Source organism: Strongylocentrotus purpuratus, unplaced genomic scaffold (genome assembly GCF_000002235.5).
Source record: "Strongylocentrotus purpuratus isolate Spur 01 unplaced genomic scaffold, Spur_5.0 spur5_contig_810, whole genome shotgun sequence".
NCBI classification, from domain to species: domain Eukaryota; kingdom Metazoa; phylum Echinodermata; class Echinoidea; order Camarodonta; family Strongylocentrotidae; genus Strongylocentrotus; species Strongylocentrotus purpuratus.
This window is the reverse complement of record NW_022145514.1, coordinates 315835-551933: the sequence shown is the minus strand read 5'-3', so window position 1 is coordinate 551933 and position 236099 is coordinate 315835. Positions and strand designations below refer to the sequence as shown.

The following is a 236099-nucleotide window of genomic DNA, read 5'->3' as shown; positions in this document are numbered from 1 at the left end:
ATCATTTTTGTGTAAATCCATTGATCCAATTATGTACTATCACTTTTCTCTTTTTTCATTTTAATGTATTACAAAATTATTTCTTTACCTTGCCAATAGTTTCAATCTTTACTTTCTTTGATTACTTCAAAGTGCTTTTATATTACGGAAATTCTGTCGGTGTAAAACAAGTACAGTTCTGTTATATCGAGGGAACTGATGTTTCATAACGATGTTCTTGTTTTACCCCGGTACTGCTCTAATGATAATAATTAATAATTTTGTTTAATAGTTTATTATTATACTTCTGGGAAAGTCTTAGTCATATTGTTATTACTGAGAATTAATGTGGAGTTGTATTTGTCACACACATATTGATACATGTATACTGCTACAGTATTAGAGAAATATGACTATTTCTAAGCTCCCAGTATGGAAGTTGAGTTTACAGTGGTTAAACCTGTCTATGGCCTGTATCCTACTCTTTCACGTATACCTGACATGAGAACTATTGTTAAACTCCACTTTAGTCTGAGCTTAAACCCGTTGTCTGATTTAAATTTTAGTAGAATTTAACCTATGAAGTTAAAAACTAAAGAATGACCCGTTTTTCAGTGGTCTTATTGGCTGAAAGGTTGTTGTGTGTCTGTCAAACAGATGAACTGGGCCATTGTAAACAACCAATTTTTTTTAACATTGTTTACAAAAAAAATATTAACAGGGAAAAAGGATATTGTAATATTTTATCCCAGTCTGCGACAAATTCAATTAAATACCTTTCAGATCAATATTTAGAACATGAAATGGGATATGATGTGCTCATCAAGTGTAAACATTGGATGTTAACACATATTATCATCAGTTATTGTGATGGAAAAAACACATTTAATGTCATATTCTAAAAAATGCTATACTATTTTGATGTGATGTTGTGAGAGTTATTGATGACTATGATCTTATTACATCTGGTACATGAAATCTGTAAAATTGTGCAAAAAAATGCAATTTTGTGATTGTACTGTTTTAACCTTTACTCAAAAGAAATATGGGTGTAAAATATGCAAATAAATTGGAATTGATTAACTTTTAATTTTTCTTTTAACTTTTAATATTTTGATTGCAATTTGTGTGTTTGTTTGACTGAGTAACCATTTACGGTCCCCTGTTACGTTACAGTATTCAATTATTGACTTACATGTTAGGACAGTTGCTAGTATCTAGAGCAAGTTTATGGCAAAAAATAGTTCATATAATGAGTAGTTTCCCCGTTTGTTTGTTGTTTTTTTTTTTTTTTTTTTTTTTTTTTTTTTGGGGGGGGGGGGGGTCATTTTGGGGGGACTTAGTGTTTTCATTAATATATTAGAAAACTACAGATCTAGCATGTTTAAAGTCCAAGTCCACTCCAAAAATAACTTACTTTCAATATAAGCAGAAAAATCAGACAAACCAATCAAAACAAGTTTGAGCAAAATTGGATAACTAATAAGAAAGTTATGAATTTTTGATCTTTGAAAATCACAAGACAAATTGGCAACTCACTCATGAGTCTGTGACGTTATGGCCAAAAAAAATTCATATAATGAGTAGTTTCCCGTTTTTTTTTGGGGGGGGGGGGAGGGGGGGTCCTTTTGGGGGGACTTAGTGTTTTCATTAATATATTAGAAAACTACAGATCTAGCATGTTTAAAGTCCAAGTCCACTCCAAAAATAACTTTCAATATAAGCAGAAAAATCAGACAAACCAATCAAAACAAGTTTGAGCAAAATTGGATAACTAATAAGAAAGTTATGAATTTTTGATCAATGAAAATCACAAGACAAATTGGCAACTCACTCATGAGTCTGTGACGTCATGTCCTCACTATGCACTAATTATTTTCTTTATATTGAAAACATAAATTTCCTATGTTCTCTCTATGACTCTTATTTCTTTACACCAGCATCCAATTTAGATTGATAGTAATATATTTTCGTGTTGATGCACTAGTATAGGGAATTTTTTTCCAGTTAAATCATGAAAAATGTGAATTTTGATAAACTATTTATATAAAAATCAATAATTATGAATATACAATAACTTCAGAAAATAGTATCAATTCTTCAAATTTCATAACAGATTTTGTGAAATATCATGCACGCAATATGATACAAGTCATATAACCTGGGCAAAGGCATAGGAAAATCAAGTTTTGGGGATAAAAAGGGAAATTAATGGGATTATTTTAAAACTATATAAAGCAAATAATAAATAGTGAGGACATAACGTCAAAAACTGACAACCCTATTGGCAATTTGTGTTGTGATTTTCATTGTTCCATAGTTTTACATACTTTTTCAAAAATTCATGACTTTCTTATTAGTTATCCGATTTTGTTTAAACTTTTTTTGATGGCTTTGTCTGATTTTTCTGCTTCTATTGAAAGTAAGGTTTTTTTGGAGTAGACTTGCCCTTTAAAGGAAAATAGCAGCTAACTCAGATAACCAATGCAAAATCAAGTGATTATTCTATTGACATTCTCCTTTAGCTTTAATACCAGCCTCTAATCGTGGTTCAATATTAATTTGACCTGTACAGTAGGTCCAATTTGCTATTAGTGTGCGAAATGGAATCAAAAGACAAGTGTGAGAGGTTTTGGAGGGTAAGCCCCGAAACATCTCAGTGTTTGGACCAGTCACAAAATTCAAACGGTCGGAATGCCTAAAAATTTTCAGTTATTTTTATAATTACTATGTTTTGGTATAATTGTGTACAGGGGTTGGTGGGTATCTTACCCCCATCCAATATGAGAATAGAAGAATTCTTCCCAATCTAAAATAATGGGGGAACACATAAGAAAATGTATGTTCTGCGAAAATAGTAAAATTTAAGATGTATGTGTAAACCAGTATCGATATCATAGGGTCTTCAAGTAAACAATGATATTAATGTAATATAAGGTGCAACGTTCTTATCCACTTGCGCAAGACTAATATCCATTCCATTTTGAATGGGTTTAGGTTTAACCCTCACAATTACCAATTTCTAGAGTATGCCATTTGGTTATACCCACATACATTTTTACACCACAATTGTCAGTACTTCCATTAACTAAAGGCTTAGTTCTCAAAAGAGTGATTTATTTTGTCCTTTTTGTTCGAAAGGTCAGCCTCTTTTGAAATCAGTTTCTATGCAGGCGTAATATCGGTAATTTATTGTTTCTTCTAAACAAAAAGAAGGGAAGAATGACGTTGACACAATCATACATATATCTACATCGTAGGATTAAGAGATGAAGGGTTTTAGGGTTGACAGATAGCGGTTTAGTTAGAGTCATTATTTCGTTGTTAATGGCTAGTATATTCCCTAGCTAGTGAAAATAATCCTAGGCTTATTCGTTATTGGGCTCATTCAATTGAGGAAAGCCCATGGTTACATTGTATTTGGAACAAGTCCTTATTTTAATTTTCAGACATCTTGGCACCGAACAACATTCATGTTCAGCAACAAACAAAAAAAATAGCCATTTGTTTAGCGAATCACCCCTCCCCAACCTGACTGAAGTATAAACGCAAACTTTCCCTCTGGAATATCACAAACTAAAAAACCCAAAACTAAGCAATAACTGAAAATAAAAAGCTTAACATCATTTGCTGCCTTTTTCAAATCAATTCTGAAGGTAGCTAATGCTAGGTCAGTTGAGTAATTTTTCCTGAAACCATATTGATTTGAATTAAGTATATTGTGTTTGTTGATAAATTTATATAGCCTAGTATAAACAATTTTTTCTAAGACTTTTGATGTACTTGGAAGTAAAGAAATGGGGCGATGATTGCTAATTTCTTTGGGATCGTCTTTTTAAAAAATTGGATTGACTTTAGCTGTTTTATATAAATCAGGGAATACACCTTGTGATAACGAGTGATTAAATATGTGAGTTAAAGGCATAGCAAGTGGGTAGATTAGGAGAGACATACTTTTTTTTTTTTTTTTTTTTTCCAAATTTGTATTGATTTTCGAAATTTTTTGTAACATTACAAAAACAACAATCATACAAGAATTAAATAATTGTATACCATTAAAAGAACAATAATCAAATACGAATCACTGTAACAATTACCAAAAAAAAAACAACAACAATCAAACAAACAAACAAACAGACCTGATGTAAAAACTAAAAAATCAGTCTCGGGTGGTTTGAACTGTATCATTATCAAAATATAATTATGGATAATTAAAATAAATTCTCAATAGGGGACCATTTTCTATAGTGCATGTTTTCTTTGTGCTTTTGTTTAGCAATTACCAATTCTATATGTCTGATTTTGCAAATAAACGTTTCAAAACCTATGAAACTTACTACTAAATTCCTGCATTTCTGAATATAAATGTATCTCTTCAATAAGATAATTAAGTGATTTAATAATATTTTATGTGGTCCCTTCCAATCCTTTATTAATCCAAACATCATTCTTTTCCTAGATAGATCCTCATATCTGATAGATAGCTTTAGACCAATTTTATTAACAAAAGCTCGTCTTAAATCTTCAGCAACCTTACACTCATAAAAAAGGTGTAAAGGAGTTTCAACAGAGGTCTCGCACAATGTGCACAGTTCTGTCTGAACTTGCTTCATTTTAAATAGTCTCTCATTGGTGTATAGAATATTATGCAAAATTTTAAACTGGAAGACTCTCATCTTAACTTCTATTGTGCATTTAAATGAAAGTAAATACATTTGTGGCCATTCCTCCTTTTCTATCCCATATTTAGTGGAAAATAGGGGTTCACAGACAGGTCTACATGTCAATTTACTAACTAAATCAACATAAATATTTCTAGTTTTTAGTTTTTGAATTTCTACTGTCAAAAGGTCAGACTGATCATGTTCATAATCTATTTTCTCCAATAACATTTGTATCAATAATTGATTAAATGAACTTCCCCATTTCTTCCTGACTAGCGATACTATTGCCAAATATATCATGTAGTATTTACCTGGTACTCCTCTTGCTTTCCAAAAATTAAATTGTACGATGTTTCCATGTAGATCAAAAAGTTGATATACATAACATAGACCTGCCTCATGAAAGGCCTTACAGTAAACTGATTTATTATCAATAAGAATATATTGATTGTTCCAAACAATTTGACTAAGTACACTTGCTTGGGCTCCTTGATCATCAACAAATTGATTATACTCCTTTGTTTTGGACCATGCTAACAACAAGTTATGATAAAATATGGGAATTCCAAGAGAATTCAACTGGCTCATAGAATAATTACTCATAAAAATCAATTTTCCACCACATCGTTTACTATAGTGGTCAAAGAACAACTTCCAATGATGATCTGATTCTGTATAATATCTCTGAATCCACTTAACCAGCTGTGTCTCTATCATGCATTTTAATTTCGGGAATTTAAGACCACCTTCAGTATAATCTGCAATCATTGTTGCCCGTGATATCTTATCTGGACCTTTCCATATAAACTGAAACATCAACTTTTCAACCTCCTTAACAAAATCATCGGGTATTTCAATATTGAAAACTATATACATAATCTTAGACATAACAAATGTTTTCAACACTTGAATTTTTCCCTATTAAAGTTAACCCCGATTCTTCCATCTTAAAAAAGTACATTTTATTTCATCCAGTCTCTTATCAAAGTTCAGTTTCCTGACTACTTCCTGATCATATGAGAAATTAATGCCTAAAATTCTTATGCTTTTGTCTGCCCAATGTATATCATTTGTTTTTTCTCCATTGTGCCTATCTTTCCCAACCCATATACCTTCCGTTTTTGTTTTATTCAAATAAAGACCTGATATGATTGAGAATTCTTCAAAAACTTTGAAAACCATCTTCATTGATTGTATATTCCTACAAAAGCAAGTTATGTCATCAGCATATGCTGTATACTTTATTTGTTTTCAACTAAATTCAAAAGCCTGAATATTATCATTATTATTAAGTCTTGTAAGAACAACTTCCAAGCTCAGTATAAACAGTAAAGGAGCCAGAGGATCACCTTGTCTGACTCCTCTAGACACTGGAAAATATCCAGTGGTAAATCCATTCACCAATACACAACTACTTATATTAGTGTGCAATGTTCTAACCCATTGTATGAAAGATGGTCCAAAATTGAACGCTTCTAAACAATTTAGCATGTACCTGTGGCTTATTGAATCAAATGCTTTTGTTAGATCAAGGGCTAGCATAATACCTCTCAAATTCTCCTCCTTAGTATATTGTAAGAGGTCTGATATTAATCGTATTCCTTCCCCTATATATCTGCCTTTAATAAAGGCAGTTTGTTGACTATCTACTAACTTTCCTATCACCTTAGCAGCTCTCTTCGCCAAGCATTTAGAAAGTATTTTAACATCTACATTTAAAAGAGTTATGGGACGCCAATTGCTCAGTGTGTGTTTATCTCTATCAGGCTTAGGGATGAGTTTAATTGTACCTTGTCTTTGTGACACAGACATTACACTATTTTCATATGCAAAATTGAAAGAATCAATAACTTCTTTTGATATCAAAGGCCAAAACATCTCATAAAACTCCACAGTTAACCCATTGTTCCCAGGTGTTTTATTTCTAGCCATTTTTAACAATTCTGCCCTAGCTTCAGAGCAAGTGATATTTCCTTCACATGAATTTCTTTCTTCGTCTGTGAGTTGCTTGATGTTACTCTGACTTATGTAATCTTTGCTCACCTCATCTTCCACCTTATCTTTGTTCTCAAACGAAGTTTGATATGATTTCTTAATGAAATCCTGTATTTTAGACTGTTTATCAATACGTCCTACATCTGAAGTCAAAACATCAATATTGGAATTGCTGCTTGACCTTTTTCCAATGACAAAAAATATTTAGTACTCTTTTCCCCTTTCTCATACCATGTAAACCTTGACCTCAAGATTGCCCCATCTGCAAAATAGTCATATATTTTAAACAACTCCTGTTCTATTTCCCTTTTCTTTTTCATTAATTCTTCATCTATATCTTCTGCTGCCATCCTGTCATCTAATTTTTTCACTTCTTTTTCAAGAGCCTTTCTTTTCTCTTCCCTTTCACATTTCTTCTTCTTAGAAAATGGTACAGTAAATTCTCTAATTTTAAACTTTAACCAATCCCATAGCCCTCCTTTATCATTACTATCTGTAAACTCACCAATCCATTCTGAGTATTTATTAGCTAAAGCATTAACATACTCCACCTCATTCAATAGACTATTGTTAAATTTCCAGTAGGACGGACCAGAATTTTTTGTCTTAATTTTCATGTGCAAACTAACATGATCATGATCAGACAAAACACACGGTATGATATCATTTTCACTAATTGTATTCTGTAAGGATTCATGGATTAACCAAAAATCCAATCTAGATTGCACCAGTGGGTTATACCTTCTCCATGTAAATCCTTTTTTGCAGGGGTTTCTGATTCTCCAAACATCAACCAAACCAAAATATATTTTCAGATTTTCTATAAGATTCACAGAGTGCTTCCAAATGCTTTTCATTGAGCCACCTGCCCTGTCCAGATCAAGGTTTTGAATTAAATTAAAGTCCCCACCAATTATTAGAATTTCCCCATTTTCAACGTTATCTTGTATGGTCAATTCTACCTTCTTAAAAAACTCAACCTGATCCTTCTCATTATTTGGTGCATAAATGTTGCATATCACATAAACTTTCTTCTGAATTTCAACTTTTACCAATAAAAATCGTCCCATTATATCTTTAATGGAGTCTAACAATTTAAAATCGGGTGTCTTTCTTAATATAATGCATACTCCTCTGCTCTTAGAAGTTCCATGACTGAAAATAATATCAGATCTAACTTGATTTCTCCATAATGATTCCTAGGAGAGACATACTTATTATATCGCAACCATGAGATTTTGAGTTGTTAAGAGATCGGATAACAATAAGAGGGGGTTGTAATGAAAATCTAAGCATTCCTTGATGGAGAACGCAACGGCTACCACCCGGTTTTTACATATATGAGAGCTTTATTTGTTATTCATAGCGTCGCCAAATATATAACTAAGAATATTCAAAAACAACAAAAGTTTGTATAGGTCTATATAAAAGACGAACAGAATTGCACTATTCAACGGAACGGCCGAAACAGCTGTGCAAGCTAAAGTAATCCCTGTATTCAAGAAGAATGATCGTAAGAACATTGAGAATTATAGACCAATTGCTTTGTTACCCATATTTTCAAAAACTCTAGAGAAAATAGTGTATAAAAGGTTGGATGACTTCCTTCGACTTCATGATATTCTGATCCCACAACAATTTGGCTTTCGAAAGAATTGCTCTACAAGTATGGGTGTCTTGAATTTGGTAAACACTATTATAAATGCAATTGATGCTGGGAAGTTTTGTCTTGGTGTGTTTTTGGATTTATCGAAAGCATTCGACACTATTGATCATGATATATTATTAAGCAAGCTTGAGCATTATGGCATTCGTGGGATAGCTTTGAAATGGTTTAAAAATTACTTACATAAACGATTACAGTATGTAGTGGTTAATGGAGTTAAATCACAATCTAGGAAGGTAAAATATGGCGTACCCCAAGGCTCAGTCCTGGGCCCCTTATTGTTCTTGATTTATATTAATGATATTATAAACTCATCTCAGTTGTTTACTTATTCACTTTTTGCTGATGATACTTGCTTGCTTTCTCACCACAAAGACATGCATAATCTGATTTTGTCTGCAAATAATGAAGTTCACAATATATTTATAAGTGGTTTTGTTGCAACAAACTTTTGTTAAATGCTAGTAAGACTCAATATGTTGTTTTTAGATCAAGGGGCAAAAGAATCCCAGATAATATTGACCCCCTGACAATAGGTGGTCATCTGATCAACCGGAGTCAAAATGTAAGGTTTCTTGGAGTTACAGTTGATGATCATTTAACTTGGAAAGATCACCTCAGCAATGTTTGTACCAAGGTCTCGAGGAGTGTTGGTGTGATTTTTAAGTTACGCTTTTTTTTACCAGAGCAAACTTTAGTAACTCTTTATAATGCTATCATTATGCCTCACTTAACTTATTGTAATGTTGCATGGGGAAATACGTATAGGAGCCATATAAACAAGTTAATAGTCCTTCAGAAGAAAGCTATCAGGCTCATTACAAATTCAAATTACAGAAGTCCAAGTAATCCTTTATTTGTGCAACTTCAGATGTTGCCTCTTGATGAATTAGTCTCCATGAATTGTTTGATATTCATGTACAAATCTCAATCTGCTCAAAATAATTCATTTTTAAAAGATGCGTTTATTGTTAATTCGACTGTCCATTCGTACAACACACGTCACAGAAATCTTATCCATCAGCCGTTTGCGAGAACACAAACTGCTTCGAACTCTTTTGTAATTAATTGTATCAAAGAATGGAATAAGTTGCCACAAAACATCAGATCCAGTCCAACACTACCTATGTTTAAACATACATGTCGAGAATATCTTTTTGAGAGATTACAAAATATGTTAAAGTAAATCCTGGAAAGCCATGTGTGTATGTGTGTATTTGGGTGTGTCTGTGTGTGTGTGCGTGGGTGTGTATGTGTATGTGTGTTATCTTTTTTTCTGTTCCCATATTTACTCATTAGTTATCATTGTAAATATGTTTTTGTCATCGGTTATTCTAAATACTGTTATTTTGTTTTTGTTTATGTACCTTTTAAGGGGCCCCTTATCACAAGCTCTGCTTCTCCGGGGTCCCAAACCTATCATGTTTTTTATTTCTTTTGTGTCAATTGATTGTAAAATGTTGTGTTTGATTGGTTTGAATAAACTTGAACTTGAACTTGAACTTGAACAAATGTATGATTTTGTGTTTCTGAACTTTTGACGAATCACAGCGATTCTTGATCAAAACACTTGAAGTGGGCGGAGTTTGCTGCATATTTCGAGAGCTCGTTGTTCGTACCGTGTGCAAACGAAACGTGTGTGCAGCGAAATCCAAGTAAGAGGATCTAGGATCCTATTATATGGTCTATATGCAATGCAGCACATGTGCATGTTGGTTGAATACATTCTATGTAAAGGTAGCGCTTGCATGCATTGCAGTAGCCCATCTCCAAAATGGAGTCTCGTTCTAGAGTTGTGATGCCATCTCAACCAGGATTGCCACCTCGGGCTGCTATTTCTGTCACGTTTTCCCGTGACACTTCACTACGAAAAATTGAATGCATTAAACCGCAACAATTGTCACGGAAGCCCGAGCCTAAGTTTGAAAATGTTGGAAAGATAGTGGAGAAAGATGCGGATCCCGTCCTTGCAAGCTTGGTGAATTACCACAGCAAGCTTCATGCGGCATCGGGAAGGTAAAGCCGCCGAGCATGCTTGTTTGGTGTGAATGAATGTTTGGTGTTCGTGTGGCGGTTGACATACTGACATGAAGATGGCCTGTGACTGTTTGACATTTTGTACACATGTTTTTGCACATCCAGTCTCAGACTATAGACACTCGGTCTATGCCTACAATGTAGGTATCTAATGTGTTGTACGATACCGGTAGGCTTACTTGTATTAAGTTGCATTATTAAGTTGTATGATGCGTTATAAACTTATTAACAATATGTCAATAGCTTGACACTTTTGCTTGACGTTATTTATTCTTACTACAGTAGCCTACCAGTACCACTGCCTACAGAGAAGCTATTCAATGAAATGTCTTGAAAAGTTGGTAATATACAAATAAAACATGCATAAATAAAGGCCACTAACTTTAAAGTGGTGAATCTGCGGCATTTATCATGTCGAAACAATGGAACCATTGAAATTGTGTAGGCCCAGTATAGAATGTCTAGATAGATCTAGGTCTAGGCTAAAAAAAGTGCTCTAGCATTAGTAATAATACCCAATTAACACTTAATGTTATTTGTCAATGAACTCCAATCGAACACTGAGATAAAAGAGTATTAAATTCCAAATGATGGACAAGATCATAATTACATACAAACTTTGATAGTTTGGAAATGAAAAAAATCTTCAAAAATGTAGTTTTCAATGTAGAATTTCTCTGGTTTATTTCATATTTGGGATCTCCAAATTATCTATAGAAACGGCCTAATTGTAAACTCAATGGTGCTGGCGTAGAACTTTAAGACATTGTGTAGTTCTGCAATTAGACCCAAAAGATGGATTTTGGCTTCCAAATGTTTCCAATAGTTTTCTTGTGTTTTTTGAAGTCCCAAGTTTGGTTGCCTCGATCCTCTGGAGAACTTGATTTGTTTAAAAAAAAATTAATTTCAAAGTGTAGACCTACTCAGTACTGGTAATCAGTCTTGCGAATTAATAATTTCAATTTAGCAGTTGGTTGGTAGGTAGTCTAGAGTTAAATAATTAGGTAGAATATTGAGTTAGCTATTATCCAAATTATTCGATGACCCACTGAAAGAGAAACCTGGATTATTTCTGTCAAACATGTATTATGCAAACATGAGATGCAGGACTTGTATCATAAATTTATTCTGAGTTTCTTTTTTGTTGAAACAAATTAGAAAAAGCTGGAAAAAACAATTCAATGACATCCTCTTGTCAGCACAAGTACAATAATTATGGCATTTTGATTTAAACTTGCCATTTCTTCAAGCTCAAGAAATTAAAAAAAGAAAGTCAACATTGGTCTATGTACATGTACATCGCTGTTACAACTTACTTGAGCACAAATTATTCCTTTAATTTGGTTGACCACCTTTTAGCTTTACCTGTAGGTCTACATTTACTGTGTAGTGTGCTGAGTCGGCTGACCCTTGCAATGTAAGCTGAAATGACCTTCAGTACATTATAGATGGGATGTAGAAGGATTTATGTGGGACCTCCTCCCCTGCTCAACACTGCACTGGTTTGCTGTGTGAACAGTTTAGTTGCTTGGTTTTGTTGATATCAATTGCTCTATTGTGAAATGAAAGCTCAGCAATATAAAGAATGATTATGCTATCCTGTTTTACATTGGTGAGGCTTATAAACTTGTAGCCCTATAGATTAAAACTTTTAGTTAGAATAAAGACTTTTTCAATTAGATGAATTTTCAGCATCCAGGGCTTTTGTTCATTGTTATTTTACATACTTCCACTTAGTTTTTATTTCAGAATCTTTTTCCAGAGCGCACATTTTACTTTGAAGTTTGACAATTTATTTTGATATCTCTGTGTGTGATCTGCCCATCCTGGTGATAATATGATGTAATTGTAGATGATAATGAAAGGCATGTTTCTTATCACCAACAGGTGTTACATACCTGTAGTGAGAAAAGAGTCCTCTTGTTCTGCACTTCATCTTGTAAAGATGAGCAATCCAATAGGCTTTTGACAAATAGAGTTAGCATGTGTTCATTGCACAGCTTGTTTACATACCAGTGTATATATTTTCTTTTTGATAGACTGTAGATTTTGTATAGCATTCATAATTGTGGTAGCTTTTTCTTTGATAACAATCATGGAAGAAGTAGATACATGGAACAGTAGACAGCCTGTGTTTCTTTGAGCACAGGAGATAATTACCCCAAGTTTATTTACTAGGCTCCATTCACAAAGACAACCCTCTTTACAACTTATAATCCTAGGTGTGAATAGCTCTGCAATTATCCCCATACAAATCCCATTGTGTTGACCCTTTTGCTAAGCTGCTTATTTACACTCTTGACAAAGGTGTGCATTACCAAGAAGGGCTTACAGGTAGCAAGCCAGCCCTTCCATTGAGTATCTCTATGATTTGTTCGAGCTCTGCAGTCAATTCTAGTTTGGAAAGTTGAGGAGTGATTTTTGTTTGCTCATCTTGCTTGTAGAGTCTTTAGGCTCTTTTTGCAATGACGACCTTCGTCATTGCCTTGTTTTCGTTCACATTCTGCCCCATTAATATTCTCCTTTTCCTCCTTTTCCTGTTCCTTATCGTCAGAAAATCACATTCGTTTTGCACGTAGTGTTTGTTATTCCTGGTTCGGTGCTTTCCTCATGTCCTTTTTCTTTCAAATTTCATAGGCATGGTCTCTAACATCTCATCAAGGTCACTACATTCTTTGATTTTCGAAATCACTCATGCATAACCGTCCAGGCGCCATTTTATTCGTTTTTGGTCCATTTTAAGGCCTTTCTGTCTTCCTTCCTATCTCCACTATCCTAGATCCTACAAACTTCTAACAAATTCCTCTAGATAGTCTAATAGATGTTCTTTCATCTGCGACGTATGACCTGACCTTCAAAAAGCCATCTTCGTACTCAAAATTCAAATCTGAAACTGACTCCGTCAAAAATCTCTCAAATTCTTGAAAAATGGACCCCTAAAAATCTAAAACTGCCATAACTTTCTCATATAAATTCCGTTTTGTGTTTTAATCTCACATTATCTTTATCTCATAATTGCACATAGCCATGCCAAATTTTACGCTCCAATGGCTTTGCACAACATAAATAGCGCCCTCTAAAGTTCTGGGAATTGGCTTTCTCTCTGTGGCCGTATCTCCATAATGGCTTGGCAAACCCGTACCCTTTTTTGGATTTAGATACTTGAAGATATGCCCTTTCCAGCCATATACAAAATTATATACCCTAACACTGACCAAATTTGAGAAAAATGCCCTCCAAAATTGCCATTTTCGAGAAAATTCGAAAATAACTTCAACTTGCTCTAAAATGGCGATCTTTATACCTATATCAGTGAAACTTGGCGGATATATGTATCCATATACGTGACAACTGTTTGCCAAGTTTGGTAAAATTCGAATATGTCAGCGCAAAGTTATCGCCCAAAATGATGAATTTACTATGCATTACGTAATAGCGCGTTTAATGCGTGCAATACATTGCGCGCAGATAACAATGGTGTCAAACTGACCGCAATGAAGTGCCCTTTCGAATGATACCAAGTATACTATATGTTCACACAGAAAATTGTGAGTAAATCGTATTTGAACAAAGGTCACTACACGAATTCCGCCGAGTTTCCGCCCGAATCTAACACGTATCGGCTATGACGTCATTTTTTCAGACTGCTTTTCGCCCCTTAAACGTCCTTTTTTTTCCTTGAAAATTTGCAGTGACATGCCGAGTTCCAATACGCAGGGCACCTCTTGGCCGGATTTTTGAAATTGGTCAAGGGGGCCATTTAAGACGCCATTTTGTCCTATACATTTATTTTACATCACGTGTTTCGATAGGATTATCATAGAAAAAAAGAGAGTGGTTTACAATAACAACCATGAAATTCTCTTTCTAATGATACCAAATACGGCCCATAAAGAGACGTAAAGAGAGAGAGAAAAAACAATTTAACTCCGGCCATAATACAGATCCTGCACGTTTTCCGCCCATTCATTACACGCATTGTCTATGGGGCATATCGGGTTCACGCTTTTGGCCCCCAGAACGAACTTGATTGCAATGTCAAACATGCACCAAATCCCATTGGTTTGTGCACGCAGTGCTTGCGAGCCCTTTCTAGGTTCTTTCCCCTATCCCAATTTCTTTCAAACTTCGTAGGCATAGTACCATCCCATCAAGGTCACTGTTGATGCCTTTCTTTCGCCCTACCTATCTCCAATATCACAGAAGCTACAGACTTCGTGCAAATTGCTCTGGATAGTCCGAGAGAAGCTCTTTCGTTTGACACGTAGAAACACGGCGTCATTGCACGCACATCGTTCTGACACGATTGCATTTCTAGTTTTTTCATTAAGATTCTATTTAATATGTTTGTGACGTTAAGTTTGTGACCAAACCAAAATGACTGATCAAAAGAAGATGATGTATTTGTATGGATGTTAAGTGGGAGTTGTTATAGGGCAATCAGACTCCTGTAATAAGCTCATTTGTATGAAAGCAGAGAAATAAGCGAAACAGAATTGCAAAAAGTTTGAAATAAATTGGACCATGTGCAACACAATTCTGTTTTGGTTGAGTCATCGACTCATCAAATTCACAGACTACAGCTACTGCAAAATTTGGGTGCAAGGCTCGTATCTTGATTTACAAAAGACAAAAGTTCACATTGGTCCAATTCTACAGGATCTTCACTTGCTGCCCATCAATTAGAGGATTGATATTCAAACTTTGAGTTTAATGTTTAAAGTACTCAGAACCCACCCTACATGTATCTCACAGCTCCTGATGTTGCATCTACCAGTGCGCAGTCTGAGATCAGTAGCCCAACTTGGGGTGACAAAGCCATCTACTTTCTCTCAACCTAGACTGTGGAATAACCTTCCACAATCTATCAGGAGCACCATGATTAAGTCTACAATGTATGTCAACATCCTTGTCAGCCCTCAAAACTCAACATCATCTCAAGTATTATACCAACAAATACTAATTAATATGAAATAATCTGAATTTGAAATAATGACCCAGAAGGTTGAATTTGTGAGAAATTGTAGAGCAAGCACCATGAGCGCCCATCAGAGGCAGACACTAGCGTTACACTAGTAGCCATCATCATCAACTCTCTCCTTCCCCTCTCTCTCGCCTCTCTCTCTCCCTCCTCTCTCTCTCCCTCCTCCTCTCTCTCTCCCTCCTCTCTCTCCTCCTCTCTCTCCCTCCTCCTCTCTCTCTCTCCCTCCTCTCTCTCCCTCCTCTCTCTCCCTCTCTCTCTCCCTCCTCTCTCTCCCTCCTCCTCTCTCTCCCTCCTCCTCTCTCTCCCTCCTCTCTCTCCTCTCTCTCCCTCCTCTCTCTCCCTCCTCTCTCTCCCTCCTCCTTCTCTCTCCCTCCCTCCGTCTCTCTCCTCTCTCTCCACCACCCTCCCTCCTCCTCTCTCTCCCTCCTCCTCTCTCTCCCTCCTCTCTCTCCTCTCTCTCCCTCCTCTCTCTCCCTCCCCCTCTCTCCACCACCCTCCCTCCTCCTCTCTCTCCCTCCTCCTCTCTCTCCCTCCTCCTCTCTCCCCCTCCTCTCTCTCCCTCCCCCTCTCTCCACCACCCTCCCCCTCCTCTCTCTCCCTCCTCCTCTCTCTCCCTCCTCCTCTCTCTCCTCTCTCTCTCCCTCCTCTCTCTCCCTCCCCCTCTCTCCACCACCCTCCCTCCTCCTCTCTCTCCCTCCTCCTCTCTCTCCCTCCTCCTCTCTCCCCCTCCTCTCTCTCCCTCCCCCTCTCTCCACCACCCTCCCCCTCCTCTCTCTCCCTCCTCCTCTCTGTCCCTCCTCCTCTCTCTCCCTCCTCTCTCTCCCTCCCCCTCTCTCTACCAACCTCCCCCTCCTCTCTCTCCCTCCTCTCTCTCCCTCCTCTCTCTCCCTCCTCTCTCTCCACCACCCTCCCCCTCCTCCACCACCCTCCCCCTCCTCCACCACCCCTTTTTTCCTCATGTTCATCATCTCACTTCACATTTTCTGATTTTTCTCCTCTTCTTCTCTTCTTGACCATACACTATTTACAGTTTATTGACCTCTGCTCTAAGTGCATTTTACATTCCCACTATTGATTTATTGAAGCTAAATTCAGGCTACGCTTCATAATAATAAACATGGCATGCAGTATACTTGACTCACAGTGGTTCTATTGTTTGTTACCTGTTGTGCCTCTGTCTCTTTGACATAATTATCTTGTGTTGAGAGATAACAATTATCAGTAATTCTGATTACTCCTGGAAAACTCATCTGTGAAACAGACTATTAGAATTATTATGATACTTTTGTTTTGACTAGAAGAATGTAAACAATGTTTTCTAACTGCCTAGAATTGTTATGGCTCAACAAATGAAAAGGAACACCTATTCCCATTGTGGACAATTATCGAAAACAACTCCTGATATATCACAGACAAATATAAATGTACCAGTACATCTTTTTTCCAAGCTGTCAACACATTTTCTGATAAAATCTACCGGTAATCACTTTTATATGCCTACATATATTTTCAGATTTAGTGAAGAATTAAGCTGTTATGAAAGTTCTGATGGTTTCCAGCTGTTCCTCGAGTGAAAGCAGACAACTTGTTTCCCTTTTTCCTCTCCAAGCAGCTTGCAAGATTGTGTCCCATGTTAGCCTATGAATTACAATGTTGACTTCCTCCATTCTTTTGAATAACAGATCCTTTGACTTAGTTGTTGGTAAGCTGTGTCATCTCCTGAAGACCAATGGGTATTACTTGGACTCCAAGTATAAAGGTGAGAGTAATTTAAATCTTATGTCAGATACAGAACATACTGTTTCTGAGAGCAAATCTTGTTTCTAGTCATGTAATATCTTTTAGGCACATCAAGACATCCATCAAAGTGCATATTAAAGTTGTAGAGCGTTTTAAAGTAGACATTTCCTCAAAAGGGAGTAATTCTCAAACCAGTCACTACAAACCACTCTTAATAAATATAGTTTTTATTTCAGACAAGTCAGTTGCAAGGACAGCATAACTAGACTTTGTTTTAAAAAGTTGAAAGACCAAGTTATTCTGGATTCTCTGATGCAATCGATTATCAAGCATAAACAAGGTTTTTTTTTTTTTTTTGAGGGGGGGGGGGATACTTATGGATGTCTTGGTTTCATATGGTACCAAGTACATCACCTGACATTTCAGAAAGTTTTATTTGTCACAGGAGTGAGAATTTATCTCTTGAAAGTAAAGTTGAAGCTAAAAATATACATATATATATATATATATATATATATATATATATTCTTTCTGATGATGGTAAATTGGTAATAATATTGCACTGGTATCCATCATGCAGAGTGTTCGAGGCACCCTGAATTACCAGCTCTGGTCTAGCTGGGCCACCATTCCACGCTCACAGTATTCAAGCAATTACTTCCTAGCAGTTCCCATTAACACCTGGGTGGAGGGTGGCAAAGTTAAATCAATGCCTTGCCAATGGACACTATTGCATGGTCAAATCCATAACCTTTGCATGTGCTGTTAAGTTTTCAAACCACTTGATTATGACACTTTTTAATGGGATAGTTGAGTTCTGTTTTCAGACCGCAAATGCCTTCAAAGTGCACAGTTATTGCTCTTATTCTTATCTTATCTAAGACATTTCTAGTGCCCTTTTAGAACCTAAAATTGCTATGAAGGTAATTTTAGACCCCAAATTATGTAAAAGCTAGTCAATATGATCATACCAATTCAGCTCTACTTTTTAAAAAAATACGGTGACCGTTAATTAATTATTCAATTAAAAATAACAATACATGGGTCGGCTGGTTTTGCGTAATATAACCAACAAGAACATGCCAACAAAAAGCCAACATCGGCATTGACTATAATACGACGTAATAGGTGCTATTTCATTTTTTCAACTGTTTTTTTTAAATTATCTAATATTTGTGGTGGTACACAAGTATTAGAAATTGTTATATTTATGGATATTTCAGCCCTCTCTGAACCGATTTTGATAAAACAAAGATGATTTTATCATTTAAATTGTATGTTCTTTCAAATTTGACACTCAGTTTTTCATTATCTCACAAAAAATTATTTTGTGTAGCGCCCTCTGCAACAGAACTCCACTATCCCTTAAGTGTTTCAACCACTCAATGTTGACACCTCTACCTGTGACACCAATGCTTCCTAGCAACATAGATGTAGTTGCTATGGTAATTGCTGGAATTCTCTTTCCCCATCATGTAGATACCATGGATGCTATGTTCTGCACTATTAGGACCCTGATCATAGACCAAGAGAAAAGTGAACTCTCTAGGACTAGACTCTTGGAGATTCTGGAACTCAGGGCCAAGAAATGGGGTCATGACCCTTTAGAGCTTCCACAGGTATGTTATAGGCTGTCTGTCTTCTCTCTATACTGTGTGGAATAATGCACGGATTGTGAAGTGGTTATCCCAAAAATTGCATACTCAAAATTTCATTTTGATCCATTTTATTGTTGATTTTTTTTCCTTTTTTTAACTATGCAATACAATGTAAATATGGATGTTTTTCAAAAGGTTCCAGTAAGTTGATGTTGCATGTGTTATGTAATATAAAGACCCAACTATGACTCCAATTCAGACTTAGGGGCCTTAATTTCAAGATTGAGAACCACTTTAATGAAATCTGTTCCCCAAGTGTTTGAGATATCAAGATAATCAAAGAATATCATGACTTAATTGCCTTCAACTGTCCAATGTGCCTTCAACTCAGTATTAGATAAGGTTCTATGGAAAGTGATAAATGTAGTACCATGTGTGTGTGTTTTTTAAATATTAACTTTGAAAACAAAAAATCCTACAACTAATTTCCATGAATAAGGTGATGCTATACTTTTTTCTTCTCATTAAAGGCTCAACCACGAGACTTGCCTTCTCCCTTAAAGTCTCCTGAAGTTACTCATCCTCATGACAGGATGGTCATCCAGAGCCAAAGGCCACTCCAACAAGGTGAGGTTTTTTTTAGTGCTGTTGGTTCTTGATAACCAGGGCGTTATTTTATTTTATAAGATGATGAAGCAGATCCTAATCAAATGATTGGTTGAAAGCATACACGTAACCAGGCATTTATTTTTGCTTAACACGTAATTCTACTAATGACCGTTCATTAGTAACATCATGTTATAAAACAAATAAAACATCATCTTATAAAAAAAATAATACACCTCATTTTGTTCGGGCATTAATACCTTGTGTGGGTAATTCTTACTAATGCCCTCACTGCTGTGTATTATTTGTATAAAACCATCACAAGTAAAAATTTGCCAGCATCCCATTGAAATGCCGGCTAATCTGTACTAATGCATTTCGATGGGATGTCGGTGCACTTGTACATATATATGGCGTTGTGTAATTGTTTTGCATTTTTTCCATATGAACCATAGAAAATCTGAAACAAGACCAATCAAGATATTATGTAATGAGTCGTATCATTCTTTTATGATTTCTTTTCCAGGAGTTGCAGGGCGCTACTCCCCCATCCCCCTACCTCCTCTCCAAGTCGCCCCGCCCAGCCCAGACATGGAGGCAATGACTCATGTGGCAAAGTCCATCCCGTTTCCCGACGACACTGACGATGAACAGGAAGACGATGACCAGTGGCTGACGACGTCGGAAATGACCTACGAGTCTGATAGCTCGGAGGAGTTCATCATGCCAGAGCATGACATGGATGAGTGGATGACATTGGAATCTACCTCAGAATTAGATGCTGAGCTGTCCAGGCTGCTGTCGGCCAAGCTACCTGATAGCTATAGGAGGAGAGGTAGGTGAACGCTTTTCATAATATGGGCAGAAAAGGAGTGTTGAACATACTGTTTGCACTCAAATGGGCTACACATCTCTTCCCGAAACAGAAACTGGTTCCTCCATTGTACAGGGTATTCTCATGCACTACTGCGACAATTCGCTCAAGTGCATATCCAACCTTTGAAAGTACATTTTTTCAATTACTCAAAAACCTAGTGGCACAAAAGAAGTTTCTTATGTGCCGTTAGGAAAAGGTTACTTAGATTTATCTAAAATTGTCATGGTTTTTTTCTCATGTTGTGAGAAATATGCCTCTTTAAAGCATATATGGTTTAATGACATCAGTGTAACATGTGAAATTGTACTATTTCTACTGTAAATAATACTCTGATTCAATCCTAATTTTGTCAGTTGAAATGTGTTAGTTGAAAACTGGCACAAATGGATTTGTATACCCATTTTCTTAACATTATTGCATCCATTGCAGTGAAAGCATGTTTCTGTGAACAACAAACGTTTTTAACAGTAGCATATGTTTAAAACTATAACAATAACAAACGAATGATAACTTTTTTTAAATCACAACCTGAATGTACAGTACATGTTAAACAAATATTGCCTAAAAGGATTCAGACATGTTTCTTTTGAACATCCTAACAGTGAATGATGGCAAACCAGTGCGCTATACCCGGTCTTTCCTGCTTAACCTGTGGGAGTCACCTTTCTCTAAAGAAATGCCTTCAGTCCTGAAGCATACCATCTCACACAGCGACGTGGCCTTTATCATCCAGGTAAGTGCTTCTTAGTCAATCTTGTGTACAGGGGATGTTGCAATGGATGATTTGACCAGTGCTTCTTGGTCAATCTTGTGTACAGGGGATGTTGCAATGGATGATTTGACCAGTCAATCTTGTGTACAGGTATGTTGCAATGGACGATTTAACCAGTGCTTCTTGGTCAATCTCGTGTACAGTGGATGTTGCAATGGCTGATTTAACCAGTGCTTCTTGGTCAATCTCGTGTACAGGGGATGTAGCAATGGCTGATTTGACAAGTGCTTCTTGGTCAATCTTCAGTACAGGGGATGTTGCAATGGACGATTTGACCAGTGCTTCTTGGTCAATCTTGTGTACAGGGGATGTTGCAATGGATGATCTGACCAGTGCTTCTTGGTCAATCTTGAGTACAGGGGATGTTGCAATGGATGATCTGACCAGTGCTTCTTGGTCAATCTTGAGTACAGGGGATGTTGCAATGGATGATCATCCAGGTAAGTGCTTCTTGGTCAATCTTGAGTACAAGGGATGTTGCAATGGATGATCATCCAGGTAAGTGCTTCTTGGTCAATCTGAGTACAGGGGATGTTGCAATGGATGATCATCCAGGTAAGTGCTTCTTGGTCAATCTTGAGTACAGGGGATGTTGCAATGGATGATCATCCAGGTAAGTGCTTCTTGGTCAATCTTGAGTACAAGGGATGTTGCAATGGATGATCATCCAGGTAAGTGCTTCTTGGTCAATCTGAGTACAGGGGATGTTGCAATGGATGATCATCCAGGTAAGTGCTTCTTGGTCAATCTCCAGTACAGGGGATGTTGCAATGGAGGATCATCCAGGTAAGTGCTTCTTGGTCAATCTCGAGTACAGGGGATGTTGCAATGGAGGACCATCCAGGTAAGTGCTTCTTGGTCAATCTTGAGTACAGGGGATGTTGCAATGGATGATCATCCAGGTAAGTGCTTCTTGGTCAATCTTGAGTACAGGGGATGTTGCAATGGATGATCATCCAGGTAAATACTTCTTGGTCAATCTTGAGTACAGGGGATGTTGCAATGGATGATCATCCAGGTAAGTGCTTCTTGGTCAATCTTGAGTACAAGGGATGTTGCAGTGGACGATCTTACCAGTGCTTCTTGGTCAATCTCCAGTACAGGGGATGTTGCAATTGAGGATTTGACACCACTTGGAATAGAATATCTAGATAGAGGGCGCTATAGAAATGCCTTTTATTATTATTTATCCACATAATCTTGAAGGTTCTGGCCTAATCAAAATCTTTTTATTTTTTCATTCAGAGACATGCCTTTTCTGATCCCAGAGTGCTATTTCAGCAAGGATCAAGGGATGATGTTCTTCTGCTGTCCAAATACCTACAGACAGACCCAAACTTGAGAGGTAGACACTCCAGCTGCAGAACTGCCCCAGACCCAGCAGCGTCTGGTGGTGGTGATACCCGACAGAGGACCTTGAGCTGGCCCCAGGGTGCAGGAGCCAGGAGCCGCCTTGATGTCCCAGGAGGAGGAGGGGAGGGATTGATGCAAGGCGCAGAAGGAGCAAGGTACAGAGCAAGAGAGGAGAAGATAGACTCTCTGAATTCTGCAACTCTGCAAGGAGCTGGGAGGAACATCAACAAAGGAGATGCCCAAGGAGGAGGTCCGGAGGCATCCATGAGATCATCTTCTCCAGATGATTGGCGGAGGGCTGGAGCTAGAAAGAACAAAGGGGAACAAGACCCCTCATCAGGAAGAGGGGAGGAGGTATCCTTGAGACCTCAATCCCCCAAAGATTGGCGCAGACCAAGTTCACCAAGTTCACCAAGTGCCAGTAATCAAGAGGTAAACCTTGTCCTCAGAATTCTTTCAGCGATTCTTAACTTTCAGGATAAGAACGATTAAAAAACCTCAATAATTGACATCACTTTAAAGTAGCTTGTGAAAGGTTCTAGTTTGAACAACCCTATTCAGAGCCATTGTCATAGCTTTTATTAGTTGTGATCCCCTTGGAGTAATTTTGGGTTTTCACCAACTCACAAAGGGTAATAATTCAACAACAAAAAACCTATTTAAAGTCTATGCAGCTAAATCTATATGATTAAATATTGGGAAATTTTGTCTTCTGTTTTACACTGTTGAAGGGTGTTGTGCTTCCACAAAGATTAAGAACTAGTGACTCGTATCATGCTACATATTTCACCTAAACTGGTTGCTCTTTATGTTGCTGGTATGGCTTTAATGTGATGTGTCATTCAAGTTAAAATATGTACAAGGTTGTACACTATTTCACTCAATAACTTCTGCAACTCTGCAGTACATATGAATACAATTTCACTTGGCAAAATTACTTTGAAAATTAATTTAATTTTTGCAATAAAGGGCACTGTGAAGGTCAGATTTGAACTGCCAGGTGATAAGAAGGATGATGAATCCCAAACAGATCGGTCTTCATGGGAACAAGCACCTGCTTCAAGCCATGTCCTCCTCACGCCACGTCAGATTCTTGGAAAAGGGGTAAGGGGCTTTTTCTGTTTTATTTTAGATGATGTTCTTAGTTGCCTGTTGAAGCTTTAGAATTATTGTTGTTCACTACAACATATACACATAGAACATTTTAAGTGTGCCATATTCAGGAGAGAACGATGACTTTAACTGGGCTATTTCAGACCGGGTTTTAAGATCTCTGCCGTTTCACAGCTGATCGCCGCGTAAATTTGCATGCATGTCAAGTGAAGTGTATAGAATACTATGGTAATTTCCATTTTTTGGAAAATTCACTCATTTGCATATTTATGGTTTTGTACACAAATCACGAAATTGAAAAATTTTCGGGCTGACATGCAAAGACAAAAGGTCATGTGACTTTGTAACGGTAGGTCCGATTTTCGAAAAAAATTATTTCAAAAGATGCGCAAGACTAAAAAGAAAAAAAGTCATAAAATTTCAGCGGAAGATTCTTTGACGTTAAAAAATTATCGCGAAAAAATGTAGAAGGGGGTTCTAACCCCCCCCCCCCCCCGGGCTAGATAGGGTTAAGATGGAAATATTAAATTAATCAGATTATAAAATTGTCCCTTTAGTCTATTGATTTCAAGATTTGTTTTCATTATTTTGCATGGTCAAAACAATGCGATTCATCAAAAAGTTTTAGAGAGGCATTACAATTCCCTTTGCAATGTAGGCTGTTTTCCTTAACCCTTACTGTACTGGGGGGGGGGGCGCCGCAACCACTTGGAATTTTAAATTGTCGTTTCATGACTTTTTTCCCTCAAGTCTTACGCACATTTTGATACCATTTTCGTCAAAATCAGATATACCTGTAAAGTGTTACATAACAATTAGTATGCGCATGTCATAAAAAATATGCTATAATTTATGCAAATTTATGCAAATTAAGCTATGCATTTTCAAATATCATAAAAATAATGTTACCTCATGAATTTGAGATGAAGGAAACATTTATTCAATACATTTTCAACATTCTTCACAAGTCTACAGACAAATATGTAGAGTTTTCTGTAAAATGCATAAAATTAGCATTTTGCATAATTAAAGATAAACTCCAGTACTGGTAAAAAAAAAAAATGAATTCTCACAGAATCAAACGAAACTTACACTGAATGTTCAAGATTACAAATAAATGACATGTGCCAAACAATTTTGGAAGAAAATGTATACTGGCTGAGTAATGAGCATAGAAAGACAAGGAAATCAAGGTAGTACTAGCCCCGACACCATGTGTGTTGTCCCATATATAGCTTTCTATGTGAGTGCTTGTTACTTTACCAAGACTCGGTCAAATTTATTATGATTTTGATGACTCCAGAACTTTGCAGTGCACACCAATACTGACATGCTACATGATCAACTGTTTCTGATCCTTTCCACACCTTTTCTTTCACAATGCAATCGCATTACCAGTACTAAAGTTTATCTTTAATTAGGCAAAACAACAAAAATGTGCATATTAGGAAAAAAAATAATTATGCCATCTTGTCCCTTACGTAAATATCTACAAACATGCACATTTTCGCGTTCATCTGACTTTCGACGGCCGAGATCATAGGAGGGGGGGCCCCCCCCCCCCCCCAGTCACGAGGTGCTGAAAATAGCCCAGTTCAGTAAAGGTTAAGCAAAACATGTTGAAGACCTCATGAGAAAGTGGTAACTCACAGTGATTACAGTAGTATCATGAAAAGATCTATAACCTGCATGGAATCTCTAGAAATGATTGTGTTCTTAATGTAATGGTCATTTTCATTATACAGGCCCAAGAAACCAGCCCAAGGAAGCCTTCATTGACACCACCACCTGATGTCAACAACAATGGGTTTGCCCATAAGAGCCTTGAGGGTGTCTCCGATAATATGTCCTCGGCACCTGCTCAACAGCCCGAGACCCTCACTTTCAGAGAGGTCTTCAAGGAGGTCATTGAGAAAGGCATCACCACTGGGGCACCCGGTCCGGCAGCTGACATCCAGGCACAATCCCGTCAAGGTTATATCCCCCTCACTGTAACCTACAAACCTACAGATCCCAGAGTGGGTGGACGCGGAGTAGGTTTAGTCGAGCAGGCAAATCTTGCGAATGTGCCCTCTGGAAGGAGTTTCTCTCCTGGTTGGAGAGCGAAGCATGATTGGAGTTAAAAGGGATTGAAGATTCCATATCCTGGGTACCCACAAGCAAGGTATTGTCATGTACCATAGGTACCATCGAATAACAGTGTCTTCCAGGGATGTCTTCAATAGGTACCATCATATACCAGTGTCTTCCAGGGATGTCTTCTATAGGTACCATCAGATAACAGTGTCTTCCAGGGATGTCTTTCATCACGTCATGCAGATGCTTGATGGGTATGGGAGTAATTGACAGGGAGATGTAGTCTACATGGATATCTGATTCAAGCTCATCATTGCAGCAATATATGTCGTTATTGGGTCTACCTACATGTTCCATTATGTCTTCCTAACAGATTCACATAATATTTGACATTTGAAGGGAAATTGTTTTGAGTCATGATCTGCAAAGCGCTTACAAACATTCTGTTGAGAAGGAAAAGTGAACAAAGCTTTTGATTACCTTAGAATTTCAGTTGCACCAACACAGAAAAATGTTCCAGTTTTGGCTTACTATTAAAATGGTGCAGACATTCACCAGCAATTTGATATCTAGTGAGGCTGTTTTGTAATTCATATATGAGTAGATCATTAGTGAAGTGGTTCTTGATCTCTTTGATCTCACAATCTTTCTGGTAGTTACTTGTGACCCTCAAAATGTAGCCATTGACCAATGCCGATGTGCCTTTCATGTAGGTGTTAAGATATTAATATGAGGATTATTTCAACCATGGTTGATTTCATGAATGATCCTCAGGAGGTCACTTTATGAAAGTGAATAGCCACATTGCACTAGGGTCTCGCTCAGATATGAAGTCGTAAACCGCAGCGGTTTTTTTACAACCTGTGAATGAACAGCGACTGCGCACAACAAAGATCCTACATGTCTTCCCTAGGTCTGTGTGATAAGATTCAGAAATGTGAAATATAATATACTTAAACTCACGTCAGTATAGTACTCATCAAATATTTATTTTCATGTTTATTTTGTTTATGATGGCACTACAAGCACTATAATTGCCAAATAGTGTTCGCCTTTGCTGCAGTAAATTTTAGTGAAGATACTTTCTTGCCTTTGTTTATTTCTTGTCATCTCAATTTCATTTCTGAAAAAGCTATACATGTATTTTGCTTTAGACTGGTCTGACAATATGCTGTTCACGTATTACTAGCCCGCTAAGTGGTATGAATTTACATGTATATCATACTTGACACCAAGAGTAGGGCCAGGGTCCATTATTTACGGTTGTGTGTACATCCACAATGCTATCCAGGCACTTATGCTATCTCATAAATCATTTTTGATAATGTATGATTTGTAGTTTCAACATTCATGGCTTTTCTTATAATTTTTGCTTGTTACAGAACTGTTCTATATCAATTTATTTTTATTTATTTTTTTAATTTTTTGTCGGTACATAAACTTAAGTGTGCCCTCGTAGTTTATTACCGGTATGAAACACAAACATTTAAATTGTATCTATTCACAACATTTTTGTTTGCAGAGGGGGGGGGGGGGGGGGGGGGGGGCATTGTATCTCATTTAGAGGAATGTGTTATTACAAGACTTTGTAAGATTACCCTTTCAGTTTGATACCTGCATTGAACACCAGTATTCAAAGTTATGATTTTTGTTTACATTGCCATCTCCCATTCAAAAGTGTGTGATTCCAACTGCCTGTGTGTTAATGCTTAAATATTATTTGATCATATAACCGAACAACCGTGTGTGCTATCTTACTATGCAAAAGATATTTTCTTTATGTATGTAAGACGTTTTCTTTTTCAGTTTTTCTAAATATATATTTTTTTGTAAAAGGTATTTACAGTACAGTATGTTTACAGCATGAAATGATATTGAACTATGTGTGTTTAAATGTTTCAGCTCAGAGACAACTCCTGAAAGTACTATAAGTTGATTGCACTCTGAATTTACATGTAGATGTAGATGAAAAAGTAATGAATGGTTACGGTACTTAATAAACCCATTGTATTCAGTGAAAGTTGCCACATTTTTTTCTTTTACTTATTGAAAAGGTGAATTTATGTAATTTTGAAGTAAAAAATATCAAACTTTCTGATTCTCCCAATGAAAGACATCGTGAATGCATTCTTGATTTCTTGCATTCTTTTTCTCTTGCTGTTCCTCTGCTTTTTTCTCCTTCTCTCTCTTCTCTCTCTCTCTCTCTCTCTTTCTCTCTCTCTTTCTCTTTCTCTTTCTCTTTCTCTTTCTTTTCTCTTTCTCTTTCTCTTTCTCTCTCTCTCTCTCAGAATATTTATTCACCTAAGATGTGATTGCTGTATAAGTCAGCAACTAAAGTAATCTTATAAGTCATGTTATTAAAATTGTATGTGTGTCTTTTGGCTCTCTAGTCATCTGCACGTCTGTGGTTTTCATCATTTTTTTTCATTTAGCAACATCAATATGTGCTTCAGATTAATTTAAAGTTCAATAATATTTAACGTCTCAAGTTGATTATTAAGTGCCCTAATATTAACTCCTTTCATAGTGGGCATTAAAGGTAATACAAAGTTTTGGTATGGGGGTCATGAATTTGGTTCAAATGAACATATTGGAAGCATACCAGTATGCGATCCTACAATATTTGCGGTTGAAATCGAGTCTGAAGTTATGAAATTGTAAATAATAAACTCTTTATGTTGTATAGCTCTCTCTCAGGGTCAAGATATTAATTAAGCTATAAAACATTGTTTCTTGACTAAAATCAACCGATTAGCTATTCCTGTTTGGAATTGAAATTTATCAAAATTTGTAGGGAGCACCGGCAATTTTTTATATTCAATTTTTTTTGTGTTTTAGGGGCTAAATATTCTAGTGCTTATAATACATGCACAGGGGCATCCAAATATATCAAAATTGTAAAAAATCACTATCCACCCAATTTTCAAAATTTCTCAGAACTTTGTATTACCTTTAACAGAAAAAAACAAGACAATAACAGGCATTCACAAATTACTTTATATGCTCGGCAAAGAAGGAAATTGGTTTGTTTGGTATTAATTAAATTTGCTTTGGTCAATTAGTATCCAAATTAAAAAAACTGAGTTGAGCTGACCCTCGTAACTGAAGATTGAAAAATTCGTCTTTTAAGTGATCACTTCTATGATTGCTTCTGCAATGTAGACTAATATCTAAATAATCATACTTAAAATGAAAAATAAACATGATGTTTACAATTAACATTTGTATGTCTCCTTATATTTCTTTTAAATTGTTTTCTTCAAAGGTCAATTCTGAATTACTTGCTTGTGAAATGCTATACTGCTATATTTGTTTTTGTTTGTTGTATTTATTCACCATGTAAAATAACTGTTTACAGATAATAACACTTGGTTACAATATATAATAATAATAATACATAGTAGGAACAATGCATAAACATAAAATGTTTATATATTACTTATATATATAGCAGTTTCACATAACTCCACCCAATGGTAATTATAATGAATAGTGATATCAGTGATGATGGTGATGATGATTGCTTAGTTACAGAGTGATGTTGACTTTATAAGTTTTAGGCAAACAAGTCCTTGTTTATTCACAGGTTCTACCTTTATATGCAGTACATGGGTTCGACAACAGCTGATTCATACCATAGAATGAGATAAAGATAACACAGACGGTGACGTATGAACTTCGGGACAAAAAGGTCGAGCCTGACACCAAATGCAAATGGCTTTTAAAAAAGCCAGAGCATGCTGTCCAACTAACTATAAACAATATTCATCATTTAGAGGTCAAGAAAACAATTTCTTTTATAGATGTTTTATTGATTTTGAACAAGAAGGAAAAGAACAAACACCAGAAGGAGAAGAAATAGGCCTAAGAAGAAATGGTGATGATTGATGATGATAAAAGCAATAGTAATCTGGATGTATGCAAGATTCTGTTCATACAATAGGCTTAACGGATAAGAGTAGATCGGTGTAATTTGATTCTATCGACCCCCTTCTGGGGTATGAGAGCACAACATAATTACAATGCAATACAGAAAGTTATAATAATAATAAAATACATAGACATGATATATACATATTTATATTTCTAAAACACAATAAACATTATCTAAAGACTATATACTATACAACTTATGGTTATAAGTCTAAAAATTTCATGTGGTTTGGTTTGTCTATACCTCTAAGTACACTATCAGCCTTGGGAACCAACGAAAAGAATTATATTATTACTGTTATGAGTCTTAGCAGTTTTCTTAATCGTTTAATACTAGATCTATTAAACAATTTGTCCTTGTGAAATGTACTAGGGTTACCCTCAACGAACTGTCGATCTAAATCTAACTGCCTTTCTTTCCTGAAAAAAGGGCAGACAAAATATAGGGAAATTCTTCTCTAAAAACCTTTATATTACAACAAGGACATTCAATTTTACTTTCGTCGGGATAATTTTCAAACCTTCCATTATTAATTGGTAAGCAGTGTGACCTGCATTGGAATCGACACAAAGTGATTGCATCTCTCCTATTCAACTTTACCAAATACTTTTCAAATATAATTTCGTTCTTGAAAATTCGGTAGTTAAAGATACTATGTCCCTTTTGCAGCCAACCTCAAATTCTGTAGAACTTTGCAGGAATTATGAATATGTCATGTATGTCCTATCTGTGAAATTTAAACGTTAGCAGTGTCATAATATTCAAATTATGCAAGGAAACCCGTTTACTTGCTAGACTTCACTGTCAGACACTTTTGTCAGTATTGAGTGACTGACTGGCTTTTTCTTCTTTGGTAATAACATACATAAAATGAGCTGTAAAGGATTTGTCTAAATCAGTAACCCACTTCTTGTAATGGCCAAAATTAAACTGATTGAATCTTTGCGCAGCATAAAACGTACGACCATGCGGTACAATGGTCTGAATATCAAGACTATTACTTATTGGCTCTATAGCTCCTAAGTCGATTCGACAACTAATTTTCAAGCTCCATTTTTGTTAAGGGGAGTTCTAAATGAGTATTATCTTTCAAATGCCATTGGAATTTAACCTTTTCATTTTTTTGGCCTGTAAAAGGGACATAGTACCTTTAACACAAATGCGATTTGACCAAAGAATTGACAATATTTCTTGCTTTGACTTGTCAGTCAACCTAAGTTTAGAGCGTGAAGAATCTGAATCCAGCCCCTTGCCTTTACCACACATTTCCTAGGCAAGCATTATTTAATGTATTTTCTACACATCAGAGGCTGGGTACCTCTTTCCATAAGTATAGTTTCAAAAGATTATAGAATCTGAATGAAAATTTACAATGACATCCTTCAACTACTTTTAGCCCAAAACCTACCATTCTACATTTAACCTGAACATATACGGCCTGTCTCACCATAAATCATACTGCCAGGTGTATATTTATTGACATTAAGCATTTACGATGAAAAACCTCAAATCCTCAAAACCCCACACCTCACAGCCATAAAAGCCCCATATTTGGTTTGGAAGAGGGTGTGCCGCTCAAGCCTCGAAACCCCTACCTATTATAAGGGGGCATTTGGGGGGCACTTTTCTCGAAAAAATACCCATTTTTTACAAATTTTGGAAATTTTGAAATGGTATTTTTGAAAAGTAGGACCCATGTTTAGGGATTCTTTGCGAAAATGTGACCCATTAGAGCGGCACTCCCGAATGTCCTAATATGTAATACCCCCCCCCCCCCCCCCATTGACAGGATTAACAAATTATACTGATCAAATAAGATTCCATGACATTTGCTCCGGCGACAATTGCTCCGCTGTAAATTTCATACACTAATCGAATGGCTAACTTCAACCCTGGATTCAACACTATACCCTACCCTAAACCTAACCCTAAACCTAACATAAAACCCTATTGAAACCCTAACCCTAACCCTACATCTTAGACGAAATAAAGCCCGGAGCAATTGTCGCAGGAGCAAATGTCGTGTCACCTCAAATAACTCACATTTAATGTCCAATGATAATCTTAACCTTTGTCATTGAAAATAAGGCGTTCTTGCCTGAATCACCTGTTTTGACATTACCTTTTAAACATTACCATTGTAATTAAATTTAACCCAAAGATACACAAAGTTATGTAGCATATTGATAATATCGTTCCCATACTTAAAAACTGGGTACTGGCGTACCTTCCCTCTATAGAAAATATCGTTATCTTTGTTTTTTCATGATTCCCATGCAATTTCCATTCTTCACAGTAGTTAGATGGAGCATCTAAAGCTATCTGGAGTTAATCTGGATTTTCAGCCAAGATAAGAGAATCATCTGCATAATAGCAATGAATGTAAATTAATAAATAAGTCTTCATCAGAAATGTTATCAAGATCATCAGAACACACCTCATCATATACCGTAACCCTTTAAATTGCGAAAAGTAAGGGGATAAATTATCACCCTGCCTTACCTGAATATTACAAGCAAATGTTTTAGAGGTTTTACCACATGTCGTAACACACGACTTGGCAGAGGCATGCATATTCTTAATGGCTTTAAATACCTTGCCATACTCCCGACAATAATCATATATAGTGAAGAGATGCTCGAGCTATCATATCAAAGGCTTTCCTAAATTCCACAAAGGCGCAATAAATCCCCCTTCCCTTTGAAAAATAAATATCCAGTAAAGATTTCAACACAAATGCATGATCCATTGTGGAATAACCTTCGCGAAAATCTGCTTGTTCTTTTCCAAGTGCAGATTCATTTTCAAAATATAAAGTTATTCTATGATTCAATATCGAAGTGAATAACTTTCCTAAACAGCTTAAAAGGGTAATACCACGATAATTGTATGGATCTTTGTCCGACCCATAGTTTTTTAATATTGGGACAATCAACCCAATACACCAATCATGAGGCACTATTCCACTTTCTAGAACTATATTAAAGATAATTGTTATCACTTCCAGAACCTTAACATTTACGTTTTTCAAAAACTCATTTATAATTTGGTCAATAACACATGCCTTATTGTTTGTCAATTTCTTAACCATCGATCGAAATAACCTCCTCAATAACGATAAGAGCATTATATTTCATCATTAATGTCCAATTCTGACACTATTTCAGTTTATTGTAGTGCACCTGATTCATCTTGAGCAACATTCAGATTACGAAAGTGATTTTTTTATTTATTCATTTATTTAAAATGGTTTATTTCATTAAAAAACATTTGCGGCCCGAGAGCCGAATTGCAGTTTCTTTTACAAGGTATACATCAGTGACAAAGTAAAATTACACGTAAAACATTATGCATGGTAGCATTATGGTAGTAAAATTGGAATTCTTTTGTACAAATGATATATAATTATGCTTCAACGACCTTGGCAAATTGCTTGGTACATATGCAGAAATTCGAATTGTATTACCATATTTGCAATAAAATGATATATTAAACTTATACAATACATGAATAGCAATACATTTTTGATATTCAAAAGAATTAAATGTTTTGGTTGGAAAATGCATAGCCAGATGGGTAAGGTATAGTTATGGTGTTTTCTTCAATAACAGGGACAACAACAGAAACCAAATCCAGGAATTATAAAGTCAAATAGATGCTCCAATGATTTAAACAGATTATACAAATTATACATTGTAGGTAAAATGCAGAACATTTTGTATTGGGCCAATTTAGTAAAAGGTACATGTAGAATATTGCATAAAAATATGGTAAGATAAGTTTCGCATACAAACATGGGTAAAAGGTTGCCATTGTAATATTCGATATAATGTGTATCATCTTGGGAATCGTTAAAATCATCTGATGTACAAAATCATCCAGTGAGACCTTATTATTGGCTTGCTTTGTTCAGTTCATTTATTTCAATCATAAAACCATAACATAATATATATACAAAAGTAACATGAAACAATCATAATCTTATAATATTGGAATTAAGAAATTGGAGACTAAAAAGGAAGTTTGAAAAACTTGTAAATAAAATAGTCCCCTGACATAAATAATAAATAACGAGATTACATGGTTGTATACGTTACGACAATAATAACAATATATAAATAATATACTACACATTATAGATACACACACACACACACACACACGCACACACATGCATGGTACATTGCAAGAAAAAGAAAGAGTTAAGGGAAATAAGAAGAGACCAACTGTCTCTTCAATAGAACTTTAAAGGATGATATAGTTGTGCATAGTGTTAGCTTATCAGTTAAATCATTCCAAATCCGGGGACCATTATGTCTAAAAGAGTAAAGCATTAACTGGGTAGAGACCTTTGGATAATGATATTTGATACAGGAACGAGTATTATACGAATGAACAGATTTATTAAGGATAAACATTTGACAAACTCTTTTAGGTACATAATTATTATAAACATTATACATCATAATAGCACTTTGAATTTTATGTATATCATAAATATTGAGTGTTCTTAAGCGAAAAAAACAGGGGACGTGAATGAGCTTGATAATGGGAGTTTGTACAAATTCTTAAAGCTTTCTTTTGAAGTTTATGGAGAGGTTCTAGTTTAGTTGTTCCCACACCGGCCCAGGTGATATTACAGTAATGTAAGTAAGGCAAAATTAAACAATTATACAACATAAACAATACTTTTTCAGGCAGAAATACACGTAATTTACAAAGAACACCAATGTTTTTAGAAATTTTGTTAGTTATATACAATCGATGATCCTGAAAAGATAAAGTGTCATCCAAAAGGATACCAAGAAATTTAACAGAAGAGGACACGTTTAAATTTATATTGTTTATAAATATTTGTACATCATTAATATTGCAAGGATTAGTTTTATTATGAAAACAAAGTACACTTGTTTTGTCATAATTTATAATCAATTCATTAGCATTAAACCATTCAACAGCCTTTTCTAATTCTTTATTTACTTCTGACATTAATTTATCAAAATCATTATGAGATGCAATCAGGTTTGTGTCGTCAGCAAATAAGACAAAATGAAAAAAAGATGAAGCAGAACTAAGGTCATTTATGTAAATTAAAAATAGGAGAGGACCCAGCATGGAGCCCTGTGGGACTCCATACTGGATCCTCTCTCTGTCAGAAATAAAGCTGTTGTATGATGTGAATTGAATACGATCACTTAAATAGTCCCTGAACCATTCCCAAGCAATACCGCGTATACCAAAATGTTTTAATTTAGTGAGGAGAATATCATGGTTAATAACATCGAAAGCTTTCGACAAATCAAGAAACAAGCCTAATGTATGCAATTTATTATCTAATTTATTGAGTATGTAATCATGAAGGTCAATTAGAGCATGTCCACATGATGAGTTTTTTCTAAAACCATATTGAGAAACAGTCAGAAGATTATTTTTATTAATATGATTAAAGAGCCTATTATAAATTAATTTCTCCAGTATCTTAGAAAAACAGGGGAGTAATGTTATTGGTCGATAGTTAGAGAATATGTGGGGATCACCTTTTTTAAATATGGGTATGATTTTTCCTACTTTAAAATTCTTGGGAACTTTTCCTGACAAGAAGGAAAGATTACATATAAAAACAATAGGTTTGACAATGAAATGTATAACATGTTTTATAATGAACTGACTTATTCCTTCAAAATCTGTGCTCTTGGTTGAATTGAGCAATTTGACAATATTCAAAACTTCTGTTACATTGGTAGGATGAAAAAATATTGATTTGCTACAAGGATCTCGTAAAAATGAACTAAAATTGCATTTCGGTTTCTGAATATGTTGAGATTTTAGTTTTGTAGCAATACTAGAAAAATAAGAATTAAATTCATTTACAATCAATTGACGATCAGTTAACTTGTCCTTATCTTTAAGAAAATAATTAGGAAATTGGCATTTTCTTCTCTTTCCTAATAAATCATTAATAACTTCCCAAGTTTTAGACATATTATTCCTATTCTTCTGTAATAAATCACAAAATAATTTTTTCTTACAGACTGTAGGATTAAGTTTAATTTATTTCTAAATTTTTTATATTTACATTCATTGCTGTCGTTTCTTTTCTTACAAAATGTTTTATATAATCTATACTTTTTATTAATCTTTTTTAACAGTGAAGGGGTTATCCAAGGTTTTCGTGGCAGTTTTCTTTTCTTCACTTTACGAACAACAAAGTTATGATCATACACAGTTTTAAATATGTTTAAAAATGAATTATAGGCCTCATCTACATCACAAGAAAAAAATACTTCATTCCATTCTAAAACAGATAAATCTCTCTGAAATGAACTTAAACTTAGAGGATCCGTTTTCCTTATGTGGAAAAATGACGATGGTCTATGACAAGGACTAATAGAGAGGTTGGTTATTTGGAAAATAGGTAGATGGTCCGTTATATCACTATAGAAAATACCAGAGTGAATGTCTTTAGTGACTACATTTGTCAAGATATTATCGATCAAAGTGACAGACTTCTTACAAATTCTTGTAGGTTTGTCAATTAATGGGCGAAATGAGTTGTTATACATAATATTTACAAAATCATCAATGCATTGAAGCGAATTATATTTAAGTAGATCAATGTTATAATCTCCCATTATATAAACTGATTTATTTTCTAAAGATATTTTTTCAAGACAAGCATTCATATCCTCATTGAAATCACAAATGGGTTTATTAAGGTCTCTATAAATTATACCAACAATTATGTTTTTACAATTATCCAATATGATTTCAATAAAAAGATATTCACAGAGAGTTTCAGGTAAATAAATATCATCTCGAACTTTAGCATCAAATAATTCATTAACCAGGAGTGCAACCCCTCCACCTCTCCTACCTCGTCTGTCATTATGATAAAATGTGTAACCATCCCTATTAAATAATAACATTGTGTTATCGTGAATCCAGGTTTCACTAAAACCATATATAGAAAATTTTAAGTTAAGTTGACTAATAAACTGATCAATAGCGTCAAAATTTTTATTCAAACTTCTAGAATTAAAGTGGAGAATGCTAAATTTTTGTTTATAGTTATTAATTAAATCTTGGTTCACATTAAAATCAACAGGTAGCCAGTACTTAATGGGATTATTAGATGTGAAAAAATTATCATCTGGATCAATATCATTAAGCGACCCATTTTCATCTGTATCAAGCCTTGTCGAAAACATATCAAAGTTCATATCATTATTAGTAATATCATATTGCACTTCAGAAAACATACATTTAAACTCTATATCATTTACTTGATTGAAAGGAAATACATGCTGAGATATATCCATACAGTTTCAATAGCACACAATCACACTTCATGCACACATTCATGCACACCAAGATAAGAGATACAAATTACAAATTACAAAATAGCAGATATAGCAAGTTAACACAAAAATATAATGAAAAAAGAAATACAATTAACTCAAAGTGAGAGGAATAGGTCATTAACCTAGGATGTAATTCAAAATAGAAAAAAATTAGACTTACATAAAATTTTGGAAAATATTGATGACATGTCTTTTTCTCAAGATATCAAATAGGTAACTTCAAGAAAGACTTGTAATTTAACTTCATGCAGGTAGAATAAAATGTTCTTCATCATTTCATCAGTTTTCATATGTTTTCAATGTCTTTCACGGAAAAAATCCGCTTCTTCATTGTTTTATTGTCCCCAGTTTTGATGGATACAAGTATGCGTCCATCCATTGACCATGCCGACTCTATCTTGCTTTCAGGTTTCCAGCTAGCTTTTTGGGCCTCCCACAGAATAGATCTGTTTGCAGCTGTTAGGTCTTCGAAGATGCTGTACCCAGTTTTGTTTACTTTGAGTTTTTTCTTGTTTTGCAGCAACAGTTTCCGAAGTCTGTAGGAAGTGAGTTTAACGATGATAGTACGCGGTTTACGTGCCGATCCTCCTGTCGGTTCTACCCGTCGACGCACTCTATGACTCCTGTCAATGTCATCCTCTCTGATATTTACTCCAAGATGATTCCTAGCAATATCGCAGACCAACTCGTCTGTGTTTTCCTTTTCTTGCTCTGGCACCCCAAACAGGCGTACGCAATTTCTTCGAGAATATTGTTCTTGCGCATTTAACTGTTGTTGTAACTTCACATTTTTATCCTCACATGTCTGCCGCTGCTTCTGTATAGGTGCTTTAAATCATGTTCAATGATTTCCATTTTTCTTTGGAGATCCAAGATGACACCATCCTGTTTGTCAAGGTTTCCACTCAAAATTTTTCAATACTCTTGTGGATTTGTCTTTTTTGTTGACCTGAGATTATCATTTAGAGATTTGCTGTATAAAATCATTTTCTACGGAGCAACCGTTTGTATTTTCCTCGCTACTTTACAACTTTCGCCACTCATTTCTTTTTATCAGTTGGCTCAACCTTCTTTTTACGCTTCAGTTTATTCTTTAAACGAAAGTACGAATCCCTTGCCTGTTTACATTAATTATCGAACCATGGTTTATTTACTTGTACACCGATTTTTGCCTGAGATTTTCTCCGAACTTTCTTCTCACAGACCCCAATCTCTAGGGAAAAGAAATCACAAAGAAGTGTACAAAACCATCCACACTGAACTGGGACGTTGATCTTTCAACAGTACTCAGTTCACTTATCATTTTATCCACGTAATTATCTAGATTTTATTTAAAGCTAGCAACTTTTTCAGCAGACCATTTAAATGCCATATACGTTTCTCGCTCAGAGGATATAAATACATTTATTACATGCTTTATTGTGCTCCTTTTTAGCAAAACATTTTATAAACATTATCTATATAATATATATACCACCCACCCCGAACACTCCGTTCAAGCAATCAAGCATTAGATATATGATTTGTATATTTTTCTTTGTTGATTCCTTTTGTGTGATTATATTTATCTTGTCATTCATGCTTGTACAGAGCATAGAGAAACTTTTGTTTATTATGCTCTCTATAAATATTATATTATTATTATCATATACATGTCATATATAAACGTATATTGTGAATGTATTTAAACTAGTAACAACGTTTATTTTTATTTTTATAATTTTTAGGCAAGTGCACCACATGGGAGCAAAGGGTTTACCGTATTCAAGGGGTTGGGGGTACTGCTTACTTTAAAATAAATTATGACCCTTGAAGGAGCATCGAATCAATTATTTTTTATTACTGATATAAAATAGTGTAATCAGTGCATAGATATATGGATCTACAGTGTGTTTCCAAAAAAAGTTTACACCTAGAAAATTTCTTTTTATTTTAAAACTCATCTATGAACAGTAAATTATCATATGTCTTATGAACGAGTGTTTTATCCCAAATCATTTCGTATCATTTTTGTGTGGTATGTGTTCACGCTCGGATGAACAGGAGATTTGCGCCAGAGTAATAAATGTGATGTTTGAATAAAACAATTGGGATTTGGGTACTTAAGTTAATTCGGTCTTTGCAGATCCAAATAACATCCCGAACACATATCAAATATCAAAGAACATTTGTGCGCGTGTGTGAGTGTGACTTTGCTTCTGCAAAAAGCATATGCAATGCATCTCATTTGATACATGCAATTCATTCTCTCACCTTAAAGGTAATTATGGGGTCATGAATTTGGTTCAAATGAACATATTGGAAGCATATGCGACCCTAGAATATTCAGTAATCGTTGTCGCGGTTGAAATCGATTCTAAAGTTATGAAATTATAAATAATAAACTCTTTATGTTGTATAGCTCCCTCTCAAGGTCAAGATATTAATTAAGCTATGAAACAATGTTTCTTAACTAAAATCGACCTATTAGCTATTAGGAAATTATATATCACAACTACATATTCTGAAATTTTTATGGTCGCAGCTACCATTGTACGGCCGTACGGCGCCATTTGAAATTTAGCAGAATTTACCGGGCTAAATTTTCTAGTGCTTGTATTACATCCACAGGGGCATCCAAATATATCAAAATTGAAAAGAATCACCACCATTCAATTTTCAAAATTTCTCAAAACTTTGTATTACCTTTAATACTTTGCGCAAGACAGTCGATTTTTGCATTCTCGCAAACAATGCCTCCTGTTCATCCCAGCGTGTACACTTACCACACAAAATGATACCAAACGATTCGGGATATAACACTCTTTCAAAACATGTATGATAACCTTTCGTTCATAGCTGACTTTTAAAATAAATGACAATTTTCTGAGTGTAAACTTTTTTTTGGACTCACACGGTATAGCTATGGATCATTGTCATCTCCAATCACCACAAACCACTGATCTCTACGGATTTTTCCGTAGAGATCAGTGCCACAAACGCACCATCATGTAGAACATCCCCCTCTTGCGTTCTATTGAGCTCAATTGGGGTTATTGCATTGCACGATAGGGCTCTTTCGAAAAAAAGTGACAATCGAAGTACAAAGTACCTTAAATTTGAATAAATAAATTAACACACTAACTTTCATTAGATATTTGTTTCAATAACGATTGAAAAATTTAAAGCATTGTCAGCATCTTCACTAAAAATAATTAAAATATTAACATGATCACAGGTTATTCACCTACAGTCAAATGGACGCGTCTGACAATAAAGACGGAAGTAGTACAGCTATCAAATGATATGATAACACACTAACACAAGAATGAATGGATAGGACTGGAAGGTGTATCGGTGTCTTTGGATGTTGTCTCACATCATTTTAGGAAATAGTCACAAAGTAGTTTATCCCGATTTGTTGTAGGTCAACCGTAAGCAGCATATAAAGGTATTATTTCATGTCATTTGTGCCATATTTTATTTAAACTGTGGTTTTGGGGGTAAATTCCAGAAGATAATGAACCGATGCCAGAAGGCAGTAGATCTACTCGGTAGCGGTAGTTGGCTTGAGAGTTGAGGTGTGACATTTTTTAATGTTTCTCATGCAGCAGATCTAGTGTAGCGCATGCATGCTTATTTGAAGAAGGGCATTGGCCGCAGAGCTACCTAGCTACTCGAGTCACTTGAAAGGGGACGGTACGGGGTGGCGGCAAGCTACTAAACTGGGTGAGGACAGGGCAGGGGCAGTTTCTGATTCTGTGAATGATTTAAGCATGGATAAAGGATAAAGGATTAACACATAGTCTAATTTGTGTCATCAGTGTTCGGGAAGTTCAGAGTCAGACTTTATCAACTTTTTACTTTAGTATGTTTTTATTATAGTTTTTGTTTATACAGTTCTTCATTTCTTGTCGCACTCACTGAAACTTAGTCTAACATTTTGTTAGCAGCAAAATTAGATGGTGTTGTTCTAATGACTTCACATTTGTGTACGTGTGTGACTGGATTTTGTATGGACAGTTGTGAATGTGATGTATTGAGCTCAACTTTATGAATGTGGGCATGAGATCCATAGTTCCACATCTGTGTATTTATGTTATCTTTAGCTTCCCATAGATCTATATCAATTATCATGAAGAATGGTAATTTATCATCATTTCTGTCTGTTGAACTTCAAGTCTATTGTATTTTTAGATTGTAATACCTCCTAAACCCTTTCTCTTTTTTTAGTTTTCAGGTTCGATCCCCAATCCATGAAGAGTCTAGATTCTATATTCTAATTTATGTGATATATTTTTTATTTTTTCTTATTTTTTCTTTTTTCTTTTTGCATTTATTTGGTTTTAGTTAAATCTGTAGAGAAGCTACAAATTACATGAGTGGACACCATAAAATTATTTATGAGAAATATTTTATTTCGTATATATATATATATGCTGATACAAACTTTAATTCAGTATTTCTGAATTAAAGTGAGCAGAGGTCTCATGACATATTGTAGGTTTTATTCTATAGTCATTTTATAAATCTCTCATTTATTGCTGCTCGTTGCTGTATAGACCTACTTCAAATTAATTTTCATTATACTGATATTTAAAGCACAGATTAAAGGGAAATCCAACCTTGATAGCAGACTACTTTAGAGGAAAGCAAAAAAATCAGAGAAGTAGTGTGGTGAAAAGTTGTAATCACTATCATGTATGTATACATGTACATGGGCTCTATAAATTAGCTTAACCAGTAATAATATGTCTCTGAAAAGTGGTGGACAAGTTCTACCCACTTTTTTTCCAACACACAAAATGACTAAAAGTTCAATTTTTGAAAGAAATAATGACTTGGGAGTTGGGAGGGTCTATTCCCTTTAGAATTAAAGGACCTATGATAATATGCTATCCATTACATTTTGAGTAATGCCCCAAGGGAGAAGGTACTAAAGAGAAATTTGCAGCCTCTCAAAATTCTCTTGAATAACCCCACTTCTTAAGGACCTACGGTACACTGGTTGCCAGTTCACCAGAGAATCACATTAAAAACATTAATGATATTTTACATAGCTCTAAATGGTCTAACTCCAGATATATTGACTGCAAAAGGAGTTGTTATTCCTGTACAGAATACAGATCAGATAGGATCCAGATCTGTCATTTGGACAAGTTGTTAAACATCCTTTCCCTTTAATGTCTTTCCATTTCCAACTGCTCCTTTTGTTCTTTATAGATTTATTTTAAATTGACCCCCCCCCCCCCCAACGGAAAAAGAAAAAGAAACTTTCTTCTCATCTCAGCAGGTCCTGTGAATTGATCTATGTTACACGTATAAAAATAAAATATTTCTTCATTTTAGCGAGCCATTTAACAACAATCGTCACTTGTTATTTTTAGATATTTTGTGCCGATCTGGAAGGAAGATCAGCCAACATTGTGGTAGCTCTGGTGTGCACTACTGAGGACCTTTGAGGGGTCGTTGGTGTTGACTGCTTGAAAATGGCAGTGGTACAGAACGGCACCATGGAGCTGAGCGAACAGGACATCCACAGCATGCAGCATAACATGGCCCTGGGCACGCTCCTGACCCGCTTCTATGGCCGCAAGCGACCAGAGCGCAAGTCCTTCGAGGTCAACATGGAGACTAGACAGGTCGTATGGAGGAGGCAAGGAGGACGGACTGAGGGAGCAAGTAAGTCATTGGAATCTTATTCAGTATTTGTTTGGAAGTTTGGTGCATGAACAGTCAGAACTGCAGCTTTGGCCATCTCTGTGCCAGGGCCACTTGTCGTAGGTGGTCACCTGTATTGCCTCCCTCTATGAAATGTCTAGAAAATTTGGGGAAATTTTACCTGTTAATGTATGGAACACCTCTTTTTTTGTTCTTCTTTGATGGATTGGGTTTAGAGAAAAAAAATTATTACACGAATTGTATGAAAAATGATTACATGAATAAAGATAAACGTTTTTGTCAAAATTATTAGAAACACATTAAAATTACCGGGAATATCTTGTCCATATATATTAGGTTGTGTCACACCTTTATCCTCAATACTGAACATCAGGCATCTAAAATTGGATCATGAGAATGTATCAAGACAATTCACCTTGGAGGGAGTGTGATTACATTTATTTAGAATGAATTATTTTCTTTGGTTTCAATCAACCATTTAGAGTGCTAACCTGCTATGAAAGCATTGGTTTGAATTACGATTTCTTCTTATACTAGGGCTATCCAGGACAATACACAAGGTTATTTGGATATCTCTTTTTTCTTGCCACATTCCAATCCCAGATCTATTCTATACATTTGTATGTAACCCTAGATGTTATTCCAATGCTTTTTTCTTAATTTAACTCAACCAAAATCCCAAATGAACCAAAATTTTAAAATTTGTCATAAATCCAGGGCAGATGAAACGGACTTTAAAGATAAACTTGAGTACTGGTAATGTGATTGCATTGTGAAAGAAAAGGTGTGGAATGGATCAGAAAAGTTGATCATATAGCATGCAAGTAATGATGTGTAATGCAAGGTTCTGGAGTCATCAAAATCATCATAAATTTGGCAGAGTCTTGGTAAAGTAACAATCACTCACACAGAAATACATGTATGTATATGGGACAACACACATGGTGTCGGGGCTAGTACTACCCTGATTTCCTTATCTTTCTATGCTCAATACTCGGCCAGAATACATTTTCTTCCAAAATTGTTTGGCACGTGACATTTATTTGTAATCTTGAACATTCAGTGTAAGTTTCGTTAGATTCTGTGAGAATTCATTTTCTTTTTTTTACCAGAACTCAAGTTTATCTTTAATATGAGTAAAGTTTAGAAAAGTCAAAGAAAGTTAACAAGAGAACTAGGACTTCATTTTGTGATGACAATGTACATGTGATTATTACTCATTAGTTTAGTATACCTGAATGAAGCCACATATAAATGATTAAAGCCTTCGGTGAATGAAACACACTTGTATAGTGCAGTAGGCTTCAAAGCACATTGCTAATTAGTTTCATTAGATTGCGTATCGGTATGACTCAGTTTCCCCCATTCACACCCACTCAATAATTCAGGGTTCAAAGCTTACTACTAGAGGTATTTCAAAATGTTACATGTTGGGGAAATAGTTGGGGGAGGGGAGATGAGGTAAAAATTATTTATATACATGTGTACATGTACACTGTATGTGTACACATGTAGCTCTATATGTTTTTATCTTGAGATGCCCTTGCTTAAGAAAAGGAAATCTTGTTATAGTTGAGTTATTTTCATTAAAGTGTTGTTTTCCACCAAATCACTCTTCTTTTCCATTTTATTTTTAGAATTTTTTTAATTTAATTTTTAATTTTTTTAAATTTGAAAATAAATAAAAGTAGAGTTTGGAATCTGACAGCCTATTTGCCATTTGCCTCCAGATTTGAGTACCGTATTCAAATTTTCTTTACAAATTACATTACTGGACAGTGGTTGACTTCGCTACGTTAGTTTATAGTTGTAATGAACCAATAGGATGCAAAAACTTTAATGCTACAAAATACTGAGATCGGTTGACATTCTCAAATAGAAGGACGATACCTTTTGTAGCCAGAGTTTGGATGTTGATGGCTCATTTTACACATACCGGTATTAAATGTGATATTATACTTGTCTGATTGTCACCTATAGAAGGGCCAAGGTATATTGTGACTTTCGATTTTGACATGATCCAGAATTATGTCATTGCTGTTGGTTAACCACTAACCACAGTTTTCAACCATGGCTAAATGTGGATATTGAAATAACCACGGTAATATAAGCCTTTCTAATTGGGTCATTCCACGGGTTTGGGGCAATTTTTGTGACATACCAAAAGTGAAACCCCTATCAACTGTTACAATGTTTACTCAAATTGAGTTTTGCATAACAATCAGTAGCCGACAATATATTATAGACCCAAAGTTTATGTAATGTTATATGAATATGATGTCCATGTAGCGCTGGTAAAAAGAGAAATGTGTATACCTATTAAGCAAAGGTTTAAAAAAGAAAGGCAACTGAAACATTTGAAGTGCAAAGTGAAAGTACAATGAGTAGAACCAGGGCCTGTCTACACATCATGGAAATGCAAACAACAAATTTTCCTTAAAAATGTTAATGGTGGCGCATCCATACATGTAGATAATGTTCCGTCTCTCCATGCTCATTATTTTGTAAACATGAAGTAATGCTAATGCAATGTCGCGGGTGCCCCGGCATGTTTAGCCCATTAAAGATAAACTTGAGTTCTGGTAAAAAAAGAAAATGAATTCTCACAGAATCAGACGAAACTAATACACTGAATGCTCAAGATTAGAAATAAATGTCATTTGCCAAACAATTTTGGTAGAAAATGTATACTGGCTGAGTAATGAGCATAGAAAGATAATGAAATTGAGGTACTGTAAGTGGGCCAGACACTATTTGTGTAGTCCCATATATACATCTTTCTGTGTACAGTGCTTGTTTCTTTACCAAGACTGGGCCAAATTTATTATGATTTTGATGACTCCAGAACCTTGCAGTACACACCAATACTTGCTACATGATCAACTTTTTCTGATCCATTCCACACCTTTTCTTTCACAATGCAATCGCATGACCAGAACTCAACTTTATCTTTAATGAAATGCGTCAGGGTGCATCAGACCTGAAGCCCGATGCACACTTTCTCTGCTGGGTTTGTCATTCTTCGTTGGCGTCCTACTCGGCCGTAACTTGTGGCAATCACTTTGATTCTGGTTAAGCCTAATCAGTGAGTGTCATACATAATTACACGCAATTATCGGGAGACAGACTTGTGTAGAGAGTCATGGTCTATGTCTCGAGGCCATCTTGGTGGAATCCCTACCTCCTCGTGATGCATGTATTGAGACACTATAGGGTGCTGCAAAAATATGATCTGCCAAAAAGCCCGAAATGATGATCCGACTTATTGCAGCCTTTATTTTGTCAAAATATGAATTTAGAGCTTTGGTTGGGATTGGGTTTGGGAATTTTTGGTTTGGATAAAGTTTATGTCCGAGTATCTGTTAGGTACAATATTTAAGTTTGGAATTTTGAGAAAGTATTGTAATTGCTGCCAAGCATATAAGTTGTAGAATAATCAGATTGGGTGAAGTATTTGTACTTGCCCAAGCAGTTGTTTAAACCTGCCCCATTCTTTGAATGTACAGTACATGTACATATGACATGTTTCTTCTGGTGTGCATGGAAAATGTTTTTAACCTTTTAACTTGGTTCAATTGTCTGTTGAAGATAGACCATTTTCATAATTTAATCAAATTTAATGCATACAGTGTAAGTCTTTGTGAAGTGCTACAGTGTATATTACAAATTATTTCATTCACCTGTTAAAGTTACAAATAATTGTATTTCTTTCGATAGTCAGAAAACAACTCAGAATGCAAATTGCATGTAGACATTAATTGTTGTTTAAAAGGTACATGTAGGAAAATCATTATGGCTTCTCCTACCAAACAACACAGAATGTATCCAATTGCATTCAATTTGATAACATTACGAAAATGGCCTATACCGGTATTGTCTACTAAGTAGCCCCTGGCAAGTGAACGGTTGAATGAGGGCATCTACAGTACTGTACATGTATGAAGTGGATAGTTCTCCTCACCTTGGAAGCTTTGTGATAGAATTATCATGTACAAAAGATCTAGTTTCAGAATAGGCGCAGCTTTAAAGTTTATTGTGAGGTTGAACAGATTATTCAGAAAATTTATGGTAATCTACAATGTAACCATTGAGCATGGATAAGTTAAACGTTGTACACTCTACATGTATGTACATGTATATGTGCATACATGAACAAACATGGATTTGAGATATCGACTATAAAATAGACATGTTTGTCTTGGTATAACGTTTGATGCTTTGATCAGAGAGCTTCGAACAGAGTTCCTTGTTTTTAAGCTTTCGTAACAAGTACCTGTATATAACTTAACTGTGTAGTCCAGAGTCTAGACTTGATTGTAAACAAATGTGTAAGCCTGTATGTACTTGTATATACATGTACACATGTATGTGCTATGCATACACAGTTATGACAGACTGCCCCCCCCCCCCCCACCCTTAACCAAATTTGTTTCCGATTTTAATTTGCTTCTCCTCTCCTCTCACTAATAGTACAGTACAGTACATGTATTTGAAATCCAAATCAGAGCTACATGTAATTTTTGTAGTTCATCATTATAGCAATGGTATAATTGTGCAGGTACTCATAAATTCTGCTTTCTAACCTTAAAAGTGATTCTATAGTAATAACGTAGTGAGATTCATGTAGGTTTTCCTAGAATCTCCCTCTCTCTTTTGAGTTTTGAAGAAACTAGAAGTGGGTGGGTGGGCAGCATATTAGCCCTCCCACACTAAGTCTATGATCATGGTGTCAGGTACAGATTGTCAATGTCATGTATGCACTTCATTTATATTCATAATGCATGGCATATTAATACTCATACAGCATTGGATCATAATGAACATTGTACACATAGAATTTTTGCAGGGAAAAAAATACTTTAAACATTTCGGGGGCTACATTTCAAGCTTGCTTGCATGAAAATAATTGAACTCTATGCAATTTTGGGGGGCTCTTTTATGACTTTCAGGGGCTCTTTTTTGGCATTTCGGGGGCTAATTCGCCCGAGCCCCTGTGTATTTTTTCCCCTGAATTTTTGTAATGATAATGTTATATTCTATTGTTTGTTTTTAAGAGTGAGCTCATTTTTAAATTTAAGTATAACTGAAAGTGATTTTTACAAAGAGTTAGTCAACAACTGAGTTTCAAGCGCAATACAATACATACAAAGAAACATTTTATACACATTTGCAATACACAAGAACAGTTGGCCAACAAAAGATTTTAAGTTTGATAAAAATTTGAAGGTACTTTTATGAGACCACAACATACTACTTTAGGATCCCCCCACCCACTCCCCAATTAAAACGATACCCAGCTGCAACAAAGTTTCCCAGCTACTAGACAACATAACAAAAGCGATCTTCATCTTGAATATTTTATTGATTGAAACTGTACAAATACCATATATGCGATTAAAGAGGAGGTTGAGTTCTGGGAAGAGGTGAAAAATAATTTGTGAGCGTCATCAATTTATTATGCAAGTGTGGAAGAACATCAGATACAAAATGTTCCCTGAAAAGCATGGCTCTTCAAATGCCTTAATATTCTAAATATGGCATGTAAAAATTGGAATGGATTCTTATGCCACATCGCCCACATGTTCGTGTAGTCCCATATACATCTTTCTGTGTACAGTGCTTGTAACTTTACCAAGACTGGGCCAAATTTCTTATCTTTTTTATGATTCCATAACCTTGCAGTACACACCAATTATGCTAGAAGATCAACCTTTTCTGATCGATTCCACAATGTTTCTTTCACAATGCAACCACATGACCAGAACTCAACTTTACCTTTAAGTCAATAAATTTAACAGAGTATGAAACACAGACTTTTGTTTGTTTTTATTGTGGTTTCACACTCACTACTTGCTCTTCCTATACAGTGGTCCATATGAAATACCTAACAATCAATAGAGTCAATGTCAATAGACCCTGTTATGTTTGTGAGAATAATAACTATAATTTCAGTGCAAAATCCTGTTGTTGATGAATTAAACTATAAGGGATTGCCCCTCCCCCACCCCCATGTAATGAAGTAATAATGAGAGGGTACATGTATTGTGGCTTAGTGCTACTGGTAGAGCAGTGGTAATGTCTACAGGAGGTCCTGGAGTAAAAACAAAAAGTTGATGTACTAGTAGTACTACTACTGGTGCAATTTAATTGGGCATTGAAATTGGAAAACATATTTTTAGAAACATCAAGATTGTTATTATTCCCTAAAGATAGGCAACTTAACAAAAAATACAAGGTGTACATGTAGATCAATGGATCTTTCACTAATCAATATCTTTTTATTTTTTGTTCAGTTTTATTTATTTATTTATTTATTATTCATATTTATTTATCTATTCATTTTTTTTTAATTATTAAAAAAAAACAAGATGCCAGCATTGCAGTTTAAGGAGGCAATATCATTATTTAACCCTTTAAAAATGATAAAAAAGACTTTATTTATCTTGGTGTAGAAATCATTGTTCATCCGCATTACATACCGTACTGGCATTGTACAAATCCCTATCTATCCTCCCATCAAATTGGCAATGAATAGAAAGATCACAATTGAAAGGGAAGGTTGTTCTTTAAGTGGGCAGATGTACACATGGGCATGATGTCCCATGGTATTTACACTGCATCCTGGACGTGCTCTTTCCTCTGAAGATGCAATTCCAAGTTTGGTTTGTTGACAGTTTGTCTCTGTTGGATTTAATGTGTATGACAGGAAGAAGATTTCCTTGAATAGATATGTTTGTGGAGGTATTCTCGGGCTATAAATGACCAAAGTTCAGATGTATTGATCTTTAAAAAGAAGGTTGAGATTTGGTCACAAATAATTTGTGAGCTTTCTCATATCATGTCTGTGTCTGGAAGATCATTTCAAAAGAAATGCTCCGGGCCATTCCATGGTAACTCGCGTTACACTTAATGGGTACATTGACACGATAATGTGCCTATATCTTTAGAACTGCTAGGATCTACAAGATACTTTTTTCAAACATGGACAGGGTAGATATAGAACAACTGAATGAAACAAAAAAGAATATTGAAGAACAAACATTTTTAGATTCTTGGATTATTGAATTTCGGTAACTCGCGTTACAAAAAAAGGACATGGTCAATTCTACGAGACCCTCTTTTCTCCTCATACTAGACAATCTTGACAAAATCTTTCCTACTTTAATTTGATAGTAGGTTGTGACTTACTAGTATAAGATCACAATATTAAAGATAAGAAACAATGGACTAGTAAAATGCAGGAAGCAAATATGTCGGTAACTCACGTTACGGTAACTCGCGTTACATTTTGTCCGGAGGCCATTTTCACCCCTATGTAATAGATTAAATATCACAGGACCCCTTTAGAATATGGAAATATATTCATCTTTTTCCATTTAGCGAAATTTTAGGAAAAAATATTACAAGAATCCTGTGTAATCTGCAATAAATTGGGTTTTTTCAGCTACAGTCCCACATGTACGTTTTTGATGATAGTTTGAGATCTTAGGAAATCAACAAAAATGAAAAAAAAATTGTATTGAATTTGAAAGGCCCTAATGTTTTATGAACATCCATGGCATAAGGTTAGTGATAAATCAAAGAATTAACATAAGAGGTACATTTCTTTTTTTGATGTCATGTCCTTCTTCTCATGGAATGGCCCTCCACCAAGGCTGCGTTCATGCTTAAATTTTGAAGGCAGAATGAGCGATCTGAAACGCTCATCGTAAACGCTCATCTTGATCGCAGTTCCACGATGTAGTGTTCATGCTTACTTCTCTGGCTCCCAAGGCAATTCTACGTGTGTGGCCTTAATTGGTCTTCCAGCTGGATTCGCAAACCTTCACTGTGCATGCTACGTAGACCTACTAGAGGTCAGTGCGTTGACCCCATTTAAACGCGTTTACAAATTGTAAACGCATCTTTTTGTGAGTTTACGATCGGCGATCGTGATCGCCGTTTTTCGGTGATTCTACAAAAGTGAGCTAAGACGCAACCGTGTTTTAAACTAAACGCGTAACAGATGCCTGATTCTGGCCGTCAAAATCAAGCATGAACGCGCCCCAAGTTCCCTCATATTTGAAATGTGGCAAGAAACAGCTAACAAGATGGACCATACTTGAATGCCTCATGTGTGTGTAGTCCCATATAGTCATTTCTCTGTGTAGTGCATGTGACTTTCATCAAGACTGAGTGACTTTCTTCCTATTTTGGTAATTCCATAACCTCACGTTCTACAATGATTCATTTAATCAACTCTTCCAATTGCTTCCACTTCCAGACATTACATGAATGTTTCTTTCGAAAAGTTAGTGCATGACAATGAATAAACTTATGCTAAACACCCTTACTGTATTTTTTATAATAAAGACCTCAAATTCAATGTTGGCTTACAATACTACAGTAGTACTTGTAGCTCCATATGTACGACCGGTATAGAAACTAAAAGTGTGCTCATATTACGATTTTAATTGATTGCATTGTCAATACGACTTTTTGCATTTTATCGATGCATGACAGACAGCACTGCACTGCATGGCAAACTGAGGCAACAATACCTATGTAACCAGGAAAGTGTTAAAAGGCGTGTGTAATCCACACCGACTAGCCTCTCTAGCTCATTCGTTGCATTGTAAATCATGTCCAAAGAGGAAACTAAGGAAGTGGACAGGTTTGAATTGGTCCTTGTGTGAGGGCTATAGATTAGTAAGAGTTCATATGCTGGTCAGAGGTGTCCATGTTAAAGGTACTATGTCCCTTTTGCAGCCAACTTCAAATGCTGTAGAACTTTGCAGGAATTATGAATATGTCATGTATGTCCTATCTGTGAAATTTAAACGTTAGCAGTGTCCTCATATTCAAATTATGCAAGGAAACCTGTTTACTTGCTAGACTTCACTGTCAGACACTATTGAGTGACTGACTGGCCTTTTTTCTTCTATGGTAATAACATACATGAAAAGAGTTGTAAAGGGTACATGAGCATTTGTCTACATCAATAACCCACTTCTTGTGATGGCCAAAATTAAACTGATTGAATCTTTGCGCAGCATAAAACGTATGACCATTCGGTACAAAAAGTCTGAAAATCAAGACTATTACTTTTGGGCTCTATAGCCCTAAAGTCGATTTGACAACTAATAGTCGTTATTTTCCCACTTGAAGACATTTTCAAGCCCCACCATTTTTAGGGAAGTTCTAAATTAGTATTATCTTTCAAATGCAGTTGGAATTTAACTTTTTCATTTTTTGGCCTGCAAATGGGACATAGTACCTTTAAGAGGTGTCCATGTTATGGGTGTAGTCATTTTCATACACCTGCAAATATCCTGGACAAAATAAATAAAAGTTGAGGAATGGTCATGCAATTAATATTGTAAGAGGAATTGCTTGGATCATTGGGAGAAGGCTGAATTGAAGTTTACTTTGGGGTTTTAGAATGATCAAAAATTAAAAATTAAAAGAAATGGACTTAATCTTGCTGAACAGCACATGAACTGCCGATGCGATATTCATCCAAACTGACAGAAAAAGAATGAGAATGCTGTTTTCGTCTTTATCCTGCCTTGGTTTAGTTTCCAAAACTAGAATTTTCTCGCGCATAGCAATTATTTCAGGTACAAATAGGTTGATTAGTCATAAAAACATAAACAAAACAGAACAATACGGGAAAGGTGATCTGTGACTCCATAGACTGTATAATTTAGGTTTAGATATATATTTCTTGTATGGTTTTACAGTACGTGCCCTTTGAGTGTCAATGAATATTGCTTTTTTCCTCCCCCATATTTATGATTTTTCCATCCAATATTTTTGATTATTTTTTATATCTCTGGATAAATTTACATCAAGGGGATTCCTAAAACTTTTTCTTTGTAATCTTCTTATATACTGTATGTTAATATCATTGTACTTACAAGTGATATCAGAACATAGCATTTGGAGGAAAGAGATTTCCTTGATCTAGATCTATCAGTATAGCATGTTTACTTCATCATGATTAAGTTACCAATTAGTCTAGATTGTGTATCTTTGATGCTAAGAAACAGTTATATGATGCAACTTGACCTGGCTGGAGCCTGTAGCTTTGGAGTGGGCATGACACAGAAGGACGTGTAGATTACACAAAGATGTTAATTTCTTCTCTGGTGTAGGTGTCCTTATGCATTAATTGGGTAAAGGTGTCATTTCGCTGATGGGTGGGTTCTGTAGCCTCATTTCAAGGAAAACAATTTTTATTTTACAATAATCTAAAATAGAAATGAGTTTAAAGATAAAGCCAGTTATGGTCATGGGATTGCATTGTGAAAGAAACATTGTGGAATCGATCAGAAAAGGTTGATCATCTAGCATATAAGTATTGCTGTGTACTGCAAGGTTCTGGAATCATCGAAATGATAAGAAATTTGGCACAGTCTTGGTATAGTTACAAGCACTGTACACAGAAAGATGTATATGGGACTATGCGACTCGTGCGTGACACGTCCAAATAGATATAATATTTTACCAAATATATCAATTAGTAGGCAGTTTCTCTGCAAAATTTGTATCATTACGTATTAGTTGAAACATATTCTTTCACATGATTGGTAATAAGAGCTTCCATTTCATTTTTTGAGAGGGGGGCGTTTCCAAAAATGGTCTTTACCTTCACTGTGTCTTGATGTAGATGTAAAATATCCTTGCTTACTGTCAGTATATTCAACATGTAGGTCAAGCTCATCTTGGGTTCATCCATGGTATCGGACAGTATTATACTACCAAAGTCATCCTCACTGAGAGACACAAAAAAAGAGAAAAGGGGAAAAAAGTGTATGTCCATGCTGAGAGGGAAATAATTTAACTTGAAATATGGCAAGTTTTATGTAAAAATTGGGCTAACCTAGGTAATGGATGTGCAAAGGAATATGATGGCTTTTATACATATTTTTCTGCATGACCTAACATATTTGTCATATTGTTTAGTGTGATTACTTTTTAGTGGAATGTTTGGAATATCAAATGCGAAGTCTGTTTGACAGTTGATATTGTGAATGAGGAATTTAATTTTTTTTAATTTTTTTTACTTCAGAGCATGTTTTATGAAGCCATACATCCAAGCAAGGATTGTGTACGTGTATCAATGGCTAAAACCTTGATCAGATAAATTTGTCAACTCAAAATATTTTTGGCCATCCCTGTTTGTCTTTAGTCGCCATGGACATTAAAACAGTTTGTTGTAAGATACTATCAGTATACTATCTGTATAAGTCCCCTAGATACTATCTTAATCGAGGTCGTTAGAAAGATCCTGTTGATTTGTTTATGTTCCCATGTATTTGTTTCTATGTTGGTTTGAGGAAGTGAGAAGTACATCACAATGTGATTTTTTGATGTGGTTCCCTTTGAAAGACATGTATTCAATATTGTATGTGCATACATTTAGCAAGGCATTTAGATAAAAATGGTAAATTTTCAGGGAAGGACAGAACATTCCACTAGAATAAGGAACTACGTTTAAACCATTTGTTGAGAGCTGGAATGGCATTAAAGGGCAAATGGGATTGAAATTTAAAAACAAACAAAAAAGTGACAGTTTCATTAAAGTTAAATGAAAAATAAGGAAGTTATGGAATTTAAAGTTTCCCAAAGTTGTTTGAAACGGTGAAATGTTGCAAATCAGTGATTTGATGATGTCATCCCCTCACTTTTCTCTATCTGTTTTGTACATAAATTTAACAAAATATCACTTTCCTGCTTGAATCCTGGAATATGTGCAAAATCATGATTACTCTAAATTACAGTACCTATGTATTGTAATGTAAACGAAAACATTTATACAGGATAACAGGTGTTTCCGCCCAAAATGAAAAGAATTTCATGAACAATATAATATAGGGAATTTATTCAATTTGAATTGATAATGCCTAGGCCCGACTTGCCTTTTAACTCAAATATTCCTGAATTTAACTCCTTTCCTACTGTCAATAGACAGCATGTTCCTGATAAAAGAGCTGTTGCAATGGTACTTTGATATAAAAAAAGCAGTGGAAAAAGAGAGAAACAAAGATATCCGGCTCAGTAACCGATATGAAGAAATAGGGTATACATGTACCTGTATCAAGGGACGTCTACAACGTAAGTGTTCATTTACTGAATACTGTATGAGGTGAAGGAGATACACGTGTATCACATTTCAGAACATTTCCAAGAAAATCCACCTGGAAAGCTTGTTATAAAGATAATTCATTCATGATATTTATCTACCCCCCCCCCATCCTTTGCAGCTACCCCTTGCCTTTGACATATTTACATACACATGTACTAGGCCCTTTTACACAGCCCAAAAACCATTAAAAAAAAAACTATTTTGGGGTTTTTACTGCGATTTGCACTAGACTGGAAAAACCCATTACGGTAAACATGTTGGTGTTTTTGCGGTAAGTAATGCACATGTGCAACTTGTCGCTGCTCTGCATGCGATCGCACAGAAGCAAGAAGAGTCATGTGACCAGGAACCGGAATCATTCACCAATGAGAGCGGTCATTTTACTGAAAAAATCTGTGAAATTTCTGCCGGCGTTAAAAAAACACACACTCAGAGGTGGGCTTTTTCGATTCGGTTTTTTGTCATGTTTACTGGTGATTGCCTAGCAACTTCCTCAAAACAACGGAATGTGAGAAAAATCAATGATTTCTGCTTGCTGTGTAAATGCTACAGCCACTATACATAGTTTCAAAGTTCAAACAGTAGTAATACAGGCCTTTGCTGTGTATATATACTATATAATGTCTATAAAAATGATGATATGTAAATAGTTATAAGGTGCAATATTTGTCAATATTTGGGTATTTTGGTTATGTTTCTATATTCAGATGCCCAGTATTTTAGGAATTTTGAATATTTTCTGGGGGTTATGTTAGGAAGTGTACATTTCAAATTAATTTCATGAAATAAGAAACGTCATACCCTGTATTCAGATCGATATTTCAAAGAAATAATATGATGGGCAATGTACAGGCCTATGCAATATTGACCCCCAATAATTTTGATTAGCAATGAATCATCAGGAAAGTATGATGTTGACTGTCTGTCTTTTTTTTCTTGGAATGTATGATGATTGTTTGTGACCTCGTGTAGACTGACTTGCAATGGCAATTTAAGCTAAATGTAAATATCTAGCATATTTTTAGTACCACAAGTAGTTCAAGAAAAAGCGCATGATCATGAACAATTTTTGTGTTAGCATGATGTTGTGAGCTTTTCATGATCCAAAGTTCAAAATTCATTGTTCTGTAGATAACTCGGTTATTTTGAGACACTTCTTTTTTGTGTGTGCATGTCAAACAAACTAATTTGTCTGTTTGGAGCCAAAAGGGCTCTAACTCATATGATTGAACACAGAGTAAACACCTTTCTGTCTCTGAACAGATGATTTAAGTCTTGTAGGCCCAAATTCACAAAGGAGGTTCAAATGGTTTAAACCCTCATTTACTTAACCCATGGTTTAAAATTAGGGCAAATTAAGCGTACCTTGCCTTGCATGCGTCTGATATTGGACCTCTGACTGTGTTACGCTTATTTTGCGCTAATTTTGAATAAACCATGGGTTATGTAAATGAAGATTTAAACTATGGGTTAAATTTAAACCTCCTTTGTGAATACGGGCCATTGGTTCCATTGTGCCAATAATAAGTGCAATATAATGTTTACCGTAAAATAAGGCGCACTCCTATTTTTGTTTTGTTGTTGTTGTTGTTGTTTTGTTGCCGAAAACCCACGCGGGGAAGGACCCTCATTTAACATCGAGGTGCAGTTAAAAGCGCTGATTTGTGCTTGTAAACTTGTCACAAATAATAGTAACAATGTTGTTTTTAGAAGAATGTGTAAGATCATTAATGAATTATTATTATAAACTTCATATTGAGATCTATTAGAAAGATTACTTTCAAACCAAGATGACAGACAAATTTTAGTGTTGTTGTAGTTTTCGAGTGGTGAGTCAACACACTGATTACTGAGCTGGGAGACATTGCCAGGCATAACGCCAGAAATCAAAATTAAAATTAATTTTAAAAAAAATTATTTCTGTACCTGTGTATAAGGCGCACCCCCGACTTTCAATTTTTTTCGGCGGCAAAAAAGTGCACCTTATACACAAACATTTACGGTAATTGTTGAGGGAAAGGGAGCTTTGATGAATGATAGATCAAACGAGATGGATTAAAGTATGAGACCATCCCAGAATAGAAAAGAAAGGATCAAACAGAAAATTAAAGGAAGCCTCACCCCACAAATAAGTTAAGTTATTCTGAGAAATCTATAGTATTCTTGCCCATCAATCTACAAGATTCCCCACCAAAGTGTATGAAGCAAGATATTCTTAGCATAATGTACAGTTTCTCAGCACGACATGGGCATCACCATTTTCTTGGTAACTGACGAACTATGCGAAGTCGTTTATGGATACTTTCTTCTCACTGTGTCTGGTTAATAAGAATTTCTTTCACCTGCTGTTATCTTTTGTACTACAATTGGCGGTCGAAAATTACATAAATAAGCTGTTGCTTTTCTGGGGTAAATGTTCCACATTCATGAATGAAATACTGTAAATTTGTCAATCGCTATCTTTATTATTGTGAGAAATATATATCTCTCGCACATTTTTTTGTAAGGAACATTGTACATATTTCAGCATACCTATATTCATTCTTATGAGGTTTCCTGTAAGTGTTTTCGTAGGATACATAATTTTGGGCTGTACGGAAGTACGGTACCTGTACATGAAAGTCTGAGATTTGTGTTTTATTAGTAATAAAGGGATTTATTTTATGTCATGACAATTTTTTTGAGTTTTTTTTTTTTTTATAGTCCCAAGCCAAGGTCTTCATTAAACGAGGCTTTTGTTATATTGTTGAAGACGTCATAGTGTTACATAGGGGAAATCCCCATCATACAATGTACACGTTGACTTCAGTAATCCACATTGAGTTGATAATAGATAGACTAAAGTATAAATACCCTTTGGGTAAAAACGCCCCTTGATTCTTTTCTCTGTGTTGCCATTGAATTATAGATACCGAGATAAAACGGAATCCATTGCTAAGGAGTACTGAGACTCAAGAATTGTTAGCAAACAAGGAATAGATTCACTATTTAGAATTAAGAACCCTTAGTTCTTAATAGTGAATCTATTCCTTTTGTTATATTGTTGGTAACTTATGATGGGGGTTTCCCCTTTCATGGTGGTAAATGCTTGTTTATAAAAGTCAGAGCTGTGGCCCTCTTTTACTATTAGCTTTATTTATGTGAGCTACGTGTGTGAAGAAATGAATTGTTTCGTTAACCCATTGGCTACTGAGTTATCTCATTCCCATGGATTTAATAAGTTACTTGGTTCTTGATACTCTAAAGGCAATGGGTTATTACAGTGTGTAGCTTGTTCAGACTTTAGGAAACTTGTATAAAGAAACGTCATGTATAGGATCATCATACGAAAGGAATGTACAGACTAGCTAACAACATCATAATGAAACGTTGTTTAAAAGGAACCAAATGTAGTTTTGAAGAGGTCAGTTGACAAGACAGATAGCCAATCATCAGTGCACGCTTATGATAAGCCCCGCCCAGTTGTACAATTTTCGTACAATACAAAGTTCAGACAAGAACTGTCCCCTGATTTCTCGATTGGGTTTCATTCAAAATAATGCTCAAACGGGCGTTTTGCTAAATGTTTCGTCATACAATAATAATAATAATAATAATCTTTTAGTCCACTCCAAATTTTATTAAACCGAAAATGGAAATTCTTTTTACCTAATTGATCGTGAGCCCGGCAGCCACTGAGCAGCGCCAGATCGACATTGCTCTATACCCTTATTGTTGAACGCCAAACAAGGTAGCAGCAACTCACGTCTTTGAACGTATTTCGGTATGACGCGGCCGGGGTTCAAACCCACGACCTCCCAGTTGTGAGGCGGACGCTCTACTGACTGAGCCACACACTGTTTAGACTAGGAAAAATGAATTAATTATTGTATCAATGATAGGTATATGATTCTTGTACAGTTAAAGGATGAATTCTGGTACATGGTTGATTGGACACCGGGTAAATGAACAAGAAAAAGAGAAATCTAATGTCCTTGGTCCCACTTGTCCATTGTCAGTGATTAGTTTAGATTTCATGATTATCGATTCAAATAGAAATGTCATGTATTCTGATTTTGTATGAAAACATCAGTACCATGCCTCATGGCTCTCAATTCCCCTTATTTTTTTTCAAAATAATTGCAAAAAAAAGAAGAGGAAAGGATTGGCATATTTTTTTACCAGGCACAGGTCTTTTTTTTAACACTGAATGTTTGCATACCGGTATCTACAGCTCTATGGAATTACAACTTGACAAGGAAATTGAATATTGCCAAAATGATGAGGTGTTTTTGAGGGGGTTTTGACAAAAGCCAACTTGCCAAATATACCAGTGTAATGACATCAACATGTCTTTTTTCCTGTAGGCAATCCAGGGTCCTGTCTTGAGTTGCAATCGATGGAACTTTTTATGTTACAGGGCCAGGCCTGGCCTGACTCTGTGACGTAAAAAGCTATTTTATTAATTGCATCCCCCCAGTTAATCATATCTCCTTCAAATTAATTGTATCTCCTTCAAATTAATTGTATCTCCTTCAAATTAATCGTATCTCCTTCAAGTTACTATTAATTTTTAATTATTTATTATTATTTAGATACAAAACATGGTAAGATACAATTAATTGCAACAAGATTACAGTATCGATTTTTACTATTGATTGTAAGTCAAGTTTTTATGATACAGGGCTCAGGATTAATTGCAAGTCCTTCTGTCAATTGCAAACTTAGCGATGCCCAGCTCCTATATATGAAGTACATTGTTGCAATTGATTTCAAGTTGTAATTGATTAGAATCAGTTGCAACTGTTTTTAAGATGGCCTGACTCAAGTGTGTAGTTATGTTCAAATCACAAAACACTAAGACAAAAGTACAAAAGTACAAAACAAGTAATGATGTAGTAGTTTGTTTGTTTGTTTGTTTTATTTATTCACCATGTAAAATAACTGTTTACAGATAATAGAATACAGTGGGTTACATTGATATATAATACATAGTAGGAACAATGCATAAACAAAAAATGTTTGAAGCGCAACGTCCCTAAGTAACATAGTTGATAATTATCAGGTAAAAATAGAACATGGCTTAAAATAAGACATTCGTTACAAAAATAAAACAAAATACAAAAATTATGCCCCTTAACGTATTTGAATAACAAGCAAAAACAAAGAAATACACATTACCTCTTCTTGACATAACTAGCACTGTACAAAATGTACCTCAAAAGTTAACAATTCTATTTTAAGAGAAATCATTCCTTCATTTTCTTTTTAAATATTAAACATAATGATTTTACAAGCTCGTATTAGTAGTCAGTGGCTTGAACATTTGATTGGAGGTGCCAAGCCAAAGTAACAGGTTCAAGCCCTGGCACAGCATTTTAAATAATATTATTGCTTATTGTTACATGTCCGTAATATGGCAATAGACTAGAATTCTTTCCTGTGCAGAGAATAGAGAGTTTGCACTGAGCATGTGAGTATGGAAACTCATAGAATAGTGAAAGGGCTACAGGGTGTAATGCTAAAGTGCAGGTTTTATTTCATGTGCATAAATTATTATCATTTATATTATCTACCCGGTAGGAAGAAATTCCTTGACTGGTGGAGCACCTTTTTATAGTAACTCGGCTAAAGCCGGGTAATAATGTACAGGGCCTTCAGGGAGAATAGTATTTATACGATGAGGCTGCCCTGGGTAAAGATGACATATTATTATATTTTATTATCATTTCTTGAATTTCTCCTTCATTTTTATTATAACAGTCAACATCAGAGAAATCAAAGAGATCAGACCAGGGAAGAATTCTAAAGATTTTGAGAAGTGGCCCGAGGAACATCGCAGACATCCCAACAACATTTGCTTTGTGGTCTTCTATGGCACCGAGTTCAGGCTAAAGACACTTTCTGTAGCTGGTAAGTTTATCACAAACAGTGAATTGATCGGGTGAATAGGAACATGCAGGGTGTTGAATAGGATTTGAAAATTATATCCTTGCAGAATCGTTAAATCTGTGTATTGCTGTGACTACAAAAATAAAGAGGTTCTGCATCATTGTTGGGAAGAGAAATTTAATAAAAGGAAGCCTTTTTTCAATGTTGTTACTATTCACCCTGATCCTAGTCTACTGTGTGACAGGAGAACTACTTTAAAAGTAGTCATTTTGTCCCATATTGTATTACATGTAATTTGCATTCATCTAGACTGTTAACAAACAAATAATAAGAATAATACTTTGCATATTTCAAGGTGTATTACCGTAAAAGGGAAAGCCACCCTGATATTACATTGCTTTAACAGAAGCAGTGTAAATGAGAGGGACAAGTCAGTGAAAGTTTGAGCAACTTCCGATGAAAATTGAGAAAGTTATTAAGTTTGAAGTTGTGATCAATCAAACACAAATTAAAACCAACTTAATACCTTTAAGCATGACCGGGAAGGAGCAACCAACCAGCCTACAGGTACAGCTTTGAAAAAGACAGCCCTAACAGTAGAATCTTTAAAATCAAAGTATGCTAGATAGAGAATTATTGTGCCGCTTTGAACAAATGGGGTTAGTCTTGGCTACCTCTCAGACAGTTTATATATTTAAATCCCAGATGACGATTGCGACCTGTTGCATTATCCACATAACCTTGTCTGTATAATTCACAATGAGACCCAAAAAAAGGTCAAATACATAATTACTAGTAGTTCTGCAAGTATCTTCTATTAAGAGCTTCGGAAAACCAACAAAGCTTTTGAAAAATGAAAAAGTATACATATTGCCCTTTCACCTTTTCTATAAAGGAACCTCAAAAGTGGTTTCGAAGAAGAAAAAATGGATTTTGGGATTACTAAATATTTTTATGCTCGATTTTTTTTTCATTGCTGTTTGAAAATATCTTTATCACAGACAGATCTCACGGAATAAAATCTTTCACAAGGGCACAATTTACTTTCAAGAGGGCCAAATTATAACAGAGTTTATTGGACTCTTCCCTATCAAATGATGTTGCAAATTGAATTAAAAAAGAAAGAAAAATGTCTACATCTGTATGCATACTTTTAAAAGGACAGTCTGCTCTTTGGTATTCTCAATTTATAGTGAGAAAAATGAAATCATTTGGCACGTAGACAAGGGCTCTATATTAACAGGTGCCTCGGACAGATAGGCACCCAAAATCAAAGTCTGGAACCTTCATTTTTTTATTTTGATTTCTTTTAATTAAAAAAAAATAATTATGACAAAATATTAAAAGATTGTTTTTATTTTTATTTTTTTACATCAGGCTCCTTCATAAAGACTGTATAAAGTTCCCCTCCAGAAAATTTAGTGGTGTAGAGCCCTGCATATATATATATATATACATGTATATGGAGTAGTCACAAACAGTTGTCATTTGCCGTACCTGTATTTGCCCTTCCTGAATAGGAAGGATAGATAAAAGACCCTATGACCCAATGCATTTTACAAGAAAGAACAGCTTCAATGATGTTTGGAATGTGTCCTGATTCCTTACAAAGGTTAAGCCTAAAGTCCTCATGTGGGGGGGGGGGGGGGGGGGGGCTCGCTCCGGCTCCTAGAGGGAAATATCAATCGCTTTGATAATAGAAGGGAAATAATTTGTGTTATCAATAGCCACATTTACAATGAAAAATACAGAAAAGATTGCTTTCATGCAGTCAGGCATCAGTGGGCACTTATTTCTTTGCTTAAAGCATCATTTTATGCATGTCATCATGGCAGAAAATAGAAAGATGGAGGCCACTGACATTCTCTAGTCAGTATTGAATGGCTTTCATCAAGTGGGAAAACCACCAAACACCATCAGACTTTTAATCCACGGCCCAACATTTTTTTTGGCTGAATTGTTATTTTTCATCATGTCAATGACATTCTTTGGTTTTGTTGGAGGTTACAGTAGGCGTGTCTTCACTATCTCGAGATTGCCAAATTTTCAGCTATTTGAACTATCCCGATCGCAAACTATCCAGCTAATTTGCGTCTTCATTAGACTGAAGTAGCAAATTAGCTGGATATAGTTGGTCAGGATAATATCCCAAGATATCTCGGTCTAGTTTGCAAAATATCCCACTATTTCCCAACTAGCGGGATAGTTTGCGAACGTCTTCATTAGACCGAAGTACGGAGTCAAATATCCCGATCCCATCATGCACAACATCTTCTGGTTTTCTGTGTTTACTAGTTGTACTAGTGCACGCACATGCGATCTATACCGCTCAGCGCGCTAGTACAACTAGTAAACACGGAAAACCGGAAATCGTTGTGCATGATGGGATCGGGATATTTGTCTCCGTACTTCGGTCTAATGCAGACGGTCGCAAACTATCTCGCTAGTTGGTAAATAGTGGGATATTTTGCAAACTAGACCGAGATATCTTAGGATATTATCCCGACCAACTATCCAGCTAAATTGCTACTTCGGTCTAATGAAGACGCAAATTAGCTGGATAGTTTGCGATCGGGATAGTTCAAATAGCTGGATATTTGGCAATCTCGAGATAGTGAAGATGGGCCTAGTGGGTGTCTGTTTATCACACTGAATTTTGAAGGAAGTCTTTATAATAAAATGTATGATTTCTTTTTACATAATGTTAAAATGAACATGAAATGAGATCTGGCAAGGGAATTTGATAGAAAGTATACATTATAGTGTATTATTATACCGGTACGTATAGATAATAATGTGACAAAGCTAACCACTTTGTATAGTAGAATATGTAAAACTTCATGGGCATCTTTGTGATTTTCAATGAAATTTTCACCATCTTTCTTAGTTTTATTGGCATTTTACTGGTAAATATAAGTAAATACTTACTTTAAAAATAACATTTTCAGAATGACTTTGAAGCAATTTCTATCAACATTTAATTTCTTAGTTAACAATAATACCTCATGTGGGAGATGAAATAGTAGTAGAAAGCAATGTAGCTCAAGGAAATTGACAAATGTGCCTTTTTTAAAGCAAACGAAAAAGAGAGCAATTTAAAAAAAAAAAGGGAATCCTGAAGAGGAAGGAAATATCAATTTTAGAGGGCATATTATCAGAAATTGTTACAGCAATGTTTTTTACACCATTACCTTTAATTCTGGGCATGTGTTTTTAGTGGCTTGATTCCATATTCATGTGATTGGCATCGATTGGATTTGGTAAGAGAGCTTTGACTGTTTACCCAATATTTTGATGATCGGCTAGCTAGATTAATATCCTGCCAAATGACAGTCGGAGTGAAGCACCATGTCAAAATTGGTTACCCATTAACCAAGATTTGTTATTTTATTTGTCTGACCCTGACTGAAATGGGTAGGAAAAATATGAAGTTTGCTTGATGTAGGTGATCTAATGGTGTAGAAAAAAACAGAGAGAGAGAGAGAGAGAGAGAGAGAGAGATGGGGAAAAGGGGGGGGGGGAAGGGGGGATGGTAGTGCATTGGTAGAGGAAGTTGATGAGAGAAAGAGTGTTAGGAAGAGAGAAGGAAGGAGAATAATAATAATAATAATGTAATATTTAATTTTTATATAGCGCTTAATACAAATGTCTCTAAGCGCTTTACAAATATACTATTACCCCGGTCATTGGATTCAGTGCTTGCCCGCACACACTGTGTGCACAATCTCCACTCCTGGAGAGTATTCCAGCCAGGGGGAGAAGGATAACGAGAAGAAAGATGGGAGATAGAAGGAAAGAGCAGGGAAGATCAAGATAAGATAGAGAGAGAAAGAGAGAGAGAGGAGAGGAGAGGAGAGGAGAGGAGAGGAGAGGAGTAAAAGAGGTGGAGAGATGGAAAATAATTGGTATAGGTTGGAAATTATAGCGACTGAGTTACATATTTAGTAAAGAAAATGTTCCTTGTAACAATATCTTACAGATCAATTATGTTAATTAAGTATAAGTTTTTATCACTGAATAATATTACTTGGTACCCTTCTACTATAAAATTTAATTCTAATTTCAGTTAATTTATATAAAATCACTATCTATCCAATCAAGTATGTCGACAAAGAAGGATCTTTTTTAAAGTGTTCGTGGCTGATAATGAATCTTGTGAGCTATATGTATTTAATGAAACATCAGATTTTTTTTGTGATAAGCTTGTCAAATGTGGCATTTAGGTCAACATTGAAATACGTCTCACCATAAGATGATTGCTCTGTCATCGTCAAAAATTATTGACTGAATTAAAATTTGAATACAACATTTATATGAGAATCCTGTCATATTTGTTGGTAGTGAAATTCACCCCGCTATTGAGTTAAAAAGTTGTGTAATAGGAAACTAATATTCTTATTAATTCAGTCATTTGACCACTTATGTGAATGCTTATTAGCTGAATTGAAATGTCTTTTATTCCTGAAATTCCTTTTTTTCTCCCCCATCTTCTTTGCGTGTGTTTAGCTGTGAATGCTGACGAGTATCACCTGTGGATAACGGGACTCAAATGGCTTGCAGAAGACACAGAGAAAGCCAGCTATCCATTACAAGTCAAGAGGTAAAGACAATTATGTACAGACAGACAAGGAACATGTCTTCTGTTTAGAGGAAGTAGATCACTCATTATGTCTTAAATGGTATAATATCCTTCTTGCTGTGAGGGATGTAAATGGTAAATGTAGAAGAGAAGCTTCAAGGTTAGGAAGACCAAAAGTATACAAGTTGAAGAATGATGAGACAGGCTTTTATGGAGATTTTTATGGAGATTGCCTTTCAAGTGTTTGATGTTTATGATCCAAACTTATGAAGTATTGAATTTATCAACCATAAGTTTTGATTATGTGCCCCATATTGTCAGTGCATTTCTTTGTACATTTACTTTTTGGTGTGTCTGCTATTCAGCAAGATTTTGTAGTGTCATGATGGTAAATACACTGCATTCAAACTTCAATTAGAGAGAACAGGCTTGAATTTTTTTTTTAAGGCCTTAGGCACTTTTTTAATGGAGGTGTGATGTATTGATTGTAAGATAAGAAGGTCTCTCCTTTGTGTGTACAGACTATCCTTACAAACAGAAAAACTCAGACACTATAGGCCTGTTTTCATCAGCTCGAGATTGTCAAGTAACCTGCTTTTTCAGACTCTGAACATTATCTCGAAGCTCCAAATTGCGCCTTCATCAGCCTGATATGCTCATCACAAACTAGCTCAAATTAGCCCACCATTTCCCAAATAGCTGGATATTTTGGAAACGACCAAGATTTCTTGAAATATTTTCTCGACCAAATATCCTGCTAATTGCAACTGCGGGCTGATGAATACACAAATTAGCTGGCTAATTCGAGATCGGCTTGTTTAAATAGCGAGTTATTTTGCAACTTTGGTCTGATAAAGACAGGCCTAGAGGGACAATGAACCACTAATGGATTGTGGGATGGGGGGACGGGGACGGAGGGCCTCACCCTGACCCCTTCCTTCTTCCTTTCAAAATCCAAGTGGCATACATCTACATGTAAAAAACCCAAAAGAAAATGTCCCCATTGTGTCTTTGTGCCTTCTTTCAAACTTTGGAACCAAAAAGGACCTGTGATTAACCATTTTTCTTTTTTTTAATTGTTGCTTATCAGAGATTTTTTTCTGATTTGTGCCTCTGCCCCTTCCGTACTCCCTTTTCTGTATCCTGGGTCTGCCCCCAATACAATATCCCGTTTATGTACTCAGCATATCATTTTGTTTGTTCTTGACTCTTTTTACATCCAGGTGGCTACGAAGGGAATTCTACGCCATGGGAAAGAACAAAACAGATACGTGAGTATGATGATGAATGTAAACAAATCAATACAAACCTACTTCAAAGATCAAGATACATAATCTTGATCTAAGGAGACACGAACGAACGAATACAAACCTGTTTGGTTTCATCGATTTTGGCACCTATTGGGAGCACCATTGATACTATATATATATATATATATATTTGTTAATGGTCAACATGTGTAATAGGAGGACTGGTAAATCAATCAGCAGCACATTTAAAGGGCAATGGCCCAGTGGTTAGTGCGGTGAATTTGGATGTGGAGGGTCCCGGATTCAGAGCCAATATGATTTTGAAGATGCACTTGGTTGTAAAGACAACTTTTCTCAATTATTGATTGATTGATACATTTTTTTTCAAATTCAGTTAGAAAAAAAAAAAAACAGGTTATAAACATTAACAATGTACATATAAAAATCAACTTAAATATGTGATACAAAGTAATAACATTTAAATACAAATAGTTGGAAAATGAAATAGGGTGTATCAGTAAAAGCCTATGTGGCTTGACAAGTTGATACACCCATTACAAAGAGTGAACAAAATTATATATAAATTTCAGACCCTGGGATAGGACTAAAGTCTGTAGGTCCCCTTGCTGCTAACCTAGTTATACCTACACTTTCTTATCATCGGAAGTGGAATTTATCTGGAGCCTCTTGCACAAAAAGTTGTGTTCAAACGCAAAAAAACAACTCAAGTTCCAAATACGAGATCCAAATTCTTTGAAAATAAAGTTGCTTTCAATACAAAAAGGCTTTCTTTGGTACATCAAAGAAGCGATCTAATGATGCTTCATCAACATTTGCTGTGGACTTTGTTCCTTTTGCTGCAATAAGGTTTTAGGTTATGTTAGGGATTAGGGGTTAGGATTAGGGTCAATGGTTGGAGTCCCAAAGCTTGCTAGTGTTAAAAAGCCATAAGAGTGAAGATATGATCCAAATTCTTATATATGAGCTTAAAGGCTAAGTCCACTCCAAAAATAATTTGCTTTTAATAGATGTAGAAAAGCAAGAGAAGCAGAGCAAATATAAAAAGTAAAATCGGATAACTAATGGTGGTGGTGGTTGGTGGTGGTTGTTATTTTACCTGACTGCTAAGAAAGCATAAATGCTTGTAATAAGGAAGTTATGAATTCAAAAAAAAAGCATAAAGACTATGGAGCTTCAAAAATCACTACACAAATTGCCAATTTGGTTGTCAGTTTGTGACGTGATTGCCTCACCATTTATCAATTACTTTATATATTTTTTATTCCATTAATTTCCCTTTTTATCCCCCAAAACTTGATTTCCCCATGCCTTTGATTTGTATCATTTTGCGTGCATGATATTTCACAAAATCTTTTATGAACTTTGAAGAATTGACACTATTTTCTGAACATTTTACATTCATTTATCAAAATTCATGTTTTTCATGATTTAACTGAATAAACTACTCTATATTAGTGCATCCACACAAAAAGATATTACTCTCAATATAACTTGGATGCTGGTGTGAGGAAATAAGATTTTTAGGGGAAAAATTGGAAATTTATATTATCAATATAAAGAAAACAAATATAGTGGATAGTGAGGCAATGACGTTACAGACTCATGCATGAGTTGCCAACTTATCTTGTGATTTTCAGAGTTTTCCATGTCATTAAAAATTCATAACTTTCTTATTAGTCATCCGATTTTGCTCCAACTTTTTTTGATTGGTTTGTCTGATAATTCTGCTTCTATTGAAAGTAAGTTATTTTTGGAGTGGACTTGTCCTTTAAGAGGCATTTCATACAGGGTGTGAGAGAGGGATAGTGTCTATGAAACATAATAGCAGTCAAAAAGAAACAGGTGGAATTTGCAGACAGGTGTTATGAATGGGTACACAAAGATTGTTGGTATTATAAACAATAGAATGGTAAAGGAATATAAGGAGATATAATATGTAACCTTAGACTTAGGGTCATAGGGGTTGAGTTTTATCAATATTGTTTAAAAACATGCTGTGCTTGTGATGTAAGGGAGTACATGTAGCTTTACTGTATTGAAAATATGAGCTTTAAATACAGCTACAAAGAGGCTTTGCATTTTTATACTCTCATTAAAAAATATATAAAAACAACTTGTTCAGTAGACTAGAGTCAATGTACATGTACATGTTCAAATATTATGATAGGGTGCGCATGAAGCCCAAGTCTTAGAAATATCAGGGGGGTGTTTCACAAAACTTGTCATCAGTGACAAATGACAGTCTTTGTTATAAGCTACTGAAATCCTTTCTTCTGATTGGTTATCAGCAGATTTGTCATTGATTTTTGTCGTTTGTCATTGAAATAAGGCTTTGTGAAACGGGCCCCAGGTCTTGATTAGTTCCTTGACAACCCTTGTAACACTGCTACAGATTAATCTTGGAATGAAAACAGTAAAGTAACCCTCAAGATTTTGGTATATACATGTACATGATAAATACAATATTGCACAGGGAGATTATTTGTGTGTCATATAAAGAGTTAAGAAACTCTAAACCATGCACTCAGCAACTATCTGCAAGATGTTACCTAAACAAATATTTTCTCTGCTAAGTAGAATCCAAGTTCAAACATCACGGTTTCCCCGCAAGAAAAAAAAATCAATCCTAAATGGGACGGTCATGCGGAATCAATATCAAATGGATGGGACTAAAGGAAAGAAAAATTGCCAGATTGCAGAGTAGTAATTAATTTCTGATTAATATCAGTCTGGTTCTCATTAAATTAACCCAGGAATGCAGGGAGATAGCAAAGTTTAATCTAATTGAGAGGTAGGCTGTAGGGTTTTGAGATATATTTTTCTTCAAAATTAAGGAAGAGTGGAGGGCATTTTGTGGTAAGGGTTCAACCAATATCCAAAATATTTTTTCTTAGATCAAATTATATTTCCATGGTTATTTCTTTCCAACACTTACAAGTAGCATTGACCATGCATGCAGCTAAGTCATTTCCAAGGCTGGACGTGAATATTAGACATCGCACACAGTATGTACCAGGAGAAAAACTTTATTTCTGTGAATCCTACTAAAATGTAATCTTTATCTGAATTGTATTTCCTCGTAAATATGGCACTTAAATTCTGAAAGTGTGAAAGTGGTTAGGCTGTGTCAGGATAATATATTGATTGATATTTGTACCAGTAAAAATCAAATTTTTCCTTGAATCCTCTTTTGAATTGATCTTTTTTAATGGCTTGAGAATGTGATTCATCATAAACTTGGCACTTGAAACTTAGAGTCCAAAGTACATTGAATATTTATGACTCTGTCTAGAACTTTATAACCATGTGCAAGAACCATCATTTTAACTATATTTCTCTAGACTGTGTTTACATTCATTGCATTAAACTTACTATTGATCTTGTGAACATGTTTTTGACAAATCAGGTTTTACAAATTATGGGAATTAAGATGATATGGATGGTGATCATGTTACAGGATTTTGTTCATATACTGTAGCTCCTCTAGTAATAATGATGTCTTTGTACTTTATAGGGTTATTCAGTACCACACTGAAAAATATAATTTTTAATCTGATTTAAAGTGAACATTTATTTTCCTGTGTTAAAAGTTTATTATTTCTCTTAAAAACTTTTTGGGATTGTTTTTTTCTTCAACGTACATTCTTGTTCAGATTAATGAAAAATTCAAGTATTTTGACAACCATGTTGCAATGGTAGTACCTTTAACACTGATTCTTCTTATGATGGGTGACATATAGAGCATAGTGCCTAAAATGTGGCATAAAATGAAACATTAGAAGCACACAATAATGATTGGGACTATGGGTATTACAAGAATGGAACAGAAAACAAAACAAAACAAAAATACAATCTTAGTACGATTTGGATTTGGATTCTTATGTGGTGAGACTTGGTCATGGTTCAGAAGCGTTGAATTTTGAAACTAGATTTATGTTGATGGATGGCCATGAAGGACCCCATTCTCACTCATGTTCCTGGTAAGGTTTGTTTGTCTTCACACTCATCACACTTTATTCTCTACTGAGAGTCATACCAACAGGAACTTTGTATTTCCTTCTATCATCTTCTCTTTTATCATCTTCTCTTTCTGTCTTCCCTTATGTTATTCTTTGTTTTTCCTTTTATCAACTTTTTGTATGTTATACTTTGTTTTATCATACTATCATTTTCTCCCTATGTCTTTCCTAATGTTACCTTTGGTTTTATCCTATCTACTTCATTATCTACCTTTCTATATGTTATGGTATTCTTCATATTTACCATTTTATCATCTTCTCTTTCTATCTTTCCTTATGTTATTCTTTGTTTTTATTCCTTAATCGTTTTTTCTTTCTGTCTTTCATTACTTTCCCTGCAAAAACATACTCACTACCGGTTGAAGTATGCTTCCTAGCACTGTTTACCATCACACTGCTTGTTAGAGCGGTCTTAAGTGGTCTAGGAAGCCAACCGGTGCAGAAGTGGTCTTCTGGATCGGTCCAGAGGTATGCTTGGTGGCTCGGTTGTGCCTCCACACTCACCGTTAGACTGCTCTAACCGTTCCGGGAAGTTAGTGAGAATGGGGTCTAGGATGACTGTAGTGGACCTGAAAGTGAAAGAATGTGAGTGTTGATGCAGTTGAGGTTTTGGTCATCAATAAATGAACTCATAACTGAAATTCCAGCTCACATGCAGATAGGATGTGAAGGAATATCCAGTCGATGATGATGATGATGATAATAACAATGAAATTAGTGATGATGATTATGATCTGTGCAGTGGAATGTTGAGATGGACCTGACAGTATATATATCATCTACCATGGTCACACCTCTATGATGATGATGATGATGACATTACTGTTGACAATTGGGATGATGTACATGTATCACCCAACTACTACTACTACTACTACTACTTCTACTACTTCTACTACTTCTACTACTTCTACTACTACTTCTACTACTACTTCTACTACTACTACTACTTCTACTACTTCTACTACTACTTTACTACTTCTACTACTACTACTACTACTACTCCTACTGCTGCTGCTGCTACTACTACTACTACTACTACTACTACTTCTACTACTACTACTTTACTACTTCTACTACTACTACTTTACTACTTCTACTACTACTACTACTACTACTACTACTACTACTACTACTACTACTACTACTACTACTTTACTACTTCTACTACTACTACTACTACTACTACTACTACTACTACTACTTCTACTACTACTTTACTACTTCTACTACTACTACTACTACTACTACTACTACTACTGCTGCTGCTGCTGCTGCTGCTGCTGCTGCTGCTGCTGCTGCTGCTGCTGCTACTACTACTACTACTACTACTACTACTTCTACTTCTACTACTACTACTACTACTACTACTACTACTACTACAAGGAATATGACTACTACTACATTACTCCTACTACAACAACTAATCCTACTCCTAGTACAACTACTGCTACTACTACTACTACTACGACCACTGCTTCTACTACTACCACTACTACTAATACATGTACTACTATGACTACTACTACTACTACTACTACTACTACTACGACTATTACTACTACGATCATTACTACTACTACTTCTACTAATAATTCTTCTACTTCTACTGCTACTACATAAGCTGCTTTTTATTGATTCTTCTACGATACATGTACATGTACGTGCTACTGAATCAGGAAATGAAAAAATTGTTTATATTACGATTGTTTACATTAGAGTGTGGTGTGGGTTGGCCAATCTCGAAGTAACCCCTCTTCTAGTAACGCACTACATATATTTGCACATATGGTCACACGGTGGCCAAAGCTATGTACAAACAGTTGTGATAAATAGCAGGAAGTGCTAATGTCATAAGTGGTTTCATTTCCATATTGTGGTCCAGAGGTTTGACATGGATGATCAGGCATGACTAATTGATTCTCATTGTAGAGTGTGTTTACTGCATTACTTAATTGTGATGAACTGCATCGGTGACAGGTCAACATTTTAAAGTAGAAATATGGTCTGATACTACATGTATCTTTTATATTATGTTACGGGATAGTTATTAGGAAATGCAGGTGTGTCATGATGTGTCTTTTTTCAATGAAATATGTGTTAAAATGATGGGGGGGGGGGGGTGGTAGTGCAAGTCTAGGGAGATGTTTCGGGCATTGGTCCCCCAAATTGTTGACAGCTGTCTTGATTACCCAAGTAATGCCTGAAAAAATTATTTTGTTGCTGTTTGTACTTGAGTCCACATGGGCATCCATCTGAACATCTGAACATACAGTAATTCGGTATGCAATTTTAACCCAGACCTCCCAAGTTTATCTCTGGACCCCTTGCCATTCTAAATTTCAATAAGGTGTCTATGCATACAGACCGTAATAACACATTCTTAACACATGTGGAGCCCTTTATTCATTGTGTTCCGCCATTTCGAGATGTTTGAGAACCATGCAAATTACACATTTTGTAAAAACAAAAATGTACCAACATTTCCCAATTTTGCCCCAAATCTGTCCCGAGGCTTCCCTGAGGCCGAGGCATTCTAGTCTCTATAGGCCCATTTACACAGCCAAAACTCCATTTAGAAAAATCTGGAAACACCCATCAGCCACTTCCAACGAAACACCAGAATGTGAGAAAAATATATGATTTTTGCTTACAGTGTAAATGCAGCTTATATTTGCAGGCTGTTGTCGTGCTGTGATGATGTAATCTTTGCACAAAAATTGGCCTTGAATTTCTATCACTTTTACCAAATCACTACCAACCAGAAAATGTTTAAGGCTTCTAAAAGACTAGAAATGTCTGATTTAAGATTCTCATATCGATTGTCATTTTGGGGTCTTTTTTTAATTTGAAACATTAAATTGGTAATTGCAAAGTCTGTATCGAAGGAAATCTTGGGAAAGGTTAAAAATGAAAATCTGTGCTATTGGTAGGCTCTCTTTAATTTGTTGAAGAGGATAGATAATAGTGACAATGCAAGAGTCTGTGTCTTGTGTCAGACACTTCTATGTGTATTGTCAGTGGCCTCCTTCCTCTTTCAGTTTTGAAGGCAAATGAGCAAACTTGTTTGAAACAGAAAGGGCAATTTTATCAAGACGGAATGACCAAAGTCTGACCAATGATGTCAAATATAAATATAGATTGTACGTTAAATCAGTAAAACTAGAATCTTATAAATGAGTACATAAATATGACTCCATTGGAGGGGATGAATCACCAGAATATTTTTTCTTTATATGTTGAATTCCTTGGTGTTATCCTACATGCAGAAATCAGTTTAAAGATAAAGTTCAGTTCTGGTCATTCGATTGCATTGTGAAAGAAACGTTGTGGAATCAATCAGAAAAGGTTAATCATCTAGCTTATGTATTGGTGTGTACTGCAAGGTTCTGGAATCCATCAAAATTATAAGAAATTCGGCCCAGTCTTGGTAAAGTTACAAGCATTGTACACAGAAAGATGTATATGGGACTACACGAACATGTGGCATAACAATCCATCCCAATTTTTATGATGTTACATCAGGGAGATGACATATTTAGAGCAATGCTTTTCAGGGAACACCTCTTTCCCAAACTCAACCTTCTCTTTAAACTATGCATGCTGTGTAGGCCTATGGTTTCTAAACCTATGAGGTAATGGTTTGAAAATGAAAGTTCTCTAAGGTCTCCAAAGGATCCTAACCATTGATGACAAACAGCGTGTCCACACACAAAACAATTTATCCCAAAACTCTGTAACGAAACATCGTATAAAGAATCATCGTATAAATTCCAGGATGTCCACACACAGAAGAAAGTAATCCTGAAACACTACAGCGAAATGCCTTAGGTGCGCAGTTTGCTACTGCGGTCGTGAAATGGAAGCGGAAATGAGATGTCTGGTCTCCTTTCGCTCGAGGTCACGTTAAGCCCTGCCCAGTTAGTTACACTAGTTACACTCCCCCTGTCCACACACAATATTTTCTGTGATTAGGCGTGATTAGTTATTGAGTTTCAGTTCGAAACGATGCCCAAACCTGCGTTTCGTTAGACCAGTTTTGTTATACGACGTATCGTTAGTGAGCGTCCACACAAACAATTTCATCGTAAAACTATCGCGAAACGGTATAGCTAATCACGGCTAATCACGGAAAATGTTGTGTGTGGACAGGGGGAATGACATGAGAAGCGAGAGGTTCTCATCAAATGTAGGTCATCGAGTGGATGGTCGTGTAATTAGCAGTAAACCTGAAAAAGAAACTATTATACTCTGTATTGCCTTGTTGGTAGATATTGAAAGTTTGTTATAGAGTATTGCTCAAAAACTACTTTAAACTCATCTGATAATAAGCGTAGAGTTTTGTTGTGTGCAACCTTAAACCTTGGTTTAAGGTCTTTGAGTGAACAGTTTTTCCCATACTCGTTCCCCCCAATAGTATGATAGGGTTTCATTTGGAAGACATGAAGTCTTTCCTACCAATGATCAATTAATAGTGACTTTGTTTTTATTTATTTGTTTGTTTGTTTGTTTGTTTGTATGATGGGTTTCATTTGGAAGACACAAAGTCTTTCCTGCCAATGATCTATTGATAGTGACTTTGTTTTTATTTGTTTGTATGATATGATTTCATTTGGAAGACATAAAGTCTTTTTTTCCAATGTTCAATTGATAGTGACTTTGTTTTTGTTTTTATTTGTTTGTATGATAGGTTTCATTGCGAGATATGAAGTCTTTCCTTCCAATGTTCAATCGATAGTGACTTTGTTTGTTTGTATGACAGGGTTTCATTGCGAGACATGAAGTCTTTCCTACCAAGGATCAACTTAAAGATGAACACAAAAGAACTCAGAGAAGTCTTCAATGTAAGTATAACATTTCCTGGAAACTGGTAGTAAACTAGCCCAATGACCAATGATGTAAATGTTTATCTTCTAATCTATTGGTTTTCATTTATTTTGATATAATTTAACTATAAAGATGGTCAATTTAAAATTCAAAAGTAGATTTAAAGTAGATTTACTTTTGCTTGCTTTTTTTTATTAAAAAAAAAAGAAAAAGTTTTTATTGATCCAATAACATTTTTTACATTCAACATAAACATAATACAAATATACAGACATTTATATCCATGTAACAACAATAAATCTAAGAAGAAATCAAATGGATCTATAGTATAAAGAATAGAAAACATCAACGATCGTCAAAATCTCCCCTTCCTAGAACAAAAAAGGATTTCCGTCAGCGATCTATCATCTGCTAAACTGCTTAAAAGGGATTATTTTCTAAAAGTCTGGAAATTAAGCGCCATTTGTCATTGTGCCTATCTATTTTGTTGCGTCTTTCAGCATAAACCTTTCTATCGTCTGAAAATATTTAACATAATGTACACAATGATGAACGTTGGGCATGTTTTCTGTAATCCTACACCTAAATATATATTGCTTCCCTAATAAAAGTAGGAAATTAATGGTAAAAAAGTTTCTTACTTTGACAAGCTTGGTCAGCCCCAAAAGGATATCTTTAGTTGACAAAACTGAGGGGAGAGAGAGTTCCGAAAAAGCTCTGCTTAGGCGTAACCAAAACTGTTCTATAACTTTACATGAAACAAAAAGGTATCAAGATTTTCATCATCGTTATTACAAAAGTAGCACGCTGCATTTTCAATTCTCTTAATACGAACAAAAACTTTAGGTGTAATAGATTATGGATGATTTTCAACTGAAACATTCATAGTTTTGTATCTATTGTGAGCATAAATGGCAACTTAAAAAGCTCATCAACGGTGGAACCATGAAGACTGTACAGATCATTGAGCCGGGCGAAAGTAGACAAAATAGATGGATTGTTAATTTGCATACACATAGAATACATTTGTCTTTTGGAAACGTACTGTATATCTCTGTGTATAAGGCACACTTTTTTGCCACCGAAAAAATTGAAAGTCGGGGGTGCGTCTTATACACAGGTGCACACACAAAAAAACAAAAACAAATTAAAGTTTCGATTTATGCCCCTCCACCCGGTGCTATGCCTGGCAATGTCTCCCAGCTCAGTAATCTGTTTGTTGACTCATCACTCGGAAACCACAACAACACTCAAATTTGTCTGTCATCTTGGTTTGAAAATAATCTTTCTAATAGATCTCAATATGTAGTTTATAATAATAATTCCTCAAAGTTTTCTTCTATTACACATGGCGCACCACAAGGTTCTATCCTAGGTAATCTACTGTTTTTAATTTACATTAATGATCTTACACATTCTTCTAAAAACGACATTGTTACTATTATTTGTGACAAGTTCAAAAGCACAGATCGGCGCCTTCAACAGCACCTCGATGTTAAATGAAAATCCTTTCCCTCATGGGTTTTCGGCAAAAAAAAAAAAAAAAAAAAAAAAAAAAAAAAAAAATTATTTATTTATTTACCATATTTATTTTTTAAATAATTTTTTCCCCCAAAAAATAGGGGTGCGCCTTATACACAGGTGCGTCTTATACACAGAGATTTACGGTAGTATATGATTTCCTTATTCCACTCACTTATATCCACCTTTAGAGATAAAGACCAGTTCTGGTCATGCGATTGCATTGTAAAAGAAACGTTGTGGAATCGATCAGAAAAGGTTGATCATCTAGCATTGGTGTGTACTGCAAGGTTCTGGAATCATCAAAATGATAAGAAATTTGGCCCAGTCTTCGTAAAGTTACTAGCACTGTACACAGAAAGATGTATATGGGGACTACGCACACTTGCGTTTATCTCTCACATACCAATAGATAAACTAATTTACCAAATATATCAATTAGTAGGCTGTTTCCCGGCAAAATTGTTATCATCATGTATTAGTCAAAACATATTCTTTCACATGATTGGTAATAAGAGCTTCCATTTCATTTTTTGATATTTGGGTGTTTCCAATACTGGTCTTTACCTTAAACCATTATATTACTGATGGAGACTTCTTGGATGCACTCTTCAGTTTTTTCAACCTTAATCGAAATACAGAGATGGAAAAACTTCATTATTTGAAATTCAACCCATTCCAAATAAATATACCGGTAAACAGTGAAATAAATCAGAATCTCTCTCTAAAAGTAGAAACTGATGATGGTATCCAGTCCAGCATGGACAACAGAAATTGGGAATATTTGTTTTCTGACAATTTTGTGGCAAAATATTCAAAGCAAAACAATCTCCCTACTACATCTTAATGCAAGAAGTCTCCTGCGTAACTTTGATGAATTGCTTATTTTATTAAAGTCTCTCTCCGTTATCACAATATCTGAAATATCGTTTAAAACAAATACAGTTATAAATGTGTTTCACATTGATGGTTACAATCTTGGTCATCTCTGATAGTGATATAATATGTGAATCATTGTTTATTAAAATTTTACAGGATAAAAGAAAGTCCATAATTGTTTATACAGAGCTCCAGATACTGATATTAAAATTTGTTAATGCTAGAGTAGTAGAGTTGACAAATACCTCAATGATATCCTCTGTGAGAAAAAAGAAATTTATCTTCTTGGTGACTTTAATATAGACTTGCTCAATTATGACTGATAACAAAACCAGTGACTTTTTATACATGATATTTCACATGACTTACTTCCATTAATAACAAAGCCTACTCGTGTAATGAATAGCACAGCGACATTAATTGAATGCTAAATCATAAATGCTATCCCAGTTAATGTCAAACGTGGCCTGATCTATTCAGACATATCTGATCATTTTCCAATTTTTTGTATCAACACTGGTATACCTAAAGAATTTTCAAATAAAGATGATATTGCTTTAAAAAGAAGGTTGATTAATCACAAGAGAATATCTTAATTTAAAGATAACACCAAAGACAAAGATTGGAGTGAAGTATATGAGACAGAAGATGTTAACCTTTCCTATGATATTTTTATTATTCAATTTCAAAGTTGTATAATACATGTTTCCCACTAGAAAATCCTTCTTCAAAACAGAGACGGAAAAAAACTTGGATTACTAAAGGTATTCTTAAATCTATTAAAAGTAAACATACATTGTACTGTAAGTATTTAAAATGTTCTAGTCTAAGGAACAAAGTGAAGTATTCCAATTACAAAAAAAAACTTACCAATGTGATACGTATCTCAAAGCGAAAGTATTATTCTGAAATTGTCCAAAATGCAAAAGGTGATATGAAGAAGACTGAATCATATGAACACTCTTTTGGGTAAAGCAAAGAACCCACCATACCTTCTCATATGCACTATGACAACTTAAACCTTAATACATTTTTGTAGATTTCTGCAAGGAAAACATGGTATTACTTCACTCTTCCTTAGACCTACATCTACTTCTGAAATTATCAAATTCACCCGCATGTTAAAACCATCAAAATCCAGTAGGAGAATGCAGCAAGAAGATTGAGGATCTACTCTTGTGGGCTACCTTGTCCATATAAGACTCGTATTCGACTCATATTCATACTTGACACGCTCATATTCTTCAATGTGTGCATCACCTTCTTCTTCAAGTAAACCTTGTAAATATTGTAATTTTTTCTCTAATTCAACTCGTCTAATTCTTCCTGCTTTTGCCTTTTCAATGCTGTATTGTCTCGAAAATTAACGCATCTGATATTTTAAAAATTCCCACCTCATGCGAACATATTCAAATGGAACTGTTTCGTTGATCCATTTATCTATGTTTTCTGACATTTTAGAGCAAAACGAATCATCATTGCATAAATCATTATTGAATTTCCAATTAAAAGCATTCACTTTTTTCCTGTTTTGAAATTTTTAATTCTAAAACAATAGCAGAATAGTCAGAGCTTACTCCCGGACCTTCAATACATAGCCTTGTAAGATCTCAGAAATGAACCAAATATCTAAGCGGTTCTGAATGAAAGGCCGTAACCGTTTCCATGTAAACTTTTTAGCTGTAGGATGTCTAATTCTCCAGATGTCGATGAGATCAAGTTCCCTTTGCATCTCATTAAGTACATTGACAACCTGTTGGGAAAACTGGGGGTGCCCAGCTTGTCTGTCAAGATTTATACCCTTAAGTACATTAAAGTCACCTGCCATTATAATTGGAATTGTATCTATATCTTCAATTGAGTGTAGTCGCGTAACAAAATGTTCGAAAAAGAATCTTTGCTCTGTTCTTTTGTCCACAGTTGGTGCATAAACATTGCTTATTATAAACTCATTTCCATCAATAACTAGTTTTAATATCAAATACCTTCCGCTATCGGAAATTATTTTAGATACGACACTGTATTCAACAGTCTTTTTCATCATGACCAAAACCCCTCTACTATGTACAGAACCATGCGTTAAAAAAAAATTGCCATTCCACTCATATGCCCAAGTACTAACAGTGTCTGGAGAACTGTAAGTTTCTTGGAGCAAAATAATATCTGCTTGTTTTTCTTGGAGCCAAGAAAAAACCTTCATTCATTTAAAGCTTGGCCTCAGATCTCTTTCATTCAATGAAAAACACTTTATATGCGTGTCTTTAAAGGTCATTAAAAAAAAATCACTTTGCGGCAGAGGATTCCCGGAATTACAGGTGTACAGAAAACAGCCACCAGTCTTGGCTTTTGTACCATGCATAAAAATTGTACCAATTTTTATAATATAAAAAACAAAATTGGTTACAGCTGAAAGTGGTCTGTACCTGTGTATAGGAGAGTCGCCCACCTTCCATGCATGCTAATAGAGATGCCAACCAGTACGATTAAATCATATTTAGTACGGTAATAAGAGTGAGATACGATAAAACGATATCACCTCTTAAAATACAATTTTGTTTTTTCTATTTAAAAAAAAAAAAAAAATAGATAAATAAACAAATAAAAAAATAAATAGAAAAATAAATAAGTAATAATTTTAAAAAAAAATATAAAAACTGTGGAATCGCATAGAAACATGTACAAGTGAACCCCGGCAACCGCAACAAAAACTTTTGCTTTTAAATTTTCTCTTTAAATTTTAATGAAAGAGCAAAAATTTTACTTGACCGTACTTAACAGTAAAACATTTTTCTAAAATTTTACTGGCCCGGGGCCAACGGACCATTGGTAGTGTCGAGTTTTCGTGAAAATCTGATTTTTATCTCTAAAATCTGATTTTTTTTTTTTAGGATACTCAGTCTGTTTTTTTGTGTCAGGAAGTTGGCATCTCTGCGTTAAGATCACACTGCACTCTTTGTAAAAGAAAAGTGGAACATGAGCTTCACACACCTCATTCAGTTATACCGGGAGAAGAGACTTATGTTTTTTTGTTAATAGTGATTTAGTTTGTTTTCCCCTCCCAGCAACAAGTAATGTCAACTAAGTAACACTAATTATTTTAATGATGATGATAATTTGATTTTTTTTCTGACAACAGGAGGCAGACCGATGGGGTCGGCAGGAAATACCGTTTGATGGTCTCCTTCAACTCTACAACAACCTAGTATTCCAACAAGAGGTGAGATATCCAATTTGTTTTCCCCTTTACAATGGGTTTATTTGAATTTAAAACAAATAAAAAGGGCCCCTTCTTTAAAGTTTTAAATTTGACATTGAGAACTCATCTCACAAAATGAATTATTCTTTTTAATGTTAGTAATAGGACCATCAACATAAATTTGGTTAAAAAAAAAAAAAAAACTTCTTCAAATTGTCTTTGGTGTATAAATCCTGAAAAGTAAAATGGGATGAAATCAGCCTCAGTGAATTTCACGCTTTACAATTATAATTAAGAAAGATCATGTGCCCAAGAATGACGTACCCATTTGGCAGGTTGTATACATAGCCATGTGTAGTTTGTGTTGTAGTCTTTTTAGAGGTAGGCCAGTAACTACATCATGCAGCCATTCAAACCACTTGAGACAAAAGTGTATCCATACAGTGAATTATAAAGCCTGGCACACACTTAACGATCTGACTGCGATCCGATTCTTCAAGGAATTGCAGTTATATTAGCTAAATGGTAATGTAAACAAACAAAGTTTTGCCGATTTAGGTTGAAGATAATGATAAGAATACTAACGGCCAGAATTGTAACGCCTTTTAGCTTTCTAGTCAGAATAAAGGCTGAATCGGCTGTAAGTCGTAGATAAACGTACATGTATGACTAGTCTGACTTCACTACGATTCTGAGGTGATTTAGCTTATCCTACTTCAAGGTAGCTTGAAATCCCCTGAAATTTAGATTTGATTAATCACATGACTGATCAGATCCTTGATCATTAAAATGTTATACATGGTATGTTTGAATGTTCATGTAAAGTGCTGTTGGTTGTAAATTCTTCCAAAATCAGATCCTGTAGTGTGTGCTGGGCCTTACTTTGAAGTCATCATTTGACTACTGTATTCTAATTATATATGTTTGCATGATTATTTAATACATATATCCTGCATATATCCTGCATTGAAAAACTTGCCAGGATACTTATTTTTTGAAGTGCTGAACCATTATGGAATCAAAGGAATGTTTATTTATGACGCCTCTTGAATCTTTACAATGATTAATGAACTAGAGATGTGAAGAAGTTAATGGGGAAGTGATCAAAGTCCGTAAGTTTCATTAACCCATTGAATATGCCAATGAAGCCATGTTGATTATATTTGTTGTATGGAATCAGAAAACCTACTTTGATTTTACTACCTCTTTTTCTTCATCTCTGTTATTTGTTCTAGGTAGCAGACAGGTTACGTGAATACTACAATGATATGTAAGTTCAGGTCTACATGTATGATTCTTTAATACCATCAAACTGGGTTATTGTATACTTCATGAGTAATACATGTATGTTAGGAATGGTATTAACCACTGAGGTCAAAGGTCACAGATGTTTTGTACTTTATTCCCAATCATTATTGAATAGAACTTAAGTCATAAAGACCATTCCGATGACTCTCTCGCTTTCTCTATTAAAAAAAAACGAATACAAAAATAAATTTTTAAAACCTGAGATGTCTTTGCAGTTTGATACAACCAGAATGAGTGCGAAGTACATACAATTAAAAAAAAGGAGTAATTACTGCAAATATGCAGCAATTACGTGCAATTACATTTTATGTGTATGTCGAATAAAAACTGAATAAACTTAAGATAACTATATGATACCTATGCCCTTGAGCTCCAATGTAACATAGTACCACATTGTACAATACTGTAGTGGCAGATATATAGATTATTTTGCCATTCCTATAGAGATGAATTAAGGGATAATGTTTTGCAGCACCTTCTATTTACTGGCTGTCATGCTTTACAGGGGCCCCCTTTATTTAAAAATCGTAGAAACATGACTATTGCTGTTTGAAAAACTAATACCTGCTGTGCATTAAACTGCTGTAAAGCAAATACAGGTTTCTATGGACATCCTATGTTGCAATAATTTGAAAAGTTTGATTTTTGTTCATTTTAAAAGTAGAAGCTTTATATACAGTTAGTGTCTTTGTTGAAAACGTCACTGTAAGATGTCAATTTCTTGTTTATTTTCTTTGTACAGGAATAGAGTCACTCTCAATGACTACATCAGGTTTTTAGCACAAGAACAGAAGGTAGGTGTTGATAAGTGAAACTTGAACACAAAATAACTATTTATTTGCCCTTTCAATTTTTGGAAAAAAGGGGTATTAGAGAGAATGTAGGGACAAGAAGAAAAGAGTATTATTTCCTGTCCACCATTAATTATTTCATATTTGTGTATAATAATAATAATAATTTAGAGTATTTGTAATGCGCCAACTCCACATGAATAATGTGTTCGAGGCGCATGGAGAAGAAAAACTATAAGTACACAAAAATACACTCAGAAATGAACAACAAAGTAAAGTAAATCTAAATCTACTGGAAAGCCACTTTGAACAAATGAGTTTTGAGGGCATGTTTAAAGCAGTCTACACTTGAAATATAACGAATATGTTGTGGCAATTGATTCCATAGGTGAGGTCCAGCATGTGCAAATGACCGATCCCCCCATGATTTCTTAGTTTTCGGAACAACAAGCAATTGAGAATCGGATGATCTTAAGCTTATGGGAGGATTATAAGGCATCAACAGATTAATATTGTACTCTGGGGCAGATCCATGTATACAGTGAAAAACAAGCAATAATCATTTAAATACAATACAGTATGATCTTTATATTACCCTGACAGCTTATAAATCAAACAATGATGGATAATAAATAAATGAATAATGGAACAAATGAATAAATGAAATAAACCAATGAATACAAAAATGGACAGTTTTAAAGATAAATGAAATTATCTCATTTTTGTTGACATGTAATGAACACTTTCTTTTTATAGAAAAGGAAGAAGATTAAAGGAAGTCAATGAAATTTCTTTATTCATTTCTTAACAAAAGTTATATTGTTTTTATTCAAGTCTGATTTTCATTCCTGGAAATGTTGTTCTAATGAATCGCTTTGCAGGACCCAGTAGCCAACAATCCACATGAAGTAAAACAGTACATCCGGAAGTATTTTGCTGATTCTGGCAAAGCTGCAATGGAAAGCGATAGTGACCTCTCTTTCACGGTGCAAGAGGTAAGCTTTTCTTTTCTTGTCACTTTTTTCAAACGACCGACTCCGAGTAGAATATGATGTATGTGTTCTATATCTTTTCTCAAGAGGGATTTTTGTGCCTCCTCCCACTTAAAGGCATCATTTAACAATGTTAAATCTGAGATACACGGCCCTACGTGTTATCAGTGTCTGTGATATGGTGTAATATTGAAGCCCTAAAAAAATTGCGCTTCAAAATGATCAAGAAGTGCCTCAAAAAAGTAAAAACCTTTAAGTGACCGGTTTTACCATACTAGTTTTCCCCAATAGACTGTAGTGTTATGAAAACCGTTTGGCAAACGGTTTTTAAAATTTGTAATTAAAATCATAAATATCTTGATAATCAGACCGGCGATCGGCCTGTAAAAGTCATGGGGTTCCTGACTGACCTAAAGGTTTATAATTATCATTGCAGCATGAGCTAAATCCAGGATTTTGTTTCAGAATCTGAGACAAAGTTACCGGATCCCTTTAAGGTGGTGCAGGAAGCTTATGTTTTCGGGTTATCCATCTGTCCGTTCGTCCTACTTTTTTTTTATCGCGATATCTCAAGAACCACTTTAGATAAGAACCTCAAACTTAATGATAATATGTATAACCATAGGAAGACAATCTGATTAGATTTTGGAGTAACTAGGTCAAAGGTCACAGGTCAAAAGTATGTCATTCTTATACGGATATGGCATACCTTGTACCACTTTGAGGTCTGAAACTAAAGTCTTCCTGACCTACTTCTTTGTCAATTTGATTGTTTATTCTATTTAGTATGATCTCCAAGAGCCACTTGGTTACCTGACTTATAAGACCTGAAATCTTCACATGCACTTTCCTTGGGGTTAATAGAGATAATAGTTGCTAGTTATTTATCAACTCAAAATATACATTTTTAATGATTTTTTTCTCTCTTTTCTAACTAGTTTGTAGATTACCTTTACTCTAAGGACAATGAGATTTGGAATCGTTTCTATGACAACATAACAGATGATATGGAGAGACCCCTCTGTGACTATTGGATCGCATCATCTCACAATACGTAAGTACTTCATCCCCAAAATAATAATAATAATAATAATAATAATAATAATTATCTTTTAAAGTTCACTCCAAATTTTATTAAGTTAAACCGAAAATGGAAATTCTTTTTGCCCGATTGATCGCGAGCCCGGCAGCCACTGAGCAGCGCCAGATCAACGTTGCTCTATCCCTTATTGTTGAACGCCAAACAAGGTAGCAACAACTCCCGTCTTTTAACGTCTTTTGGTATGACGTGGCCGGGGTTCGAACCCACGACCTCCCGGTTGTGAGGCGGATGCTCTACTGACCGAGCCAACACACTGGTTAAGTAGGGGAGTAAATGAGGCTTCATCAATTTCCAAAAATTGAATGCCTCCCAGATCTCTTACCCTTCAGACCTCTGCAGTTTTTTATGATGACATAACGTGTTATATGCTTCACATTTCTCAATCTTAAAACACAGAGCTCAGTGAATACATAATAATAATAATAATATTTTTGCTTAATAGCGCTTAATACGTCGGGAGTTTCCAAGTTTCTAAGCGCTTTACATTATTACCCCGGTCATCTGATTCTGGCTTGCCCGCACACAATGTAGGCTATGCACTTTCTCCACTTCCTGGGGAGCATTCCAACAAGAGTTACTAGGCTCAAATTGCTAAGCATACCACTTTGGCTTTCGCATCCTACCGGGTACCCATTTAACACCTGGGTGGAGAGTGGCAAATGTAGATCAATGTCTTGCCAAAGGACATTAGTGCCGCGGCGTGACTCGAACCGCGAACGTTGTGATCGACAGTCCGGTAACGTATCCACTGGACCACAACACCTCTATGGAAGTTCATGCAAGTCTCTTGTTGCGCGCAGTGGCCATTCATTTTTAATTTTAAAAAAAGGAGTCTGCTCTCTTGCAGCAGTTTACCCCTCTGTATCTTAAAGCCTTTAGTTTTAGTGTACTTAATCAAGATGTTTCTACAAGTACAAAATGTAAAATAACATTTTATATGTATTTCAAGATAACAACTTAGATGCCAGATTAACTGGAATAAATTAGATACTTTGTATACTTAACAAAGGTTGATTCTGTGACTGTTCAGAATATTTTGAACAACTACTAACAAGGTCTTGCAATGAAATGTAGCTCAAAGGCATCTCCGATCGCAGTTCAATTTTGGTTGCTTTTTACAATGAGCAAGATTTGGTTCATATCAATGTTACATAGCAAGATGGCACTGGTCTTAGAGAAGGTAGACCTAGATGTGAAACCCAGTATATGCATGAGTTGGAATTCATCCTTAGTTACCCCTTGTTCATGAGGTATTAATTATCCTTCAGGCTAATTGAGGAGCATAAACTTGGTTTTTTAGCACTTGGCAAAAAAAACCAATCCACTGAATCGTAAAAAATTGTGTTTCTCTTGCTCTTTATTCCATGTAATTTGGAACTCCATCCCCAAAGATATTTCCACATGCAAGACAATTTATTCTCTCAAAAATAATGCGAAGCAGTTCCTTTCCCTTAAATATGTATAGTTACGTTCTATTGTTTTATATTATGCCATATTATAACTAACAAAATATCCCTCCGGTGTGTTATAATTTGTTTGCTTTTTTGTTTGTATGTTGAATATCCTTTCTATATTATGCATTTGTATATTAGGGAACTACTATTGTACAAGGCCTAAGATCTTTATTTAAGTAGTTCCCCTTTTTGTTTTTAATTTTTGTGTATGATTTATTTGTATTTATATGTATATTATTTTAATCGAGAATGAAATATAACGAAAAACAAAATTATAATATTTGAATATTCAGGTATTTGACTGGAGACCAGGTATCCAGTGAATCATCAGTGGAAGCCTATGCAAGGTGCCTCAGAATGGGATGCAGATGTCTAGAATGTAAGTCAAACACCATGTGCAGTCAAAGTAAAAAGGGGGGAAATAGAAAGGGGCTTGGGCCATGTGCCCCTCTAGGCTTTGCCCCTGAGGGCCACTGTATGAACCTTTTTTTTTTCTCAGTGTGTTGTAACGTCTCTGAATTTAGGCCATGAAGTAGCCTTCAATAATAAACTATTAGTATGCAGTATGATTATTCTTGCCCATTAGAATAAGAAAAAAAAACCCACTGCTCTTGTGAATGTTGCAGCATGAAAGTTTGGCAGGGAATACAAATTACAAAAGGAGGTAAAAACTATAGAGAAATGGAGAGTATCTTGCTATTTTTGCAAGCACAGAATATGACAACATGCCTTGTTTGACAGTTAAATCTGTATATATGCCATAACATATTAATGATGTAAAAGGGGCTGTAGATGATGTCTGTCATTAGCTGAGAAATTGAAAGTGCAACAGGATTGTCAAAGAGTAATGTTGAAGATAGATGAGAGTTTGCTTTATAATATGTACTGTCTTGGAGAGTTGCATCGCATCATTTACTCAACTGTTTAAAGATAAAGTTGAGTTCTGGTAATGCGATTGCATTGTGAAAGAAAAGGTGTGGAATGGATCAGAAAAAGTTGATCATTTAGCATATAAGTATTGGTGTGTAATGCAAGGTTCTGGAGTCATCAAAATCACAATAAATTTGGCTCAGTCTTGGTAAAGTAACAAGCACTATACACCAAAAGATGTATACGGGCCTACACAAATGGTGTCTGGCACTTGTGTCTGGGCTACTAACCTTGATTTCCTTATCTATTTTTTGCTCATTACTCAGCCAGTATACATTTTCTACCAAAATTGTTTGGCAAATGACATTTATTTGTAATCTTGAACATTCAGTGTAAGTTTCATTTGATTCTGTTAGAACTCATTTAAAAAAAAAAACAGAACTCAAGTTTATTTTTAAATACTGTCATTCCTTACGTTTGTTTATCATTCTGTTTGCAGTGGACTGTTGGGATGGACCAGACGGTCTACCAATCATCTACCATGGTCACACCTTGACCACCAAGATCAGGTTCTATGATGTACTCAAGACAATCAAAGAACATGCTTGGATCACCACAGAGTAAGGCTTTCATAAGTTTATGGTAATGTTGTTGATGATGACAGTGGTGATGTGACATCACATCGTAGGTGATGATGGCAGTGGTGATGGTGATGAGGTGGTAGAGTGATGATGGTGTAGACGATGGTGGTGGTGGTGGTGGTGGTGGTGGTGGTGGTGGTGGTGGTGGTGGTGGTGGTGTAGGCGATGATGATGATGATGATGGTTGTGGTGATGGTGGTGGTGGTGGTGGTGGTGGTGGTGGTGGTGGTGGTGGTGGTGGTGGTGGTGGTGGTGGTGGTGGCGGCGGCGGCGGTGGTGGTGGTGGTGGTGGTGGTGGTGGTGGTGGTGTGATGGTGGTGTAGGCGATGATGATGATGATGATGATGGTTGTGGTGATGGTGATGATGATGGTGGTGATGGTGGTGGTGGTGATGGCAGTGCTGATGGTGATGAGGAGGTAGAGTGATGGTGATTTAGCGGTGATGATGATGATGGTGATGGTGATGATGATGGTGATGGTGGTGATGATGATGGTGGTGATGGTGATGGTGGTGGTGGTGGTGGTGATGGTGATGATAGAGGATGATGATGATACTACTATACATTTTCATTTCGTTGATAACTGCTTGTAAATTGATAAATAATAATGGTGATTGAATGGAATAGTAATATTATTACCCTGTTGTTTTTTCCCCAGCTTTCCCATTATCTTATCCATTGAGAATCATTGCTCACTACTACAACAGAGAAACATGGCCTGCCTCTTCCAAGAAGTCTTTGGTGGTGAGTTTCCCCCCAACCACATTTATATTTTGTTGCTTTCTAAAGTCTTTGCCTTTGTTGTTGTGTAGTTGCCAGATTGTACTTTTATCACAATTTCTCTAACTAACCGATTGATAACACAATTAACATCTGTGAATTGACCGTACAGTCCCATCTATCAATAAATGCGTTGCTTTTTTCCCTACTTACTACAGACACCTTACTCACACAGCCCATTGACAGGGATGCAGCCAGCCTTCCTGCTGTCAGCAAGCTCAAGAGGAAGATCATCTTGAAACACAAGAAGCTTCCTGATAATGGAAATGAGACATTCACAGTTCCCACAGAAGACAGTAAGGACATAGATTGGTTTCATTCTCATTCTCTCTTTTTTTTTCTCCTGGTCCTGCAGAGATAATGTCCATGATTGATTCCTTGATGTGATCTAGTGATCAACTCTGTTCCATGATTGATTCTTGATGTGATCTAGTGATCAACTCTGTTCATGATTGATTCCTTGATGTGATCTAGTGATCAACTCTGTTTCATGATTGATTCCTTGATGTGATCTAGTGATCAACTCTGTTCCATGATTGATTCCTTGATGTGATCTAGTGATCAACTCTGTTTCATGATTGATTCCTTGATGTGATCTAGTGATCAACTCTGTTCCATGATTGATTCCTTGATGTGATCTAGTGATCAACTCTGTTCCATGATTGATTCCTTGATGTGATCTAGTGATCAACTCTGTTTTCGTGATTGATTCCTTGATGTGATCTAGTGATCAACTCTGTTTCATGATTGATTCCTTGATGTGATCTAGTGATCAACTCTGTTCCATGATTGATTCCTTGATGTGATCTAGTGATCAACTCTGTTTTCGTGATTGATTCCTTGATGTGATCTAGTGATCAACTCTGTTTCATGATTGATTCCTTGATGTGATCTAGTGATCAACTCTGTTCATGATTGATTCCTTGATGTGATCTAGTGATCAACTCTGTTTCATGATTGATTCCTTGATGTGATCTAGTGATCAACTCTGTTTCATGATTGATTCCTTGATGTGATCTAGTGATCAACTCTGTTTTCGTGATTGATTCCTTGATGTGATCTAGTGATCAACTCTGTTTCATGATTGATTCCTTGATGTGATCTAGTGATCAACTCTGTTCATGATTGATTCCTTGATGTGATCTAGTGGTCAACTCTGTTTCATGATTGATTCCTAGAATTAATTCATACCCACAATCATTGTAATAATTGAATCATGTTGAGTTTAGAAAGCCCGTCTGATAAAAGAACTGACCATCTTGAAAGGATGTCATTTTCCTTTATTCCTTCTTCAAGAAGTTTTGTAATAAGAATTGTTATGGTGAATCCATCACAAGCCTTATGCTTTTAAACAATTGCTCTTCCTTCCTTCCTCCATTGATTTTATATTCATTTGATACATGAAGGAAATATGCATGAAGAGTCTGAATCTGTTCTGATTTCATACTAGGAAATTTATTTGTTTTAAAAGATACAGTCTACTTTTTTCGCATGAACAAGTTCATTTATAGCAATGTTTTGACTTTTATTTCATTGTAGGTCTAGACTTTGACTTGAGAAATTCAACCAAAAATGGCATTCTCCTTCTTGAAGATCCACTAGATGTAAGTATTTAAGTCTGTTCCAGTAGAAAGTCAAGAGTAAATTTTACATTTTGCTCTACACTGCAGTCATGATTTGAACTATTATCTTTCTCAAATTGGTGTTTTCATTGCTGCAGTCATCTCAAACAATTTTCCACCTCTCTCCTTTAGTATTTCATTATTTAACCAACTGCAAATCTTTGATGCAGTATATGAGAATACATATATAATAAATGGCCTGATTGGTTATCAGGTTGTGTATGCTTTGCATACATGCAGCTATAGCAAATTTCTAGATTTTAAAACCTTTGTTGTCCACTGTAGTCAACAGTCAGGAGGTGTGACATTTTTACACACATGAATATAGCTGCCAGCTATTCCTATTGTGGAGGAATGATGTCCATTTTTAGGATTTCAGGCTATTGTTTTGAACCCTAGATTCTTCTCTTTTTCTAAATATTCTGTGTGAAAAGTATACAAAATAGACTGTTCCTATTTTTGCCTTTGAGAGATTCCTAATCTTTGCTGCGGAAGGTTGGCCGGTATGCATGTATCATTTACATATGAGACATATAATAAGCCAGTTCATAGTTGCAGTCTGAGCATGAGCAGATAAAGGTCATTGCAGACCAAATTGTGAAATACACGGAGATAAAATACTGGATACGTGCTCATGAAAGTTATGTAATCATTATTCATTTATACACAGTTCACTCCATGATACCCAGGTGGAAGTATTCTTTGAAAAGGGGAAATGAAGGTTTTTTATGTAGTACCTCCATTGCTGTAGGAGTGATTATTTCAAAATGTACAAAGTGGGACCTCTTCATGTTTTGAACATCTGTGGATAGTCGGGGTCATTTGGGACATGTGCTATTAAACCGTGAACTGATCTATTCTTCTCCTTCTCCTCCTTTTTCTATTGCAGCAAGAATGGGCTCCTCATTACTTTGTGCTGACTGACACCAAGCTGTACTACTCTGAGGAGACTAACACGCAGGCTAACCAAGATGATGATGATGATGCTAGCTCCATAGAACCGGTATGTATTCATTGTTGATGATGGTGGCATCACAGAGTTCATTGTGAAGAAGAAGATGTAGGACATTGGGGAGGATGTACAGGATATATGAAGGAAATGGAATTGAAAAGAATGCACCAATAGTAGTACGAATCAAACTATTTAAAAACAGGATGAAGGTTTTGCAAACGGCTCTAAATGTTGCTGTTTCGCCAAGTTTTTATTTCAAAAGAACTCATACATATATATTTTAGGACCGTAATAATAATAATAATAGCTAGTTTTTATATAGCGCTTTTCAGGACCGAAGGCCCTCTCAAAGCGCTTTACAGAAATATATATATTATTACCCCGGTCATCGGATTCAGGCTTACCCGCACACAATGTATGCACATTGTCCCGTTCTGGACTTATGACATGTCATACAATTTTTACAGCACTATACAAAGGGGTGAAAAAGAAAAAATGTCACAAAAATCAACAACACACATGTATATAATATATCTTGTGTTGGGTTGTGTTACAAATTATATGGACTACACGTAATATAATACAAACAATTATTTGGGTTTATAATTGATCGTCCATTACTAAATTTGAGAAGAAATATGTACTCTTACACTATTACTATTTGCATGATATGATGTGAATGGTGGGGACAGGGAAGAACAAGAAAGTGTATTCTAGTCATGATAGTTCATCTCTAGTTTGAATACTCTTTACTCTGTTCTAGTCATGATAGTTCATCTCTAGTTTGAATACTCTTTACTCTATTCTAGTCATGATAGTTCATCTCTAGTTTGAATACTCTTTACTCTATTCTAGTCATGATAGTTCATCTCTAGTTTGAATACTCTTTACTGTATTCTAGTCATGATAGTTCATCCCTAGTTTAAATACCTTACATCCTTAGAAGTTCAGGTATTTCACCTTTAAATTCAAATGATAATCATAACCAACGACAATCGAACCAATAAGAATCAATATCAATTTATAATGTATGTTATGGTGATTTCAAATCGACCTATCAAGAAGGATAAACACTAGCTGAGAAATTCATTTGGTATAAAAAGCAAAGATGTAACAAATCTGCCAGGATTAACGTGGCAGGAATAAGAATTGTACGTTTTTTACCACAAATTACCCATTCTTAGCCATCCAAAGCGGAATGTGAACTGCACTACAATGAAAATTGGTTTTTCGGAGATCTCAGTACTCCAGAACGAAGTGGCACGTCCATTGCTGAAGAGCTCCTAAAGCAGTACAACGGGGAAGACGGCACATTTATTGTGCGGGAGAGCGACCGCTTGCCAACAAGTTTTAGCATTTCATTCTGGTACATCACGCACAGTCTGTGGGAAATGTTAACTCCCGGCAAAGTTTAAACAAAAAGCTTCTGCTCTTGTTGATTGAGATTGCGTGATGCTTTCAATGATTTATAGATTACGCATGCTTATTCATAATTCAAGTGCATTTGACACTTTTAAAAAAAAGTTTGCGTTCCATGTGTGTGAGTGATGGTGGAGTGGGGAATCTAAGGGGAATCTCAGTAGGTATATTCAATCTTTCAGGTGGGGAGTCAAGGGCAGCTTGATATCCAGTAACAAGATAGAAGCTCATAAGAGAACTTGCAATCAATCCGAAAACCGATCGCAACTCTTTGTAAGACAGTGCCCAGGTCTACAACTGATTTGTGTTATGTATACAATGTGAGGACTTGCAAGAAATTTTTGAAAAAAAGTTACTATGAATTTCTTTGGAACAACCTAAGGCAGAATGGGGGGGGGGGGGGGGGCAGAGAAATGGCACTATAGAGTTTTTAATGTACATGTACATCTCTATAAACTGCATGAAAGATAGATACATATATGTTGGAATAGTCTAGTGTGAGCAAACTGTGATGAAGTTCCCATAGATTCTGTTGCTCCATTGTCATTCAAGTTTAAGAAAGCATCTAGAGTTTCATACGTTCAACACTATTTACTTTATCTAACATTATTCAACAGATCACCATTGCATAATTGACCAGATTTAACCTGTTTGATTTATTTTTGATCAGCACCTTTGATGATTGCTTTCATATGTTTTCATTGGGACTATAGGTATTTAACCCACTGACATCTGAATTCATTCATTACCATAGGCTTGATATAGTAGCCACCCGGCTCCCGTAGGCTACACAGACTGACTATAGATGATTGAGAAGCTGTGCAAAAAACCATGCTATAAGGGAAAAAGACAAACAATCCGATTACTTTTAGTAAAGCTTTCAAACCACAGCATTGCGCTTACTGTTGATTTCAATTATCATATTTTTCCTGTGCACTTTTTCTTTTAACCTTTGCTTACAAATCATCAACAACAATCGCACACTAAAGGTCACGCCCAACGAAGAGCTTCATTACTCGGAGCCCTGGTTTCACGGAAAACTGAACACAAACGCCGACCAGCTACCTCGCATGGTCGCGGAAGAACTCCTCACACGTTATCAGCAAGGCGATGGCACTTTCCTCGTTCGTGAAAGCGAGACGTTCAAAGGAGACTACTCCCTCTCTTTCTGGTACAGCTTCAAATTCTTATGATTTTTTTCTCCTTTTTGGGGTTTGTTCAGGAATAATTTGCAGGGTCCCCCCAAAATTAATATAAACATGTTGCAAGATTTATTGCTCTTCAGCTTTTTGGAAATGATGGAATCTTTTTAAGATCCAGGAGTAACTTTATTTATGTTTTGAGAAACAGGATCATTTGCATTGATTTATTTGTAGAGGGAAAATAAATGGTTTCTCTGATATACTGATTTCATAAGAGTCATATAAAAATCAGTGGGCACTATGATAGTATTTCAAAAGCTGTTTTTGAACGGGGGGGGGGGGGAATTATTGTCTATACCTGCCAAAATGCTTTCAAAAACACAAAATAGGATTATGTCCTGCAGTCAATGGAGAGTAAATTTGGGCAGTTTGTTGACTTACTTTTTGCACAGTTGTTACATAGCAACTTGATTTATAATTTTTATGTTGTGCAAGTAAATATGAGGATGTTGACCACTCCTTTGGTCAAACATTGCTATGGGGGAGGGGGGGGGGGGGGGTTGTAATATGGATGCTCTGTGCAGGGTGGAAGTATATTTTCATATCATTTACATGTAGTGCTTGTAACACAGTTCAGCTTGCAATTATTCAGCTCTGCACATGAGGATTTAACTATTAACAAGAACAATTGTGTACATCCATGGAAAGTTCTAATTGGATTTGATTATTTGAATGAATCCGTTCTTTTTTTAAATGTCAATACTGATAGAATTTGCAAGTTAAAATATGCAGTGTATCCTATGATGATTTCAATTATTATTCAGTTTACATATTCTAGAACTTTCTATTGCTTTCACATGCATACTCTCTACAATCCCCCCCCCCCCCCCTCTCCCCGATTTTAAATTTTAGCAAAGATATCAGCAACTCTTTTTCATCAAATTCAAAAACGCTCTTTGCTGCATTATCTCGTCATAATTTCTTTATCTAAAAATATTTTGTACAAAATAGATGCTATTTTGTGATTTTAGAATAGAAGAGTGAGCTCAAAATGAATAAATCACAACATAGCATTTCCAACAAAGTTAGAATTGTAGTTGCTATTTCATTTTATTTTTTTGATGCAATGATGCATTTTTAAAAACGATTTCTCCTTCAGACTCACTAGAATTGTATTTTTTTTTGGGGGGGGGGGGGGCAAATGATGCTCACAATAAGGTACCATTTACATGCAAAAACAATGATCTGACAATATTATAATACAGTAATATATGGTTTAGAAATGCATAAGTTACTAGTTTTCAGTTTGGTCATTTCAAATATGACACACCGATGTAAAAGAAATTAATTATGAGCTGAGAAATAATTGTTGCTGTTATCTGCTAAAATGATTTGCAATCCTGAACAAATAAGGATAATGCATGCAACTACATTGCTAATAACACACACTATTGCATCAATGCATGTCTCATTATATTCTTGCACATTCATACATTCATACAGTCATACAGTCATACATTCATATACAAATAAGGCAGTTTAATCTAATATGGACATCCATTGGTAAGTTTTATGTATGTTTCATGAGATTTTAGAAATGCTGTGAATATTCTGTATGCAGGTACAGTATCAGTGTAATTTCATCTGCCTGGCAAAATTCCATTTTGGGCTAACTTTTATTTCATCTGAATCAAGTACCAGCATGTACATTTTTTAATTTTAAAGATATCAAAAAAGTAATCTTTCTGTCGAGCCAGAATATACTTGTTGGGGAAAAGAAAGCATTGTAACTTAGACTGATAAAAAAGCCCGATATGAATATCATGTGTTAAACAAAAGAATGTTTCACTGGTAAAGTAACCTTCACTAGCGCATCAGAAAAGATATAGATGTAACATGTTTCCTATAGTAACAGAATGCTAGATTTATGAAGGTAGATGTAAGCCTCTATATCATTCTTGTTGAAACAAAGTGACAATGTTCATGGTAGGATAATATGTGTTTCATTGTAGCTATACATGTAGCTTTGAAGTTGATACCTCTTTCCATATCTTCATTCAGTATTTTCATGTTTTCTTTTTTGTTTCCTTTCCATTTCATTACTTTTATCCAATTCATTTCCAATTCCTTCTGCCCACTATCAAATTGTCTAAATCAAATCTTTTTGCATACCGATCTTAAAACATCCATTTTATGGTAATCAATGAACATTTGAAAACAAACATTTTGGCACTCCTGAATCCCATTCCAATTACCATGCTGATCAATGCATAATTCATTGGCCAAACAAACAATGCATCACCAAAACATTGACAATGTTGAATGTGAACAAACATAAAACCAACTGCTACTGAATATTCATGTGCCCTCACTCCAATGTTTCATCCAATCCCATCACATGTTTTTCATTGACCTCTTCATTTTATGTTGAAATGATTATTTTGAACCCCCACAATATGAAAAATATTGATTCAACAACTGATGCAATTGTAAAAAATCATTGAATACAAAACGACTTCCCCCAAATTACGTATAAATGTACGTAAAACTCTACTGACCTTGAAATTACTTTAAAAAAAAATGATATGCCCCCTTCTCTGCAATCTATGGTGGTGGATATTTGGTTACTTTTTTGGGGGAAAAAAATTGGCAATCAATCCTTCCTTTTAAATTCTTACCCCAATTTTCAACCCTGACCCAAATGCAACCTTTCAAAAACACGCCTTGACCTTTGGTAGGGCCATGGGAAAGGTCAACCACTGTCGCATCAAGTCCAAGCTTGACCGAGGTCAATCCAAGTACTTCCTGGTGGAGAACATGCCGTTTGACAGTCTCTACACTCTCATCAACCACTACCGGGCGGTGCCCCTACGCAGCCGTGACCTGGAGGTCAGGCTAACAGAACCGGTGCCTCAACCCCCAAGCCACGAGAACAAAGAGTAAGTCAGAATGAGGCCGTTGTCCAATGACCTGGCAGTGACCCCCCCCCCCCCCCCTCACTTCCCTCGAAGAGACGGTCACCAAGGTTATCAGAGGTAGTGATTGGAAGCACTGCATGATATTATATATGCTTGCTCTACTGAGCCCGTTGAGTGTAGCTCATTGGTGGTATTGTGTTTTGTGTTTGTCTGTTATGTCCCTCTTAGTGTTTTCTCCTCTGCTTAGTATTGTAGATGCATGATACATGTAGAGCTTTACATTCTGCATTCCCTTATTTACTAATGTACATGTAGTACCAATTCTACTTCTTTTGTTTCATGCATCCCTTTTTATCAGCTACATTATAACATCAATGCTTTCCTCTCATATTTGCTGTTCATTGATATATCTAATACACATGCACTAACCAAGTAGGTAGGTAGAGAGAGAGAGAGAGAGAGAGATAGAGTGAGAGAGAGAGAGAGACAAGGTAAGTTGTTTCTTGCAAACATGAATGGAGTGGAAAGTTCTAGGTCCAAACCCATCATGTCTTCAGCTAACAAGCCACTCAAACTTAACCACATCGCACCACCCTTATATAACACATATTTCTCCAGATGAATTCTCCAAGCACTTGTCTTATGGGGATTAAGCTTAACCTAATCTATTTGTTAACCCCACCCCCCCCCCTCCCTCCCCCTCGTGTAATCTCTAATCGCACCCTATTAACCCACAGGGCTAACAATCGCGTCAATCACTGCCGTATTCGCTCCAAGTCCGTCCACGGCAAAACTTGCTATTACCTGGTCGAAAACCTTCCGTTCCCGAACCTCTATACCCTCGTAAACGTCTACCGCGAACGCTCGATCAAGGGCGGGAACGGCATCACAGTGAAGTTAAAGGAAACGGTGCCCCAGCTGTATGGCCACGAGAATGCAGAGTAAGTTTATGCCTTTGCAATGTCTTCAGAGGAATGTGCACCTTTCTGGGGTAACATGCAACCCACGATGGTAGGGTTTCAATTAAGTGTAAATTGAACTGTTAATGGAGGATTTAGAAAATGGTTTGAGCGAAGACATTTTTGGAGATGTCAGTATTCTTTGTGCGATATCTTTGAAAGTCGGTTCTTTTATCAACACACATTGTATTAACCCAAATCTGATGTCAGATTGATGCATGTGGTTTGCATATATCATAGTGAATCCAGAGAGAAAGTGATTTTAAAAAGGAGGTTAAATATCTGGCAAGCTTAATTCACTGCTTTGATCTGTGGAGGAAGAAGGGTAAGTAAAGAAGAAAGAAAGAGATGGAGGTAGAAAGACAGTACGGATAGACAGACAGGCAGAGACATAGTAGAGCCTGTGTCATTTCTTATTTCCATATTCATGTAAGTGGGTCTGAGCTATGCTGGCTGTGGCTTATCAACATGGGATGTGATTTGAACTCTACAGGTGTTCTTTCTCTTATACAGTTTTGTGAATATTTCCTAAAGCTGCTTAAAGGTAATACAAAGTTTTGGTATGGGGTCATGAATTTGGTTCAAATGAATATATTGGAAGCATATGCGATCCTACAATATTCAGTGATTGTTGTTGCGGTTGAAAATCGAGTCTAAAGTTAATATGACATTGTAAATAATACATTTTTAATGTTGTTTAGCCTGCGCTCAAGGTCAAGATATTAATTAAGCTATAAAACAATGTTTCTTGACTAAAATCGATCGATTAGCTATTCTCGTTTGGAAATTATATATCACAACTACATACTCTGAGATTTCCATGGTCGCAGCTACCATTGTACGGCCGTAGGCGCTATTTGAAATTCATCAAAATTTAGGGGCTAAATTTTGTAGTGCTTATAATACATCCACAGGGGCATTCAAATATATCAAAATAGTAAAGAATCACTATCCACCCAATTTTCAAAAATTCCCCAAACTTTGTATTACCTTTAACTGAAGTTGTTTTAATACATGTACTTTTAATACCAACTTCTCTTTCCTAACCATTGCCTTTTATTAATACTCACTATACTACACTTTTATTAATACTCACTTACTTTCACTTTTCACTCTTTCTTTAGTTCTTTTGATACATCTTACAGTTCCCTTACTGTAAAATACACAATAAAGTAATTACAGTTTCCATCGTAGTTAAAAACATTTTGAAAAGATTGCTTGTATAAAAACACTTTATCTAGTCAATTTTCTTCTTCAGATCAATTTGTCTAACATGTACCTCCACATTTCCATCATCTGATACTAATGTGGGATGTGGGGCTCAGTTTTGTGTGAGCCCACATGTGTTCTTTTCCACAACAGAAAGGAGGAAGCGACAAGGCGATGTTTACTGTTTGGTAGCTCTGGTTCAGAATACCCTTCTGCTCAGAATCTCAAAGTTTATTCTCTGCTCTTTCCAACATGCATGCATATGTATCAACATAACAACTAGTATATAACAATAAAATCCTCATCAATATTCAAAAGGAAGTCAGTCATGTGACTACATACTAAATATTCGAAGAAAGTGGGCCAATCAAAAGAGAGAGTGTCATGTGACTGTTATGGCGGAAGAGTGGTCAGGTGACAGAAGAGGAGGGGGAGGGGTTTCATGTAAAAGGATGTTAGAGTGAACACAGGAAGTAAATGCCTGTGGCATGTGGGGCATGTGAACATGAAAAGAAGAACATACTTGGTGGTGAATATGGACACAAAGTCTAAAGAAATTAAAGAGGCTAATTAAAGTAACCATTGAACTTACAACTTTTAGGAAATCAAAGGTTAACTTGGAGTACACTAACATTCGCTCATCTCCTAACTCTCTTATTTCGAACATTTAATCAAACATATAATCATTTTCTAATTCTTTCTAATTCTTTCCTATTTATTGACAAGTCATGAATATTTGGAAGTGCATTTGAAATTTAGTTCACTCTTGATCCTTTAAAGCACTTGTAAATGTCACAGGCAGAACCAAGGTGTATATTGTTGACAAGGTGGTGTATGAATTAATTTGCCTGCTTGTAACATTGCATGGTTGTAGCATGTGCATGATAATATATGGGTGTCATGTAGAGTGCCTTGGTATCACTGTATTGCATGCTTGTGGTTTTTTATATCTTGAAATGTACATGTATATTACAGTTCTAATCAAAATTGAAAACTTATGAAAAACACTGAATTCCTACTGCTAATGTATTGTTTAGTTATATCAATATTTACATTGGGGGATATGAGGTAGGAGTCTAGAAAAGCAACTGGAACTTTTTTTTGCAAATAAAGTTATGTTTTAAAATCATTTTACAAAATAAATCCATTATTTGGTAAATATATACCGGTATGTATAAAAGGATTTCACTTATCAATGAGGGAAAATCATAGCCGGGAAGGTAAAAATATATAAATAAAAATAACGGGAACGATTGTAAATCATTTATTTGAAAATACTCAAATGTAGCAGTTGACAAATCTATTTTATTAAAGCGAAACCTTCACACCAGAAGAGCATCAACTTTGAAAATTGTAGTGCAAAAAATAATAGCAGGTGAAAGAAATACTTCATCACCACACATGTGGGAAGGAAGCGTTCATAAATTTGAATACATTTACTTGATAAACAACTTTGCATAGTACATGTACGTCACATAATCCAGAAAATGGTGATGTTGTGCTGAGATACTTTACATTATGCCAAGTATATCTTGCTTTATACTCAGGGATGCCAGTTTTCAGGCAATAGCCTGAATTCAGGCCCTGGCGAGTTATTTTCATACCATAGTTTAGGCTTGTGTACAAACTAGCTCATTCTAGGTGATTTTCAGGCCCTCTGATCAATTCTAACTGGCATCCCTGAATACTTCTCTCATACACTTTGGTGGTAAATCTTGTAGATTAATGGACAATAATAGATTAAATCTCTAAGAATAACTAACATTATTTCTTTGGGGTGAGATTCTCTTGCATTTTTTCAAAATGAACGGTGAAGTAACATATGATTACATGTTTGAATGGTAATAGATGGTTCCATAGTCAACTGAGCAGACACGAGGCAGAGGATATGTTGAAGAGAGTCCGTCAGGATGGTGCTTTCCTCGTCAGGAAGAGTGAGAGAGAAAGTGATGCCTTCGCCATCTCATTCAGGTAACAATTGGGATTTCAGTTTATATGTATCTGTTTCCTTTTAAACCTTTAATATTCTATGAAGAGATAGATAGAAGAAAGTATGATTAGAAAGAGAATAGAAAATGAAGGATACCATGACCATGGAAGAAATTTAATTTGAGAGGGTTGTATAGAAACGTAGAGATACTAAAAAAGTGGTTTGTTGTGATTATTTTTGATCAGCCAGTTTGAAGATAGGCTCTGTGCAAGAGCAGATAAAAGGTGGCTATTTAAACACATAGCAGTCAAGTGTCTCCTTTTAGTGACGTTTTTGCATACAAAAGATGGCAAGGGATTACACATACATGAGCAAAAAATCACGGAACATTTTGAGTCTATTTCCAATCACATACATTGTGCCATTCTCGAAACAAGATTAATTTAATCGTAACTATTCATCGTAGTCTTTAAATTGACAACACACTGTAAAATATAAAATCACTATTTGTGCATGCAAATTGGCAATTTTTTGGCTGAACTCTGCAATTTTGTTTTACTCTGGTTCAGGTAATGAACACTTTATTCTTTTTCAAATTATGAAGGAGTGGAGAATTGCCAATTTGAGCAGTAAAGACTTATTAATTTAGAAAAAATACTCTGACCTGCTGTGGATTAAATAAAATTTCTTTAAATTCCATACCTTAACCTTATCTTGTTTGACCTTTAACCCTCAGAGCTGATGGCAAGATCAAGCATTGTCGTATCAAGCAGGAAGGTCGCCTCTTTACGATCGGCAGCGCCCAGTTTGAGAGCCTGGCGGAGCTCTGCAGCTATTATCACAAGTACCCCCTCTATAGGAAGATGAAGTTAAAGGCTCCCGTCAACCAAGAGGTGGTAGATAGAGTAGGAGGGGTAAGTTCAAAGTGAATCCCCCCCCCCCCCCCCCCCCCCCCCCCCCCCCCCCAAAAAAAAAAAAAAAAAAAAAAGATTAAAAAAAATAATAATAATAATAAATAGATAAATAAATGAATCTAAATAAATAAATGAATAAATAAATGGAAAATGGAAAATAAATAATAATTAGAAATATTAGCTAATTATCTATTCCAAAATTGTGTGCTTGTTAAAAAATACCTTGAAATTACTCCTACTTATTTAGTAGTGAGAACAATTTATCCAAAATGTTTGGATTTTGCTCATCAGATATCTGTCTGTGGGGTCTCCATTTTCCCCATAGCAGTTTAGTGTCACCTTATAGTGACATAAGGTTTTATCTTTTGATCCAAGATTTTTCTTGTATAAAAGTTGTTACTGATATGTAAAGATATAATGATTGGTGTTGCAAGGTCAAGCTATGATATTTTATCATTTTTATTTCAAGTAGAAGTGTGTAGCTCAAGCTGTACCTTAGCAACTTCATCTAATGTTGTATGGGACTGTCGACACAAGCTTCTTCCCCATTTATCTCATCAAAAAAATGAATTGTCAGAAGAACCATTAGTTAATGGAGATTTAATTTCTTGATGAAATAAATGAATGAAAAAAAATGGAATGATGTCATAATTATACTAAATATACACATCGCTCGTTCAGTATGAATGAGCGATGTACATCCATTCTCATTGCAAGTATATGCCCACCTTCTTCTTTAAAGTTCTTAATGGTTGCAAATATTAATTTCTTTAATACAACGCCAGTAACATCAAATTATACATATAACAAATTCACCTTTTCCATCATGGTCAGCGAGTTCTAATCGTTCTTCATAGTTGAGTTTTGTTGTTGCCTGATTTGAATCTCTCCTCTCTCAGGATTTGGATCCAGAAGATGATCCCATCTACGGCAGTGGAGGAATCTACATGGATCCCAACCAGTTTGTTCCAAAGGTATCTAACCACTTTCTAAATATAGTCAGATGAAGAACTACATTGTAACATGATTGTACTCCAAGCCGGTTGAATGTTGTGAAAGTTGCTTTTCTTTTGATGAGTTTTGATTTTTATGATTTTGTTTTGATTTTTTGTTGACTTTTTGTTGATTTTTTTTTTTGGGGGGGGGGGAATGCTATGAATAATATATGCAAATTTGTTGTCTATGCAATTTTTTTGGATTGAGTTGCGAGAGACATGTAGCCATGTAGCAAATTAAACTACAGGTTTCTGTGAGGTATTAAGTCATGGCCTAACTTTGCATTTATTTGTGTGTGACATGTAATTTCTCATGATTTATGTTGTTAGCTTGAGGGGGGGGGGGGCATCAACAGTATCCTGACTATATTTTTAACGACATCCATTTATCTAATTTCTTTACTATATTTAGTTTTGCCTTTCCATTTAAGGAGTGTCTTGTAGCAATAGCAAAAGATCCCCCCCCCCCCCAAATCATCCTCACAGTTCTCAAGCCTGGTAGAAGGTTCTATACATCAACAATACTCACAAATAGGTTGTGACTTTACTTTCTTAAAGCCCCACTGCACTACTTAAAGCTACTTGCGTCCTCTATACAGCAAACAGTGCCTAATCGATGACCATTGGTCCCCTTTTTCTTATGTTAATTGATGAGATAACTACCTGTCAGTGACCATGCAGGGAGGTCTAATCCCTCCTGGCCAAACTAGTGCAGACAGGTTTTAAAGTGTCTCCTAGTGATGTAAACTTTCTGATATTTTTGTACTTATTGTTGTTGATCAATGATTGATCTATCTACTGCAGGTGACTGTGAAAGCATTATACGACTACAAGGCCCAGCGAGAGGATGAGCTCTCCTTCTGCAAACATGCTATCATTACCAATGTGGATAAGCAAGACCATGGATGGTGAGACTCATATACATACTCTTCTATTACTCCATAAGAGGGAAATACAGCGATGGTTTAATGATGATATAAAATGATAAAACAAGGTTTTCTGAAGTCTAATGTGGCAATATTGTTAAAGATGTTCATGCATGGGTATTTAGTCGTTCCTGAAGTAAGCAACTTGGCGATCAATTTCGATCACTACATTACACTGAGCCAGTGGGTATTACGCTTATGTGCATACGTCAGTGTGCTGCCCTCTATATACCCACGCTTTAGCAACTTTAATGTATTATGCAGATTCACTTTATATATTTTTTCTTTTTGTAATTATTGTAATGCCAATTTTGGATGAATTCAAGATGTTTCTTTTAAATCCTATTCATACATAGGATCAGCTTAAATATGAACTTTAAGTATTGCATAGAAAAGTGCATGAAAACCAAACATAACTTTGAAGATTGATGAGCTGTCATGGAACACCCACTTCTGCAAAGAAATAACCAGGGTAATAATATATCTGTAAAGTGCTTTCATCAATGTATTAAGCGCTATTTAAAAGCAGAATATATTATTATAAGGGAGAGTATTAAGGTACAATTTCTGGATGTAGAGTAAGGAGAGTGGATTCTGTTTCTCGCAAGGAAAAGATAGATCTTTGCATTAATTGTCTTGATGAAAAATGCAGATAATCACTTATTTTGCTGCCCATTACATGTATGTCTATTTACAGGTGGAAAGGAGACTATGGCGGGAAGAAGAACATGTGGTTTCCTTCAAATTATGTTGAGGAGGTCACGACCCCTGCAAACAACGATCAGGGACAGAATGCAACCCTGCTAGGCAACCTGCAGAAAGGCGCTGTGGATATCACTGGATGCAGTGTTGGTAAGTGAAGATTGATTTAAAGGGATTAGGTATCTTTGCCTCAGATTCTGGAACAATATCCTGGATTTAGCTCATGCTGCAATGATAATTATAAACGTTTAGGTCAGTCAGGAACCCCATGACTTTTACGAACCATTTGCCTGTCTGATTATCAAGATATTTATGATTGGAAATCAAAATTTAAAAATTTGTTAGCCTAACAGTTTTTATTACACTACAGTCTATTGGGGAAAATGAGTGTGGTGAAACCGGTCACTCAAAGATATTTACTTTTTTGAGGCACTTCATGATCATTTTAAAGCGCGATTTTTTTAAGGCTTCATTATTACATCACATCAGAGACACTGATAACATGTAGGGCCGGGCATCTCAGATTTAACATTGTTAAACAATGCTTTTAATAGGATTGTTTGATACAGGGGGGTGTTTCACAAAGATTCTAAGTTGGACTTTAATATTATGGAGAGCCATTTGTAGCCTTATAATGAAATATATTCAAAAGCAAAAATTTAAGTATTTTAGACTTTTCATAAATTGCACATCAAGAACATGAAATCTTTCTTGATAATAGAAAATATGAATGATTTTAATTAACAACTTTTACAATATATTTTCAAGGATGCTAATGGCTTTCCGTAATTGTGAAGTACAACTTAGAGATAAGTTCAACTTCGGATCTTTGTGAAACACCCCCCTGGACTAATAGATGAATATGATGAAAGAGAGGGTGAAGTGGATTGTGATGATAGTGATGGTGGTTGCTCTCATGATCATGATAGTGAAGGTGATGGTTATCTTCATCATGAGAATGGTGATGATGATAGTTAGGATGAAGTTGAGGATTAAGATGATAATTATGGTGGTGGTATTCATTATTGTGGCGGTAGTGAGGATATTGTTCATCATGGTGCCGCTGATAATGGTGCAGAAGATGATGATGATTGTGGTGATTATGGTGATAATAATAGTGACAATGGGGATGGTGGTCATTGTGCAAGTGATGATGATGATGATGGTGGTGTTATTTGTGGTGGTGATGATAATAGTGATGGTGCACATGATGATGTCAAATGTCACAGGACCATAAAAGTGTTTAAAATTCATAAAATGCATGAACTAGTAATGTCTCGTTACTGTGATAACTTTAAAAGCATGAAAGCAATTTAAGCCAAACTTTGACAAAATTTGTATGAGATTATGAGTGTAAGAGTTCAAAGGTGAAAAAAAGTCAAAGACGATATCTTATTAACTAATTTATTTGACCAAAAAATTCAACCAATTTGGACCAAATTAAGATCAATTATGTAAAACCACTAAAATAATGAAGTGAAAGGCAGTTGGGTCCTTGAAATATGATGTTAAAGATCACAGGGTAATTGATCAATGAATATACATTTAGGCGGAGGCATGATATTAGAGACACAGTCTTATTCATCTTGTTGTTATTGTCGTCCTGTCAGAAATGATGCTCGGAGTGAGATCAAGACAGCATTTCGTCTTCAGAATAATCTCACCGGGGCAGCGCAATGCCATGGATGTAGCAGCCAGCGATCTAGGAGAGCTAGAGAATTGGATGAAGTGCATACAGGAAGCTTCAGTCCAAGCAAAAGTTAGGGTGAGTAGGGAGGTCCAGACTGAAGGGCTTCTTCTAACATGATACAGCAACAGGTTTTGATTTTGAAGATACAATGTTTGAAATCGGAGACAATTTAAAATTCATTCTCAACCATAATCAATTATAAAATCTTAGTTATAAAATTTGTTTGAAATGATCCAAAATATGGCTCAGACCCCAGCAGCGACTGACTTTGGGCTTTGGACTTTTATAACCACAAATTCTTCTTCAAAGTTAACACTTAACATGTTTAGTTTTTGTTTGCGAACCACCTTGTGTAATCAGATCGATTTATGGAAAAAATACCCCAAACCACAAAAGGTTTTTCAAATGTTTCAGAGTAGTGTTTCACATTAGGAACAGCATACCAATCATTTAAGAAAAACGGACACCTTGAAAGTGGTGATTTTTTTTAAACAGTATTTTCAATATGTATTTCTTAATTTCTTCGCACAGAGCAAAGAAAGCGCAATTCATGAGCGTAGGCTTCGCATCGCAAGGGAATTCTCCAGGCTCATCGTCTACTGCAGATCAGTTCCTTTCTCAGAAGAGAGTAAGCAAATGTCTCTTTCTTTCTCCTCCTCTCTCTCTGTCTCTCTGTCTGTCTGTCTGTCTGTCTCCTCCTCTCTTTCTCTCTGTCTCCTCCTCTCTCTCTGTCTCTCTGTCTGTCTGTCTGTCTCCTCCTCTCCTCCTCTCTTTCTCTTTCTTGTTATGACCCCTCTCTGTCCTCTCATTTGACCACATGTCCATATTTTTAGTGATCACCTCTCTTTATCCTTTTTTGAATGCATTATTTTATTCTATCTCTCTCTTTCACTTTTCCTTCTATCAATTACATAATTCCCCCATCTCTTTTTCTCTCCAGTTTATTCACAGTCTCTATTCCCTCTTTAGGTGTCTCTGCCTGTCTCTCTCTAATGCTATCTCTCTCTCTCTCTCTGTCTCTCTCATTGTCTCTGTCTTTCTCTCTCACTCTCTCTTCCTTCAATTTAATACTTAAAAATTAAATCCCACTTTCAGAGATCTGCTAATACTCTCATTTCAGATACTACATGAGTTTATCTAAATACTTATTTTTTATGAAATACTTGCAAAACAAAGCAGAGCAGAATGATATTATGCAAATCTTAGATGCATTTCGTAGCATTGACCCTTCTAAACTTTCTATGTTGCTCTCCTTCTTTGATACCCAGGAATTCCAGGCAAATACTTTGAGATGTCGTCCTTCCCTGAAACCAAAGTAGAGCGTTACATGTGCGCCGGCAAATCAAAGGTCCTCCTGGACTACAACAGGAAACAGGTCAGCAGGACGTACCCCAAAGGTCAACGTATTGACTCGTCCAACTATGATCCCATCCCGATCTGGTTTTGCGGCTGTCAAATGGTTTCCCTCAACTACCAGACACCAGGTATGATGGACCTGGGACCCATTTCACAAAGCCCTTTTTCAATGAAAAATGACACCAATCAGTGACAAATCTGCTGATAACCAATCAGAAGCAAGGATTTCAGTAGCTTATAACAAAGATTGTCATTTGTCACTGATGACAAGTTTTGTGAAATGCCCCCCCCCCCCCCCTGGTTGTTGTTTTGTTTCTGTCTTTTCTCTTTTGCATTATTTTTCATGCTTATTTCCTCCATCCTTGTTTTGTTTTTGTTTTTTTATCAAATAATGTTTGATCACAGGATCTTGAGATCTTGAGACTCTAAATCAAATTGTAGAATGGGGTTATTATTTGTTAAATATTTTTTAAACCATATATTTTGATTGGCACATGATGTATTAATCAAGTAGTCTTTGTTACTTTGTGACTGAACATATATAAGAATACTGTTATAAACATATAAAACTTGTAATAAACAGGTAATGTTGCTGGTTTATTGTCTTCTGTTGATGTTTTGCCCTGATAGAACAAGTTTCCTTGTATCATGGCCATATCATTAATCTGAAGGTTTATTTATAATGAGGTTCCAATATAATATCGTGACTGATGGATAATTCCATTTTGTCCAATTTTCTTTTCTTGGTAACCAGATCGTCACATGCAGGTGAATGAGGGCATGTTTCAACTCAACGGCAGGTGTGGCTATGTACTCAAACCAGAGTGCATGTTTGACAAGAACTTTGATTCCTTCGACAAACGAACGCTAGTCGATGTTGATCCCATCCATCTGACCATCACAGTAAGTGTCTCCCTTAGCTTCTCTTTTAATTTGTAAAGTAATGAGAATCTTCATATTGGCAACATGTAGCTGAAATTGTCTCTGTGTAATGAAAGCAGTGTGCATATTTGAACGTTGATTACGTTGACAAACAAATGTATGTCAAAGTTGATCCTATGCCAGCCCGGTTAATTGTCTTGCATCTAAAATTACCCGGCTTATCACCTACAGTCCATTTCATTTGTCTCAGATTCTGAAACAAAATCCTGGATTTAGCTCATGCTGCAATGATAATTATAAACCTTAAGGACAGTCGGGAACCCCATGACTTTTACAAGCCGATCGCCTATATGATTATCAACTTGAAGATATTTATGATTGAAAATCGAAATTTAAAAATTTGTTTTCCTAACGTTTTTTATAACACTACAGGTTATTGGGGAAAATGAGTATGGTAAAACCGGTCACTCATAGATTTTTACTTTTTTGAGGCACTTCATGATCGTTTTGAAGCGCATTTTTTTTAGGGTTTCAATATTACACCATATCACAGACACTGATAACACATAGGACCATGCATCTCAGAATTAACATTGTTAAACGATGTCTTTAAGAATGGGGTTGGTCAAATACAATGTTCATTTTTGTTAAAGTCTTTAAATTGGCAACACGAAGATCCAACTAGTATACCTTGAACTAGCGCAGTGTTTCTAACCAGAAGTATAATCATAATTGGACTGAAAAATATTGTTTGTTTTGTGGATCAGAGAAGCTCGACATCGACGTTGAAGAGAAGACAGACTATCTACCATAATCAAATGTCTTTTTCATATGAAATAAGCCTCAAAACACAATTTTTGTTCCCCCCCCCCCCAATTTTTGTAAAGATCATAGCAGCTCGTCATCTACAGAAGACAGGACGTGGTATAGCCAGTCCATTTGTTGAGGTGGAGATTCTTGGATCAGACTACGACAGTGGGAACAAATACAAGACCAGCACCAAAGGTAATGTCATATCCCTTTTAGACTTATGTCTATGGCCAAACATTCATGATTTTTCCAAATTTTCTGAAATTTGCCCAAATGCCCCTTTAGGGTACATATAGGGTTCACAATGAACCGTATGGCATGTGGGCACATTCATAGTGAGTAAATGGACACATATGACAATTTTCAGTTTTTTTGCAAAATAATGAAATAACCCCTTCCATCTGGACAAAAAATATGGTCATGTTTATTACAAACGGATTAGTTATGATGGGGGTATTTGAATTTGACCGTTTGTTCTTTCTCAGCGGATAATGGTTTCAACCCAGTCTTCAATGAGGTGTGTGAGTTTGATGTGACCAACCCAGATCTGGCTATGCTAAGGTTTGTCATCCAGGATGAAGATGTCTTTGGTGAACCAAACTTTCTGGGCCAGGCAACCTACCCTCTCAAAGCTATCAGAACAGGTAAGCTACTAGGATGCTACTTGCAAAATATCAACAACTGGAAACTTGTTGATATGACAACTTTGAAAAGAGATCACTTCTTCTTTACGTAGATCTTGAATGCCTCTAGGTACAATGGGTTTAGGCAAATGTTGTATTTCTAAACGTCTTAAATAGTTATCCACATACCCTTTACAAAAAAAATGAAAATATGGCTCTATAATACTTGAGACCTACATGAACATCCAAGGGATGATGTTTTATGGAACTCTTAAAAACCCTGTTTAGGTGTGAGGAAATACTGTTTATAATGTTTATCATGATGTGATTGGGTATAGAGCTTGTTGTCACATTTGCTGACACCATAAATCAGTTTATAATGCATTTTTTCTCTCTCTATGGATTCAGCAGCATACCCTTTTCCCCCCGTAGCAACCAGAGCACTTTAACCTTTATTCCATCTATTTGACATGCATGTAACAAAGTGAGAACATTTTCACAAGAAATGTAACAAAGATAGCAAGATGGAAGATTCATTTGGTGGTGTTTTTTGTTGTTGCTTAGGATATCGCTCTGTTCAGCTGAAGAATGGTAACTCTGAAGAGCTGGAGCTAGCCACTCTCTTGGTTCATGTGGAGAGGAGAGTCATTGGGGTAGGTACTCACACCGAGACTCTCACCGAGACTCACACCAGACTCACACCGAGACTCACACCAGACTTACATTAAGATTCCCACCCAGACTCACACCGAGACTTACACCGAGACTCACACCAGACTCACACTGACACTCACACCAGACTCACAACGAACCAAACTAGAAATTACCAGTTTGTAGTCGGTGTGGAGTTTGTTGGGGGGGGGGGGGGGGCGGTGACCGAGGTATCACACTAGTGAATCGCCATCTACGTCTTTAAATCTGTTTAGTTATAGATATTATATTTACATTGAATTTTAAAAATTCCTCAATCTTGAGTTTCGATACGTAACTGAGGTTGAATTTTTTTTTTTTAAAATGAATATGCTTTTTTTATGTACAACAATCTTATCAACTTTTACATATTACTGATGTGATGATGAAATTTTGTTATTCATACTGTTGCATTTTTATGAGCGAAAAAAACATTCATAAGAAATGCATGGACATCCCTTGTGCAAAAAGTCTTTATCAGGATAATAAATTGGTTCTTAGTGACAAAATGTTAAAAATTACCTTTTTGTATGAGTGCTTAAAATGATAGATCACAGAGATGGGACCAGCATATTACCCTATTGTGTTGAGAGGTATTAAACCTAATGAGACCCATTGACCCTTGACCCTTGACCTCTCACCCACAGGAGTGCGATGACAGCGACCTCTACGCATCCATCCAGATGTTGAGGGAGCGCACACAGGAGCTGACAGCAGTGGTTAACACCATGGACAGACCTGAGATTGACGTCAGTGCAGCAGCAGGGGGCGGATCTGATTCAGATGCTTGCCGCCTGAAGACCGCAGAGCTCAACAAATGTCAAGAAGCCCTCTTCCATCTCCAGGAGCAGAGAAAGTAAGAACAATGCTGGCTCCATTCAGTCTGAATACTAGTAGTCCAGGGGGGTGTTTCACAAAGATTTGAAGTCAAACTGAACTCTAAGTTGGACTTAAATATTCTATCTATCTAAGTATCTTCTCCCGGTTTGGAGGTTGATTGCAACATCTCTCCATTTCACTCTATCTTCTGCCATTCTGGTGCACTCTTGCAGTTTTAGTCCACTCCAGTTCTTGACATTCTCTTCCCAGTTGATTTTGGGTCTCTCTCTCAGTCTACTTCCTTCCACTCTTCCTTCCAATACATCCTTTAAGAGGCTTTGGTGCCTTTTAACATGACCAAAGTATTTGATTTTTTTTCTCTCCTTAACTAATCCTACTAGTGCAATTTGTTTACGCCCTGCCATGTGCAATATCTCTTTGTTGGTTTTCATTTATTATGGAGAGCCATTTGTAGCCTTATTTTGAAATATATTCAAAAGCAAAAATTCAAGTACTTTAGACTTTTCATAAATTCCACATCAAGAACATGAAATCTCCCGTGATAATAGAAAATATGAATGATTTGAATCAATATTTTATGCCTTTTAAAATAACTTTTACAAAATCTTTTCAAGGATGCTAATGGCTTTCCATACTTAGAGATAAGTTCAACTTAGGATCTTTGTGAAACACCCCCCTGACCTAGTACACACAAAAAACAATTGCCCCAGTAAATACTTGAATGACAAGTTGCCCCCCTTTCTTGACATACCCCTATATATTTGTTAGTAATGGGAATATTACCTCTTTTGTACAAAATGCTGGATGAACCCCTGAGTATGGATACCCCTTCTTATTCATGATCTTAACAGTCATTGCTATGTTTCCTTCTATTTTCAGAATATCAAATATCCATTTTCTTAGCTACAAAAGTGTGCACATTTTCAGAATACCCTCATCATTTCAAAATTTGACTCCTGCACGTTTTAGGATTACATGTGTGTGTTGTCTTTTTGCCACAGGCATAGAAATATCCGTCAGCATAGAAATACATCCCCTTCTCAAATGTGCCACAAAAAAATACTCCTCTTAATGCATACAAACAAAATAATACATACATGTATATATATTCATAATTTTTATATAGTCATTTTAAATTATAAATATGGATCTTGTTGATAAAGTTATTAACATTTAGATAATTTGGCGATTTGTATACAAATAGAATCGCAAATATTTGGTTTACGGTTATCAAATGACTTTGTTTTTCTTCATTTCATTAATCATCCATGTTACATCATTAGCCATTGCCTATATGAACAATAGATGATGTGTACAGTTTTCTTTGGTCCCTTGGCTATTAATTGTTTCTGTGTTCGAGACAATCAGATGTACAAGTTCAACATCTCATCACCCTTTTTTGTTTGTGTAAATCCTAGGCAACGAGTGGAGAAGAGGAGGCTAAAGAAAACGGCCAGCAACAGCCAGAGTCGACTTCCGAGACCCTAAGATGCAGTCTTCAAGCAACATCATCATCATCATCACAAACTGTTGAGCATGAACCCTTGAACTTAAACTCTCCAGAGTGCTCATCTAATTTGGAAAGCGATGAAGCGATGGCAGATTTCTGTATTGGCACTGTACTTAAATTACCATCTTGGAGCTCTCGGCCTTCTGGCAGATCGTAATCGGGCCAGACGAGATGCGATCAGTGGAAAAATGCAAATCTTGATTGAATCCACCTTTTCATGTGGATAGGTTGCAGAGCATCAAGGGACTGTAATCTACACATACATGTAGTTATCATCACATATATCAATGATATTTGGAGTGGGGGAGATGAAGTGAAGAAATGTGATCACAAAGATCCAACGTTTAAGCTCTAACATGCATTGAAACCATTGAAGATTTGTTTTATTTTCCTATTATATGCGCCATCTTCAATGGGATTGACTCTAGAGTATATTTGGACTTGGTCATTCACCAAGTAATAGCCTCATGTTGCGTACAGAGGATATGATATTACATGTGGGCCTGACTGTGTGGTGTTTGGTCTCAACTACGAGCGCCCAGCAGAGGCGGATGGATACCTACGCTGTACAAGAAGCCATCATCATGTGGAGTGGATTGTACGGCTATGGACCATGCCTCTCTATTACTTGCGTTCTCATGTAAACAGTCCTTGGTCACCACCCATCTATCTGCTGATACACTGTAGCCGAGGCTGTGGCTTGAAAGACCCTTTATTGTGTATGATGAGCTGAAGACACGTATTGACACCGAGCAGTCCGATGTCTCACCTGCATCTCAAAGACAACATCTCATCTCCATAGCAACATAACACAAGAAGAAGAAAGCAGGCATTATATTACATGTGTCTTTTGAAGAGATTCCTGTAAGCCAAGGCAAGAGGAATCTGGATTATTTTCCAGCTGTCTGATCATGTTGAGAGCCGATTGTGCAGATCTGACTTTGATAGGGGGAACAGGCGTATATTGCTGTTGGGGGGGGGGGGGGTAGGTGGTCCTCTTGTATATGTGTAAACCCAAAATAGTTCAAGATCGAGTTTCAGTATCTTTTGTTTTTTTTTATACTTACAATGATGCCCCATTTGTAAAAATTATATAATCATGAAATATGTAGTATATCTTAATATTGGACCTAGTGAAATGTTGCAAAATGCATTGAATTCCCCATGTGTTTTAAATTATGTTGACTTTGGCAGTGCTTACTTTCACTTATTTGGCATTAAATGTGCCAAAAATGATTTATTGTAATGGGAAGCTATAGCTGTATAAAACTATAACACAATTGATTTTTCAAACAAGTTGAAAACGGCACAAATGGAATTCACGCTTCACAATCATGAAGACATAATCCATCCTTCAAAAGTGATTTTAAATTCATTGTTAAATAACATCACATTTTACATTTCACTTTGACTTGGCTCTATATTCAGGTGTACTGCACATTTCATGAATAAATAATTGCAAATGCAGCATCATTGTAATGTTGATTAAACGGGCCTTTTTTATACCTAATTTAATCATGATAATTCATCATTCAGCAGTGTAGTTACAAATCCCCAGCAAGTTTTCAAAACATTAAAATTCTATGTTCATTGGAAGAAAGTTTAGGAACTACTATTGTTATAACCCTACTTATTTCTTGGAACTGAGAATAAGGAAAGACTTATTCATGTCTTCTGTGTCATCAACATTATGTATGCTTTAGTAGAAAGAAGATTCCAGATTTCATTATGCTTCCTGATTTGAATGTACAGCTCTGAAATCTGTATCAGATTTTCTTAGGCTCTAATGACAGTAAAAGAGAGACAGTAAATTCAGTAATCTTGGGCCTATTCATAAAAGCTTACTAAGTCTACTTGTTTAACTATGTTATTAGTTGACGACTAGCTAGCTTAGTAGGGTTTTGTGAATAAGCCAGGGTATAAGCCAGAGAGGAAAACAAACTATTTAAACTGGATCATGTTCGCACTAGCTAGATAGGGGTTGGATGTACAGTATTCATATATTTTGTATCATGTTAATTAATCTCATGTTCGTATCATTGTGTGTAATTACAATATTTAAACAAAATGACGACTGTGCTAGGCACTCAATTCCTATAAATATCAAGACAAATTTTATTACCATGACAGCATTTCGTTGCAAGTCCAAGACATTTAAAGTACATTGACATAAACCCAAATTTTGTGACCAAAGTCATCACTAACCAAATATGTATATGTATACATGTATCTACTTACTACCTTTATGTTATTACTGTATTTGTTTAATATACACAAAAACTATGTGTATAACTTTCATTTTGAAAATTACTTTGTAAAATAGACCTCTTTAAAATCAATTTACAAAATATTTTTTTATTACGAGAATAATTCCCCTTTTTTATTTCTGATTTTCTTACATGGTATTTGTGTTGCGATTGAGAAATAATAAATATATGCCGCTGAAAATATGATTCTGTATCTTCTTATTGACTAATTATGTTTTACAACTTCTTGCTTATGGATCAGGATCTCCCTCCCCCCCCCCCAAAAAAAAAAAAAAAATTAAAAAAAATTAAAAAAATTAATAATCTTATACAGTAGTTACAGTACTTAGAAGAAAAATACTGGGGGGGGGGGGGAGAATTCATACACCTTACATTGCATTCGAAATATCACCCCATATATCATATTTGAATTCATTCTTTCACTTATTTGTTTCTCACATGTTCTGCTTTCATTATAACCAACTTACTATCAGTCAGTACCCTTTAATACAACAGTAAATATTTTGCGATTACCCACATATTATACCAATATTCAATCTAATCCCCAACAATTGCAGATACAAAACAAAGATAATCTCTTGCTATAATCCTGAAGAAAAAAAAATTAAAACATTGAATTTTACATATGCAGAGAATGCTTCTTTTATTAAATGTAATAATAGTTGTGGAAAATACATAAATCCCAATCCAACTACCCATGAAACCAGCTTTCAAACCACATACAGTATTGTGTCACATAAAAACATGTTTATTGTGAACAACCATAACATCAAATATATAACATCCTGTCAAATGATAAAATCATTTCTTGCTATACTACTGAAAAAAAAGTAATCAAGTATTACATAATAAGATCCTTTTCTATAATAGTCATGGAAAAAAAACATCCCAATTCAACTGCTCATGAAACCAGCTATCAAACTGCACGTATTACATACAATACTGTGTCAATAAAAACATGCTTTCTATGAACACACATGTAATATCCTGTCAAATGATAATATCATCTCTTGCTATACTACTGAAAAAAAAAACAATCAAGTATTACATAATAAGATCCTTTTTATAATAATTTCATGGAAAACACACACATCCCAATTCAACTGCTCATGAAACCAGCTTTCAAACTGGACGTACTACATAGAGTATTGTGTCAAGAAAAAACATGCCTACTGTGAACACACATGTAACATCCTGTCAAATGATAATATAATTTCTTGCTATACTACTGAAAAAAACCCAATCAAGTATTACATAATAAGATCCTTTTTATAATAATTTTATGGAAAACACACACATCCCAATTCAACTGCTCATGAAACCAGCTTTCAAACTGGACGTACTACATAGAGTATTGTGTCAAGAAAAAACATGCCTACTGTGAACATACATGTAACATGTAACATCCTGTCAAATGATAATATAATTTCTTGCTATACTACTGAAAAAAACCCTAATCTATATAGTATTACATATGCATAATAAGCTCCTTTTATCATTAAATATAATAATAGCCATGGACAAAAAAAACACATCCCAATTCAACTGCTCATGAAACCAGCTATCAACTGCACGTACTACGTACATTATTTTGTCAATAAAAAACATGCTTTCTGTGAACACATATAACATGTAATTTCGATTACATGCTTCATCAGGTTTTGAAAATAGCGTATTTTATATACCTCACTTAAGAAATCCAGCCATCTGATTGGTCGAATTGCATTCATAAACTTCAACTGTTCCTGTAAAATTCCCGGTAACCATGCATAAAACATTTACTATTTTTAATAACCATGGTTATTAAAAAAATAGGTCAGCCTCCATGGTTACCCCATAGGTTTACATGTTAAAAAATGGTTTGAGCGATCGAGGATACCGTATGTGTGCGAAGGATTGGTCGGTAATTTCAATACAATTGAATCTCGATCGATCTTACCGACAATTTTATCTTGCATTGTTGACATGAAGACGAAAATAAACTTCCAAAAACAAAAAAAACAACATCTGCCGATAGATCTTGATCTAAGTTCGTGCCAATATGCATTGCAAAAGTAAAAGAAGGGTGCTTTTGCGAAGCATTCATCACGCCGAAGCCGGTTTCAATCCACTTTAATGTATATATTGTACAAAAGTGCCAAGCTCGTGAACAGCGCGCGATGGCCGAGTGGTGTAAGGCGTTGGTGTAAGATTCATCACTCATTGTACGCGAGAGTTCGACTCTCACCTTCGACAAAAAAAAAATTATTTTTTATTTTTTATTTTTTAGTCTATTTTTTTTCGGCATATAAAAGTATTAATGACTGCTTTAATATTCGAGAAATAGTTGTTTTCATACGCTCTCGGGAAGGTTACAATTGGGCTATTCCCCTCGGCAAGCCTCGGGGAATAGCACAATTCTAACCTTCCCTTGAGCGTAATAAAACAACTATTTCTCTCAAAGCAGTCATTAATACTATAAAATTTCATTTCTGCCAGACTTTGGTGTAACAATGAAAACATTAGTATCACTTGTACTATAGGAAAAGCAAGATTTGATTTTACACAGCTCATAGTTTCTTCAAATTAACCTTTTGTTTGTACATTTCTTTGGCACTTCTTCTGGAACCCCCTGTATAACACCAATGTCCATGTCATCAGAGTTTGTGCTGCCATTGAGCAACTAGACTCTTCTACGCATGTATGGGTATTCTGTAAAAAGTCACAACTCTGATTTGACAACAGAGCCGTTACAGAATGGCAAGATAGAGGCAACTCCAATCCTTTTAATAGAATCTATGCTGCCATTGGTGTTTCAACTGCTCGAGTGGTGCCCTTCTGTTGTAGAGGGCGCTGTTGACCATTGATCGCAGGGGGGCTTTCTCTGCCCTAAGGAAGAAAGGCACATATAGACAATACCACGATCAAATCACTGAACTTTAACATTCTTTGCCACATGTGCGATGGAACAGTGGGAGGGGGATGGGGAGGGGGGTAATAGGGAAGACGGTGGTAGTGATAAGATTAGTAGGCTGAAGGATGGTGAGTACGGGTGATGGTGATGGACATATACGATGATGGTAGTGGTGATTACAGGTTGTTTGTTATCAGAACTTAAGTTTTTATCTTAAATGATAACAATATTTGAATATTGTGGATATCGATGATGGCTTCAATTAACTTGGAGACTCTTAAATTGAATATATGTTAGGTTTATATTCGACAATCTCCCTCAATCTCTTAAAAAAATTATTTATTTATAATCATCAGGGCATCAGCAAACTTCCCTTCTTGACAGATCTTATGAAATCTACAGAAAAAACTGCAACCTTCTTATGGTGGACTGAACTTCAGCAATTTTTTACTGCACAGTTTATAAATTGTACAGACATCAGCAGATACATTTTAAATCTTTGCTCATAATTTACACAAAATCAAATTCAAGCACCCATTACTTAGAGATTTGTAATTCAATTCACTAAATTATCTCTGTAAAATCATAATAAAACTAATTGTCAGTTTTATTTGTCCTCCATGTCCTTTAAGGCTGGGGGGAGGGGGGTGTGATCCTTTTACTGACCTTCTGAGAACTTCACTCAGCAATGGTCCATAGCGGCCATGGGGGTCTTCAGGTACCATGAAGTTATCTCCAACAAATGTAAACATGATCAACCTGAAAGAACAGAATATGATATAATGAATGAAATGTATAACGAAATGCATGAAAATTATCTTTTAATTTTCACAATACACATACTATTTACATCTAAATGAAAAATAGTACTTATCAAAGCTAAAATAAACAAAAAAACACAAGATGAACGCAACTGCATCACTTATATTCCTCCCTATTTATGTATGTTCATTGACTAATGATCCTGTGAACTTAAGCATCTCAGTTCAGTTCAGTTTATTTTATTTTTGCACGGCACCAACTTCAGCCAAAGGCTGTTCTTCTGTTGGTCCGTGCGCATCTAACTTAAAAGAAACTTTTTTTTTGAGGCTTACCAGACAACACAATAGTTCAAATGCAAGTTCTTTCACATGAAACTAAAATTTGAAGGAATGCTCACAACCAATTTATTTTCACCGTTATCAGAACCAAACCTTCTCATAGAGGGTTTATGATGGTAGACTATAATTGGACCTAAATTACCCAAATTCATCTATACACAAAGTTTGGCCACCTAGGTTTTACTTGGTCACAACATGCCACATATTCTTCCGTTTTGTGCTTGCCCCACATAGCAGTATTTGCCACATTGTGCCCAACTAGAGCCGGTTTGGCCAAACTCTCCTAATCAATGGCTCTGACATTACCATACCTGCCAACATTTGAAAATGAGAATTAGGAATTTTTAGCACGGTATGCCTTCGAAAATAAGAAATCTGTACCCTTAACAGGCGTTCGCACATGCAGCGGCAGTGTTAACTGGCAATACGCGTTAAATCTGTACAAAAAAGCTAATACAAATTTGCTGCTCAATCATGCAGCCCTTCAACGCACGTAATACGAAACTCTCACATCGCGGCACCTGATAAAACAAGGAAGGGGGGGGGGGAAAAAAAAAAAAATCGAAATTTTGAAAAAAACAGAATATTACAGATTTTGGGGTCCTAAAAATCCAGAAAAACAGAATATTCTGGATTATTCGTAAGGGTTGGTAGGTATACATTACCTGTTTTCGATGACACACTTGAATTGTGCAGACTCTCCCATGAGATCCCGGTAGTTATCGTTACTCACAATCACTCCACCATTCCTGCACGCTAACTGGAGCATCATCCTGTTGGATATCATATAGCAACAAAAAAAGCGAACAAAGGTAAAAATCCAAAGGCATCGTAATATTTAAGATAAAGGGGAAATCCACCCTTCAAATATTTGGAAGGCACTCATTTTTCCAAAGATTTGTAATACTGAAAGACAAAGGCCAATTTTCCATACCATGGGGTTCTTTATTCTGAATATTTGTTGCCTTATGCAGAAGGTGTGTTTAGCTGAAGGTTCATAATTCTGAGAAGAAAAATGAAGTATGGTTCATAATTCCACATATGAAATATGGTTCGCTATTCTACAGGGTCGCTAATCTGAAAAAGCAATACAGGGTTTTGTATCAATTTCAAAATAACATCTGTACACGAACCTTTGGATTTATGAACCCTATTTCATTTTCAGAACTACAAAACATTTGGAGTGATGAGCCTTTGGTATAACAATCCTTCGGAATTATGAACTTTCGATAAAAAGAACTCCTCTCTTCAAATATACATGACCGCTTCGCTTGGTGATGGTTGTTTGAGATCACTTTCATTAAAGGTATATGTGTAGAAGCATATTTCCATTAAAGGGATGGTTTAACAAGGTTTAATCTGTGATATGGTGTAATATTGAAGCCCTAAAAAAATTGCACTTTAAAACGATCATGAAGTGCCTCAAAAAAGTAAAAATCTTTGAGTGACAGGTTTTACCATGTTCCTTTTTCCCCATGGACTGTACTGTAATGAAAACCATTAGGAAAGCGCAAAATTTGATTTCAATTTCTAATCATAAAGTTCTTGATAATCAGACAGGCGATCGGCTTGTAAAAGTCATGGGATTCCTGACTGACCTAAAGGTTTATAATTATGATTGCAGCATGAGCTAACTCCAGAATTATATTTCAGAATCTGAGGCAATGTTATCAAGTCACTTTAAGATAAGATATTTTGAGTGAAACAATGATGAAAATGTTTTCTTTGTACAAAAACAGAAAAGTGAAATGGAAGGCTGCTTGCGATAATTGAATTAGTGATCTGACATTTTATCCATGCTTTATGTTGTTAGAGAATGGGGTTAGGTGGGTTTTGGTCTAGAGTTGAAGTTTGTATTTCACTAGGGTTGAAAATGGACCACGCAGCAAATAAATGACGGGGTGTCCAAACTTGGCATACATTTTGAGTCAAGGATTAAAGTGATGAGTCTGACTATGGTTAAAGGAAATCCAAACTTAAACAAATACTCTATAAAAAAACAAAGCAGAAGAAATTTGAGAAGCAGTCTGGTGAAAGTATGAAAAATAAACAGGCAAATCTAAGAAATACAGTATGCTTATGCAGCATCTACAACTAAGAAAGTTATGAATTTTTTAAAGGTGTAATCATTATACTATGGGCACTTCAAATTGGCTAAATCTTCAATGTCACTGTGACGTAATGCCAAACACCTTTTCCATTTGTTTCAACAAACAAAATGACTAGAATGTCAATTTTTTAAAGTGTAGAACTCTGGAGGGTGTTTCAATTTCTGAGGACCTATTACAACATGCTATCCATAATAAATTATCAGTAGTGCTCCAAGGGAAGAGGTACTTGGGAGGAAAAAAGACAGTAATCATATTCTTGTACATGACATACAGATACGTTTTCTATGACTACAATCTACTAACCAATTTGCCATTCATAACAGAAAGGTTTGATTGCCCTTAAAACATTGACCTCTGAGCAAAAGTCATATTATCGTTGCCTGGGCAAGTCCAAAGTATTTGGTCATTTGCCGACTCATTTGTGACTAAGATTAAGAAAATTTAACAGAAATGTATATCATGAGTGTTATTTCCTCTGTTCTTAAGTCTAATCCAAACTCTAGAAGGCTGTCAACTTGAGGATAGAATCATTGAGTTTCCTAAGAACTTTGGTGGCATTGGTAACCTACTCCACAAATCACCTTGAACTAGCTCTCAGTAATGAAAGTTAGAGCATGTCATCTGTTTGGATCCAAAAGGACCTTCACTCTGTGTTATAGTATACAAGTGAAACGCCCTTCTGGCTCCAAGCAGATAATGTGTGACTGTCTGTGGCCTACCTGTCATCATAGGGTGTGAGCCTTCGTCCATTCAGGGTCCTGGATGGGGTGTATGAGAGGAGACCTTTGGACTCCAGTTCATCCAGGATGTGGGCATCCCTGATGGGGCAGGACCGGGCCGCATCGGCCGTCTTCCGGTGCAGGGGAACCAGGGCGGAGATGTTGGTGTGACCTCTCTGCTGGAAGAATTGGATGCAGAGCGCGATACCCTTGCAGGAGAAGATCTTCTGGTTACCATGGCTGCATGACAGAGAAGGAAAGAGACGTACAAACAAACAGACAAGGAGAAAGAGAAAATTGTATTCTCATCTTTTCCTATCGTTAGACAAGTTCCGGTAGCAAGAACCCTGGATACACTTTTTCTTCTGTGGAAATACTATGGTAAAATAGATGACAGTTCCAAACAGAGTGATTGGAGAGAGGGAGAGAGAGAGAGAGAGAGAGAGAAAGGGGGGGGGAAGAGAAAGTAAAGACCAGAGATATATTATACAGTCAAACCTGTCTACAGCGACCGCCCAAGGGAAACCAAAAATGTGCTTGTTGTAGACAGTTGGTCTTTACAGACAGGTTCCTTTATTACATGTTTCAATGAGAAACCATTTTCAAGGAAAACCAAAAATGTGCTTGTTGTAGAAAGGTGGTCACTTAAGCAGGTTAGACTGTACAAATATTGACTGCTTTGAGGGGTACAGTTAAAACTATTGCCCAAGGTGATCTTGAAACTGTACTGGAACCTGAGACAAAGTCAAAGGGCATAGTGCAGTCTTGCGATCACAACTATGCCTAGTCAATATTTTTTTCACTATACTGCCAAGCAGCCAGCAGTGAATTTCATCCCTGCAGTTTTGATGAATCAGAGGCCAAGAATCTTGGCACATGGTATATAATGTAATATATGGGAATATGGCACAAAAGTATGATCTTCATCAGTGCTGTAGAATCTAGTTTGAGGAATATTCCATACCTCATTGCTACATTGCTGCCATCGATGACTACAGGTCTTAGCATGCTATCACACTGGTCTGATTTCACATTAACCCATACCTCATTGCTACATTGCTACCATCGATGACTACAGGTCTTAGCATGCTATCACACTGGTCTGTCTTCACAATAACCCATACCTCATTGCTACATTGCTGCCATCGATGACTACAGGTCTTAGCATGCTATCACACTGGTCTGATTTCACATTAACCCATACCTCATTGCTACATTGCTGCCATCGATGACTACAGGTCTTAGCATGCTATCACACTGGTCTGTCTTCACATTAACCCATACCTCATTGCTACATTGCTACCATCGATGACTACAGGTCTTAGCATGCTATCACACTGGTCTGTCTTCACAATAACCCATACCTCATTGCTACATTGCTACCATCGATGACTACAGGTCTTAGCATGCTATCACACTGGTCTGTCTTCACATTGACCCATACCTCATTGCTACATTGCTGCCATCGATGACTACAGGTCTTAGCATGCTATCACACTGGTCTGTCTTCACATTAACAGGGACAGATGCTGCTTTCTTTTCTTCCTCTTCCTCTCTCTTCCTCTTGTTTGTCATCTCTTCCCGGAACCTTTGCATCTCCTCCTGCAGCTCCTGTAATTGTCAATGTATCACTTCATAAGTGAACCACAATGAACAATATGATCACCTGCCTTTAAAATTGCTCCTATGATACCGTGTGGGTCATACAAAATTTACACCCAGAAAATTGCTAATTATTTAAAAAATCACCTATGTACAGTACATTATTAAACATCTTATGAAAGAGCGTTTTATCCCGAATCATTTGGTATCATTTTTGTGTGGTATGTGTTCACGCTTGAATGAACAGGAAGCATTGTTTGCAAGAGTACAAAAATCGACTTGCGCCAAAGTTGCTTATGTGATGTTTGAATAAAACAATTGGTATTTGGGTATTAATTTGGTCATTGCAGATCCAAATGACATCCCTAACAAAATTGATCATGCCACACATGTGTGTGTGCGTGACTTTGCTTCTGCAAAAAGCGTATGCAATGCATCTCATTTGATACATTCAATTCATTCTCTCATTTTTGTACTCTCGCAAACAATGCCTCCTGTTCATCCAAGCGTGAACACATACCACACAAAAATAATTTACTGTTCATAGATGATTTATATTCTTGGCATGATTTATAAAATAATTAGCAATTTTCTAGGTGTAAACTTTTTTGGACTCACACTGTATAACTGTAATGTATGTACCAGAATTAAAATCTGAAATGATAAGTTTTCAAAGGAAAATGAACCCCAACAAACAATAGCCAATAAAACTGTAAAACTGGAAGCCCTTTAAGAAAATCTTGGATTATTTATAGCATCTACCAACCACCCTTTTAATTCAGACTTCAAGCTTTGATACCTCTTCCCTGTTTGCTTACTAATAAAGAGAGCATTCTCTCAAAATGTTGCATATTCCTTCCTAGACATCATTTCATGGGAGTCGTCATTTTGAAGAAAATAGTAATGTCAGAGTAAAATGTACAACTTGGGAGATACCCAATGACCTGTACAATGGCTACAATGTGAACCTAGGACACTCAAAATTGGAAAGATTTTTTACTTTTTTGAGGCACTTCATGATCATTTTGAAGCGCAAATTTTGTAGGGCTTCAATATTACACCATATCACAGACACTGATAAAACCTAGGGCCATGTATCTCAGAATTAAGTTTAACATTGTTAAAAGATGCCTTTAACGGGCTACAATACAATAAATCTTTCAGAATAACTTAAATTATTTCTTGGGGCAAGGTTTCTTTTATTAATGTGAAGAAAGATGGAACATACATACCTCTTGTCCTGTAATGAGTTTCTTCGTTTCTTTCTTAGTTGCACTGAGCTCAGCCCTTATCCTTTCATACCTTACAGTGATAGGTGTCACTGTGGGCTCACTAGGCTTCTTAGGTGCTATGGCAGAACCTGCCAGAGGAGTGCTGGTGAGTTGCTCATCACCTGCACACAATCCATTGAAATACATGTCATGTTATGTATGGAATGAGATTTCATTGCCCTTTTACACAATCTAAAGAAGAGTGGAATAGCTGTTTTTTGTAATGTAACCAATTTATGTGAAGATACAAATTATTTCATTCATTTCATTTTATTGTTACAAAACAATGTATCTCAATAGTCAGAATAAGTTGTTACTAGGTAGGACAAACATTATGGCTCAATGTTTTGGTGGTAATTAACCTAATAAAGCTAATTTTGTAATAGTGCATAACTGCATGTGGTATAATCATCTGGGTGCAGGAGGAAAGGGGCCAAGGGGGAAATATTTGGTTTTTAAACTCACATGGACATGGACAGTCATCAGGTTGATAACTACCTATTCTCCTCCGCTTACTGTTGCGTTCTGAGGGTGTACAGGGTAGCGTCACCTCTCCTTCTAGGCTCAGTTCTTTAAGCTCAGCATCACAGTCTGATTTACAGTCATCCTGATTTGATGCTGTGGTCACAACACTAGTTGATCCCTCCTTCTTCTGCTCATGAATACTAGTACTGACAATCTGAATGATATCATCCTCTGACTCCTCTGAATCAGGAATGATGATGCAAGATGTTGGAGACCTTTGTTCAATTAAACACTTGGTGGGAGATTTGGACTTCTGGTCAAAGCTTGTGTCTATACATACTACAGATGAATCTGAAGCACTGCATGTTGTCCAGTCCAGTAAGATGTATGATGAAGAAAGATGAGATTGATCCTCGTCAGACATGTTGACCTGTAGATGTCACAGAAATGCAATCAAGAGATTCTGGGTTAAAGAATTGAACAAAAAGTTTTGAAGGCTTGACATGTGCCTATGCATCGTTTCATGTAATTTTAAAGGAAAACAAATCCTAAGAGAAGAGGCGTAAATATTCACTTCTGAATTACAAACGTCTATAAACTAAAACAACAACAACAGCAAACCACTAGAAGTGCAGGTTAGCTGAAATCCATTTGGAAATTCATATCTTTTATCACCTTGAAAGTAGTCCGGCTAAAACTATCAAATAGAGTCTATCTAGGGTTTTTTCACTTGAAAGTTTTGTTTTATTTTCAAATCTTGCCATATTTTAAATTCTTATACAAGTTTCACATATGCAGTACATAGCTGCCTTAATTAGGCTAAGAATTATTTTTTTTAAAAAACAATGAATTGGTGAACACAATAAATCAATCAATCAATGATTCAAAAAGACAAGTTAAGTCTAGATCTATAGTATAGCCAAGTAAAAAAAAAAAAGTAAAAGCTAAAGTCACATCAGAGCGACTTCTGTTGTTCTTCTGGCACACTTGATCTTTAATAATTTTTTCAAGAATCATAACTCTCTGACAGTTAACTCCAGGCAGCTCCGATGCCAGCATCGGAGCCGAGTCGAAGCTCCCTAGACTTAGAGAGAGTATCTGACGGTCAGACCACATTCCCACAATTATTCAAAATGATCAGACTAATTATAATCTATTCTAGATAGGTCTAGATCTAGCTAGTCTATAGTCTACTTCTTAGTCAACACATGGAACATATGATATGGCTTCCGCCCCGACTTAATCCATCTCAAAACCCCGCGGACATGCGTCCAGAGTTCCTGGCATTACCCCCGAGGCTCAAGACCAGGCATGCATCTGCACTCTGCTGCCATGCAGTGCTTCAGATCACGCCACCGCTCAGCTCGGGCAGGGGTGCGAGCTGGCGCCCAAACCAACTCAAAACAAAAACAAACAATCACTCGCACTCACTTGCTAAGCTAGTATCACTAAATATTCTAACCTGCAAGAAAATGTGATAAATATTAGGACATACTTACGCCATAAAACCTTGCCGTTACGTAATTAGCGTTGTTCCGCGTTGTCACCGAAAAACTACCTCTTAATTCGACATTTAAGTGGAAAATCCTTCGTTAACTTACGTTCACGTCGCACGTGATTGTACTGAGATTTTAAAATTCACCGCCGAGTGATGACGTCACCAAAATAGCCCGTACGTGCGTTTTCTTATCTCAAAGAACTCGTCTTTGAATTTTGATTGACAAAGGATGCATGATTATAGACCGCAATAATTAGTTTTCCAAGTTTTGTGCCCAGAAATTAAATTTGAACCGGCGTCGTCAATAAACTGGTGCATCTTTGAAAAGGGGGATCAGGAAAGATTTTCAGATAACATTGAATTAGGCGGGATTATCCGCGGGTCTCTATCTGCACTCTACTCTTTTTAAAATATTAAAAAGCATCAACAGGCTATTCTAATAAGGGCCCTTATTAGAAAAAAATGGGGGTGCACGTGTCAAAATAAAGGGAGCAATTATTAGAGGCGAGAAGCGCGGCACTCATCAAAGATTTTAAAGGGGGCTCTCAGACTAGGGCAATTAGCAGCTGTAAAGGGGCACTATAATAAGTCAGTTGGTCATGATAAAAGGCACTTATATGGAATGGGCACCCGACTTGAAATTAAAAAGGGTCGCTCATCTGAAGTAAAAGGGGGCACTTTAGCAAGTTTAGGGTTTTTGGCCTGACTAAAAAATTTTGAAATTCGTCATTTTCCAACAAACGAATTAAAAAGTATAATCTATAAAATGTGAAAAAACCTGGAAAATTATGTCATTTCATCAACATTTTTAAATCACTTGTATCAAATTAGAAATAATCCACGTTTGAATTCCATTTGGGGGGGGGCAGCTGCCTCCAAGCCCCCCTATCAGTACACCAGTGTCAAAAATACATCATTACATAAACATTGACGACTCCAGATTTTAGTATTACATACAATATCACTACAAGCTTATTTTGGATTATAACTTTGTTTAAGAAAACCTTTTAAGAATAACAAAAGAAAAAGAAAATAAAAATTAACAACCGAAACAAAACAAAAACTCAAGTTGGATCGATTAAATCTCTTAATATGTCATAATCATCGCTTTGATTTTTATCATTAGAAAGTGCATCCTCTTTGAAATGATACCACATTTGTTATGATATTGCAGCCATGGAGTGAGCAGTACGTCAGAAGGCCAAGGTCAAAAGTGAACAGTTGCAAAATGCACTGGTGTTGTGCAGCAGTGGCGGATCCAGGGGGGGGGGGGACGTGTAAAAACACATTAATTTTACCTTTTTTGGGAGATGGGACCCCTCCCCTGGCGCTCAAGGGGCCCGGGGGGTGCAATTTTTCAAATTTTCGAGGGCAAACAAAAAATTAGTGCCCACTAGTTAGTTTTGGGGATGAAATAACTGTGTAGTGCGGTAATATCTTCCTATTGTGATTGTGATATATGTCAGTTCTATACATTGTGAAATGAATGAACAATGAATTATGTTCAGGTGATACTTTCACCTCCCTGGTTGTATATATTCATGGTGTTCGTTTATCAAACGATTTTAAAAAGCTTTGTTATAATTATGTTGCAGATTTGTATAAACTATGTTATGTACGAAAAAGAGTTGGAGTTTGAGAAATAAAATCAATGAATACAATGACCCCCAAAAAGAAGATCAATGCCTATATGTGAACTTTGTGTACAGGACGTGTTTGAAATATAATCATTACGACTGCGGAATTAGCTAATTGCCTTACAAAGTTCTACGAGAAGCTAGCTGTAAAGTAATAAAGGGAAAGTCTGCATGTAGGCAATTGCTTTTACCTTTCAACTGAACAAATATTATTTTATTAATAGAATGTTACAAAACTAGCAAATTAAGAGACACAAGTTTATGAATACAAAACAAAACAACAAAATGATCAATATAGTGTGATCAAAGAAAAGTAACACAGCATTGAGGGTGACTACTCTAGATCTGTCATGATAGCATAAAAGAAACAACAGTCATTAATAAAGCTGACTATATAATAGCTATTGTAGTAATCTCACTCATGTGACAGCATTCAAGCCCCCCACCCCCCCCCCACTCCGTGAACGACGGGATACCATGCGTGTTCCCAAACTCTCCGGCTCGTAACAAAAGAAAAAGGTCTACCCGTATTTACTTTACACACCAGACTTTTGCTGAAAAGAGGGGGGGGGGGGGGGGGGGGGTGCTGATTAAAGGCTCGTATAACAAAAGAAAAAGGTCGACCCGGCCGTATTGGCTTTATATATACACACCGGACTTTTGCTGAAAGGGGGGGGGGGGTGGGGTCGCTGGGAACACGCATATGCGTACCATAACACTGAGGTGGGGGGGGGGGGGCGGGCATTCAAGCCACACTTTGCAAAGTAATGCTATAGTTTGAGAGAGATGTGAAAGCCGAAAAGTATGTCTTTACTTTGTTGGGGGTTCAATATCTAGACAGCCTTACAAACAGGCTGCTCTCTGTATATAACATTGAGAGTGATATATACACGACAGGTGTAGACACATGTAAACAAATGTCCAGGGTTTTTATGACACTTATTGACCATTAGCGGATTAGGGTTGGTGCCAGCATGGACCTACTAGCTACCTGCAGGCTGCCGCCAATAACCTTTTTTAGAGTTGGTCAAGTGTCAAGACACCACACATCGTTAACATGTCATTTACTACCGTTATTCCTGGCTCATTTTTCTGGCTCATTTTTCTCGATTGAGGTGTCGTATGAACGGGCAGAAAATGAACTTTCTAGAAATGTGATTTTCTTTTTGAAATTCAAATACCACCGTAAAATTTACTTTTTGGTACCCTCTCTTCAAATTGTTTTTAATCACTTATGCGTGAAATATGCATCATAATGAGTTGCATCAGCTGAAAGAGAAGGATCTAAGCTTTACAAGTATGTCATTTATTAATTATAATTGTGATTAAGTTATGATAAAACCTCGATAATTCTCGATTTCGTTTTTTTCTGGGACGCACTGTATATTTATTTCTGAAAAACGTAATTTATCACTTTAGATGTATTATGTACATAGTACTGTTGTTGATTAATGTATTATTTTTTAAACCGTTGACAATTAGCACTTATATCAATGAAATTGGATATGAAATAAAATTTTATTCCTGTCATTTCAAAACTGACTACAGAATCCAACAGAAAGTTTTAGTTATGTGTAACATACGGTACATTCCTTCCAATCATGTATAAGCCTAAAATTAAAGGGAAATCCCATCTTGATGAATGTTTGAAAGTTGTAATCACTATAGGTAGGCCTATCAGCTTTTCAAATTGGCTGAATCAGTGACGTCTCAATGATGTAGTGGTGGACATTTGTTCCAACACACAAAATGAATAGATTTTTAACTCATCGAAAATGTATGACTCAGGAGGGTCTTTTCTCTTTGGAGGACCTATAATATTATGAGATCTATAATATCTTTTGCGTAGTGCCACAAGTCAGGTCAGAAAACAGAAATTAATGATACATGTATTTTTGTAAGTGACAAAGTGAAGAATTATATGTAACTATGTCACAATCCACTTATCAAACTGCCAATTTGAGATTTGTATAGACTTAACTTCCTTATTATTGGTCTGATTTATTTCAAATTTTTGCAATTCTGTTTATTGTATTTTTCTGCGTTCATACAAATGAACTTCTTACCCCCCCCCCCATGTACCCTGCAATATGTTTGAGAATTATCATCTTTCTTTTTGCATAGCGAGGTGTTACAGCTTTATGGCATATCAATCAGCATCAACAAACATAGATCGCTCAACGCTTCAACAAAATTACATACACAATGAAGAAATGTTAATATATGTAAATAATTTGATTTGATTTGATTTTCTTTTTCTTTAGCAGTTTTACATATATAAAAAACAAAACAAAAAAACATGGTTCAGGGTTCAGTGACACAAAGACGTTACTCCATATTTTGCCAAAATGAGTATTTGATATCAAAATGTTCAGAAAAATGTGGGCTTTCCAGGAAACACAAAGACTTAACTCCACCCAACACTCCATTGAAGTCAGTGGCTAGTGAAACATAGACTTCACAAGCTTTCATCTAGTTATACTATAAATTCCTAAAGCACTAGCATCAGTGCCAGAAGCTTATACAAATAAATCAAGCTGACACGCTTGACATTAACTATAACTGTACAAAATATACATATGTACAAATATCGTAAACAACAAAAGTAAACTAATTCTGTCAAAGTATTACAAATAGTACTAAAGATATCAACTTGTATGGTAAATAAGAATGTTATAATTGAAAACATGATTAAATGATGAAGATGAATCTCCCAAATGTTTATGTTCAGTTTTGAAGAAAAAGAATTAGCACTGTTTTGTAAAGAATTGAAAATCCTCCAATCGAATGCAAATTGACAAACTCCATCCTTTCTCTACAGTACAGAGTTATGATTGATTGACATAAAGATGTGAATGATTTGAATCCAGCCCAATTACTTATAAGACAAGGTCAAAGTCTCCTTAATAAAAACAAAAAGATGTGATGGCTAGCTCACATATGATGGTTTCTATAAGTGATTATATAAAGTTGCCAATCAGTAATTTTCCATGAACAACCATATCTGTAATTCAATTCTTATTTTAGTCTAATAAAATTACACAATGGACTTAGCAACTTCTGATTTATATTTGTGTGATCTAGAAATTATTTTGCTGATCATAGACCTATTGTTGATTTTAACCCAGTCACATCACCAAACCAACTCCATACGGACTTCAAACCAACTGATTCTTGGCCATTCAGGGTACTGGAATCGTGTAATTCTTGCTACTACAGTATTTTGCCACAGCAGGAAATACCAGCCATGGGTACATTTAGCGAGGCAATTCCGGTTCCCATACAAATACAATTGGTCAAGAGCTGGAAAGTTCAATAGCAATGATACTATACTACACTATAAGTAGCAGATTATGATGGGGCCTACATAGATCTCATCAAGTCATTGGGGGAGTTCATGAAACCTGAACAATAGTTTAGTAAAATAAGGAATTAGTTGGCACTGCTGTACATTCTCTATGGAAGCCGGAGGAAACCTTGTCTATCATCTTCCCCAGTATCATTTCTGCGCAGCCAGTGTGGAAGGAAGGTCTCCATCTACTGTTGAACATTGTATTGGCGGTAGCTAGGGTCAATAGTTGTCTGGTCTGAAAAGTCAGTCTGGGTCGGTGGTCTTGTTGGTCTGACTGGTTTTTTTAAGCAGAATATAAGGCCTTTAAAAAAAAGATGCTGTATTGCCCTTTAGGTGCCAAAACATGGGTCGGTCGGTCGGAAATCATTTTTTTTTCTTCTCCCTTTATGGGCTAATATTTCTCAGTTTTGAATGCTTTAATACATATTTTTTTAATTCATTAAACATTATTTCTTTTTAAAACCATTTAAAAAATAAAATGATAATAAGGCTTAATATGGGGGCATATGTCATGTGAAGGGTGCTTATGAGGACTGCTTTAAGAGATTGCTCAGAGTTTCTTGAAGAATCAGGATGTTTTTTCTGTCAACATCTTCCTGGGTGAACAAAGTCTCCTGAAGATTGAAGGGGATTGAAGGAGAGAGAGAGAGAGAGAGAGAGAGAGAGAGAAACAAAGAAAAATAGTTATGTATCAATATGGATTCAAGGAAGACCACGGCAGCATATTACATAGAGTTATGATTGATCTTAAGTTTGATCAATACACGATGAGCCATAGACTTGCACTCAATACTAACCTTACGATCAACCAAAAGGCTTATTACATGACCCAGGGGCTTTAAGTCTGAAAAATATGTTCTCTTATGTTAGGGTTAACAATATATAAAAAGGCAATCCAACCTTTGTAATAATTACAATTGTATGAAAGTGGAAGAATAAGAGTAACAGAATGGCAAAAGTTTAAAATAAATCAGACCAAATGATATAAGTGCGTGTCGGGGTTCGAACCCTCAACCTTGGCATCTCCCGTCAAGCGTTTTAAATTACTCGGACACGACACTCCTACATGACCATACCACACCAATCTATCCATCAACTTACAATGTTTTCCTTGAGCTTCTCCATTGACTGAGTGGGATCCTTGGGAGAGTTCCTGGCCTCAACAGGGCTCCCAGAGAGGGACACTAATAGCTCTCCCTTCTTGGCTCGGCGGACTGTAGCAGGGGTCATCTTGGAGCTACCAATCAAACAAAAAAAAAGACAAAAGAGATAGAGTCAAGAAAGAGTGGGAGAAAGGTAAGGACAGGCAGAGATAGATGGAGAGAGAGAGAGAGAGAAAGAGAGAGAGAGAGAGAGCAAGAGAGAGAAAGAAAAGAAGACAAATAGAGAAAGGCAGAGAAATGAGGATGAGAAAAACACAAATGCATTTGCATGTGGAGAGGGACAGATGAGAAGTATAGAGACAGAGAGGGAGAGGGGGGTGGGGGGTAGAGAGATGGAAATGGAGGATACGAAGAAAGGGAGAGAGATGTATAAAGAAGAGAGAAAGAGTGACAGAGATAGGGTGTGAGAAAGAGCAATGGAAAGAATGAAAGAGAATACAAGATAAATTGGTAATTGACCAATTGATCAGTGGTAGGTGGCTAGCTGAATCCATTACTATAGTACTGTAAACTCTATAGTGCGATTAATTTTTCGCGTTGAGCGACCTCAAAACATATTCGCTGGTTCTTAAATTTGTGTGTACTTAATTCAGCCTGTTTAAAACACGCATAAGAAGTCATACATATATTTTTGTGAGTTCTAAAATTCATGCTTGCCTTTCTTAGCGCGAAATCTGCGAAAATTAATGTGCAGCAAATTATTCTACTTTTACAGGATATCAATGGACATTGTACAATCTCATTACTTGACCATATTGCTAAGAGACAAATAGGATGTGTACACAAAACTTTGATAATTTACATATTTAGGGTTAGCATTTTAAAATATATTCCTCTTGCTTCCATCATTCTAGCTAGGAGATGCTTGATCTAGCTCTTATGTGTTTCTGTGGCTTACAGTCAGATCACTCACCTGGGGTCAAACTTGGGTGTGATGAAAGGAGTGTTGATGGATGAAAAAGACATAGCATTGGCTGGGGTCTGCAACACAGATCTACAGATAAAGATATAGAAAAACTAGATGGAATTTTGACTGCGCGCAGTCGAAAATGATGCCTCCGCCATAGAGCAATTTAAACAAGTTTGGAGTTTAAATCTCCATTGGTTCTTGAGATATCCTGATAACAATCTCAATGTATGGAATTTCATAAGTTGACCTCTGTGACCCTTGACCTTTGACCTACGTGCTCCAAAATCTAATCAGATTGTCTTCCTATGGTGATACACACTATCATTAAGTTTGAAGTTTAAATCTCCAGTGGTTCTTGAGATATTATGATAACAATCTCAATGTATGGAATTTCATAAGTTGACCTCTGTGACCCTTGACCTTTGACCTACGTGCTCCAAAATCTAATCAGATCGTCTTCCTATGGTGATACATACTATCCTTAAGTTTGAAGTTTTTACATTTCCAGTGGTTCTTGAGATATCATGATAACAATCTCAATGTATGGAATTTCATAAGTTGACCTCTATGACCCTTGACCTTTGACCTACGTGCTCCAAAATGTAATCAGATTGTTTTCCTGTAGTGATACACACTATCACTAAGTTTGAATTTTAAATCTCCAGTGGTTCTTGAGATATCATGATAACAATCTCAATGTATGGAATTTCATAAGTTGACCTCTGTGACCCTTGACCTTTGACATACGTGCTCCAAAATCTAATCAGATCGTCTTCCTATGGTGATACATACTATCCTTAAGTTTGAAGTTTAAATCTCAGATGGTTCTTGAGATATCGCGCTAACAAACTCAATACAAGGAATTTCATAAGTTGACCTCTGTGACCTGTGACCTTTGACCTACGTACTCCAAAATCTAATCAGATCGTCTTCCTATGGTGATAAATACTATTCCTGAGTCTTAAGTTTAAATCTTAAATGGTTCTTGAGATATTGTGATAACGGTCAAACGGGACGGACGTACGGACGGACGTACGGACGGACGGACGGACGGACGGACGTACGGACGGACGGACGTACGGACGGACAACCCGAAAACATGATGCCTCCGGCACCACCTTCGGTGGCGGAGGCATAAAAAGAACAAAAATAAATGTGTGTTGTACAAAAATAAGCGCACCCTCCCCTCTGTTCTCAATGCGGGCTCGGATTCAGGGGAAAACACTCGGGTAATCTACATATAGAACATCGGAATAGGTTGCACAGCCCTCTGAAGATTACAACTACAATAAGAAGAAATAAGAAATGATGACATTGTTTGTTGAGGTCAAGAGGCTAAGGGGTGATTTATAACCAAAACTAGATCAATTACAATTAACAAGCGTTCTAGTAACTGGCATATTGCTTCAAAATCACATCCTATATTGGAGAGCATGCATGTTTAAATAATAAATATGCTTCAAAATTTATTCATTTTCCAAGATTCATATTAATATAGGGGCATTTGTAAATCAAAGCCTCTTGCATTCTAAATTTGAAAGCATTAACAAAAGGCAAAAACAAACAAACTTAACTGGTCATTGTTTTTTTAATCTCAGCCTCACACAAATTCAGAGAAAACTACATTGTTAGCCCCCCCCCCCCTTAAAGGGGAAGTCCACCCTGAAATTAAGTTAGTTTTAATAGGATTAGAAAAATGAGAGAAACAAGTCAGTGAAAGTTTGAGCAAATTCCGATTAAAAATAAGGAAGTTAGGATTTTTGAAGTTGTGATCAATCAAACACAAATTGGCAACTCTATGACGTATCATGCGAGCTCAACTTCCATTTGCTCAGTACTAAAAAAATCTAAAATTTTCATTTTCCCTCAAGAAAAATTTCAACCATACATGCACCCTAAATATAATAATTGCAATTATGTTTCTATACTCCCCCTGCAAGGAACAAATATATATTCCGTCATCAATAACGAAGAAAACATGATTTTATGGAATATTATGCACAAAGCAAATGAAGGAGAGCTCGTATAATAAGTCACAGAGTTGCCAATTTGTATTTGATTGATCACAACTTCAATAATTCATAACTTTCTTATTTTCATTCAGAATTTGCTCAAACTTTCACTCACCTGATTTTCTTATTATTCTGCCTCTATCGAAACAAACTTATTTTTGGGGTGGACTTTCCCTTTAAATAAAGAGAAGGATAACATTTCAATATTTCATTGACATCTTTACTATATAGTAATAAGTAATTCAACTGATGTGAGGAGCTGGGATTCCTACCCTGTATTATTACTGTTAATGGGTGTCTCCTGCAAGGCAGCCCTGGTCCTTTTCCTGTAATAAAATCAAAACAATGGAAAAATTAAGATAACAAATTTGAAAGAGATGAAAATGAATATGAAGGACAGGGAAAAGTAATGATCCATGATGGATCAGCGGAAGAGCAGGGGTCTTTTAACTGCTGGGTTAGAAACCAAATCCATGCGCTAGTGTCCTCTAATTTATTTAATTCAATTTAATTTAATTTCTTTTTTTAAATCTGAATACATCATAAAAATCAGTATATGTTAAAAGAATTGTGAAGAAAGGTAAACTTGATTTTAACAGAGCCTTAAAGCCTCTTCGAACTCGCAAAATTGCCAACTGGTATGACCTTTGTGACATGACTGAAAAATCAATCATTTCAAGACTTAATCATTATACTAATGGCACCAAGTTTGAGCGCACACCTAAATTTATTGTTCATATATATCACAATTACTCAAAAGCACAATGCCTCTGACATTAACTAACAGGAGAGGTACAACTTCTGAAGTCTTCTACAACAGCAGTCCAAAGGTTCTTTATACAATAGAAAATCGAACCCCCTACCTTGCTGATGTCCTCTTCGCTGTACTTGCTGTGGCCTTCTTTCGTGTTCCAGGAGCCTGATTAACAAGTCAATATGTACATAAATTATGAAAATATTATTTCATTACATAACCATCAAAGACCTAGTTTCCAATGAAAAGTAACGTTATATCATGTTCTTATGAGTATGACTATTCTTGTGCATCATTTTGTTCCCTGGTTCAATGTAAATTTAATTCTAAAAAATATTTATAAAAAAAAAACTATAAAAAAGGAAAAAGAAACAAATAAGTGATAAGATTAGAAAAGAAAAAAAACGAACAGTCAAACAAATAAAGAAACAAAAGATTATTACAGCAATCTTGATTATACCAGACCCCAAAAAGTGTACAGACAATGGAAGGTTGCAACTGAATGAACAACTTCATCAAAACAAAGCCCTTTCAATACCCCCCAAATGACATTACTTCCAATGGCCAAGCATGGGTTGGTTCACTCGGTTAGGAGCTGCCATGGTCTGGCATTATGACTAAAGGTTAAAGATAAAGTTGAGTTCTGGTCATGCGATTGCATTGTGAAAGAAACGGTGTGGAATCGATCAGAAAAGGTTGATCATCTAACATATAAGTATTGGTGTCTATTGCAAGGTTCTGGAATCATCAAAATGATAAAAATTTGGCCCAGTCTTGGTAAAGTTTCAAGCACTGTACACAGAAATTTATATATGGGACTACACAAACATGTGACATAAAAAATATGTCCCAATTTTTATGCTGTTTACATGCCATATTTGAATATTAAGGCATTTGGAGAGCCATGCTGTTCAGGGAAAAAAAATTATCTGATGTTCTTCCGCACTTGCATAATAACAATGATAACGCTCACAAGTTTTCAGCTCTTTTCAGAACTCAACCTTCTCTTTAAACCTAAATAAATTTTTCTTTGACCTTTCTTGTGGAGCGTGTTGACTTCTTAGGCATTGCATCCATCTCGCTGTTCTCAGTGTCTGATTCAGCAGTGGACGAAGCAGTGGAGGACGCAGCGGTCTCTTCTGATTCTGATTCTGATATGGCATCGGTTACTGTCTTGGGTAGGGTGATCATCTCATCTACTGTCTTAGAGATTTGCTGTATGACCTTCACCGATGGAGTTACACTGTCTTGAGCTGATGATTCAAAAGAATAAACACTAAAACATTTTTAAAATCTGTTTTACTTCAAATTTGTTGATAATTCCTGTATTAAAGAATTTGCTATTAAATGACAAACAAAAACATGTTAAGTGGCATTCAATTTTAATGTTACAAGACAATAAGAATTCATGGACAAAAATAAACAGAGTTACGCTGTCTTGAGATGATTGAAAGGAATAAGCACTTCCAACATTTTTTTTAATATATGGGATGACCTAACATTTCTTGACGCTTTTTAGTTTTCCTCTATTTCATGTATAAATTAAAGACTCTGCCAATGCTTTAAAATTAATGTACTGCATACATGTTAATAACACATATATGGCATTATTCTTATTGGTAGAGAGCAATGTAATCGAATGAACAAAGCCTGACTGAAATCTTTTTTTTTTCTTTTCCTCTCTCAAAATACAGGAAATTATAGATTGGTATGGACTGCATGAAATATTTGATAGTAAAAAATCTGACAGGTAAAAAGGAAACTTTTTTTAAATTTACATAAATGTACACACATGTTACAAAAATTAGTCTTTTATTCTCTATATTTTGAAAAGAAACATGAGAAAACCACCAACAAAATCTCCCAAATCCATAAAGGATATAAAACATAAGGTACATAATAATTCTTACCAAAGAAATCCATTGCTTTCATGTTTTTAGTTTCCTTCGGCATCTTCATCAAGAAGAGATTAGCACTTGACTTGATGCTTCGGCAGAGACTGGTACATAAGGTATTCATTTCACGTATCCGTTGCTCAACTGAAATAACAAAGCATCGCAACATAAGAGAATAATAATGTTACAACGTTATAAAGTACATGGTTTCAACTGTACACAAACAAAGTGTCTGCCTCATGACTGCAACAGGTAATTAAGATATTGAGGAGTGAACAAAAGTTATTATACAATACACCTCTTTAAGGCTGAAAACTAAAACAAGTAAGCAAAGTTTTCCATTGAACAACTGAAGCCTGAATTTTTTTTTTTTTTTTTTTGGGGGGGGGGGGGGGTGTGGCACTTATCAAAACTGAACTTTGGCTTTAACACACTACCATACTTAATTGAGCCACTGAACCTTATTTATTTTTATTTTTTATCCCAACCAATTTAAACTTTGGATAACGCAAGTGAATCAAAATGAACTTACTGAACTAATCATCAAAGTGACCAAAATATATCTTGTTCTGTATGTTTAGGAGTTATGTTGTTGTCAAATTTCAAAATATGAGCTTCAAATAATAATGAATACTAACAATAATATTGGTTATTTTTATAGTCCACCACACAAGGTGCTCAAGTCGCTCTAATATTACCCCGGCTCTGCTAAGCTACCAATTTTGTTGCTCAAAGCATATAGGAATTCCTTCCTGATATCCAATCATTACCTGGATGGAGAGTGGCAAATACTCTTGCAAAAGGACATTTGTCCCGCAGTGAGACTTGAACCGCGAACCATGTGGTCTACAGTCCAACTATGTATCCACTAGACCATGAAACTTCTACATGTTAATTCCATAAAGAGATATTGCATATTCAAATACATTTTTGTGCATTCTAGCTCCACACAAATTATACATCTTTATGCAATTAGTTACAAGTATAAACTATTAAATTTATAAAGTCAAATATTAATAAAGAAATATCAAATATCAAAAGAAAATTATGTTGAAAAAATAAGTAATTACTCTTTTACCTTGGATATCAAAGTCTTTGAGATATGTTTCTAGTTTTTGCTCCCTAGTTTCTTTCTCCATGTCCAGTTCATCAGTAGCTTCAGGAAGCAATGGCTTGGCTCGAGTAGCCAACCTTGTTTTCCTTCTCCTTGGCATCTTGAGACTCAATTAAAATCTGTAAATAATTTATAAAGTCAAAATATGGTGATCCTAGGAATAGGAAGTTTCATTAATCAGGTTCATTTAGGCCCATAACACACTATATACTGGTAGATCATCTTCTTGCCATCCGATTTTCGAAGAAATGGCATTTGTAGTAGACTCTATGATTCAATAGTCACATAATCATTAAAAATAAAATTTCAATGGATGGAGGAATAGCTAAATTGATTCAGAACCGTAGTGTTTGTCTGGTTTTGGACACATGTCACATGTTTCATTTGACGTTAAGTTATAGTCGCTAACTTAACTAGGCCTGTTTTTAAAGATTTCTATTTCACATCCATTTAGACTCTTTTTAGGCGATGTTCTTGGGTTCCCAATGAGTCATCGAGTATTCGGTTATCAAGTTCATATTTCGACTAGGGTCTACTGCAGTACTGGCTTTCGTTAACCGGGCCGGGCGGGTATACGATTAAACGTTTACTTGAAACGGGCCTAAACTTAACACACAGGCACGCTCGCACTCCACCATGGATACGGTACGCGATCGTATTGTGCAGCAGTTTGCTGTGAATCCTGTGAGGAAGTGTATAGACTATTTGTTTATTAGTCTTTGTTTTTAGGAAATTCTACTCCAAAAAAAGAAAATTGACATGACACGAAACAGGTAAGAAACAACAACTTTTTAACTCATGATCTTTATTTGGACATTTATTTTTTTCATTTTGGTTATGTTTTAGTAGGGTATCTCCACGCCGGAGTTACGGGTCAAATTTTGGATAGGGTTCTGAACAAGCGCCCAAGTTTCTGTCTCTACTCACTGTATGTATGAAGGGGTGACCAAAGTTCGCGGACATTTTAGAACATATTACAAAATGTGATAGACCCTATTCGATCTATGATTTCCACATTCTAGATCTACACAACTTTATTTAGACCCTATTTCAATTATTAGTTTATTACCAAATGGACGGCAAAGTTTTTTACTACAGATTGGTTCAACTAGAAAAAATTACCGTTGAAGGATTTCGGAGATATCGCGATCTAAAAATTTGATGTCCGATCGTGCGTGCGCGCTGCATCTAAAAAAGTCATAAAAACAATGAGACCTAACTTCACGCACGGTGGTTTACAGTTGATTTATCAAAAAAAGCGATCCATCAAAAATAAGGTAATATCATAATTTGCAAGACAAGATATCGTACAATCAGTTAGTACCACTCTTTACTTACAATTTTGAGGATTTCTGATCAAAATGAAGATTTCCAGACCCTTATAGGTAAGTTGATAATTTTTCGGAACGGACGCAAATAACTGCAAAATTTGCCGATCTTTTGTCAATATTTTCACAATTTCGCACCCAATTCTAAAGAAAATTTCGTTTCTGGGTATTTTTATGACCCTCTTTCCATTGGTGATATCAGATTTTTGAAATCTTACCGATTTGTTGAGGAAGCGAACTTTGGTCACACCGCCATACAGCGCTCAATGCGCAAGGTTCTTCGTGCCTACACAACAATTAATGTGTGGGACTCCACTGACTGGATTAGACAGTCACCTGCAGCATTAGACCCCCTTACATTTCTAAATCCCGTTATCCGTATCACTTGTACCATTCAAACAGACACCGTAAGAAAATCAGGTATTACTAATTACTCACTTACTAATTTATATCACAATTAGTTTCCTGCCGAGATGTGCTTTTGTGATTCTTTCGGTGTCGAGTTCGTGTCTTTACGTCGCGCCGTAATTTCGAAACAGTTCTACTTTTGCAAAGCGCAACAGCCAATGAAAATGCGCGAAATTTTTCGGGCGGCCTAAGCCCTCTACGGCCAGCGAAATGAGACAGCGAGTTTGGTTTGAGAGGAGATTTTTTTTTGTTTCTTCAAAGTTGAAATGTGTCTAGCATAGAGATCTATATAAGAACACTATTATAGTGTTCTTATATAGATCTCTATGCTAGACACATTTCAGACCATAGAGATCTATAATAGATCTCTATGGTCTGTAATCTCTCCGCCCCACAATACAAGATTTGTGGTCTAAAATTTAGTTATATGAATTGCACCCCAACTTGTTTCCAGTGGCGGATCCACTGGGGGGGGGGGGGGGGGGGCGGAGGTCCGCCCCCCCCCCCTGGAGAAAAAACAGTTCTTAATTAGTGTTAATTTTACCCTTTTTCGGAGATGGGCTTCCTCCCCTGGCGCTCAAGAGGGGGGGGGGGGAGGGGGTTGGGAGGGGGAATGCGATTTTTCAAATTTTCAAAGTCCGGCGACGTATCCACTCGACCTCAACACCCCTGTTCATGCAACCAAAACATGTAGTTATCTACAGGGACGTAGACAGAGTTTGATGTTGGGGGGGGGGGGCACATACATGTAATTGATCGACGTCCTGGGGAGGGGTCTAAAAAAGTTCAACCGACCTTGGACATTTTTTGGGGGCCCGTGACCCCCCCCCCCCCGGTAGCTATGTGCCTGGTTATCGAGGGATCACTTTTGATGATAAATTTGAAAATTTGTTTCACAAAAATGTCGCTCGGCATTATTTGGGTTGTACGAAATAGGTAAATTTTTCAAATATTACAACTTATGAGACGAACAAAGAGACATCAATAAATCCCAATAAAAATTTTACATTGGCTACCTATCCAGTCCCGTATCCAGTTCAAAAATACTTTTCATAACCTATCGATGTATCCACCAGTTTGCTCCATCAAATCTCATTTATTTGTTAATACGGTATAGATCTAAACCAGAAAAAATTCTGCTTTCCAGTAAAAGTCTTTATTTTGTGTCCCACAAATTATATATTACAAAATCTTACGGGGTAGGCTTAGTTGATTTTAATATGGAGCCACTAATATGTTTTCATGATGAATAACATAGAAATCCATACATACAAAAAGAAGTCATTTGAAAAGATATTTATTTAGCACTTTGCAAAATCTCACAAATATGAACCGATCAGTGCTTCATTTCTATTCCTGTATTCTGTTCTGTAAAGTGCATAATTATAGCGACTTATAATACATACATACATACATACATATTGGTATTTATTTAGCGCCTTTACATGAACATGCTCAAGGCGCTTTACATTTTAAAATACAAACATAATAGTATACTCTCCAAGTGCATTACACTCTAAAAAATGACAATTACAAATAATTCTTCCTATGTGTTATGCGCTTTTATCATAGTTGTTATCATAAGTGTTATTAATTGTAGTAGTATTATCATTACAGGCGCGTAGCCAGGGGGGGGGGGGGGGCGGTGGGGGCGGTCGCCCCCCCCCCCCCAAAAAAAAAAAACGCCGGCCCAAAAAAAAAGAGACAGAAAGAGAAGAAAGAAAGTAAGAGGAAGTAGGAAGAAAAAGGGAAAAGGAGTCGAGAACGGTACAACGAATCGTCTTCTTGCTCTGATAATTTAATGAAACGTCAAAGCTTCCGCGCTTCGACAGAGGGGGACTGAATACAGATAAGGATTAAGTAAGGGTCGGGAAAGGTACCACGAATCGTCTTCTTTGTCTAATAATACGTCAAAGCTTCCGCGCTTCGCGCAGGTGGAGGGGGGGGGGGGCTGAATTCAGACGGGATCAAGAGTCGAGAACGGTACTTCGATCGAGTAGTCTTCTTTCTCTAATAATTTAATGAAACTTCAAAGAGGAATCCGTAGGGTCGAGAAAGTACGCGTACAACGAATCGTCTTCTTTGTCTAATAATACGTCGAAGCTTAATTCCGCGCTGTGCGCAGGAGGGGCGGACTGAAGTCAGACGAGGATTATGAGTCGAGAAAGGTACAACGAATCGTTTTCTTTCAAAGCTTTCGCGCTAATTCGCAAGGGAGGGGGGAAACTCCCCCTCCCTGCACCCCCCCCCCCCCCCCCCCTAGGGAGCGCGCTACGCGCTCTTTAAGTGATTCGCACGCTTTGCGTGCTCAGCCGTGCTCACTAAAATGAAATCCTGGCTACGCGGCGCTTGTATCATTATTATAATTATAATTATCAATATTATTATTGTTATTATTATTATAATCATTCTTAATTCTTCTAAGTTCTTCTTATTTCCATTGTCAGAATCATTATTATTATTATTATTATTAAATTGGTACACTTTGCGTGCTCACTAAAATGAAATCCTGGCTAGTACGGCGCTTGTATCATTATTATAATTATTATTATCAATAGTATTATTGTTATTATTATCATTCTTAATTCTTCTAAGTTCTTCTTATTTCCATTGTCAGAATCATTATTATTATTATTATTATTATTAAATTGGTACAATTTTTAACATGCGGCCCCTGAACCGCAAGCACCCCAACTTGCGCGGCCTGGCAGGCGTATCTCGATATCGACTGGCGCTGGCTGGGACGTGTTTTCATGGGATCAACCGGACCACGCCCCTTTTTGTGTCACTCAATTTCATTGTTGTGCTGCTAATCCTTCGTATTTCATTTCATTGTCATCATGGAGAAAGGGATGACTGTTTTCCAAGATGTAAGTATAACAGTCTAGCAGATATTGAGAAATTCATTAACTTGAGCTTTTCCATAAAAACTGTAAAAATGGCATGAAATATAACTTCTGGTGATGGCTTCAGTCCTACATGCATTCTTTTGTGTTTGTTTGGGTAGAACCTGAGATACATTAACTCCAAGCTAGCTCCAGGCCAGGGAGCTCCGAATTCCGAAGGTGTTTTCGGCGGCGGATCGCGGAGCTCCCTGGTGGAGCTGAGTTCGAGATACATTATTACATAGACTAGGCTTTAGTTTCGGTCTAGTTTCCGTGTACTATTGTTGTCTGTTTTACTTTTCATAGTTACTTTTTGTTGTTGTTATGTATTCAAGACTTTAAGTAAATGATGGTGACTTTCAGTACTAATTATTACAAAACAAACAAATTAAATAGTGACAAATACAGAGATTTAAAAATCCAGATCCAGTATCTATCGATCCTATTGCCAGATTGCTACCACTTGTCTTGTATTGCACAATTCTCGCTTTCGCCAAGATAAATTTGAAGTTTGCAAGAAGACTTATTGAGCAGCGGTCTATAGGTATTGGTTTAACAAATATTAAAATAAATGTAGACCTAGAGTAAAGGACGGGGTAATCGACCATCTCCAGTTTTCGGCCGATTGGTTGGATGCATGGTAAAATCCCTTTAAAATACATCGCATAATATCATATCACATATCCCACACATACCATACCATGTCAGCGTCACTGAAGAACCACATTTGCAATGGAAAATATAATATCCTAAAATATCGCATTTTAGCGATGTAATTTGAAAAAATCTGAAAAAATTGAGTATCTTACCCGTGTCTGTAAGAAATATGGGTACCATAAAATGAGCTTTATTTCAAGTATTTTTCAGATTTAGAGCCCAATTTTGTGCGAGTCGCAAGCTCAAAAGTATCTCAGCGCATGTATTAAATCAATGCAGCCGGAAACAGCAATGCACACACGATATCTCTGTCTAATTCAGATTCCAATTTCCGATTAACGCAGTGCTAGTTTTCGACATGGCGAGCACCGGGGATAACCCGCTAGTGCTATAGAACAGCGCGGAAACATGTGGCGCGTGCACGCGCTTCCTATTGACTTTGTACATGCGGTCAAAAACTCAAGAAACAGTGAAAATTGAAATGAATATTGTCATGGCAATTCATGATTTTTTTCTGGGATTTTTTTTTTGTTTAAATAATAAGAACATTTGCTTCATGATTTAAACAAGAAATGATAATAAATAGGAAGTAAAGAGTCCCAAAAATAGGATTTTGTCTTAAGTGGTCGAAAACCCCCTCCTTTACTTTATATTGAATTATTGATATCGACTATAAATGTATGCTATTGTCTTTTTGATGATATTGAAGGCAAAAAAAGCTACTGATGTTATAATCACATTTCTCTTCTTTTTTTGCAGGTGTTCAGAAGGGCTGATAAAAATGGTAAGAAAACTGAGACGTGGGAAGATAATATAAATCATTATTTTTTACCCTTTTTTTGCATTCTCATGTTAACTTATGAAGCAAATGAAAGAATTTTGAAAATGGCAATACTGTTACCCTTAATTCAAAAGCTTGAGTGTTTTCTATTGATAAAAACTGCATCATGAATCTGTGTACTGTAAGAATAACTATATCTACATATTTTGATTTTTCTTACCAATTCATAAATGCATTACATATATAAGAAGCACTTGTGATTCATAAAATAATATAAGTGCATTGTACAATATTTAAAATTTAAAGTTAAAATAATCATTAAATAGTCCAATTTTTTATGTCCATCCTTTGTATATCAGCATTTCTCTCCTTAAATTGGGATAAGCTCTAGCTGATGTTGCAAAGATGTAGTCATATGACAATTCTTAAATGACAATGAGCTTTTTACTGGTGTGTGCACTCTAAGGTTGTCATCTTTTACATTTTGCTTGTGTAGTGCATAGAGAAACGTTTACATGTTATGCAAAATGTATATGTGGATTAATTGTATCATAATTATCTTTTATTTATTTCTATTAATATTATTATTAGTATTATGATCAATGTTATTATCACTCCTGACGATGGATAGTCAACCTGTTTGAAATATCGAGCCATTCTTTGTACCACCCATCCTCTCCAACCGGCGCTATAGTTCTCCTTAGAATTATAAGCTAAGAAAGATAACAAACAGTCTTTTTAAAAGACTATACCAACAGTCCTTTTCAGGACTACACACACTCAAGAAAGAAAGATTACCGAGAGTCCTTTTCAGGACTCCCCAATCCTCTCCCTCTCTCACATGGTGCAACCACAAGCCTACTGTATTGTTATTGTTATTATTATTATTATTGTTGTTATTATTGTTATTATTAATATTATTATTATTATTATTATTATTATTATTATTATTATTATTATTACCTCTCTTCTACAATACTTCTCTGTTCTCTGTTGCAATTGGTGTAGATGATAATTGCCTCTCGCTGGAGGAATTCAAATCTTACTTTGGGGATGGCATACTGACTGCAGATGAGCTGGAAGAGTTATTCAATAAGATAGACACACACAACACCAATAACATTGATGTCGGGGAGCTCTGTGGTAAGGAACAGTGTTACCAACCTTATAAATATCCATGTATGTTAATTATGCGCATGAGCATAATACTCTCGGGTGAAGAGGAGATTAATTAGATACACACCGTCACTGTCACAAGTATTTTAGTATTTCTTTTGTTTTTTAATACTGTATTGTAAATAAAATTTGATTATATCATCTAAAATTATCTTGTGACAACAGAAAATAAGAATGATAATAGCTAGATTTATTGATGATAAGAACGCTGTTGCTTGTACTTGTAACCATTAATTGTGATGAATTAAAGCTATAGAAATTTCTAGTCATTGCCATCAAAGCAAATTGTGATTGCATCTTGGGAATCATACATCACTTGGCTTTAGTAACATGTACTGAAGAAATATGGACCCCGGCGTCAGGGAAATAATGCATTTAATATTTTCACTACCATTCTCGCTTAATCCAATGATTACAAAGGGTTCAATGTTTTAATTTTGCCAATAACAACAAGTTTTTTATTTATTTTATTTATTTTTATTTATTTCTGATCTTTTGACAGGGTAGCCCATTCACCAGCAAGTAGTGGTCTTCCATGGGGCCCTGAATGAACATATTTACATCGTTTATAACATTTATACAGAACAGTTACAAAAATAATACTCGTTTGCAAAATTAACATATATCATTAACTTAGTAAGCAGTAATGTCAATAGGAAAATATTAATTAAGTCGCAATTATGTGAATAAGACATGTAAATATTACAGAACATGCACGTAGTGTATGTACGGCTGAGCTATTCACAAATTACAACTTTGTTTAAACAATCTCTTAAATGAATTGACAGAGGAAGCCGTTCTCAACGAATTATCTAGCTTATTCCATTCAAATATGGAAGAAACAATTGGGCTACACTTATAACAATCAGTGTGAAATCTAGGCACACGTAAACATCCACTGTCTATTTGCCTTGTATGATGCTCATGTACATCATTAGGATTGATTAAGCCTACCTGAAGGTAAGAGGGTGCTAAGTTATGAACGCATTTATATATCATCATAACGCGACTTAACTCAAACCGCTTGTCTAGTGTCATCCATTTAAGACTTGTGAACAAATCAGCCGACGGTGTGTCATATGTCTTGTTCAATATTATTCTTGCGGCCCTCTTTTGAATTTTTTGCAGCTTAGTTGTATGAGAATGAAATCGGTTCGACCATACAACAGAGCAGTAATCTAATCGTGGCAACACTAGACTGTTATAAAGTAACTTTAAGGATTTTTGAGGCAAAAAACTCTTTGCTCTCTTTATCATGCTAATGTTTTTCTGGGTAAGTTTACTTACGTTTTCGATTTGTTTAGACCATTTCAATTCTTCATCTATCAAAAGTCCTAGGCATTTGGTGAATTGAACTCTTTTGATCAAATTGCCGTTTAATGAAATGGTGAAAGATTCAATTTTCTTGAGATTAGCAGGAGAGCCTATTAACATGACACAAGTTTTTTCAGTGTTAAGAACAAGACGATTTTCCTTAATCCATGCCATGACTCTGTTTAACGCAACAGTTAATTTTTCTTCCACAACAGTTGCATCATTTGCACTGACGGTAAGTGTCGTATCGTCAGCATACATATCTATGATACCTTCAGGAGTACATTCAGGTAGACTATTAACATATATTGAAAATAAAAGGGGACCAAGAATTGAACCTTGTGGCACACCTAATTTGATGGTTGATGGATGCGACTTGGCTCCTTTGAATTGGGTCACTTGTTGTCGATCCCCTAAATATGATTTGAACCAATAAATAGTCCTATTACTACAACCTATACAAGCTAGTTTATGTAGAAGTAGCTCATGGTCAACAGTATCAAAAGCCTTACGAAGATCTATGAAGGCAACTCCAGAAATTTCTTTGTTATCAATATTCAACGACCATTGATTTACAAGTTTTGCAAGGGCAGTAGCTGTTGAATGTTTAGGTCTAAAACCAGACTGATTAGGGTGTAATAATTTATTCACGTCCAAGAATTCACTGAGTTGTTGGTGGACGGCCCTTTCTATAATTTTACTCACGATAGGTAATATCGAAATGGGACGGTAATTATTCAAAGAAGAAATATCTCCAGATTTGAATATTGGTACTACCCGAGCCTTTTTCCATTCACGTGGAACAACTCCTGTAGACAGGGATTTGTTAATGATATCACAAAGAGACTCTGCGATAAAATTCTTCGTCATCTTTAAAAGTTTACAGCTGACGTGATCTTCACCAGTTGCTTTATCTATACTCAGATTATCAATCTGTTTCAATACAAAATCCTCAGTAATCAAATTCAAATTAAATTGCGAATGAGTTGGACCAATATTATTGTCCTCGTCTACTCTCAGTTGAGACTTATTCCTTCGCAGGTCCTTTGTAATCTTAGTAGCATTAGAAATGAAAAAGTCATTAAAAGCTTCAGCAATATTTGCATTGTCTGACACATTAGCACCATCAACATTTATGCTATTGGGAGATATAGGTAATGACTTAGGCACAAGGTTTCTCAAACATCTCCACATTTGCTTACTATTGTTATGATTTTGCGAGATCTGGTCTGCATTATATTCTCTTTTTCTTCTCCTCATGAGATGAATAACTTTATTCTTTAGATATTTGTAGGTGTCCCAAAGATCATCACTTTTGTTAGCTTTAGCAGCTTTGAGAACTTTATCACGTTCCGTCATAAGCTTAACAATCTCGTCAGATATCCATGGACATGCCTTTTTTCTTATCCGCTTTTTACATACTGGTATGTGCTTGTTGATTATATTATTGAATAGAGTCAACCACATATCCCACGCAACATCAACATTATCTATATCTTTTATGACCTGCCAAGGAGTACTTCTCAATTCACTGTAAAATTTCTCCTCGTCAAGATTTTTAAACGAGCGAAATTCTGCGTATTCGGATTTGTTATGGATCTTTGCACTAAAATCGCGAACCGTATACACCAAATAATGATCACTTATGCTAGTTTCAAATATTCCCCATTCATTGTAAAGTTCCTTGTCTGATACAAATATCAAATCAATTAAAGTAGAAGAGGTATTTGTAACTCTTGTGGCAGTATCAATTAGCTGACTTAACCCGTACATATTTGTATAAAACATTAACTTTTCAGCATTCAGATCAAGTTGGTGTGGCATACAATCACAATTGAAATCACCTAAAATAATACAGCTCATATCTTCCGAGAGAGCAGAGTCCAAATTTCCGTCTAATTCTTCAAAGAAATCAACGTGAGAATTTGGAGGTCTGTAAAACTCTCCAACCAGGATGGGAGACTTATTTGGATAATGCAATTCAAACCAAAGGCATTCTAAAGTAGAAGAAATCAAATCATCCCTTCTTTTATAATTAAACCTCTTGGATATATATACAGCCACACCACCACCATGTCTCGTACGGTCTCTACGTAATAAAATATAATCATCTATATACAATTCAGAATCATCAATCATGGAGTCGCAAAATGTTTCATTTAAACCAATAACATCAAATGATGCATTTCTCAGAAGTAATCTAAGTTCGTCAATCTTAGCAACTAAGCTATGAATATTCAAATGGGCAAATTTTAAGCCCCTGTTTCTAAACGGAGGAACTGAACCACCTTCCAACTGTTTAATGTTACTCTTATTCAGTTCATGAGATTGATCCTGAAGATTATGATGTAGTATGTCAGTACCAGAGACAGAGTTTAACTGCATGTTGCCATGACGAGACGTAGATGCTCGTTCCACCCCTGTTGAGCTTTTGTCAGTGGAAACATTGGAAGAGCAGGTGCAGACTTTAGCCTCCCTCTCGGAGCAATCATCTCGAAATCCTGCGTTGAAGATCCAACAACTTCAGCGTAGGACGTTTGCTGAGTAGGTGTAGGTGGCCCTCGAGGTCGCTCAATAAAGTGGCGTAGATTAGAGGCAAGAACAGCTTGTCCTGCCTTATTGATGTGGACCCCATCTCTGCCAAGGTGCCTGTCACCTATGTTGTCATTGTCAACGAAACCCCATCTCCTTTCACGGGCAGCTCTTCTCAATCGCCCATTAACCCCATCGACACTGCGCCTCTGGTGAACCGATTCCCATCTGCGGTGTATAACACCAGACAAGCATACATCACAGCCTTTCGCTGCAATCACGTCTGCTAATGCTATGATGTCATTGGCGGTTGATGTACTACCATTACCTTTCGACAAGTCATTTGACCCGACATGTAGAATGACGTCTCCTTTCGCCTTTACACCCTCAGTAGCCTTCTTAGAGGAGATATCAGCCACCGTTGCCCCTGGGTTCGGATGGCAGACTACTCGATGTTTTCGGCTCAGGAGTCGGCCCTCGATGTGCTTGATCATCGAGTCGCCTTCGATGACAACATCTGGTAGCTCAGACAAGCGGCGTTGGCGATGCCCTTGTCGGAACTCATTGGTTTGGTCGCTCGTCGACATCGAAGTCGAAGGCTTTGCGTCAATGCCTTCGAAAACAGCAGCAGGTACCTCCAACAGGCGGCGCTGGCGATGCCCATCTCGGTACTGTTTCATCTGGTCGCTCCACGACATCGGAGTAGGAGGCTCGACGTCTGTGCCTTCAAGGACAGATTCATGTAGCTCAGATAAGCGGCGCTGGCGATGCCCATCTCGGTACTCTTTCATCTGGTCACTAGTCGACATCGAAGTAGCAGGCTCAGCATCAGTGACATGATTATCCGTAAGGACATCGAACCTATTCTTCGTCGGGACGGTATAAACAACTCTTGAGATAGTTCCCACTATCTCATTGAGATCTGTTTTCTCCTTTACCAGATCAGCACTATCGAACTTAGCTTCAAGATGGATAAGCCTGTCGGCTAGTTCATTAACTGACGACAAAACTAGATTGAATAGGTCATAGAGATCAGCTTGCTCAGTATTCGTCTCCTGATTTCTTTTGTCATTACTCGCTTGATGGATATTGTCATTGATTGCACTTTGCAGCCTATTAACCAAAGTTTCTTTTACACCATTTTTATTTAGACCACGTTTCTGCAGTTCAGCTTTGAGTTCCTTCACACGGAGACTTCTTACGTTAACGATGGTCATTGTGACGTCATTTAAAATAATTGTTCACCTGTTTGCTGAAAAGTACTGCGTTAACATCAGTGCGTAATATACTGAGATAACTCACTAGCGCACACTTGCGTTGTATCTTTGCGCTCACTTGCGCTGTATCCAAGATGAATTCTGCGTAAAGTGTTTATATTGCGCTTAATGTTCAAAAATCAAGAAAATAAATATTTAAAAAATTGACCAAAATAACAGCATAAAATGGCCAAAATCTTTAAAAGTCTAAAAATTTGTGAAAAATGAATTACACAAATCTCACCACTGTCCTTTCGTCGTCAGTTTGGTATAAAAAGTTTCCTTGAGTCCATTATTTGGCTGCAGAAAAGTGCATTTTTCAGGAGCTCGCGAAAAACACGTCCATCTCATTCAAGAGAGTATAGTTAATGTTGTTTCTTTTTACTGAAAAAAAATCACCCATTATCTTATCTTCTTATTTAGCCTTCAAAATTTATCTAAGTATGTTTAGGGACAGTTTCGAATATTGCACAAAAAGAGCAATTGATAAAACAAAGTATGAGTAGACTATTTAAAAATTTGTTGATTCAGCCAGATTCGTATGTTGCTTTTTCCGATTATCGGGCCCTAGTACTGAGTAATCCTCCTGCTTCTTGGTGTTTTTATGTTTGCCAATTTTTTCCACCTTCGATCTTCAGAATATTTCTCAGCTCACCTGGGACCATTCAAAGAGATCTTTGGGGGAGTGGAGGACATGTCAGTATTTGTTTCCTCAGCACTACAGCAAACATCACAGGTGGGTCTGGAGGATTTAGTTCATACAACATGCATACAAAGAAATGAGGCAAAATCAAAATACAATCAGATATATTGACCTGATAAATGCTGATGCATTATGTTGCTTATATATCAGGGAGTATGCATGAGGGACATTGTTGTCCACACCTGTGTTTTTTTATGCCTCCGTTACGAAGTAGCCGGAGGCATTATGTTTTCGGGTTGTCCGTCCGTCCGTCCGTACGTCCGTACGTCCCGTTCTTGTGATCGCGTTATCTGAAGAACCGACTGATGGATTCCTGCCAAACTTTAGTCATGTATGTATCTTGCAGAGCCGATGAACTGATTAGATTTTGGGGTCACAAGGTCAAAGGTCAAAGGTCACAGGGCTCATTATGTATGCAAAAACAGCTCGTGATCGCATTATCTGAAGAACCGATTGATGGATTCCTGCCAAACTTTGATCATGTATGTATCTTGCAGAGCCGATGAACTGATTAGATTTTGGGGTTACGAGGTTAAAGGTCACAGGTCACAGGGGTCATTATGTATGCAAAAACAGCTCGTGATCGCATTATCTCAAGAACCGATTGATGGATTCCTGCCAAACTTAGGTCATGTATGTTACTTGCAGAGCCGATGAACTGATTAGATTTTGGGGTCACGAGGTCAAAGGTCACAGGGCTCATTATGTATGCAAAAACAGCTCGTGATCGCGTTATCTGAAGAACCGATTGATGGATTCCTGCCAAACTTTGGTCATGTATGTATCTTGCAGAGCCGATGAACTGATTAGATTTTGGGGTCATGAGGTCAAGGTCAAAGGTCATGCGGCTCATTATGTATGCAAAAATAGCTTGTGATCGCATTCTCATTAGAACAGATTCAAGTTCAAGTTCAAGTTCATTTATTCAAAACCACACAAAACATGATATAATCTTTTACATGAAAAAGAGACTGGTAATAGTACATCATTAAGTGAATGGTTTTAGGACCCCTGTAGAAGCTAAGCTTGTGAGCGGGGCCCTATAGTCAACAAAATACATACATTAACGATATGGCAAGGTGAATAAAAAGAATGTAATGTTCATACAAGGGATGAAAACAAACTAAGCTACAGAATATAGAACACACAAAAATATTCACACACACGCGCGCACCACCACACACACAAACACACACACACACAGTCCTTAGTGGTCTATAAGCATTTGAAAATGAGGAATTATTAAGATACAAAGTAGAAATTATGTCAGTTTTCCAAGTAGGTACGTTTTAGATAACCTTCTAAACCTAGAAAGAGTTGTACTATATTGTATATCATCAGGCAAACTGTTCCATTCTTTGATGCAAGAGATATGGAAAGAGGTCAGAGTGATATTTGTTCTTGCAAAAGGCTGATGAATAAGACCCCTTTGACGTGTATTATAATTATGAATTTGTGAGTTTTTACGGAATAAATCTTTTAACGTACATTCATGAGGCATAAACTGAAGTTTATACATAAACAATACGCAATTGATTGACACAAGTCCACTTAGTGGTAACATTCTTAATCGAAGGAACAATGGAGAACTTGGATGTCTATAATTAGAATTAGTAATAAGCCTTATTGCCTTCTTCTGCAATACTCTTAACTTATCAAGATATGACTTAAAAGTGTTTCCCCAAGCAACATTACAATATGTCAAATAAGGAAGAATAATACTATTATATAATGTTATCAGCACTCTTTCAGGTAAAATAAATTTCAATCTAAAAATGACACCTACACTTCGAGACAACTTAGTGCATACAACATCTAAATGATTCTTCCAAGATAAATGTTCATCCATAGTTAACCCTAAGAATTGATGGATTACTGCCATACTTTGATCATGTATGTATCTTGCAGAGCCAATGAACTGAGTAGATTCATGGGTCATGAAGTCAAAGGTCATGGGCTCATTATGTATGCAAAAATAACTTGTGAACGCATTCTCATTAGAACTGACAGATGGATTACTATTTAACTCGGGACATCTTGCAGAGCCAATGAACTGAGTAGATTTTAGGGTCATGAGGTCAAAGATCAAAGGGTCATATACATGTATGTATATGAGAAATTGCTTGTAATCACGATATTCTGAGAACCTGTTAATGGATTACAATTGAACTTGAATTTGAAAAATTTCTTCTGTTTTGGTTTGTAAAATTGCTCTATGACGGAGGCATCATTTTCGACTGCGTGCAGTCGAAGTTCCATCTAGTTTGTTTTACCTCCTTTTGTTACCCCCCCCCCTCATCTTTTAAAAATTGCCTGTTCATGGTAGGGTTGATGATTTAAACTATTTAATATGAACATTATTTAAAAAGAATAATGATAGAAAGAAAGAAGCCATGCTTAAGATCAGTGATTTTAATCAGTATTCATTAAATTTACCAACTTTGATGATCTGTTCACCATATTTTCATTGTGAAATTTTAAGAAAAAAAGGAACACAACCGATTAAAGGATTTGTTGATACGAATTCCTTTTTCTTAACTTTTTTCTCAACTATTTTGAAGGTATATCCTGATAAGTCTTTTGATGATCAGTTCACTGTGCGCGTCCTGCTGAAGGAGGTGTCGGGGCAGCTGTCTTCATTGATGAGAAACATTGATGCAGCCTCAGATCACATGGAGAGAGAAGCAATGACAGACAGGTTATTAGACAAAATCAGTTTCATATCTAGAACCAGTCTCTCGTGTGTGCAGTCGTAATTGTGGGGAAAAAAAGTACAAATCTAGGAAATAAGCATTGGATAGTATGTGTATATTATACAAATAGTGAATGGCCATGAGTGCAATGGTACAAGATTTTGCATGAGGTGAAAGATAAGAGACGCTCTATTCAACGAGGCGCAGCCGAGTTGAATAGAGCGTCTCATCTTTCACCGAATGCAAAATATTGTTCCATTGCACGAATAAAGACCATTCACTATTTGTTTTATACAACACCTCGGACATTAACAGGCTGAAAACAGTTTTCCTAGGCCTTAATCTCAGCGATTTTTTGTTTGTTTTCAATTTATGAAATTGCCGATAGTGAGCGCGCACTATTAAGCAGGCCTCAAACCATGGGCGTACCATGCGCCATGCTTACCAACCTTTATGTGTAATGTGACGCGGAGTGCAATTTCGTTTGATCCATTGGTACCATTGCACGGTGACGTCACTTACCTCACCATATACTTTGTACATCGTTAATGACGTCAGCGTGCAATGGTGCGAAAGGATCAAACGGAATTGCACGGCCGAAGAATGATGCTGTTCAACAGTACTTTTAGTGCATGTCATGTGATCAATAATTGACCAATGAGGTTGTAAGAATCTTAGTAGGCGTTGTATAATACCAAATATATGGCAAGTAAAATTTAAAAATGTGCTCTAGCTAACCCATTGTCCAACCAATGAACTCACATTTAGGAGCTCTGGCATGACCAGATTTTAGTAGATGTTGCGTGATGGCTATTGTTCGCAATTTACTATATACATGTACAGTGTAAAAAAGAAAAAGATACAAATTGCTGCATTTGATTTTGGTCTTTCTACAGAAGTGGCCACTATGGCAAGCTTGAGTCTAGCTTTGTGATTTGTTTGTGCTTTTAGGTCAAATTAAGAGACATGTATTCTGTGATTTCTATATTCTTTGCAGGGCACCAATATCTCAAGTAGCCATCATTGAGCCAGTGGTCAGTTCGTCCGCAGGATGGGTGGCCAGGAGGGCCAGACGTCAACTATCCACTCAGACCAGTGTACCAGCTGATGGTAGGTGCCCCCCCAGTGCCCCCCTTAGTCGCTCCTATCTCAAAGTGTCACCACTTTTTAGAACCCGTTGACACCCTTGGCAATATTAGGACTGAAATTGATATAACTTCTATGGCTGTGCCATTGTTAACAGATATAAGTTTACTAATAGATGTTTCTTCATTGATCTCATTGAGTGTAAAGTGACAAACTATTTAATGCAAAGATTCTGTTTCTGTAACCAATTATCAAAATATTAGTTATATTTAACAGTTTTGTTTTCTCTTTAATTATTTATTGCTTTAGAGTCATCTTATTTTAAACAATTTTTTGTGTGATCCCATAGAATTTGTGCATGTCATTTATCTAAGGTGCTCTACATATTCTAATTCTGTAGATTTCATGATCCCTGGGTTTCAGTTGAGACTTGAGAACACAAGTTACGAGCACATATTTGAAATATCTATTATGATTTTTTTCTTCAGTTAATCAAAGTCATTTTGTCAACTTGATTTTTCAAATTGAAATAGGAAAAAAAACATAAGCGAGAGACAAAAACTTCTCTTTTTACACACCAGATGATAATCAGTATAATCTCTAACAATTCTTGTTTACACAAAATATTGACTCTTTATGAAAAATATTTTCCCCTTCATTTTCAGGTATTAGCTCTCTGACCTCTGAGGTCAATCGACTGGCTTGCCTTTTGACCCGCCTTGAGCAGAAGGTCAAGATCAATCCTGTTGATGAGGAAATTGTATCTGATGAAAGCAAGGCCAACTTGGTATGAGAAATTTGTCATGAATAAAAACTTCTTTATCAATATCATAGTATTGATTTTAATTACTAGAATAAATACTAGATAGATAGGCTACCTAGCCTTTTGAAGAATACCAGAAGAAGAAGATACTTAAATAATTATATGGGGTTGGTTAATTGCCATTTGGTCTAATCTCCAATAAGTCTACTACCCATATAGTCTATTGCTCGTTTAGTCTAATTCCCAGTTTGTCTAATGCCCTTTTTGTGTACTATCCATATGGTTTAATGATCATATGTGACAATAATCATCAAATGATTATTAGACCATGTGGATAGCAGACAGGCTGGGTGTAGACCATATGGCAATAGACTAATTGGGTAGTAGACGAACTGGTCGTAGACCAAACGGCAATTCATCACAATGTGAGACATGGGTCTTACAGTTGCTATATTACAGTAATATTCCATATTGTAACTCTACTGCAGTCAATAGGAATTGTTGCCTTTAAAAAGTTGTCACATGATTAATTTGGCTATCAAACTTGCTAATTTGAATTGATTTACCAAATCCATTACAGTACAAAATTCTGACAGAAGTCTTCTACCTATCTTTGTACATTATCCACCAATACATAAATGGGGAGTTGGGTGTCTGAATGCTAATACAGCCTTCTGTTTGCCTTAAAATTTAGCGGAACATATTCATCAAATAGCACTATCCATCATGGATGTTTGTCCTTTATTCATAAGTCGTAGAATATTTATAAAATTTTTATTGTATACTAGCTTCTTCAAATTGCTGTTCTAAATCAACTGTCCGGATACACAACCTGTCTGGACACACAACATCTGAGTATACACTTCTGATAAATTTGATATAGTGGTGGTTATTTTACCTGACAGCTAAGAAAGCAATTAATGCTTGTTAGTAAGCAACCAGAAGACCGACAGCTTTAGGTTCTCTCCGAGGGACCTGGTAAGGAGGATTAATGCCTTACCAGTGGGCACAAGCGCACCGATTTGGTTTCGAGCCACCGGATTACGGGACCAGTACTCTATCAACATTTACTTCTTTTAAAGGATTGATTTTGTTCTCAATCATGATTTGATATAAGTATCTGTAAATGCTTATATCCTTGTTCTTTTTAACAGGCTTTCTTGGTGAGCAGGAAGTTTACAGCCATTGATGAAAAGGACAAGGATTTTCGCAGCAACCTTAGGACTTATGTCGATGCAGCAGGGAAAGTTGACGGATGCACTACGTAAGAATTCAAACAAAATCACTCTCAAGTTTTGTTTTCAAGTGGACAAGTTTTACTCTTTCATTGTAGTATTGTCTGGAAGTATAATGATAGTGAAATTGATATATTTTACTTGTTTTTGTGATCACATTATACATGTAACAACTGGATGTTTACAAATGGTTTCACATTGTACCAGTTGGTAATTTACATAATTGCATCAGTTTGATGAGAGTTATATGGGAATATCAGTGGTTAATATTACACATACTAATATAAAATTATGCACAAATTCTTTTGATTAAATATTCATCGTTTATGGATGGGTTATTTGTATTTGATGATCATTACTAGAACTACATTATACTTATATTATACTTCCTAGATATTTAAATTTGCTATAATGTGAAGCAGAGGTCTTAGATTAATTCCATATTGGAAGATTATTTTCTATCCTTGAAGATTTATTTTGATGGAGGGTTTATAGGTGGTACATGTAGTCGGTACAATGAGCATTTTACCTCAAGGGTTAGTGTTACCTTAAATTAATATAAACATACTTTGGAATTTCAGGATAGCTCTTAAAGCTACAAGGAATTTTCGGCCAAGCTAAATGGATTGTAACAGTTCATGACCATGACCAGTGTTGTGTACTGCAATACCACTGGTATTCTCTCCAACTGTATTTAGGAAGAAAATATTTATATAATATTGACTGGCCTTTAGGGAGATACCAGTAAGGGCAATATATCCTTGTATCTCCCGAAAGATTAGCCAGTCAATATCATAATTATTATCTATCCTTTTGTAAATCAGGAAAGGATAGGCCTACTGTACAGTAACTATACCCTGCTTCCGCGCTGCACGATCATCTGATCAAAATTTGTGGCGATTCAGCTACTTGGAAGGTCCCGGATGTTAATGGGAGCCAGTACGTAGTGAGCTCAATATTGATCACAATTTTTGTCCACAAAGTCAATGGCGTAGCCTGGAAGAGTGGAAATATCAGGGAATATTATCTATATTAGGGTTCCTAGTGGTACAGTAAATCAGTGCATTTAATATCTTTAGCGCAGTACCTGGATGACTGATCAATATTGTTTTCGTATTGCTCAGTCATATATATAATATATATATATAATATTATATGGCTTTGTTTTTGTGTGATACAAGAATATATTGTCATAGCTTGAGTAATGTATGCTTGTATCACACTCAAAGCCATCCAATATTATATAAATATTGCCCGCTTGGAACTGCTAGTTTCCGGACTGGGCAAAATATGCATTTTGATTGCATGGTAAAATAACCTTGTCATAGGTATTAATACATGACATTGACAAATAACCTCTGTAGCTTGCTTTAGAAATAGCTGTGAAAGTGCAAATAATTTTTTAAGGAGGATATTTTATTGGAGAGAAATGGAGCTTTTAGTTGCATTATGAAGGTCTCTGTCTCTCATTGTTGTTCTCTGTTTCCATGACAGTGTGAGTGTAAGGGCCTTCGCTGGAACCTCACATTATGTCATCTATGAGATCTGGGGGACAGAGGAAGACTGGAAAACGTGAGTACAGTTGATTTAGATAAAACCTAGATTATTAACCTTTAGACAACTATTTCCCAAGACAATTACTTTTAAACAACTACCAGTACCCCTTAAAGCTCCACTGCACTAATTTGGCCAGGAGGGATTAGGCCCCTCTTCATGGTCACTGACAGGTGGTTATCTCATCAAATCAGCTCTCAATTATCAAGTGAAAAAGAGGATCGTGGGGGACCAATGGTCACTGATAAGGCATTGTTTGCTATATAGAGGGCGCAAGTACAGTGGGACTTTAATAGTACATACTGGTAGGGTAAAATCAACAAAGGGGTATTTGCTGTAGCTTAAAGGGGTATTTTTTTAAATGCATTTCTTCTCCATGCATATAAACAGGTAAGAGCTTATGCTTTAATATACAATAACAAAGCCAATGGATATGTATATTGAAGTAAGAGATGTACATATCTCTTCTACAAGTTGAGTCTGACAAACAAATGTTAACTTATCTTGTATTGTTCTAATTTTTTTTTTTTAGATGGCCATCGATCTAAAATGTCAAAATGATGAAAATTTTTAGAATTTTAGCACAGTTGAAGGTATATTGTACTGCTCGAGGAGTAACGGAATTGAATCAGTCAAAAAGGCAGTACCGGTAGTATCCTATCATCCACAGCATGCATGATTTCTTTTCAATTTTACATTATCACATTGGCAGCCATTTTGCAAGTAATGCTTCTAAGATATTCCGTCGTGAGAACGTGGATCTATTGGATCGACCGGAGCAGCTTTCATCCATGGCCATACCAGGTGAGTTGATGTGATGATCATGGACACAGTTTATCTTCTCTTGTATTTTTGTACAGCTCTATTAAATTACAATTGTTTCAAGTTTTCTCTTTCTAGATCTCTAACCTACCAACCACTATTTGCCACTACTTTGTTTCTATTTGTTTCTACAGCATCCCGTGTGTATACAAATTTTCTTCTTTTCTTTTTTACTGTCTGACTGTCAAATTTTGACTGTTAAAGTGTGAACATGCAATTACATAACGAGAGTCTTGTTTTCAAATACAATGGTAAAAAGAAATCTTGCTAGCTTTCTGGTATCCTCATTAATTAGTAAGTTATCATTATTTTATAATTTCTTTCCTCCCTTTCTTTATTGCAGCTAAATGGATCATGACACAAGATTAAATGTTGGTGAGCATATGAAAAAAACGCCATCAGCATATTTTGATTATCAACAGCATTAAATGAAAGAAAAACGGTGAATGATACTTCACACTGAGCAGTCATTATATTCCTCCTTACCGGTATATCTGTAAATTATGGAATATCTAAAGGGCATTTTTTGAAATACCGGTACGTGATATAAATCAGAGAGATTGCTAAACATTGTAGACAAAATTAAAGTATTAATGGTATACAAAAGTAGGGATATTACAAAATCATATATGCACTATAATTGCCCCTTTGTTTTATGATGTGTATCTATATCCTGTGTGTAAAACATATTTATCTTCATACAGTGGACAGAAGACCAAATTGTTATATGTAAAAACAGGCTGGAATTTTGACACATAACTTGAAATATTTATTCGTGTAAGTTTATGTAGAATAGTTAAATGCCAATAAGTATGTACATGTGTTTATACTCCAAAGTACGTTTCAATGAAGTTGCATTCTGGAGCTTATACTTAGAAATATGCAAATGAAGTTACATGTGTCTTGTAGTCAGAGACTTCACTTTTTATCATTTTCATATGCAGCAATACACGTTAACATTTTGTTTTGATTACACCTTGTTTTGATTATTTTGATGAACCTTGATAGGAATTCATTCTATCTTTTGATGGTTTACATACATGGGTATCTTGAACAAAAATAAAGAGGACCATCTGCAAGTGACATTTGATACACAACTATATCATATACCGGTAGGTAGTCTTTTCAAACCAGGGTGCTCCAATTAAATTGCTAGAGTTTAGTTGCTAATGGCCATATGGGGGCAATGTCAGATAATACTTTAAAGTCATCCTTGCCTAGTGTAGCTTAAATCAATTTCCTATCATGCATTTCTTTGTATTATTACAAGTTCATGCATGTTTAAAATAAGATTTTTGTATGACATATACATGTATATATATATATATATATATATATATATACCTTTAATAGGTTTGATATATATTTACGGTACATTATTTGTATGGTTTGGGGGCCAGTATGATACTCTAGTCTAGCTTTCTATGATTTGTACTATACAGATGCAACTGTAAAGCACAAATCTGACTTTGATAGTACTCGTTTGTAAATATTTCGAAATACACTAGGGTTGATAACGCCAGTGTGTATTAGGTATGTCTTTTATTGCACAAAATGTATGTACATCGCAATACTGCACAAATAATTATTTCACTTGTAAAGTAGCGTATCGATATGTATAGGTATATGTGAAACTAACAAGTGCTCTTGCTTCAAGAAACTAGATCTACGTGCTTTAAAGATTAAAGATAATGGTAGCAGTGTGTGATTCTTTATTTTACCTTTAATATAGTTTTGATGTGGAATGGCTCATACTATGTAAAAGTATGAAAGGTTTTAATTATTCCGTCAGAAATTAGTCTTGGTAAATAAATTGTTAGAATAATCAATTTCGTATCCATCAATATCAAACCAGTACTTAAAATTATTTTGAAGCTCAGTTGTAAAGAAGAGTTCTAGTCTTGATACATGTATTTATAAGGTGAAATAATTATTTCCAATCCATATTAATAGCAATACAGTTCAGTATCTGAAAGGTTGGAGTATATCTTTTGTATTGAAGGTTTTTGTTTGTTGTTGAAACAGTTCATTCTACTTTAAACTTTCATTGATCTTCATTATGTAATAAAAATCAATTACTTTCCTTTTAATCCTTCATATTCAGATGTCTTTCACCTGTAATTTAGCACTTTAGGATAAATTAGGTACATTATGGAGGTAACGAACTTGTGTCTGCTTTATTGTGATGTGTCTGTAACTATTATGTGTGATGAAATATGTCTGTAACTATTAAATATAAAAGGTATTTTAAAATTTATTATTAAATGATAGCAGTTGATATCTTTACTCTCTGTATTTTTTTCTTCTGTCGTACATTGTAAGCACAAGTGAACTTGTGTCAATTCATGTAGTAACAGAATAATAACTCGCATTCAAAGAAATATCTATATTCTTATTTAATATTCATACAAGATTCAACATAATTATAAAAAATAACCAATATTACCAGCATGAATGGCAGTTGACAATAGACCGTATGATTGAAGCAGTTCAACAGACGAGAGTAATATATACATCTCAGTCTTAATCATATCACATGGATATAGGTCTAGTGCATATGGTAAAGATGTAATGCTCATGCCAATACAGAAATCTTTGTTTTTTAGGCAAACCACCATGATTGTATACATTACTTTGTGACATTTCTGTCCCTTAGAACAAATATTGCCCCAATTTTCGGAGGTTCAAAAATATATTAAAAAATTTGATTGTAGGGCATTCTCAGATGAATATGAAGACAATGTTACAAACTTACACACTCAAATTTGCAACCTTACAAAAAACTTACAAAAACACCCGATATTACAATGAATTTTAAGGATGCATAAATGAAGTATTGTAAGTACATTATTGATTTTATAGCAGCAATCTCTATAACTTCTGTAATTGTTATAAATGTTGAATATTCACGAAGCTTGTTAATCTAGTTGAGGGTTAGAAATAGCTACTGGGAAAGATTGGTGACCCTGAATACTCAAATTCTTGATCAAACATGCCACATCGAAACATTTATTTGGCAAGAATATTTCTGGGAGATGATTGTACTAGTGAAGAAGTCCATTCTAACCTTTATCATAACTGACCTATTTTTTTTAATTTCAGTCATAAATTGACAACTCATGATGAAGTAAGAATAATCCCAGTATCATTTTATAGCAATGTGACTACAAAATACAATCATACTATCTCATTAATGTTGTCATCAGTAGATAAGACATACAGTATTCATTGGAAATTTTCCACATGTACATGTGAAACCATCAAATAAAGATTCTCTGCAAAATTATACAAATATTACTTTCCTTTCTAATTGCAAAAAGGCAAACATATTACACATAAATACCAAAAGTGTCATTGTTTACAAATTGCTGGGATAAAGTTGACTCTAATATATTTGTGCAGTAGTATGTAAATGGTACAAAACATGACATAGTGCTTTTTTCACTTTCCTTCTTAAGGTATGCATTCTTGCTTTGAAAAGACAAGTTTACAAAACATGCTCCAGTAGAAGCTGACAAAAATAGGCACTTTTTTTCCACTCAAAAATAAAAATATTGTGCAAAGTATAAGGTGACCAACAAGTTTTTACACTGACCATTACCTTTTTTTTTCCCCATTAACAATTATTTTGATAATCAAAAAATGCAAAAAGTCTGCATTATAAGGTTAAAAGTTGGACTTACACAATGTTACCCCCCCCCCCCACAAAGTATACAATAAATTCTCAAACTTTAAAAAATGCACATTATTTCACTGAGATATTTCGTCTCTATGGACATTAGAAATTGTAACAACTTAAAATTTGCTCTAAATTTAGGATTGGAACAAAATATTTAGATATAAATCCATACGTTAACACTATCAATTGCGATCCTCATCTAGAAAACAACCCTCTATTAAAAAATATATATATATATGCAGAAATATCACACATAAAAAAACTCCTGAATTTACATACAAATAAATACAAAGCTTGAAAGATAACACATTGTGCAAAAGGAAACGTACTGTGAAAGTAATAAGCATTTGGTGACAAATACAAAATCTGCTAAACAAACCAATCATCTTTTGACAATACATGTATTTAGATGTCCCTATTAAAACCGGTTGTGACAATATTATGTGATTATGTGAACTATGGGAACTACTCACAGTGTGTTACAATCAAACTCATGCAATGCACCAAAATGGAAGTGTCTTTAAAGATATTAGGAATTTTTGCCTCTGATGCTTAACAAAATCCTATATTTAGCTTGTGCTGCAATCATAAGTGTAAACCTTAAGGTCAGACATGAATCCCATGACTTTTACAAGCCAATCGCATACTTGATTATCGAGATATTTATGACTTGAATTCGAAATTTCAAAAAACCGCTTCCCCGTCTTTTTTTTATTTTATATCACTACAGTCTATTGGGAAAATGAGTATGGTAAAACCGGTCTCTCAAAGATTTTTAATTTTTTAAAGCAATTCATGATTTTTTTTAAGGGCTTCAATATTACACCATATCACAGACACTGATAACATGTAGGGCCATGTATCTTAGATTTGTAAAACTGGAAATATTGTTAAACAATGCCTTTAAAGGGCAATTTTAATTATATGTCGTTTTCCATGCAATCATCCTTTCTTCAAAATAAAAGATTCATATATTTAGATGTGATATTTATACTCAAATTGCACTATAATCAAGATTCAGAGTTAACACCCATTTGAATTCTCTGTGAGCCTTTAAATATCAAATCTTTCTTTCTCTTAATCTGCTTCAACAAATTAATTTGAATGTTCTAAAAAGTTTTAAAAGGCATTATCTTATGCCCACTAGTTGCTAAAAATTAAAGCATATTATTTGCTTTCTTAGCAGTCAGGAAATATAATGAATCGGGTGATTTTCCATGAAAGTATATCTAAATTGTGAAATGATGTATCACAAAACATGTTTATGCTTGCATTGCATTGCATGTTGTTCAAAACGGTCCATAGAATTAAAAGACACAACAACAACCACAAAAATGAAACACCTGAATACTATTTTTCTAAACATGAACACAAGACTCGCCCAAAATGCTGTTAATAAACATACGCTTTAATATGTCTTCCCAAAAGTGCTTTAAACATACGTTTTAATACGTCTTTATTTTCATATTGGTGATTGCAATACTATATGCCATTGCTTTGATAACATTCTATGTAAAAAGTGCATTTCAATATTACATTTCTAAGTGAAATGTTTTTGATTTTAATATTCTATACATGTTCCTTGCAGGTACAACCCATGAAAGCCAATTATAAGTCATGTATATTTTATATGTAGAATTGCAGTAGATAAACGATAATGGACTGAATTGGTTTTTAATCAAATGTAAGAGTTTGGTCAAAACCAAAACACACACACACGCACGCACAAGCATATTAGCACACCCATGGACAGAATTACGGTCAGACATATTCAAAGTCGCACGGCTCGGGGAGAGTTCGCTTTTTCTCTAGTCTCCGCTGAAACCATTTCTTGATCTCGGAAACAATGAACACCGATGACGTCAGCATCACCAACAGGCCAATATCTGTGAAGGAGAAAGAAAAGTATTTAATTTCAAAATTCATATTTCATTTATTTTTTTTTCCTTTTGCTTTCCACTATGCCTTATTTACATATGTATATTTATCATATGAATATTTTATTTATGACTGCTTATAATAACCCCTTTTTTCTGTGTAAATATGATTTTATGCGACTCTAAATGATGACAAATTTTATACATGTGTGATGGTGTATATGTATACCCTTATCACTCCCAGAAAGGGGAATCCCCTGTATAATGTAATAACACAATGAAATTAGGTGGGGGCTGTCCAGCAGATACAAATGTAGTCTAGGGGATAATTGTCCAAAGGGCAGTTGTATTTATAGGTCACTCTTGCAGAGAGCAGTTATCTAAGGTGGTAGGTCTCCGGGGGATTCCATGACATTTGCTCCGGCGACAATTGCTCCGCTGTAAATTTCATACACTAATCGAATGGCTAACTTCAACCCTGGATTCAACACTATACCCTACCCTAAACCTAACCCTAAACCTAACATAAAACCCTATTGAAACCCTAACCCTAACCCTACATCTTAGACGAAATAAAGCCCGGAGCAATTGTCGCAGGAGCAAATGTCGTGTCACCCTCCGGGGGTGGCATGTTATCTGAGAATCTGACTCACCGTGTACCGTCAATGCCTCTGTTTGGAATATCCTTTGTAGTGGAGGGAAATAGATGACCAGCAACTGACCCATGATTGACCCTCCGACTGCGTAGAGAAACATCCGGTTGGTCAAGAAACCAATGCTGAATATGCTCTTGGTCTGTGCCAAAAAAAGAAAGAAAGAGGCCAACAACTGCAATTAAAGTACTTGTTGAAAATTCAATTCAATTGAATTCAAAATGAAAATTTCTTTAGATGCTTATACAGAAATTTGATAAAAAAACAACTACAACAGTATGAACTCTCTTACATGATTATAAAACTGAATGTATTTCATTGAAAACTGCTCATGTAAAGACAACTCAAGCAAGATTCAAATGAGGTCCTGAAAGCTTATCTGTACTAGTTTATAGGAGGGATTAGAGCATCCTGCAAGGTCACTGACAGGTGGTTATCTCATCAACTCAGCTCTCAATTAACATAAGGGAAAGAGGATCATGGGAGACCAATGGTCACCGATTAGACATTGTTTTCTATATAGAGGGAGCAAGTAGCTACAAGTAGGAAAGTGTGGCTTTAAGTAAAGGTTACTTAAGAAAAGGTTTCAATAAGAATAACAGTTCAAGGGAAACAAAAAATATGGTCCTTCTTGACAGGTAGTCTGTCTACAGAGTGAGTCAAAAAAAAGTTTACACCTAGACAATTGCTAATTATTTTAAAAATCATCTATGAACAGTAAATTATTATACATCTTATGAAAGAGTGTTTTATCCCAAATCATTTGGTACCACTTTTGTGTGGTATGTGTTCACGCTTGGATGAACACGAGGCATTGTTTGCGAGAGTGCAAAAATCGACTTGCACCAAAGTTGCTTATTGTGATGTTTGAATAAAACAATTTGGATTTGGGTATTAATTCGGTCTTTGCAGATCCAAATAACATCCCTAACAAAATTAATCATGCCACACACGTCAAATATCAAATATCAACGAACATTTGTGCGCATGTGTGTGGGTGGTGTGACTTTGCCCTTTGCAAAAAGCATATGCAATGCATTTCATTTAATACATTTAACTCATTCTCTCACTCCACTAATCCCAACATAATACATACTGTACGCATCACTTTGGCGCAAGTCGATTTTTGCACTTTCGCAAACAATGCCTCGTGTTCATCCAAGCGTGAACACTTACATCACAAAAATGATACCATATGATTTGGGATAAAACACTCTTTCATAAGATGTATAATAATTTGCTGTTCATAGATGAATTTTAAAATAATTAGCAATTTTCTAGGTGTAAACTTTTTTTTGACTCACACGGTATATCGGAAGTCTCCATTAAAGGCAGGTTCAATTGTACAATACACGAACGTGTATTAACATTTCCGAAAAATTACTTTGCAAGAGCTGAAATTTGAATTTGATTTATCATTTAATTGCCAGATTAAGACTCAAATATGCTCCTTCATTACAATCGATACACACTTGTTTTTTTAAATCCAGCATAGAAAAAAAAATGGCATTAGCAAATGTTGCCCTTGGAATAGAAGGGGTTAAACAGCCCATTCTTGGCATTTATTTTGAATTGTAAAACCCTGAAGATTTCTGACTGACCTGTGATCGACTGCTGAGGGCGTTGAACATGTCAAAGAAGACAAAGCAGGTGAAGGTCATGGTGGTGTCCCGAGGTGTGATGATATTGTCTTGCATCTATTGGTAGGGAAAAAAAGGCCCAATCATGTATTAACTCATAACTACTGTTTAACTTGAGACAGCGTTTTTTTAACTGGGTGCCGCAAGACATCGCTAGGGGTGCCGCGAAAGAAATTTAGTTATATACTAAAATAATTTTAGAAATACATCCATTTTGTGAAAATCGTAAGAGTGTTAAGGTATAACATTTGAAAGATAATGAGTGTCTTTCTTTCTTCGTCGCTTCACTCTCTCGCAACATTTAGAAAGAAACAGGATCATTTCAGGCAATGATAAAAATGTCAATAAATGTATTTTTAGCTCGCTCTTTGCAAACTTGACTTAGAGACAAATGTGGCTGTATGTGTTAAAATGGTACTTGACGGGTGTCAGAGTAATGCAAAATGGATATTCTGTGATCAATTTGGGATTGGGTGACGCAAAGCTAATCATTTCAAGGTGCCATGACTAATAAAAGGTTGAAAAACGCTGTTGTATACTAATACACAAAAAATTACTTTGCAAAGAGAAAATTACTACAATAACTTCTTTTATTTGAGTGTAAGACACAATGATATTGATAAGTGAACTATCTGTTAATAATGAGCTGTGGTTCAAATTCATCCCTCTTCAAAAGATCCATAGAGTCCCAATGACAATGATGGTAGCAGACATACTGATATTGATATAAAGTGAGCTATCTTTCCATACATTAATCAATGGGACAAACCTTACCTCTCTCCAGAAGACCCATAGAGTACCAGCTACAATGATAGTCGCAGACATGATGACATTCATAAGCAGTGACCTGGTGATCATGGGGTCGCGCACCTGACGAGGGGGTTTACGGATAACGTCCTTATCTACAGGTTCTACTCCAAGACTGATAAAGGAAACAAAGTAAAAGACATGTATTATCAATGTTTACAATTTCATCACATTTTCAATCAAACAGTCAACCTTTGGTAGACACCAGGGACCCATTTCACAAAGCCTTTTTTCAATGACAAATGACAAAATTCAGTGACAAATCTGCTGATAACCAATCAGAAGCAAGGATTTCAGTAGCTTATAACAAAAACTGTCATTTGTCACTGATGACAAGTTTTGTGAAACGCCCCCCTGGAAGGAATGACTGAATACAAATCCCAAGGCCTAACAGCTAGGAAATACATGAAATATCTCTAGCAAAATATTCTGACCACTACTGTGAGCTAAATGTTTACTTAACCAGTTTACAACTGAATTCTGTGATTATTATAGGCTTACCGGTAATACAGAAACTATCCGGTACCCTAATAATACACAGACAATTGCATTTCTATGGAGTTACAGAGAAAGAGACAAAGGACATTAGTGACCTCACCTTTGATCTCACTAAAAAATAAATGAAGTGAACTTTAAGAAAGAGGACACTGAACGTTCTCATCGACTGCCACAAAGAATACAGTTATTGTGAAGCCGTTCAGCAAGAAGCAACAAATAGAATGCTCCCATACAACATGACCGACCAAAACCTGATGTCATTGTAAATTTGTGTCTCACCAGATGCAGAGACTAGTCGTGAAGAGTTGCGAAGTGAAAGTCACAAAAATACGAATCAAAGAGGACCTCACTAAAGTCAAACACTAATTTACTATCAAAGGCACAGAAATGTGGAAAGACCTGCATTGTCATAAAATAACTGAATTCTCAGCCTTTTCCAAACAAATCAAACAGTTATTCACAAGCAAAAGTCAGAGGTTGGTCGATAACTTCTGTGCTTTAAAAGTACAATGACACTACCTTTAGCATAAGAGACAACTTAACAAACATTTTCTTTACAACATTAAAATTCAATAGATTGGTACATTAAACGTGTATTTAGAATATTCAATCATCAAGATGAAAATTGAATTTTAAAAGAAAATCTCTGCCTAACATGAATTAAAGCCTCTTGCATCTAGGAGCAAAATGAAGTTTGTTTTGTTACCTTTGTGCCGGTGGTCCATCCATGATGATGTTAATCCATAGGATCTGCATGGCATTCAATGGATTGGGAAAACTTAGCATGGTGGACAAGGCAATCAGGGTCAGAGCAGCAATACTCCTGCAAATATCAAAGAATAATCATACAAAAAGATTGACATGTCAATAATGAAATTACAAAAAGAAAAATATATAAATAAAGAATTTACATGATGTGACTGTATTTCAAATATGACCTGGGGGTGTTTCACAAAGACTACGATCGACTTTAAGTTGGACTTAAATATGACAGGCCATTCATGCCACCGTTTGCTCTCACCGTTTACTAGCATTGGTCTCTCAAGGGACGTACAAATCATGGTCACAAATCTACAGAATTTACCTTTTTTGATAGTTTACTATTAAAGAAAAAAATATTATCTAAAGATCAAAATTGAGAGACCAATGGTGACAGCAACCAGTGGCACGAATGGCCTGCCATAGTTAAGTCTAACTTAAAGTCGATCTTAGTCTTTGTGAAACACCCCCCAGGACATAATAATAATCGATAATCGTTGTCATTATTATGAACCGACGAATCCACATTGATACGTATGACGGATTTGTTGGTTCATTAAACCGCCTACAAATTATTCAACAAGATTGGTAAGACAGACAACCCCCACACATATATACTACATCATCAATGGGGGGATAGAGGCACAAAAGCTTAAAAGTTTCAAGATAACACTTTGAAAATCAAAGATACATAGCCATAAGTGCAAAAATATTGAAGTAGTGACAAGTATACATAATTAATGTTTGTGAATCTTATTTTTAGTTGTAGGAACCTATGGATATTGAACAAGGTACATTAAATCTGATGTACAGTATCAAAAGTCACATATGAAATGCCTTTTGAAACAAGTTGTCACAAATAAAACATGGTCTTTGGACATTAATTGCAATGGATTAAGAGATTAGAATGACAAAAATCTGGAAAATAATCTTGTTGCAAAGCTCAAATCACTCACGTGCTGAGCTGAAATCGAACAAAATTCTTGATATTGTAGAAGATGGCCTTGCCCTCCTCAATGGCCGACAAGATGGTGGTAAAGTCATCATCAACAAGGATCATGTCAGCTGCTTCCTTGCTCACGTCTGTCCCTGTTATCCCCATGGCGATGCCGATATCTGCTGTCTTGAGCGCTACTGCATCATTCACACCATCACCCGTCATTCCAACCACAGCCCCAGTGGCTTGCAACGCCTGTTTGGAGAGGTGAATTTAGTGCTCCATGAAGGTTTTGGGGTGGGAAATATCACACATACTCGGATATTTAATGTTAAAGCCCCACTGCACTACTTATAGCTACTTGCTCCCTTTATATAGCAAACAATGCCTAATCGGTGCCTGTTGGTCCCCCACAATCCTCTTTTTCTTATGTTAATTGAGAGCTGATTTGATGAGATAACCACCTGTCAGTGACCTTGCAGGGAGGTCTAATCTCTACTGGCCAAACAAGTACAGACGGGCTTCAAGGCACGCTGTAAATTGAGAAGTTCATCTTTTCTTAATATCTGAAACTGAGCATTTTAATACCTAATCCTTGATAGCTGCAGATTGATCAGTCAAATCTTATGAATTAATAAGAAAATATTAATGACAAAATAATTAACAATTAGTGAATATAATTCATTGTGTTTAGCACTACTGCAAATGCTTTTATGAAACATTATTACTTCAAGCACCTACCTTGACAATTTTCAGTTTGTGTCTTGGGCTGGCTCTGTAGAAGATTGTAACCTGAATGAAAAAGGAAAAAAAATCAAAAGACAATAACTACATGAGAGAGAAAGAGGGAGAGAGACAAAGACATAGACAGAGAAAAGAACAACGATGGCTAGTCTAATGCAACAAGATCTTGTTGCATAAGTCTAGCCATACGTCAATCTGAAATCAAATGAAACTTCTCCTTGGTAAGCCTATCAACCACTGCAAGGAATGAATACTATACATACTCAGAGGAAACATCAATATACGGGGGAGGGGTGGGGGAGGGGTGGTGGGGGGGGGGGGGGGTTAGGATGAGAACTAGAAAGCTCATGCATACCTGATTTATCATCTTGGTTAGTTCAATGAAATTCATGTCTTCAACTTCTTCACCAGACAGCGATGTAGAACCTTTGGCATATAGACCCAGTCTGCTACCTGGGACATGAAGAATCAAAACAAACAGGTGTACATTCCCCTGACAGCTGGAGCTCCAAAAGAAATTGAGTGATTTAAGTTGGGTGTTTAGGGCTGGTGTTAGTGTTTAATAAACACTAACACCAGCCCTAACCAACAAAATGGAAATCAGCTGGTGTTAAGGCTTTGACCTCTGAATATCGTCAACTTCAGGTAGCTAAGTGTTATTGATTTTGCAAAGTTGTCGTCTGCTGAACCGACCTTTGTGGCCGGTGTTAATATTTTACGTACACATGTCCTATTCACTAACACTAGCCCCTAGGAATTAAGCAAATGTTGATTTCCAGTTCGGTGTTAGTGTTAAGCTATCGATATTGATATAGCTATCATGCTCTTGATTTCATCAGCAAATTTTTAGCTCGATATAAGAGCTCTTGACTGCTCTAAATACTAACACTAACACCCAACTTGAAATCACTCATTGGGTAGTCTTCCATTTTAGTGAAACCTGTCTATAAAGACCTCTCAAGGGAGACAAGAAAAGTGGTCTCTATAGGCAGGTGGTCTTTATGTACCGGTTCCTTTATTACAGTTTTCAATGAGAAACAGACTTCAAGGGAAACGTAAAATGTGGTCTTTATAGACAGGTGGTTAATATAACAGGTTAGACTGTACATAAAACCAGAAGATCCTCTTATCTCCAAAGAATTATTAGCTCATTAATTGAGTGACTCCTCTCGCTAATCAAATCTAGGACTGCTAGTTAATTATAATAAACATTTTAACAACACCTGTGGTATGAAAATGAAAGTATAACAATCCTTGCTTGTGACATCTTGTGATTCAGATAAACTTTAACTCTTCACCAGGCAGTGCTCAGATCTCAAAAATAAGAATAACTAACCTCTTTAATATGCTTGTATTGAAATAACTATTCTCATTTACTTGACATTTCAATAATAATAAATAATAATAATATTCCGCTTTTATATAGCAATTAATACATCGATGATGTCTCTTAGCGCTTTACAGATATATTATCACCCCGGTCATCGGATTTAGGCTTGCCGCACACAATGTATACACATTCTCCACTTCCTGGGGAGCATATACATGTATATAAATCAAACTGGGCCTTACCAACAGCAATTGCCGTCTCAGCCGAGTCTCCTGTAACCATCTTGAGTGCAACCCCAGAGCTGAGTAGTGTATCGATGGCCTCCCTTACACCAGGACGAGGTGGGTCTAAGATACCCACCATACCCAGGTAAGTCATGTTCTCCGTTCCTGGCCCAACAGCCATGCCAAGAACTGAGATGGAAAGTTAACGCAAAGAGTGTGGTGTGTTTATAAAAAGAAGCACGACTATCGACTAGGAATGGTGAGAATGGATATATGAGCTTTAGCATTCTTTTTGTACATATATGTGTTTGTATATTATAATAGAAAAGACACAACATATGAAATTAATTGCTGTAGAAATGCCCTCATAGTCAAATACAGAAAAATACTAGAAAAAGAAAAGTTTTTTTAAACATGTCAAAGATTTCATATTGTTGTAGTTGTTTTTTCATCAGTACGATAATGTTCATTTATTACTATTTGATTATTCAGCCACCTCACACAAACTTTATACACAAAATCGAATTCTAAAACAGTTTTTTTATAATGCAATTGCATGCACAGTGTCCATGTTTAGATGATGAAGGGAAATTCAATTTTCGCATAAGATTACATGCAGCAGAAAAGGAGAGCTTGTGAGTTCCATGAGAGATGTTAGATTAGATAAGGTAAAACGTTGTAAGAAAAAACACAATCAAATGTGATTAAGTCTATATTGGTACGAAATGAAAAGATGACATAGAATCTGAATAATTTCTTTTGATATGCCTTCAAAAGAAACAAACAACATCATCGACCAGACAGTGAGATGCATGTGTATATGAATTCTGACCTCTGACTGACCTCTGACTAACCTCTGACAAATTGATTCTCTTTTCATTTACCTGACAAACATTCTCAATGACTCACCTCTAAGTCCAGCCACGCCCATCTGACGGCCTTCCTCTTTAATCTCCTCAATCTTTTGCTTGTTGAGAGGCTCCGATCTGTCCTCGACATTGTAAGTCCGACATTTCGACAGAACCCGCTCCAGGGCCCCCTTCACAAAATAGATCTCCTCATTGCTTGGCAACAGGTTAGGGGCGGGGTCATGAGGTCGACAGCGGACAGCCATCCACTTGGTTTCTGAACTGAATGGGATTTCAGACAGCCTGGTGTATCGACTCCTAGAATGATGGAGTTGCATCTAAGGAATGAAAAAAAAAGAATTAAAAAACTTTTTGATGTTTCATGTTAAATGCTCTGAACAAAGAGTATGCAGAGTTACAATATAAAGATACAGAAAAGGAAATAAAAAGTTCAATTGATTATCATTTTCACAGTCTGTTTTATACACTTCTTCAAGTTCAAGTTTTGATTGCAAGTAACGCCTGGTTAGAATGCTCCCTAGGTAGTGTAGATTGTGCACACATTGTGTTGGGGTGAGTATTGAATCCATTGACAAGGGTAATATTATATCTGTAAAGCGCTTAGAGACATTTGTATTAAGCGCTATATAAAAGCGGAATATTATTATTATTATCATTATATTATAACACCTATAATTTAAAATTGTCATTTTATTTCTCTAAGAATTCTCCACTTACTTTCATGGCCAAGGCAAGAAGGGCTCCCTCTGTTGGCTGTCCATATAAAACATTGTCACGGATCTCAGAATTGTTGCATACGCATGAGGCCTGTCAAGAGAGAAATGGGAAAATATGAGAAAATTGTCATGAATAACAATCAACTACTTTTCACTGAATAATATCACTTCGGGTAGCAGGAAATACTTGTTTATAACAATGATAGGATAATATTACAATGCTGTCTGTGGATGCTTGATTTTGTTGAATGATTGGTGAACGAAGCTTTGAGCTTTGAGCAACATATCTACTTTTAAAGCCTGAATACACTGTATGTGTGAAGTACTACATGGAGTGATTTAAAATTCATATTTCGTTGAGAGTTGATTCTTTTCTTATGGAAACTTTGACTGGACTGTTTTTTTTTCCATGGCAGTACAATATCTTTTTCAGATGTCAAAGAGAACTAAACAAATTATACCCTTTATACAATACGTTCAGCTTTTTTCTTACTACCTACATGTATGTTCTATGTGGATGTGGTTGGTTACTTTTTTAATTTTGTATTTAGGTGGTTTAATTATATAAACATCTATAACATAGAAAATACAAAGAGGCATTTTATTTAAAAGGCATATAAAATCTGTTTCAAACCTACCTCTACTACTCTAGCTATGGAGGGAGACTGGTAACCCAGTATATGCATATCATCAACTACTACCATCCCATCTCCATTGTACCCAACACCAGTCACCTGTACAGGACAAGAGAGATGAGATGGGGTTAAATACAGTCTCATAGCTCCTCTGTCAAGAATCATGTGAATTGAAGTGGACTGACTTTCTTCAAAATCACCAAACCCATCATCAGTATTCGTTTACAAGATCAAATACTTAACCCTACGTTAACTGGGGGGGGGGTCAATTTGACCCCCCCCTGTAGAAATTTCGCGACTACTCCGAAACCGCGACAGATATAAAATTTTCCTTTCATGACTTTTTACTTTTGAGTCTTACGCATCTTTTAAAACGATTTTTTTGAAAATCGGACCTACGGTTACAAGGTCACGTGACCTTTTGTCTTTGCATGTCAGCCCGAAAATCGCTCATTTTCGTGATTTGTGTACAAAACATATGTAAAAGTCATTTTTCCTAAAAATAGATAAAACATTGGTTATTCAGTCTTGTTTAAAGTTTAGATGTTTGTTTTGGGGTCAAAATAGTTCAATTGTAGTTATAAATGAAATAAAACAACAAAAACAATAAAATACATAAGTTAAAAAAAACAATGAAATACATAAGAAATTATAAAAACAAGAGATAACATAAGGAATAACCTGGCTCTTCCAATTTTTTGTGTTGTATTATTATTCCAAATGGTCTAATAAATATATGTAGTGAAAAAGAATACGTAAACATGAATAATCTATGATTTATGGGCAGAAATGTGAATTTGATGACCTTATTTGCATAAATTACCATAAATATGCAAATGAGTGAATTTTTCAAAAATTTGAAATTACCATAGTATTCTATACACTTCACTTGACATGCATGCAAATTTTCGCGGCGATCGGCGGTGAAACGGCCGAGATCTTAGGGGGGGGGTCAAATTGACCCCCCCCCAGTAAAAACCTGGTCTGAAATAGCCCAGTTAAAATAGGGTTAAAATAGTATCGACATTCTCATATTATATACAAGCAAATTACAAAATATAATTTGTTTAAAGAAAAGAAAAAAAAAAGAAGAAAACATCAATCAATCATGTATTACTGAAACAATCTTGAGTGACAATCCTATAATAAAACATAACTGACATTTTCCTTCTTATTGTATCAAAGAACTGAAAGAGAATGCAGAACTACACTACAACATAAAACTTATCTACAAAAAAAATCATCCACAACATTTCTGTTACCTGTACATGTATATGTCATTTAGATTACATACTTGCTTGTGTAAATTTCACACAAGTATATCCTGGGTGCCGGTAATATATAATCAAGAGTAAATAATTTGCCCTGTTACCTATATCTCTATTAAACCAGGCTGAAGGTCAATGATGCACTCATATTTTAATGTACAAACTTGTATATAAATTGAAATATAGTGACATTTCTAAAATGAATACAGAGAAACAGGAATGGACATTAATGACAAGTCATATTTATTCTTTTATCAATAATCAAGTTACCCTATTCAATTTTGTTCTCATATCCCACATCTCAGGAAAGAACCTGCACTTTGCATGAACAACATTACTGGATACTGATGATTTAAGAACATAATTAAGAGGGCAACAAACTTTGCTATGATATTCTATTTATTTTCATCTCCCTGTTATAAACTCTCTGGAATAAGTTCTTTGCTATCATAAAGTCTATGCTCTGTTAAAGTTGACATATTCAAGTTGTAAAGAAAAATCCATGTATATGGATATTTGATATTGTATTACTTTGAAACCAGTGGAAACCAAATTTCCTAATATGAATAATGAATTATTATACTTAACCTTATACTTATACTTATTTTTGAAAGTGCAAAAGTTGTAAAAAAACAACATAACATACATAAATTTGATAAAGAAGTAAGATTACCTCAGCTCGGATGCCATCCGAAGTGTGGATGCTTAGAGCTGTCATCTCATTCTTGGTCAGGGTTCCAGTCTTATCGGAACAAATAACATTTACACAACCTGTGCAAAAAAAGTATAAGTTAATGAAAATGAATATAAATTCGAAAAATGTCTAAAATTTGATTTTGTGAATACAATGGTAGGTCTGCTATTTTATTTCCTCTAAATGTCCTTTTCCTTGTATGTAGTCACTCAACAAGACATCAGACAGAATGAACCGATGATTTTTAGGCTCAATTCGGAACATCGTGTCATCACGTCCGGTCAGGTGGTCACGTTACACATCCTTCCTTGAAATGAAAATCGATGATTGTGTGAAGATGCAGGTTAAGAACACGACCTTTTGTAGACTTTTTTGTAGGCTTTGCTAAAAGTGTTGGGTGAACCGGACCAGACCATTTGAAGATGTGAGGGGATTATTTCACAAAAATTACCCCAGACATTTCATGAATAAAGGAGCATGTTTTCAAAAAAGGTCAGGTAATACGACCATCCGACCCAACGGAATGACCCGATGATTCCAAGTAAACTGATTTTTATATTGATGAACTCACCTAATGTTTCTACAATGGGTAGCTTCTTGACTATTGCACTACGTTTGGCCATCCTCATCACTCCAAGAGCAAGGGTTACCGTGACGACAATGGGTAGGCCTTCTGGAATGGCTGCTACTGCCAGACTATGGAAAATAAAAAACAAAGTGTAGAAATAAGCTTACTGAAAGATTGATGTGTATCCTATATTGATATATCAATACCATTTTTCATATATTAAAACAGTCAGTATAATATGAACCAATAACAGAGCTCAACTATCAGAAACGTTAGCTATGTATTGTATAAACCTTTGAAATGCAAATTTGGAATCAAATGTGTGTATAAGTGCAATTATTGTTATTGTAACTAAATTAAGAATTTATATTAATCTATGTACATGTATAAATTCAGGTTTTGAAATTGATCATGCATGGAAAAAGACATTCGGACGTGGAAAATAAAAAGAACAGAGAGAAAAAGACAGATTTTTCTCTGTTTTCCCCGAAACTATTCTTGTTTTGAAGAAGAATCCAGAAAAATGGCATCTCTGCCATTAGAAGATCTATGATTTTCTGAATAGACGGGGGCACCAGCCAAAACAATATTTGAAAAAACAAATAACAAAGAGTAATGTTTTCATTTAAATTAGTTCAATTTTTTTCTCAAAAAGGGAGGGGGGCTCTCTCCATTTGTATTTCATGTATGATTAAGGTATTTCAGATTGTGCAGATTGTATAGTGGTACCTATATACACACACCATGGTTTTCTAATCTCCAGCTACTTACCTTACACCAATGGTGAACATATCCAGCAGTTTTCTGTTTTGTAACCATCCCAAGAACATGATAAAACCTATGATACAGAAGGAGTAGAAAGACAGCTGTTTTCCAAGACTATCCATGCTCTTCTGTAATGGTGTCTTAGGTGCCTATAAGGGGAAACAAAAATAAAAAGAGAAATGAATCACCAAAGGATATTAAAAGCATGAAACAAACTAAGAGTTCTATGGTTGATAAAATTGATATGAAATAATATAGAAGGAGTAGAAGGATTGCTGTGTGCATAGACTATCCATGCTCTTTGCAAGAATTACTTAAGAGGATTACAAAGTAAGAAACAAAAATAATCTCTTACATTAGGAATATTTCAAGTGAAATATAGAATACAACTTATAGAGTACAACTTAACGCAAGTAAGGTATGTCAAAATCAAGTTTTCTTTATCCAAATAAGCTTGCTGTACAGAAAGACAAGACCAATCACTATACTTCTATGTCCAATGTTTGTGAAAGAATGAAGATCTCCAGTGTTGGAAAATGAGTGGAAATGTACTAAATACATTCGTGCAGCAGTAACATATTATTTGCTATTCATAAATGAAATGTTATTCCACTGTACACATAAGTATGTTACTGTGCTTTAAAAAAATATATATTAAAGAATGATGCAAGAGATATTTGCCAGAAGAAACCTATGTTCACAAGATTGGCTTTAATTCATTCCATTGAGTTTTTAAATAAATTGTTGGCAAAAAATGTCACCCAGTGTTTGCTTTTCTTGGTTGTGTAGCATATGTAACATTTAAAAAAGAAGGGGGGGAAAAAAAAATCCATTTTGTCCTAGCCTCAAAATGTAAACCATGTTAGAATGTATTAAATTGATGAATCATTTAAATGGTTTGTGGACTAGTTACCAGAAATATATCTATAGGTAATTAATCTGCAATTTCTGGATATTTCTCAGGTAAACTGTGCAAATACTGATAATTTGTATGATGGTAGGTTATCTGTTCGGAGGCTCAACAAAAAAAAGTCATCACATTTGCTTTCAGATTTAATCAAATGTATGCATCAAATAACACTAACGATCATAACTATTCATCCTTATACTAATGTCTTCTTAAAAGAACTATGAAATAAATCAAATATTGCATGTAGACTTGTTAAAACGTCCTGTTTTAAATCAACTGTCCGGATACACAACCACAGCATCTGGTTATAAATGTACATATTTGCAGAGATTCCTATTCCCACAATGTAGTGCAAAGTCCAGACTAGACCAAGTGCAAATAATTGCATCTACCGTATACTAAACACAGTGTTTTTCCACATGAAAGTTTGAATCAATAATTTGTGACCGAGAAGCTAAAACAAGGAAAGTGAAAAAGTCATTGGTTTTTTTAAAAACTCTATTTTAGAACTCCATATGACAAATCATTCAGTCATACCCTAAAGGTCACACTCTTGAAATCATCAAATGCATGTAGCACAACTGAACTGCATTATTTGTGATATTAAAGGTATTACAAAGTTTTGGCATATGCGAATTAAAAATATTCAATGATCGTTGTCGCAGTTGAAATCAAGTCTAATTTGATGAAATTGTAGATAATAAACTCTCTATGTTGTATAGCACCCTCTCAAGACTGATATTACTTAAGCTCTAAAACAATGTTTCTTGACTACGATCGACCGATTTGCAATTACCGTTTGGTAATTATATATCAGAACTGCATATTCTAAAATTTCATGGCTGCAGCTACCATGGAATGGCTTTAGGAGCTGTTTGAAATATTTGAAATATACCGGGAGCACCGGTAAATTTTGATTATTCAATTTCTTGAAAGCAGAAGTGTTTTAGCAGTTAAATGTTTTAGTGCTTATAATACATCTACAGGGGCATCCAAATACATCAAAATTGTAAAGAATTACTATCAATCGAATTTTCGAAATTTCCAAAAACTTTGCATTACCTTTAAGCTTTTTTTATTGTCACATCAAAATAGTGAATTTCAACATTCTGACATCATTTTGATGATCTGCGCATGCCCCATGTTATCTACCTTGTCCACCACCAGAATCGAGAACGGGTTCACCTCTTATTTGACGGTCACCTCAATCCAGAACGCCATTCTATCTAGCTGCAACGCTTTGTAATCTGAGGTCATTCAAAGTGGCAGGCAGGTGGGAAATATGCATATGCATGATGAATACTTCCCATTTAGACATCATCATGTTCACTAGTGTGGTGAATGGGCGTCGACTGGAATTGAAACGGTTTCAAACAGTTTAAAAAGCAAACAAGGGGTGTTGATTACCTGATTCAACACACTCCCTGGGTGTGCATGGCGTTCTCATCGATACAATTGAAAAGGCTTTATTGATCGTGTACGTTAATGGGAAATTTTGCGGGATTTGTATTTGGTATCCTTACCTCTTCAGCCTTCATCATCTTGAAGATGTCTCCAAATTCTGAATTTTCCCCTGTGCCAATCACAATACCCTGGACAAAACAAGAAAACATAAAGGATCAAATGGTCTTTTTCAAACACAGTATGTTCAAATATGTATGAGCTTTAAAAAGAATAACATTGACTTTGGCTCTGGCAGTCATTGCAAAGAGCAAACAGAAAACGTCATGACTGCTGATTTCAATAAATTTTCAGTGGTATTTTAGGAGGCACTAAGCTGGAATTGCACCCATGAGCTCATCATAAAAAGACAAGAATATTGCTCCACACACACACATACACACACACTACAAAGCAGTTTGAAACAGGTTCCCATCTCATGGGGAAAACAAACAATCAGTAGTTCAGCTTGCTATGCTCAAAACATGTTATAAGTTCTGGAAAAGCCTTACACGTATCAAAATTGGTCCCAAAGAAATCAGACATATCTAAAGGGGAAAGAGGATAGTTCAATAAACAAAGGAAGTATATTGTTCACTGTTCTGACCTTGCCATGGCCATTCCTAACAAGTGTTCCCATGTAGGCAATGTTCTTTCTCGTGGTTCTCTTTCCATTCTGGTCCTTGGTCACAATCTGTGTGGTCTTATTACTAGGCTTGGTCTCCCCGGTGAAACTGGATTCATCCACTGCCAAGTCAACAGCCTGTGTGACAAAGAATGACATATGAGCAATTATTAGTCTTAATATCATCATTGCCATCATCATCATCACCATCATCACCATCATCAACATCATCACCATTATCAACATCATCACCATTATCATTATCATCACCATTACCATGAGGAGGCGCGATAGCTCAGCCGGTAGGGCAGTGTCTCGCAATACGACGACCCGGGTTCGAAACCAAGTCAATGCGCTAGTGCCCTCTGGTAAGGCATTAATCCTCATTACCAGGTCCCTCGGAGAGGACCTAAAGCCGTTGGTCTTCTGGTTGCTTACTAACATGCATTTATTTTATGCTTTCTTAGCAGTCAGGTAAAAACCACCACCACTATCTATCTATCTTTCTATCTATCTATCTATCACCATCATCACCATCATCACCATTATAATCATTATTCACAGCCGTCAACAAGTCTGTCGGCACAGACTCTAATTGCCACTTAAATATAATTTCATTAAGTCTTGAGCAGAGCCTAGCTCTCTCTATCTCTGGCCCTGTTAGGAGCAGCTTTAGTACAGAGCCTACAGGATGTACTAGACCCTGAAAAAGGCTTGGTCTCTTATTTCAGACACAATGTTACACACTACGGCTGACAGGGGTTTTGTGTCTGCAAACTAGCTTTCATCTTGGATGGGTAAACCACATTCAATCATTGTAGCCTGGAGTGTCTTCTCTAGTTTAAATTGATAGAGGTTTGGGGATACCACAATACCGTGGTCTATTCTTGTACAAAGAATGCAGTGGGATGTTAATGAGCTAAAGAATGTGACTCTCCTTGCACTGCATGCACATCCTTTCTAAAAGACTGAGAATTTTGTATTCTATAAACCGAATAAGCATCTATGGAACAGGGGAGGGGCATGTTGACAAGACTTCTGTCATCTGCCTAAACTGGATTTGTAAAACCTCTATACATTATTGTAGACCCTTTAAATGATTAAACATAAATTCATTACAATATGGTGACCTAGCTATCCCTTGAACTCTCACCTCTATCAGCCTCATGTCTGCAGGAATCCTGTCTCCGATGGACAGCTGAACAAGGTCACCAGGGGTCAATGACCTTGCCAAAAACTCCTTCACATGGCCATCCCTGATGCTGGAAGATACAAAGTTACACAAGAGATAACGTGTATCAGATAGTGCATGCTTTTTTAGGAGATTCTGTGCTTTGTATCTTCTAAGACATAAGCTTTATATCCACCAATGAGTTAAATGAGGATAAAACTGAGGTTATACATGTAGCATCTCGTTTCAGAAAGTCCTCCCATTTACCATCTGTCGAAATTGCTAATGTTCCGATACAACCTGTCAAAAGTGCACGTAACCTTGGTGTCATCTTTGAAAATGATCTTAGGATGGATGATTATATAAAAAATATTTGTCGCTCAGCTTCATATGCCTTGTACAAGATAGGTCGTATTAGAAATTTTCTTGATCAAAAATCTACCGAAACGCTTATACATGCATTTATTACATGCCGTCTTGATCAATGCAATAGCCTTCTTTATGGCCTTCCGGACTCACACATTGCAAGACTCCAGAGAATCCAAAACTCTGCTGCCAGGCTTGTAACACGCATGCGTTCTTGTGAACACATCACCCCAGTACTTCGCGAATTGCATTGGTTGCCGGTGAGGTACCGCATTATGTACAAAATCTTAGTTTTAACTTATAAATGCATTCATGAAACGGCACCAATTTATCTGCAAGAATTAATCGAGGAATACAAACCCTCCCGCAGTTTACGGTCATCTTCACAATTAAACCTCGTATCTACTTCTGTGTCAACTCTTTCTTATGGTAATCGCTCCTTTCGCAAAGCTTCTGCTGAACTTTGGAACAGATTACCTTTAAATGTAAAAAACTGTCAAACTGTTAACCTATTCAAAACTAGTCTCAAGACACATTTATTCAAAATTGCGTTTGATGATTAATTACTCTGTTCACTTTGACGTGTATTCCATATGTATTGTAATTTGTATGTCTATTTGCATTTTTAGTTTTGTATAAGATGTAATTGTATATCAGTCTATTTTGTGTGTATAGCGCTTAGAGACTTCGGTGGTAAGCGCTTTATAAGTAACGTTTTTATTATTATTATTATTATTATTATTATTATTATTATTATATTATTTATTATTATTATCATTATTTATTACCTATTTCATGCCTAAACAAATGATCTTTCCATATGACCATTGGCTATAGGTAATTATTAAAGTCAAAGGTCATATTCAATTGGACATATGGTCGAGATTATATCATTTGGGAAACATTGTAAAGAATGTCCATTTTCCATTCACAGAAATGAAAGACACTTTATACATTTTAACTTTCATAGACTTCCCTATTTTTAAGATGTTCCTTTTTCTCCAGAATCAATCACAAGTTCATATTCACTTGATTGATTGGGGAACCATATATTCAAATCACAACCTTCATGTGTAGATATAAGATGTGACCCCTACTGTTAAAAACTACACTACACATATTCAAAAAGGTATATGCCTACTCTACTAAGTATTGGACAGATTTTTGTTTATGACCGAAAATTCATTAATTTCTTGGGCTGAGTGAAACTCAAATATTATATAACGAATAAAGTTAATGACCTTGATTCCATTTTTATATTTCACTTCAGTTTAAATATAAAAGAAAATAAATCACTAACCAGCGACACATGGGTGGCACCATGTTGCTCAACTTTTCTAGAGACTTTTCAGAGCGGTACTCCTGCATTTAAACAAGAAAGAAAGGGATCTAATCAATATCAATTAATGAAAAGGGGGGAGACAGAAAGAGATAGAAAGAGAGAGACAGAGAGAGACAGAGAAAAGAGACAGAGAGAGAAAAGAGACAGAGAGAGAGAGAGAGACAGAGAGAGAGAGAGAGAGAGAGAGGGGGAGAGAGAGAGGGGGGAGAGAGAGAGAGAGAGAGAGAGAGAGAGAGAGATAGAGAGAGAGAGGGAGAGGGAGAGAGAGAGATGGGGGGGGGGGACAGAAACAAGAAAGTATTTTGGCATAGAATTGGGGTACATGTGCATGATATTTTTAATATTTCAATCAAATCAAACATTCTTTTTAGTCCATAAATCCCATACAACATTTCAACAGATAATACAAGATCAACAAAAAGAGGTAGAGTAAGAAGGGAGACAGAGACACAAAAGAAGCAGAGAGACGAAAGGATATCATGCAGAAAAGGAGAGAAATAAAGAGAAAGAGAGAGGTAAAGAAATGCTAAAAATCATTTATCATAATCTATTTGTAAAATATAAAAAATCTACAAAGAAGAATGAGTTCAAACCTGAACAAATGCCACTGTGACAACGATGGTGATTGCCTAGTGAGGGAGAGAGCAGAAAAACAATCCATTAAAATTGTATCGCATAGATAAACAAAGCTCTTCATGAGTCATAACAAGACAAACAGAGCTCAAATTGAATGATGGATGACATTTCAGTAAAAGCATCCAAGGTAGCACATAATAGGTGAACGCACTTTGCTTTCGATAACAAAGTGTCATTCCAATGTCAAGATAAACCAAACATACCGGTACTGTAATAAAACCAGAACATTATCTCTGCTATCAAAGTGTATCATACTCATGTGATGCCACATGTATTTCACAAATCAGAATAAGGGCTGTGTAGCATATAACTTGACTTTAACACTATCAAGTAACTTTTTAGTGTATTTCCTTTTTTATATTAAAGAGCCAAGGTTTAATATTTGTGACTGATTGTGCTCTACATTATAGCCAGCGCTCAAAATACACGGGGGCGATGGGCGATTCGTCCCCGTGAGCTACATAATCGCCCCCGTCAGGTTGCTCACGGGGGCGATTGCAAAATTAAAAATTGCCCCCGTGGAATTATAAAATAAAGATTGTCTTTTCTGTTATAACTTTAATGCAATATTGAGTTTCAATTTTCAAACCTTAAACCAATGAAATGGAACTCAGATTAGCGTGCAAGATTTCTCGTTCTATGATTATTATTACCGATTCAGCTCTCAGTGCAGTGCTGCCGTCAGCAGTGGTTATAGGCCTACTGCGCCGTTAGTAACAGTACGTGTTCACGCTGCCGCCCCATTTCTGCTGGAGCTGGAGGCGATCGCGCAAGGGCAGAAATATGGTCATGGAGAAGTTTTTCGTCGTGAAAAGCGTAAAACCCGCTAGAATCTGGTGATTTCAAATGACCAGCAAATAGTGAACCTCGAACAGTAAATCAATATCAGGGACTTTAAGATTTGCACTACGAGAATGTGGACTGCAACATATGTGTGACCTCCTTTTAAGGCACTGCCAGTGCTTAAAAGGATGTCACATGATTGTGACTGCCAGTGCCTTAAAAGGACGTAACACGTCCCACGTCCACGCAAATCTAAAAGTCCCTCTCGGGAAGAAGAGGAAGACCAAGATGTCATTAAATGATATGGTAACATGGGCAGATCTACGGGGGGGGGGGGGGGGGGGGGGGGGGGGGGGGGGTTAGGGGGGGGTTTAATATTTTGCGCCGACTCAGGCGGCCGGTGAATATTAAAGGTAATACAAAGTTTTGGTATGGGGTCATGAATTTGGTTCAAATTATCATATTGAAAGCATATGCGATTTGACAATATTCAATGATTGTTGTCGCGGATGAAATCGAGTCTAAAGTTATGAAATTTTAAATAATAAACTCTTTATGTTGTATAGCTCCCTCTCAAGGTCAAGATATTAATTAAGCTATCAAACAATTTTTCTTGTCTAAAATCGACCGATTAGCTATTTTTGAAGGAAATTATATATCACAACTACATATTCTGAAATTTTCATGGTCGCAGCTACCATTGTACATCCGTAGGCGCTATTTGAAATTTATCAAAATTTACCGGGAGCACCGGTAAATTTTTATATTCAATTTTTCTCGAAAGCAGAAGTGTTTACGGGGCTAAATTTTCTAGTGCTTATAATACATCCACAGGGGCATCCAAATATATCAAAATTGTAAAGAATCACTATCCACCCAATTTTCAAAATTTCCCAAAACTTTGTATTACCTTTAAAGCGGGGGGATGCTGGAGAGCAGGACCACTCATTTTTTTTTTTTTTTTTTTTTTATCCTTTTACTTTCACCTATCCCAGATAACCCTAATTTTTGTGTTGCTGCTTTATATGTAGATGATAATGCATGATTACAATAAATAGAGAGAGAGAGAGAGAGAGAGAGAGAGAACCACCATCATTATGCAATGGTTCAGGGTTTGTGTAACGTAGGCCTACGTATCGGCACAGTAAGATCGGGTATTTGTATAGAGGTATTCCAAAATGACATTCTGATAATCAACATTTTGTTCTGTTATCAAATGTATATACGCATAATACAACTGATCTTTGTGATTTCTTAAAGTGACATAGCTTCTTCTCCCCCTGCAAACAAAAAAGAAAACAACGTTATTTAATAAAAGGATCATGGGACAAAATGATCATTGTGATTCAAATTGATGCAAGGATTTTTTTTGAATAAGCAATGCTTTTCACCAGAATCTTCTTTGTAAAAACGACTTTTAAAGATCTCAGCCATGCAATTCTGCCACTGTGTTGAATGATCACTTTCACATTAGGAGAAGTGTATTCTAAATTGAATGGAACGTCTCAACTCAGTAAGCATGGCTGAGATTTGTAAAGTTGTTTTTACAAAGAAGATTCTGGTGAATAGCAGTGCTTATTCAAACAAATATTCGCATCAATTTGAATCACAATAATTTGTTGTCGCTTAATCCCTTTTAATGACCTTGTTTTCTTTCTCGTTTGCAAGGGGAGAAGAAGATATGTCATAGTGTGGTACGGTATGTCACTGAAACAGCTCCCGTAGGACTTTTGTGCAAATTTTTTTTGTGCATTTTTGCATTTTGGGATTCATTGGGGTCCGAGCTATCAGAAATTGATGGGGTTCAAATTTTCCGGATACACCAAATATCTCTATTGTGCTCTATATAAGCCATTTTGGCGCCCAATATGGACCCCAGGAAATGAAGGAGGGGTCTGAAAATTTGAACCCCATCACTTTTGGCCAATTGGGACCCTTTTGAAGCCAAAACAGCAAACAAAAAAAATCAACTTTGGCAAAAAAAATCATACGGGATTACATACCATACCGCACTACATCATAAAGATCAGTGTTGTATGCGTATATATTATATACGCAGGCCCCGCGGAACGTTTATCAAAGTGGGGGGCTAAAGTATTTACGATCAGGTAGAGGGTAGCGAGCGTAAATTGGTGGGGGGGGGGGGGGGGGGTTCAGGGGGTGGAGCCCCCGGAAGCTCAGGGGTTTTAGGCATTTAATTATGGTCAGAGAAGCACAAACATTTGATGCCGCATTTATGTCACTGGCAGGTCAGGGGGGGGGGGGGGGGGGGGGTTAAGGTTAAATTTACGTTAGTATCCTATTTTTTACCGGTTTGGGAGGCTAGGGTGGGGGGGCAGCCGTTAGAATCGGCCCATGGCTCCGCGCCTGTACAAAAAAGCACCAAAACCAGAATCGCCTCGCCGCTACGTGGCTCAGTAAAGAAAGAATGTAAAGTTTGCTCCGAAAAAATGAGGAGGAAATAATGTGCACAACAGGAAGAAATCGAGAGAATCCTAACATGTCTTTTTTTATGAATGAAAATCATTTTGTCTTATTCTTCTGGCGACAATTCTATGTTAACATTTTTGTATTGCTGCTTTTTTTTTTTTTTTTTTTTTTTTTTTTTTTTTTTTTTTTTTTTTTTTTTTTTCAAATTGATTTCTTTGATTCATGTGTTGATTTGTATCTTGAAAACCAATAAAAACATAAAAAAAAAAAAAAAAAAAAAAAAAAAAAAAAAGAAATCGAGAGAATGTCATCACGGGATGACAATCAGTAACAGTATGTAGTTTGTAAATGTGTAAGAGGGAAAATGCTGATTAAAATGATAATGAGGAAATAGCAAATAAATGAGGGGTATCCTAGGTACCAATTCAATGAAAATTTGTATAAAAAAGAGCCCCCGTCAGTACTAAAAGAGCCCCCGTGAGAAGGCTCACGGGGCTCTTTTTTGGGGGGAAGAGCCCCCGTGGACGAAAAAGTAATTTGAGCCCTGATTATAGCACATGTAGGCATACATGTGCATCAATCATACAACATATTAAAAATCACAAAATACAACAGGTTATTAATGTATCAGCAATGATTTAAGTACATGTAAAAATGCATGCATGCATACAATGTATGCCTAGCAGCACAGGGAGATTACAAGTAGGCTACCAGTATATGTAATCTGAACGACCAACAAAATCTGTATTGGAGGTCAAAAGGGCTGCACTTTAAATAAACTACCAATGTACATGTAGTTACAAGAGAAGTATGTATACATGTACCGGGTATGCTGTTATCTTTTCACAGCTAGCTTGTATGTATAAACTGAAACCTAAAAGAGCTTGAATTTCAGAGCAGGTAAATTTAGAAAGTCATAAAAGTGTCCACAACTGTGTGCGGATGTCAGTCAAACATCCTGTGCAAATTAACTCTAAAAAATTAAAGAAGGTCCAGTAATCTACTTGAGAAATTCTCTTTTGAAATGCTTTAATAATTGTTAAATATTTTCTGTTTCACTTGCATTTAATGACAGTCTTTTTTTTTGGGGGGGGGGGGGAGGGGGGTTGGGGTTACAACCAGCCCATCCCCCCTTTGAAATCCAATTGGCATACCTTCCATGTATTAAATATAAAAGAAATAAATTTTGCCCTTATGTTCAGCATTGTGCCCCCCCCCCCCCCCCCTCCCCTCACAAAATTCTGAATGTGCCTCTCCATGACCGATAGGGGTTGACTACTTAATTTATATCACATGATGTGCATGTTCATGTGTTAGAATATGAATATGTACTTTACATGTACATAAAGTACTGTATATCATCCTGTACTAGCTCACTGGGAGCTGAATTTTAATACATTTATGACATGTAGCTTTTGATAATACACTTAACATTTTCTACAACCAAGAGTCAAGTACAATGGAAGGTTATTAAAACTGTGTGTGGGTATTACCATAGTGATGCTGAAAGCATCGTCAAACTGCCCCATCACCACGGAAACCACAGCCGATACCAACAGCAGCATGATGAGTGGATCTTTGAACTGGAAAATTAAAAGAAATGTATATATAATATATATATATATATATATATATATATATATATATATATATATATATATATATATATATATATATATACATACATGTATATAAATATTATTTAAAAATTCCTTAAATCTCTCCAAATAACCTCTCCTTAAAAAACTGGGTAACAATACAAGCATGAATAATTATTTTATCTGTTATACACCAAATTAACATTCGCTGAGACATTTTCAAACTTTTCAGTAAATGTTCACACTGTCAGCAATCTAGATGCAAGATAGAGACACACCCAAAAAGGTAGTATTCTGTTTCACTCTGCGAAAGTTCATCTATTTTTTAATCATCAAATAACCGTAGGACACGATTTGCTTTATGATGAACAAACAGATGTGTAATTTAAAATCAATATTCAGTTTGTAGAATTAAAAAATGCTGTAAATATTAATATGGTCCATAAACACAGTATACACTAAACTCACAGAATGGATAAGTTTGAATGCAGCACTTTGCACGATTTTTTCTTTATGATGAACTAACAGATGTATCATTTAAAATCAATATTCAGTTTGTAGAAGAAAAAAATGCTACGAATATTAATGTGGTCCATAAACACACTAAACTCACAGAATTGAGGAGTTTGAATGCACATGGCTGAACCTAAAAACTTTTATTGGATTGTAAATGACAGCCATTTCAGTGGCATACTTGACAAATTGCCAAAATTCTGTGTAGTAAATCACGTATTTCATATTTCACAATGTCCCCAAATCTTGACAAGAACCAAAATTGGCAACAAATTTATGCATGCAGAGGTTAATCCTAGGTTTATGTGAAACAATCACAATATCTTTTTTTATGAAAACGAACAACAACTTTAAGACTGCATCGGATAGGTTTCGATACACTGATTAGAGCAACAAAAAAAGAAGTAACATATGAAGAAGAAAAAGTTCCTACCTGGCCCAAGTATCTCTTCCATAATGGCTCCTCTTTGCTGATCTCAAATTCATTTGGACCATGGACATGTAGCCGTCTCTCTGCTGTGCTCTCGTCTAGCCCCTCACAGGGTCCGCTCCAAGATAATCGATAACTTCATCCACCGACAAGCTGGCAGCCTTGAGAGCTGCCAAGAGCTGCATCATCTTATCATCCTCCTACAAGGTGCAAGGAAATTGGTTTGGATTCCTCTCTTAAAGTGATGCTATCTTTATACTCATTTACAAGCAAGAGAGAATATGATACATGCACATGTTTGTGTATTCAACTAGTCATATACTGTGTGTACACAGTCCACCCTGATACTCCACCCTGGCTGCACGTAAAGTCCCCCCTGATATCAAGTTTATAGTTAATAAACTTGATTGTGCACACAGTGTATGTGGCAAGCATTGAATCCAATGACCGGCGTAATAGTATATCTGTAAAGCGCTTAGAGACATCGTAGATGTATTAAGCGCTACCAGGTATATAAAACTGGAATATTATTACCGGTAATATTATTATCAATAGAACTTAGAAGCAAAAAATGAGAAGAACAGGTCAGTGAAAGTTTGAACAAATTCTGATTAAAGATAAGAAAGTATTGAATTTTTGAAGTTGCGTTCAAGCAAACACAAATGAGCTGTGATGTTGGGAGATCCCCTCCCATTTGCTCTGTACTAAAAAAAAAAAAAATCAGAAATGTTATTTTCCCTCAAGAAAATTGTCCATCATATGTCCACCCTATTAAAGAACAATTATTGCAAATATCTTTCTTTTCAACCCCCGTATGGAAAAAGTCAATCCCTTCAACAATATGAATAAAAAAGAAACAGAAAGTTTATGAACCTTTATGCAAAGAGCAAATTGGAGAAGAGCTTGCAAGATACGTCACAGCATTGCCAATTGCGTTTGATTGATCGCAACTTTGAAAATCCAATACTTTCTAATTTTCAAATAGAATTTGCTCAAACTTTCACTGACCTGTTTCTCTCATTTTTTCAGCTACTTTTAAAGCCAACTTAATATCAGGGTAGACTTCTCCTTTAAATCTTCTCTTGCTTACTAAATGTAGCTGCATGGTTTCTCATTTCAGTCCACTAAACTTCTGCAGTGTCAAGTTTGGTCAAGTCAAGTCTAACTATATAACAACAAAAATCCTGGGGAAATCCAATTAGTAGCTCATCAGATTTGGTTCACTTCATATCAATATGCTTCCACTGTAACACAATATACCAAAAGCAGTTTGATAGTAGTAAAGTGTACACAGATGGCACAAATAATATAAGAACAGAATATATGATACTTCACACTCTTCTCACAAAGAAACATCTGCACAGAGAGTTAACAAAAACAATAATCTACATTGCATTTCAATGTTTGACATAAGAGGAGGGTTCATAAAACAAGAATTAACTGTTAAAGGTAATACAAAGTTTTGGTATGAGGTCATGAATTTGGTTCAAGTTAACATATCGAAAGCATATGCGATTTGACAATATGCAATGATTGTTGTCGCGGATGAAATCGAGGCTAAAGTGATGAAATTGTATGAAATACACACTCACTCATGTATGGAATAGAAACAAAAGAATCAGTCATGCATGCAATGCATTCTACATAATACAATGGGTAAATTTAATGAAGTGAAAGAAACGCTTCATTATTATTCCAAGGCTATGAACTTTAGCAATGTATAATAAATGAGTGAACATACATTGTATGTGGCATGGCTACATGAATAAGTGTGCATGGATAAAACAACTTGATTGCTCAAATCTATAATTCTGACAGAAATTTTGTAAAATCCAAACAAGTACAGGAACACAGCTACACATGTAGTGTACCAGTATTTTAGTCCAGAATTGTATGTCAATGGGTTGAATTTTGACATTAAAACCACATGCCTTCTTGATAACAAAACCAAATTTGTATTGTTTTATTTTATTTTGTTTTATTTTTATTTTAAAGATAAATAATGCTTTTTAGTTTACTTAGATAAAATTTCATGGGGAAAATATTTAGTTTGTTTGATTTGATCTCAATTTGGTAATATGATTCATGGCAATATAAATGGGAAGAGGGGGGAGAGGGTATTTAAAGGTAAGTGTACTTAAAGGTAATAAATCATTAATGTGATCTCTTCCACCCATTATTAAAAATGGGAATGGTAGAATAACATCTGTCGATATATAATGAATGAATATTTCGAGGAAAAAATTGCCTGTTGATTCACTACAGTCTGTTTTGTAGGTACCTAGTTAGGCCTACTGTACTTACATGTACATGGAAGTATATTGGAAGTGATGTTGGAATTTACCAATGCAAAAGTGCTTATTAAAACAGATGGACTCAGGAGATATATGCTCAACCCCCCCCCCCCTCCAAATCCAAAACTTTGCATGTACATAAATGATCATGGAATATGCTGACCAGGTTTAACCCTGGTCAGACAACTCCCCCCCCCCCCCCCCCCCCCCCAACATTCAAAATGGTCAATGGATGCAATCGGATAATAAAGCTAGGATCTATACCAATGTTTTAAATGTGATTAAAGATGTAGATTTTATAAGTGCTATATAAATATTATGTATTGTGAATGGGTATCTTCATTCTCTTGATGTGACATACCATGCAAAGTCATTTATAAAATACATTCAAATTCTTGTATGCTTCCTTCCCATGAGTGTTCGGTGATGAAATGTTTCATTCATCTGCTCTTGTCTTTTGAACTATAATTTTCAGAACACCATTTTCATAATTAAGGTGTGGCTTTTCTTGGGTGAAGGCTTTACATAAATGAAATATATTTGTCAACTGCTACTTTTAGTATTTTTAAATGTTATGTGTTATACTACTTCCCCTATTACGTATATATTTTTCACCAAATATTATTTTGATCTTCTCGGCTATGATTTTTCCCTCATTGACAATTACAGGTTTTGTTAAAGAATTAAAATGTTTCTATAACGAAGGCTTGGTGCATGATACAAGTACAAGTTCGCCTGGTTCGTCACATTAACAAGAAAATGACCACGCTATTAAGAGTATCTTCACTTATACATCCCTTGTACATTTGCATAAGGGGTATTGTAGATCAATAGGCATGAATAAAACTCATCTTTCAGCATACATGTACCTACACTTTTTCTTGGGGATGAGGTTTCCTCTTAAGATCAGTGGTATTTTGGTTATATAGTAAAATGCAAGTTGATCGACCTTACCTTCATGGGTGTTCCCTAGTAAAACATGGATCACTTCTGCACTGGAGGGTATTTGAAAGAGTCTGCCTTAGAAGAAGCTGAAAGCCTTTTGGGAGGAATTATTTCTGGTCAGCTTTCTGGTTGACAACACACAGCTGCAGCACACATGGATATTGGCTGATATAAAACATATAATGCGAGAATGGCAGGTATGAAAATAGGAAGTAGAGTTTGCAATAGAGTTGATACAGTATTCTTTGCATGGGGTCCAAACTGTAATTAAAGGTAAAGACCAGTATTGGAAACGCCCCAATTTCAAAAAATGAAATGGAAGCTCTCATTACCAATCATGTGAAAGAATATGTTTTGACTAATACATGATGATAAAAAATTTGCTGGGAAACTGCCTACTAATTCATATATTTGGTAAATTTGTTTCTCTCATGGTCTGTGAGAGATATAGGGTAGCCCCATATACATCTTTCTGTGTATAGTGTTTGTAACTTTACGAAGAATGGGCCAAATTTCTTATCATTTTGATGATTCCAGAACCTTGCAGATGCTAGATGCTAGATGATCAACCTTTTCTGATCGATTCCACAACGTTTCTTTCACAATGCATTCGCATGACCATAACTGGTCTTTACCTTTAAAGCCTCCTTTTTTCACTGTTATTTGGCAGAGAGCCCAACTCCCCCCTTCACAAGTGTTCACATCAAATTGTTTGGTATTTTCTATTCAATTCTAATAATTGTTTACATGTGAAGAAGTACTAAAATAGAGGTACATGTACATGTATTTCCTGACTCAGTCTTATTCATACAAAATATATACCTGTACTCAATATAATTTGTACCAAGGTAATTGCATGAAGATGGAAAATGCAGGGAATGTACAACTACAAGCAAAATATTGTTACATAGTTCATCTGGATTATAGGCTGTAAATACAGACAGTTCCCTCTTTAACTTGGCTTACCTCGAAAGGATGCAGTGCGACACGGTGTGCTACGTGCATTGAACGCCCCCTTTCAAGAAAAGCCCCACCCCCCGCTTATCTTGAAAGGATGCGTTGAGAACGGAGTACCCCCTAAACGCACCTTTTTGGGATAAGCAGGAGGGGGAGGGGGGGGGGGGATTTTATCAAAAAGGGTGCGTTGACTAGTCTTCCACATCAGTCTTTTAGAATTTATTAATTTAATTCTTATAAACGCCTGATCTGCAAGAATATGTAAAACGCAGTTTTATTTAGTTTTCTATCTGTTTCAATTTAAAGGTACTGTCCCACCCATTTGCAGGCCAAAAAGTTATTCAAAAAAAATTTAAACGACATTTGAAAGATAATACTAATTTAGAACTTCCCTCAAAACGAAAGGGCTTACAAATGGCTTTTAGTGGGAATTGTAACGACCATTAGTTGTCAAATCGACTTAAGTGATTGCAATCACTGAAGTAATAGTCTGATTTTCAGTCCCTTTTAACGAATGGTTGTACATTTTATGCTGCACAAAGATTCAATCAGTTTAATTTTGGCCATTACAAGTATTGGGTTATTGAGCTCATGTACATGTACCTGTTACACTACAGCTCATTTTATGTACGTTATTACCAAAGAAAAAAAGATGTCAGTCAGCCACTCAATAGTGTCCGACAGTAAAGTCTAGAAGGTTAATGGGTTTCCTTGCATAATTTGAATACCAGGACACTGCTCATGTTTAAATTTCACAGATAGGACATACATGCCTAATTCCTGCAAAGTTCTACAGAATTTGATGATGGCTGCAAAAGGGACATAGTACATCTTTAAACAACTTCAATTTCTATTCCTTAAATTCCATTCTAAATGACTGATGAGGAAGACTAGTCAACGCACTAACCCTGTCCCTTACCCTATTTTATCATGTTATTATTAGATATATCATTCTAACTATTAAAAAGCTGTCCCCATTTTTTTTAAACTTGGGTGGCTGTCGCAAAAGGAAATCTTAATCAAATTTATTTAGAATCTTTCTTTTTGATTGTTTTCATTATTATGTTTCTTGAATCTTGCGAGTTGTTATTTATGAAATATGACGTGTTAAATTTGTACTTATTCCAATCTGTAAATACTTTATCTACTTTTAATTTATTGTGCAGGGTCTAAGGGGTAGTAGTTCGCTAACTTAAGAAGAGTAAGTGCTTAAATAAATCTGTAAATAAATGAATAATCAAATATTCAAGTGTAGAGTCTAGTGACAGTTTCATAAATTGAAACAACCCCCCCCCCCCCACTCCGGCAGCAAAGCATAGATTTAGAGAGTCAATGTTAATGCGTATTGACCTCTAGCACTAGCACTGCACTAATAATAGGCAGCATTTGCACCATGAATAGTCAATATACTTATACTACACAAATGCACACAATCATGCCGATGTGGCTGATCGGCAAGTTTGACAGTAGACTATTAACTAGTTTTTAGATCTAGATCTAGATCTGAAATATTAAATACAATATCGGTAGGCTTAAAGTGAAAAGTTAAGTTAAAAAATTTTTTAGATCTAGATCTAGATCTAGACCTAGGCTATTTATTTAGGTGTCATCAATGAATTGTCACTAAACTGTCTAAAGTACCGATTTTGAGTGAAATCAGTATTCAGTTGAGCTATGTACAGTGGTGTTTGAAATGTTGAGAATCAATAGCACAGCTTTGTATACAGCTAGCTCCTCTATGTGCCCCCCCCCCCCCCCCCCCCCCCCCTAGCTCTTTCAAACTTGAACCCCAGCTAGGCCTACATCAATAATAATTACTGGGACTAAACTGAAAATACTGCTAAAAAAACAAGCCACATCATTTTTCTAAATTTACATGACTATTCTCCATTCAAATGTTCAACATTCACAATTTATCAACTCTCCATATCTAACTTTTACATATAATGAAATAAACTTATCCTTTTTTCTCCCATAAAACTAATTTCTCACCAGTTTAGCGCGATGAATAACCGTCAGGTCAACTTGAAAACTGTGTGACGATCTCGTTTAGTTTTCTGTCTGTAGCATCACAAATTGTAAGTTTCATTATATTTTTGTTTAATCGTGAAAAGATTTAGAGGGAATGTGTCATTAATATATTTAGTGTTATATTAATATTCATCCAGTAAATTCATAAATTCAATGTATCTTTCCAGTTTCCAGTAAAATTGAACGAAACTGAAGAATCTAGATTTGTATCAAGTCCCATGTACCTATTTGTGTGTGTGTGATTTAGCCTGAACGATCATTCATTTTCAGATAGATCTAGTCTAGTCTACGTTTCATTTCAGCATAAAAATAACTATAGTCTAGCCCTAGGCCTACATTTGATTTGGTAATATTTGCAATTGCTATTTATGGATTTACATTTGTCTATTCATGCTATGTACTAATATATTCCTGCTGGTGTGGTAAATCTTGATTTAGATCTAGGTCTAGACCTAGACTCTAGACCTTGTCAATCTATAATAATTTTTTTTAAATTATGAAACAATAGATCTATGTCTTGTATATTTTGTTTTCTGTATTATTTCTGCATGTGAAATGTGAAATCAATAAACTCAAACTCAATCTCAAAATAAATGAAAATGATGAATAAGATCGTCTTGTGAATAAATATTTTAAAGTATAAATGCATCCTATTCCTAGCATGCATAGTCTAGACACTTGTATTAGACCCTAGAAATTGTAAAAATGAACTAAATTACAAATAATTATATTAATGTTATTAGCAAATTAACATTTGCTTTGTTTCAATATAAAACCGAAAACGTTTCTAAAATAAAAAATATTGATATTTTAAATTTTCAATCAATTTGCTGAATTTCCTTTCTCAAAAACAGTGGAGGACAGATGATGTCATTTTACTTTTAGAAACTTTTTAACAAAAATTGCAGAACTATAAGTCTATAAGACTTTAAAATATATTAAAATATTTTAATTGAAAAGAAAGTAAGGTAAATATCATGTGATAACATAGTAAACAATTGATTTTTATATTTTGCAGAGAGCCATGAGTACCACACGTGGTCTTATTCTGTCAGTATGTGCTGGGGTGTGTGCTGCCACCGCATCACTATGTGCCAAATTGGCAATGTCAGGAGAGGAGGTTGCAGAATTCTGTAGTTATCTTCATCAGATCTTACGGTCAGATCTTATACCACCATGTTCTGTGGTAAGTATCAATAGCCAAAAGGAATCACTAAAATTTACATCTAGCAAGGATTCAATATAATTTTTTTTTTTACAAAGAGGATACTTGCACAAATTACAGAATATGTTCAGGATAAAAAATGGACATCTTTATCATTTTATTAAATGGGATGGTTCTTGAAAAAAAAATTCTATGCGCATTATTATCAACTGCAAATGTTATCGAAAAATCAAATACTGTACTTTTTGGTTGAGAATATGTTTGATACACTGATTACTGATAATAGATATATGTTGATTCACTAGTAGATGAATACAGACATTTACATCTTTTCCTATGGTCCTTAGTGTCAATTAACTCTGATATGACCACTGGATATGACAATGGAAATTTCTATAATGAATGCAATTTCATGATGTGAAATATGAATACAAAAATCATTTTGCATTTTGAACTACCCAGTAATTGATACGTCTTCAAACAAAAATAATTCTCAAAAGTTGCAGGAAAAAACACACACAAGTGGCAGATATTGTAAAAGAGACTACCATAGAATGAAGAGCGTAATTTTTTTTCCCCCTTCCATCTCACATTCTTTTCCAGATTGCCATTGCAATGAGGATTGGAGTGTTTTCTCTCATTTTTATCTTCAATGGTCTCATGTGGACCCTGTTTACAAAGTCCATGCAGCTCTGTCCATCATCATTACATGCCACTATGACAAACAGCTCATCAAACCTCATATTCAGTGTAAGTAAAAGGAAATTAACCTTAGTGTTAATTATCGGCTCAAAAGTTTTGTGTATGGTAATACCATTTAAGGTTATTTAAGTGTTTAAAGTCAACTTTCCATTATTGAACCATAGATTCACCTACTTTCCAGTTTATTGTCAATATAAAATGAAAGATGTTATGTAGTAGTACATTGTGTGGAAATCCCTTTAAATAATAATAATAATAATATTTAATTGTTATATAGCGCTTAATACATATGTCTCTATTAAAGCGCTTTACAAATTGACAAAACCATGCAGTTATACCAGTGCCCCCCCCCCACCTTTCCCATTTGTCCTCCCCCTCCCCCTTCCCTCTGCCCTTACCATACACGAGCCTTGCCACTGCCTGTTACCACAAATATAATTCACATACGACGTCTCATCATTGTGAATAAAATTAGTAACTCTGAATTTCTCCTACAGAGCCCTACTCTTATGTGGGAGGACAACTTCAACTTTGTCATCCTATATCCAACCTATAACAGGTCTCTGTTTTTCTCTCTTCCCTTGTAGGGCTTGATGGGTCAGCTTCTCTTTGGCGAGACGCTCTCATTGAAGTGGTGGTTCGGTGTCTCGCTCATCATCGTAGGATTATTCTTTATCAACAGAGGGCAGCAGACCAGTGATGACAGCACCTCTCAAGCCCAATCTTTTCCGAAAGAGGATAAAAAAGATAGATAACGCTGGAATATTCATAAGGAAGCATGGAAATGAGATATTTTCTCTCTCCACCTTTTCTCCAGGAAGAAACAACATATGTGACACTTTACCCAATAATATTTTTGTTGGGGTGTAATAGAAAGTGCAGTGACCTGAGGCAGTTGTGAATCGATCTAAATGATCACCTCTGTACAATTACTCTGGGCTTGATTCTGAACCACATACTTTGAATAGTGACATTAAGGTCTGCCCTCAGAGTCAAATTTTTATCTATGTGGACGAGTGTTCCCTACTTCAAGGCAAGACCGACTAATCTGTGATGTAGCGCACCGTTTTGGCAGGCCTGGTTTTGGAGTGTCTATATGTACTCCTGTTGCCTGAACCAAACTATCAGCAGTAGTATCCTTGGGGAAGAGAGATTCTCAAGTTTACTTTAAAGGTAAAACAACGTTTTGGTATGGGGGTCATGAATATGGTTCAAATGAACATATTGGAAGCATATGCGATCCTACAATATTCAGCGATTGCTGTCGCGGTTGAAATTGAGTCAGAAGTTATGAAATTGTAAATAATAAACTCTTTATGTTGTATAGCTCCCTCTCAAGACCGATATTACTTTAGCCTTAAAACAATGTTTCATGACTATATTATATATCACAACTGCATATTCTGAGATTTTCAAGGTCGCAGGTACCATCGAGTAGTCTTAGGTACTATTTGAAATATTTGAAATTTATTGGGAGCACCGGTAAATTTTTATATTCAGTTTCTCGAAAGCAGAAGTATTTTAGGGGCTAGATTTTCTAGTGCTTATAAAACATGCACAGGGGCATCCAAATATATTAACATTTTAAAGAATTACTATCCATCCAATTTTCAAAATTTCCTAAAACTTTGCATTACTGTTAATGTAGCATCGGTGATTTCAGAATGGTCAAGGGTTAAGTGCAATAATCAATGACTAGCTGCATGTATGTGGTGTGTGGAATTGGGCTGTTGATTTGGTATTAAAAGCAAATGGCAGAACAAGCAGCATCTTATTTGTTTTCCCCTCCATTTTTAGTGTGATCATTCCATTCCTGCCAGTTTCTTTGGAGTATCCCATCTACAAGAATAGTGTTTTCTACAAAATTGTGAATATATAAATATGAAATATTTTCATAATGTGTAATAATGTCAAAATAAATAATAATTTTCTTTAATATCGAATAACCCAGCCATAGACTTTTGTGCATGTTTGCATTCTGTGTGTGATTTGATGTGATATGGTTCAGGTTACCGTTCAACAATGTCTACATAGGCTTACCGGTACATGAACTTCACATTAAACATAATACTAAACTTAAGAATAACTGTGTAATAATAAAATCTCAATTTTATTAAACTCCTGATCCTGAAATGTGCAAAAGTTAATATATAAGCAATTAATCATCATCTTCCGATACCCAAATATCCTCAAAGAATTAGTGCAAATATGACTAAGAACCCTCATCCTTGTTGATAAAAAAAACTTTTACTGTGTATGCATGTATAAATTTAACTCTCCATAACCCAATCCATCGCACAAGTCGATGTTTTCCCGAAGTCCAATCAATTAAAAAATATTTAAAAAATGAAAAAGAAAAATGAAAAACAAAGTGTTATTTACACTTCCAAGTCAAATTTTGCATTATTTGAACAAATTTGTGTGGCCCTGACAGATTCAATGTTTTAATATAAATGCAGAGTTAACTGTATTTTACACATTACATAACATTTTGTAGGACTACAATGAATATTCAATACAGGCCTACCGTAATCAGTTTTTTCTGGTTAAAAAAGGGTAAATGTAACAAATATGTACTAAGAAAATAATAGTAATAAGCACTTGGCATTAAAACTGGTCTGAAGCTATACTAGATGAATACAATTAAGGATTGCATTTGAAAACATAAATTTAGACATTCTTCTTCCTTCAAAGTTGGACAAAGTAAGAACCAAATCCCATAGAAGAATGTCTTCTGTATTACAAATATTTCATAAGAACAATTGCCTGCTAATCAAAATGTCTTACAAATGGAAGAATATACTATCTTTGACTTTTATGCCAAATTTACATATTTTTTTTACAAACATTGTGGTTATAATTATATCACTTCAATGACAATCCGACTACAATTTTTGGAGTTCATCTTGTCACAGCAAAATTACTAAAGATCAACATTTAGAAAGGATTATATATACTGGTATTGCTTATATATCTAGTTTATGAAGAAAACCCAAAACATGACAGATTGGTACATGTTCCAGTTTTAAATCTTCATATTTCTTGACCCTACAGCATTATATGGGTCAAAGAATTCTTGACCTTTTTATTTAGTGGCAAAAAAAAGAAAGAAGAGAATTTCATTATTTCACTAGGTGCAGCATATACTAAACAAATGAAATCCTTTTTGTCTTTATTGTGAACTCTTCTGTAAACGAATAGTTGCCTGCAAGGTCATTCTTTAAATGAATAGGTGTCAGTTGCCCGGAAGATCATTATTGCTATCAATAATACATAGCTGCTGGAATGAGCGAATTTATAATGGCAACTGACACAAATGTGCCACAACAGGCATTTACAAAATGTAAACATCTGAATCACTGGGAAAAAGGCAAAATATCAATAAAATACATGCCTAGATAATCATAAGAGAAGTCTCTGAAAACAAAGTCAAGGCCGCTATCCTGTCAAGCTTATAATGTATTTGCAGTATAATTAATTATTTAGAGACTTTATTGTGCTAATACACAAAATACAAACACTGCAATAGTACATGACGCCTGATAATCAACATATTCTTGAAATGCAAAATGAAATCCTGATTGACAAAAGAGACCCTCGGAGGTAAACTGAAGCACAAGCTGCAAAAAATACATATATAGTACATGTTCCTTTGAGGTATACTAATTAACACAGAAATAATTCTAACACGAGGAAATAAATCCTAATGAAATACATATAAAGTGTGCAGCGTTGGGTTTAGAATATAGGATTGTTCAAGAGCTCAACACATAAAAACTCTACAAAGTCATAATAAAAAACCTATCACTGACTGAGCCAGAATTCAAAACACTGGAAATGCATGTTAATACAAGTACATTGAAACAAATTGGCCTTCACTGGTCCACATAGTGTGCTTGGTGCAATTAACTCTACTTGCGTCAACTAAATCTGGAACTGAATAACAATCGTACTTGCCTGGTCAGGAAAGTAGAGCATATTGACATTTTAAAGTATACCGATCACCTAAAATAATAATTTGTGTACAGCTAAATGTTTAAAATCAACCCAACGGAACTTCACCTGAGAGTCTATAGGTGAATGGATATTAAAGGAGTATGAATAAAATAAGAATAACATAAAATAGCGTACACGAAACCCCAAGTCAGACTTGGGGGCCCTATTTTATGTGAACGTGTGGGCACGTCGAGTGATCTACTCATGGATGTGTCACGGTATAGTGGTTCATTCACTTGACTCTTAATCCTAGGGTTGAGGAATCAAATCCCAGCCAGGCATTAACGTCTATTGACAAGACATTAATCCACATTTGCATCTCTACACCCAGGTGTAAATGGGTACCTGGCAATGGCAAGGCCCTCCGGAAGAACAACACTTACGGTAAGCTGATGAGGCATCCCTGGGTAAACCTAATCATTATTATTAATATTACACGACAACTATATATGTAACATGGCAAGACCATTTTTGTTTGTTTATCATTTTGTGGTCAATACCATAAGCTTGTAGTCTGGTACTAAACGCAATAATGAACATAAATTGACTTCAAAGCTGATTTTCACTTGATATTTCGGTAGGTTGATGACCTTCATATATATATACATATATATATATATATATATATATATATATATATATCAAATAAATACAATTATCAAGTAAGAAATAATATGTGATTTGCAGTATTGTTCAATTAATGTCATCAAATACACATCAGGAGATGCCAATTTCCACCAGAAAATCGCAGCATTCCTATTGCTTACTATTAGTACTTCCCAAATAAATCAATTTGAATGGAAAAGAAGATATTAACCTTCAAAATAGCAGCATTAAAAAGAGAATTTGTAAGACTAGGTAGCTCTGCACAAGGAGCAAATTACAACATGGGAGAAAATACTTCGGACTTGACAAATATGGTGTTCAGTTAACATTAAGAGTATATCAATCTGACACACAGCTTCAGGATATGCAAGTACTTACTACTTATAGTACCTAGCTTAACTAGACACAATGATCTGCGTAAAACAGCATAAAGAGCTAGAAGAATGCTTAATTCATTGCCAACATTACTTTTATGATTGCATATGCAGAGAGCCACAAAGACAATACATTTTATACTTTTAACAGAGTTAATGCCCTTCTGGCTCTCTACAAATAACTGCCAATTAACATATTTAATTTCCATGACTTGACAGAAAATTTATAGCTAGAATTGTAAGATAATTTGTAGGTAAGTAAAAAAGAAAACAATTTGAATTTAAAAATTTCCTCCCTTTGAGGGATATCATAAAATGAATGAACACATAAATACCTTAAACTCCCACAAATGTAATCAATACCTCAGACAAAATTGTTAAAACCTTGAAATTGCTTGCATACACTGGAATACAAAAATGCTAGAAACCATTAGTACCAAAACTGATAAAACAAGGCAATATAAAACTGTAATAAATATCTGCACCATCCACTACAAGTATATCATTTTCATGACAAAGACACACTCATTGTCATTGAGTGGTCAACTCAAAGCATAATAGGGAAGCAATGACACAGTTTGCTCATCACTCATCAGATTTATACAATGGAAGACTCAAATTCAAACAATTATTTCAGATTAAATTTGCTCATAGGGGTATCTTGGATACTAGTACCTTTTAAAAGCAGGCAAACATACAAAAACTGGATACAATTACTTGTGTGTGAAGAACAACAATTTTCTTGTGACTTTGATTTTTAGTTGCCTCACTGTGAGTTGAATGATGACCCCCCCCCCCTCCCATTGTTCAATGGTTCCTTTACAATATGTATCACCCAAAAGTTCAGATAAGTTATATTGTTTTTATAGAAATTACTATATTAGTGAATATCTGGACCATATATACATAAATATCAATTCAACTCTGTCCTAAACTGGAAACAAAATGTTTTTGTTTTTTTTGTTCACAGAAGCTCTATCTCTCTCTCTCTTAACAATAAATAAAATAGAAAGATTCCATTGCAATACACAAGATACCAAAGATTCCTAAGCCAGATTTCACCACACAGCCAATCCTGATAATAGTAATACATTTCACGCCATCTATGTACTGTGTAGTAATATCAGTACTCAATATGAACATGACTGACAAAGAGAGCGGACAAAATATACAGTTCCTCAGGTAGGCAAAGGAACATCCCTTCACTGATATTATGTAAAAATGTGTAGAACAGGTGAATATATGCATGTGACACCTGTTCTACACATTTTTACATAATAGCAGTGAAGGGATGTTCCTTTATCTACCTGAGGAACTGTATATTTTGTCCGCTCTCTTTGTCAGTCATGTTCATAGTGACTATACATACAAATTATAGCCTATACATATGCATGATGTACATAGATCTTACCTGAAAATAGTTTTAAAAGAAATAGTACTAATTTTCTAAATATATGAGGTGCATGTTGGTTCAAGTGAAAAGTAAGAAGGAAGGGTGTAGCCTGGAATTCTCAACAGATAGAGAAGGGGAGGGGGCACAACCTTAAACTGATTTTATTTTTTATATTTTTAATCAGAACATATGGTCAGAAATAGGCTGCAAACCTGCAAATTGAATCCCTTTTACTAGAAACAAAAATGAAAGAAAGAAGGATGGGGTGCATGACCTCCCTTGCCCCCCCCCCCCCCCACCTCTCCCAAGCTATGCTCATGGCCGAGTACTGAATAACATTTTATTAAATCATTCCTTTGGTTGAGTAGATATTTAAACACAACAAAATAAACCACACACCAAATTTTTCACCTACCTTTGAACAAAAGTACATGTTGTATATTATATCACCTTTTTACAGCATTGTGACCAAACTATTTGACCCAAGGCCAAAAATTAACACAAATAAAATGCAAGATTGTAAGAATATAATCTATTATTGCACAAAAGGTGTTCTTGTAGACCTGTCACTATTTAGCACCCGAGTATAGCATAAATATACAAATTAACAAAATGAAAAATGTAGACTAACTGTCAGACAGAGTCTTTGAAACATATATCTGAATTGGAAGTGCATTCTTATTCAACTGCATTTTTGCACCAATACTTTCAATTGTAGCAAGTGAAAATCAACATTTTCAAAACCTAAGTTGCAGTATAAATAAAGGCAAAAATGGGTTTCAAATAATGTTAATATAAACTTCATATAGATATTCTGACACCATTTTCAACTTTCTTTCATCAATGTGCAAAAATCAACCAAAAAAAAGTGAAAGAAAATATGAGATGTAAAGTTCAGAGGTCAATTCACGGTCAAAGGTTATCTTCTTCTTCCGTGTATTCTTCATTGCCTAGCTGATGGTAGACATGTTTCCTTGGGACGCTATAGCCATTGTCACATGACAAGGTGGCGCACTTGCAGGAGCAGCGAAAACACAAGCAGATGAAATTGCAGAGGATGCTGACAATTGCCACGGCAACTGCTATGATGAGAAGCACCGTGAGTTGGTCCTCTAAGAGAGGTTTGTCAGGAACCAGTCCTTCATCTTGGATGATTCTGCTGGCAAGGCACTCCCCAACTGAAGTTAAAAAACGAATAAAATGTCCATGTACATACAAATGTAATCAGGGCTCAAATTAATTTTTTGTCCACGGGGGCTCTTCCCCCGAAAAAAAGAGCCCCCCTGAGCCTTCTCACGGGGGCTCTTTTATTACTGGCGGGGGCTCTTTTTTATACAAATATCCATTGAATTGGTACCTATGATACTCCTCAATTATTTGCTATTTCATCATTATCATTTCAATCAGCATTTTCCCTCTTACAAATTTACAAGCTACATAGCTGTTACTGGCCTGTGTATATAATATATACGCATACAACACTGATCTTTATGATGTCTTTAACGTGACATATCTTCTTCTCCCCTTGCAAACGAAAAAGAAAACATGGTCATTAAAAGGGATTAAGCGACAAATAATGATTGTGATTCAAATTGATGCGAATATTTCTTTGAATAAGCACTGCTATTCACCCGAATCTTCTTTGTAAAAACAACTTTTACAAATCTCAGCCATGCTTACTGAGTTGAGACGTTCCATTCAATTTAAAATACCCATTACATAATACACTTCTCCTAATCTCAAAGTGATCTTACAGCACAGTGGCAGAATTGCATGGCTGAGATTTGTAAAAGTTGTTTTTACAAAGAAGATTCTGGTGAAAAGCAATGCTTATTCAAAAAAATCCTTGCATCAATTTGAATCACAATGATTATTTGTCGCATGGTCCTTTTATTAAATAACCTTGTTTTCTGTTTTGTTTGCAGAGGGAGAAGAAGCTATGTCACTTTAAGAAATCATAAAGATCAGTTGTATTATGCGTATATACATATGATACCAGAACAAATGTTGATTATCAGAATGTCATTTTGGAATACCTCTATACAAATACCACATTGTCTTCAGCCCGTATCAGTATTAGTATGATCCAATATAAAGCTATTATTCTTTATTTAATTCAGTATAATGCTTTTCCTCAAAAATAGTTTTGCTATTTTTTAGGGTTGAGACGCTAAGAAATGGTTTCAAATGTACATTACATGAACCCTGAACCATTGCAAGATGATGGTGGTTCTCTCTCTCTCTCTCTCTCTTTTTCTTTATTTTAATCATGCATTATCAACTACATATAAAGCAGCAACCAAAAACTTAGGGTTATCTGAGATAGGTGAAAGTAAGAGTTAAAAAGAAAGTCATGCTAAAACGGCGCTTCACTTCCCCCTGCCCCCTGAAAAAAATAAAATAGATTAGTAGTCCTCCTCTCCAGAATCCCCCTCCCCCCCACTTTAATATCACATTTTCACTTGGCAGCCCAAGGGGGCCGGGGGGGGGGGGGGGGGGGGGGGGGGGGGTGGGAGGAACCCCCTACCCCCCCCCCCCCCCGCCGTAGATCTGCCCATGTTACCATATCATTCCACGCAGGGGCGGCGATCCCGGGGGGGGGGGGGGGGGGACAGGGGGGGGGGGACACGTCCCCCCCTCAAATTTGAAAAAGTGCAAAACAAATTGTATAGCATATAATATGTGATCTTATACATTGACTCAATGCTACATGCTATACACACATACACACAGTTAATGTACACTGTGGTGTATGGGCTCTTCTATACACAATATAATCAGGCATGCTGGATTGTAACCTAACTCTGATGTTTCTCTATGTGTCTTCATTTGAGTACTAACCATACAGCTAAACAACCCCACATTATATAGCATATACTGAATAATGACTGCAACACACCTTTAGGCTCTGGAAGGCCCAAGAGTGCAGCGTTTAGACTAATAAAATTGCAAAAAAAATCTCGCTCGGTCGCTACGCTCCCTCGCATAACATCCTCGTAAAAAAAATTCGCATTTCGTCCCCCCCGGTCATTAACAGAAATCGCCGCCCCTGATTCCACGACATTTTGGTCTTCCTCTTCTCCTCAAAAGGGACTTTTAGATTTGCGTGGACGTGGACGTGTTACGTCCTTTTAAGGCACTGGCAATCACATGTGACGTCCTTTTAAGCACTGGCAGTGACCTTAAAAGGAGGTCACACGTTGCAGTCCACGTTCTCATCGTGCAAATCTAAAAGTCCCTAATATTGATTTACTGGTCGAGGTTCATTATTTGCTGACAACGAAAAACTTCTCCAGGCCATGACCATTTTTATGCCCTTGCTCGATCGCCTCCAGCTCCAGCAGACATGGCGCGGCAGCGTGCACACGCACCGCTACTAACGGCGCAGTAGGCCTATAACCACTGCTGAAGGCGGCACTGCACTGCGAGCTGAATCGGTAATAATAGGCCTACTCATAAAACGAGAAATCTTGCACGCTAATCTTAGTTCCATTTCATTGGTTTAAGGTTTGAAAATTGAAACTCAATATTGTGTTAAAGTTATAACAGAAAAGATTATCTTTATTTTATAATTCCACCGGGGCGATTTTTAATTTTGCAATCGCCCCCGTGAGCAACCTGACGGGGGCGATTTTGTAGCTTACGGGGGCGAATCGCCCACCGCCCCCGTGTATTTTGAGCGCTGAATGTAATACTACACTACCACTGTGCCCGTATTGCTACATTCATGCTAATCCCATACGCTTACTATCATACTCTTGAATTATGTAAACCACAGTAACCTACATTGCAGAGGGTTTCCTAGCATGAAAAGTTGCAAAAACATTGTCAAACCAGCACTGTGCATCCAGTGCTTGACAAATTTTTGGATACACTGCAAACAGTGTGCCTTGGGTGTGATTCTTACGTCACAATAGAGTGTGTGTTTTCTCATAAGCGTAATAGATGCGTAATCAAAATAAAAATTCGCTCTACATTATTGCCCGCTAGTTTAACACACATTTTGCCATTGACTTTTCAGATCGGGCAATAATATTTGTTCATTGGTTTACTGTATAATATTATTGACTGGCAAATTACACACAAAATCCCATTTACTTTTCTGAGCGGTCAATAATATTTTATTTCGCCTGTAGTTTTGTTGGCTTATCCATTAAACCTTGAGGGCAATAACATTTAAAAATTGCCCAGCTCAGATGTCTGATACGGTTAATAATCTCAAATAGCCATATAATTTAAAGTGGTTGGGTTATATACTTTTTAACAAGTTTGAAATACAGGCTGAATTTTGCCAAACAGCAGATGTTTCTTGCCAAACTCCTTTTGCGCAAACCAGAAAAGGTATAAACAAATCGGATAACTACCTCCCAGCTGCCCACATATTGGTGATTTAACACCTCGGTTGCTGTCTCCGCCTCTTTGCATGGTCACTTGTTTGCCAATCTTACGTTTTTGCACAACATAATATGTACCAAGTGAGGGAAGGATTGCTTTGTGCAACACTATGGCTTTGCATTTGCAATATTACCCATTTCCAGTCTAGATTCGCTCCATGACAACCCTTTTAACTGTATAGATTAGTCTGGCTCTGGAAACAGTCAAATAATCTTGAAACCTTTGGTCTATCCATCACATGATAGGCCTACACAAGGAGATAATTTGTATGGCATGTATTAAAGAGTTAAAGGGATCGTTTAACAATGTTAAATCTGAGATGCACGGCCCTATGTGTAATCAGTGTCTGTGATATGGTGTTATATTGAAGCCCTTAAAAAATTGCGCTTCAAATGATCAAGAAATGCCTCAAAAAATGAAACCTTGAGTGACCGGCTTTACCATACTCGTTTTCCCCAATAGATTGTAGTGTTATGAAAACCATTTGGCAAACGCAAAATTTGATTTCGATTTTCAATCATAAATATCTTGATAATCAGACAGGCGATTGGGTTGTAAAAGTCATGGGGTTCCTGACTGACCTAAAGGTTTATAATTAACATTGCAGCATGAGCTAAATCAAGGATTTTTTTAAAGGATCTAAGACAAAGTTACCGGATCCCTTTAACAGCCCCCTAAGCATCCCTGTTTGACTATCCTGTTTCATAATCTTTCATCAAATACAAACAACATGTACGTAACCATACCTTTGAGAATACTTCCATAGTAGGAGTCATGTGTGAGATCATGCAGGAGCCCGTTATGTGATGACAAGGACACAGACCATTGCTGCACTCACATTCCTCATCACACCCTGGTCCATAATATCCAATGGCACAAACTGGCAAGGAAAACAAGTTCAGCAATTTATTTTGTCATCCAGTTTGCAATCTTTAGTGATTTTAAACTAATCAGAATTTTGATCCAGACACCTAGGTTTTATACATTGTACGTGATCACAAGGAGCAAAAAGTCGTTTTTAGTTCAGCTTCCTTTTTACAATAAATATCTTGATACAAATAATGTCATTTGCTGAGCCCTATAATGGACAAACTGGTGAAACAAAATTTTAAAAAGGTTTTATGAGAATACACTTTGTATTAAAGGTTAACAGACCGGTTCTTTTGCTATAAAATAAACAAACATACAAATTAAAACAGCAACAACAACAAAAATGGGATGCATACACAATCATATTTTCTGATATTTTGCTTTGTTGCTACAACACTACAGAAGCCACTTGGTTTACAAAAAACTTACTATCCTGGCAGTATTTGCCAGTGTATCCGGGAAGACAAGCACATTCTCCACTGACCGGATCACATGACCATCCATGAAGGCAGTCACAATGATAGCTACAGTCCTGGCCATACCAACCACTGGGGCAAGTCCTTGTGCAATCAGGGGGCAAGTAGCCAACATCACAAATGCATCCATCTGTGGTATGATAAAGAATTCTGAAAGTTGAATTCAAAGAAGAACACCCTAAAAACTAGTTACTTAAAAAAATGGAAGAAAAAAAAAGTAAACTGAATAAACTTGTCAAGAAGAAATACATATTCATCTTGCAAATATTGTTTCGAAGAAACAAATTATCTGGTAACCCAATCATATCTTTTGGACTGTTAGACTGCCATTTCCCCAACTACCAGTAGTCTTCACTCAGAACATAAAACAAAGTTGATTGTGTCATCAGAAAATTATTGTATTTAACTCTACAAATTCAATGAATCTCTTGAAAGAAAAATGTGATTTCATATAAACATGCAACTATTCAATTGTTTTGTTCATGAATTTAATCGATTTACATATTTTTTTCAAGAAAATGTTTTCTACCATTTACAAGATAATTTTTGTTTACAAAGTTTGCTATCCATAGGTTGTGGACAGAAACTTTATCCTTTTCTAAACAGAAAAAATCCTGTGTTGACCAAAATTAGACATACTTCCATGGCAAATGCCTTTCCCGCTGCAGTTATGATCTCCACATTGTAGCTGGTCACATGACAGCCCATGCCAGTTGGCATGGCAACTGCACTCTCCCTGGATGCAGTCACCATGGTTATTACAGTCCCTGGGATCGCATCTCGGCTCATGGACACAGACGATGGTGGATACTTGCCTGGGACATCGGAAGGCGGAGTCTCGGCTGTATAAGAGAGTTACCGTAATATGCAGTGTTATGTATTTCAAAGCTATAATTTATGATACCTTAAATATTGGCATCCATAAACAACCTACATTATACCTTTGTGTGTATTAGAGACAGACAAATCTGACACCTATAATACAGTTACTCTGAAAACATGATCGACTTTAAAAGAAATTCAGGATAGCTACCAGGTATGTAAAAACTGGGATTGGTAATACATGTACAGTGCCATAGGTTTAAATTATAATGCCGAGACGTGACAGTGGGCACTTGTGTGTATAATTGGGTTTTGACAGACATGTCTCAATTAGATATGATTATTTACGTCTGGGGACCGACCTCTAATGTCACATTCCGAAAGACATGACTTAGTTTCGAACCGGGGTCTGCCAGAGCAAGTTTGTAGGCAAAGACAAAGATTTGACCAAGTGAAGGTACTCCTAGACCAACTTATATTACTCTTTCTTGATTCAGTGGCAAGTAGTTCCTTCATTTTTGTTTGGGGGGGGGGGGGGTTGGGTGGGGTTGAGCGTTGACATGATACTTCATGAATCTTTAGGGGCTATGCAGAATTCCATTGTAATATAAATTTTATATACATTTTAGATAACCCAAAATAATTACAGTAACTACAAAAAAAGTGACAGTAATAAGCAGGGGACATGACAAATTGAACAAACAAAAGGGGCCTGTTAACACCAATTATACCACAGAAAAGGCATTGAAAACAAGACTAAATCGCACACATTTGTGAGCTTATTCATTACTGAAGGCCCTATGTTATATACAACTTCTTATCAATGATAAATGCTAAAATTCTATGATAGATTTGCTCCCGGCCAAATGAATGCAATGACTTTAGTAGATGATAACAGTTAAGGTACCGTAACTTGTTATTCATAACAGTTTTCTGAAAAACGGCCCAGGAATGATTGGAAATGAAAAACAAAGCAACTCACCAATGATCTGATGGATTATTGGCAATCGTTCCGTTGATCACATAAGTAGCTGATCCCCCTCCATCAAGATTTATGGCATTTTTTACTCCGTGAGAGAGAAGCCATGATGCAAAAGATGACATTGAGACCCTGAAGATTCAATCATAAATCGAGTTTAGAAATTTGGTTGTTAAACTAGATGGGATATAACAAGCTTTTTTGGTGAAATTATTAGATGAAAAAAGGTACAAAAGAAGTTGTAAAGCAACACTTTCCCTGCAATGATAGGGATACCAGACCGAACAAAAAATATGAATTTCCTTAACAGCCATAAATCAGTCAGTTTGGAAAAGGAGTGCTTTTGGATTTGCATTGGGAGTGAGGTATAACCTAGGGATGTGAATAATCTCAGTATCTGATAAGTCCTCAACTCAATTACAACATAACCATCACCTGACTGTCCTTATCTTTATCAATCATCATTATTCTAGATCCACTTGGAAAATAAAATACAATGCTTTAAAATAACCTCAAGGAAACAAACTGTTGATAATTAAAGAAATGGAGCAATAGGGATTAAAAGGAGTTCTGGGCATCATTTCACAAATTTAAGTACAAGTTTGCCCACATTTTATTGAAACACATAATGTAGTAATAAAATTAACATACGCTTCAATTGGATGTCAGCTTACATGAATCTATAACATTTTTGTGAAGCAATGTCCAGATTGATGGTTGAGATGGATAAAGAAGTGAACCCTACATTCTTCTGAAAATGAAATTTGCAAGCCTTACCCCCTGACCTTGCTCTGCCCATCTATGGCTGCAATGACTAGGTTTCCCTCATCATCACTGCCTACAGCTACTCTGGCTGATAACATGTCAAAGAATGCATCAACGGTACCTGCAAAATGGAAGATATCATTCATTCTCACTGCAGGGGTGGTATTCTGAAAGTATGTCATGATTTATGATGAAAAATCAAAATTAAGACTTGCCATTGTTTTAATGTCTGCACAAAGCTGGCTGTGTTTGCCTGAAGTTTCTATGTAAGCACCATTGATAAGTTTTAATTCCTCTTAAACTTAAGTTTGTTACGATCATTCACATCATGTTACCTCACATTAACCCTTACTGTACTGGGCTATTTTGAGCACCCACTGACTGGGGGGGGCCTGGGAGGCCCCCCCCCCCCCCCATGATCTCGGCCGTCGATTGTCCGATGAACACAAAAATTTGCATGTTTGTAGATATTTACGTAAGGAACAAGATGGTATAATTAGTTTTTTCCGAATATGCAAATTTTTGTCGTTAGCCTAATTAATTATGCAAAATGCACTAATTTTATGCATTTTACCGAAAATGTGTCAAACTCCACTTTTTGAATGTTGAAACTCATTATTCATATGAAACTTCTTTTCTAACACAAAAAAGTTATTTTAATGTAATTAATAATGATAATTTATGCAAATTTTGATGCAATTTTCATTTTTTTTTTTTTTTTTGATGACATGCGCATACTAATTGTTATGTAACGCCTTACAGGTATATCCGAAAATGGTATCAAAATGTGCGTAAGACTTGAGGGGAAAAAGTCATGAAACGACAATTCAAAATTCCAAGCGGTTGCGGCGCAATCTCCGAAAATGTCGAGGGGGAGGCCTCCCAGGCCCCCCCCCCCCCCCCCCCCCAGTACAGTAAGGGTTAAAGATACCAGTTTTCAGAAAATGGCCTCAGGTTGAACGCCACTTGGATTAGAAAAAGAATTGCACGGTTGACTTTGCACAAACAAAGGAATGGAGAAATGACATGAAACAGTGATGTAATTCATTTGTTCCAGTAACAATTGCTCCAGGCTTTATTTCATCAAAAGTATAAGGGGTTAGGGTTGATAATGGGTTTGAGGTTAGAGTGTTGGATCCGGGTAAAAGATAGGAATTTGGTTGGTGAGGGAAACTGATTGTCAAGCAATAGTTGCAGGAGCATGCCATAAAATACTGATAAAATACTCTCTTGGCTTTATGAGCAGTGCTAAAGATAAAGTTGGTCAGGTGAAATATGATTAGTAAAAAATGCTTAGATTCTCTTGTCTATTACATAAAAAATTGCACTACCAAATCTCACATTCTTTCTTTTTGTCTTGACACACTGATAACTCACGTCTTACTTATTTTATTATTTTTTTTTGGGGGGGGGGGGGGGGGGGGGGAGGCGGGGACAATGGTACAAATTTATTTCAAAATATCAAGAAAAGATAAAAAAAGCGACAGAAAACAATTTGTTGCTTTGCCCTTTCCATTCCAATACAATGATCTTCATCTACTAGCGATCAAAATATACAGGGGCTTGGGGCAATTTGCCCCCATGGGGCTTCAGAAATAGGCAAATCCAAGGTAACATTGCCAAGTAGTCTGGAGATCTGAATATACTTTAACAACAAATGTATCATTGGTTTACTTCAGGTTTGGTATAATCCAAGCTAGTAGGGCTCTTCACTTGAGACAATCATCGGATATACTAAAAATATTCAGTATCACATCAAATATCTAGGACTTGCCCACACACAAGACTTTGACCCATACCCCTCTACGAAGCATCTGCTCTAGTTGAGATGGTTAAAATGGTTCTTTTGAAAACATTTGCTGTTCCAAATTTTGAAAATATCATAAGAAAAGAATATGTCTTAAGATAAATGATTGTGACTCAAGCATACATTCACATTCAAAGGTCAATTTATCTAGCTCAAAATATTCCCTCCAAAATACAATCTCTATGGGAAGGAACAATTTTGGTGCACCAAAAATTTGACCTACAGTGTATTAACATACGCTATTTGCTGTGACATTACTATCTCTACTATGCTAGCTATGGTTATCACGTACCTGACTCCTCTACATCTCCGCATTCTGCTTTCCTGCTTTCTTCCACATATATTTCACCATCTCTTAGCAACCAACCAACTCCTCCCACCAGCTGGACGAATGGATTCTCTTTTTGCAAGACATCCTCTTCTGATAAATACCTATGGGTAAGTTGAACAAAATCAAAACAATAGATGGGGGATTACTTTCTAATATCCTGTTACATAAGACATTTTAATATTCACTCATGATGTTTCCAATAAATTTCATCCAGAGTTATACAGTGGTGGAAGTCAGGCCGGGCCGGGTCCCAGTATTTTTCCAGTTTGGTCTTCCAGTCCGGTTCCGGGCCAGTGTTGGTCGGAGTTTGTATTTGCGAAGACTAAAAACAGATCCCGGACGAAATTGTATTAAAACGCAATCATGATTAGCGGCAGACGCGAGTATTTTTATATTTTTAAATCCCTTCTAACGTTAATTTAGTTCCTTAATTAGAGCTTACAATGTCAATATATTTCAAGTCCTTTTCAGTCAAATCCATTAATTGTTGATTTAAATGACACATCAATATCTTATCAAACTATGATTGTACATGTACATCAGGCCATTCTAGAGAAATATGAAATGTAAGTGAAATGGGAATATTTTGATTAGCTCAATGCTTGTAAACATCTCTGTTGGTTTCAATCTTTTTGATGAATATATCCAGAATTAAGTCTCATATAAATAAATCTCACCCAAACACCAGCGTCCCATCAGCCCTGATACCAAAATGAGCATTCTGCAATCCTCCATTTGTTTGGACAAGCCTTCCATTGCTCACAACGTTTCCATAGCAATCCCCGCTTCTTGTGTTGAAATATCCGGCATTGACGGCCACTAGGCAGTTCTCCTGCTTTGCAGAGGTATCAACGGTGGCCCTGTGATGATTGGTGCAACCTCCTGAATCAAAGGGCTCCAGGACTGAGACTGTCCTGGCAGGACTCTTTACCCACACGATGTGTCCCGGAGCTCGCTCTCCAAATGGGAGGTCATCGTAAAAGTAGTTCAGATCGGTTATGGGGTAGGGAACCCTTCCGTTCTGGTCCCAGTCGTGCGCTTTCTGCGTGTGATGAGTCACGTTGTCATACTTGATCGGTTGACAATCCCGTATCTGTCGATGGGAGCGTGGGGAGCCATGTTCGCCAAACTCATATGGTGTAACCACATCTTCACTGGGGGACCTGTAATAGACACAGGCTTACAAAATTTCATACGGCTTGTAATGAAAATATACTATATTGAAATACATTTCCAACAATGTTCTAAATGTTATAAATTTCCCATAAATGAATGGATCTATTGCATCAGAATCAGAAAAATCATGTACTGGTAATTAGAAAAAAATTAAAAGAATCATAAAAATTAAGATTTCTCATTGTTTCTCAGCTCTGTAGAGCCAGAAAGAAATCTGTTATGAATGAAATGCCATTGTTTGGGTCCAGCCATTGTCATACAATGCAAGAGGTCGAATTGTAAATGGGGGGGGGGGGGGTTCCTACAATGCATGAGTTGGAACTGTAACAATGTGAAATATGATATTGATATCACCTATCCTTAATTAACTTCATAGTCCTAGCATCATCTTCCTATTCTTCATCAACTAACAGCACACACTGTAAGAAGCATCCTTCACAACATCCATTCTCAATCTCAGTCAGCTTGCTTCGGAAGCAGTTTAATATCTGCCAATTCCAACTTCAACTCAAGACACATAGGAACTGCTATCAGGATGCTGAAAACAAGAGAACCTCATGCCTGAGCACATGATTCTATCTATCTCCTCCTCTACAATGCCTGCCTCAAACCGCCCACATTGGATTGATTTTCTTTGCCGATGGTGTCACCCTGCAAAATGGAAGATATCATTCATTCTCACTATCATTTAATACAGGGGTGGTATTCTGAAAGTATGTCATGATTTATGATGAACAATCAAAAGTAAGACATGCTAATGTTTTAGTGTCTGCACAAAAGCTGGCTGTGTTTGCCTGAAGTTTTCTATGTTAAGCACTAGCACTATTAAGCACCATTGATACATGTAAGTTTTAATTCCTCTAAAATTAAGTGCATCCCAGCATACAAGCATTACTGGCTGCATCATATCAAGGAGCTGAAAGTAAAGTGCTACGGGAAGGATTAACAAGCCGCCCCCATCCCCCTAAAAAACAGTGTAAGACAGGGCAGTATCCTCTCCCCAGTCAGTGGGTGCTCAAAATAGCCCAGTACAGTAAGGGTTAATGTGAGGTAACATGATGTGAATGATCGTAACAAACTTAAGTTTAAGAGGAATTAAAACTTATCAATGGTGCTTACATAGAAACTTCAGGCAAACACAGCCAGCTTTGTGCAGACATTAAAACAATGGCAAGTCTTAATTTTGATTTTTCATCATAAATCATGACATACTTTCAGAATACCACCCCTGCAGTGAGAATGAATGATATCTTAGATGAACTAATCAAAATCCTCCTGGCTGGCTTAGCTGCACATTCCATCAGAGATACTCTGGAGTGATTTTCTTTGCCGATGATGTCACCCTGTTGGCCAACTCCCCAGGTGAACTTCAGATTTCAGCAAATGCTTTCCATCAACCACCACTATGCTACGAAATGAAAATACAACCAATCCAACCAAGAGTGTAATCCTGGCAATCAACTACAAAAAGATCCCCAAAGAAGAGAGGAAGACCATATGGAAGTGGTCTGAAGATCAAGTCATCCCAGAAGTGCCTCACTATATTATACAGAGCTGGCAACCATTTTGTTTTTCCAGGAAATACTCTGTTTTTTCCTCCAAATTACAGTATTACGTTTTTTCTTCATAAAATACGTTTTTTGAATAATTTTTTATAATTTTTTTTTTACATAGTTACCGCACATCAAACAACTGCCCTAAAATGTTATTTTGATCACAAATTCAATAGAAAACTATTGTTAAAACATACTTGAAGAGAAAAATATTCTCAAAAAGAATGAAACGCCGATAATACAAAAATAACAACAACAAAATACCTAGAAGTCTAAATAAACTATAGGTCCTAATATGGAAAAACCAGCATAAGGAATAGACATTTCTGCATTGGAAGTTTGTCATGCGTGGTTGTAAGTTCCATTTTAATAAATTCCTTTTTGTTGCTTAAAATTCCTTTTTTTTGTTGCCATCATGCCCAGTGCCCACACATAGGTGCATTACTATCCTGGCTGTGTAGTAAAAGCTGTGCTTTTGATTCTCAACATTTCAAACACCACTGTACAAAACTCAACTGATTTCACTCAAAATCGGTACTTTAAAGGCACACTGTACTACTTGTAGCTACTTGCTCCCTCTATATAGAAGACTTCCCAAATCGGTGCCTGTTGGTCCCCCATGATCCTCTTTTTCTTATGTTAAATGAGAGCTGAGTTAATGAGATAGCCACCTGTCACAGTGACCTCGATGGCTCACTGGGTGGTCTAATCCCTTCTAGCTGAAGTAGTAAAGCCTCCCTTTAATTTAGTGACAATTGATGACACCTAAATAGCAGTAAAATACATTTTGTTCAACTTACTGATGTTAAAAAGAATAATTAAAAAATTCAAATTGTAAGTCTAGTGTCAAATTTGCCGATCGGCCCAAACGGTCCTATTGTGTGCAGTCAATACAATATTGTGTGGTGTGTATATTTGTGTATAATACCTGCCTCACAGCAAGTAGGCCTATGTAGTGCTAGAGGTCAATACGCATTAGCATTGACTCTCTTAGACGGAAACAACCGTCCAATATCATGGATCATTTCTTTAATAAAACTGACATTTGTTGACATTCCCCATAAATAGAGGCGGTCAGAGGAGCCAGATGCAATCTCAGCGGAACAACCGTCGATATCAGAGACTGAAGCTTTCGGTCTATGACTCTCTATGCTTTACTGGAGTGATCATGCCATGCCCATGGTTCCTTTTTTTGGTCGTCCAAGGTTGGCAGCTCCGACACCCGTCTGGGCATTATCATGCACAAGACATCATTGCTACAACTACAGGACTCGAAAGTCAAAACCTTCTTCTCACTTCATGGAGCAGGAACTCACTATTTTTTTCTTTCTTTTGGAAAATGAAAAAGTGATGACCAACATACACAGTTATCAAGGTCTGGGGCTACATCCCCCAAACTTGTTATCATTTCTTTTATTTAGTACTACTATGGTATGTACTCGACAGGATCGATCTATATATTAGTCAGGATATGAAATTAAGGTGGGAATGTCTGGCAAGGTGCTCTTGGCATGTGCAGTGCAGCAGTTGGTGCTGTGCAATTAAAAAGTAAAAACTAGTAGATCTAGAGTCTAACAAATTTCAATAGACTAGTCTAATTATATTATTATTTATTAACACTATTGTTGGGTCTATAGTCCGGTCTATGCCTTGACTAAGGTGCAAAGTTGAATAAATTGTGCTCAGAATGATACCTACCACCCATCTGTAAACGCTTCTGAGCATATCAAACACAAAAATAGGGTGAAAACTGTTGTCCAGCATGACAAAATACCCATAGCACCTTCCCCGAAAGTTCTGGCGTTGGTCTCCTCCATGCTCCTGTAGGTACACTGTATACGTACACGTACACGACGTGATCGTGACCCGAGCGAGCGATGTAAATTTCTGCTGGTACTTGTAGTGTTGTGCACATGTGACTGAATCGGATCGGGGGCGGGGCGGGGCGGGGGGGGGGGGGGGGGGGGAGGGGGGGGGGGGAGATTAGAGGGGTCATAGGAGCAGGTCCCTCATCCAAATTGTGCCCACGAGCACGCTATGGGTAATTTCTTGCCTGTCAAAAACTTTTCAAAGATCAAACTGCAAGTAAGTATCTTAGAAACTGGGATTATTTTTTACTTTTATTTATCTATTGTATGGCATAGTGGGCATCACCATTATAGAGTTTAGCCTAGACCTCTAGCTATAATATTTGCGATACGGTCTTTTACCTAGCATTCTTGCCTTTCTTGGAAGATTTTGAATTAATATTTGTTCTGCCTCCACAAAGAAAATGGACTCTCTCCGATGATACGCTTATAGTCAGCCTATACGGACAGCAGATTAAGGGGGGAAGGGGGGCACAGAACATATTTTCAGTTCTGGGGGAGGGGCGCAGCGCCCCACTATGATCGAGAAGAGATCCTATTTCAGAACTGCACAATCAAAGAAACCAGGAATATATTGAAAGTGTCCAATGATGACTACACTATAGGTGAATAGATCAGTGCAAAATTATCCGTACAAAAATTTGCCCCCAAAATATGCTGATTTGTTTGTATGAAAGCAATGCAGAAATTAAGATATGATTTCAATACTTACTAAATACCGCCCATATCTGTTTGACTAATATTTCACTTTTTTGTCTTCAAGTTTATTTGATGATAATGCTTGTTTCAAAATATGTTTTATCAAGAAGTATTCAAAAGAGTTGCCCGTAAATAAAAAGGCACTCGGAAATACATATTCCTCAAAGGTGCGTCTGTGACAGAAAGCACGAGGAAGCATTTTTCAATTTATGATTATAATAACTTGGGCACATATATATTATGACTATTTCTTTGGGTTGAACTGAAAATGCAACTTTTCATTCTATCGACGCACTTTGCGAGGGAGTGCAGCGACCGAGCAAGTAATTCGCGTCGTTTTAACATTTTTAATTAAACAGACATATTTAAAGGTACTATGTCCCTTTTGCAGCCAACCTCAAATGCTGTAGAACTTTACAGGAATTATGAATATGTCATGTATGTCATATCTGTGAAATTTAAACGTTAGCAGTGTCCTCATATTCAAATTATGCAAGGAAAACCGTTTACTTGCTAGACTTCACTGTCAGACACTATTGAGTGACTGACTGGCTTTTTTTCTTCTTTGGTAATAACATACATGAAAAGAGTTGTAAAGGGTACATGAGCATTTTGTCTACATCAATAACCCACTTCTTGTGATGGCCAAGATTAAACTGATTGAATCTTTGCGCAGCATAAAACGTTTGACCATTCGGTACAATTGTCTGAAAATCAACTATTACTTTTGGGCTCTATATATAGCCCTAAAGTCGATTTGACAACTAATAGTCATCATTTTCCCACTTGAAGACATTTTCAAGCCCCACCTTTTTTAGGGAAGTTCTAAATTAGTATTATCTTTCAAATGCAGTTGGATTTTAACTTTTTCATTTTTTTGGCCTGCAAATGGGACATAGTCCCTTTAAATCCTTTCTCCATCCTCTAAATTGGGTCAGACAGTTTTAAATCGTTAATTTAGAAACTTTTTTGGAGATTTCTAAATTTTGGAGGAGAAGGAGACGACCCCTTCTAATCAGATTTCCAGGGAGAGAGAGAGGGGGGGCACGGGGGGCACGTGCCCCCCCCCCCCATTTTTTTTTCCAAGATCGGTTGAACTTGTTTAGACCCCTCCCCAGGACGTCGATCAATTACATGTATGTGCCCCCCCCCCCCCCAAAAAAAAAAAAAAAAAAAAAAAAAAATCAAACTCTGGCTATACGGCCCTGGTCCAAGGGGAAATTGTTTTGTTGAATTTAGTCTTATTTTGGTCAAATCTCTTTTGAAGAAAAAAGTTTTGTTATGGTGGTGTTAATGATGCATGAAATGTAAATGCGCTACACAAGTCCGTTTTTATCACACAATAAAGGTAATACAAAGTTTTGGTATGGGGTCATGAATTTGGTTCAAATAAACATATTGGAAGCATATGCGATCCAACAATATTCAGTGATCATTGTCGCGGTTGAAATCGAGTCTTAAGTTATGAAATTGTAAATAATAAAATCTTTATGTTGTATAGCTCCCTCTCAAGGTCAATATATGAATTAAGCCATAAAACAATGTTTCTTGATTAAAATTGACCAATCGGTTATTCCCGTTTGAAAATAACATATCACAACAACATATTCTGAGATTTTCATGGTCGTAGCTACCATTGTACGGCCGTAAGCGCTATTTGGAATTTATCAACATTTAACGGGAGCACCGGTAAATTTTTATATTCAATTTTTCTCGAAAGTAAAAATGTTTCAGGGGCTAATTTTTTTAGTGCTTATAAAACATCCACAGGGGCATCCAAATATAACAAAATTGTAAAGAATTACTATCCTGCCAATTTTCAAAATTTCCCAAAACTTTGTATTACCTTTAATGGGATCCATGGCGGTAATATTGAACAGTGACTCAAACAGCATCCACTACGACCCTCAACTTCTTCTTCTAATCGCTTCATTATATCGGAAAAGGAAGTCATGTATAGGCGAGTGAGTACAGACTGAGAAGCCCCTCGTTAAAATTTGGAAAGAAGGTAAGAAGAATTCATAAAAAGAAGAAGTAGGAAGAAAAATGTGCAGAGAAAAACAGGGGAAAGAAGAGGAATTAGTCGAGAAAGTACAATGGAACACAAAGACACTAAAAACAGACGAATTTAAACCCAGTAAATAGAACCAGAACACTGCGTCTAGTTCAAAATCGGGTCATCCCAGTAGACCGACAGCCCACGATACCGATAAAACAGAGATATAAATAAGGGAAGATATAAGAATGTCGTTCTTGTGGGCGATTTGTCTCATGGGCTGTTGCCTCATAATCACAAGTGCCATCGTCTTTGACACCGTGTCTAGGCCTATACTGCGGTCCGAGTGGTGTTCCACCGTACCATGCGTTCCCCCCCCCCCCCCCCCCCCCCCCCCCCCACCCCCCCCCCCCCCCCCCCACACACATCTCTCTCTCTCTCTCTCTCTCTCTCTCTCTCTCCCCTCTCTCTCTCTTTTTTTTTCTCTTTCTCCCTCTCTCTCGTTCTCTCATGACGGTCTTTAATAATTCGGTTTGATGAAGTCCACGACATATCAATGATTAGTCGAACCTACCCAGTCCAAAGGTCCACTAATGCAAACAAAACCTTAACGTCATCCGTTGATGATTTAACTTATTAATGATTAAGATACAAGCAAGCTTACACCATTAAGAGTGTATACTAATTATACACATCTTGAGTCATCTCATAAAGAAAGGACCATTCCAACATACCGTTTTGGAGAAATACAACAATGTTATTTTTTAACAATTGAAGTAAAAGGTATTCAATGGAAACTCTGAGGCACACGGTATAAAAAAGAAGCTACTAACAAACTGGTTCGTTTAATTGAGGATCCAAGACATCATAACCGAAAAACAGTTCCTTTGTTGTGGATACTGCTCTAAACTGGTCTGATATTGCACGTACAAGCCCGAACGCGGAACAGATTTGGAAAATCTTATTCTGGGGGGAATTCAGTACAATAGAAGGATTCAGAGAGTACCTAAACACGAGAAAAAACATCATGACGAGGCTCAGGATGTTATGGACTTTCTTGATGATTTTTGCACCAGCCATCGCCCAAGTTGGTAAGTATAGATTAGTAGGAACTGCAACGAATTAAAGAAAAGGTCTGAGATTCGTAAGATGTATCGATAGTATCCACAAGTTACATCTATAATAACGTACATAGCACAATAAATGCTGCTATCGTCAGAAAGTTTGTGATTGAAACTAACTCAACATGAAATCTGAAATACATGCACCATGCTTAGAATATTGTCAAATATGAATATATTTCCAGATAAATAAAAGGAAAATGGAAGCATATACAAGAGAATAACTTAGCATGATGAATTAAGATATATTAGGGAAAATATGCTTTGCCTAATTGCTTGGCAACGACAACAGCACCATGGCGCCTAAATCACAGTATTAGGCGCGTTACAAAATAAATGTGCATTATCATTATAGTTATTATTACGACTACTACTAGTACTATTACTAATTTACTAATGCTACTGCTACTACTACTATTTGTATTGTTATTATTATTATTATTATTGATGTCATTATCAATATTATCGTTATTATTATTATTATAATTACTGTCACTATCATTATCATTGTTATTATTACTTGTATTGTTATTTTTTATTTATCATTATTTGCAATGTTATTATTATTGGTATTATTATTATTATTATAATTGTTATCATTATTGTTACTATTATCGTTATTATTATCATTATTATTACTACTACTATTATTATCGTTATCATTGTTATCGTTATAATTAACATAATTATTAACATGATGATCGTCATCACCATCGTCATCATCATCATCATCATCATTGTTATCGTCGTTAGAATGGAGTTTGTTCAAATTTTATTTAAAAAATATCTGAAAATTTATTATTTGTCCAAATACTGACTTAAAACATAAACATATTTTACACTATGCTGTTCCACTGGCTTATTTATTACACATTGTTTGTTTTTAATTTGTTTACAAGTTAGTAACAGAATAAGTTGAAAAAACACCAAATGATAATTTTATTCTTTTAGGGAAGTTATTTGACATTTTGCCCTTATTTTAGTTCCCCTTTCTCATTTTCAACTGGTAAATTTGGTCTCTTTTGATTTTGATACTGTTAACGTGTATTATTGCATGTATTTTTAAAATTTATGTATGTATAATATTGAATGATCTATTATTTTTATATGAAGATGAAAATAAATGAACAAATGAAAGTTTGGTATTGTAAAGACAAAACAATTTACCGTAGAAAGATGAAGAACAGTTTTCATATATTTCCCTTAACGTTCTTTATCACATGGCCAGTGGTAAATGTTTTTGCTCATGTACATTTTGTATGCACTCATGCCCACTTCCAATTCGAAGAAAGAAATTCCATCAAATTTAGACTTGATTTGTTACATAATTACAAAATAACGAGTGTTCCTATTCACCCCGATGTTGAGGTGATAGGAACAGAGTATATGCCCCTCAACAAGTTATGCAATTCATGTTTTAGCGTAAATACAATAATTATCTCTTGTTATATTGTTATCATACTCGACGTTGGTATCATTAAAAGTATGTTTGTTCCACTCTACAGCGTTGCTCCATTGAAAGTATTGAATAAGGTGAACTTGAACTTAAACATTTGTAATGATTATGTAATCATGGAATGTGAAGTACACCTAGTATGAGGCCAAGTCAAAAGTGAAAAGTTGCAAAATGCATTGCCATTGTCAAAAGTGAATTCTCCATTTGTTTTGTTTGGAGGATGGATTGTGTTTTAAAGGAATAATAATGCATTTAAAACTTGGGTGGAGATAGTGGCAAATGTGACTTACCAACTACGTCAATGTCAGGTTGGGATTCGAACCATCAACCCATGGATTCAAATTCAAGTGAATGAAATATTATACCACGGGACCTCCACAAATGGAAAATTGATGACAAAATGATAATCATACATAATATTGATTTTCGTTTGGTATATGGCTTCTTTCGTTCCCTTATATTGGGCAATTTACCTGTCATCATGCGTATTTATAAATAAAAATCAATTACCACCATACATATAGAAAATTCAGATTTTAAAATTGAATTGAAGTATATCCGAATGAATATGATAGACGAGAAAGTAAAAAAATGCCTCGGTATTACACAGATTACATTTGGATGGAAGGCGATGTCCGTCTCGTTGAGGGCTCAAACAATGTTGATCGCTACGAGGGGCGACTCGAAATCTACCACGATAATCGCTGGGGCACGGTATGCGCTAAAAATAAATGGGGCAAGTCAGAGGCTACGGTCGTATGTCAGCAACTCGGGCGTGCCCACCTTGAAGTCACGAGACATTTCGGACCCGGTCGCGATGCCCAGGTCATCTTTTTGGATGAGGTACACTGCTCCGGCCTCGAATCGACCCTAGCCGAATGCCAATCTCCTGGATGGGGGGTATATGATGATGGCTGCACCCATGAGGACGATATTGGTGTGGTGTGCGGTTCTGGTGAGGAATATGACGATATAAGGATGAGATACGCTTGCTGTCGTGCTTTCGGCTGTTGATCAAAACATGTACCTGTAACGCTTCTGCATGCAAATGCATTTTGTCGCTAAAACAGACAACAAAACTCATATAGCTTGTGATTCAGCTTCATCTCAAGTTTCAGCTTCAGCTTTATATCAGGTCAAGCTTTCTGAGCACCAACGTAATACAAAAAAAGAGAAGGGGCCAATGTATATCCGCCTTTCCTAACAGACTTCCGACCAACCCCAACCTTCTCCCAGAAAATGAATGTATAAATATTGGAAGATTATTAAAACATAGGTATGATCGTATCCGTCAGATTACTCTTAAAAATCCATAGAGGATGATCATCGTTCTAATCGTTTTTTTTTTTTTTTTTTTTTTTTGGGGGGGGGGGGGGGGGGGGGAGAGGGATTCATTGTGCCTTTCGCATTGTCATTTTTTTTTTATCAGAACATACCTACTACTACTTTACCACTACGAGTACTGCTACAATACGACGACTACTATTACTACTACTACTACTACTACTATACTACTACTACTACTACTACTACTATACTCATCCTGACTATACTACTACTACTACTACTACTACTACTACTACTACTTCTACTACTACTACTATACTACTACTACTACTACTACTACTACTACTACTACCAACACTATATACTACTACTACTACTACTACTACTATACTACTACTACTACTACTACTACTACTACTACTACTACTACTATACTACTACTACTACTACTACTACTACTTCTACTACTACTACTACCAACACTATACTACTACTACTACTACTACTACTACTACTACTACTATACTACTACTACTACTACTACTACTACTACCAACACTATACTACTACTTCCACCACCACTTCTACTATACTACTATTATTACTACAATACTATCTACCTACTACTAAACTAGTACTACCACTACAATCTAGTACAGTTTGTACTACTACTGCTATACTGCTATTTTGCTACTACTAATATTACTACCATTACATATCTTAATTATCATACTATACTATATTATTATACAACTACTACTACTACTACTATACTACTACTACTACTACTACTACTACTACTTTATTATCATTATCTATAACGATAACAAATGCTGATAAATAATTGTTTTCATCGTGTAATCATAATTAGATACATGGTTGTATTTGACATGAATTTCATTTCTTGCCAAATCTTTAAAACTATTTAACCATGTTATCAGAGTGTCAATCATTATTTCATCAGTGACGCATATTATATATATATATATATATATATATATATATATATATATATATATATATATATATATATATATTGGATAAGGCAGACTAATTGTGCATGGTTGCAACTCCGAGTTTCACGCCTTGCGAGCGATCATCAGGCAACTTGTAGCATTTTTGCTCTGCCCATAAGCATTGAGCACTGTACGGAGGAATAGACCAAATCTTAGTATATATATATATATATATATATTCCTTATACTATTTTAGCGATAAAGGCCGTCGTATCAAAGTAACCACTCATCAAATCTGCTGTATGAAACCGAGTTAATTATTAACGAATATAACATTTTGTGTACTCCACAATTCCCTAATTATCGCGGGTCTATATTCCTCCTTTCATAAGATTATCTCAGTCGGCGAAATATCTTCTTAATGTCTACAGGAAGCTCCGAATTATTATTTTCGTTTTTATTTTAAAAAAATAGTCAGCAAAATTGTTATGTTGGAAACTTACTTATTTTTACTAAGTTCATATAGATAAATAGTAATTTAGAACACGATGGCGAATTCTTGAAACTAATCATATTAGGGCAAATTTTACATGCGAGCATTACAATACGTGAATGGAAATAATAGAGCGTATATAGAAAAAGTACAATTTTGATTCCATGATATCTGCATGATATTTCTAATGGAATTGTGGATGAGAGTCTGTTCAATCAGATGGCACTAAAACTAAAAGTATTGAGAATATTTTACGTTTGAGTGTTCTAAAGCCTTCCATGGCCAGACGCCAACATAATATATCAAAGATTGCTTTACATCTCGTAACCCATCTCGCCCTAATCTTCGCTCTTCTCAAGACCCATTTCTGCTTACCATTCCTAGGACCCGTAGAAAAGCTGGCGATCGATCATTCACTGTTACTGCATCCACAGAATGGAACAATTATCCCTCTTTTATTAAAGCAGCAAATTATTCCACATACCAATAAATTTAAGAAACTCTTGAAAACATACCTCTTCCCTAAATAGTTAACTTGAGCACTTTTCTTTTCCCTATCCCTTTCAAACATTGTGTATGTACCTTTTTTGATGAAATTCGGTTGTACGTTATGTATTATTATTTTATGTAAACGCTGTGAAATAGTTTATTATGGAGAGCGTACTAAATACTAGTTGTTATTATTATTATTATTATCATTATTATTATTATTGATGAGTGAGCACCGGCTATAATCGAAAAACTCGCGGATATTGGTCTGTTGGTACAAAAAATGTTTTAGCCAAGGATTGGATCAAAGTACAAATCAGGGAGTTATCGCATGTATTCTGTTAAGTATCGATAGTTGATTTGAACAAGCATTATCTTTAACCCTGTAAACTATAGCTGTACATACCCTAAGTGGCATATCAAGAGATTGATAAAGGCGAGAGGCGGCATCCATCCTCCCAAGACAGGGGTTGAGCAAATGTATCTAGGCAGCCCCTTTCTTGTATATACCCCCATAGTAAGTTTCTTTGAATGACGAACAGAAAATATTACTTACAGTATGTCTACGTAAATAGCAAGTGCTTACATTATTGATATTATTCTGCATAGTACTGTTGATGATGATGATGATGAACAGCATTTGTATAGCGCCATTTATCTGCAAAAGCATTCAAAGGCGCCTGGCTCCCTCAATATGTCACATATTATTCGCAATGTTGCCGGAAAAGATAGGTTTTGAGTTCAGATTTAAAGGTATCAATGGTATCAAAGGTATCTGTTGTTGTAAATGCATTCGTGTCGCACTGTTTTGTTGACGTTCACCCTTATTAAGAAGATTGTACAAGCATTTTATTGTCATTATTTGTGTTTGTTAAGTATTTAGCAAATTTGAAAGCGATCTGGAAATTTCATGTAGGACATGGGGGGGGGGGGGGGTGATATGCATTGGGGTGATATGCATGCATAAGTCTTGTTCTGCAAACTCTCTCTAGAAAGATTAATATGGAAACCTGTCTCTGCAGGGTCCGTACGTGACATCAACATTATTGATTTAATCAGCTTTAAATGTGAAAGATATCATGTAAAAAAACTATCGCGTTCTCAACTCTTCTTCTTCCTCTCCTTGCCTCGATCGCTCCCCTAAACTGTCCACACCCTCTCTCTCCTCCATCCGCTTCTCTTGCCCTCTACCCCCTCTCTTCATTCTCCATCCATCTCCAACCTATTCTTTGTTGATCTCCTATTCTTATTCACATTCTGCCTCTCCCTCCCTCTCTTCCTCTTCTCTCATCTCCTGCTATCCTCCCGACCTGTCTTACCCTCTCTCCCTCTCTCTCTTTCTCTCTCTCTTTTTCTCTCTCCCTCTCTTCCTCTTCTCTCATCTCCTGCTATCCTCCCGACCTGTCTTACCCTCTCTCTCTCTCTCTCTTTCTCTCTCTCTCTCTTTCTCTTTCTTCCTCTTCTCTCATCTCCTGCTATCCTCCCGACCTGTCTTACCCTCTCTCTCTCTCTCTCTTTCTCTCTCTCTTTTTCTCTCTCCCTCTCTTCCTCTTCTCTCATCTCCTGCTATCCTCCCGACCTGTCTTACCCTCTCTCTCTCTCTCCTCTCTCTCCCCCCCCCCCCCCCCCCCCCTCTCTCTCTCTCTCTCTGTCTCCACACACATACTTATCCGCATCCATCCTGTCCATATCGAACACAGGGGCACAAATAGAAGGCGACCTTCGACTGGTCGGCGGCTCCTCCGACATTGAAGGCCGCCTGGAGATCTACCACAACTACGTGTGGGGCACGATATGCGACGACTACTTCGACCTAGCTGACGCCGACGTCGCTTGCCGGCAACTCGGTTTCGCCAGCGCACTGGCGGTCAAGGAGAAGGCGTATTTTGGCTCGGCGGTTTCGAGCACGGTGATTTGGCTGGATAACGTGGACTGTACGGGTAAAGAATTGACGCTGACCAGCTGCTGGGACCGCGGTTGGGGCGTCGATAACTGCGGTCATAATGAGGATGTTGGAATCATATGCTCGATTTATTCAGGTACTTCAAGGGAAGATAATGATTAAGACGAAAAATAAACTTATTTATACAATTTGGCCACTCCCCATCCACGGACGAAGAAGAAAAAGAAAACAGAAAATATAAGAAGAGGAAGAAGATTAAAAAGAAGAGATGGATGGTAATTTTTAGAAAAAAGTACCCCCCCCCAAAAAAAGAAAAGAATAAAAGCAGAAAATAAGAAAGGAGCACGATTCTCAAAAGTCTCTGACAAGCAAAAGAAAAAGAAAAGTTTAAATTTTCATATAGGCAAACCTTGAGGGGGCGGCAAGAAAACCACATAAAAGGGAGGGGCGATTTTCCCCTTTTGTTTCATTCTTTGGTATACTCAAGGTGTGCACGATTCTGTTTAAAGGAGGAAGGGGGTAAAGGATGGGCTGTACCTCCAAACAAACTGCTATTGCCCCGTACAAAACAAAACAAAAATAGTAACAACAAAAGAAAAAATTAAAGAAAACTAGAAATTTAATTCGTCATGGGGACGAATTAGGTGGTCTGTCTTCAAGTCTTATGAGAGATTATAATATTTACTACATTGAGAAAGGGAGAAGTTATATAGACATGTAAACAAAGATGATCATCATGATGATCATGATGATGATGATCTTGAGAGTAATTGTGATGACGATGATGATGATCATGATGATCATGATGATGTTGATGATTATCATCAACAGACCACGATGACATCAGACTGAACAAAATTAGAGAACATTTAGATAGCGTATAGTCTCAGCTACAACATACTCAAAAATCAACAAAAACCAAGCAGAAATAACAGCGTTATTGCTCGCAAAAGACAAGAATGTAGAATCCAGATTTGAGAAAAAGTCATCTCCCATAATTACACGCCAAAAGTAATGGATCTAGTGATAATAGGGTAATAATAAAGTAAATATGGTTGTTTATTACATTATTTGCAATTGTACGTGTTTTAATATTCAAAGGAGATGGTAGAGTGAAAGGTCAAAAAGAAAAAAAAGTGAAGAAAAAAATTGTTGGAGACGCCCGGACTCGAACCAGGGACCTCGAGGTCGGAAGTCAAGTGCGTTACCGATATACCAAAACATTTCCCATAGAGAATACACGTAAACGGAAAATGGAATTATCAAATCCCACTTTGTATGTGAGATATGAGCATGATCCCGGCATCTGATCGAGAAATAAATGGCACACTTGTGATAGCTTATTGTCTCAGCTACAACACACTCAAAGCTCAGCGTAAACAAAGATAAAACGACGGAGATATGGCTCGCGAAAGACGAGAATGTAGAATCCAGTTTTGAGAAAAAGTCATGTCCCATAGAGAATACACGCAAAATGTGAAAAATTGACATGCCTCCTTTAATCGCGAAAATACGCCATGATGCCCTTGTCAAAATGAAATATCGTGGTGACTGCATTTGTAGACAATATTCTCAGGTAGAACATATCAAAATTTGGAAGAAAATTAATCAATATTTACAAAGATACGATCAATTTTCCAAAAATATTATGACGTCATAATATGCAAATTGAAATTTTGAGTTCGGAGGCCATTATGATGACGTCATGAGTCAATTGAGGGTCAAATGACACATGAAATCATATCTCCAACTCATGCTTTTTCTAACCATGATATAAAAGTTGGGGTCAATGGACTATCTGAAGAGCTATTATGATTTTTAAAATGGCATGTTTTTGATCAAATTTGCATTATATTGCCCATAGCAGCACGCGCGGATTTTGAACTTTGACGCGCGCTCACGGCCTTATGAAAGGTCAAGGGTAACTGAAAAAAATGTAAATTGTCATTTACGGTAAGAGGAATCTAAATCATGTAAAAATTTTGAATTTGACCTTTTCCGCGCGCTATGAGCGCGCGCAACGCGCGCGGGGACACTTACGGACGGAAAATTTTGAAATGCTTAAAATGACCTGATTCGTACTCTCCTTTAATAGTTAAGTGATTTTGAGCATTTGTAAATTTTGACGCACGCGTATGTGCGCGTCGTGACCTTTATGTGACCTTTGATGACATGACCTGTTGACCCTTGACCTGAAGTATATGTGATATGAATATGAATGACCTTTGCTTATGCATCACGAAGATATGATGGATAACGTGATTTCACAAAATGGCGCCTGGATGACGTCACGATGACCTGATGACCTTGAAAATGTTCCTGTCACGTATCGTGACAATGACCTATGACTGTGTCAAAATTGAAAGAAATTAACACAACCGATCTTGAGTTAATCGATAAACAAAAAACGGGAAGAAATAAAAATAAAGAATAATAAATAAATAAATAAATAAATAAAGAAAGAAAATTCTGACGAAAACAATAGGTGGTCTGTTGACAACAGACCACCTAATTATCTCATTAGTAGCTCATAACAAATTTGTGCCAATAAGTGGCAATGTGTAAAATCTCAAAACACATAAGCGAGGTCTAGTTTTTGCAACACTAATGCAAATGAGACATAAAGATGAAGTTAGGCCTATTATCTAAAATTAAAATAACCATCACTATGTTTGTATTATCATAACGACTTCTTATCATAATGACCACAGCGAGGCAGGGCGATCTCCGTCTCGTTGACGGTGAAGATCTGGACGAAGGTCGTGTGGAGATCTATTATAACAGTGTCTGGGGTACAGTCTGTAACGATTACTGGTCTTACGACGAGGCTCGTGTCGCATGTCGTCAACTTGGCTACAATGGTGTAACATACACTAAGACCAGGTAAGTATTTCCACTGCACACATTTTACTGATGGTTCAACCAATCTATCTATCCATCTTTCTATCCATCTATCATACAATCATGGGCGGCGGAGCGTCTTTCAAAGTGGGGGTGCACCAGAAAAAGGGCACTTTCTGGAACTTACACTGAATTTTCAAGATTACAAATAAATGTCATGAGCCAAACAATTTTGGAAGAAAATGTATACTGGGTGAGTAGTTTAGCAAAGAAAGATAAGGAAATCAAGGTATAGTAGCCCCGACACCATGTGTACTCCCTTATACATCTTTCTGTCACAGAAACGTACGCAGGATTTTTTCAAGGGGGGGGGGGGGGTTTAAAATCTGGCCCAAAATATTTTGCTCCCGAAAATTTGGAAATCGCGCCGGCCGAAAAATCGCTCAGGGGGGGGGGGGGGGGGGGGGGGGGGAAGCGGACACTTTTTTTTTTTTTTTGGTCTCGAAATTTGAAAATTTGAAGAAAAAAAATCGTTGGGGGCGGGGTAAGGTCACTTTACGTTAGCCGTGGGCACAATTTTTTTTATTTTTATTTTTTATTTTTTTAATTTAAAAACAAAAACAAAGGGGGGGGGGGGTTTTAGTTTTTTTTTAGGGGAGTTTACACACACAAAAATACCAAAGGGGGGGTTTGAACCCCCAACCCCCCCCCCCTGCGTACGCCCCTGTTTCTGTGTACAGTGCTTGTTACTTTACCAAGATTGGGCCAAATTTATTATGATTTTGATGACTCCAGAACCTTGCAGTACACACCAATACTTACATGCTACATGATCAGCTTTTTCTGATCCATTCCACACCTCTTCTTTCACAATGCAATCGCATTAACATAACTCACCTTTATCTTTAAGATTTTAAACCTGATGATTACTGAACCTGATGGGGTTTTACACACAATCTCGCAATGAAAGAATAAATTTATAATGGCCTTCCATATATTACTTAATGAGATAACTATAAATGCAAGCGAGTTTAGCGAGCGAATTTTCTGGGAAATTTGAGAAAAATGCTCTCAGTCTCTTTGAGCTATAGGAGTATATACATGTATTAGGGAGGCTATGAGAAATCTATTGTTTCGTGAGAGATGAGAGTTGATAAAAACATGTAATAATGGTCATTATGTCTCAGTCCTTTTCAGATGAAAGACATTTGGGAATAAACATGCGGGGTTGCCTTGAGTTTGAAAACTCCTACATTGTCTAAAGCTTTATATTCCTGAACAAAGAGCCACTGATTATCTTGGCGTTCTACGAAATTCAAAAGAGCATGATCCCGAGCATGATGTTTAAATGATGATAGGTTGGAAAAATGCGTCTTAGATAAGTTGAATAAAATATGTCGTGGTAGTTTAAAGGGGCAAACGTTTTAGTGTAAAAAGAGCATGCTAATTAGGAGCGTCGTGGTCGAGTGGTTTAAGGAGCTTGACTGGAGATGCGAATGTCGAGGGTTCGAATCCCAACAGGGCACTTAATATCCTTTGGCAAGATATTTACCTGCACTTGCTACTCTCCACCCAGGTGTTAAATGGGTACCCGGTATAGGATGCGACCGTCATTGTTGGTCAAACAGTTTTGAGCGTTAAGTAACGCCTTGCTGGAATGCTCCCCAGACCCCAGGGAGTGGAGATTGTGCACACAATGTGTGCGGGAAAGTATTGAATCCAATGACTTGTTCGACTCCAGAAACTGCAAAATA

At 36.0% G+C, this 236099-nt stretch overlaps 9 protein-coding genes across 13 annotated transcripts in view; 5 read left to right on the top strand and 4 right to left on the bottom strand.

Annotated features, from left to right (window-relative positions):
* The first annotated feature begins 9999 nt into the window (after positions 1-9999).
* Positions 10000-26983, top strand: LOC100889470. Its single transcript, XM_011663350.2, has 9 exons — positions 10000-10320; positions 17008-17084; positions 18545-18684; positions 19194-19290; positions 19796-20104; positions 20749-20879; positions 22164-22703; positions 23241-23375; positions 25130-26983. The coding sequence occupies exons 1-9, from the start codon at positions 10079-10081 to the stop codon at positions 25505-25507; spliced, it is 2049 nt and encodes a 682-aa protein (XP_011661652.2). The 5' UTR covers positions 10000-10078; the 3' UTR covers positions 25508-26983.
* A 13062-nt stretch (positions 26984-40045) lies between these two features.
* Positions 40046-115189, top strand: LOC579102 (1-phosphatidylinositol 4,5-bisphosphate phosphodiesterase gamma-1). 3 transcript variants are annotated; one of them, XM_030977827.1, is made up of 33 exons: positions 40046-40185; positions 42122-42416; positions 60289-60438; positions 64924-65017; positions 66220-66267; positions 75049-75130; positions 80650-80730; positions 81945-81979; positions 82760-82811; positions 83690-83803; positions 84739-84854; positions 86650-86735; positions 87726-87846; positions 88526-88611; positions 88806-88943; positions 90187-90251; positions 91159-91272; positions 93630-93811; positions 97438-97641; positions 100717-100839; positions 101535-101712; positions 102612-102686; positions 103512-103615; positions 104331-104485; positions 105946-106100; positions 106557-106653; positions 107294-107509; positions 108136-108284; positions 109151-109268; positions 109559-109717; positions 110261-110349; positions 111034-111242; positions 112645-115189. In XM_030977827.1, exons 2-33 carry the CDS (start codon positions 42224-42226, stop codon positions 112712-112714), a joined length of 3858 nt encoding a protein of 1285 aa, XP_030833687.1. In that variant the 5' UTR covers positions 40046-40185; positions 42122-42223; the 3' UTR covers positions 112715-115189. The 3 variants fall into 3 exon arrangements, with proteins under 3 accessions (XP_030833687.1, XP_030833700.1, XP_030833694.1); XM_030977840.1 differs by lacking the exon at positions 97438-97641 and adding an exon at positions 96521-96721; XM_030977834.1 differs by lacking the exon at positions 40046-40185 and adding an exon at positions 40337-40463.
* A 2286-nt stretch (positions 115190-117475) lies between these two features.
* On the bottom strand, positions 117476-126818 carry LOC115918423 (probable ribonuclease ZC3H12C). Of its 2 annotated transcripts, none has more exons than XM_030977858.1 (8): positions 126664-126818; positions 125198-125594; positions 124661-124821; positions 123271-123437; positions 121827-122066; positions 119662-119769; positions 118563-118655; positions 117476-117871 (listed from the first exon to the last, which is right to left on the bottom strand). In XM_030977858.1, exons 2-8 carry the CDS (start codon positions 125586-125588, stop codon positions 117769-117771), a joined length of 1263 nt encoding a protein of 420 aa, XP_030833718.1. In that variant the 5' UTR covers positions 125589-125594; positions 126664-126818; the 3' UTR covers positions 117476-117768. The 2 variants fall into 2 exon arrangements, with proteins under 2 accessions (XP_030833718.1, XP_030833712.1); XM_030977852.1 differs by having other exon boundaries at positions 125165-125594; positions 126664-126815.
* Positions 126819-132136: 5318 nt separating this feature from the next.
* LOC105439929 (borealin) lies at positions 132137-141370 on the bottom strand. 2 transcript variants are annotated; one of them, XM_030977820.1, is made up of 9 exons: positions 141266-141370; positions 139464-139618; positions 138401-138529; positions 137526-137743; positions 136600-136655; positions 136009-136062; positions 133728-133808; positions 132753-132888; positions 132137-132265 (listed from the first exon to the last, which is right to left on the bottom strand). In XM_030977820.1, the coding sequence occupies exons 2-9, from the start codon at positions 139597-139599 to the stop codon at positions 132176-132178; spliced, it is 900 nt and encodes a 299-aa protein (XP_030833680.1). In that variant the 5' UTR covers positions 139600-139618; positions 141266-141370; the 3' UTR covers positions 132137-132175. The 2 variants fall into 2 exon arrangements, with proteins under 2 accessions (XP_030833680.1, XP_030833677.1); XM_030977817.1 differs by having other exon boundaries at positions 141270-141370.
* A 2668-nt stretch (positions 141371-144038) lies between these two features.
* On the top strand, positions 144039-162978 carry LOC577794 (N-terminal EF-hand calcium-binding protein 1). The gene is made up of 11 exons (XM_030977809.1): positions 144039-144105; positions 145537-145561; positions 146567-146701; positions 152475-152572; positions 155101-155237; positions 156230-156342; positions 156984-157105; positions 158236-158345; positions 159811-159888; positions 160583-160674; positions 161036-162978. Exons 1-11 carry the CDS (start codon positions 144076-144078, stop codon positions 161059-161061), a joined length of 966 nt encoding a protein of 321 aa, XP_030833669.1. The 5' UTR covers positions 144039-144075; the 3' UTR covers positions 161062-162978.
* A 2681-nt stretch (positions 162979-165659) lies between these two features.
* On the bottom strand, positions 165660-197807 carry LOC115920964 (calcium-transporting ATPase type 2C member 1-like). The gene is given in 25 exon segments (XM_030977792.1): positions 165660-166257; positions 166902-167043; positions 168503-168598; positions 169316-169463; positions 170553-170669; positions 171562-171797; positions 172284-172334; positions 172642-172739; positions 173859-174029; positions 174750-175026; positions 175427-175516; positions 176064-176159; positions 178002-178099; positions 178594-178718; positions 179362-179504; positions 181789-181857; positions 182313-182468; positions 183484-183592; positions 185168-185229; positions 185803-185838; positions 190552-190641; positions 191603-191700; positions 191703-191799; positions 194848-195003; positions 197788-197807. Coding segments are annotated over 24 exon segments (2736 nt in total). The 5' UTR covers positions 194854-195003; positions 197788-197807; the 3' UTR covers positions 165660-166132.
* Positions 197797-200992, top strand: LOC105439926 (transmembrane protein 42-like). The gene is made up of 4 exons (XM_011669495.2): positions 197797-197873; positions 198845-199012; positions 199595-199741; positions 200281-200992. Exons 2-4 carry the CDS (start codon positions 198851-198853, stop codon positions 200446-200448), a joined length of 477 nt encoding a protein of 158 aa, XP_011667797.1. The 5' UTR covers positions 197797-197873; positions 198845-198850; the 3' UTR covers positions 200449-200992.
* Positions 200993-206465: 5473 nt separating this feature from the next.
* Positions 206466-221138, bottom strand: LOC586707 (N-acetylglucosamine-1-phosphodiester alpha-N-acetylglucosaminidase). The gene is made up of 9 exons (XM_030977775.1): positions 220935-221138; positions 217185-217670; positions 216469-216608; positions 214382-214490; positions 213608-213736; positions 212443-212645; positions 211757-211933; positions 211204-211337; positions 206466-207240 (listed from the first exon to the last, which is right to left on the bottom strand). Exons 1-9 carry the CDS (start codon positions 221051-221053, stop codon positions 207175-207177), a joined length of 1563 nt encoding a protein of 520 aa, XP_030833635.1. The 5' UTR covers positions 221054-221138; the 3' UTR covers positions 206466-207174.
* A 3337-nt stretch (positions 221139-224475) lies between these two features.
* Positions 224476-236099, top strand: part of LOC115920960 (neurotrypsin-like) — a 12928-nt gene continuing 1304 nt past the window's right edge. The window contains exons 1-3 of the mRNA XM_030977783.1: positions 224476-224890; positions 231302-231640; positions 234216-234387. Of these exons, the coding sequence (XP_030833643.1) occupies positions 224827-224890; positions 231302-231640; positions 234216-234387 (575 nt within the window). The 5' untranslated portion in view covers positions 224476-224826. The remainder of the gene's footprint in view (positions 224891-231301; positions 231641-234215; positions 234388-236099) is intronic.

What these genes read in the sequence shown, in the direction of transcription:
- LOC105439926 (XM_011669495.2), top strand. Translation starts at nt 198,851, where the DNA reads ATGAGTACCACACGTGGTCTTATTCTGTCAGTATGTGCTGGGGTGTGT. An exon ending in TTATACCACCATGTTCTGTG is followed by an intron (nt 199,013 to 199,594) that starts GTAAGTATCAAT and finishes ATTCTTTTCCAG; the next exon opens with ATTGCCATTGCAATGAGGAT. An exon ending in CATCAAACCTCATATTCAGT is followed by an intron (nt 199,742 to 200,280) that starts GTAAGTAAAAGG and finishes CTTCCCTTGTAG; the next exon opens with GGCTTGATGGGTCAGCTTCT.
- LOC577794 (XM_030977809.1), top strand. Translation starts at nt 144,076, where the DNA reads ATGGAGAAAGGGATGACTGTTTTCCAAGAT. An exon ending in GGATGACTGTTTTCCAAGAT is followed by an intron (nt 144,106 to 145,536) that starts GTAAGTATAACA and finishes CTTTTTTTGCAG; the next exon opens with GTGTTCAGAAGGGCTGATAA. An exon ending in AGAGAAGCAATGACAGACAG is followed by an intron (nt 155,238 to 156,229) that starts GTTATTAGACAA and finishes TATTCTTTGCAG; the next exon opens with GGCACCAATATCTCAAGTAG.
- LOC100889470 (XM_011663350.2), top strand. Translation starts at nt 10,079, where the DNA reads ATGGAGTCTCGTTCTAGAGTTGTGATGCCATCTCAACCAGGATTGCCA. An exon ending in ACCCTTTAGAGCTTCCACAG is followed by an intron (nt 18,685 to 19,193) that starts GTATGTTATAGG and finishes TTCTCATTAAAG; the next exon opens with GCTCAACCACGAGACTTGCC. An exon ending in GTCAGATTCTTGGAAAAGGG is followed by an intron (nt 23,376 to 25,129) that starts GTAAGGGGCTTT and finishes TTCATTATACAG; the next exon opens with GCCCAAGAAACCAGCCCAAG.
- LOC586707 (XM_030977775.1), bottom strand. Translation starts at nt 221,053, where the DNA reads ATGGAGGAGACCAACGCCAGAACTTTCGGGGAAGGTGCTATGGGTATT. An exon ending in GAAGCGTTTACAGATGGGTG is followed by an intron (nt 217,671 to 220,934) that starts GTAGGTATCATT and finishes TGTCTATTACAG; the next exon opens with GTCCCCCAGTGAAGATGTGG. An exon ending in CTATGGAAGTATTCTCAAAG is followed by an intron (nt 207,241 to 211,203) that starts GTATGGTTACGT and finishes TTTTAACTTCAG; the next exon opens with TTGGGGAGTGCCTTGCCAGC.
- LOC105439929 (XM_030977820.1), bottom strand. Translation starts at nt 139,599, where the DNA reads ATGCCAAGGAGAAGGAAAACAAGGTTGGCTACTCGAGCCAAGCCATTG. An exon ending in ATTAACAGTAATAATACAGG is followed by an intron (nt 133,809 to 136,008) that starts GTAGGAATCCCA and finishes CTTTATCTGTAG; the next exon opens with ATCTGTGTTGCAGACCCCAG. An exon ending in AGAAGCTCAAGGAAAACATT is followed by an intron (nt 132,266 to 132,752) that starts GTAAGTTGATGG and finishes TTCAATCTTCAG; the next exon opens with GAGACTTTGTTCACCCAGGA.
- LOC115918423 (XM_030977852.1), bottom strand. Translation starts at nt 125,588, where the DNA reads ATGTCTGACGAGGATCAATCTCATCTTTCTTCATCATACATCTTACTG. An exon ending in AACTCATTACAGGACAAGAG is followed by an intron (nt 123,438 to 124,660) that starts GTATGTATGTTC and finishes TGACAATTACAG; the next exon opens with GAGCTGCAGGAGGAGATGCA. An exon ending in GGCAGCAATGTAGCAATGAG is followed by an intron (nt 122,067 to 123,270) that starts GTATGGGTCAAT and finishes TCTGTCATGCAG; the next exon opens with CCATGGTAACCAGAAGATCT.
- LOC579102 (XM_030977827.1), top strand. Translation starts at nt 42,224, where the DNA reads ATGGCAGTGGTACAGAACGGCACCATGGAGCTGAGCGAACAGGACATC. An exon ending in AAAGACACTTTCTGTAGCTG is followed by an intron (nt 60,439 to 64,923) that starts GTAAGTTTATCA and finishes GCGTGTGTTTAG; the next exon opens with CTGTGAATGCTGACGAGTAT. An exon ending in CCAACCAGTTTGTTCCAAAG is followed by an intron (nt 102,687 to 103,511) that starts GTATCTAACCAC and finishes TATCTACTGCAG; the next exon opens with GTGACTGTGAAAGCATTATA.